This window comes from Biomphalaria glabrata, chromosome 6 (genome assembly GCF_947242115.1).
Source record: "Biomphalaria glabrata chromosome 6, xgBioGlab47.1, whole genome shotgun sequence".
NCBI classification, from domain to species: domain Eukaryota; kingdom Metazoa; phylum Mollusca; class Gastropoda; family Planorbidae; genus Biomphalaria; species Biomphalaria glabrata.
Genome location: NC_074716.1, coordinates 22,716,951 through 23,003,388, shown reverse-complemented (window position 1 = coordinate 23,003,388; position 286,438 = coordinate 22,716,951). Strand labels below are relative to the sequence as shown.

The 286,438-nt window shown below is 35.8% G+C and overlaps 9 protein-coding genes, 3 long non-coding RNA genes, 3 other non-coding genes and 1 pseudogene across 23 annotated transcripts in view; 9 read left to right on the top strand and 7 right to left on the bottom strand.

Annotated features, from left to right (window-relative positions):
- Positions 1-61,408: 61,408 nt before the first annotated feature.
- On the bottom strand, positions 61,409-133,852 carry LOC129926585 (uncharacterized). Of its 2 annotated transcripts, XM_056031480.1 has the most exons (8): positions 133,705-133,852; positions 122,331-122,452; positions 92,997-93,358; positions 90,950-91,009; positions 89,712-89,771; positions 86,141-86,200; positions 84,258-84,417; positions 61,409-70,867 (listed from the first exon to the last, which is right to left on the bottom strand). In XM_056031480.1, the coding sequence occupies exons 3-8, from the start codon at positions 93,267-93,269 to the stop codon at positions 70,713-70,715; spliced, it is 768 nt and encodes a 255-aa protein (XP_055887455.1). In that variant the 5' UTR covers positions 93,270-93,358; positions 122,331-122,452; positions 133,705-133,852; the 3' UTR covers positions 61,409-70,712. The 2 variants fall into 2 exon arrangements, with proteins under 2 accessions (XP_055887455.1, XP_055887457.1); XM_056031482.1 differs by lacking the exon at positions 122,331-122,452.
- On the bottom strand, positions 72,563-78,851 carry LOC129926587 (uncharacterized). Its single transcript, XR_008778288.1, has 2 exons — positions 78,124-78,851; positions 72,563-72,780 (listed from the first exon to the last, which is right to left on the bottom strand). It is a non-coding gene; the product is annotated as an uncharacterized LOC129926587 (long non-coding RNA).
- Positions 126,854-129,416, bottom strand: LOC129926842 (uncharacterized; annotated as a pseudogene).
- Positions 133,853-140,138: 6,286 nt separating the features above from the next.
- Positions 140,139-148,014, top strand: LOC129926586 (uncharacterized). The gene is made up of 2 exons (XR_008778287.1): positions 140,139-141,136; positions 142,308-148,014. It is a non-coding gene; the product is annotated as an uncharacterized LOC129926586 (long non-coding RNA).
- A 13,260-nt stretch (positions 148,015-161,274) lies between these two features.
- Positions 161,275-185,450, top strand: LOC106077371 (uncharacterized). The gene is made up of 12 exons (XM_056032440.1): positions 161,275-161,399; positions 163,872-164,116; positions 169,333-169,470; positions 169,949-170,089; positions 171,123-171,220; positions 172,192-172,333; positions 173,117-173,181; positions 173,290-173,324; positions 173,642-173,686; positions 175,935-176,039; positions 176,181-176,405; positions 176,945-185,450. Exons 2-12 carry the CDS (start codon positions 164,004-164,006, stop codon positions 177,083-177,085), a joined length of 1,248 nt encoding a protein of 415 aa, XP_055888415.1. The 5' UTR covers positions 161,275-161,399; positions 163,872-164,003; the 3' UTR covers positions 177,086-185,450.
- Positions 164,992-168,094, bottom strand: LOC129926712 (uncharacterized). Its single transcript, XM_056032439.1, has 2 exons — positions 167,434-168,094; positions 164,992-166,863 (listed from the first exon to the last, which is right to left on the bottom strand). The coding sequence occupies exons 1-2, from the start codon at positions 167,523-167,525 to the stop codon at positions 165,177-165,179; spliced, it is 1,779 nt and encodes a 592-aa protein (XP_055888414.1). The 5' UTR covers positions 167,526-168,094; the 3' UTR covers positions 164,992-165,176.
- LOC129926714 (uncharacterized) lies at positions 175,868-176,646 on the bottom strand. The gene is made up of 2 exons (XR_008778421.1): positions 176,537-176,646; positions 175,868-176,358 (listed from the first exon to the last, which is right to left on the bottom strand). It is a non-coding gene; the product is annotated as an uncharacterized LOC129926714 (long non-coding RNA).
- A 7,112-nt stretch (positions 185,451-192,562) lies between the features above and the next one.
- On the bottom strand, positions 192,563-208,512 carry LOC106077381 (metal regulatory transcription factor 1-like). The gene is made up of 10 exons (XM_013238150.2): positions 207,993-208,512; positions 204,416-204,556; positions 204,065-204,144; positions 203,562-203,712; positions 202,288-202,419; positions 202,049-202,122; positions 201,307-201,411; positions 200,119-200,255; positions 199,832-199,925; positions 192,563-198,788 (listed from the first exon to the last, which is right to left on the bottom strand). Exons 1-10 carry the CDS (start codon positions 208,322-208,324, stop codon positions 197,626-197,628), a joined length of 2,409 nt encoding a protein of 802 aa, XP_013093604.2. The 5' UTR covers positions 208,325-208,512; the 3' UTR covers positions 192,563-197,625.
- Positions 208,513-222,838: 14,326 nt separating this feature from the next.
- LOC106077394 (40S ribosomal protein S4-like) lies at positions 222,839-230,705 on the top strand. The gene is made up of 7 exons (XM_013238155.2): positions 222,839-222,937; positions 223,769-223,849; positions 224,142-224,322; positions 228,124-228,221; positions 230,055-230,226; positions 230,314-230,443; positions 230,531-230,705. The coding sequence occupies exons 1-7, from the start codon at positions 222,935-222,937 to the stop codon at positions 230,652-230,654; spliced, it is 789 nt and encodes a 262-aa protein (XP_013093609.1). The 5' UTR covers positions 222,839-222,934; the 3' UTR covers positions 230,655-230,705.
- Positions 228,485-228,610, top strand: LOC129927036 (small nucleolar RNA SNORA16B/SNORA16A family). The gene has a single exon (XR_008778750.1). It is a non-coding gene; the product is annotated as a small nucleolar RNA SNORA16B/SNORA16A family (small nucleolar RNA).
- LOC129927037 (small nucleolar RNA SNORA16B/SNORA16A family) lies at positions 229,197-229,323 on the top strand. Its single transcript, XR_008778751.1, has one exon. It is a non-coding gene; the product is annotated as a small nucleolar RNA SNORA16B/SNORA16A family (small nucleolar RNA).
- LOC129927038 (small nucleolar RNA SNORA16B/SNORA16A family) lies at positions 229,854-229,980 on the top strand. The gene has a single exon (XR_008778752.1). It is a non-coding gene; the product is annotated as a small nucleolar RNA SNORA16B/SNORA16A family (small nucleolar RNA).
- Positions 230,706-233,305: 2,600 nt separating the features above from the next.
- LOC106077406 (EF-hand calcium-binding domain-containing protein 6-like) lies at positions 233,306-255,586 on the bottom strand. Of its 3 annotated transcripts, XM_056031884.1 has the most exons (31): positions 255,425-255,586; positions 253,898-254,062; positions 252,826-252,947; positions 252,448-252,567; positions 251,464-251,558; positions 249,997-250,060; positions 249,748-249,884; positions 249,440-249,561; positions 249,196-249,338; positions 248,866-249,014; positions 248,651-248,761; positions 248,303-248,423; positions 247,361-247,531; positions 246,877-246,951; positions 246,172-246,332; positions 244,987-245,154; positions 244,665-244,836; positions 244,172-244,429; positions 243,286-243,521; positions 241,970-242,066; positions 241,286-241,404; positions 240,326-240,559; positions 239,531-239,686; positions 238,943-239,135; positions 236,723-236,902; positions 236,327-236,554; positions 235,593-235,790; positions 235,224-235,422; positions 234,765-234,952; positions 234,481-234,627; positions 233,306-233,679 (listed from the first exon to the last, which is right to left on the bottom strand). In XM_056031884.1, exons 2-31 carry the CDS (start codon positions 254,040-254,042, stop codon positions 233,590-233,592), a joined length of 4,599 nt encoding a protein of 1,532 aa, XP_055887859.1. In that variant the 5' UTR covers positions 254,043-254,062; positions 255,425-255,586; the 3' UTR covers positions 233,306-233,589. The 3 variants fall into 3 exon arrangements, with proteins under 3 accessions (XP_055887859.1, XP_013093617.2, XP_055887858.1); XM_013238163.2 differs by having other exon boundaries at positions 233,306-234,627; XM_056031883.1 differs by having other exon boundaries at positions 233,306-234,627; positions 253,898-254,077; positions 255,425-255,575.
- A 230-nt stretch (positions 255,587-255,816) lies between these two features.
- On the top strand, positions 255,817-262,903 carry LOC106077424 (protein MFI-like). Of its 6 annotated transcripts, none has more exons than XM_056031888.1 (12): positions 255,817-255,933; positions 256,813-256,908; positions 258,096-258,191; positions 258,330-258,421; positions 258,553-258,766; positions 259,891-260,037; positions 260,266-260,419; positions 260,586-260,719; positions 260,866-260,930; positions 261,446-261,616; positions 261,914-261,969; positions 262,113-262,903. In XM_056031888.1, exons 3-12 carry the CDS (start codon positions 258,180-258,182, stop codon positions 262,277-262,279), a joined length of 1,212 nt encoding a protein of 403 aa, XP_055887863.1. In that variant the 5' UTR covers positions 255,817-255,933; positions 256,813-256,908; positions 258,096-258,179; the 3' UTR covers positions 262,280-262,903. The 6 variants fall into 6 exon arrangements, with proteins under 6 accessions (XP_055887863.1, XP_013093636.2, XP_055887864.1 ...); XM_013238182.2 differs by having other exon boundaries at positions 256,813-257,016; XM_056031889.1 differs by lacking the exon at positions 255,817-255,933 and adding an exon at positions 256,262-256,284.
- Positions 262,904-274,096: 11,193 nt separating this feature from the next.
- Positions 274,097-279,386, top strand: LOC106077435 (uncharacterized). Its single transcript, XM_013238191.2, has 3 exons — positions 274,097-274,254; positions 275,106-277,674; positions 278,289-279,386. The coding sequence occupies exons 1-3, from the start codon at positions 274,178-274,180 to the stop codon at positions 278,640-278,642; spliced, it is 3,000 nt and encodes a 999-aa protein (XP_013093645.2). The 5' UTR covers positions 274,097-274,177; the 3' UTR covers positions 278,643-279,386.
- Positions 279,387-281,680: 2,294 nt separating this feature from the next.
- Positions 281,681-286,438, top strand: part of LOC106077360 (uncharacterized) — an 8,875-nt gene continuing 4,117 nt past the window's right edge. The window contains exons 1-2 of the mRNA XM_056033277.1: positions 281,681-281,860; positions 282,632-285,182. Of these exons, the coding sequence (XP_055889252.1) occupies positions 281,784-281,860; positions 282,632-285,182 (2,628 nt within the window). The 5' untranslated portion in view covers positions 281,681-281,783. The remainder of the gene's footprint in view (positions 281,861-282,631; positions 285,183-286,438) is intronic.

Here is a 286,438-nt window from a genome sequence, read left to right as displayed (position 1 = left end):
AGGAGTCCACCACTGACAAGCTTTTTGAAGTGGAAGCTAGAAGAAGAAAAGCTTAAGGCAGAACCAGATGAACTGTCACATATGTTTCATTCGCAAATTTTGAAAAATCAGCAGTATTGGGGATAGCAGCAGCTATTAAGTACTTAACAAAAACCAACTCAAGCTTACGTGGTCACAACAACAAACTGAATTCACCCAATCCTGGGAAATTCCTATCATCTTTGAAATTTCTTGCAGAGTTTGATGAGGTTACGAAACACCACTTACATAGAATCGAATATGGGAAGACACATTATTTGTCACCAGAAATTCAAAATGAATTAATATCTTGATGGGCAATAAAGTTAGGGACTCAATTGTTGGGAAAGTCAAGCAAGTTTGTTACTTTTCTCTGATGCTTGATTCCACCCAGATGTTTCTCATCAAGAACAGGTATCCCTAATAGTTCGTTACTTGGATGTTGATAATTTCAAAATAAAAGAGTCATTCATTGGTTACTTTGAAATTTTGAAACCTGATGGACAACATTATGAAGAACTTGTTCTGAAAACTCTTAAAGAGAAGGACTGGACTTCTGGTCGATCTAGAGCATTCTCATTACTCACTTAGCTTTGAAAGTCTCAACCAAACGGCAGCTTTCTGATGTCTGCATGTAATGTGTGGGGCAATGAAGACATTGCCATAAGAATGCACGATGCTAAAACAAAATTCCTCTAAGACACCAAAGATCTAAATATATTATTACTATTATTGCAACAAAAATGCAGTAACTAACAATTGAGTCAGTCATTGGACGACATCGCAATCTTTCATTTATGCAATTCAGGTTCGGCTCGCAACTCCGGACATTGAGCACATAAAATTGCAGGACGTTTAAAAGCCGCCATCTAAACATGTGTGCATGTGGATTGCCAATGCCGAATCAAAAGATTTTTTTCCTAGTAAACAAATGTAAACAAACACACATGCTTAGATCCACAACTGAAATTTATTCATTATTCTTATTATCCACAAAATATATTATTCATCATTCCATTTGATGTATTACATTTTATAATAAACTCTATTCAAGGTACGTGACCAAAGGAATATGTTTTGTTTACTAGCAGGACTACCAAATACATACGTCATTAACAGATTAAATAAAACATTAGGTCTACTATATAGTATCAAACACAAGATACTGTCATCTAAACAATGACTCATATAATGACTCATATAATCAACTATGCTTTGAACATTGTATTTTGTAAATAGAAATGTTAAAAATACAAAGATTGTAATGACAAGCTATCAAACATTATTTAATAGAAATTATGTTTTTTTGATAGAAACTATCTATGTTTTTTTGGCCAACAGGTAGCGATATAAAATATAATAAAAGATGATGCATAAATATTTAGATCAATTAATTATGTCTGTCTACACTTGTAATGACATCCTAATGTGTGCAGACATTCATTCGTTTCGTTTCGCTTGTAAAACATGTACGTACCAACATTCACATTTTTTAAAATCAATATTCTGTACACCGGAGACACCAGCCTACTATTGACGGAGTAGCCCCATGTATGGAAACCAAATCTGAAATGTCGCTCTGACATTTAATTTTTTTACATACAAAATTTCAATATATCCGAAGAAACGTTCACCTAATGAAATTAAAGGCAAAACTTTATGAGGAAATATGAAAGTAAACAGTGGAAGCAGTGCAGGCCAACATGTTTCAACTATGTGTATGACTTTACTGTGTATCGCTTCACTATATCCAACAACTCAACAATAAACTTGAGTTACCTTATAGCAGGCACACTAGAACACATTACAGTTAAACTTCCAATAAAAAATAGCGATATAGTTCTGAATGATTTTTTTTTTGTATGCGTGCCTGACTTCAGAACCAAATTCTACCAATTCCTAATACCCATTTTCCATCCCCCCCCCCCCCTTAAAAAAAATTGAGACAAAGTTTTAGAACGCTGTGAGTAATAATATTAACAAAACAACTATTTAGCACTCTTTCTGTCTGAAAAGCTCTCGTAGACTGAGTTGCACATCTATCGTTCAATCTAAGTAAAGTCATTATTTTCATTCGAAGGACTGACACTCTTAAGGTATGGCTTCTCAGTTCTTTTCTATTGTATCACCAATACCGTACTTTGGCACAATCGTAAACAAACCTTTCTAATAGAAGAGCTGGTGTCGAATGAAGACCGGCGCTGAAGAGCATAGATAAAAACAATTCTACCATTGTCAATAACCCTTCCGTTCTGGTGGTCAACTTTTCAAACGTACTTTTATTCTTTTCATGTTCATTGGTCATTGGAAACAGTCTTACTCGATTGACAACTTCTTAAAAACCGTTGTAAGTCCGTACTTTTACAAGATGATGGTAGACTTCTTAAACCAAGTATCTCCAGTAACAGTAGGCCTATTAGCAATTTAAAAAGCCATCAGAAAGATCAAAGTAGAGCCTCGAAGTTCGACTGCAGTCACCACAAACAAAAGCCTTAGCGCAGGCAAGCCACTAGTTCTGTGTCATATGTACATGTCTTCGTTGTGCAGTACACTATTGCTTGACTGAGAAAGAAATTGAATGACAGCTGCCTTAGCGCACGCAATGCAAACATTAAAACTGTCATTGGAGTATGTTCCCCCTGCTCCACAATCTTCTTGCTTCAATGGCATGTATTGCGTCTGATTTCGGTGGTCAAGTATTGCGTCTGATTTCAGTGGTCAAGTGGTCAGCTTGAATCAACGTTCTGGACGTAAACGTATGTTAGACTGGATGCCACGCCGACACTGAGCGCACTCGAGCGTCACGTCTGCACAACGTCTGCAGCTGCAGCAGCAACCGCACGGCAGGTTTTGTATGGTCACTTTCTGTTGCAGACACAAGAGACATCTACTGGGCAGCGTGATTCGTTCTGAAAAACAAAGACTTAGGACTAGGCAGAAAAATACAATATATATACTGTTAGGACGAGTCAGAAAAATACAATATATACTGGTAGGACAGTCAGAAAAATACAATATATACTGGTAGGACAGTCAGAAAAATACAATATATATACTGGTAGGACAGTCAGAAAAATACAATATATATACTGGTAGGACAGTCAGAAAAATACAATATATATACTGGTAGGACAGTCAGAAAAATACAATATATATACTGGTAGGACAGTAAGAAAAATACAATATATATACTGGTAGGACAGTCAGAAAAATACAATATATATACTGGTAGGACAGTCAGAAAAATACAATATATATACTGGTAGGACAGTCAGAAAAATACAATATATATACTGGTAGGACAGTAAGAAAAATACAATATATATACTGGTAGGACCAGTTGGCCAGATTAAAAAAAAACGAACCACAGGATTTAAAAATACCTTTGTATGCCCATGTCTTTGATACCCTATGCATAGTGCAATTGTAAACAACCATCCCAACAAAACGAGTTATTAATTCAAATCAACTGATTTCGTATTTGCCTAGATTTTAATTTAGATCTATTTTCTTTCACCTTATATACAACACAATAGGAAACATCTTTTGTATCAACTTTTTACCTAGTACAATGCACATGCAGTTACACAAAGCATGCACACTAATAGCCGTAATTAAACAAACCCTACACATTAGAGAACAGGATTAGTGGCAAATAGCAATATTATTCTGAGATATTGATATCATTAATAAACTAATATAAATCAACATTTCACACATTGCCTTAAGCAGTTCTAGTCATTTTATAGCATGCCTAGCTAGGCATTCTATACCCTAAGCAAAGTAGGAAATCAAGAACTTTGGCTGATGTTTTTAGGTATTTTTAGGTATGCCGAACTTCACACTAGCCGGTAACACAGAGAGAGAGAGAGGTCTGTGAGTTAATATGTTTGCTTCTGTAATTGACTAGAATATATAGATAATAGTTGTTAAAAAAAAAGGACATATATTTTAGACAGAGGTCAATCAATGAAAGTAAATAATGAGCCAATGAATACAAGATTAAATACAAGATTAAATACAAGAGGCTACCTCTGTTTTTCTTAGTTCACAGTGTGTCTAGAGCAGTGAAATGGATTATAAAAGGTTTTCGTCTCAAAATTAGTTTTTTTTTGAACATTTTACAAAAAAAAAAAAAAATTACAAAAACAAAGTCAAGCAATAAACCCAACTTCTGGGTTTGGTTCCTTTGGCCTATCTAGGTTGAAACGTAAACTCAGTTTTTTAAGCCATATAGTTTTGTAAGTCATATTTTACTTCTTGAAACTGTTAGGTAGAGTTGAGCCTCCGGCTCTTAGAACTGTAGGGCAGCAAAAGTGAACAGGAGCTCCCTTTCACAGGTCTGAATGACAACAGTGTACACTGTTCTGTCAGACTCGAGGCAGAGACCGCGTGCACCGGGACCCCTGCCATTTTCCTTTTCTATACCAGGCTAACTGTGCGGGACACGCCATTTGTGTAACTGCCCCTTTGAGGAACGGCGCCTGGATTGTGACAAGGTTGTGGGAGCTTTTTTACAACTCCGCACAGTGCAATGAGGATGCCCTCGCAACCCCACGGGAGACTTGTTTCGCTACCCTTTAGCCTATTCGTTTCCTCCTACTATCGTTTCCACCCGAGTGCCACTATGAGGCAGGGTAGCATGCCCGTGTTGTAAGTCATATAGTTTTGTAAGTCATATAGTTTTGTAAGTCATAGTTTTGTAAGTCATATAGTTTTGTAAGTCATAGTTTTTAAGTCATATAGTTTTGTAAGTCATATAGTTTGTAAGTCATATAGTTTTGTAAGTCATATGGTTTTGTAAGTCATATAACTTTGCTTCTTCACTATTTTCCTCCTACTTCCTGTCAAACTCCTTGCCCCACCTCTGTCCACTTTTTATTTTATTCTCGGCCTCTTGCCATTTTTTGGAGCCCCTCATTCATATTGTTACGAATGAACAGTGACAGGTAGAGGTCACTATGTGTGACCCCGGCGAGATGACACAGCACCGAGTGTTATCTGGAATCTATGCATGTAAACAAAGTCAGGATGGGACGTGCCTCACTTGTTGTTCCAGAGGACGAACAGATTTACGAAGGGGGGCATTGTGACAAATGAACAGTGACAGTTAGAGGTCACTACGTGTGACCTCGGCGAGATGACACTGCAGCAGGCATCCTCTGGAATCGACATGTATAAACAACAACAGGATGTGATGTTTCCTCCCATGTTGTTCCAGAGGGTACTAGCAGTGTTTTTGCAACAATAGACAAGCGATTAGGGACTCTTTATAAACCAGAGAGTTCATGTGAAAAGAGTCAGTACAGTCGTCGATACTGTTCTCTACTGTGCGAGACAGTAGAAGAGAGTGGACTTGAGCCGTTACAGTCGATACAGTCGATGTAAGACGTATACGCTACATGTTACAGTGACGAATTGTTATAGTTATAATTCAATAAAGTTATATAAAGCTGAAAGTTGAGTCGTCAAGTTCTTTGCAGTGTTTCTTTTATTTGTGTGCCTAGTACATTTAGCCAGAAAATCAGAAATACGTAACAATTGGTGTCAGAAGTGGGATATTTTCTGGCTGAAATGTCTTCGAGGAAACTACTTAACCAGCTGTTGGTCAAAGAATTAAGGCAAGAACTTCGTGAGAGAGGTCTGCAGCTCAATGGTAACAAAGAAACACTAACAGAACGCCTAAGACAGGCCCTTATTGAGGAAGATCAAGATCCAGATGAATACATATTTGAATTAAACCCAGATATGACAGAGATCCTGTGTAACATGCAGGGCCAGATGGACTTAATGAAGGAGAGCTTCAAGAAAATAAACGCCATGAATGAAAAAGTAAATGAACAGATGAGCTCTATGAACGAGAAGATTGACCAGAGAGTCAACACTGTGGAAAAAGAAATGGAAGAGATAAGGACTCATGTCCAAGAACAACTGAGTAAGGAACGGGGTACTAGAACAAAAACATTAGTGCCCGAAATCTCTGGGAAGATAAAGCCGCCTGTGTTTGATGGATCCATCTCATGGACTGTTTACAAAAGACAGTTTGAGGCAGCGGCCAAGGTTAATAACTGGAACACTGAAGAAGAGAAAGCGACTGCTCTGGTGTTAGCTTTAAGAGGGAAGGCAGCAGAACTGCTTCAGTCAATAACAAATCAACAAGATTACGCTGCCATTGTTAAGGCTATGGAGCTCCGTTACGGAGACGAACATTTACAAGAAGTTTATAGAGTTCAGTTGAAAACCCGACAACAACGCTCCGGTGAAACCTTGCAAGAGCTAGAGGCGGACATAGAACGTCTTGCTCATTTGGCATATCCAACAGCAGCACAAGACTTTCTGGACGTCATTATCACTGATGCATTCATTCATTCGAGATCCAGAACTGAAGAAGGCAATAAGAATCAGTGGTACGCGCAAATCCAGCGAAGCTCTGGTCTACGCCCTCTCCTATGAAGCCGCCAAAGACGCCTCTAAGAATATCCATCATGGGCGTATGCTGGAAGTCCAAGAAGAAGATCTTACACAACTTCTCAGAAGGGTAACTGAAGTGCTAGAAGAACGCAGACCAAATAAGAAGCAAGAAGGACAGAATAGAACCAGTGTACGTTGTTGGAATTGTGGAGAACCTGGCCATCTACAAAGGAACTGCACGAGAAGATTTCCCCGACAAACAGAGTATCAGCACAGACCGGAGACAGATGCAAGGTCAGGTGCTCATGTCTACCAGGGAAACTAACTTTCGCCGGTTTTATGGGGCAAAAATCGGCGATCAAGAACATGACAGCCCCTGCAACTATAATTCCAGTCGCTGTGTTAGGGAAGAATAAAAGTCTGTACATCAATGGTAGAATTGGATCTCGAAATTACCGTTTTCTTCTAGATACTGGTGCCTCACGTTCAGTCATTCGTCCAGACATTGTCAAAAAGAACGAAATCAAGAGAGTGAACTCTTACTCCTTGAAGACGGCCAGTGGAGAGATGATGCCTATACATGGACTGACAAATATAAACTTTGAGCTCGGGCATCAGTCATTTATACATGAATTTCTGATCGCTAACATTACGGATGACTGTATTATTGGGCTCGATTTTATGCAGAAATGTGAATTCTCTCTGAACATCGTAGGTGGTACTTTGAAATGTGGTGATGTTGAGATTCCCTTGCTCGGGGATGAAGATGAAGAGAATGGTCAAATAAGAAGAATCCTTTTAACAGAAGATACAAGTTTGCCAGCTCAGTCTGAAGCAATTATCTGGGGAAAGTTAGAGCATGGTCAAGCTGCAACGATGACGGCGATAGTGGAAGGCATTGAAAATGACAACAGCGGAATGGCAGTAGGAAAAACATTGGTCCTTGTCGGAAAAGATCAAAAGGTGCCCGTCAGAATCATGAACCTCGGCCTACAGGAGAGACATCTAGAGAAAGACAGCCCCATCGCAATATGTAATACTCTTGACCTGATCAGAAACTGTAATAATGATATCACGATCGTTAATTCCACCAAACCTTTCAATCCACAAATTACCAAGCTCCTGACAGAAATGAAAGTGAATTTATCAGATGAGCAGTACAGCAAAGCGGAACAGTTGATCATTGAGTTTGAAGATATTCTGCCATCTGATGAAACAGACTGCGGACGGACAAACATGGTACAACATCGAATAGACACTGGAAACACCAGACCGATTCGACAGCCACCACGTCGCTTGCCGCTAGCAAAGCAACAAGAAGCTATGGACATGATAGAGGGCATGACGCAGCAAGGAATCATTGAGCCCTCAAATAGTCCTTGGTGTTCGCCTATTGTCTTAGTAAAGAAGAAGGATGGATCTATGCGATTTTGTGTAGATTACAGAGCTCTGAATGAAGTCACACATAAAGATAGTTATCCACTTCCTAGAATCGACGATACTTTGGACACGCTTGCAGGGTCCCAGGTATTTTCTACTCTCGACCTAAAGAGTGGGTATTGGCAAGTTGAAATGCATCCCAATGATAGAGAGAAAACCGCCTTCTCTGCTGGCAATGGCCTCTGGCAATTTACTGTGATGCCATTCGGTCTCTGCAACGCACCAGCCACCTTTGAACGATTGATGGAGAGGGTTTTACGAGGACTTCATTGGACTACATGCCTTGTTTACCTTGATGACATTATTGTCCTTGGCAAAACGTTTGAAGAGCACCTTGCAAATCTGAAGGAAGTATTTCAACGGATAAGAAGTGCGGGAATGAGACTCAGCCCAAAGAAGTGTTCCTTATTCAGGAAAAATGTTAAGTACCTTGGTCACATTGTGTCAAATGACGGAGTCAGCACTGACCCTGACAAAGTTGAGGCAGTGAAACGATGGCCTACGCCAAGTAATATCCATGAGCTGAGAAGTTTCTTGGGACTCTGTACATACTACCGACGTTTCGTGCCAAATTTCTCAAACATCTGTAAGGTCCTTCATCAACTGACAGAGCAAAAGAGGCCATTTATTTGGACATCTGAATGTCAAGAAGCTTTCGAGAGGCTGAAAAACACACTATCCTCATCACCAGTATTGGCCTACCCCATTCCAGGGAAGACATTCATACTCGACACAGATGCAAGCAACACTGGAATAGGCGCAGTCTTGTCCCAAAAGGTGGATGAAACTGAACGAGTCATCGCATACTTCAGTCGAAGCCTATCGAGAGCTGAAAGGAACTACTGTGTGACGAGACATGAATTGCTGGCTGCTGTGGATGCAATAAAACATTTCCACAAGTACCTATACGGGCAGAAATTTATCTTAAGGTCAGATCACGCAGCTCTGCAATGGTTGCTTTCGTTTAAGAGCCCTGAAGGTCAGGTGGCAAGGTGGATCGAACGTCTTCAAACCTATGAATTTGAAACTAAGCACCGAAAAGGGCAAATTCACCAAAATGCTGATGCACTGTCTCGACGACCCTGCAAAGCAGAATGTAAGCACTGCAAGAAGGCTGAAGAAAAGGAGGTAGCTGTCAATTGTCTTCGGCTCGGAGTAGATGTTTCCGGACCCTGGTGTGATAAAAAGATTCGAGAGGACCAAATGCAAGATGAAGATCTGGCTCCCATTCTTCAATGGAAAGAAGATGGACAACGGCCAGATTGGAAAGACATCTCTGAGAAGGGGGTAGCCACCAAGGCGTACTGGGCTCAGTGGGACTCGCTGACGTTGGTCAATGGTGTCATCAAAAGAGTTTGGGAATCTGCTGATGGAACATCCAATCGCCTTCAGCTGATGTTACCGAAGGTGAGAGTTGCTGAAGTACTGAAAGAGATGCATAATGGCGCTAGCGGATCTCATCTTGGTGTCAATAAGAGTCTGGAAAAGGTTCGTCAGCGGTTCTACTGGTTCAGATATAGAGAGGATGTAGAGGAATGGTGTCGAAGGTGCGACATATGTGCGGCAGCAAAAGGCCCTCGACGCAAAACTAGGGGTCTTTTGCAACAGTATAATGTTGGTGTTCCATTCGAGAGGATCGCAATAGATGTAGCAGGCCCATTTCCTGAAACCAAGAAAGGAAACAAATACATCTTGGTAGTCATGGACTATTTCAGCAAATGGCCAGAAGCTTATGCCATACCAAATCAAGAAGCTATCACAGTGGCCGAAACACTCGTGGATAACTGGATCAGTCGCTTTGGTGTACCTAATGAGTTGCACTCTGACCAGGGCAGGAACTTCGAGTCCAAAGTTTTCCAGGAGATGTGCAAGACACTTGGCATCGAAAAGACTCACACGACAGCTCTCCACCCGCAATCTGATGGGATGGTGGAGCGATTCAACAGAACCCTAGAACAACATCTGTCTAAGGTTACTGATGACCGACAAGACGACTGGGACACCCATATCCCCATGTTCCTCATGTCGTACAGAGGATCCGTTCATAGCACCACAGGATATACCCCAGCGAAGATGTTATTTGGTCGTGAGCTTCGTCTACCATGTGACCTGTTATTTGGGATTCCGAGAGATACGCCAGTGTCTTCAACTGAATATGTCACCAATCTCCGAAGACGATTGGAGAATGCTCATGTATTGGCCCGCAGAAACATCAAGACCAACAGTGACCTGATGAAAACGAGGTATGATAAACGGGCCAATACGTCGGGGTTCCATGAGAATGATCTAGTGTGGCTCTATAACCCACAGAGACGAAAAGGCAGATCCCCGAAACTCCAAAGAGACTGGGAAGGTCCATACCGAGTCGTAAAAAGAATAAACGACGTGGTCTACCGGATACAGAAAAGTCCACGGTCCAAGCTGAAGGTTGTCCACGTTGACCGACTCCATCAGTACCGTGGTGAAATAGAATCTGTTCGGGACGAACAGATCTAAGAAGGGGGCAGTGTTACGAATGAACAGTGACAGGTAGAGGTCACTATGTGTGACCCCGGCGAGATGACACAGCACCGAGTGTTATCTGGAATCTATGCATGTAAACAAAGTCAGGATGGGACGTGCCTCACGTGTTGTTCCAGAGGACGAACAGATTTACGAAGGGGGGCATTGTGACAAATGAACAGTGACAGTTAGAGGTCACTACGTGTGACCTCGGCGAGATGACACTGCAGCAGGCATCCTCTGGAATCGACATGTATAAACAACAACAGGATGTGATGTTTCCTCCCATGTTGTTCCAGAGGGTACTAGCAGTGTTTTTGCAACAATAGACAAGCGATTAGGGACTCTTTATAAACCAGAGAGTTCATGTGAAAAGAGTCAGTACAGTCGTCGATACTGTTCTCTACTGTGCGAGACAGTAGAAGAGAGTGGACTTGAGCCGTTACAGTCGATACAGTCGATGTAAGACGTATACGCTACATGTTACAGTGACGAATTGTTATAGTTATAATTCAATAAAGTTATATAAAGCTGAAAGTTGAGTCGTCAAGTTCTTTGCAGTGTTTCTTTTATTTGTGTGCCTAGTACATTTAGCCAGAAAATCAGAAATACGTAACAATATTAACCTCAACACACACACACACACTCTTTTACTCCCTCCTTTTTCCCTCTGTTAGCATGAAAGCATGACGTCATTGAGAGAACTCGTTAGATGTCTCGGAACAAGCTTCAAGACTTAAGTTGATAATAAAACGAATGATAAAATGATGAGTAGACGAATCTAATAAATATCTTTAGAAACAGTATCATGCCTACCTAGCTTGCACAAATAATGCAATATACTCAAGTCTCCATCTATATTTAGCCCGAAGAGGAACTGATTAGCGGCTTGCACCTCACTGTCACTAGGCTGTACATCACGGTCATCTGTCATACTATCACTGGATTCCTGAGCAGCCAAGCACGTTTCCATAACAGGCTGAAATAGTGGGGAAAAAAATAAAACCACTTTTTTTTTTATCTAAATCTTATAAACGAATTCAAATATTTGAGTATTTTCTGCCTGTGCTAATAAAACAAGAAGCTTCACATGTACAGTTATTGAAGAAACTTTAGAAAGTTTACGAACTGTTAAGTTTATTATTTACATTGTCATTGGTATGATAGCTAAACGTTACCATGCAATCTTGGCAAGTCCACAGAGTTGAAAGTGTCTGCTCTACCACTGCACCATTATTTTCTACCATACTGCTTGCTGTAGATGGTCTGCAGAGATATAAACTCAATATTTATTTGTCAACTCCATACAGTGGCGTAGCTAGGTATTAACCATCGTTTGGGGGCCCGGGGCGCATGACCTCTTTAAGGGACTGCATTTTGACATTCGACATTATGACACGAGATAATGGCGTAGTATTTAATATTTAATGTAAATTTGGGGGTCCCCCTCAAGTGGGGCCACCAGGGGATTTTCAAATTCTCCCTCCATCCCCCACCATAGCTACGCCACTGATCCCATACTTTGAAAGGTAACCAGAGACAATGTTTTACAAACGAAAATGAATTTTAAAAAGTAAAAAAAAAAATATTTGTATTTATATAGGTAATGGTTGAATTGTTTAGCATTAAGTATTATCGATTGAACAAACCTAAAAAAAAAAAAAACAGAACCCTGCTCTATTACTGAAGGGTGGATCGGGAAGTTTTGTATGAAGGTGGGGGGCGATTAGGGGTAGGAATTTATATGAGTGTTTGTGTCTGAAAGAGAAAAGAAGTGACGCACACACGTAATTTAATCTATATTTAAACTATATGGAATGACGAAATGAGAGGCAGACGAGAGGTCTAAGTTCAATAGAACGAGGCTTCCAAAAATGTGTTCCAATGTCCTGTGGAGCCAGGAGCAGGGACAAGAAAGTAAATACTACTGGCCAACACTCCAAGACCAAAAGTCTAAAAATCTTACAATGGAACGCAGAGGGCATCCAAAAGAAAAAAGAAGCTCTAAAAATATTTCTGCATGAGAAAGAAATTGATGTAGCTTGCATCCAAGAAACTCATTTGAACAGTAATCTTCGTTTCTCCATTAGAGGCTACACCTGCATCAGACAAGATAGAGAAATCAGACCCAAAGGAGGAATCCTAACCCTCATTAAAAATGACATCCCTACCACAGACATAACTATGCCCAACTCCTCAGAATCAGAAATAATGGGAACTAAGCTAATTCTCCCAGATGGAAATATTAATCTATTTAACTGCTACTTCCCACCAGACAAGGAAATAGAGATTGACCACATACAAATACCTGACCAAGAAGACTGTCTAATCTTAGGAGATATGAATAGTCACTCTCAGAGCTGGGGATACCCAGACCTAAATGCCAGTGGAGAAGAAATTGAAGAATGGCAAGCAGAGAACAGACTTGTCTTGCTTAATAAACCTGAGGACAAACCAACCTTTTTTTCAAGAGCCTGGCTAACATCAACCACTCCAGATCTAGCCTTTGCAACAGACAACTTATCCAAAAAGTGTACCAGAGAAGTTGCAGACCAGCTAGCCACCAGTGACCACAGACCCATATTGATCAGTATCGATACCTCCTTCAAAATATCAGAAAACTCCACCATCCCCAGATGGAACTACAAAAAAGCCAACTGGCACCTATTCTCAAAGCTCACAGACCTATACACAACTTCAATAAACTGCAAATCAAACCAGGTTAATAAGTCATTCTCAGCTTTCTCCAAAGCAATCCTCCTAACAGCTAAGGAATCAATTCCTAGAGGAGCAAGAAAAGATTATATCCCCAACTGGTCTGATCACCTTCAACAACTACACAATGCCACTATTGAAGCCAGAAACACAGTAGAAAATAACCCTTGTATAGAAAATAACATAAATCTAAAAGCAGCTAACGCAGTTTTCAGGAAAAATTACCTTTCCGCCATAAGGAAAAGTTGGCATGAAAAAACAGAACAACTAAACGTAGAGAGAGATGGCCATAAACTCTGGCGTATAGCCAAATGTCTCAACCAGGAAGAAAACAGAACAACTCCTATAGTAATAGAAAAGGACAACAAACCCCTGAAAGGCCAAGAAGCAGCAAATGAATTCATTAAGTTTTTCCAAAGCGTAGGACAAATACAAATTAATGAAAGTAGAAATAAAGATGTAAACTCAGAAATCCAAGATAAAATTAAAGAAAACAATCCAGCTTACTCCTTGGGAATGACCACTAATCTTAAAATGAAGGAACTAGATGAATCCCTAAAAGTCCTCAAACCAAAACAAGCCCCAGGCCCAGACAAAATATCAAATGACATGCTTCTTCATTTGGGTCCTCAAGCCAAAAGAAAACTGCTACAATTATTCAATGCTAGCAGGAAATCTGGCAGAATTCCAAACATCTGGAAAAAAGCCATTATGATCCCTATACTAAAGCACGGCAAACCAAGAAATAAACTGGATAGCTACCGTCCCATCAGCCTCACTAGCTGTACTTGCAAACTGATGGAAAGAGTGATAAATAGAAGGCTGACATGGATCCTTGAGTCAAATAACCTACTCACTGAAGCCCAGGCTGGCTTTAGAAAAGGCAGATCAACAGAAGATCAAATTGCCTTCATCACACAAGAAATAGAAGACGGCTTTCAAGAAAAGAAACCAACAACAATTGTGTGGGTTGACTTAGAAAAAGCATTTGACAAAGTCTGGGAACAAGGTCTCTTGCTCAAGCTAATCCAGCATCACATATCCCACAGAATGTACAACTGGATAAAGGAATACCTAAATAACAGAAAAGCCTTAGTTTGCATTCAAGGACAAAGAAGCCGCACAGTGGGTATAAAAAATGGCGTCCCCCAAGGAGGAGTCCTATCCCCAACACTTTTCCTAATATTCATAAACGATCTAAATCAAAACCTACCCAAAAAAGTTAAAAGCAGCATGTATGCAGATGACCTTGCCTTAATTAGCACAGAAGAATATGTAGGAAAATCGAAATTTCGATTACAAGATGCTCTTGATAAACTCAATAATTGGTCCAAAGACTGGGGCATGTCCATTAACATAAAAAAGACAACATATACCATATTCTCACTGTCAACAAAACAACAAACAATAAAATTAACATTAGATAAGGAAGCTTTAGAAAAAAATGACAGCCCTACTTATCTTGGAGTCACCTATGACCCGAGACTAACCTGGAAAAATCAAATAGATAAAACACAGAGTAAAGGCATCCAGAGACTATCCCTCTTGAAAAAATTAGCTGGCACAGATTGGGGAGCTAATCACGACATCCTGAAAAAGACCTATAACAGTTATGTAAGACCTGTAATAGAATATGGTGCCACAGCATGGGGCTCAGCAGCCCAAACCAACCTAAGAAAAATAGACAAGGTTCAAAATATTGGTCTAAGGATAATGACAGGAGCAATCAAAACAACACCCATAAGAGCTATGGAGGAAACCGCTGCCCTGATTTCTCTGGATGAAAGAAGAGAAATAAAAATCCTTTCCCAATTCACTAAATTGGAAACCTTGGAGAGGCACCCACTCAGAACAAAATCCACAAAACTGGCACAAAAAAACGGACCAAAAGGACCAATTTCATACAGGAATCTCTAAGCCTAAAAAAGAAACACCAACTTGAAAAAATTACTCTGGAATCCTCGATACACTATAATGAATCTCCACCGTGGGACGAAAGCCCTCTTCCTACTATAAGGGACCATATTGAAAACATAAAAAGAAAATCTGATTACAGACCAACAGAGCTCAAGGAAATAGTGAACTGTTTTCTACATACCAATTACCCTAGCAATCAGTGGATCAGAGTTTACAGGGATGGCTCATCCCATAAAGCTACCACAAATGGAGGAGCTGGAATACTTATCGAATGGCCAGATGGAGGAAAACTAGAAAAATACATTGCAACTGGAGAGCCCTTTGACAGTCACAGAGCAGAAAGGGGAGCACTAGCACTAGCTGCTACCATGCTAGCAAATCATCCAAGTTCCCCTCACAGTCAGATTGTCTTTTTAACAGACTCGAAAACAACCCTCCAAAGCTTGCAAAACTCTGATTCCCCTTATATTAAAAACCTCAGAACAGCACTTACAAAGCTCAACAACAACAGCAAAAAAACTGTTATTCAATGGATACCAGCTCACATACAACTAGCAGGAAATGAGAAGGCTGACACACTCGCCAAGAGTGGGAGAACAAACTCACAAGTAAACTCTGCACTCTATCCAGAAGAAATGAAGAAATTAATTGTAGATAAAATAAATGAGAAATGGACGAGCTTTCATCCAAATCACAAGAAAGATGATGCCTATTATAAGCTATCCCGACAAGATCAGCGTCTAATCTTTCGACTCAGGACCGGACACAACAGAATGCGACAACACATGTTCCGGAAGCTCAAAATTGGAACCAGTGAAATCTGCCCATGTGGAGTACCACCAGAAAATGCCGACCACGTCCTCCAAAACTGCTCTCTCTACCAAGAGGCCCGTATAAGACATTGGCCCCAAATCACCCCAATAGAAAGAAAACTATATGGAGAGCTCCCTGATTTGGAAACCACTGCGCAGTTCATCTCATGTATTGGTCTAGTCATATGAACACTCCAACATAACAATGAGAACGATGAAGAAGAAGTCATTAGAGTAATTCGTTCGTCTCTTCTCCTCATAATAATTCACAATGAAATCGAATAAAGCAATGCTTTTCAAACTTGTATAGTGACCACCCATTGACCAAATCATTCACGTTCAAACCCTTCCCCCCAGGAGCAGCTCAGGAGTTTGGGGCAGCACTATCATACATGGGTCGGTCTTACAAAAAAAAAAAAACAATGGCTATATCATTATATGATCAGATGAAGATGTAGATATTATCTTATCTTATATAATACAGACGTTATTTCAAAAAAGAAGATGATTACGTCCTACGCGTCATGCATTCAGTCATGCATACAAAAAAAAAAAAAAATTCTGCCAAGTCACTGGTTTTCCTGGCTAGCTCAGGCAACCCATTCCATGCTCTAATAGCACTAGGGAAGAAGGAGTATTTGTACAAATTTGTCCTAGCATATGGAACGAGGAGTGTGCCTTCATCTTTGTGTCTTTCTGAGTATTTTATTAAATTTTGTTTTTGTATTTGAAGATTATGGTTCAGTGTTTTATGTATAATTGCTACTTTACTTTTGAGTCTTCTATCCTGAAGGCTTTCTAAATTTAGTGATTTTACTAAAGGTCTTCTCTAGACCCTTTTCAAATTCAAATAACAATGAAATCAATGAGGTCATATATGTAAACAACAGAACCACGTGATATGGAACAAAATACCGCCAGCCCATTGCGTCCATCCAATAAGTTTCGGAGCCTTAGGGCCAGCCCATTCGTTAGAGAAGGCCTCAACACTGACCTGCAGCGTCCAAACTAAGATGGGCTGGGTTTTACCTGGGTATTTTTTTGACATCTCTTAAGCCTGAAGGGAACTTTCTTGAATGTTCAACCATGGATGCAAGATCGCCGGCTATAGCCGGCATGCCGGCAAAATCGAAGTAATAAAAAAAGCTTGCCGGCAAACGCCAGTCCGACTGATTGCCGGCTCGGTATCGGACTTTTTTTTTTTTTTTCACATTCACGTTTTGATCTTTCAAACTAAAACTTAATAAGTCGAATTCAAAGAAAGACAGAAAGTTACAATTCTTAAGTTACGGCGCATGCGTTAATTTCCGAACTTTCGCTTTGTATCAAAAACGTAAACAAAAGTTGGAAACAAATCCGTATGGCCCCGGCCTGAGACGCCTAATTTAGTAAGTAGATCTAATTCTAATAAGTTTAATCTGCCGGCATAAAAATTGACACCAGACCTAGAGGCTAGATCTAGTCTAGAGATCTAGATCTTTTTCTACATTTAAAATGATTTTAGAAGTTGAACGTGAAAATGCGAAATTAGGCCTACGTACCGTATCATCGCCGTATGAATAATGATAGTAGGCCTATTATTATTGAAAGTTATAAAACTTATACTTATATAGATCTACTAGATCTAGATAATAATAGTCTTGGCTTTTTAAAAATAAGTTTTTTATTATTAGATCTAGAATCTAGATTTAATTAGATCGAGACATTACTAGTAGAATATTATATCTGATAATAGATTATAAAAAATATAATAGATAGATAGGCTACGATCTACTTTTGATCTACGCTGCTTCTGCCCAGGGACTAGACTAGACTAGACCTAACTAGACCTCGTCCCGAGACATGACGTTAAACTGCGCTCCTCTTTCCTTAGCACTTTTGGAGCTCAAAAGTGCCCTACTTCTTTTCTATCATTGTGTCTGCCTCCTCTTTTCCTAAGTCTGCCTTCATTGATCATCACACTGTCTCCTTAACTTTAAATTCTCACTACGTCCTAGACCAGTCCGTTTGCCGTGGACTGCGACGGGTAAGGGGGGATAAAGAGATCCTGGTGTTTGAGTGGTGGCTATCTGAGGATAAACCACAACAACACAATACTTTGGCTCCAAGTTCCCCTAGACCTGAGACCCAGATGGCCCGCTCTGGGTCAACCGGCTGGTCATGCCGAGCTACCAGCATAGGTCGTCGACCTATGCTGGAGGGCGGTGGCTGGAGGGTCAATCAGGGAGCTGCTGTATCGGACACATGTCCGATGTAGCAGCTGACTGAGTATAGCACCTGTGTAGCCCTGGCGGGCTCATTCTGGACATCCGAATGGCCCGTCCCCTTGTTGGACTCGATGGCGGGTGGGGAGCACAGGTGCCGAATTAACCAAAATATATATGGACAAAAAAACACACACAAAACTACTTGCCCCAGACCTATGTCTGGGCAAGAAACGACGAATTGACGATAAAAAAGAGGAGGTCCCAAAAAGCTGTGCCACCTGGCCATCATTTCTGGTGGTTAGATGCACAGAGGAGGGAAAAAGCCTGACCAAGTTGAGCCCTTTTATTATCTATAAGGGACTCAAGTCAGTAGTGGGAGAGCCCAAGAGTGTGTCTAAGCTACACAAAACAATGGAACTCCTTGTAGAAGTAGACAGCAAGACACACTCTGATGGGCTTTTAAGATGCAGAAGACTCTGTGAACTCCAAGTGGAAGTCATGCCACACAAGAGTCTGAACACCAGCAGAGGTGTAATCAGCTCTAGGGACCTACTGGAATGTTCCGAGAAGGAAATAGTGGAGGGCATTGAAGGAGTCACCCATGCCCGGCGCATTACCAGGCGCAGGGAGGGTGAGGAGGTCAAAACCGCCACTATTATCCTCACATTCGGAACTAGGACACCGCCAGAGTATGTGAAGGCAGGATACCTACGAGTTCCAGTGAGGCCCTACATACCTAACCCCATGAGGTGCTTTAAGTGCCAGGGTTATGGACACGGCGCGGCAGTCTGTAAGAGGAACACTGTGTGTGCCAGATGTGCTGGAGAGGGTCATGAGGACAAGGGCTGCACAGCCCAGTTCAAATGCCCAAACTGTCAAGCTGGCCACTCAGCCTACTCCAAGGACTGCCCTGTGTGGAAACAGGAGGTTGCCGTGCAGGAGTACAAGGCAAGAAACGGATGTACCTTTAGCCAGGCGAAATCGGCTGTACTGGCCCTACCCAAGGGCCAATTCGGCTTGACAAAGACCTACGCCCAGGCTGTTGCTAAGAAAGGAAGATCCATAGCCACACAGACGGACACATTGACCCCACCACCCCCTCCTCCTCCCCCAACTCAGAAGAAAACACCGCCAAAGAACACACCTCTGAAGAAACAAGAAAGCCCTGTTGTCATGCTAAAGAACAGGTTCTCTGTGCTCGCTGATGAGAGCATGGAGACTGAGCAGCATGTCAAAACCAATACTCCGGGAGAACCCGGAGACATCATGTCTGACACAGGTTCTCCTCAGAGAACCCAGCCAGACACCCCAACCTCTACTGAGTTAGAGGTTGACCAACTCCCTAAGGGGAGAAATCAAAGCGGAGAGGATGCCCGAGGTGAGAGAGGAGGAAATAACCTCCGCTCTAACCAGAGGGATCTCCCCTCTCCAGAGAGAAAGACTTCCCCCAAAAGGGGGTTGTCCTCCTCTCCATCCAAACCCAAGAATAAAAATACCAAGGTCACTGGAATAAAGGGAAACCCCTCCGGGGGCCTCCCAAGGCCAAATAGCTCCAAGTAGGTCATCTAGAATAAGCCATGGATTCCAGAATTGTACAGTGGAATTGTAGAGGCCTCAAGGCCAATTACGAGGAAATGCAGCTACTGATGGACTCTGAGACTCCTGTAGCTGTCTGCTTACAGGAAACATTTCTAAAAGATTGCATCAGCTTCCGAAGCTACCGTGCTTACACCAAGAATGTTGAGGATGCAGAGAGAGCATCAGGTGGAGTCTGTATCCTTGTGAAGGATAGCATCCCCCATGAGAGGGTAGAACTACAGACCACACTACAGGCCGTAGCAGCTAGGATAACCCTTCACAAGGTTATCACTTGCTGCAGCCTGTATCTACCACCAGGCGCTCCATTAAACCGAACAGACATGGAGGACCTATTGAAACAACTCCCCCGGCCTTATTTAATCCTTGGGGATTTCAATGCCCATAACACCATGTGGGGATCCAACAATACCGACACAAGAGGTCGTATGCTGGAGGATATCTTCCTCCAACATGATTTATGCATACTTAATGATGCATCACCGACCTATTTGCACCCAGGAACTGGATCATTCACATGCATTGACCTCACCGTATGCGTCCCCGGACTTCTGGACGATTTTAAATGGTCAGTTAGCAATGATCTACGGGGAAGTGATCACTTCCCAATCATCATTACTAACAATCTCCCTTCATTGGGACGACCTCAGCGGTGGAAACTGAATAAGGCCGATTGGGAACAATTCCAAAAAAGATGCTCTGAGGATATCACAGAAAATATCCTCCATGAACAGAACCCAGCTGATACCTTTGCTAGCAAGCTACTAAGTATAGCCAGGAAAGTTGTACCCCTAACCTCTGCAAATCCAAAACGGCCTAGCAAACCATGGTTTGATACAGCTTGCAAAAGTGCTATTGGTGATAGGAAAAAACGACTGGCTGCATTTATAAAGAATCCTTCCCAGGAAAACCTAAAGCTATTCAGGATAGCTAGAGCAAAGGCTAGACAAACCATACGGTCAGCCAAAAGGAATTCCTGGAGAAGTTTTGTCGGCAGTCTGGATGCCAAAACTTCTGCTAGAGCGGTTTGGAAGGCAGTAAGGCGAATCAAAGGGAAAGAATCAAATGCAATAGGGCATTTGAAAAACCAAGGACGAACTGTCATGTCCCCCAGAGAAATAGCTGACTGCCTTGCATCCTCAATAGCAGAAAAATCATCCACTGCACACTACACGCCAGAGTTCCAAAAAGTCAAAACCAGGGAGGAAAGACACCCCATTGATTTCAGGTCAGAGAACAATGAAGACTACAACAAACCGTTCTCGCTTGAGGAACTGAGGGAATCGCTGGACAAGTCACATGACACAGCGCCTGGAGAAGACGAAATCCATTACCAGTTCCTCAAGCACCTTCCCGAACCCTCATTGGCAGTCCTGCTAGGGGTCTATAACTGTGTGTGGCAAACAGGCGCTTTCCCAAACAGCTGGAGGAAAGCCACAGTTATACCGATACCTAAACCGGGAAGAGACGGCTCTGACCCAGCTAACTATCGACCAATAGCACTAACAAGCTGCATCTGCAAAACCATGGAAAGAATGATTAACAGTAGGCTGGTCTGGTACCTGGAAAGGAATAAAGTGATCTCAAACTATCAGTGCGGATTCCGGCAGGGGCGGACAACAACTGACCACCTGGTAAGGCTGGAAGCTTATATTAGAAATGCATTACTCAGAAGAGAACATCTAGTAGCTGTATTCTTCGATATAGAAAAGGCCTATGACACAACCTGGAAACATGGCATTCTACGTGACCTGGCGCTTTTGGGGCTTAAGGGACACCTCCCCCGTTTTGTGGAGGAATTCCTGAAAGATCGAAAATTTCAGGTTCGAGTGGGCAACTCCGCTTCTGACACTCATGACCAGGAAATGGGTGTACCCCAGGGCAGCATACTGTCAGTCACCCTGTTCAACATTAAAATAAATAGCATCATAAATGCGCTGTCCCCTGGCATAGAGTGCTCTTTGTATGTTGATGACTTTGTCATTCTTACTTATGGGAAAAACATGAACACCTTAGAAAGGAAATTACAGTTATGTTTAAACAAAATTCAGGGTTGGGCAAACTATAATGGTTTCAAATTCTCAGACTCCAAAACAGTTAGTATGCATTTTTGTAATCTAAGGGGACTCCACCCAGACCCTGAACTATTTATACACAAAAAGAAGATCCCTGTCGTGAAAACTACAAAATTTTTAGGCCTCACCTTAGATTCCAAATTTAATTTTCTCCCCCACATTAAGGAACTTAAGAAGAAATGCCAAAAGTCATTAAACATACTAAGAGTACTCAGCCATACGGACTGGGGAGCTGACAGAGATACCTTGCTGCTGCTCTATCGGAGTCTAATTCGATCCAAGCTAGACTACGGATCCATAATATATGGAGCAGCAAGGAAGTCGTACCTAAAAATACTGGAACCAATACAAAATGCTGCCCTGCGTCTCTGTCTCGGCGCGTTTCGTACATCACCTATCCCAAGTCTCCATGTGGAGGCTGGAGAACTCCCCATGGATATAAGAATGAAAAAGCTTGCAATGCAGTATATAGTCAAGCTAAAATCCAACCCCACGAACCCTGCTTTTGACTCCATATTTAACCCCACAGAGGTAGAATTATACAATCGAAGGCCTAACGTCATACAGCCGTTGGGCCTTCGAATGAGAGAACCCATCCAAAATTTAACCCCACCCATTGACCAAATCTCTAAAATAGAAACCCCTCAGAATCCTCCTTGGCTAATGAATAAACCCAAATTAAATTTATCCCTCCTTAATTTCAAAAAAGAAAATACAGACCCAAGCATACTACAAGTCCACTTTAGGGAACTGCAGGAGAGCTACGGAGATTGTGGCACCATCTACACAGACGGATCCAAAATGGAGGGAAAGGTCGCGTGTGCCTGCTCCTTTCGGAACAAAACAATCTCCCGTAGACTCCCCGATGGCTGCTCCATCTTTACGGCCGAATTGCACGCAATATTCCTTGCACTTATGGCCGTAAAAGCATCAGAAAGGAGGAAATTTATAATCTGCTCCGACTCCAAATCTGCATTGCAAGCTTTGGGGCGGATGAAGACCGACATCCCATTGGTACATAAGAGCCTGAAGCTGTTGGACCTAATAACAGCCGACCGTAGGGATGTCACCTTCATCTGGGTCCCCTCCCATGTTGGCATTGAGGGAAACGAAGCCGCAGACAGAGAAGCAAAGAGAGCCCTAAATCATGCGGTGTCAGGAACCCAAATCCCCTACTCGGACCTGAGACAAAGTATTGCCTCTGCCACCTATCGAGAGTGGCAGAACCGATGGGAGGCTGAGACTCACAGTAAACTCAGGCAGATTAAGGCGGATGTCAGGTGGCGGCCCACATCTAAGGGTCTGACAAGGCGTGGTAGCACAACCATGTCCAGACTTAGGATCGGCCACACCTACATCACGCACTCTTTTGTACTGAAGAGAGAGGAGCCCCCACTTTGCGAGTACTGTGACTCTCGCCTCACCGTGGAACATATCCTCGTTGATTGCCCCAGATACCAGGATGTCAGGGCGAAACATTTTAGAGCCACTAATCTAAAAACACTATTTAATAATGTCGACCCTGGGAAGGTACTGGGCTTTATTCGGGAAGTGGGGCTATCTACGAAGATCTGATTTCTGAAATTGTGAACATGCACTATTTACATTAGATTTTTACCAAATATTTAAATTTTTACTACCTTTACTATTTTAACTGTGAATAGACCTTAATTTTAATTATATTACTGTATAGAATCTGGCCCTTGTTGTTTAGAGAGAGAGTAGTCCTTAAGGGACTGCAGGCACGACATGGCCTAAATTGTGCCGATGTGCCTCAAATCAACAAATCAAATCAAACCTAACTAGACAGGCTAGTGGTATAGTCTAGAATAGTCTAGATCATCTCAGTTGATGATAATGATAGATCGATATCAGTGAGTACTAACTATTAGATGTAGATAATTAGAATTAGTTAGAATCTTACAGTTACAATCTACCACTAGGTCTAGTCCCTCTCCCTGGGCAGAAGCAGCGTACTGTATATCAAAAGTAGATTGTATCTAATCTATTATCTTATTATGATCTATTATTAGATATAATATTCTACTAGTAAAGTCTAGATCTAATTAAATCTAGATTCTAGATCTAATAATAAAAAAAACTTATTTTAAACAAGGCAAGACTCTAGATCTAGTAGATGATTCTAGCTAAGGCTATAGACTTCTATCATCTAGCGTTTACTATTACTAGATGAGTGATTAGTGTCTAGATCTAACTTTAAGATCTAGAACTAAATCTAGAGGATATAATTTGGATTTAGGTCTAGATCTAGTCTAGACCTAAATCTAGAGAAAATCTAATATCTAGTCAACTAGTAGCTCTAGTCTCGGAAAGTCTAGACAAGTTAAAGTCTAGACTTAGACTCAGAGACTATTGTATGTCTAGATCTCTAATACTTAATACTTACTAATTTCTTTATTAGACCTAGATATAGATAGGTGTAAATTGATGGATCTGCTCTGTTACTATTATCATAGAATTAAAATGACATCTTGACTAGATCTAGATATCTGGTATAAAAATCAGTCTAAGTACTCCAAGCTACTACCAGTGAGAAGATCCAGTTATTATAACTAGTTCTATAGGCCTACTCTGTCAGCCAATAAATATTTAGATCTATTAAGTCTTCTATTTGAAATAGAGTTAACTTTTAACATAGGTGCTACAAAGTTTGATGTATACTAATATAGTAGTAGTAGGTAGGCCTATCTATGTGCATATTATATATAGAAAAAAATGAAATGTTCAAACATACATGAACATTATAGTAATTTAAGTAAAAGCTTAAAAGCTTAGAATTTATAGTTTGTATTTAAAGATATATAATATATATATATATATATATATATATATATATATATATATATATATATATATATATATATATATATATATAGCGGTAAATGTTTTATTTATGTCGTGAAGACATCATGCTTGCAGGTTTTTGGGGTTGCCAACCCCCCCCCCCCCCCCTTGCAGGCAAAACGGGGCTCTGTTGCTTGCATCCATGTGTTCAACCTAATTAGAGTCACTACTTTAGAACTGTTTAATAGTTAGATCAACTGATTGTTAATACATTCAGTGCTCAAGACATTCTATGAAAGTGCCCACTAATACTGATTGAGACTAGTGCGAAGGCCTATAATGTTTACTCTATTTACGATACACTACTTACGTGTGGCCTCTTAATGCATCATTGTTAGCTTGTGCTGGACTCCTACTCTGCTGTACCTGCGACTGCCTGTGTCCAGAATCTCTAGATATAGCAGCTGTAGTCATAACATGTGTTTGGTGTGTTGGATTGGCGTTCTTACAATTATTTCCTGTTTCCTCTGATTCATAACCGGACTCTCTGTTGGATAGAAGCCTGGAACCAAAGAATGTCAGTTCGCTTGTCTCATCGGGTACATGCCGAGGGTCCATGTTGCAACTGTTCATAGTAACTTAATAGCCTCTGGCGGGAGTCTGACAGACTAGAAAGATTACATTTGCTTCAATGTGTGTATTATAATGTACAACAACTCCTCGTAGCTGTAACTAAAAGAACAAAGTTGTGCGGCGACATTATTATATAACAAGGCAAGCGTCAGTTCTTGAGTTTATGGTCACCACTCAGAAAGCTAAACAAGAAATTATTTCCTCTTTCAAGTGTTCAGTGTCTTTATCTAATATTAGATTTGAAAGACATAAAAGATGGGTTGGAGGAGTGGTACAGCGCTTGACTTTCGAAGTGGTGTGTCTCGGGTTCGTATCTTGGTGGAGACCTTCACAAATATGTGTCTCGTCGTGGCAAGACGTTTTGAAAAGAGAAACAACAAAAAAAAGTTGGTTGAACAGAGAGAAGGATGAGTCATCGGTTGTGTCTCTCTTGGCGCTACTGTCCAGTCATCGGTTGTGTCTCTCTTGGCGCTACTGTCCTGACATCGGTTGTGTCTCTCTTGGCGCTACTGTCCTGACATCGGTTGTGTCTCTCTTGGCGCTACTGTCCTGACATCGGTTGTGTCTCTCTCTTGGCGCTACTGTCCAGTCATCGGTTGTGTCTCTCTTGGCGCTACTGTCCTGACATCGGTTGTTTGTGTTTCTCTTGGCGCTACTGTCCAGTCATCGGTTGTGTCTCTCTTGGCGCTACTGTCCTGACATCGGTTGTGTCTCTCTTGGCGCTACTGTCCAGTCATCGGTTGTGTCTCTCTTGTCGCTACTGTCCTGACATCGGTTGTTTGTGTCTCTCTTGGCGCTACTGTCCAGTCATCGGTTGTGTCTCTCTTGGCGCTACTGTCCTGACATCGGTTGTTTGTGTTTCTCTTGGCGCTACTGTCCAGTCATCGGTTGTGTCTCTCTTGGCGCTACTGTCCAGTCATCGGTTGTTTGTGTTTCTCTTGGCGCTACTGTCCAGTCATCGGTTGTTTGTGTTTCTCTTGGCGCTACTGTCCAGTCATCGGTTGTTTGTGTCTCTCTTGGCGCTACTGTCCAGTCATCGGTTGTATGTGTCTCTCTTGGCGCTACTGTCCAGTCATCGGTTGTATGTGTCTCTCTTGGCGCTACTGTCCAGTCATCGGTTGTTTGTGTCTCTCTTGGCGCTACTGTCCAGTCATCGGTTGTTTGTGTCTCTCTTGGCGCTACTGTCCAGTCATCGGTTGTTTGTGTCTCTCTTGGCGCTACTGTCCTGACATCGGTTGTATGTGTCTCTCTTGGCGCTACTGCGAGCCACTACTGTCCTGACATCGGTTGTATGTGTCTCTCTTGGCGCTACTGCGAGCCACTACTGTCCTGGCATCGGTTGTATGTGTCTCTCTTGGCACTACTGCGAGCCACTACTGTCCTGGCATCGGTTGTATGTGTCTCTCTTGGCGCTACTGCGAGCCACTACTGTCCTGGCATGGGAACTGATTGGATTGAGACAGTGGCGGGTTAGCAGGTGATAAGTAACTGTTTCACAATACCGGTAAACAATCTGACTCTCGTACTGTTTAAAAAAAAAAGTTAAAAACATATTAGACACGCGCACACGCACGCCACACACATACACACATTCATATGAAGTTACAGGCTTAGTTAGCCTTTTTATCAACGAATTGTGCAAGAACTAACTTAAGTAGCCTACATTACAAGAGAAAGTTTAAATATAGTCCTAAGGCCACTATCACTGAACACAATGGTACATATCTGCCTAGTCTTTTAAACCAAAGTCCTACTGGCAGTAATGTTCTAGATGGAAGGCACATTCGAAACAGTTCAAATAAAAATAAACTAAGAAAAGTTAATATAGTACTTTACATCTAGACTAAATCTTTGTCATGGATGTATTTCCAGGAAATAAAACCATACGTCTATTCCGAAATGACGTCATATTGTTTTTTTTTTTTTTTTTTTTTGGGGGTGGGGGGGTGGGGGTGGAGTTTGTAAAACATGGGAAAGAAATTATTAACTAATGAAAAATAACAAATCATGAATTACTACCAAGCTTGAATATATTTTAAATGTATATATTTTTTAAACTACCTTCTGATTAGAATACTAAAACAAAAGGAATAGTAAAACAGATGAAAAAGTAGGCCCGTCTATTTAACGAGTGAATTCAACGAAGACATTGCTAGCGGAAAAAGAAGAGAGTAACCAGTTAGCCACCTAGACAAGTGACGCGAGAACTAGACGCATGCTGGCACACGGCCGACCTACTAGACCAACTGATCTCATGAATGATTAGTCAACAGTAGCAGGGGGAGGGGTGGAAGTGGAGGAATAAGAAATTAAAACAACTACCACACAAACACATTGTACTACAAGGCAGCAGGGGGGTGAATAGAGCTTCAAAGCAGTTAGGAAAGTAGAATGTAACATTGAGGAATAAGAAGTTGACAATGTACTATATCAGATGAACTATATCAAATGTACTATACCAAATGAACTATAGCAAATGAACTATATCAAATGTACTATATCAGATGAACTATATCAAATGTACTATATCAGATGAACTATATCAAATGTACTATACCAAATGTACTATATCAAATGTACTATATCAAATGTACTATATCAGATGAACTATATCAAATGTACTATACCAAATGAACTATATCAAATGTACTATACCAAATGTACTATATCAAATGTACTATATCAAATGTACTATATCAGATGAACTATATCAAATGAACTATATCAAATGTACTATATCAAATGTACTATATCAGATGAACTATATCAAATGAACTATATCAAATGTACTATATCAGATGAACTATATCAAACGTACTATACCAGATGAACTATATCAAATGAACTATATCAAATGTACTATCTCAAATGTACTATATCAGATGAACTATATCAAATGAACTATATCAAATGAACTATATCAGATGAACTATATCAAATGAACTATATCAAATGTACTATATCAGATGAACTATATCAAATGAACTATATCAAATGTACTATATCAGATGAACTATATCAAATGAACTATATCAAATGTACTATATCAGATGAACTATATCAAATGAACTATATCAAATGAACTATATCAAATGTACTATATCAAATGTACTATATCAGATGAACTATATCAAATGAACTATATCAGATGAACTATATCAGATGAACTATATCAAATGAACTATACCAAATGAACTATATCAAATGTACTATACCAAATGAACTATATCAAATGAACTATATCAAATGTACTATATCAAATGTACTATATCAGATGAACTATATCAAATAAATGAACTATATCAAATGTACTATACCAAATGAACTATATCAAATGTACTATACCAAATGAACTATATCAAATGTACTATACCAAATGTACTATACCAAATGAACTATATCAAATGTACTATACCAAATGAACTATATCAAATGTACTATACCAAATGAACTATACCAAATGAACTATACCAAATGAACTATACTAAATGTACTATATCAAATGAACTGTACCAAATGAACTATATCAAATGAACTATACCAAATGAACTGTATCAGATGAACTATACCAAATGAACTATATCAAATGAACTATACCAAATGAACTGTACCAAAATGAACTATATCAAATGAACTGTACCAAATGAACTGTATCAGATGAACTATATCAAATGAACTATATCAAATGAACTATACCAAATGAACTGTACCAAATGAACTATATCAAATGAACTGTACCAAATGAACTGTATCAGATGAACTATATCAAATGAACTATATCAAATGAACTATACCAAATGAACTATACCAATTGAACTATACCAAATGTACTATATCAAATGAACTGTACCAAATGAACTATATCAAATGAACTATACCAAATGAACTGTACCAAATGAACTAATAAAATGAACTGTACCAAATGAACTATAGGTAATGGGGCCACGCCTTGGCAAGGGGCCGCAATTGACATTAAGCTTCTATCACCGGTGACTATAGCGTTTTAGTTGCTTCCTGTGCATATTGCATGTTAATATAATGATCTAATTTTATTTTTATTTGTAAAAAAAACAAAATAGAAGAGGGCCCCGAAATTCGTAGAGCCGGCCATGAGTACTGGTAACAACCTATTTTGTTAACGATTCCCAGGTAGATAGACTGTATATATCAGACTAGATAATCCAATAGGCGTATAGCTTCAAAACTAAGAACAGATCTAGGGCTTTACATTTCCTTGGTGAGTTTTTTGTATCGAGTTGTGTATAGGTATGTGACAGTATGTGTATATGTGTAGGTTTCAATTGTGCAGGCTTCCATTTAATTTAAAAACAAACATGTAGGCCGAATGGTTTCATTTGAACAATTAAAATAAAACATTTTCTTGGAGCATTTTTACCTGTTTGGAATCACTAGTGCATTTCATCCAGTCCAGTTTTTTTTTTTCATTCAGGTTTTTTATATAGGTTTTTTCAATCTAGGTTTTTTCCACGTATATCTCATAAAATGCTGATAGAGAAAAACAAAAGGTTTCCTTAGAGGTTCGAACTCAATGCCCCTGGTTTAACACGACATTGCTTTAGAAGCAGACGACACAATCGAATGCTACGTCCTAGACTTGTATTTAGAAGTGAACTCAACTCTAAAGATAGACCTTCCACCATGCGCACACAGAAACTCAGAAGTGAACTCAACTCTAAAGATAGACCTTCCACCATGCGCACACACAAACACAGAAGTGAACTCAACTCTAAAGATAGACCTTCCACCATGCGCACACACAAACACAGAAGTGAACTCAACTCTAAAGATAGACCTTCCACCATGCGCACACACAAACACAGAAGTGAACTCAACTCTAAAGATAGACCTTCCACCATGCGCACACACAAACACAGAAGTGAACTCAACTCTAAAGATAGACCTTCCACCATGCGCACACACAAACACAGAAGTGAACTCAACTCTAAAGATAGACCTTCCACCATGCGCACACACAAACACAGAAGTGAACTCAACTCTAAAGATAGACCTTCCACCATGCGCACACACAAACACAGAAGTGACCTCAACTCTAAAGATAGACCTGCCACCATGCGCACACAGAAACTCACACAGGGTTAGAGGTAGAAGTGGCGTAGCGCTTGTATGTGTGTCCGTGCGTGTGAGTGTGACTGTATACAGATCCTTAACCTCAATAATATGTTGGACTTTGCTCTAGAAAGTGACCTAGTGTAAGCATGAGAGAGAGAGAGAGAGAGATACCCACAATGCATTTTCCAAGAAGACAAAACTGAAACTTAAAACATACAGCCAAACGAAATCAACTGTGTGATGTGCTTTTTTTTTCTAAACCCAAAGATCTTGAAACAATCCATTCATGATTAAGTATTGATTTCACTCTCGTAAATGTTATCGATTTAAACAGGAGTGCACAGCTTTGACAAGTCATAAACATTCTAGGTGTATTAATTCATAGCTATATCATTTCTTCGAAACACAAAATGAAATAAACAAACTGTTAAATCGCTTGTCTAAATGACTTGCTCAATATATTTAACATCAATTCTTAAGATCTATGTTCTAAAAAACTAAAATAAGAATTGCAGGTATTATGTTTGAAAAACTCAAACAAAAATTCTAAGACTCTAGTTCTAAAAATATGGTTCCAAAGTACACTAGGTCAAGTTCCTACGTGGTTTCGAAGTCTGAACTTGATCGTGTGAAGAAAGTCTACCACAGATAAGGGAATTATTAGTAAATATAAACAAAAGGTGTTGTACCATTCCAGCGTCTCTACGCCACCTCTACCTATAGACCACAAGGTCAGAAAGGGTAACTTTACTTTTTTTTTTTACTCTACGCCACCTCTGCCTATAGACCACAAGGTCAGAAAGGGTAACTTTACTTTTTTTTTTACTCTACGCCACCTCTGCCTATAGACCACAAGGTCAGAAAGGGTAACTTTACTTTTTTTTTTACTCTACGCCACCTCTACCTATAGACCACAAGGTCAGAAAGGGTAACTTTACTTTTTTTTTTACTCTACGCCACCTCTGCCCATCCCGTAAACCAAGAGTATAACAGTGCAGCAAACGACGTGTGAGCAGACGACGAAAGTGTTCGTCCCAGACTGGGCTACCGCTTGTGTAATGACATTTTAAAGGAAACGATTAGAGGCGCATTTTTTTTTCTCAAGGGGGCGCGGTGGCTGAGTGGTTAAGCTCGTTGACCGTTGGCCAAATAAACTGATGATCTTCACATCAACTGCCCTATATATCGCTAGGTCTGTTAGGGGAACATTTTGTTTCTCTCAAACGTCTAACCCTTTCAAAATTGTACTATTGGACACCTCTATTTTTGTCTCATGGCCGTGTTTGTTTTTCAATATAGAGTAGGTTAATGCACCAAAAGGTGGCATCCAGTTTGATCCCCCCTCATTCTCTCCCCCCCCCCCCCCCCACACCTTTTTCTGACGTCTAGGATGTGACGTCAGTTCAAGGTCTTGCCAACTATCCTATCCAAGTTTGAAGAGGGCACTCGTTGACTATGGGTAAACAAAGTATTACTATGGATACAAGAACGAATAGGCCACGTGTAACCTTGTTAGACCATTTACGTCAGAGATACGGAAATACTTATCACTCGCTTATTCAGATTAAGACTGTTTGTGTGTTACGTTTAGTTTGAAAGAAAAAAAAAACACTTGGAAAGCTATTGAAAAGCCGATTTCACTTTTGGTAAATAAATAAATGTAATATAAGTCAGAAATCTAAATATCGATAATAGGTTGTAAAGTTTGTTTTCCATTTAAAAAAACAAAAAAACATTGATTAATGGAAATCGCTCTTCTGACTTTCTGATTATTTATAATGAGTATTTCATTTTGTTTTAAGTGAAAATCAACGCCATAGGATTCTTTGAAATGTTATTACTTTTGAATAATCAAAATATGAACATTTTATTGAACATATTGAATATTTCTTGCACATGAGTGGATCCGATGACTGTCTCTGAGTTTAGGTGATAACACAAACTCTCTTTCTCTCTTTGTAATCTTGTTTAAATATTGATAATAAAAAATATTTGTTCCTTGATTAATATGCCTACTGAAATGTGGGATTATATCTACAACGCATATACAAAATGTGTTGCCATCGAAAAGAAAATGACCGCAGCTCCTCCCACCTTCCCGGTCAGTACGTTAAAAAAAAAAAAGGTAGGGGGCCTAGTCCCATCGTTTCAAAACCGATAAAACAAACGAAGTAGAAAAAAAAAACTTCATCTAATGGGGAAGAACTCCGCACTTACAAATATATGTTTTAAAAATGTACAAGTTATAATTAATTACTGATAATAAGTTGACTAATTGGTTAATTTTTTGTATTATTCATATTGCTATAACTTAGCAATCAACCTCAACGAAAGTGATATTAAATAGAACATTTAATAATCAGTTATAAACGGAATCCAGAGCCAAACCCAGAATCACATCTCAGGCCTTCTTGTTTACATCTCTAATCATCGGCCATCTTCCTTCCTCTGTTCTCTGTCGTGTCCTCTGGTACACAATGTCGCGCCAAATGACAGTGCGTAATGTAGAGTCATAACACAGCCCCCTCCTTAGTTATGTTAGTCCCGAACATGACCAGATTTTCGACAGGGCTGAAGAATTGTCAGTGAAGATGAAGTTCTGGCAAGAAAGTTAGAGTTCCACTGGAGGCCAGGTCATAAAACACACTGTCATTTTCCGACATCTCCAGAAGGTATGCCTTTCTACACATGTCCATTAACCACATTATCAGTGTCCAGTTTCCGCTGAAATTGATTCATCTGTTACTCTGCTTTGTGAAGGCAGACGTACACACGTTGTCAAGTCCAGACCTGCTGATGTTTTTTTTTTTCTGGTATTTGCATTGTTCATTCGAGGTGCCGCCCGTACAGTTCTTATTAAATTTCTGTCTGCAGTTATTACTGGTAGAGAAACAGAAGTATCGTACACAGACCCAACGTTGTCTGATTTGGTCACGCCCATTGAAGCACTCATATCAAGGACATCGAAAGCAATAGTTTCACTCTGCCTATAGGTCACTCCTCTAGTTTCTTCATCTAGCGTTCTCTTTCCGGGTCCGCGCTTATCGTTGAAAAGGTTGCCACTTTCTTTATCTTGAAAGCTAGACGTATATGATTTGTTATTATGATCATCGACGGTCCTGCCACTACCAACACTTTCGTTGCAACCAACCGTACAGCCACAACAATGATTGGTGGATGTTTCATTCTTTGCTTTTCTAGGATGCAGCCTGCCTTCTAGTTTGTTCCACTTCAGTTTGTCCCTTTTACGATACCTGTTTACTGACAGATTAGACCATTTTGGTATGGTCGTATGTTCGATTCGTGTCACCTGAATGCCTTCCACATCATCATCCAGCAATGGGAACTCTATGTGTCCATATTGTACAGTTCCACTTCCAATGTTTAGAGATAAACCGAATTCCTGCATAAAATCCAGACCAAGGATGCAATCGTCGACAACAATGGCGATCAGAAAATCATGACTAAATGGTTGACTTCCTATTTCAAAATTAAGCCGTATCTGTCCTAATATAGGTAACAGTTCGCCACCTGCCGTTTTAAGAGTGTAGCCATTCACTCGTATTATTTCTCGATCTCCGATCAGACTGGGTCCAACTATCGACCGCGTAGCCCCTGAGTCCAAGAGAAACCTATAAGAACCAGCGCCAATCTTTCCCTGCACTTTCAAGGTTCTGCTTTGTTCTAACACTATGAAAGGAGTCTTTATTCTCGGAGTTCCGATTTCCTGGGCTGCCCGTTCTTGCTCCCTAAGCCCGTAGAATCGTAGCGGTTGACGTTCTGATGCACAGCCTTGGCCTTGGATCAACATGTTACAATTCCTCCGTACATGACCTGGAGTGTTACAATTCCAGCAACGAAAAGTCTTTCTACTACGCCCTGAGGTCTGATAATGTTCCCGTTCATTTAAAGCCTTTTCCACCATTCTACGAATCAGCCTCGGCAGATCCTCCTCTTCCGACACATTTAACGTCCGACAATAGTGCATGTTCCTCGCTGAAACTTCGGCCGCCTCGTAAGACATGGCATAGATGAGGGCTTCGTTGATTTTCCGTTTTCCGCTTATTCGGACGGCCTTCTTAAGTTCCGAATCTCGCATTCCATCTATAAAGGCATCTGTGACCAGAACATCAAAAAATTCCTGTGTTGCCGATGGGTAAGCAAGGCGGGCGAGACGTTCTACGTCTGCTGCTAATTCCTGTAATGTCTCTCCGTTTTTCTGTTGTCGATTCTTTAATTGCATCCTGAAAACTTCCTGCAGGTGTTCATTGCCGTATCGTAGTTCCATTGTTTTGACCATGGCATCGTAGTCCGTCCGATCCGTCATAGTCTGTAACTATTCGGCTGCCCTTCCTCTGAGTGCCAACATAAGACCAGTTGCTTTCTCTGCCTGGGTATCCCATCTGTTGATTTGCGCCGCCGCCTCGAATTGTAATCGATACACCGACCAAGACACAGAGCCGTCAAACACCGGTGGTTTAATCTTCCCCGTCATTTCAGTCACAGTGGCACCCGCAGCTTGTTTCTTTTGCAGCTCCGCCTTCATTTCATTTCGTAATTGTTGAATTTTAGAATCAACATCTCCCACCATTTGGGACCTTAATTCAGCTACCTCATTTCTTAATTGTTGTTTGAAACTGTCTGTCATTTTTCAATTCAGACACAAAAGATGCTATAGAGCTAAGTTTATTACCTAATTCATTTTTAAGTTCATCCTTCACCAATTTCAGGTCTTCCTTTATTTGCTCTTTCATCGATTTCCAAATCTCCCCCGTATCGGGTTCTATTTCAAATAAATAGGTGTCCGGATCCTGTTCATCATCTATGATGCTTTGCTTCAGACGCTCCATGAGCGCCTCTTTGTTGCCGCTTACCTTCAGCTCTCTGCATCTGAGTTCTCGTCTAAGTTCTATCAATGAAAGCTGACCAAGTGTTTTCGTTGATGCCATCCCATATCTTTCTCACGTTGGCCTACCAAAACTTACGTTGGGTTATCCGAAAAGAAAATGTTGTAACGGTCGTGTACAAAGACCTTGTTCCCACTTTCGTTGAGAATCCCACTTCTGACACCAATTGCTATAACTTAGCAATCAACCTCAACGAAAGTGATATAAAACAGAACGTTTAATAATCAGTTATAAACTGGATCTAGAGCCAAACCCAGAGTCACATCTCAGGCCTTCTTGTTTACATCTCTAATCATCGGTCATCTTCCTTCCTCTGTTCTCTATCGTGTCCTCTGGTACACAATGTCGCGCCAAATGACAGTGCGCAATGTAGAGTCATAACAATATGTTGTTAGGTGCAATCAATAATTGTTTAAAGTTTCATCCGAAAACGGGAGTGAGAGAAAGAACGTGTTCTATCATCTAAGGACAAAACTTTATTTATTTAGCCGTATCTGTGAATACTGAAGGATTAATTTCCCTTGTTGGTACGAAACAAAATAATGAATAACCAGTAATCAATGGACAAATTTGTGTGTGTGTGTGTTTAATTGAGTCTCGTCTATGTCAATGAATAATTGTGCAACGTTTCATCTTAATCCAAGAATGGGAAGAGGAAGAAATCACGTGTACACTTTTTTACCAGACAGACAGAACGACAGAGTGAGTTGATATGTGAAAAGGTTTTACTTAAAGGTTATTTACGATGTACACATAACTAACTACAATAATTGTGTACGCAACGAAAAACGTGCTTTACACGGTCCCGTTCAAAGGGGGGAAGGGAAGCTACTGAAGAATCTTTTTTTTTTTTTTTAAAGTGAAGATAAGGGAGGGCACTAGGAAATCCTCCCCCTCTCTCTTTCTATTCATGACTCCTTGATTCTTTACCTGCTATCTACCTGTTTTGTGTGTGTGATTGGGGGGGGGGCGTTCTCGGAGAGAGACACAGGTGTGACATTAAAATGGGTTAAAAGTGGCTTAGGTCCTATATGATTTTAATTGTGAACTAATTATAGAAACTTAGTAATTTATCCACAACAGGAAGGGGGCAATCGAGTGAGGAGAGAGAGAGAGAGAGATTGCCCCTACCACCCGCCTCCTGTACATGGATACTACAGCAGCTTATCTGTAGCAAGCAGAGATGTGTACTGCAGGGTATTTCAACTTTATACTCTCTGTCTCTCTCTCTCTGTCTGTATAGATAGATAGAAAGATAGATAGATAGATAGATAGATAGATAGATAGATAGATAGATAGGTAAGATAAGATAAAATTAGGTAGGTAAGATAAGATAACATTAGATTAGATAGATAGATAGTTAGATAGATAGATAGATAGATAAGTTTAATCTTTCGGTTATCGCCTAAAGTCCCATTCTTTTCTCCATATATTCTTTGAGAATCCTTACAAATGCGTTAAAATCTAACTACAAAAGTTGTCCGTGTAATAGCAAGACGTTTTAAAAACATACAAATTAAGGCCGCCAAAGAAAACCAAATTGAAAAGCTGGTTGGACAGCGAGAAAGATGTGTCATCGGCTTGTCGCTCGCTACGTTACTTCCCCTGCAATGCAACTTCCGTTCCGGTATGGTGGAGAACCCGGATGAATGTAAGAGTAGCACGTGACGAGGAGAGAAGTTCCCGGGAGGTGGTTGTGACAACATGTGGCTCTTATACTATTTGACATCAGTACATTATCCCCCTTTGTTTTCCTCACTGACACTATTTGACCAAATGTCAGATTTAACAAAGTCTTAGATGTTTATAGCAGACCTCGTATTTTCTTGATAAAATCTAGTTAACAAGACATTGAAACGTTAGGGTTTTTTACATTCAAATAATCATCATATACACATACACACGTGTCACTTACACATGCCCCCACACACACACACACGTGTCACACATGCCCACACACACACGTGTCACACATGCCCACACACACACATTAGTTGATTAGTATGATAAGTTTATCTTTTTGCAAACCTATTCTTCAGACAAATGCTAAAATTAATACAAGAGAAAGTTCTTGCTAAAAAAAAAAAAGATATAGTATTACTTAATCTTTACAAGGGAAAATATTTCGATAGAATTTAGATATTTCCAGGAAATTAAACAGTTCCCTTAAAATGACGTCACACGATTAGAGAGCGGGTGAGGAAGGAATTGTGGTAAAACGTGGAAGTGACAGCACACTGATGACCAAATACCAAACAACTTAAAAAGTTACTTACTTAAACATATCTAAATCTAGTCTAACCTAAATGTACACTGACATTACCTTCTGGAAAGAATGAGGCTAATGAAATTAATGAGACAGTCTTAACAGATGAACTCGACAATTAAATTCTTCAAACAAACAAGACAGTGATAGCCGGTGTTGGAAACAAAGTGAGAGCGTGGCGAATAGGCAAAGCGCGCGCCACCATCGATTTGGATCTAGAGTATTCTAGAGCCAGCCAGTCAACTAGACTAACCCCTGACCTCCGTGACGTATTTCAAAGACCATAGCCCACTTATAATGACTTAGCATTGAGGGAGAGGGTGTGATTACACGCGATGCTTATAAGTGTTTTTTTTAATTAAATCTCTGAATTTTTGTTTCATTGTTTTTTAAATTCTATGTTGGGGCGTTTTGAAGCGAACTTTGGACTGGTTTGCTTGGAATGTGGTCTGCTTCCATTGCTAATTAAAAGGTGATATCACTAGATTTACAAAAAAAAAAAAAGACTTGATAAGAATGTTGACCTGCAAATCTTCCAAACCATTCATCCAGCCATTTTTTGTTCGCGTGTACCTCCTAAAAATACAATATTGAAAAGTAATCCTTTACACCGGGGTTCAAACTCTTGACATCTGGTTCAGCACATCTCTTGATAGGGCAAACAATTGAAGAGAACTAAATGCATGTGGGGCAAGTGATAGGGCTAACAATTGAAGAGAACTAAATGCTTGTGGGGCAAGTGATAGGGCAAACAATTGAAGAGAACTAAATGCATGTGGGGCAAGTGATAGGGCAAACAATTGAAGAGAACTTAATGCTTGTGGGGCAAGTGATAGGGCAAACAATTGAAGAGAACTAAATGCTTGTGGGGCAAGTGATGTCTTTACTTCAGTGTTTCCCAACCTTTTTTTCTTTAACGAACACTTAGCACATTCTGAGTATTTAGCACACACTTAGCACATTCTGAGTATTTAGCACACACTTGGCACATTCTGAGTATTTAGCGCACACTTGGCACATTCTGAGTATTTAGCGCACACTTGGCACATTCTGAGTATTTAGCACACACTTAGCACATTCTGAGTATTTAGCACACACTTAGCAAATTCTGAGTATTTAGCGCACACTTAGCACATTCTGAGTATTTAGCACACACTTAGCACATTCTGAGTATTTAGCGCACACTTAGCACATTCTGAGTATTTAGCGGAACATTTTGCTGCTTTTTTTTTAGAGAGGTTAATTCAGGTGGTGGACTACTAGAAAAATATTCCAGTAATTCGTAGAACAACTATTGAGGCCTCACGGAACACTAGGGTTCTGCGGATCACAGTTTGGGAAACACTGAACTAGTTGTACTTTGATGGCGGATTTAACCTCAATAAGAGCGCGCGCACAAATTCACCAAACACACAGACACAGAGAACTCTCAATAATGTTATTTTAACAAGTTTACCGAGTCGCTCAATCAGCAGTAGTAGCAGCTGCTTTGCCGTGTCATTATAGTGACCTTTTTTTATCATTGTATGTATTTGTATGTATGTCTGGGTGCGTCTGTTAATCAGAGTTTGTGTGGTTGTTGACCCTTCGACCTCATGCCTTGGTTACTTCTGAGAACTAGCTAGACTTTGACAAGCTTCTCAGCACACACACACACACGCACGTATGTTCCTCCCCACATTCTATGTTGTCCAGACCAACAACCTCGCCATTTTTATTTTAGCACACCATGGATCAGTTCAAGTGTGGCCAACTAGAAATTAAGAGGTGACTTAATGTACGTATCTTGTATGTGTGTGTGTGTGTGTGTGTAATTATAGGTTTCACTTCGCTAGACTACGGCCCAACCTGCTTGCCCGCGCACACAGTTCGGTTTAGGGAGTGACGACATTTTTGTTTGTATTTCTTGGTATGTCTGTGGTGAGGGAGAGAGAGAGAGAGAGAATGTTTTCCAAGAAGACAAAACCGAAACTAAAAATAGAAGTCATTGAAATGAACTAGATAATTTCTTGGTAAACTGAACAAAGTCATATAGACCCAATTTGACCTACATAGGATACTCATTTTCTTAGACGTGTTGATCTCTTTTCCCTCAATCCGACTTCAAATAGGATTCCTGCACAGGTCATAGGTCATAGGTAGTTATTTGTATAACTATTTCAAAGACACAATAAATAGATCTAACGATGATAATACTAAAGCACGGCTTAATGGTATATCACAAGATCTCAATTCTAAGAATCGTGTTCTGAAATTCAACTTTTGGTGCAGACCTTCAAGGAAGAAATTTAAAGAGTCGTTGGTAACCAGGGCCTATTAAAAAAATGGAAGGGGGACATAAGTAATAAGGGGGAAATAGCGTCTCAGTACATCCCTTTCTTCAGCCGTAAACCAAAACAGTTTAGTGATAATAGGCAGCATAGTTCGTGCTGGGGCCCTTTGGGGGGGGGGGGGGGCTATTGCTCCACATTCTGTTTGTGTAATGCAACAAGAACAATCAGAGTGCTATATTGAAGGTTATACAATAACCCTCCGTTCTCCCACATATATCCGTGTGTGTGTGTGGCATGGGCGTAGCCAGGATTTTTTTGTCCCCCCTCCCGATATATAAATAAATAAGCTCAAAACCCTCCGCCTTAGTTTTATATCGAAGAAAGGGGGGGGGGGTAACGTCAAAAAAACAAAACTAACTTTGGAGGGAGTTTAAACTCAAACACTCCCCATTGGCTACGCTTGGGCAAGTGATAGTTTAACATTAAAATCTCATAATGAACTAAATTAATGCAAAAAAAAAAAAAAAAACAGTCACAGAAACCCCCTCCCGCCCCCCACGGCTACGCACATACCATGTGTATTTAGGAAACAATGTTTTCCGAGCCCACCCACCCCTATATTTTAGCATTTAATACTTTTTTTTTCTATTTTTATCTGACCTATAAAATATTTTTAGCTGACCTAAAGTAGGCCTATGTAAGTGCGTCAGTTAGTTTTCTTGTGCCCCTCTCCCCCCTTTTGTTTCCCAGAAGTCTCGGCACTACTTCTATAGTGTCTAGTTTCATTATGTTCTAGGAAACAACGGGCTTTGAAAGTCTTGAAGAATACAATATTATAGTTCGATCAAGTTAGATGTGATCACTAGTAACTAAGAACAAAAAGATCATTGAATAATAGTGAACAACAAAATTTGAATAAGGCCACAAGTTTGAATAGACCACTTGAAACTTCCATCAGCCTATTGACGTCAGCGACATTGAAATACATAGAGCTCGTTAATTGGGTCATTCAGACAATATAAGCCTTACAAGACAGATTCTACTATAAGAACTTACGAGACAGATTCTACTATAAGAACTTACGAGACAGATTCTGCTATAAGAACTTACGAGACAGATTCTACTATAAGAACTTACGAGACAGATTCTGCTATAAGAACTTACGAGACAGATTCTACTATAAGAACTTACGAGACAGATTCTGCTATAAGAACTTACGAGACAGATTCTACTATAAGAACTTACGAGACAGATTCTACTATAAGAACTTACGAGACAGATTCTGCTATAAGAACTTACGAGACAGATTCTACTATAAGAACTTACGAGACAGATTCTGCTATAAGAACTTACGAGACAGATTCTACTATAAGAACTTACGAGACAGATTCTGCTATAAGAACTTACGAGACAGATTCTACTATAAGAACTTACGAGACAGATTCTACTATAAGAACTTACGAGACAGATTCTACTATAAGAACTTACGAGACAGATTCTACTATAAGAACTTACGAGACAGATTCTACTATAAGAACTTACGAGACAGATTCTACTATAAGAACTTACGAGACAGATTCTACTATAAGAACTTACGAGACAGATTCTACTATAAGAACTTAGGAGACAGGTTCTACTATAAGAACTTACGAGACAGATTCTACTATAACAACTTACGAGACAGATTCTACTATAACAACTTAGGAGACAGGTTCTACTATAAGAACTTACGAGACAGGTTCTACTATAAGAACTTAGGAGACAGGTTCTACTATAACAACTTACGAGACAGGTTCTACTATAACAACTGAGGAGACAGGTTCTACTATAACAACTTAGGAGACAGGTTCTACTATAAGAACTTAGGAGACAGGTTCTACTATAACAACTTAGGAGACAGGTTCTACTATAAGAACTTAGGAGACAGGTTCTACTATAAGAACTTAGGAGACAGGTTCTACTATAACAACTTAGGAGACAGGTTCTACTATAACAACTTAGGAGACAGGTTCTACTATAAGAACTTAGGAGACAGGTTCTACTATAACAACTTAGGAGACAGGTTCTACTATAACAACTTAGGAGACAGATTCTACTATAACAACTTAGGAGACAGGTTCTACTATAACAACTTAGGAGACAGGTTCTACTATAAGAACTTAGGAGACAGGTTCTACTATAAGAACTTACGAGACAGGTTCTACTATAAGAACTTAGGAGACAGGTTCTACTATAACAACTTACGAGACAGGTTCTACTATAACAACTTAGGAGACAGGTTAGACTTTATTAACTTTATTACGGTATCTGGAAATTTAGGCACCGGATATTTAGGCACCGGATATTTAGGCACCCGGAAATTTAGGCACCCGGATATTTAGGCACCCGGAAATCTAGGCACCCGGATAATTAGGCACCCGGAAATTTAGGCACCGGATAATTAGGCACTTTTTGACAAGGCGGAAAATTAGGCACCGGATAATTAGGCACTCTTTAATTAGCGACCTTAATTTTGAAAGTAGTTTTAAAATGTTAACGTATATGTTATCCTTAGGCTATGGGCTATTGGTGACGTTATCAAAAAAATAGCATTTATAACGATTCTAACTGAATTTTCATGATATAAAAGAAAAACTGACAAAACGAGGAAAAAAATGACAATCGTGAGTATGTGTGGAAAAAATGACTCCGGATTAATAGTCATTATAAAATATAGACCTCACAGTATTCAGGGAAGGGGGTAGGGGGTAGAGTTGATTCTCTTCTCATTGCTTCCTGACCTTAGCCCTTCCCCCTTTACGCACTCCCACTAAAGGAGAGGATTTGTGGCGGGTAGATGTTGAACTAGGTCGTGAAAATGACGCATTGAGTCTCAAGGCTACACACTGGAGAACAGGGCAGGGTACAGCATTGAACATAACTGCTAAAATGGAAGTCTGGAGAAAATTGTCTTCTTATAGTGGGAATTGAAATGAGCAGGGTGGATTTGCGCGCGTTACTTATAGGAATTAAATATGTTGATAAACTAAAGTAGTATACATATTTTATAATACCATTAATATCTATTATCAACACTCCTTCTTTTATATTGTTAATGGGTAACCCCTTTAGGAAGATCTATTGTGTGAGTGTATAGGTGTGTTACGTCCTTCAAATGTGGTAATTAACTTTTATTGAATATAGGCCTATATGTAAATTTATGTAATATAATATTTATATAAATAGCAATGGAAATCGCAAAACGGCTAGAAATTACGATAAAATATAATGTTTTGAAAATTTAAAAAAAGTTTATGGAAAAGACAGATGAGTTAAAAATTTAAATATAATTTTTTTTTGGAATATTGGTCTCTTATTAATACTTATTCTGCTTATAGAAGATTGTTGATGTTCCAATTTAACCCCACCTTCTCTATCATAAACCAAATATATTTACTACAATTGTCGAGAAGGTATGATTCCTCCATTCCTTTTGTGTTCAGTAGGCCTACCTTATACAATTATAAAAACTACTTTCAAAATTAAGGTCACTAATAAAGAGTGCCTAATTATCCGGTGCCTAATTTTCCGCCTTGTCAAAAAATGCCTAATTATCCGGTGCCTAAATTTCCGGGTGCCTAATTATCCGGGTGCCTAAATTTCCGGGTGCCTAAATATCCGGGTGCCTAAATTTCCGGGTGCCTAAATATCCGGTGCCTAAATATCCGTAAATACGCGGTGCCTAAATATCCGGTGCCTAAATTTCCTAAATTCCTTTATTACATCTCACGCTATGGAAGTAAGACAAAGACTTGATGCAGAAAATGGCGTATGTATCTTGATAAAACTTTTTCAAAGTGTCACATAAGTACGCTAGAATAGAGTGACATGTGTATCTTGATAAAACCTTTTAAAGTGTCACATAAGTACGCTAGAATAGAATGACATGTGTATCTTGATAAAACTTTTTAAAGTGTCACATAATTAAAACTTTTCAAAGTGTCACATAAGTCGCTAGAATAGAATGGCGTGTGTATCTTGATAAAACTTTTCAAAGTGTCACATAAGTGCGCTAGAATAGAATGACGTGTGTATCTTGATAAAACTTTTCAAAGTGTCACATAAGTAGCCTACACTAGAATAGAATGACGTGTGTATCTTGATAAAACCTACAACGTTTGCAGTACATATCAGATATTTACAATAGGATCAGGATTTCTTATACTTATGAACGAAAATAACTTTACGGTTGGGGGTCGCTTCATAGTGGAGAATTGTAGAAAGGGGTCGCCGAGCCAAGAAGGTTGAGAACGTCTGATTTTATTTAAAAGGGAGCTTTTGGTACAGTGTCCAATGACATTTTTTTTTAGAAAAAAAAAAGGAAAGGGGGGGGCGCATTTTTTTATTTCGCACGCAGGCGGCCACTACCCTCGCGGCGGCCCTGGTTATCTATGACGTTACTTGAACTAATTGATATTTTTTCGAGAGCATTAGCTAGAAACTTAAACTAAAAGTGAAACTGAAACTAATTGCATTTAGTTAGAAAATGTTGACGTTGGGAACTAGAGGATTACAAAAAAATACTTAGATCTAACTACGTTGAATAAAATGTTGTTGAATGTTCTATAGAATTCATGAAAAACGGATTATAAATTAATATTAAATTAAAGTAAGTAGATCTAGCATTTGTTGTCAATGGTTCAAGGTCTATCTACATAAGATAAAGAAACACCAGAAAATAGATTTAGGTAGAATCTAGACTCTATTAATGTATTAATTCTATATAATATATTAATATAGATATAGGCCGAGATATATAGAGTAGTTTATGCTATTCGGACACCTATAGGCCCAAATTTGAAAGTTTGACTTTGACAGCGCATTATTTGATAATGGTTTGACATAGAAAAGAAAATGACGACGTATCAAAATCTTCTTTAGTTAAAGGAGAATAAGGATGTCTACTTATATTTGTTCCCCAAACCTATATTTGTTATTATATTGAAGGTCAAAGAGGCCGTGTGTTTTCATTTAATTCGGACACATTTGACCCACATTATTTGATTCCGACACCATAATTTATTTCGGACAGTCTCTATATTTAGGCATCAATAAACTCAGATTTTAATTCTATATAAACATTAACTAAATTTTAAGATCCCCAGGCATAGCCCCTCACATGAAATCAAGATGTTTTCAAACTATATGTACATACGAACACAAAAAATAAAAATATGAACACACTTATTCTACCAAAATTAGGTCACTGGAATAGTGATTTCTGCACCGACTTTTAGACTTATTTTATGTTTGTTTATTTTATGTGTGTTGAATGTTTGGGGTTTGCATGATTAGATGTGTGTTGAATGTTTAAATTGTGTTTTTTTTTTGTTTATTAATTTAATAAATTTCTAATACAGATGATCTTTCGTGGTATAGTAGGCCCCTACAGGTTACGGTAGCCATTCTTGCCTAACTGAATCCTCTATAATCTCACTGTATAAATCTAGATCTATCTAGTAGGTCTAGATCTAAGCATTTAACTTCATTCAATGTATCAAGCTCACTCCAAACATTTGCCCATTTATTCTCTATTAAAAAAACAACAACAAACGAACAAATATAATATAAGATCATTTTTATTGATGTCCAAAACTGGCTGTCCGAAATAAATTTTGGTAAGAAAATCGTAATTTAATTCGGACAACGTATTAATTTTTTTTTTGTATGGAATTAGAAAACTTGGCTTATGAATCAAATAAATTAGCTCCAAAAACAGAATAAATATTGCCGGGCTCATTAGTATAGACTTAGCCATTCAAAAAATATAGTCTTAACTCTAGGAAGAGGTAAAGTCGTCCGGGTAACATAGGAAAAAAAACAACAACCTGACTAACAAATTTGAAATTCGTTTTTCTTACATAAAAAGACAGCTAAATGGAAGGAAATCGGGTCAGAATAATTGGAAAATGGACAAGCACATTATACAGCGCGATAGTTTTATAATACATATTAAAATAATTATTTAATGACCACAAAAAACAGCGAATGTCCGAATTCAAGTAATGTCCGAATTAAATAAACTACTATATAGATCTATATACAGAGAAACGATCAATCGATGCGATCGATCTAGTAATCAAGATCTGGAGTGATTATAGATATAGATATAGAGACTTACAACAAAATCTAAAATGTAGGCCTATAATCTACAGATATATTATTAGATCTAGTTTTGTTTGACATATTTAGCATTTTTTTTTTTTTAGATTTGGAGATAATTACATCTAGATCTAGCCCAAACCTTCCACAAGACGGGGAGGGGGCAGCGGACAGGGTTGGAGCTTGGAAACCAGAGCGCATACCACACGACCATGCAGCCATAGTCACGGAAATATCTAGACTTATCTAAAAAAAAATAAGTCCAGTATATCAGAAATTTTTTTTGTATAGTTGACTTCACTGCATTTAAGTCTAGATAAATTTATTTCCAGTTTGTATTTGTTTTGTGGTTCCAAACAAATTACGACTGTTCAAAGGCATATAGGCCTATATTATATATATCTAGACTGGACATGGAGATCTTTTAACACTACAAAAAATGTCGTGAAAATTGTTTTTAAAAGTTGAAACAAGGCGTTGCTTTGCAAAGTAATTATAAGTGGTTAAGTTGTTTTTTTCAACCCTGACCTATATAATTTAATGTTTAGATCTAGATCTAGTAACTAAACATCGATAATTAGAGCACTCTCGTCTCATAATTATTATTTTGCAATATTTAGATACATAAAAACAAAATCAATCTATTTGAATGTACATAAGATGACTAAATCAATAGACGTGAATTATTTCGATCTAGGATGTCGATATATTATCTCAATGGAAACTAACAGGAAATGGTTTTATTTCAGGAATTTGCGTGAATATATAGTTCTGTGATTAATACATAACAATCTATTGATCTATATAGATCTATAGGTCTGTGAGTTACTCAATCGCGGATTAGAATTTGAATTTTCCAGTCTAGATATAATATATAGAGTAGAGTCACTATTGCGGAACAGGCATGTTTGCGGAACAGCTCGTCGAAATTAGTTAAAATCTACTTTATTTTGAAATGTTCTGCGCATGGTCCATTTCTCTACATTTTCAATATACAGGTTTTCCTTTAACAGCAGAAAATTAATTTTCACTCCAGGTTAAAGTTGACAGCTGTGGAATCGTCCATTATTTTTCACGTACCAGGAGAACCGCATAGGTCATGGCTTAAGGCTTTTTAGAAATAATAATGACCCATCACCTGCATGATACACCTGATTTTCGATTTATAAATGGATGTGAAAAACGTAATTTCATAGCTATCCTTCTGGAATTCAATTTAAAAAAGGTGTTTACCCAGGTTTTACTTTTTTAAAGATAGTCACAATTGTGGAACACTATAGATGTTATTCATTTGACCTGCGCATTTAGCTTAATATTTACATAGTGATTTGGATTTTCGGAATTTAAATATGAGTTTGCATTAGTATACATAAATTTAAAAACATTTAGTGAATAATATTAGATATAATATAGAATTTATGATTACCAGACGTCCAGAAAAAAAGTAGACAAATCATAATATCAAGTATCATATAGACCTATATAATATTAATATAACAAAAAAGAATGTGGAAAATAAACCTTGGAAGGAAAATCAGAGTAGTGTGACGTCAATTACAATTAAAGAAGAGGTAAAGAATCTAAAATGTGAGTCTTAGATCTAATGTGTGTCTTTAGCTTTAATTTTTTTTTTAAATGTAAAGAATAAGGAGTTCAAGTATTATATAAGACTTTATATAGGCTTTGTTCCGACATTTTTACCGTATTCCGCAATTGTGACTTCTTAAAAAATCCTGTTCCGTAATTGTGACTGACCATATCTCAGTCGAGTTGAATTTTTAAATTTAAATATGTGTTGAAAAACTAAACAATGTGTCCATTTTATCGGAAAATGGATGGGCAACGCCTAGGTACTTTTAGTTTTTCCATAGGTCTAGCAATTACGGAGCAAAAAATTCAAAATTAAAAGTAGCAGCAAACTGTTCCGCAATAGTGACTTTACTATTTATATATATATATAGGTCTGTGTGACTGTTTTTCAAGACTTTTTTTTTATCAATGGCTAATAACAGCTAGCTTTGTGTGTGTGTTTTAAATTTGTATTTAGTTAGCAGTCATTATCTTTCAAAAAGGTGACCTTGACCTTGTTTAGTTTGTCTATTTCATCAATAGGCCTCTGTTTATTTTTGTGTTCCTTTATGCTTCCTTATATCACCTTTACGTTTCTTCAAATTGTTTTCTCTCCTTTTTCTATGTGACCTCATTTTAATGCATAAAGAATGTAACTCGATTTTAATAAGTAAAACTTTTTAAAAATACTTTTTAAAAAAAAAAGCTTATACGGAGTTTAAACGTGGCAATTAGCTTAGATCAGTCATGTAATGAAATCTGTAATAAATCTAGATTCTAGACCAACAATAATAATCTGTGCAATTAGTAATATTTTTACCAATTGTTTTTTTTTTTTTAGTGTTATTTCATGCTTTTAGCTTTCTCAATACGCTATGATCCTATCACTTGCCTGGACCAGTTTAGAAAAAGGGGGGTGGGGAGAAAGGCACAAAAGGCGAGGGAAAATGAAATAACTAACATAATCTACTAGAAGGGAGTTTTTTGCGTATGCTGAAATAATAATAAAAATAATCTTTATTGTCCATGAAGACATTTGTCTTACACTTTGTGCAGGGGCGGACTGGCTATATGGGCAAACGGACAAATGCCCGGTGGGCCGGTACCAAATGGGCCGGTCTAGTCGCGACCAAAGAAAAAAAAATTCAATGCAGACAACTTTTTTAAAAAAGTGACAGCAACAAGACACAAAGGCCCGAACACGTTATCTTGTTTGTTTTTTTTTAATTCTTATTACAATTAATTTTGTTTGAAATTCAACAAGAATATCAAGAACAATACACTCTACACTGTACGTATTATCATTTGCAAAAACGTTAGACCGTACTTTCTGCTATGCATGAACGGCATGAACTGCTTTGATGTCTTCGAGGTTGTGTTTGGCCTAATCATTTTGCTGGTTTGCATGGGCCTTTGATGGCACTTTGACTTACTCCTCCCCCCCCCCCCCCGGTCTTTTAATGGTTCCAATGAAATTTAACCAAAAAGAGGGATGAGAGAGGTTAAGATAGAAAACACAGCGCAATATGGGTATAAAGCTCTACTTTCTGCGATTTGAAAAGAAAAGTAAGTTTCTTTTTGTTTATTTTTAATAACTTAGATCTTAAAATACTACACTTAAGGCTTACAAAATTAAAAAATAAATCTAGATCTAAATCAATTTTTATACTATTATATTTAATGGCAAATTTATGCTTAGGATGAAGTCATTAATGATAAAAATTCTTACAATAATTTATATAGCGCTGTCACATCCGATATTTAATGAAAGGAGATTTAATGTATATTTTAAATAATGGATCATGGTATATTCATATAAAAATCGCGTTTTTGAGAATGTACTAGGAGAAAGCAAGAGCTTTTTACAGTAAGTGCCTCTCTAACCGTTCTGCTTTCTCTTATCTTTTAATGGAATGGGTTGCCTGAATCAGCCAGGATTACCCATGATTTAGCATATTTTAAGTCACAAATCATCATGCATGACTAGATTGACACATGAAATGCGTAAAACGTAACAATTTTTTTTAAGAAACATCTGTAATCTATATGTAATACCAAAAAGCTTCAAACTCATTAAGCTGCTATTGTATTGTTTATAGTTTTCAAATTACATACATGTATAAATAGAATACATTATGTAATCATACGAATGCATACATCCAGTTTTCGATGCGTTATCAAACTTTATATATTTTGTAGAGAATTAGGCTTACACCTATAATATAACACATGGGCGTAGCCGGGAGGGGAGGGTCTTCAAACCATCACTTGCCTCAGACCTCATTGTCTGAAAGGGAAACTTTACTTACTGCCCCAGTGCAGCCAACTTAAGCAAACTACAGTCAACAAATTTCATGATCTTAGCCAAAATGGATTTTGTGGTTCCCTTCCCTCTCCAATACAAAAACTAAAGCATTTTATCATTTTCTACCAGTCGATGGACTCCATTGACTAGCAGATTTGGTTTTTGAATTTTTTTAGCTGAAGAGTATCAGGCTAATTGCACTGTAGATACCTCAGAATATGCATTTTTAAAACTTTAAATAACGGAAATAATGGGGGGAGCTCACAGCACTCCCCCGGATTCTCGGACTCCCTAGCTGCCCATTCACGGTGTGTACTGTCTTTCCACTAATTATAGGAAGAGAGTATTCTAGGGTAGAAAAAACGTTTCTAAGAATGAAAGATCAGAATGTAATGAAGATTAATTACATAGACACCCACACTAATATATATATATATATATATATATATATATATATATATATATATATATTAGGGGTGCACCGGATAGTACTTTTTGATATCCGGCCGGAGCCGGATATGACCGGATAGTAAAATTTGATATTCGGCCGGGGCCGGAGCCGGAGCCGAATACCTAAGTGTCTTGTAAATAGCTTGTATTGCTGAGAATTTTACGAAACTGTTAAATAACATACCTATATTTGTTGGTATTATTTTTTTTTCCTTTTATATACCTTATTGTTTTAAACTCTGTTACTGATTGATTTATTCAAGCTTAACAGTATTTATAAACAAAAATTAATCTGTGTAGCATGTACGAGGCCACCAACCATAAAGGCTGTATGTTGGAGGGTCAATGTAAAATATGTTAGTATATATTTAACTAATTACTAATGTAAATCTCTCATCTGGCTTGTATGGTGGTTGGATGTATGTGTTCAAGAATTTCTGACCAACAACTGGTCATCAGACTTGTAATTTTAAGTCCAAAGACTGCTTCTGGTTCTGGTTTCAAGGGCTTAATACTGATAGCTGTTAGTTAATAGTTGGAATCTGAAGCGTAGTAGGTCATATATTTATTAATCCATTTGCGGCAGACGATATTTTATTAACAGCAGGAACATCTAATATACCTACTCATAGCCTGAGCCTTAAATGTTGCGAAGCATAGATTTAATTGTAGTCTGTAGGCCTATTATTGGTATCTATGTTTAGATCTACTGTTATATAGATCTAAGAAAATCAGGAAAATCAACTATAGAAGAAAAAAAAAACGCATTCACACCCTCCGTACCAAAAAAAAAACATAAATAGACTCTGTGTTCGACTGATAGTAACATATAAGCATTAATACATTCTATAACAGACAGTAATGGAACAAGGTCCACTTTATGCATATTAAATAGGTGTATTTTTTACTATCCGGTTTACTATCCGGTAGTGATATCCGACCGGAGCCGAATAGCACCGGATAGTAAAAAATGCCGGATATTCGGCAGAAGCCGGAGCCGGAGGGACTATCCGGTGCACCCCTAATATATATATATATATATATATATATATAAATTGCAGAGGGGGGTAACCCCCCCCCCCCCCACCGAAAATATATGACATGCCATTGTGGGCCGGTTTATATGGTAATGCCCAGGCTGATTTTGATACCCAGTCCGCCCCTGACTTTGTGCATTAAAAAATACAATATAACTATAGACAAACAACATATAGACCTACTTTCAGACTAGTATCACTGTAACGTTACACGTGAAATGTTGACATCATAGAGATCAATTCTAGTCAATGTTTGCATTGCCAGGGGGACGCACGAGTTTTTGTAAATAGTATCTTGTATCTCCTTTGAAATGGTAAGAATGGAGTTTGCTACCAAGGACTTTGCTAGCAGCATTTAAGATTTTCAGCAATTTATTATTTATTTTTATGTTCAGATTGCCATACCAGGCAGTGATATTGCAGCTAGAAAAATGTGAAATACTGTCTCGACCGCACAATCCCATCGTTACATCCAAACTATCATCAGGGGAATTGTGGGATCAAAATAAATGCAGCTTCCATGCACACAGTGACACCAATGTTTGGTGTCAGTGGTTCAGTATTAAACTAATCAAGCTCTTGAAACATATCAATTTGTCTTACTCGGTATTAATTATTAATCGTAGGCCATGGATAAGTGAATGTTGTTGTTTTTTCTTATTACAAATTTAAAGTCAAAGTTTTCTATATAATGTAACTAGCGTCTTTATCTTATTGGAACTAAGTGTGCATAGGTGGCAGCACTTCTACCAGCGCTCTCCTCTGTTGTTACAAACCGTTTTCTTTCTATCGTCACAGCTCAATGGCTAGTTTTATGTTCAGCTGCGAGCCAATGGCGTGAAACATATGCCATTGACCGCTGAAATCACTCTTGTATCTGACTGGCTACTAGTCTCTTGACCACCGCGGTTCTTGGCTCCGCCTCCTCACTTACTGTTCACATCTGGTCATTGTATCCAGTCACACACTTGACAACACTAAAGACTGTCGTCCTGAACACATACACAGTTTAACTTTTCACTCACACTTCTGACTCTGCCTTTAAAACATCAACTTCAGATTGTATAACTAATTCAACTGTTCCTGAGAACTGCTTACTTTGAGCTTTTACGAAAAAGCAGAAATTTTTCTTAAACATCCTAAATAGAGACAACTGGCTTGCGACAATAGGATCAATAGGCTTTGAATAGGAGTCAAACAAATACAAAGCATTTGGGTTTATTAAAAGAACTTTGTTTTACAAATCAAACAATAACACATACAACTTAAACGCCATTTAATTTGAATAGTGGTTAGTCCACTATTTCAATATGCGTCCTCTGTTTGGGACCACTCAACTCAAGAATGCATATAGAAAATGGAATAGACGCAAATAGAGCCGTGGGGTTTTTCTTCTTATTGTGAGATTTTTGCTGCTGAGCTGTACATTCTGTTCAAGTCTTTTGCTGACTGTGCCAAGGTAAAGAGCGTGCTGTTTGTTTTCTTTACAGAGTGTTGATTATGATGGGTTGTAGGGGTAATAGTGCCTGGCTTAAGTGAATAACTTTGGGGCATTCAAAGAGAATGTGATTGGCTGTTTCGTAAGGATGGATGCCGTGTCTACAGAGGGGTGGGTATGCAGGGTTTATCCTGTTAAGATGAACATTCAAAGGTGGGTGTCCTGTTCTTACTTGAAAGATTGTAGATTGTTCTTTGCGTGGAAGCAGTGATGTTGTCCAGTTTGTCTGGCGTGGTCATTTCTATGTACATAGCTCGACCTCTGCTTCCTGATGCCCGTTGGTTAACTAAAATGTTGTAAAGTGTTTTATATGTTTCGGATGTTCCTTCAGATTTGAAGATAATTTACTTCCTAGTTCAAACCTCACACAGGACGACGGGGGATGGCAGCGGGCAGGTTATGAACCCGGGACCATCGTGAAATCTGAAAAACAGTCCAGCGCGCATACCAGTAACCCCTCGTTTTTGCTGGCTAGCATTGACTTGAGTTATTTTGTCATTGTAACATGTTCTTTATTATTGACCTTGTTATCGTTTTATAATGCACGAAATCTGTTTTTACCTAGTGTAGATCCATGTCTATGATTTGAAGATCTGTGGCTCATAGAATTATCACTCGTAGATCTATGTCTCTGTCTCGAAAATCTCTGTCTCGTAGATCTATGCCCGTGTCTCGTAGATCTATGCCTGTGTCTCGTAGATCTATGCCTGTGTCTCGTAGATTTATTCCGGTTGATCAATTTCTATGTCACGTTCATCTATGTCAATGTTTCATTCATCTGTTTCTTGTAGATTTATATCATGTACATCTATGATACGTAGGTCTACGTCAATATTTCGTAGATTTATGTCATGTACATCTATGATACGTAGGTCTACGTCAATATTTCGTAGATTTATGTCATGTACATCTATGATACGTAGGTCTACGTCAATATCTCGTAGATTTATATCATGTACATCTATGATACGTAGGTCTACGTCAATATTTCGTAGATTTATGTCATGTACATCTATGATACGTAGGTCTACGTCAATATTTCGTAGATTTATGTCATGTACATCTATGATACGTAGCTCTACGTCAATATCTCGTAGATTTATGTCATGTACATCTATGATACGTAGGTCTACGTCAATATCTCGTAGATTTATGTCATGTACATCTATGATACGTAGGTCTACGTCAATATCTCGTAGATTTATATCATGTACATCTATGATACGTAGGTCTACGTCAATATCTCGTAGATTTATATCATGTACATCTATGATACGTAGGTCTACGTCAATATCTCGTAGATTTATATCATGTACATCTATGATACGTAGGTCTACGTCAATATCTCGTAGATTTATATCATGTACATCTATGATACGTAGGTCTACGTCAATATCTCGTAGATTTATATCATGTACATCTATGATACGTAGGTCTACGTCAATATCTCGTAGATTTATATCATGTACATCTATGATACGTAGGTCTACGCCAATATCTCGTAGATTTATATCATGTACATCTATGATACGTAGGTCTACGTCAATATCTCGTAGATTTATATCATGTACATCTATGATACGTAGGTCTACGTCAATATCTCGTAGATTTATATCATGTACATCTCTGTTTCGTTCTTCTGTGTATTGTAGATATATGTCAATATCTCGTAGATTTATGTCTTGTAGATCTAAGTCTCGAAGACGACCATGACAAGTTGGTATTGCGGCACTTGCTTCATTCATCGTAAATGTTGCTGGGAGGGGGGGGGGGAGTTACATTTATATTTTGAAGACATTTGCATAGCATAGTCTAATAAAGACTCTAAAACAGTGGTTCCCAAACTTTTTTGTCTCGTAGACCCCTTGCCATGTTTTCTGGTTTTCCGTAGACCCCCTGCTTAAGTTATATTGCATTTTTGCAAATTCATCCATTTCAAATTACACATTTTGTTTAAAATAATTTCTAATCAGTGACACGAGAAGTGAAAAAGTAATTTAAAACTACATTTTAAGTTGAATAAATTTTTTAAAAATAAATTTATTAACGAAATTCAAATTTAAACCCATTATATAACAGTTCATACGTGTAGCATACAATCACCAAACACATTGGAAACTTTTTTGTTTTAAAGGTTTGCAAGCTCACCATCCGTTGCTACGGAGATAATTTTTCCTGTAGGGATTTGTTGTTTTATGTAGTAGTTCTTTAAAACATTAAATACCCGTATTAATGTGCCTTACGTATCACAATAAAAGTTTTCACAAAGAACAGTTTTTCGTGGATTTCTTGAGCCATAATAATTTGAATTAAAAAATACATTACCAGACAAGTTTTACTCAGCCAGCTGTATAGATAAATATGTAAAGACTTACATAAGAAGAAAGAAATATTTGACTATATTCCAACAGAGCTCAAGAATTTAGTGAACTCTTCTACAAATCCATTGCCCTAACAATCAATGGGTCAGAGTTTGCATGGATGGTTCTCAGAAAGCCACCACAAACGAAGGAGCTGGAATACGCATTGAATGGCCCAATGGAGAAAAGAAAATGTGTTCATTGTAACTAATGAGCTCTATGACAACCACACTGAAGAAATAGGAGCTCTGGAGCCTACAGCTACCATGCTAGCCAATCAGCCAAGTTCGCCAAACTGTTAAAAAATTTTCGTGACCAATATAAAAATAGTCCTTCAAAGCTTGACAAACTCTGATTCCTCATAAATAAAACAACTCATGATGCCTAGAGTGACGTTCGTTGGTCACCTTGCTCGCATATCCCGTCGGGAGGTTTGGGCTAGGATGTAATTATCCACATAATCTGAAGGAACATCCAAAAGATTTTGTACAAAACATACAATGTGACCTTGTAAAGCACAACAACAGCAAGAACACTTCTGGTAACAGTATTAGGGACAAGGAGAGACTGAAAGCGCTGGGAAGACAACATGGAAGAATGGACAGCTTCTTTCACTAGAGGAGATTCTACTTACGACAAAAGACAAGAAAGGAGGAAGACAGTGGACAGATCATGTGTGGTGCCCCAACTAAGGGATAGATGAAGATGAAACAAAAGAAAAATCTGATTGACTGAGTCCAAGTCTCTAGAAATAAAATATTTTTTGTAACTATTGATCTAATATAAAGTACAAACAACTATCTCACTTTCATCGCTTCAATAAATATAATAAGTTACAAGACTGTTTTTGATAGCTTGTATTTCAATTTCATGAGTACTAAATTGATTTGAATAAACAACTGTTACGTTGGTGTCATATGGTCCGTGCACAATGTGCCACCAGCTGGTTGTCTTGTATCTATTTCCCTGGACTAATTCTATTCAGCCATGAAAGACATTGCACACGGTGGTTCATTGAAATAGTTTAAAAGCATCTCCACAGTGCAATCACCCATCTCACCCGACTTCAAAAGTGATTAACATTTTCAAAACGAAATGAGCAATACATAATTTAGTAGCGAAAAGAAAATTGGTAGTTTCGCTTACTATAAATCTTTGCTGATCCAAGCTCATTGTAGTCCAGCCAGAGGTGAATAATGTTGTAGTCTAGCAATTCTAACCGAGAAAACATGCAGCCCAACTCAGTAGCGACACACCATGTGACCGTCACAACAACTAATCAGCCTTTACTTCCACGTGACACTTAAATGGTCCAACAATTGAAACATGGATATAAAAAAAAACAAAAAAACTTCAACTGGGACTAGAACCTGAGATGCTCAGCTATAAAAAAAATAATAATTTACTAACCGGTACCAGATAATCGTCCTTAGGTTATAGAATTTGTTGTTTAACTTGAGCTGCAAACCTTGTCTCGGCGGATTAATCCACCTAGGAGTGAGGAAAGGGGAATTCCCAACTTGTAGCGAGGACCTTGCGTAAGCACGAGCCAGAGGGTCGAACTATTTCTACCAATCAAATAGCCCGCAGCCGCATAAAGTAAAAGCCAACTTTCTGTCTCTGGGGTGTATGTCTGTGTCATGTTACTGATGTAACTTTATTAAACAATGTCTCTGGGGTGTATGTCTGTGTCATGTTACTGATGTAACTTTATTAAACAATGTCTCTGGGGTGTATGTCTGTGTCATGTTACTGATGTAACTTTATTAAACAATGTCTCTGGGGTGTATGTCTGTGTCATGTTACTGATGTAACTTTATTAAACAATGTCTCTGGGGTGTATGTCTGTGTCATGTTACTGATGTAACTTTATTAAACAATGTCTCTGGGGTGTATGTCTGTGTCATGTTACTGATGTAACTTTATTAAACAATGTCTCTGGGGTGTATGTCTGTGTCATGTTACTGATGTAACTTTATTAAACAATGTCTCTGGGGTGTATGTCTGTGTCATGTTACTGATGTAACTTTATTAAACAATGTCTCTGGGGTGTATGTCTGTGTCATGTTACTGATGTAACTTTATTAAACAATGTCTCTGGGGTGTATGTCTGTGTCATGTTACTGATGTAACTTTATTAAACAATGTCTCTGGGGTGTATGTCTGTGTCATGTTACTGATATAACTTTATTAAACAATGTCTCTGGGGTGTATGTCTGTGTCATGTTACTGATGTAACTTTATTAAACAATGTCTCTGGGGTGTATGTCTGTGTCATGTTACTGATGTAACTTTATTAAACAATGTCTCTGGGGTGTATGTCTGTGTCACGTTACTGATGTAACTTTATTAAACAATATCAGCGGTAAAATGAACGTCAAAGTAAATGGAGTCAAAACATATTCATGTTAATGTCTCAATATAAGATAAGATAATTTTTATTGGTCCAATCAAAATGAAATTAAGTTTTACTACAATTGACTACGTCAGCGTAACTACTGTAACAAAAACAATATAGATGCGAATACGAGCTACATTCACACACGTAACACATACACACTCACAACCAGCGCTTTATGAATTAGACTTCTATGAACTTCTCGATGACGACAGATGATCTTGTAACACTCTGACCGACAGTGGGATGAAGGAGTTTTTAAATCTTTCAGTTTTAGTTCTAATGGAAAGGAGACGACCACTTCGTTCAGATCTTATGTAACAGTGGTTTAATGGGTGAAGGTTGTCTTTAAGAATCGTGAGTGTTTTCGAAAGACATCTTTCATGAAAAAGCTCTTCAAGAGATGGTTCGATTGATATACGATGCTTTTTTAATTAGTCTATTTAGTCTTCTTTGTGCCAGTGAAGTATTACCATACCAGCAGGTGATGGCAAAGTTAATTAGACTGCTGATGGTTGTTGTGTATAAAAGATTAATTATTGTTTTGTCGGTTCTAAATTTTCATCGTTGACGAATATCTCAAGATTGTATAATAAAGGTTTTAACTGGATGATCTTGCAGGTTATCTTAATTATCTTGTGGATTATCTGGACATTACGCCTACCGATAGCTGTCTGGCCGTATTGCATGTGCTTGAAACTGTCGTCACGAGTTCAAACCCTGTCCATTTTCATTCCATGTCGTCCTGCAAGAGGTTTGAGCTAGGACGTATTGATCTTTAATTCAAAAGAAACGTCCGGAAAGAAAACAAATGATTAAACTATTTATACAAAGCATACTTCTCTTTGTACTTCTCTTTGTACGGCCTTTGTCACTGGGCTGATTTATAGACAGTCGGGTCCATCTTAAGTTTTTTTTACTACTACTGATAACTCTTCATAGGCTAAAACCTAAAAAAAGGAGAGACGTGCCCGTGTCGAAAGTGTTGCCGATACTGTTGTATTGTTAGTTCGACTAACCGTTTGTTACCACAGGATACGGACATTTATTAAGGTTATTATTATTACAATGTTTATATTCGTATGTATTCAATGAACTGATAGTTATGTATATAGTTAAATATTAGGTGTCACTTAAAAGACCTCACCACGTATGAAGAGATTAGAAACATGATTAATATAGCAACTGGACCCCACGATGACCTGCTAACTAGTGTCAAAAAAACGTTAACTCAAACTCTATGGCCACATCACAAGGTCGTCAGGGCTCGCAAATACGTTCCTCTAAGGAACAGTACCAGGAAGAAGAGGAAGACAGAGAAAGCGATGCGAAGGCAACATCAAAGAATGGACGCGGGCCTGTCAGTGAATTAAATGATAGAGAGGAATGGAGAAAGACGTTTGACAGATATTGTGTGGTGCCCCAACGGTCCAACAGGCTAAGAGATAGGGGAATGTGAAGTTAATTAAATGTGAACTTGGCCTAACTGATGTTATTGAATGATTATCTAATTAATCAAATAGTTTTATAAAGAGCTAATCTCTCTCTTGAAGTATATATATGAAAAAAAAAAACACTACTTCTTAATTGTTGTTTTAAATTATGCTGTACATATATGCATACTAATTAGATTTTTCCTCTTTAATAAAAAAAAGTAAACATTTATTTTTTTGGTAAATGTAGGTAAATATTGGGACAGTTTTTACTTTATTTCTTTATTTAGTAATACAGTTTAAAAAAATAAATTAAATAAAACTATCATGGTGTTGGATTTTCTATATTTTTTCTAGTTTACGAGATTTAAACAGGACGAACGGACAGACAGGCCACACAAAACTAAAAGTGGCTATTTTCCTTTCGGAGCCGCTAAAAATGACTCAATATTTGAAATTGTTCTTAGTTATATTAAATGGCAATGTCGTCGTACTAGTGATTAGACCATGGAACTAGATTAGACCTGAGTTAACTCTTTTTTTTTAAAAAAAAAAGGGAATTGACGATAGCTAAATACGCAACAGACCTGCACAAGTTACTGTAAGTTCTATTATTTATTTTCTTCTGTTGTCTAATAATTTTTTTTTATAACAGAAGTGGGCCAGCATTTCTCATTATGGTGTATGAGCGCCCGAAGGATTTTTTTTTTTGCAGGGGGGTGCAAGTTGCCACCTATGGCTCAAAGTCGTAGCTTCAACTTTTTGTTATTTCAGAGAATATTAAAGAAAAGAATTGGTGACCCCTCGCCTCCCATACCTATGCGATATTAAGTTCACAGTAAATTCTTGTTTCATGAAATAAAAATAAAAAAACTAACATGTAAACAAACTATTTACTGTACACGTTGGTAAGTTTATCCGTGCGGCCCGTGCATCCCGACAGTCGATCAAACAAAAAACAAACGCTGCCAAAACTGTCAATAACTTTACTACTGAATTGCTTCTTGCCGCGATGGACAAGCCGGCGATAAACGCTTATCTGGTAGTGCTGACATTGTTCTGTACGTTGCAGCTATTTGTATCGTCTTCGGATGTAGACAAAGCAGGTTGAACTGAACATTATTATTGCTTGAAAAGCGAGACGTTAATGAAAAAACTATTGAATCAAGAGACGGAATGTAAAGCAGTGTTCTGTAATCATTCCAAAATCCAAACATGTGGTTTTGCCCGGTGTGTCTGTCCACTACGAACGTGGCTGGCTTGGCCACGTTCGTAGATTGCCAGCAGGTCGACTTCCACAGGACATCCTGTATGGCGATCTAATAGAAGGCAGGAGAGCCGCTGGTCGCCCACATATACGTTATACGGATGTATGCAAACGCGACATGAAGCTCTTCAAAATCGACACTGGCAACTGGGAAGAGGTGGCACTGGATAGATCCACATGGAGAGAGAGCATAAAGGAAGGGTCACGGATTGCAGATGTCATACACAACAGAAGCAGAAAGAAGGGTGAAAATGCAACGGCGCCTGGTGATTATATATGCCCAACCTGCGATCGCAGCTGTGTATCAAGGATTGGCCTCTTTAGTCACACAAGAAGCTGCAAAGGGAAAAGATCGTCTCTCGAGACGTAAAATGCTACAGTCTGTCGACTGCAAATTCTTGGTAGAACCAGCTCAATACCAAGTTTGTCTGCCAGCAGTCTCGTCTTCCTCAAGATGCCATCCTTCAAGTGTTCCTCAGCATTGTCAAGTTGGTTTTTGATGATGTCATTAATGTGACTGCTGATGTGCTGTTAAGTGGCCACTTATGCTGAGGTGGACAGACTGCAACATCGTGGAAACGGGTTCAAGAACGGATAAATAATTGACGACAAATAAAAGACAAATCAGAAACACAAGAGAAGCATGCATTGATTACAGATGGGCCTATGCAGTTTGTCTGGTTTAACTTACAACCGTTAATTTAACATACGCCAAACAGTTAGCATTACGTATATCTGAAACGTCATTCAGGTCAAGTTAAGTCTGTGGGACGCGCAACTGACAAAGTCTGCTTTTTAATATTTTTACACGAATCTTTACCTGAACACAGTTCTGAATGCTACCAACCACAGGGCAACCATCGTAACCTTCGCCAAGTAGTTTATTCATGGCTAGACTGTACATAATGTATTCGTTGACAATGACGTTAGACACAGACAGTGCGACTCTCTTAACAAAAGGGACAAAACCAATGAATTCTTCTCGAATACAATCGCCATCAACAAATCCAACGCTCAAACACATCTGTTCAGTGCCAGAGATATCTCCATTTTCATTACTGAAATACCAAGAAAGCGCAGTTAATCCATGCTGTTGCCAGTGCTCCGTCGATACAAATCAACGTTTTGACTCAGATGGCATGGGAAGAACTTTGTTATATCTCTTCTATCGTAAACTGGTGGACGTGTTTAACCTGCCATTTTATTAAGCGCTAACAATGACCGCAAGTTCGCAAGACGTAAATACATTTACCAAGATAACTACACTCCTCAATCTTGTTCAAAGAAACTTTCCCATATATCAAATCGAAAGACAGCTGGCAAGGATTTGTCATCCAAGACAAATTACTAAATATAATGATAACTATAATAGTGTGCAAGTGAAAACAAATCGTCACGACTAACATGCTATACAATATTGAATTGCAAGCCTATAATAAAGCGCACATAATCGGACAAGAGCTACAGATTAGTCTGTTCTAGTTTATTTTTACTTAATTTCAGTGGAAGCACTACATGTTAAGTTGCTTCCTAGCAGAAGTGAATTGATTTGAAGGTGTAAAAAACTGGCTAAAAGTTAGTTACTCAGAATTCAGAGGGGTGCACGTACATGGTCAGCCATCACTTCCTGATAAGCCTGAAGCTAGTCTACTACAACTGTACTTCAGTCACCAGTGGAAGCACTACTTGTTCAGTTGCTACTTAGATTTTAATTGATCCGATGGTGCAAAAAAAAAAATTGCTAGAATTTGGATGCTCAGAATCCAGGGGGTGGTGCACCCTCCTGCGGGCGCCCATGTGCGCACCACTTACCTTACATTTATTAAAGCCATTAGAAAAGCATGTCGATAAGGACTGATCATGAACATGAGATACTTTGAAATGAGAAGTGGTGATAAGTGGTACACACAATAAAAGCTTATAGTATAATCACTGAGGAAAAGAAACTCAACAACAACTTCGCTTTTCAGGGATGTGTATTACTTTTCAGTGTTTAACACATTGCTCTAAACCTAATATTTTTGAGAATTAATATCAATGAAAGATTTACAATCTTTTGTGCTAAGCACTTTCAAAAAAAAGTCTTCTACATTGACTGCTTCAACTACAATAGGTATAAATGAATGATTGGCACCGCAAATTTCTGAACATTGACCGTAATAAACTCCAGGTCAATTCAAAAACATATTTATTGAATTAAGACGCTCTGGGACAGAATCTATTTTTATTCCTACTGAAGGAATTGTAAATGCTGATGTAGTTACTACAGTAGTATTAACATTATAAGGAAGAATTACTCGATTATCAACTTCTAATAATGAATAATCACCTAAATTTAAATCCTTAATTATATAAGAATCAAACGATTGTGATGGAACTTCATACGATCAGTATCACTGATGACCTGTTCTTTTTAAAATAATATCGGCCTTCGATTGTTCATCTAATAAATATAATAAACGTAATCTAGGAAATGCTAATCACACTAAAAGCAACGCAGGGATAATTGTTCAAACGGTTTCAAGTGTCTGCGCTTCTAATATATTTCGGGAAGAAAACTTATTCATAATTAATTTTATTCCTAAAAATGCAACAAAACTAAAAATCCCCAACTGATTAAGGCCCTTTACGACTTTGAATGTGGAACCCGAAATCCTACTTGGTTTTTGAGATATTTCCCTTGGAAAAAACTCTAAGAAACTCAAAATTTCCTATGCCAAACACTGAAGGGAATGGAAAAAATTCATAAAATACTCTTAAGATCTTTGCATTAAGACTGCCACAAAAAAAAAGGGTTTATTTTCTTTTATGAAAAATACTACATATATAGTAATACATACAATTACAATATTTTAAAAAATTCTAACACCTGATGTTGGTCTTAATTGAGGAATATTTAAAAGTCGCTGGAGCGATATGCACCTCTTTTATATATGTTACTATGTTACACTCCAGTGCATGTAACATCATTAGGGTTTGTTGGACTAGTCCGTTTCGTTTCTTTGATTAAAAAGTATTGGGCCGGAAATCGCTTTTTTCCCTATATATCTTTGTATTTTTCAGTTCTCTTTTTAAATTAAACTGACATTATTATGCTATAATTTTAAGTGTACCTGATAGAGAAAAAAAAATCTGCACAAAAATAAGGGTAGTTGGGGTATAACCCGATAGAGGCTATAAAAAGAAAAGACCTGAAACTAGCGCGTGAAACTACACATTTACAGTACTTTATTTGATGAGTATTTTACCCAAGATCTGTGTTGTTTTTTTTTAGGACGCTTATTTCATGTACCCGGCATTTTCCGATACACAATTTCATACACAAAATAATTGTTGAAAAAAAAATTGTAGTGATTTTAAACTTTAAATGATTACTTAAAAAGGTGTTACTCTAATCAATTTTGAATATTCTTTTGTTATGAATGTCACTGTTTATTTTGTGTCTGTTCTAGTTTCTTAAATTTTTCTTGAGTAAAGGGGTCGTTTTTCTCCTAATGGGTATACCTGATTTCTCCAAGCAGCCTTTGTAAAATATTGGTCCTAAATAATGCTATGTTCATAAACGAAAAATCAAATGGCTGCATTATGATGAATGTACGTGTTAGTTCAATATATTTTATATTACTAGGTAACTATAAATAACCGCATAAATAGACGTAAGTTTAATTTTTTTTTCTGCTAGATAAAGTCATATGGCAAATTTTTGTTTATATCCTAATTCTAAAAAGGAATAATAATAGAATTATACAGTAAAAATAATCACTAAGTTTTTATTTTAATAGTTTTGAAAGTCTAACTGAGTTTGTGTTTTTGCAGATGTACACAATTTAGACTATGAGTCAGTCCATCTCTTCTAATTGTTTAGAAATGAGTGTAAAAATGTAGGCTTCGATATTTTTAGCCTGAATTTAAGAAGTTACAAACCTCAAACAACTAATATATTGCCTCTTCCATAAAACTTTGTACTTTAAAAATAAATTTATCCAATGCTCGAAATCCTGCTTGTATACTTAGGCCCTATTTAAATCGATCCGGTATCAATGTATTAAGTAGCAATAAATTAAATGAAAGAAGATTGAGATATACATATATTTTTGTGACGGTACGCACCGGTACGGTGTACCGGCAGCTTTTTTCAATGTCGGGAAAAATGATTACTTTTCTTGTAATTCAACGTTAATTGTTAATTTATTATTAGTTGAAAGTTAGGTAATCTATCACTGAGAACCGGAGCCTCTTTTATATTTTTACAAAAAAACATGCACTTTATATACTTTCAGCCGACATGCCGTATCATTAAAAACACCTCTATGTGAACTTATCAATCATCTAGACTCTAGAGTCTTAGACAGTCATTATTTTAGACTAGATTTATTTTAGACCTAGATTTAGTAGGCCAGCTATTATTATATAAAAAAAAATAATAATCAGTCATTATAGACATCATTCGCAATTTTATTATTAGGTCTAGTCATTGAAAAGTAAATCTATTAATAAACTATAATAGATCTAAGTCTAAGTACTAACTTATTAAATAAGTCATTATAAGTAGAAGTATTATAATGAATATTGTATAGATCTAGATTGACTAGATTATAGATAGATCTATAGATAGATCTCTAGTTTAGTAGATTTAGTATAGAGTATAGTAAACGTATTAAAGTATTATTAGATCTATGTCTTATGTCTATATCTAATAATTAAAAAACTTTAGTCTTTTATTAATATCTAGACTTTTTTCTAATAAAAACTGACTATAGGCATAGCATAGGCTAGACTCGGCAATCTAGTCTCAAGATAGAATCTATACTATTACAAGATCTATTCGATTTTTATATATAGATCTAGACTAGAATTAGATTATAGATCTAAATATACTAATGGAGAGATGATATGAGGTGTTAGCTAATAGCGTTGCATAAGAAACAAACCTGGGTTTTTCTAAACTCTAATACTTGGCATATAATAGTAAAACAGCCCCTACCTAAATAAATCGTAACTAGCCATCAAAAACCTATATTTATTGTAGTATATATAGGTCTGTGGTTGTATTTTATATAGCCTTCGTAACTTCTTCTATAGAGAAATGACTTTTACAATTTCTTTTACTGAAAATTGGGCTATTCGCGTCTGACACATATATAAATTTTATGTTCAGCAACAAAACCTATTGAACAAGTACATTCTCTTTCTAGGTGGATAGAAGTGTTGTTGTTTTTTGTATTTGTATTAAAATGCATTATACATTCAAACAAAGCTTTATTATAAAAGTGTATTGCTTATAGTATAGCATGGAATAGCACACGGGGTGCTATGTTGTATATTATTATAAGCAATATATTTGTATAATAAAGCTTTATTTGAATGTATAATACCATCTTATCAAAATGGGGTTTCTTCGAAATCCCCCCTGGCTACGCCCGTGAACACACATATTATAAACAATAATTCACAAATGACAACTATGATAGGCTCATAAAAATAATGGTACAAATATACACAATATGATAAAAAAGGTATTATACATTCATATAAAGCTTTATTATAAAAATATATTCCTTATAATAATGCACGGTATAACACACATATGGGCATAGCCAGGTGGGGGAAGGGGTTTGAAGAAACCCCCTCCCTGAAAAAAATCCCTGGCTACGCCCATGAACACACATATTATAAACAATAATTCACATAAGACAACTATGATAGACTTATTAAAATAATGGTACAAATATAAGGCATAGTGTGGCCAATAACAATAACATTGAACTTCAATGCAGAGAACATGTCGACCTCAGAGAACAAATTGGAAGGGAATGTCTTAAACGACAATTTTTAAAAACATTTCTATACATACTTAACAATGGATAATTTCTTGAAAATATGGCAAAGAATTAATTTTATATTGATGGTATTTTTACCATGATTAAATATGATAATGGACTTACTTACTTACTTAGACTTAGGTCCTCCCGCGCCGTTCGGTGCATTGGGCGGCAAGCTGTCTCCATAAAGATCTGTCACAAGCAATGTCTGAAGCCTCCTCCCACCTGGTGTCCACTGTTCTGTGGTCCTCCATGAAGGAGTGTCGCCAAGTAATACGAGGACGTCCCTGTTTGCGCTTTCCTCGTTTTGGCTTCCATGTTATCGCAACTCTTGGTGTGCGTAATTCATTTTGACGTAGAACATGTCCCGCAAACATCATGCGACGTTCAGTCACAACCTCACTAAGTGTTCGACTCCCAGTTCGGCATAGGATTTCCTTGTTTGAGACCCGATCTGTGTAACTGACTCCCAAAATCCGTCTCAGCCATCTCTGTTGAGCCACATTTAGTCTTTTCTCAATTTTGACAGATGACTTCCACGTTTCACATGCATATGTAGCAGTTGGAATGACGATTGTGTTGAGAAGGTGTATTTTTGTCTCGAGTCCAATGGCTTGGCTAGTCCAAATAGGCTGCAGCCTTTGGAAAATGCTCACTGCCTTGCCTATTCGGCACGCTACATCATGGTAAGCATCTCCATCATTTGTTATGATGCTGCCAAGGTACGTGAACTTGTCCAGCTCTTCAAGCTTTGACTCGCCAAGTCTGACGGGGACACCCTTTGCCTTATATCCCACTCGCATAATTTTAGTCTTATCCAAGTTTATGCGGAGGCCAATTTTGGGTGCCTCTCTGTCTAGGCTCTCCGTCATTTCTTGAATGCATTTATTTGTAGCCCGAGTAGTGCAACATCATCAGCAAAGTCCAAGTCCGTCAATCGGAGTTGTTCATGCCATGGAATACCAAAGGCAGTCTGGTTCGTTGCTCTCCACATAATGTAGTCGATGGCTAGGAGGAAAAGGAAGGGAGATAAGATGCACCTCTGTCTCACACCTGTCTCGATTGTAAAAAAACTCTGTTGTACCCTCTTCTGTTTTAATGCAGCAACTAGACTGACTGTAAAGGTGTCGTAGGACCTGGACGAATTTTTCTGGGATACCGCATTCTCTATTTTCCGGTATCTGGAAATTTAGGCACCGGATAATTAGGCACCGGATATTTAGGCACCGGATATTTAGGCACCCGGAAATTTAGGCACCCGGATATTTAGGCACCCGGAAATTTAGGCACCCGGATAATTAGGCACCCGGAAATTTAGGCACCGGATAATTAGGCACTTTTTGACAAGGCGGAAAATTAGGCACCGGATAATTAGGCACTCTTTAATTAGCGACCTTAATTTTGAAAGTAGTTTTAAAATGTTAACGTATATGTTATCCTTAGGCTATGGGCTATTGGTGACGTTATCAAAAAAATAGCATTTATAACGATTCTAACTGAATTTTCATGATATAAAAGAAAAACTGACAAAACGAGGAAAAAAATGACAATCGTGAGAATGTGTGGAAAAAATGACTCCGGATTAATAGTCATTATAAAATATAGACCTCACAGTATTCAGGGAAGGGGAGGTAGAGTTGATTCTCTTCTCATTGCTTCCTGACCTTAGCCCTTCCCCCTTTACGCACTCCCACTAAAGGAGAGGATTTGTGGCTGGTAGATGTTGAACTAGGTCGTGAAAATGACGCAATGAGTCTCAAGGCTACACACTGGAGTACAGGGCAGGGTACAGCATTGAACATAACTGCTAAAATGGAAGTCTGGAGAAAATTGTCTTCTTATAGTGGGAAATGAAATGAGCAGGGTGGATTTGCGCGCGTTACTTATAGGAATTAAATATGTTGATAAACTAAAGTAGTATACATTTTTTATAATACCATTAATATCTATTATCAACACTCCTTCTTTTATATTGTTAATGGGTAACCCCTTTAGGAAGATCTATTGTGTGAGTGTATAGGTGTGTTACGTCCTTCAAATGTGGTAATTAACTTTTATTGAATATAGGCCTATATGTAAATTTATGTAATATAATATTTATATAAATAGCAATGGAAATCGCAAAACGGCTAGAAATTACGATAAAATATAATGTTTTGAAAATTTAAAAAAAAGTTTATGGAAAAGACAGATGAGTTAAAAATTTAATTAAAATTTTTTTTTTGGAATATTGGTCTCTTATTAATACTTATTCTGCTTATAGAAGATTGTTGATGTTCCAATTTAACCCCACCTTCTCTATCATAAACCAAATATATTTACTACAATTGTCGAGAAGGTATGATTCCTCCATTCCTTTTGTGTTCAGTAGGCCTACCTTATACAATTATTTTTTTCTTCAGAATGAAAAAAAAAAACAACGACAAAAAAGGTTTCATACACTCATTATTAAACACACACACACACACATATTAAAAAAAAACAAAAAAACACTCGTTTCCCTAACTTTCAAAACTGCCAATGAAATTTAACTATCTTCATTTCCCTTATATATATTATTATTTTTATTACTGTTCTTATTATTATGATGGTTTTAACAGAAATGTGTCTACCAAAGTTTTTGGAAGGCCTCTAAAATATAATCCCCAGACTTCCATTTGAACACCTTTGTGTTTCCATACCCTTTAGTCCAGTGTGTAGCCTTCAGATTCACTACGTAACTTTTACGACTAAGTTTACATCTACCTGCGAGAAATCCACTCATTTAAGTGAGAGTGTGTGGGCCCCCCCCCTCGCCCCGCCCATCCCATTTTAAGAGTACGACCCCTCCCTTTTCCACAAGCAGAGGGCGATTGCGATTATATTTATCACCAACACTCCCCGACATAATAAAAATATTTTATAATACTTTTTAATCATAAGAATTTACATTAGTAACTAAATATTTACACAATTTGCATAATCATCAATTTAAAAAGACTCACCAGTCAACCTTAGTGGTTGGTGATGGACGGAAGCAATGAGCGGAGTATCATCTCTACCAACCCTCCCCTGAATCCTGTGATGTCTATATTATATACTCAGGAGTCTTTTGTTTCCACACATTCTCATGATTGTCATTTTTTCCCATTTTGTTTCAACTTTTCTTTAGCTAGAATCGTTATAGTTGCTATTTTTTTATAACGTCACCGATAGCCCATAGCCTAAGGATAACATATACGTTAACATTTTAAAACTACTTTCAAAATTAAGGTCGCTAATTAAAGAGTGCCTAATTATCCGGTGCCTAATTTTCCGCCTTGTCAAAAAGTGCCTAATTATCCGGTGCCTAAATTTCCGGGTGCCTAATTATCCGGGTGCCTAAATTTCCGGGTGCCTAAATTTCCGGGTGCCTAAATATCCGGTGCCTAAATTTCCTAAATTCCTATTTTCCATAGTGATTCTCGGTGGACACTATCAAACGCTTTTTTGAAGTCCACGAAACTGATCGTTAGCAGTTGTTGGTACTCAAGACTTTGTTCTATGATATTTCGTAGAACGAAAATCTGCTCTGTACCTGATCTGTCTCTTCGGAAACCTGCTTGTTCTTCTCTGAGCCTTTCATCTACAGACTGTTGAAACCGTCTCAAAAAAACAGTGCTGAAAACTTTGCCCGGGACAGAGAGGAGAGTAATGCCCCTCCAGTTGTTGCAGTCTGCCAAGTTGCATTTTTTTTTTGGAAGCTTTACAATCACTCCCTTTTGCCAGTCCTCTGGGACTTTTGAAGTTCGCCAACAGAGATTTAAGAGATCAGTCATTCTGTTAACAATGCACTGTCCCCCATATTTTAGCATTTCTGCTGATATCATGTCTAGCCCTGGTGCTTTGTTATTCTTTAACATTGCAATGGCCGTGGTAACCTCCTCAGCAGTTATTGGGTCTGTCTAGACCTTGAGATCATTGTCTGGAGATGGGTCCTTGAATATGTAAGTTAGGTCTGGCGACGGTTGGTTAATGGTCTCTTTAAAGTGCTCTACCCATCTTGCATCCTGTTCTTCTTTCGTTAACAAAGTTTTGCCTTGCTTGTCTTTTATCGATGCCCCATGTCCACTCTTTGCTCCAGTGAGATCTCGGACAATACAATGGAGGGTTTTTGTGTCATTTCTGCTTGCAGCTGCTTGTGCCTCTTGTCCCTTCTGCTCAATCCAGTCCCGTTTATCTTGCCGACAGCTTCTCTTTACTTTCAGATCTGCTTCCCTATAGGCTTCTTCCGCTAGGCTCCTATCCTGTGTTTCATTTTTCTGATCTCGTCTACGTTTGGCCTCTTTCCTCTCATCTATCAATTTCCATGTTCTGTCTTGTATCCACCGTTCCTTGTATGAACCTGGCCTCCTTCCGATAACTTCTTCCGCGCACCCAATAGTGGTATCTTTGAAGTTGGCCCACTCTTCTTCAAGGGTCAATATATCTGCAAGAGCCTCAAAGCGGTTCGTTTGTTTCAATTGGAACTGTGCTGCAGTATTGCCGTCTTTAAGCTTCTCTACATTAAATGGGCGGGGTCGTGTGGCTCGTTTTGGTTGGCGTTTCAATCGGAGCTTACATTTGCCACTGACAAGGTAGTAGTCTGAGCCGATATCCGCTCCTCTGCGGGTCCGCACGTCTAACAGAGATGACCTCCATCGTTTGGACAGAGGGCAGTTTATTAATTGAAATGTAAGTTGAAAGACTCCCATCATTATGCTGTCAAGTCACAGCCAATGGAAAGTGTTTAGTTTTTAAATCATTCTATAAGAAAATGTAACGATGTATTTCCCCATGACATTCAGCACAGACTCTCATAACGACTGCGCATTGCAAACAATTGCAGGTGCAACCACATGGTATGTTTCTTACCATCACGGGATGTTGGAAGCACGTCAGGCAACTCGCGAATCTTTGAGCTGGAAAAAAGAAGATAAAATGCTATTAAAAGCTACAGTTTATTTTTAAAGGATTATCATACAATCACTTCGTTTGTTATACGTACGGCTTTTTTTAAGGATTATCATACAATCACTTCGTTTTTTATACGTACAATTTTTTTTTAGGATTATCATACAATCACTTTGTTTGTCATACCTACAGTTTTTTTTAGGATTCTCATACAATCACTTTGTTTGTTATACCTACAGTTTTTTTTAGGATTGTCATACAATCACTTTGTTTGTTATACATACAGTTTTTTTAAGATTGTCATACAATCACTTTGTTTGTTATACATACAGGTTTTTTTTAGGATTGTTATACAATCACTTTGTTATACGTACAGTTTTTTTTAGGATTCTCATACACTCACTTTGTTTGTTATACGTACAGTTTTTTTTAGGTATACAATCACTTCGTTATACGTACAGTTTTTTTAGGATTCTCATACACTCACTTTGTTATACGTACAGTTTTGAAACAAGGAACAAAAAAATAATTATGCTTTGAAATCCATTCCTCCATTTTGAAGGTGACGGTATTCTATACATTCTATATAATAGTTTGTAATGCTTCAATATTGAATGGGGTTTTCTTTGTAATAATAATAATAATAATAATAATCTTTATTCTCCGTAATCAAATTTGTCTTACAATGTGTGCATTACACCAAACAAAACATTATAACTATAAAAATAAACAAAATGTACATTTACGCCAGTCTCACTCATAATTTACATGCGAAAAGTTCATATCAGATTGTTTCTATTTAATGATTTGATAGCCAGGGGAACAAAAGAGTGTTTGTGTCTGTTTGTCTTTGCTATCGGTGTCTTGTATCTCTTTTGTGATGGTAAAATCACAAAATCCTGACCCAAAGGGTGATTCTTTATTTCGAGGATCTTGTTAGCTTTTTTTAGGGATGTTTGTCTCAAACAACTGCCTAGATGGGGTTTGTTTTTTGCCAATGATTTTACCAGCAGCATTTAGGATTCTATGTAGTTTATTTTTATTTGTAATGCTCAGATTGCCATACCAGGCAGTGATGTTGAAACTTAAAATATTGCAGATGTGAGCGTGATAAAACATAGCCAAGGCCTTTTCACTGACATTAAACGAGGACAGTTTTCTCAGTTATCATATAGACAAACTTTTCTCTTCCAGTCCAACTCATTTCTACCCAAGACGGTGCGCAAAATGTTTATCAACGTCTGTTTATTTATTCAAATATATATATATATATATATATATTGTGATGTTGCTTATTCAGGCTGTCTTGAAGTCAACTATGGATGACCGTTGGATTTCAACCAATTACTCTGCAAGCGTTTGGGTGTAGATGTTCGGGTGTATTCCGTGTAGTTGAACAACAGTACATACAGAATAAAACAACATCGGTTGTAACGAGTGAAGAGATGTAGTCAACGCCGATGAACAACTTCACATATATTTATTCTAATAAAAGGCCACAGTAGAAGTCTCTGTCACTAGACACGTCGTTACCCTGGAGTATTCTATCACTAACTGATTTTCCGGTCTCTAACCCAACATATCCCAAACGTCACTAGTCCCGTTCAATATGCGTCATCTATGGTGCGTCGCTAAATAACTAACCTATATAAATAAGGTGTCTAACAGATTCCTCCCCCCCTTGAAAAAAAAATATGTCAATATTTTTCCACTACTGTCAAGTCTTACAAGGGCATTTTCAATTTAAGGGGAAGACAACAAACATAAAATCTTGACATCTTCATCTTGACATCTTCATATTCAATGTCAATGTTCATAACATTCCAAAATCATCTTCATTAGTACACAGTTCATCATGGAGAAAAATGTGGCATCTTATGGGCACTTCATACACTCACAAATGTTCTTCACTGGCAGTAATCTGATAAAATACAATATTTCAAAAACAATTATAGACTTTATTTCCACATTCAATAAATTTTTTTCTTACCACCCTTTTATACGCTTTTGTCCATTTTTCTTTTATACTCACCCTTTTCCATAGAACTAACTTTCATCAATGATATATGAAATGATTCACACAAAAAAAAATATCCATACTTACTTTTAAATGCTTAACATTAAATTTACTTATCTCCCTTTTCCATAACATATAAATTGTGCCAATATATTAATATATATTACATAATCAATATAATCATAGTTTATTTACAAACTTATTTCATTTCAATGTCATTCTAGACAATAGATCAGCTACAATATTCACAGATCCACTAATAGCTTTCACTTCAAATTTATACTCCTGTAGTGCTAAGAACCATCTATAAACACGACTGTTTTTCATGCTCTTTTGCTGTATATACTGAATAGGTTTATGATCAGTTAATAATATGAATTTCCTTCCTATTAGATAACTCTCTAGCTTAGTAATTACCCATATTACAGCTAAGGCTTCTCTTTCAATGACACTATATTTTTTCTCTGCCTCTGACAATTTTCTACTTACATATAATATAGGATGTAAGTTATCATAGTTCTGCATTAGACAACCACCAATAGCATTACTAGATGCATCAGTTGTGACATAAAATATTTTGTCTTTATCGGGTAGTCTTAATATTAATTCATGACTAAAAACATCTTTAATTCTGTCAATAGCTTTCACACATTCCTCATTACAGACTACTTTTTGAGGTTTTTCTTTTTTAAGTAAGTCATTTAATGGATTCACTATTTCTGCTAAGTTCTTTATGAATTTTCTGTAATAATTTACTATTCCCAATATACTTTTAATTTGTCTTTTTGTTGTAGGTATTTCAATATTAAGTACTTTCTTTATGTTATCTTCAATAGGGCTAATTATGTTGTTATTTACTTTATGTCCTAAGAAAATTATTTCCTCCAATCCTATTTCTACTTTTTCTGCCTGAATTGTAAGTCCACTTTCTTTTATTATTTTGAACACTTCTTTTACATCTACCAAATGTTCCTCCCAACTATTATTAAAAATACATATGTCATCCAAATAGCAAATAACATTTTCTTTGTTTCCAATTATCATGTTCATCATTCTATTAAATGTGGCAGGTGCATTTACTAATCCAAAACTCATATAATTCCATTGAAAAATACCATATGGTGTTACAAATGCTGTGTAAGGTTTTGCATTTTCTGTTAAAGGTATTTGCCAATAGCCTTTAGTTAAATCTAATTTAGTAAAAAATTTTGCTCCATTTAATTTATGTAAAATATCCTCTATATTTGGCATTGGATATGGGTCAAATTCTGTGATGTTGTTAAGTTTCCTATAATCAATACATAACCGTATATCTCCATTCTTCTTTTTGGCTATCACAATTGGTGAAGCATAAGGAGATGTTGATGGCTCAATTATACCTGATTCTAGTAAATTGTCTATTTCTTTCTTTACTTTGTCTTGTAACTGTAGCGGTATTCTATATGGCTTAAGCTTGATAGGTTTTGAGTCTGTTACTTTAATGTCATGTTTAATAATATTAGTTTTTCCTGGTATGCTGGAAAAAATTTCTTTGTATTCCTGTATTATTTTAGTTATATCTTTTGACTTTTCCTTAGTTAAATTATTAAGATTAATCTTTTGCCAAGTTTGATTCTCTTTTGTTTCTATTACAGGTATTTCCTTAATATCATTTTCATTGTGATTTTCATTTGTTATTATCATCAAGCATTCTTCTCTTTCTGAAAATGTATTTTCTATTTCCTCCTGAATGTTTTGTATCAACTCATCTTCTCTATCATGATACAGTTTCAAATTATTTATGTGATATGTTTTAATTTTCCCATTTATTTCAATTTGATAATTCACATCACTAATTTGTTTTATCACCTTAAATGGACCTTTCCATTGTTTACCAATTTTATTTTTCAGGTCATTTATCAATATTAATACATTGTTTCCTACTTCTAGTGTTTTCAATTGTCTTTTCTTATTTATATTCTCATGAGCACTTTGTTTGTACTTCTTATTGTTGTTATATGCTTGAGTCCATATTTCTTTCAATTCTGTTGTGATTGTTGTTTCACTGTCATTATTTAATTTATTCTCATTGTCTATTAGATTTTCTTTAAAAACATCTAATTCATCTCTGGGTTTTCTTCCATGTATTATTTCATATGGTGAAAATTGTGTTGCTTCATGGATGTTGTTTCTATGAGCAAATAGTACATAGTTAATGTAATGATCCCACTTGTTCTGATTATTCTGAATTATTTTTGTTAGTGATCTTTTTAATGAACCACCATACCGTTCACATAAACCATTACTCTCTGGGTGGTAAACCGAAGAGTATATGTGCTGTATATTATATTGTTTAGTCCATTTCTTAAATTGTTCTGACTTAAACTGAGATCCCTGATCACTCAATATAATTTTAGGTATACCATGTCTTGTAATTACTTTTTGAGTTATGGCATTAATGATATTCTCTGCACTTGTATTTGATAATGGGATTGCCTCTGGGTATCTACTAAACATGTCTATTACTGTTAGAATGTATTTGTTATTATTTTCAGTTTGAATTAAAGGGCCTATTAAATCAATAGATACTTTCTGAAATGGTTCTGTAGGTTCATTCATTTCTTGAATAGGTGCTTTATTCACTAGGCTTTGTTAGATCTCTTTTGACATATGTCACATGAGTTTATGTATTTGTTGATTGTTGCTTTCATTTTAGGCCAAAATACTTGTTTTGACAAATTCCTATAACATTTCTTTACTCCCCTATGTGCTGCTAAATTATTATCATGTGTCATGATTAAAACATCTTTCCAATATTTCTGTGGTAAGACAAGTTGTTTTATTTTCTTGTTATCATTACTTGTTTGTCTAAATAATATTTTATTCTCTATATAAAATTTCTCCATTGGGTTATTATTGTTTTTATCTGATAATCTTGAATATATTTTCCCAATAATATTGTCATTCATTTGTTCTAATGCAAATGTGGGTGTTGTTTCTTTTTCACTTTGAGATATTTGTGTTTCAAGACTATTTTGTGTTTCATTTTCTATCTCTCTTTCCTTAGCATCTGTATTTTCTATTTGTATTACATTACTGGTTTCTTTTTCTTTATCATTACTTATTACATTTATTGTATTTTCCTGTTTCTCATCTTGTTTATCCATTGATCTTGTTATTACCATACTTGTTATATTTTGTGTTTCTGTTTTCATGATTTTGTCTTATGTTTTTGTATTTGTTTTGCCAGTCTTCTAATTCTTTTCTTGAACATTCTTTAACTCCTTTTATGTTTCCTACTAACATATCATATCTCATTTCTGGTATTGCAATGCCATCACAATAACCAGTGAAAAATGGAGTTTCAATGTATACCCTTATAGCTTTAAATTCCCTTACGGTGCCATCTGCTAATTCTACTTTCTTAGTAAACCCTTTATACCAATGAGGTTTGACAAATTTAGTTTTTACTGCCAAAGTGTTACAACCTGAATCCCTGATTAATTCCACCGGAATTCTATCTACAAACCCTGGGTACACTGCAAAATTGTTCCTATTTCCTTCCATGAAATATACCCTATCTGTATCTTTATTTTTGTATTCCCTACTGTAACTCCTATTTCTATAATTTCCCCTGTCATTCCTATCTCTACTCCTATATCTACTGTTATTTTGTTCATTGTATCTATTTCTACTTCCAGACCTACTATTCCCTCTTCTACAGTTAGCTGCTATATGACCTTTTCCTTGACATTTAAAACAGGTTATTTCACTATATTTTCTATTTCCACTATTTGATCTGCTTCTATTTTTACTTCTATCAACATTTTCTTTGGTGTATCCTATTAAATCTACTTTGCTCTTATCCCTATCAGAAAATGGTTTATTTGGATAGGCATTTTTGTATACTCTCATTATCTCTGTTATTTCATCTATAGTTTTGGGGTTTCTTTCTCTAATAAAAGATTGTAATTGAGGATCACATTTATTTACAAAGTTGTCCACTAGAATAAAAATTTTTAATCCCTCATACGAGTTTGTCACTTTTTCTAATTTTACCCACTTATTGAAAAAATCCTTTTCCATATTAATAGTAGTTTGGGGTTCTATGCCTAATGATGGTATATTGTCAAAATATTTCTTTCTGAATGTTGTAGCATTATGACCATAGGCATTCAATAACTCTCTTTTTAAAACCTGATAGCTATCATCAATATGATGGTCATGATTTTGGCATATTGTTAGAGCTTGACCATGAACAAAGTCTATCAGTATTTCAGACCATTCTTCTTCAGGCATATTAAATGTAGACATTTTTGCCTCATATCTTTTCAGAAAATCACCAATGTCATCCTTCTGTTCATCAAAACTTTGTATCTTCCTCTTTAGCCATGTCTGCGAATTAGGGTTGTCTCTTTGTGTGGTAATATTATTTGAGTTATTTGTGTTATTTCCTTGTTCAGTTTGAGTTCTGGCTTGTGCTGCATCCAATCTCATCTTTTCCATTTTAGCTTCATGTTCTCTAATTTTTTCTCTCTCTTTGTCTTGCCTTTCTTGGTCCTCTTTTTGCTTCTCATATTCTTCCTTTCTGATCCTTTCTTGTCTTTCTATCTCTTGTCTTTTTTCTTCTTTCTGTCTCTCCATTTCTTCCCTCATGACTTGCTGTACATAAGCTGCTAAATCCTTTCCTTTTAACTCCATGGCCTTTCCATCCTGCATAGCTGTTTCCTTAACCTCCTTAAGGTCCACATATGATGATGTAGCCATTGTATTTTGTTTTATATTTTCACCCAAATTTATATATTTTTACTTAGCCTATATTAGTTATGGCTATACTTGGTACTTATTTTATATTTAAGTTTTTTCAAACTTTTATACAAGTTTTAAGTGTTATGTCTCTATAGATTTAGTAAATGAGTAAATCTAGTCTGAGTTATATTCAGATCAGTATATTAAATCTAGTATCACACAAATTTAAATCTAGTATATTATAGTATGTATAATAATACCTTTTTGATCTATAGTTATCAAGAGCACTATGACTATTAGTATGAATAACTATGATCAATTTTAAAATTTGGTATGACTGAAGTGTCTAGAGTAAATTCAAAGACTGTCTAGAGTCTAGATCTAGAGACTAGAGTAGATTATCATAGATTTCTTAGATCCAATCCAGAAATTATGGTTCTATTTAACCATATGAAACAAATATGTTTATACAATGTCAAATATATCTTCAACAAGATATATATATCTAGAATGTACTACCTTCATTCATCTTTCAATTAATAATATTTCAAATTAGAGTCTAGATGATTAATTGTACCAAAGAGATGTACAAAATTTGTAGATCTATATTTAGCCAGACGACAGTGTTTGACTACATAGCCAGTTTCGGCATTATTCTCATGGCAAAATCATATTTGATTTTAACCGCTCAAACTAAAATGTATTTTAGTCTGATTCACAATAAAAGAATCCTACCTGTACTTTCTATCATTAAGTGAAAAAAAATACAGATCTAATTAAATTAATAAAAATAAATAATTTAAAATAATATAAACAAATGAAATAATTAAATGAGACTATCGCTATGGGTTGGGATATGACAATATGGCACACAATGATGACGTCACGAAGTAACCAAGCAACAACGGATATGACGTTTACACAAATAAAGCAATTACAATCCTAAACGTATAATATAGCTTTTCATCTAAATTATGTCTTCTACCCCGAACGGGTTTTAAGGCTTCAGCACCACCTGAATTTTACTCAGGCTAACATACCAAATTTAGACAAAATCTATTTCTAAGGGCAATCTAAACATATACTAATAAGAAAAATGGCACTTAGCTTTTGATAAGAAAGATCCCTTTGTTCGGACTCCCGAATATGCTAGATCACAACAAATTCCACTGCCTCTCTTCCAGTTCTGACTCTGTTCTCCGGTGCTACCAGTGGATACAATCCGTGTCGAGTATCCCACGTAATGCCACAGTAAAATGTTTCAGTTTCTTCGACGACTGTTGATGACCGTATGTGTAGTTCCGACGACTTTGTGTACACAGTTACTGACGAATAGGTTAACGGCTCTCCCGGCGACGACTTGATTTGTGTAGACGACTACTGACAAATAACAGTCTCTTGACGGCAACTTGATCTGGACGACTGACGAATAACGAATTTCTTGACGATGACTTGATCTGGGCTGACGAATAACGACTTTCTTGACGATGACTTGATCTGGGCTGACGAATAACGACTTTCTAAAATAGTTCACTGCTTCTGCTGCTACTCTGGTAGTACGACGAAGTTTGCTGTTGTACTCTGCTACACTAGACCAAACTGTCCAATGTAGACTAGGTGAGACCAAGGTCACCTCCGACGACGTTCCGTTATACGATTAACGGTTTTCAACGAAATTAAGTGGATGTAGCTGTTTCCACAACTTCACTGCTAACAAGTCTAGATATGGTCTAGACCAACGTATACTGAATAGATCAATGTCCAGCAACGAAAAATACGATTTTACTAACCTTCCAAAGGTTAAACACAGTGACCGTTATAAAAGTGGCAAGCAACCGGTTCAATGAGCAAACTGCTCCACAAGAATCTCTCAAAGGGTAAGACGACAGAGCGATTTAGTTAGCTACCAAACTTGTAGTACTCACAATACTTCTGACAGCGGGCAAACTGTCCTTCTCGAAACTGACGAGGTAAAACTTGATACTCGATGTGGCTCCTACGACGAAGAAAAAAATATGTCCAACAGGTTCACCAACGATCTCTCACCCGTAATGAATGAACGGTTTCTCTGGTTGTAGGTCGATTCAGCATATGAAGATCAGGCTTTGATAATATACTGGTTAAGTCTACCAGACGTTGCGATGATTACGGTCCTGACGAAGGTCACCCTGAGTTAACGGCTCGTTGAACGTGCGATCAAACAGGCGACGACTGCATGTAGATCTAGAACAAAGTCACTCTGCGATGATGCTGTGTTCAGCCGTACTCCGATGAAACTTGATATCTTCGAGTGCACGACCCTCACCTGAGTAAACGTTCTGCTTCGAGGTCCGGTTCGATGTTCGGCTTCATCAGGGGTCCGGTTTCGAGGTTCGGGGTCGCCACTGTGATGTTGCTTATTCAGGCTGTCTTGAAGTCAACTATGGATGACCGTTGGATTTCAACCAATTACTCTGCAAGCGTTTGGGTGTAGATGTTCGGGTGTATTCCGTGTAGTTGAACAACAGTACATACAGAATAAAACAACATCGGTTGTAACGAGTGAAGAGATGTAGTCAACGCCGATGAACAACTTCACATATATTTATTCTAATAAAAGGCCACAGTAGAAGTCTCTGTCACTAGACACGTCGTTACCCTGGAGTATTCTATCACTAACTGATTTTCCGGTCTCTAACCCAACATATCCCAAACGTCACTAGTCCCGTTCAATATGCGTCATCTATGGTGCGTCGCTAAATAACTAACCTATATAAATAAGGTGTCTAACAATATATATATATATATATATATATATATATAGAGAGAGAGAGAGAGCGAGATAGATAGATAGATAGATAGATAGATAGATATAGATATAGATATAAATAGAGAGAGAGAGAGTGCTTTTTTGTAAAAAAAAAAAAAAAGGTACCAGTACTCAGTGATGGATTTCCTAACTTTTAACTAATAATAAATTAATAATAAACGTTAAAATAAAATAAAAGTAATAATTTTCTTCCCCACCGTCACAAATCAGCACTGTATATATATATATATATATATATATATATATATATATATATATATATATATATATATATATATATATATATAGAGAGAGAGAGAGAGAGAGAGAGAGAGAGAGAGAGAGAGAGAGAGAGAGAGAGAGAGAGAGAGAGAGATTATATACATAACTCTTTTTCAAGCTGTAAGGGAAGTCGCTCCGAATCTAGCATAATCAATCTTTTCTCTCTAGAAAAGTACTGATCTATATAGTTTTGAAAGTTTAGAAATAGTGCAATACCATTTTGTACATTTGTAATAGAATGGGCTATTAATCACAGAACTATATATTCACGCATATCTATGAAATAAAGCAGTGGTCTTCAACCTTTTTTTTGGCCTACCGCCCCTTTTCGTATTTTTTCTTTTAAAAAATCCGCCAGCGCCCCCTCTAAGAAAAACACTTATAAAGAAGCGTGAGAAGGCAAATTTGAACAAAATGTCATTTATTTATTAATTTTTATGCTCTGGCAGCAGATGACCTCTGAGACAGTTAGTCTTGGAGAGCTCTGCCAAAAGCAGCGGAACAAACATTTGAGACTCAAAGAAAAGCCATTATTGGAGACAGGCGCAAAAGACGGAAAGAAAATTTAAATAGACCGTCAGCAGACAACGGCTTTGTCTGCAGAAACTACGGGAAAATATGCAGGTCGCAACTGGGTTTGCGTAGTTATGTGAAACACTACACTCAGCCGTATTCTTCGGAATCGAAGGCAATACCAGTATTATCATTATATACAAATTAAGTCAAATAATTTGCTGTCATTACACACAAAAATTAATCTGATTGTCATGACTTTCTTTCAAATCCTAAGAATTGTCCCCCTTTTAAATTTTGGAATATTATGGCCTACTGTTTTCAGATTTAATTATGAATTTAGTTTTATTTTTAATATAAACATTATTATTGCTCACTACAAAATGAAATTAAGCTAATGGGAACCTTGTGCCTACTGCAGTCTGACAATATTAGAAATTTTAAGCTTTAAATTAGCCAAAGCAAGGCAAAGATCTCCTCTAGTGGCTAAATCTAGTTTATTTCTTTGCTTATTAGTTTGTTAGCACTAACATACCATGCACATGTAACTTGTCTATATGTAGTTTACCAGCTTTAATTTTGAAGAATTATTTATACATTCATTATGTTTCTTTCCCCCTTTATGCTCAGCGCCCCCTTACCGCTCCCTATTGTGCCCAGCGCCCCACTACCGCCCCTTTGGCTCCAAGCGCAACCCCCCAATCTCGAAAACGCCCCCAAGGATGCGATAGCGCCCCCGTTGAAGACCACTGAAATAAAGCCATTTCCTGCTTCTTTTCATTCAGATAATTCGAAAATCCTAGATCGTCTGTTGATTTTAATCATCTTATCTAAACTTAAATAGATTGATTACCTAGATCTTTTTAGATTAAATATCAAAAATTGCAAAATAATAATCATAAGATGAAAGTGCTCTTATTTTTGACGTTCAATACTAAATATAGATCTAAACATTAAATTATGTTACATAGGTTTGGGTTGAAAAAAAACAACTTCTTATAACTACTTTACATAACAACGCCTTGTTTCAGTTTTTTTTAAAGTTTTTCACGACATTTTTGTAGTGTTAAGAGATCTCCATGTCTAGTCTAGATATAATACATATAGGTCTGTGTTCAACTCATTACTTTAAACACAAAAACATTTTAGTGGGGTGCGGGAATATCCGCTAAAAGCGTGTTCAAAATAGCTAAATTAATTTCCAGATGATTATATTGTTTTGACTAGGAGGTTATAAAATGTTGGCTAGAAGCCGCTAAATTAAGTGCGAGAGAAATATAGAGATAGACAGAGACAGAAATATATATTTATATATATATATATATATATATCATGGGCATAGCCAGGATTTTTTTCGAAAAAAATATTTCTATGTATGTGTGTGTGTACATAATCTTTATTACATTCTGACCCTTCATTCTTTCGGAACACGTTTATTGTGCCCTAGAAAATGTTCTTCCTGTAGTTAGTGGAAAAATTGTGGACTCCCCGCCATTGCCAGCAAGGGAGTCTGGGGGAGCGCCAGGAGCTCCTCCAGCGCGGGGCAGAGCCCCGCCGCCAAGCACTATTTCTGGTATTGAATGCTAACAAAATGCATATTCTGAGGTATCTACAGTGCATTTTCCTGCTATTAAAAAGTTTTATTTCAAAAACCTAATGTGCTATTCTTACTGACTTATATCCTCCCGCGCCGTTCGGCGTATTTGCCGTCAAGCTGTTTCCACAAAAATCTGTCACTGGTAATGTCTGAAGCCTCTTCCCACCTGCTCTGAGGACCTTCATGAATGTGTGGCGTCAAGTTGTACTAGGATGTCATAGCAACTCTTATTATGCGTAATTCATTGTATTGGAGAACATGTCCCGCAAACCTCATGCGACGCTCTGTCACAATCTTACTAAGGGGTCGACTCTCAGTTTGGCATAGGATTTCCTTGATTTAGACCCGATCTCTATAACGGACTTCTAAAAATCTGTCTTAGCCATCTTTGTTGAGCCACATTTAGTGTTTTTCAATTTTTTTAGATGACTATTCACTGCACTTTTTAAATCGAGCCCTGCCATTGGTAGAAATGTGTAACCTCTCTAAAATACGCTTTTGGAATTAGGTTACTGTAGTTTGCTTAAGATTTTATATCGAAAAGTGAAGTGTTATCGTCAAAATCATCTGTTGAGGTTTTAAACTAAAAAATCTCAAGACTTTGTTGTTGTTTTTTTAATTCAAAACCCAATTTAGCTACGATCATAGACTTTGGTAACTGTAGTTCGCTTTAGAATAATATTGAAGATATAGGTTTTCCACCTCAAAACGCTCTGTTGGGGATTTTTTAACTCAAAACCATCTGGAGGAGAGGAGTTTAAACTCAAAACCCCCTATTGGCTTGGCAAAGCTCAAATAATTTTAGTGTGTAATTGGCATTTTCTACGTTGAAGATGTATTTTTTAGTTCCAAACCCCGCTGGCGCTTTTTTTTTTTATTGAAGATGTATTTTTTAGCTTCAAACTCCACTGGAGGGAGTTTAAACTTAAAACTGAGTCAAAGCCCATTTAGCTAGGCTCATAACATTTTGAGTGCAGAATTTGCTTTTTTTTCTTATTGAAGAGGGGGTTTATCGTAAATTTTGGAGAGGTTTTTAAAATCAAAATCTTCCTTAACTGTGCTCTTGGAATTTGGGGAGTGTCGTTTTGCTTTATAGAAGAGGGGAATTTAACTGCAAAAACCCTGGTAGGGGGTTTAAACTCAAAACCCCTTGGTAGGGTGGTTTAAACTCAAAACCCCCAGTAGGGGGTTTTAAACTCAAAACCCCCTGTTAGGAGGGTTTAAACTCAAAACCCCCTGGTAGGGGTTTTAAACTCAAAACCCCTTTGGCTGCGTTGGGGCAAGTGATGGTTTAGTATTAAAATCTCACCTAAAATAAACAAAATCAAAGCAAAAAATCAGTCACTAAAGTCCGTCTCTCCCCCTTCCCCACCCCCCGTGGGGGAGATTTCATTTCGGGGGGGGGGGAGGATTAGGGCCCCTGGCTACGCCCATATATATATATATTTCGTCTCTAAAAAAAATGTATTCTACCTCTTCTGCGTGCCGCGTGTCTCCTGCTCAGATCAATATCTTGTGGCGGGAAAATGGGCGGACTGTAATCTACGTGTTCTCGTAAGATAAACACATCAGGTACATTAAAATCTGTCTGTATGGAACTTTCCTGCAGTATTTCACGTGTCACCTGAACTGGCTGTTAGAAACAAGAAATGATCAAACGATAAAATTATCTTATTTTACTTATGATTTTGAAACATGGTGTTTACCTCTTTTAGAGGCACTGGAAAGGGGAAAAATCGCAATGGACCTCATTCACCAATCGTGAACAAACAACATTTAGCCACGTGGTTCTCTATATTCTTCTCTACAGATTACGTTATCCATAAAGGCTGTCACGTGATACGTTTTTTGTCCTTGTTTTATCAATATTATCACGTAGCTAAATGTTGTTTGTTTACGATTGGCGAATGAGGTCCATTAGTTTTGTGTGGTCTGTTCGCCCGTCCCGTTTAGATCGCAGAAACTAGAAAATAGAAAATATTTTAAAATTTCGATATCATGATATTTTACACCTTTCAGGGTTCTGGTGCAACGACTTTTTTGAAAAAGTTTGTTCACGTTATTTCTCGCACACCAAATCTTGGATCAAGCTGAAATTTTGCACAATTATTTTTTACCTGACAGAACAAGAATCAATTTTTTTAAAAATTAGCCAATGAGTTAATTAACTATTGGGTATTAATAATTTTGTATGATATCTCGAACAAGGGAAAATGATTGTACTTGACTGAAAGAGTGGCATAAGCTTAATTAGTCCCCTTTAAAGGACGACTCCTTAAAGTAAGTTTAAAACAAATAGATAAATATTCAATTCTCTATTCTCGGTGTAGGTATTTAGTCTAGCTGTGTAGGTATTTAGTCTAGTTGTGTAGGTATTTAGTCTAGTTGTGTAGGTATTTAGTCTAGCTGTGTAGGTATTTAGTCTAGATGTGTAGGTATTTAGTCTAGATGTGTAGTTAAACAGTCTAGCTGTGTAGATATTTAGTCTAGCTGTGTTGGTATTTAGTCTAGATGTGTAGTTATACAGTCTAGCTGTGTAGGTATATAGTCTAGCTATGTAGGTATTTAGTCTAGCTATGTAAGTATTTAGCCTAGAGGTGTAGGTATTTTGTTTAGCTGTGTAGGTATTTAGTCTAGCTATGTAGGTATTTAGTTAAGCTGTGTATGTATTAAGTCTAGTTGTGTAGATATTTAATCTAGATGTGTAGTTATACAGTCTAGCTGTGTAGGTATACAGTCTAGCTGTGTAGGTATTTAGTCTAGCTGTGTAGGTAATTAGTCTAGCTGTGTAAGTATTTAGGCTAGCTGTGTAGGTATTTAGTCTATTTGTATAGGTATTTTGTCTAAATGTGTAGTTTTACAGTCTAGCTGTGTAGGTATTTAGTCTAGTGGTGTAGGTATTTAGTCTAGCTGTGTAGGTATTTAGTCTAGTGGTTTGGGTATTTAGTCTAGCTTTGTATGTATTTAATCTAGATGTGTAGTTATACAGTCTAGCTGTGTAGGTATTTAGTCTAGCTATGTAGGTATTTAGTCTAGCTGTGTAGGTATTTAGTCTATCTGTGTAGGTATTTAGTCTATTTGTATAGGTATTCAGTCTAATTGTGTAGTTTTATAGTCTAGCTGTGTAGGTATTTAGTCTAGCTATGTAGGTATTTAGTCTAACAGTGTCGGTATTTAGTCTAGCTGTGTAGTTATACAGTCTAGCTGTGTAGGTATTTAGTCTAGCTGTGTAGTTATTTAGTCTAGCTGTGTAAGTATTTAGTCTAGTTGTGTAAGTATTTAGTCTAGCTGTCTAGGTATTATGCTGTTGTAGTAAATGTTGATGGCAAAGATTTCAAATGTAAATAGTGACTTACAATTTCCTCAGGTATTTCATCAAAGTCTGCCTGCACGATTTCTCGTGTCTCTTGAACTGGCTGTTAGAAAAAAAAAGTAGAGCAAAATATATTGAGACCACTAGATATGACTTTGAACTAAATTTTTTGGTCATCTTTTTATTTTACGATGAATATTTCTTTCAATAATAAGCCAGATTTATTTACAAAAAAGATTTATTCTTTTTTTTTTTGCCATTGGTTAGTTTACTGACAATGAGAAACGAGAATCTAAATTTTCTAAGTTGGATTTGCTTTCAGTCCGGATGTGTGGTTGAGTGGTATATACCGCTTAGTTACATAGTTAGTGCAATCTCCAGGATAGGCCATTTTTAACAGGGATTTGACACAGCTAGACTGTATGACTACACAGCCTGACTGTATACTATTGGTAATTAATAATTTTTTATGGTATCTCGAACAAGGGAAAATGATTGTACTTGACTGAAAGGGTGGCATAAGCTTAATTAGTCCCCTTTAAAGGTCGCCGCTTTAAAGTTAGTTTGAAACAAATAGATAACTATACAATTCTCTGTTCTCGGTGTAGGTATTAAGTCTAGCTGTGTAGGTATATGGTCTAGAGGTGTAGGTATATGGTCTAGTGGTGTAGGTATTTAGTCGGACTGTGTAGGTATATGGTCTAGCTGTGTAGGTTTGTGGTCTACTTGTGTAGATATTAAGTCTAGTTGCGTATGTTTATGGTCTAGCGGTGTAAATATTTAGTCTAGTTGTGTAGGTTTATCGTCTAGCTTTGTAGGTATTTAGTCTAGATGTGTACGTTTTCAGTCTAGCTGTGTAGTTATACAGTCTAGCTGTGTAGAATTTTAGTCTAGCTTTGTAGGTATTTAGTCTAGCTGTGTAGCTATACAGACTTGCTGTGTAGGTATTTAGACTAGCTGTGTAGCTATTTAGTCTATTTGTATAGGTATTTAGTCTAGCTGTGTAGGTATTTAGTCTATTTTTATAGGTATTTAGTCTAAATGTGTAGTTTTACAGTCTAGCTGTGTAGGTATTTAGTCTAGTGGTGTAGGCATTTAGTCTAGCTGTGTAGGTTTATCGTCTAGCTTTGTAGGTATTTAGTCTAGATGTGTACGTTTTCAGTCTAGCTGTGTAGTTATACAGTCTAGCTGTGTAGAATTTTAGTCTAGCTTTGTAGGTATTTAGTCTAGCTGTGTAGCTATACAGACTTGCTGTGTAGGTATTTAGACTAGCTGTGTAGCTATTTAGTCTATTTGTATAGGTATTTAGTCTAGCTGTGTAGGTATTTAGTCTATTTTTATAGGTATTTAGTCTAAATGTGTAGTTTTACAGTCTAGCTGTGTAGGTATTTAGTCTAGTGGTGTAGGCATTTAGTCTAGCTGTGTAGGTATTCAGTCTAGCTGTATATGTATTTAGTCTAGCTGTGTAGGTATTTAGTCTAGCTGTGTAGATATTTAGTCTTGTCGTGTAGGTATTTAGTCTAGATGTGTAGGTATTTAGTCTATTTGTATAGGTATTTAGTCTAAATGTGTAGTTTTACAGTCTAGATGTGTAGGTATTTAGTCTAGTTGTGTAGGCATTTAGTCTAGATGTGTAGGTACTTAGTCTAGCTGTGTAGGTATTTAGATTAGCTGTGTAGGTAGTTAGTTTAGCTGTGTAGGTATTTAGTCTATTTGTATAGGTATTTAGTCTAAATGTGTAGTTTTACAGTCTAGCTTTGTATGTATTTAGTCTAGTGGTGTGGGTATTTAGTCTAGCTTTGTATGTATTTAGTCTGGATGTGTAGTTATACAGTCTAGCTGTGTAGGTATTTAGTCTAGCTGTGTAGGTATTTAGTCTATCTGTGTAGGTATTTAGTCACTTACCAGCATCACATGTAAAATCCTAGAACACATAATATGTAGCAACATCATAAACCACTTAGACAAACATAATGTCCTCACACCATACCAACATGGCTTTAGGAAATATAGATCATGTGAAACACAACTAATAGGACTAATTGATGATTTTTCTAAAGGTTTAGATAATAGTGAACAAATAGATGCTATCTTACTAGATTTTTCTAAGGCTTTTGACAAAGTTCACCACCATAGTTTGCTTAAAAAATTAAAATATTTCGGCATTAATGGTCCACTGCATCAGTGGATTAAAGACTTTCTGATAGGGAGAGAACAAACTGTAATAATAAATGGCTCTAAATCAACACCGATAACAGTAAACTCAGGTGTACCTCAAGGAACAGTCTTGGGTCCACTACTATTTTTAATTTACATAAATGATTTACCAAATTGCATTACTTCAGGAACAAAAGTCAGATTATTTGCAGACGATTGCATAATATATAGAACAATAAAAACAACACAAGACACAGATATTTTACAAAGAGAATTAGATGAATTACAGAAATGGGAATCAAATTGGAGCATGTCTTTCCACCCAGAAAAATGTCAGTTGTTAAGAGTAACAAAAAAACTAAAACAAATTAATTCCACTTATCTTACTCATGGCAAACCAGTAACACAGACTAAAAACGCAAAATACCTAGGTGTTATAATAAATGAAAAACTGTCATGGAATCCACATATTGATGAAACTACAAAAAAATCAAACAAAGCATTAGGATTTATTAAAAGAAATTTCTATAAATCAAATAAGAACATAAAACTAAAATGTTATTTAACTTTGGTTAGGCCAATAATAGAATATGCATCCTCCGTTTGGGACCCCTCAACTCAAGAAAACATTAAGAAACTAGAACAGACACAAAATAGAGCAGTGCGATTCATAACAAACGAATATTCACATTTGACTAGAGTAACACCTTTAGTAAAATCACTAAATTTAGAAAGCCTTCAGGACAGAAGGCTCAAAAGTAAAGTAGCAATCATACATAAAACACTGAACCATAATCTTCAAATACAAAAACAAAATTTAATAAAATACTCTGAAAGACACAAAGATAAAGGCACATTCCTCGTCCCATATGCTAGGACAAATTTGTACAAATACTCCTTCTTCCCTAGTGCTATTAGAGCATGGAATGGGTTGCCTGAGCTAGCCAGGAAAACCAGTGACTTGGCAGAATTTAAGTCATTGGTTAATATGCATGACTAAATGCATGACGCGTAGGACGTAATCATCTTCTTTTTTGAAGTAACGTCTGTATTATATAAGATAAGATAAGATATTTGTATAGGTATTCAGTCTAATTGTGTAGTTTTATAGTCTAGCTGTGTAGGTATTTAATCTATCTATGTAGGTATTTAGTCTAACAGTGTAGGTATTTAGTCTACCTGTGTATGTTTTAAGTCTAGCTGTGTAGGTATTTAGTCTATCTGTGTAGGTATTTAGTCTAGATGTGTAGTTATACAGTCTAGCTGTGTAGGTATTTAGTTTAGCTGTGTAGGTATTTAGTCTAGCTGTGTAGTTATTTAGTCTAGCTGTGTAAGTATTTAGTCTAGCTATGTAAGTATTTAGTCTAGTTGTGTAAGTATTTAGTCTAGCTGTCTAGGTATTATGCTGTTGTAGTAAATGTTGATGGCAAAGATTTCAAATGTAAATAGTGACTTACAATTTCCTCAGGTATTTCATCAAAGTCTGCCTGCACGATTTCTCGTGTCTCTTGAACTGGCTGTTAGAAAAAAAAAGTAGAGCAAAATATATTGAGACCACTAGATATGACTTTGAACTAAATTTTTTTGGTCATCTTTTTATTTTACGATGAATATTTCTTTCAATAATAAGCCAGATTTATTTACAAAAAAGATTTATTCTTTTTTTTTTTTTTGCCATTGGTTAGTTTACTGACAATGAGAAACGAGAATCTAAATTTTCTAAGTTGGAATTGCTTTCAGTCCGGATGTGTGGTTGAGTGGTATATACCGCTTAGTTACCTAGCTAGTGCAATCTCCAGGATAGGCCATTTTTAACAGGGATTTGACACAGCTAGACTGTATGACTACACAGCCTGACTGTATACTATTGGTAATTAATAATTTTTTATGGTATCTCGAACAAGGGAAAATGATTGTACTTGATTGAAAGGGTGGCATAAGCTTAATTAGTCCCCTTTAAAGGTCGCTGCTTTAAAGTTAGTTTGAAACAAATAGATAACTATACAATTCTCTGTTCTCGGTGTAGGTATTAAGTCTAGCTGTGTAGGTATATGGTCAAGTGGTGTAGGTATATGGTCTAGTGGTGTAGGTATTTAGTCAGACTGTGTAGGTATATGGTTTAGCTGTGTAGGTTCGTGGTCTACTTGTGTAGATATTTAGTCTAGTTGTGTATGTTTATGGTCTAGAGGTGTAAATATTTAGTCTAGTTATGTAGGTTTATCGTCTAGATTTGTAGGTATTTTGTCTAGATGTGTACGTTTTCAGTCTAGCTGTGTAGTTATACAGTCTAGCTGTGTAGGTATTTAGTCTAGCTGTGAAGTTTTACAGACTAGCTGTGTAGTTATACAGTCTAGCTGTGTAGGTATTTAGTCTAGCTGTGTAGGTTTTTAGTCTAGCTTTGTAGGTATTTAGTCTAGTTGTGTAGGTATTTAGTCTATTTGTATAGGTATTTTGTCTAAATGTGTAGTTTTAAAGTCTAGGTATGTAGGTATTTAGTCTAGCTATGTAGGTATTTAGTCTAACTGTGTAGGTATTTAGTCTAGCTGTGTAGTTATTTAGTCTAGCTGTGTAGTTATTTAGTCTAGCTATGTAAGTATTTAGTCTAGTTGTGTAAGTATTTAGTCTAGCTGTCTAGGTATTATGCTGTTGTAGTAAATGTTGATGGCAAAGATTTCAAATGTAAATAGTGACTTACAATTTCCTCAGGTATTTCATCAAAGTCTGCCTGCACGATTTCTCGTGTCTCTTGAACTGGCTGTTAGAAAAAAAAAGTAGAGCAAAATATATTGAGACCACTAGATATGACTTTGAACTAAATTTTTTTGGTCATCTTTTTTTATTTTACGATGAATATTTCTTTCAATAATAAGCCAGATTTATTTACAAAAAGATTTATTCCTTTTTTTTTTCCATTGGTTAGTTTACTGACAATGAGAAACGAGAATCTAAATTTTCTAAGTTGGAATTGCTTTCAGTCCGGATGTGTGGTTGAGTGGTATATACCGCTTAGTTACCTAGCTAGTGCAATCTCCAGGATAGGCCATTTTTAACAGGGATTTGACTCGAGTTGAGTTGGGTTGGGTTTACCAAACCCTGAAAGACTTAAAGTAAACCTTCAAATACCCCTACCTCTCCTTTTCCACAAAAGAATATGCTTTAACTTGAGAGACACGCAAACGGTACGTGACGTTTTGGCGCCGCCGTTTTGGCGACGCCGTTTTGGCCCCGCCGTTTTGGCGACGGGACGTTTTGGCGCGAGCCGTTTTGGCGACGGGACGTTTTGGCGCGAGATATCATTTGACGATAATTTAATAATCACATAGCTTTTATAACAATGTTTATTTCACTCTATCATAATATTGTATGTATAGTATGAATTCTAACACCGTTCAGCGAATTGTTTTTTTTTTAATTATAAAGGTTTTGCCTATTTCATGAATAAAGGCCAATAATAAGTCAGATTCCTGAATGGTAATGACATGCTATATGTGAGTTCTGCTAATCGCACTGGATGACATTTTTGGATTTCTTTCCAAAAGATTTTTTTTTATTTGACATTAGTGTAACATACGAACTAGCTAGGTGTCACACTTTAATATAACAAAAACCATGTTAACAACTTAAGCTCTATTACGCTGAATGACGACAATAACTCCACACATAGTAAAGATCAAGACACGGAATGTGGTCAGTACAAACTCTAACATAAAAAGGTATATTTTGATAAATTGGGTAGGGGTGGTTTGGGTGACACATCTCGCATTGACGCAGGTAGAGTTAAACAAATGAAGACAAGACCAGCACCGAGCACTGGTCGTTGGCGTCATGAGTCTGGCGATCACCTCCTTGGGAATGGTCATTACATGTGGCACCTATCCCGCCCCCCTCTTCTGCTCACATTTCACTCCTTGTATATACTCTTTCCTCCACCCCTCCCCTCTCTCACGCGATTTTTGTTTTTAATTTTAAAGTAATATCTTTAAAAACTTTTTTGAAAATAAAAGTGTGCCTCTTAATAAGCACACATACACAAGCCAAAATGTTTAAGAAAATGATGTGAAAAACAAACACACATTTACATTTAGTACGTGAAAAATATGTTTTAACACAAACACTCATGCAAAACATAGATATGAATAATTCTTTTAAAAGAAATAATACAATAAACGTACATAATGTATTATGTATTTCGCGCCAAAACGTCCCGTCGCCAAAACGGCTCGCGCCAAAACGACCTTCGCGCCAAAACGGCGGGGCCAAAACGGCCTCGCCAAAACGGCGGCGCCAAAACGTCCTGCTTCGCACGCAAAAGCAATTAAAAACACATTTAGTCTAGAACTAACTCATGTGAAAAAAATATTCTGGAAGTTTTTATAAGAGAATTATAAGGAAAGGACATGGATTTATAGTCATACGAGTACGGCTGATTCTTTTAATTAATAGTAGTAGTTTTATTTATATTACTAGTTTGGTTTAAATTTAGTTTCAGTGATTCAATAGTACCATTTGAACTTCTTTGAATATTCTTGTCGGATTTATTAATTAAAGAATTAAGAATTCCCCTTAAATATGTTCATTGGTTATTTATTTTTAAATCAGTTGTTTCTGTAAGGTCGGAGTATTATATGAAGACAGAGTATTCTATGGCGACATGGTATTCACTACTATTCACTGAGATTTAATATTACATCTGATATTACACTCAGACAAAGTAACTACAACATAACTTGACAGTAACTTACAATGTCCTCGGGAATTGGATCTAGGCTCCTATCTGCATTTGACGCCTCGTGAAGACCTGATTGTGCTCCGTGAGCACCGGACACTGTCTGCTCGTTGTCCACATGAGTGATAACATCTGATTCACTATTCGTTGAGTTAATTATAGGAAGGGTCACGTTATCTGGTTCGTTGACATAATTATTTGTGTTATGTCCATCGTAAGTGGCACCATATTCCGAACCGGGCAGACTGGTGTGTGAATCATCATTTGGAGGAGTATTATTATATGACATGTCCCTTGTAGGGATGGAAGAGTGCCATAAGTTTATTTACTCTTGCAAATAGTCAACAAGATGTCACTTCATCGGTGTCAGTCTTTCACCTATATTAGAAAATATGTACAGTTAGCAGCGCAGGAGAATAGCTCGGTTTTCACTAAATGATGTGCACTTTTTTTCATGGCTATGCTGAAGCTTAAGTTGACCTATTTCGTTTCTCCTACTTGAGTTAGGTTGAACAATAAGCTAGAAAAAGACAATAGTCTGAATCTACTGCATTCTTTTACATCATAAATAGACTTGTGATTGTAAATCCTACAGGCTTAGTGAATTATTACCAATCGCGTAGCTAGAGTTGCGGGGGGGGGGGGAGAATTGAAAATCCCCCCCCCCACTTAAGGGAGGCCTCCAAATGAGTGTTTTTACATTAAATATTAAATATTACGCAGAATGCAGAAGCCCCCCCCCCCAGGGAGCCCCAAATGATGGCTGATTCCTAGCTGTGCTCCCTGATTATTACACCACTCACTGGCGGATCCAGAACTTTGGAGTCTGGGGGCGATTTTTTTCCAAACCCTAACCCTAACGCCCAGTATATATATATATATTCGATATATGAGAATGAAATAAGACTGTTTCTCAATCTTCGGCGAAAAAAAACAGAAAAAAAACCAGTCATGTTGAGGCATTTTTCACTGCAGAAACTCATTCTCCTGACATCTACAGCTCATTATTTATTAGTAGGGTTCGGGGCGAAGCCCCGACGCCAAAAGCGTTTTCTTGCATTTTTCACGGCTGAAACGCATTCTCCTGACATCTACAGCTTATTATTCATCAGTGATTTTCGGGGCGAAGCCTCGACGCTAAAAGCGTTTTCTGGCATTCTTCACTGCAGTAAGGCATTATCCTGAACTACAGCTCATTATTCATTCTATTATAAAGGACCTTTTGTATAATGTGGAAAAATACTCTAATATGAATGTATAGTCCCTTAATACATTGCAAATATAACCGATTTGTTCTTTGAAAAGATAAGATACCCCGCATATTTAGATTAAGGCTTTGAGGATCGCCGCCGAAAAGAAAAATTCGATTAATAATATTCAATAAAATTCAAGCATAAATTGTGAGTTATAGTCCTAAATTTATTTAAAGAAAAATATGAGATAGAGTAAAGGTTGGGAAAAGGCGACTAGAAAAAGATTATCTGGCTTTTGAACTCATCTCAACCGTGACTGTTATATTGAAAAATTTCGTTTGAATTATAACCTTTCCAAAGCAAAGTCTTTCTTAAAATAGTTATGATAAATTCATGTGAAATTACATAAACGCTGTCTGGAATGGGGAAGGGCGGTAAAATGAAAACGATTAATCCTCGCTCCTTTTTATAATTTCTGCTAATGATTGCATTTTGCATTAAAGAATAGGGTTTGGGCGACTCGATATAAGAATTTACTTTATAGCATATATAAATTATATTAGTGACAGATTTTTTTAAATTTTGTAATTTCTTACTATAATACAAAAAGAAAAAGTATTGGTTTGTCCGATGGGGGGGGGGGAGGTGATTACATGTATCGCACTTCCACCTGTTTATATTATATAGATATTCAACTAATTTTGTTCACATACTATGATTTCTCCCTAAAAGTAGGACCGCCCCCCCACACACACAAAGGGTTTAGATGGGAAGGGCAGTAGAGATATTCGCTCCTCCCCTTCCAATCAGCCAACAGGTGAACGACATAATATAAAGACCGGTTAAAATACCAATAACAAGTTTTAATCATATAGATATTTAATTGATTCTGTTATGAAGTTGTGATTTCTACAAACAAATAGGACCGCCCCCCCCCCACTCGAAAGTTTATGGTGGGGGGGGGGGCGGATTGATGCCATCGCCCCCTCCCGACCCTACCGAATCGGCCAAAATACTAGAAGGGGGGGGGGCGAAATAATCTAAAAATTAGGTTGAAATATAAATAATTAGTATATATTATTAACATAAGTAATAAATTCGTATACAAATTGTGTGAATTCTATACTAAAATTCGTCCGACCCCCCCCCCCTTCGTCGAAGGGGGGGGGGCGCGATCGCCCCAACCGCCCCCCCCCCCCTGGATCCGCCAGTGACACCACTTAACATTTTTAAAAAAAGCTATAAGCTTTCATTCGAGCTTTACAGTTGGCAACTGTAAGTCTGCTAATAAACCAAAACATTATAGAGTGAACTACTATAGATCTATATCTATGATTTAAACTTGACAAGATACTAATAATATATAGGCCCACTGGCGGATCCAGGGGGGGGGGGGGCGGTAGGGGCGATCGCCCCCCCACTCGGCCGACCCCCCCCCCCCCCCGAGGGGGGGGCGGACGAACTTTAGTATAGGATTCACACAATTTGTATACGAATTTATTACTTATGTTAAAAATATATACTAATTATTTATATTTCAACCTATTTTTAGATTATTTCGCCCCCCCCCTCTAGTATGTTGGCCGATTTGGTGGGGTGGGGAGGGGGCGATGGTATCAATCCCGCCCCCCTTAACTTTCGAGTGGGGGGGCGGTCCAATTTATTGGTAGAAATCACAGCCTGCTAACAAAATCAATTAAATATCTATATCCTTGTAACTTGTTATTGATATTTTAACCGATCTTTATATTATGTCGTTCCCTGTTTGCCGATTGGTGGGGGGAGGGGACGAATACCTCTTCTGTCCTTCCCACCTAAACCCTTTGAGTGGGGGGGGCGGTCCGTTTTTATTGAGAAATCATAGTTTGTGAACAAAATTAGTTGAATTAATATATAAATTTTATATTATGTCGCTCCCTTTCTGGTATTTTGGCCGATTCGGTGGGGTGAGGGGGGGGGCGATTGCAAGTACTGCCCTCCCCACTCTAGCCCTCTGAGTGCTGGGGGGGGCGGTCCTATTTTTGTGGAGAATCATAGTTTGTGAATAAAATTAGTTGAATATCTATATAATATAAACTACGTATTGATATGTGACCCATTGTAAATATGTCGTACCACACTCTAATCTCAAATTGTATCATTAGAAAATTTAAATGAAAAAGGGTTGTACCAGGTGGGAGGGGCGATACATGCAATCGCATTTCCCCCATCGGACAAATCAATACTTTTTCTTTTTGTATTATAGTTAAGAAATTACAAAATTTAAAAAATCTGTCACTAATATAATTTATATATACTATAAATTAAATTCTTATATCGAGTCGCCCCATACCTATTCTTTAATGCCAAATGCAATCTTTAGCAGAAATTAGTAAAGGAGCGAGGATTAATCGTTTTCACTCTACCGCCATTCCCATTTCCAGACAGAGTTTTTGTAATTTCACATGAAGTTATCATAAGTATTTTAAGAAAGACTTTGCATTGGAAAAGTTAGAATTCAAACGAAATTTTTCTGTAGAAGAGTCATGATTGAGATGAGTTCTAGACTCAAATAACATTTTCATAGTCACCTTTTCCCAACCTTTACTCAATCTTATAATTTTCTAGCCAAATAAATTTGGGACTATAACTCACAATTTATGCTAGAGTTTTCTTGAATACTATTTATCGAATAAGTTTTTTTTCGGCGGCGATCCTCAAAGCAAAAATCTAAATACGCGGGGTATCCTATCTTTTCAAGGAACAAATCGGTTTTATTTGCAATGTATTATGGGTCTATAAATTCAAATTAGATTATTTTCCAAGTACAACATTATTCGAAAGGTCGTTTTTTAATAGTATGAATAATGAGCTTCAGGTCAGGAGAATGCGTTTCTGCAGTGAAGAATGCAAGAAAACGCTTCGCCCCGAACTCCATTTATGAGTAATGAGTTGTAGATGTCAGAAGAATACGTTTCTGCAGAGAAGAATGCAAGAAAACGCTTTTGGCGTCGGGGCTTCGCCCCGAACTTCATTTATGGGTAATGAGTTGTAGATGTCAGGAGAATGCGTTTCTGCAATGAAGAATGCAAGAAAACGCTTTTGGCGTCGGGGCTTCGCCCCGAACTCCATTTATGAATAATGAGCTGTACTTGTCAGGAGAATGCGTTTCTGCAGTGAAAAAAGCAAGAAAACGCTTTTGGCGTCGGGGCTTCGCCCCGAACTACATTGTGAAGAATGAGCTGTACTTGTCAGGAGAATGCGTATCTGCAGTGAAAAAAGCAAGAAAACGCTTATGGCGTCGGGGCTTCGCCCCGAACTTCATTTATGGGTAATGAGTTGTAGATGTCAGGAGAATGCGTTTCTGCAATGAAGAATGCAAGAAAACGCTTTTGGCGTCGGGGCTTCGCCCCGAACTCCATTGATGAATAATGAGCTGTACTTGTCAGGAGAATGCGTATCTGCAGTGAAAAAAGCAAGAAAACGCTTATGGCGTCGGGGCTTCGCCCCGAACTTCACCAGAGAACCTTATAACGCTGCCCCAGTTGTTTTGGTTTTCGCCGAAGGTTGAGAAATGCTGCTTTTTTTATTCTCATATTTATATATATATATATATATATATATACATATATATGTGTGTGTGTGTGTGTGCGCGCGCGCGCTGTATGCACGTTTATGCGTAGGGTTAGGGTTTACTGGGCGTTAGGGTTAGGGTTTGGAAAAAAATCGCCCCCCCCACTCCAAAGTTCTGGATCCGCTAGTGTATAGGCCTATAGTATTTTTGCTCCAGAAGGTGGTAATTTATATCACCTTTTTTTTCGAGGAGCGGTAGGGCTCTAGTCTTTGGCAGTACGAGACCATTCCTGGCTATGTTTCTATCTACCACTGTGTGGAGGGAGGCGCATAGCAGTCCGGGTTAAGACGTTAACTTTTAGTTCTAAATTTAGACCAAAGTTCAGTAACATTTTCAAGAATATATCTTTTTCCAAGAATCTCAAAATTGAAACTAGATCATTACAGGCGTTGTAGCATTAATGTTTAAAGAAACGTCTGTTATGAGTGTACAAAATACACTACAATGTATATTTCCAGCTATTTCTTTTTCAAAATCTGGTCTTGACAGAAATAATTATTTTTCATATGTAAGACCAACCATTTCATCTACTTACAAGCCAGAGAGTGCATGTGACATTTCAAACTAAGGTAAAATATAGACAATGATTACAATACATATTCTTGGGAATACTTAATATCACTGATGTAAGTAAAATATATTTCATCAACCATTTCGATATAATTATACGCTTATTAACTTTGTTAAATCTTTAATAAACAGATTAACGGGTTTAATTGTTGTGCCTTTTTTAATTTCCCTGTCTTAAATTCATATTTTAAAAATCTGCTTCTATGGCTCACGGTTAAGGAGGGTATCATGTGACCAGCACAACGACCAACCGCCTGTAGGCCTACTTTTCCCCAACTAATGTCAGGCAGCATTAGAAGTGGGTGCACTCAGAGGCGTCCTAAATATTCCAAAATTAAAATTCCAACTCTTCACCAGGATTAGAACCCGGGACGCCGGGTCCAGAAGCGATATGCCACTCAGCCTTCCTGAAATATTTTAATTGTAGATAAAGATATTATCCGATAGATATTATCCGGTAGATATTATCCTAAATTCAGGTCCAGAAATTGTGAAGTCCAGATTGTACAGTAGCACAAGATTTCAATTGCGAAAAAAAAACATGAGGGGGGGGGGAGGCTTTCGAAAAAGTTAAAATATAATACAAATGTAAAAAAAAAAGTTAGCCACTGCGCTATCCAAGTACTTCTAAAAGTAGAAGGAAGGTTTCATAATCTTTTGTTAGCTTGAAGTTTCTGGCGAACGACGTGATTTTCTACACAAGGGTGATCTCCCATAGCTATGTAGGCCCTACTGTCACTATATACAAAAAAAATTAACTACGACTAATCGATTAGCTAAATGGTTAATTTTTTTTTATTGATTCGTACAAGGAATAACTGTGCAAAGTTTCAACTAGATCCGAAAATGGGAAGTCGAAGGAATTACTTGTACCATAGACAATATATATTGTATATATGTGTGTGTGTGTGTATGTTTGTATGTGTGTGTATGCGTGTGTATGTATGTATGTGTGTATGTATGTGTGTATATATATATGTGTGTGTATGTGTGTGTGTGCAGTGCTTTTTTTTTTGTCACAAAAAAGAATAGGTGCCGGTACTCAGTGATTGATTGCCTAACTTTAAACTAATAATAAATTCATAATATAAGTTGAAATATAAGAAAAGTAATAATTTTTCCACACATTCAAAAAGGTGCCGGTACGCCGTACCGGTGCGTACCGTCACAAAAAAAGCCCTGTATATGTGTAACATTTGTAAAAAAAAGTAGTTATTTTTTAAAACCCATTTAGGAAGCTGAAGACTTTTGTACCATTAATAACTAATGAATAATAGATTTTTGTTTTTAAAAAAGAAAGAAACATTTTTTACCCCGCCCCTTATCCCCCCCCCCCGCAACCGAAAAAAAAAAAAGATATTAAAAGAAAATCATGGTTAAGCTCCTGGGTCCCGTCGCTATAACCATGGGAAGTTTGCCTCGTACAGCCCATGGTTATAGGACCGAGGCGCAGTGTGTTGTGTACGGGGTGTACGTCCCCTACTCGGCCCATGGCCGTTATTACTGGGCACTGGCGGATCCACTCCCCACTCGATCGACCCTTCGGGGGGGGGGGCGGATGAATTTTAGTATAGAATTCACACAATTTGTATACGAATTTATTATTTAAGTTAATAATATATGCTAATTATTTAAATTTCAATCTATTTTTGGATAATTTCGTTACCTCATTTAGTATGTTGGCTGATTTAAGGGGGTAGGGAGGGGGCGATGGCATCAATCCCCCCCCGATAAACTTTTGAGTGGCGGGGGGGGGGTCCAATTTATTTGTAGAAATCACAGCTTGCTAACAGAATCAATTAAATGTCTATATGATTGAAATTTGTTATTGATATTTTAACCAATCTTTATATTATGTCGTTCCCCTTTTGGCCGATGGGGGGGGGGGGGGCGAATACCTCTACTGCCCTTCCCACCTAAACCCTTTCAGGGGGGGTGGCGGTCCTACTTTTATGGAGAATTCATAGTTTGTGAACAAAATTAGTTGAATTAATATATAAATTTTATATTATGTCGCTCCCCTTCTGGTATCTTGGCCGATTCGGTGGGATAAGGAGGGGGGCGATTGCATGTACTGCTCTCCCCACTCTAGCCCTCTGTATGGGGGGGGGCGGTCCTATTTTTATGGATAAATCATAGTTTGTGAACAAAATTAGCTGAATATCTATATAATATTAGCTCCGTATATATTACGTAAGTTAAAAGTGAACCCATTTGTATATTATGTCGCACCACACTCTAATCTCAAATTTTATGATGAGTAAATATAAAATGAAAAAGGTTTGTACCAGGTGAGGCCTTCCGCCCATCGGACAAACCGATACTTTTTTTTTTTTGTCATTATAGTTTTAAAAATACAAAATAAAAAAATATGTCACTATATAATTTATATATGTTATAAATTAAATTATATAGCGAGTCCCCCCACCCCCTATTCTTTTATGCCAAATTCAATCATTAGCAGAAATTATAAAAAGGAGCGAGGATTAATCGTTTTCATTCTACCGCCTCCTCCCCTTTCCAGACGAAAACGTGACGTTTGAAAACAGAATAGTCAAATATGGCGTCAGAGTTTATACAATTTCACATGAAGTTATAATGATTATTTTAAGAAAGACTTTGCTTTGGGAAATTTAGAATTCATACGCAATTTTTCAGTAAAAGAGTAACGATTGAGATAAGTTCTGAACCCAAATATTCTTTTCCTAGTCGCCTTTTTCCAACCTTTACTCAGTCTGATATTTTTCTTAATTATATTTGGGACTATAACTCACAATTTATGCTTGAATCCTAAAAAATGCGAAAAAAAAAATTAGATTAGAATCTAATTGGCCCACTTAATTTCTCCTCCCACTTCTGAAATATTTAGGTTAGAGCTTTGAATTATAGTTCTGTAACAAAACAAAGTTACAAACATGCCTTTTGAAAAAAATGTATCACAAATGAGCATTTTTTTTAAATATTATTTATCGAAAATGTCGGCGGCGATCCTCAAAGCCTTAATCTAAATCTGTGGGGTATCTTTTCTCTTTTCAAGGAACACATCGCTTTTATTTGTAATGTAAGGACCTATCAATTCATATTAGAATAATTTTCAACTAAAACATTATTCAAAAGGTCCCTTTTTAATAGGATGAATAAGAAGCTGTAGGTAAGGAGAATGCGGTTGTTTCTGCAGTGAAGAATGCAAGAAAACGCTTTTTGGAGTCTGGGGTTCCACCCCGAACCCCACTTATGAATAATAAGCTGTAGATCTAGATGTCAGGAGAATGTGTTTCTGTAGTGAAAAATGCAAGAATCCCACTGGTGAATCTTACAGCTCTCCCCCAGACCCCCAAGGTTGCAAGAGAAAGGCCTCAACTTTTTTTTTTCGCAGAAGGTTGTTTTTAGGTTGAAAAACACTGCTTTTTTATGCTCATATATATAAATATATATATGCTGCACGCACGTTTTTACTTAGGGTTAGGGTTTACTGGGCTTTAGGGTTAGGGTTTGGAAAAAAATTGCCCCCCCCCACTCCAAAGTTCTGCTGGGGGCCCTCAGACAAAACTTGGGGGGGGGGGAATATTCCGGAACTTTCTTGGGGTGAAGATCTCCCGCTTCAAGCGTGTTCGTGGAAAAAATCCATTACAACAATCAACAAGTTAATGACGCCTTCTGCGCCGATTCCCTACTGGACTTTATCGAAGGTATCTTCGGCTACTAAACCTCAGAATAGCTTTTGTGTTATGAATAGTGTGTGTGTTTCTATGGTGATTGTGGGAAGAGGTTAGCTATGCAGTGTGAATGATGCCATCAGCCTTAGATACAACAGACGACTCCAGATTGCCAGAGTGAAAAGACGTGTTGTTTTTGTAGTGAGTTAGATTCTGTTTAAAATACCATTTTATATTATTACTAAAGTCAACTACATGTATTTATTTCAAATCAAACTTTGTCTCTATTGTAATAAAACTTATATTTAGTCTTGTTCACAAAGACGTCACTCTAGTTATTTCAAGTTTTACAAGTTAAAATCTAATACGCCTACTGAGGTTTAGTTGTCTACCGACAGTTTGGTGCTACAAGTCAACGACCGTCAACAACATATGGTCTTACTACCTAAGTCCAGTGGCGTAGCTAAGGACTTGGGGAGCTTGACTTCTTTAGGTGCCCCTACATTTTGACATTCGACATCATGCCATGAGATAATGGTGTAATATTTAATGTAAAAACAAATTTCAAACACTCATTTGGTGGCCTCAAGTGGGGGCCCGGGGGGATTTGAACTACCCCTCCCCCACCCTAGCTACGCCACTGCCTAAATCTGTTCCTTTTTAGAGGCTGTATTCACCCCGTTTATGAATTTTTTTTCCTAAGCTTAAAACAACTCTATATTTCTGTCTGGTAAAATGTTTCAACATGTTATTTCTCCCACTTCCCATTCTCGGATCATGTTGAAATTTAGCATAATTATTTATAGTCTATGACAAAACACGAATCAATCCAAAAAATAACCAATTAGTTTATTAATTAATACTACTTAATTAGTTTAGTTTAATATTGAAGAAAGGGAGCTAAACCCGGTAATTTTCATATAAATGGTAGCAAGTAGCGGCTCTTCCCTCATATATGCTTTGTTTTAGAAAATTATTATTTTTCTACTGCTTGTTTTTTTTTTTCTATATGGTGCATGAGTTATTTTTTTTTAAGGCGTAATATACTTTTGTTACTGTATTGGCGGACTGATAGAGTTAATATTATTTGTGACCAACTGACACAAGTAACACAAGCAATATCACTTGCTGCGTGGCAGTCAACTGTGTCAACTACTGTCAACTGATAAGAGACTGTACCAGTGCACGCAAATATAACCTGTGTTATGGTCATGTGATCGAAAGCCTGTCAAATTTGTAAGAAAATTATTTGAACCGTTTTCGAAATCCATGTCCACCTACACATGAAGAGTTTGCAAGCTAGAAAGAGGAATCGTAATTACAGAAAAAAACAGAAAAGAATAGATATTATAACCTTATTTAAAAACCTTATACAGATTTGTCCCATTCCCCATTCCTACTTTCTTACACCTAACCCAAATCAGAAATGACCACATAATAACTAACATACACACCCTTTCAATTTTTTATGCATGAACGTAGATAAAGGGTTGTCTCTTATTAGCTGTAAGAACATAGTGGAAAGTATGTAAATCATGTGTTTATGTTTGGTAGCAGATGTAGGCTAATCATCTAATCACCACAAACAACTTTTTTTTTAATTAGGTTTTTTTAAAAAGAGAAAACGATGAAGAAAGTATAGAGACACATAAATAAGCTCCGACGAGGAATCGAACCACGGATCTTCAAATGCGTCCACCCCCTCCAAAAAAAATAAGGATCAAGGCGGTTGACTTTTTTTGGACCCACTCAGTACCCAGGGTTACATGTTTAAGCATGTGAAATGCATAGAGACAATCCACATTAAGCCCCACGATCGCAATCACAAACAACTTTCACAACGTGTTAAGTCACTCTGACCGTCTGTCTGTCTGGGGGGGGGGGGGGGAATCTAGTACACGCTATTTCCTCCACTTTCTATTCTCAAATCAAGTTGAAACGTTGCACAATTATTCATTGTCCATGACAGCATTATATTCATCCATTAGTCGTAATTAATTAATTTTGTTTTACAGAGGAAATATATTAAACTAAGCCTGATGCAGAAAATTAGGCCGGGACATGATGCACCGCCTTGACCCTCCCCCGAACTACGCCTATGTTTGACGTATAGGACCAAGTTGAAAGGGTTTTATTATTGTATTAAAATCTCCTTCTTTCCCCACTTCTATAAACTGGTCCGAATGATCACTCAATATTCACTTCATATATTCAAATAGTTAGAATCAAATAAAATATCTATTTACCGAATGTAACTTACTTGCAACCTTCTAGGAACCTTACCTACCACTCTCGGACCGATTGTATCCCGAGATCTAGAGCCTCGATTGGAGGCAATACGCCACAATTACCATTGGACGCTATTAGAGCTGTCTTGAAGGGACTTTAAATGACGTCACATCTATTAGTAATTAATAGGCCTACGCTTTCTTGAATTAATTTAAGAAGTTTTTCTGTCGAGTTTTTTTTTTTATGTTTTATACTTTTTAAAAGTATTAAAAAAAAAACATATTGCGAGTCGAATACGACTCAGAGTCAGAACCAATGGATTAAATTTCAGCTTGTTTGTACACAATGTGGTCATACTGCACTGTACATTTTTACTAAATCTATGTATTTAAAAAAAGTTCTTTGACTAAATATATGTACTGCAAACAAAAACACTGTTTTTATTTCATTACCTATTTAGGTGCCTGTTTTGCAGTAATCTTGAAAAGAATCATATGTACAGAGCTGACATACCCTGCTGCCTCTTTATTTTGTTTCTTGCCAAAGCTTAAGGGAAATCCCCAATATATTACATATATGTGAATCGGGTTAATCGAAATACTATTTCTCATATCATCCGCATCCAAAAAATAATGGAACGACTTGGTAGTGCAAGACACGTTTCTTTTATTGGAAAGATTAATCCAAAGCAAACAAAAAAATAGCCACTTGATGTAGTCCCATTAATTGACAGAACGAGAGAGAGAGAGGTACACACAGAAGAGAGAGAGAGAGGCTCACACGAGAGAGAGAGAGGCACACACAGAAGAGAGAGAGAGAGAGAGAGGCACACACAGAAGAGAGAGAGAGAGAGAGAGGCACACACAGAAGAGAGAGAGAGGCTCGCACGAGAGAGAGAGAGGCACACACAGAAGAGAGAGAGAGAGAGAGGCACACACAGAAGAGAGAGAGAGAGAGAGAGGCACACACAGAAGAGAGAGAGAGAGGCTCACACGAGAGAGAGAGAGAGAGGCACACACAGAAGAGAGAGAGAGGCTCGCACGAGAGAGAGAGAGGCACACACAGAAGAGAGAGAGAGGCTCGCACGAGAGAGAGAGAGAGAGAGGCACACACAGAAGAGAGAGAGAGGCTCACAAGAGAGAGAGAGAGAGAGAGGCACACACAGAAGAGAGAGAGAGAGGCACACACAGAAGAGAGAGAGAGAGGCACACACAGAAGAGAGAGAGAGGCTCGCACGAGAGAGAGAGAGGCACACACAGAAGAGAGAGAGAGAGAGAGAGGCACACACACAAGAGAGAGAGAGAAAGAGGCACACACAGAAGAGAGAGAGAGAAAGAGGCACACACAGAAGAGAGAGAGAGAAAGAGGCACACACAGAAGAGAGAGAGAGAGAAAGAGGCACACGCAGAAGAGAGAGAGAGAAAGAGGCACACGCAGAAGAGACAGAGAGAGAGAGGCACACACAGAAGAGACAGAGAGAGAGAGGCACACACAGAAGAGAGAGAGAGAAAGAGGCACACACAGAAGAGAGAGAGAGAGAGAGGCACACACAGAAGAGAGAGAGAAAGAGGCACACACAGAAGAGAGAGAGAAAGAGGCACACACAGAAGAGAGAGAGAAAGAGGCACACACAGAAGAGAGAGAGAAAGAGGCACACACAGAAGAGAGAGAGAAAGAGGCACACACAGAAGAGAGAGAGAGGCTCACACGAGAGAGAGAGAGAGAGGCACACACAGAAGAGAGAGAGAGAGAGGCACACACAGAAGAGAGAGAGAGAGAGAGGCACACACAGAAGAGAGAGAGAGAGGCACACACAGAAGAGAGAGAGAGAGGCACACACAGAAGAGAGAGAGAGAGAGAGGCACACACAGAAGAGAGAGAGAGGCACACACAGAAGAGAGAGAGAGAGAGAGAGGCACACACAGAAGAGAGAGAGAGAGAGGCACACACAGAAGAGAGAGAGGCACACACAGAAGAGAGAGAGAGAGGCACACACAGAAGAGAGAGAGAGAGGCACACACAGAAGAGAGAGAGAGAGGCACACACAGAAGAGAGAGAGAGAGGCACACACAGAAGAGAGAGAGAGAGGCACACACAGAAGAGAGAGAGAAAGAGGCACACACAGAAGAGAGAGAGAGAGAGAGGCACACACAGAAGAGAGAGAGAGAGGCACACACAGAAGAGAGAGAGAGAAAGAGGCACACACAGAAGAGAGAGAGAGAAAGAGGCACACACAGAAGAGAGAGAGAGAAAGAGGCACACACAGAAGAGAGAGAGAGAAAGAGGCACACACAGAAGAGAGAGAGAGAGAGAGAGAGAGAGAGGCACACACAGAAGAGAGAGAGAGAGGCACACACAGAAAAGAGAGAGAGAGGTACACACAGGAGAGAGAGAGAGGCACACACGAGAGGCAGTGGCGTAGCCTGTGATTTCGGGTTGCTTGAGCTCTTGAGGGGACCCTGCATTTTGACATTCGACGTAAATTCGACGTAATGATATGAAATAATGTACTTAATAAATATATCTATCTAAATTCCAATTGGTACAGTATAAAAGTAAAAAAAAATAAAATTCTTTTATTGAATAATACTTTTGTTTATTGGACAGATAATGCACGTGACAAATCTCAATTCACATCACCTTCTGCTATAGCATCATCTAGAATCTAGATCAGTGTTTCTCAAAGTGGGGAGTTTGAAAGGGGAACACATTGCACATAGTTAACTATGATAATTTGTTTAAAATACCCATTTAGTTTATAAATTAGAATAAAATATCATGTTTTAAATCCTTTAATTAACTATTTCAAGCTTTTACAAACTCAAATACGGAGCTTTTTTTTTACATTTTAAGACGATTTTTTTACAAAGATCAGGAAATGGAAGGTGATGGTACAACTTCCGTCGACACGCCCACTTTTTCAATGTCAAAATATGTTTACATTTTTAGCGGCCCCCGTAAGGGGAAAAAGCCGCTATTAGGTTTGTGCAAAATGTCCGTCTGTCCGTCTGTCACACTCAGATCTCGAAAACTAGAAGAGATATGAAAAATATTATTTCATCATTAAATGCGGCTTGAAAAGTTTAGGTGCAACGGCTACTTTGGTTTTCTAAAAGCAAACCGTTTAATTTATAAAATTAATTATGCAAGCGATTTTTTCATATAAATACACCAATTCTAAAACAATTACGTAAATGTAAGGGAGGCAATGTTACAATATGCTAACAAAGATGGACAATTTATGTGTATTTTCAATATCACTAAGTCAAATATATTTTTAAAATGTACAGGAAATGTTTACAACAAATATAAATAATAGTTAAAGATGTTTTTTCTGGTCAACTAGCTGCTAAAATTAAAAGAAAACATTTCTGTTTGTTTATAAAGGCTAATAATGCACTTTGTATGTAAATATCACGCACATTTTTTTTTTAAATGGACTTTTTATGCAGCGATTTTCGTGCAGGTGCTAAACCAATTCCTTAAACTTTTTTAAAAAATCAGATTTTATTTATTTTTTGTTTAGTGTCTCCATCCGAATAAAAGAAGATTATTTTTGTGCGTTTTGTCTGTTGGTCGGTCTGTCCGTCACGATTAGATTAAAAAAACTAGAACTCTAAAAGCTTGAAAATCTGATTTACACTTTAATGTTCCTCCCGTAACATCTCAATAGTTTTAAGTATCTTAAAATTGATTGTTCCGGATTTTTTTGTGCAAAACTAATCAACCCCAACAAATGTTTGTTTGCTCTTCTAATTTATATTACATTCAATTTCCATGCTTAAACGTTGCAAAAAACACATTATCAATAATATGTTGTTCCGTTTTTTAGATAAATAGTATATTAATGCTAAATCAAAATCTCTATACTGACTTATATTTCATTAAGTGTAAAAATGTTCCGGATATTGTTTTATAAAACATGAATTATGCCTAATCACATAATTTACTAATATTACACTTATATTATTTGACAATGAGTCACTATAATTTGGTTATCAATATCAAATTGTTCCGTATTTTCATCTTTAAACAAATTTTAAAAATATCGACAATAGGTTGTTCAGGGCTTTAAAAAAAAGTAATTTACTAGAATTGATTACTGAAAATTACTTTTTAGACATTTATTTTTTTTTTTTTGCTAAAACATAACATAGAAGTTTTGTAATCGATAAAGAAAGTTCCGGATTTTGTTTCTTACAAATCGTCGCCAGAAATTTCCGAATTTATTTAAAAATCTACTAACGCCAAATAATTGTTTGAACACCCTCTTCTAATTAATAAACAAATAATCTTCTCATTTACGAAATAATGTTTTTACGGATTTTTATGAAAAATATTTTAACTCACTACTCTCTTACAGTACATTTAACTTTCTACCTAAAACATTAAAAAATCTAATTATCGTTAATATTATGTTCCGATACGAGACCATCCAAAACATTTAATTAACGGTATTTCATTTATCTGAAATTCTATTTTTCTTTTACTATTTATACAAACATCCGGAACAATCTATTATATAAACTTTTCAATTGTGTTCATACCTAAAAGTTATTGTGATGTTTTGAAACGTAAAATAAAGGTTAATCAATTTTTAATAACTTTTAGTTGTTGTTGTTTTTTATATCAAGATGACGGACAGACCGACTGACAGACAAAACGCAAAAACAATGCGGCTTTGAACCTTTTTAAATAAATTCTATTAGAACTCAGTGCACCAATGTCTATGAACCCTCGTTAAATATCTCGTGTAAATAAAGACATTTTTTTATGGTACCGGTACTAGCCTATTGTGAGGTAATGGAATTTTTTTTCTTTGACGTCATATGAATGGGCTCTTTAAATGTAATGTTAAAAGAACGCACTCGGTGCACCAATGTCTATTAACCCTCGAAAAAGTGCTCGCATTAATGAAAACATATTTTAGTCTAACTAAGCCGTGTGACGTAGTGTTTTTTTTCCTTTGACGTCATATGGAATGAATTCTTTAAAAGAAATGCTAAAAGAACGCGCTCGGTGCACCAATGTCTATGAACACTCGATAAATGGCTCGTAATGATGAAGGCGATTTTTAGTCTAGCTAGGCCGTGTGACGTAGTGTTTTTTTTCCTTTGACGTCATATGGAATTAATTCTTCAAATGAAATGAAAAAAGAACTCGGTATAGTAATGTTTATTAAGCCTCGTTATGTGATTCGCGTTTAAAAAAGGAATGATATCTTGATTTAGATCTAATCTAGATTTTTTAAACTAGATCTAGATTTTTATTACAGTATATCTAGATCTGGATTTATATTCTAATTAAAATTATTTTAGAGTCTATATCTATAATTTCTAGATCTAGTTTAGACTAAAATAGACTAGATTAAGATGTAGAATTTCAATTTCTAAACTTAAAGTGTAAAAAAAAGTGTAGATTTTCATTTCCAAACGTTTTGATCAATATTGCAATGTTTTAATATACTAAAACTAATCTACTATTTTTTATTTCATTTAAATTTAAATTTACGCAAATGAATCTTTGAAACATTATTACTTTTGACCATCGGATGGCTGCCTGGTCGTGCGGTTTTCGCTCTGGACTGTCGTTCAGATTTATGGATGGTCCAGGGTTCAAACCCTGCCCGCTCCCATCCCCCGTCGTCATGCGGGAGGTTTGGACTAGGAAGTAATTATCTTCAACTCTGAAGGAACATCCGAAACATGTAAAACATTTTACATCAAAATTAAATCACCTCTTGAATATTATTTGCGAATATGCAGATCCGACAGGGATCCGACTTCGACGGGGGCCGCCTCTGAGTTTGTGTAACACAAACTCTCTTTGTAATCTTGTTATATATATTTTTTAGAATGTATTTGACGTGTCTCTGGAGCATGCAAAAAAAACTTATTAATTGAATACTTAATTGTGATAGAAGTAATTATTATTTTGTGTATGTAGGCCTACTAAAAAAATCGAATAAACTTTAATTGCCATTAAAATAAATCCTTTTTTTTTTGTGTGTAACAGCGTTACAAAAATTCTAGAAGGGGAACGGACAGTCTAAAGTTTGAGAAACACTGATCTAGATCGATGCTGTCTAGCATTTTTTGACTCCACGTGAATAGCAAAATTACTTGGCAGCGGCTTAATATTTAATGTAAAAAAAAAATTAGGACATTCATTTGCGGGCCCCTCAATTGAATGCCCAGGGCGTCCCACCATGACTACGCCTCTGGAGAGAGGGGCATAAATATGGAGGAGAAAAGAATAAGAAAGGAGAGATTGTATGTAAATAATTTATAAGTTAAAAATAAAATGAACTGTATTTAGAATATTTGGTCGTCCATTAAGTCAATGTATTGAACCAATATAATTGAATCAGAAAGGTTAAAATCAACCAAAGTGCAGTCAACCATTTGCAAAATAACAATCAATTGTTGCTGTTAAACTGCGAGGTCTGAGAAGATTTAAATGTAACCACCGTGACCCAAAACTTAATAGAGGTTTGGAGAATATGATAAAAACTTATTCCAGATTATTTCAGTGAAAGGTTGTCTTCTATTTTTATTTGTGCCAAGGTAAACCCAAAAGATTGAAGTAGACCAAATTAAAGTAAAGTTAGAGCCGCTTACTTATTAAAGTAAAGTTAGAGCCGCTTACTTATTAAAGTAAAGTTAGAGCCGCTTACTTATTAAAGTAAAGTTAGAGCCGCTTACTTATTAAAGTAAAGTTAGAGCCGCTTACTTATTAAAGTAAAGTTAGAGCCGCTTACTTATTAAAGTAAAGTTAGAGCCGCTTACTTATTAAAGTAAAGTTAGAGCCGCTTACTTATTAAAGTAAAGTTAGAGCCGCTTACTTATTAAAGTTAGAGCCGCTTACTTATTAAAGTAAAGTTAGAGCCGCTTACTTATTAAAGTTAGAGCCGCTTACTTATTAAAGTATAGTTAGAGCCGCTTACTTATTAAAGTAAAGTTAGAGCCGCTTACTTATTAAAGTAAAGTTAGAGCCGCTTACTTATTAAAGTTAGAGCCGCTTACTTATTAAAGTAAAGTTAGAGCCGCTTACTTATTAAAGTTAGAGCCGCTTACTTATTAAAGTAAAGTTAGAGCCGCTTACTTATTAAAGTAAAGTTAGAGCCGCTTACTTATTAAAGTTAGAGCCGCTTACTTATTAAAGTAAAGTTAGAGCCGCTTACTTATTAAAGTTAGAGCCGCTTACTTATTAAAGTAAAGTTAGAGCCGCTTACTTATTAAAGTTAGAGCCGCTTACTTATTAAAGTAAAGTTAGAGCCGCTTACTTATTAAAGTAAAGTTAGAGCCGCTTACTTATTAAAGTAAAGTTAGAGCCGCTTACTTATTAAAGTAAAGTTAGAGCCGCTTACTTATTAAAGTAAAGTTAGAGCCGCTTACTTATTAAAGTAAAGTTAGAGCCGCTTACTTATTAAAGTAAAGGGGGGGGATACTCGATTTTAGAGCCGATCCAAGTTATAAGTATATATATAGAGCCTGGGAACTAATCAACGGGCGTAGCCGGTGGGTAATGCCAGTAGAATTTTACTCAAGTGTAAAAATTGTTGTCCGTAACATAAATTAAAAACGTGAATGTAGTCCTTCTTAATAACAAATAGCGGCCTCCACGTTCAGTCAAAGAAAAAAACAACATCTTCATTTAGCTGCCAATTTTGAAACTGAAACTATCATTTAGAAATAAATATCTTAGTGTCAAGTTTGAAACCGAGAGTATATAAAACATGGATTATAGCTATATATTAATATCATTAGAATGAAACTAAAATTATCTGATTTCCTAGTTTGAAACTGAAACAATAATAATAATCTTTATTATCCGTAAGGAAATTTGTCTTACAATTTGTGCATTACACCAAACAAAAAACATTATAACTATAAAAAACCAAAGTGTACATTCACACCAGACTCACTCATAATTTACATGTGACAAAGTTTATACCAGATTGTTCTTATTTAATGATTTGATTGCCAGGGGAACAAAAGAGTGTTTGTGTCTGTTTTGTGTCTGTTTGTCTTTGCTATCGGTGTCTTGTATCTCTTTTGTGATGGTAAAATCACGAAATCCTGACCCAAAGGGTGATTCTTTATTTCGAGGATCTTGTTAGCTTTTTTTAGGGATGTTTGTCTCAAACAACTGCCCAAATGGGGTTTGTTTTTTGCCAATGATTTTGCCAGCAGCATTTAGGATTCTATAAAGTTTATTTTTATTTTTAATGCTCAGATTGCCATACCAGGCAGTGATATTGAAACTTAAAATATTGCAGATGTGAGCGTGATAAAACATAGCCAAGGCCTTTTCGCTATATACTCCATACATAACGCTGTTGTTCTTCAATGTGTGAAGGTTTGAAAACACTTGATGTCATTCAAGAAAACAAAAAGTGTTTTGTATTTCAAATGTTTTCATTATCTAACGTAGCTTTTGTTTTCAATGTGTTTAATGAAGTATTCACTAAGATAGCCATGACTTTGTAATTTGTATACAAATGTTGACACTGCATTATTGTGGTTTAAGTGACAATCCTAACTTATACTAACTCATATTTACTTTTTCCCTAACAGAAATTCCTGCAACTAAATAAAGAGAATAAAGATGGTACTACAGAAGGATAGCTGCACCAAACAGTTCCCAGGTCATGTGTCACGACATAGAGTTCTACACAAGACTTTAACATCACAAATATTTCTCATCGATACTGGATAAACACCGATGGGACCACGTGTTGTTGTTGTGTTTTCTAATAGATGGATAAAATACTCGCCATCTGTATATCTGGTTCATGTAACACCAAGTGAAAGTCCTTGTCAAAACATTCAATACCTCTCATTATGCAAATATAGACATGTTAATTTACGTAACAACAACGTATCTGTCGATTGGATGTTAAATACACAAATGTTCAACTATTATGTAGGATCCTAAGGGCCATGCTGTTGGAAGAATTTTGTAAGTAGTGGAAATGGAATGTTTATATCTATTACCATATCCGGCAATAACACCTTCTGACAACCAGTTCAACTCCTGGCCTTTACGTTTGGCTTAGATACTGGTTGCGGCGGAACTGTTCTCACTGACAGGAGAAAGTGCAAGGGCGAGCAACTGTTGCCTAGTAATCTTCGGGCAGAAGCGGCTCGTTAGCCTTGACAGGCTACCCATCTGGAAGAAGGAAAACTTTTAATTCAAACCTCTGCTGCCTTTGATGCTATGCCAAAACATTGGAAAGGCTTCGGGAGGAGCCGGCGACCCTTAGGCAACTTGAAGTACAGAGTACTGGAAGAACCTTAGGCAACTTAAAGTACAGAGTACTGGAAGAACCTTAGGCAACTTAAAGTACAGAGTACTGGAAGAACCTGAGATGCCGCTGATCCCAATTTTTTTCGGCACTTGCCGTTCGTTTGATCCACATTTTCTGTGTGGAGAGGCGGGCATTGTGTGGACGAAGTCGTTCGGACCAGACATTCATCTCATTTCTACGAGATAATCTATAATCGCTTCGCGACTGAAGAAGGCCATAGTAGTACTAGCAATATGACCTCAACACTGCTGTCTTGTACATAATACTTACTGTTGGCATTGAGATAATAAGTATAAAGGTCAATCATGTTGACGCAATAAAATTTATACACACAAAATTCATCCAGTCAGATTCTTTAGGACTTGATTATCCAACGGTTCATCATACTATTTTTTGAGTTGAAATTTAGATGTTCTGACATCTTTACCCCATTAAAATTTGTATTGTGGCCCTAATTAGACTATCAAACATGAAAACGGAATAGCGATAGCAATGCCACTATTTATTGAACAACTTCCTCGTTGAAATGATGGAGTTCTATTGATGTCTGTATTAAAACTGAAATCTCCTATTGATGAGTTACTAGTTGCTTAAGTGCTCTATCTTTAAGTGGTATTTAAAGCAGGTTCCTTTTTTTTAATCCGGAATTATATATTGGCCTACGGAACTCTTGTTGGATAAGAAGGATATTTATAATGTGGAAATACGAAAAAGGGTAGATTAAGTTTCTTATAAATATATATTTTAATATCTTTGCTAAAATATGATATTTTCAATGTTAATTAATTAAACAATAGGATACCACCATCTAAAGTCTTATAAGACTTTGAAGTCATTACGAGTAGTTGTTCTTGTAATGTTTAAACTTTAGCGCAAGTCAATATAAAATATTCAGTTTTATTGTTTATCTTGAACAGTATCTTGCTTTTTTACTAGACTTATATCAACCCAATCTGTCTGGTACAAATTTGGAATACGTTATTTAATTTTCTTTGATATCAAAAAAGAAAATAAATCTTACAGTACAGAGAGATTGGTAAAATGTGGCGTTTTTCCTTTAGATAAGCCTTTTTCAAGTATCCTTTATATATCGCTTGTTTCGTTCTGCGGTAGATTAAAATCCAGTTGAATTATTTGACTAGTTGAATTATTTGACCACTTGAATTATTTGACCAGTTGAATTATTCCATTAAAAGAAAGTTTATAATTTTGCCGAAATCTACTTGACGAATTTCACTCACTATATGCCTATTAATAAGTTCTCTGAAGCCTTTTACTGTTCAATGTAATAAATATCACCTGACGGACATGACCGAAGACGTTTACTGATCCTTTTTTTCAACACACTATAGACCCAGTAACAGCTTGACATGCAGCATTATTAACATTAAAACCTACACAAGATACTGAGATTGTACAGAGAGAATTTATTGAATTGCAGAAATAATAATTCAGAAATTACAATCAATAATGTTTCCACCAAGAAAAGTTTTAGTTATAAAGAGTATTAAACAAAAGTAATGCACTTAGAAATCACAATTTGGGTAATCTCATTTGATAGTCATATTAAGTTAGTCATGGTAAATCGGTAACTCGGACTACACATTTTATATATTTCTACAGTCTACAATAAATGAAAGATATTTATTGATGGAACAATTAAGGGTGCAAACTTTAGCATTAAGCTAAACGAGGCGCCTCCATTTACCGCCCTTTCCCTTGTGACAAAGTAGAGACACACATAGGAAAAAAATCAACGAAGGGGATAAAACTGTCCATAGTCCTATTAATTTGATTATTATCAAACAAAAACATTGGGAGAAACAAAATAGAAATATTTTTGATCAACTAACAAAAAGGTTTTTATTATTTACCTTGTTCTTGATAGGATTTCATAATAATGCTTCATATCTTAATTTTAAACAAAATGGAGGTCAACCGATTCTACGAAAAGAGCTACTTTCAGTTTCAAGAAAACGCAACTTCGATCTCACGTATCTCGTGCTTCCCGGAAATCCCAGCTTGAAGATGGAAGACCATCAGTTGTTGCATGTAGCAATACATTTAACAACTCCTTACTTTCGTGACTCTCACTTCATAGCTAGGGTTATCAGACACCTGCACGATATTAAGTCTCAGTCAAAGCGACATTTTCTTAAGAAATTACTTTGAACGATGAATGGCTCTGAGCCAATAGACGGTCTATGTCTCACTGCGGCATACTCCGCGACTTTGCAATGTCTGAAAACGATATTAAAATAATGCATTTACAGATCTTGAAGAGCTCTGACTAACAGATTGCACAAACAGTGGCGTCTCTAAAATAGTGCTATTGTACCATCCCCCCCCCCACACCCAAGAAAAAAAGAATCCCCGTTGGTTTGTTCTTTTGTTGAACAAGAATACATTAAGCAATAACCTACATTGATAGTAACACAACTGTACAAATATTATCAATTCTACTTGAAAAGTTTGTTGATTATGAAATTGTATCACAAGTTATAAGATTTATCAAGCTGTAAGATTATTAAATTTAGAACAGAGCTTCGTACGAAAACGGTTATATATTATACTGTTTGGTTTGTAACGACAAATGAAACAATGCAATCTTTAGTAAAAATCACTAAACGGTAACAATACAAACAAAAATAGGTAAGAAAACTTGAAAAGCGTACAGGAACTAAAGAAGCGCTTTTACAAATTAAAACAATGTTACGAGACAGTTTGTGTGGAAACACAAACTCAAAATTGGCCCCCGAAGTGGTCCACCCAGGCAGGTAAAAAGGCAGGTTTCAATATTGAAATGGTAGTAATGTTATCCAAATATGAACTTGTACTTAAACAAAATCCTTAAGGTTGGCAAGCACAAACAAAAACAAACAAACAAACTTTATATGTCGAGAGCAGCGATAAGACAGTTCAACTACAATGTCTGGAATCTATGGAGTAATAAACTTATTGATAAGTTTGCGAGTATGAAATCCAGTAAAAGAATGATTTTTAGCGCCCCCGAAAGGGGAATAGACGCTATTAGTTTTGTGTGGTTTGTCTGTCCGTCCGTCCCGTTTAGATCTCGTAAACTAGAAAAGATAATGAAAATCCGACATCATGGTATTTTAGACCATTCAAAGTTCTAGTGCAACGGTAACTTTTTTCTTTTCTTAAAGTGAAAATTTTAATTTTTTAAATCAACTATGCAAGCAGTTCATGTTTTCATAAAATTACACCATTTTTTTTACAACTATTCACTATTAATAGTAACAAACACTAGAGGTAACTTAGTAAGGGAGATCATAATTTACCATATTTTTAAAATATTTATGCAAACGGTTTTAGATTTTTTGTCAAAAAATATTTTTTTTTACATTTGTATTACTAAGTTAAATTCTGTTATACTGAGTACTACATTTACAAAAAAAAAGTTACTTTTATTTTTGAAGAGAAAAAATACTTTTGTATGCATATAAGTGTAACATAATTTAAAACAACAATTAATAAGTAGTTTTTCATATTATTGTGTAAACTGCAGCGTCACATGGAAACATAATACAGAACTTAAAGGAAGGGGAGAATTTTGTTTTGTCTTGAGGCTTTGAATAAGAGATTGACCCTTTACAGAACAATTAGATAATTATTATATGACATCAGTTAGGCCAGGCTCACATCGCACTTCTCCTTCCCTTTCACCCATCCCTTGGTCTGAAGGACCATTGGGATACCACACAAGATCTGTCAACCTTCTTTCTCCATTCTTCTCTGTCATTTGCCTTTGATAGAATTTTATTCTGATATTCGTTCTGAAAATATAGAAACCTGCCTTTTTACCTGCCTAGGTGGACCACTTCGGGGACCGATTTTGAGTTTGTGTTTCCACACAAACTGTCTCGTAACATTGTTTTAATTTGTAAAAGCGCTTCTTTATCTAACTTCACATTCACTTTCACCTATCTTTTGGTGTGCTGAACCGTTAGGGCACCACACAAGATCTGTCAACCTTCTTTCTCCATTCTTCTCTGTCATTGCCTTTGATAGAATTTCATTCTGATAATCTTTCTGAAAATATTGAAACCTGCCTTTTTACCTGCCTGGGTGGACCACTTCGGGGGCCAATTTTGAGTTTGTGTTTCCACACAAACTGTCTTTGTAACCTTGTAATACATGTTAATATTTTCTAAATACATAATTAAGCAGTGAAAATAAAATGTGTATTTTCATTACATGTTTGTTGATCAAAAACATACTGTGTTCCAGCGATAAGTATAAACATTTTGTAGTCTGACGATTATTAGGTACCCTCGTATACATACAGGTGCGGATTGTTGGGTAAAAGGTAGAATTGGATTAGTAGACTTAAGTATAATCAATTAGGGAGAATGTGGAGGTTTGTTTTTAACATAAGAGGCTTCATTGATGCTGAGAGGGTAGATTTGTGCTGAAAGACTAGATTACTAGAAAGTTTAGATTGAAGCTGAGTGGCTAAGCTGACAAAGTTTAGATTGAAGCTGAGTGGCTAAGCTGACAAAGTTATGATTGAGGCTGAGTGGCTAAGCTGACAAAGTTATGATTGAGGCTGAGTGGCTAAGCTGACAAAGTTATGATTGAAGCTGAGTGGCTAAGCTGACAAAGTTTAGATTGAGGCTGAGTGGCTAAGCTGACAAAGTTTAGATTGAGGCTGAGTGGCAAAGCTGACAAAGTTTAGATTGAGGCTGAGTGGCTAAGCTGACAAAGTTTAGATTGAGGCTGAGTGACTATGCTGGCAAAGTTTAGATTGAAGCTGAGTGGCTAAGCTGACAAAGTTATGATTGAGGCTGAGTGGCTAAGCTGACAAAGTTTAGATTGAGGCTGAGTGGCTAAGCTGACAAAGTTATGATTGAGGCTGAGTGGCTAAGCTGACAAAGTTATGATTGAAGCTGAGTGGCTAAGCTGACAAAGTTTAGATTGAGGCTGAGTGGCTAAGCTGACAAAGTTTAGATTGAGGCTGAGTGGCTAAGCTGACAAAGTTTAGATTGAAGCTGTGTGGCTAAGCTGACAAAGTTTAGATTGAAGCTGAGTGGCTAAGCTGACAAAGTTTAGATTTAGGCTGAGTGGCTAAGCTGACAAAGTTTAGATTGAGGCTGAGTGGCTAAGCTGACAAAGTTTAGATTGAAGCTGAGTGGCTAAGCTGACAAAGTTATGATTGAAGCTGAGTGGCTAAGCTGACAAAGTTTAGATTGAGACTGAGTGGCTAAGCTGACAAAGTTATGATTGAGGCTGAGTGGCTAAGCTGACAAAGTTTAGATTGAGGCTGAGTGGCTAAGCTGACAAAGTTTAGATTGAGGCTGAGTGGCTAAGCTGACAAAGTTATGTTTGAGGCTGAGTGGCTAAGCTGACAAAGTTATGATTGAGGCTGAGTGGCTAAGCTGACAAAGTTTAGATTGAAGCTGAGTGGCTAAGCTGACAAAGTTTAGATTGAGGCTGAGTGGCTAAGCTGACAAAGTTTAGATTGAGGCTGAATGGCTAAGCTGACAAAGTTTAGATTGAGGCTGAGTGGCTAAGCTGACAAAGTTATGATTGAAGCTGAGTGGCTAAGCTGACAAAGTTTAGATTGAGGCTAAGTGGCTAAGCTGACAAAGTTATGATTGAGGCTGAGTGGCTAAGCTGACAAAGTTTAGATTGAGGCTGAGTGGCTAAGCTGACAAAGTTTAGATTGAGGCTGAGTGGCTAAGCTGACAAAGTTTAGATTTAGGCTGAGTGGCTAAGCTGACAAAGTTTAGATTGAGGCTGAGTGGCTAAGCTGACAAAGTTTAGATTGAAGCTGAGTGGCTAAGCTGACAAAGTTATGATTGAAGCTGAGTGGCTAAGCTGACAAAGTTTAGATTGAGGCTGAGTGGCTAAGCTGACAAAGTTATGATTGAAGCTGAGTGACTTAGCTGACAAAGTTTAGATTAAAGCTTAGTTGCTAAGCTGATAAAGTTTAGATTGAAGCTGAGTGGCTAAGCTGACAAAGTTATGATTGAAGCTGAGTGGCTAAGCTGACAAAGTTTAGATTGAGGCTGAGTGGCTAAGCTGACAAAGTTATGATTGAGGCTGAATGGCTAAGCTGACAAAGTTATGATTGAGGCTGAGTGGCTAAGCTGACAAAGTTATGATTGAAGCTGAGTGACTAAGCTGACAAAGTTTAGATTGAAGCTGAGTGGCTAAGCTGACAAAGTTTAGATTGAGGCTGAGTGGCTAAGCTGACAAAGTTTAGATTTAGGCTGAATGGCTAAGCTGACAAAGTTATGATTGAGGCTGAGTGGCTAAGCTGACAAAGTTATGATTGAGGCTGAGTGGCTAAGCTGACAAAGTTATGATTGAGGCTGAGTGGCTAAGCTGACAAAGTTATGATTGAAGCTGAGTGGCTAAGCTGACAAAGTTTAGATTGAGGCTGAGTGGCTATGCTGGCAAAGTTTAGATTGAAGCTGAGTGGCTAAGCTGACAAAGTTTAGATTGAGGCTGAGTGACTATGCTGGCAAAGTTTAGATTGAAGCTGAGTAGCTAAGCTGACAAAGTTTAGATTGAGGCTGAGTGACTATGCTGGCAAAGTTTAGATTGAAGCTGAGTGGCTAAGCTGACAAAGTTATGATTGAGGCTGAGTGGCTAAGCTGACAAAGTTTAGATTGAAGCTGAGTGACTATGCTGGCAAAGTTTAGATTGAAGCTGAGTGGCTAAGCTGACAAAGTTATGATTGAGGCTGAGTGGCTAAGCTGACAAAGTTAAGATTGAAGCTGAGTGGCTAAGCTGACAAAGTTATGATTGAGGCTGAGTGGCTAAGCTGACAAAGTTATGATTGAGGCTGAGTGGCTAAGCTGACAAAGTTTAGATTGAGGCTGAGTGGCTAAGCTGACAAAGTTTAGATTGAAGCTGAGTGGCTAAGCTGACAAAGTTTAGATTGAGGCTGAGTGGCTAAGCTGACAAAGTTTAGATTGAGGCTGAGTGGCTAAGCTGACAAAGTTTAGATTGAGGCTGAGTGGCTAAGCTGACAAAGTTTAGATTGAGGCTGAGTGGCTAAGCTGACAAAGTTTAGATTGAGGCTGAGTGGCTAAGCTGACAAAGTTTAGATTGAGGCTGAATGGCTAAGCTGACAAAGTTATGATTGAGGCTGAGTGGCTAAGCTGACAAAGTTATGATTGAGGCTGAGTGGTTAAGCTGACAAAGTTTAGATTGAGGCTGAGTGGCTAAGCTGACAAAGTTATGATTGAGGCTGAGTGGCTAAGCTGACAAAGTTTAGATTGAGGCTGAGTGGCTAAGCTGACAAAGTTATGATTGAAGCTGAGTGGCTAAGCTGACAAAGTTATGATTGAGGCTGAGTGGCTAAGCTGACAAAGTTTAGATTGAGGCTGAGTGGCTAAGCTGACAAAGCTATGATTGAGGTTGAATGGCTAAGCTGACAAAGTTTAGATTGAAGCTGAGTGGCTAAGCTGGCAAAGTTATGATTGAGGCTGAGTGGCTAAGCTGACAAAGTTTAGATTGAAGCTGAGTGGCTAAGCTGACAAAGTTTAGATTGAGGCTGAGTGGCTAAGCTGACAAAGTTTAGATTGAAGCTGAGTGGCTAAGCTGACAAAGTTTAGATTGAAACTGAGATGTGTTATTAAAGACTAGGAGGCTATCTTTATGACAGGGGAGAGTTAGTAGCCTGTGTATGCTATTTTGTTACATTGTCGAGTAATCGGTGAAGGGGGCCGCCTCTGAGTTTATTTGAAAACGCAAACTCACTATCTAATCTTGTTTATTGATACAGAGGTGCTTGGAGTTTTCAAGGTCCTTATTATTAAGAAATTGTGTGTGGCGAGTGCATTGGCCTTAGCCGTCCACTGAGCTCATAAATACTTTGAGAGAATTGCAACAAGGCTCAAATTAATTTATAATCATTAGATTTTCCCCATCAAAGTATAAAATAGTGGACTGTGTTTCATTGCACATGCCTGATTTTCTAGGGCCATTTATTTATTAATCATTTTTTTAATTTTATTTTTACATAGATTTAGTACAAGCTCAAAGAGAACGGGGGCTGTTGGTCGTTGTGCTAGCCACATGATACCCTCGTTAACCGTGGGCCACAGAAACAGATGGCCTATACTTCATCTGCCCCATAGATTGCATGGTTTGATAGAGGTTCTTTAGTTGGGAAGTGGGAACGATAAGTTTTCAGTGTCCTGGAAATCACTGCGACACGCATGAATGAATATGAAAATACGATCTACATTTTGTATGGACGAAGTTATTGTGGTTAGAAGATAACATTGTGGTTAGAAGATAACATTGTGGTTAGAAGATAACATTGTGGTTAGTAGATAACATTGTGGTTAGTAGATAACATTGTGGTTAGTAGATAACATTGTGGTTAGAAGATAACATTGTGGTTAGAAGATGACACTGTGGTTAGAAGATGACAATGTGGTTAGAAGATAACAAGGTGGTTAGAAGATAACATTGTGGTTAGAAGATAACCACATGGTTAGACGTAGTGTGTTCAAATAATGATACATTTTGTTCTTTATAGCCTATTATTTATATTAGCGATTTAATTAAACATTCCTCAGTCAAAAAATGAAAACCTCTTTATAATTCACAAGAGTTCATGATTCTAAAAAACAAACCAACATGCTTTTAATTCCTTTGAGTAAGAACAAATGCTTGAAGACAACAGAGTCTGATATTAAAATGCTGCTCACGGACATTGCCATCTCATAAAGCACACACTACATCTTAACGTTAGTCAAACAAAAATACATTTTTACCACACTGAGTAACCTACCTTTCCGATACAATCAGTAGCAATCACGTTTGTTGTTATTTATCACAATCACATCACAATAAGGGCAACAAATCTGCATCTATCTAGCGGGTACTTGACTGGTATCCCTGTAGTAGGTCTGTCTGTAATGTAGCCGCCAATAAGTTGAACGTAATCGCTAACAAAATTGTAAGCGAGGCTCTGTATGGCTGTGTGACCGTGTTTACATCTATATTTAGCAGTCATTTTTCGGTGTGGTTCTGTTAGCTAACAGTTTTTTTTAGGGGGGGTGGGGGGAGAGCAGCATTCAGTCTAGTTTGTAAAAAAAAAAACAGCAAGCGAGGCGATGGTTGGCTGTTTGGTCGCGAGACCACAACAGTGAATCCAAAAGGCTGGTTAATGATGTGTTTGTATTACTCCTACTTAGATCGTAATCTCTGACTTTGTTCTATCATCCGGCAGGCATTTTTTCCCTAGGTGGGGAGGGGAAGGGGGGCATTCGTAAAACATCAAAGGCATTACAATATGCTTGGACTTCAGAAAAAAATCCTAATTCTGAGAAATCTAGAGTTTAAAACTAAAAAAAGGTCGCCCATTTAGTTTTTTTTAAAGCTTTATTCGTGCTCGTACAAAATGACGGGGTGGTGCCTGGGAGTCTACATGGAGAGTCAAAGGCCAGATTTAGTGAAACTGATCCGGACTGGATTTAGACTTGATAAAGTCATTTGAGACATGAAGTCATTTGAGATATGGGGTCATTTGTTGGTTCAGATATCCTATGCCATTGCCAAAGATAACTTAGGGATACCCAAAGGGTTAAATTGATATAAAATTATATATAATCAAGTGATAGTGAAATAATACCTAAAATCATAATTATTCATATCAAGTTCACTGGGACATTTTTTAGGACGGGGGGGGGGGGGGGTCCAAAAACAGTAACAAAAAAACTAGTGGCGTAGCAAGGTACCCGTGTGTGACATAAAATACCGAGTCGTCTGTATGTATTGGTACATTTTCCAGGTAATAAAGTCATTACGTTTGATTCAGTATTGACTCCATATAAATAATAGTGTACAACCTCTAACAGTATTAAAAGATTTTACTAGCTCTTGTTTCCAAATATACACATTTTCTTTCTGAAAACACTTTTTTGTGTCAAATTACTAAATATGGATAAAAACTATTTATCTAGTTCTATGTAAATCAGCTAACAGTAAATAAATCTTACAATCATTTGCTAAAATTTCATTTTTCTGGCCTTTTAATTAACAAAGTTCAAACTCGGAGCATCCGGGGCAAGGTTCTTTATCGGCGACCCCCCCCCCCCCCCCCAATTTTCCATGAACACCACATAGAAATCTAGGCTTATAAATAAAATGTCTTTAATAATAATAATATAAGACAAATATCCTGAATCGGTAACAAACTGTTCAGCTACTTTCCTCTATTCCAGTGAGGGCATAATGGCGCCTGAGTTGATCAAAGTGAAGCTTGGGACAGGTTGATACTGAATTCTAGGCATTTAGCCACGTACCTTTATAATGTCCTTGATCAATAGATCGTACTGGTGTTCATAAAGATGTATTGTGGCGTGCCTGTGTGTTAGCCTAAACAGTGTCAACTGAACGATGGCACGTCACTCGGAAGAATTGTAACCGTCCTGACGTTTCAGTATGACCTACTCGCTAGAAGTCTTCTTTCAAAGATATTTATGACTTGATCTTGCTATAGACGATTTCCACAAAAACAGTTTTAGGAAAGGTTTTATTTAGTAGATGAAACGTCTTCACTTTATGTCATAATTTCTTTTAAGCATTGATATCATTTTTACTTGACTAAAACTCCATTCTGCATTAGAAGTACAACAGCTTTTTTGTTCCTGAAAAAAAATATAAATAAAACCAACTTCAAGCCCCTTGTCAGCACCCCAGTAGGTGTAGATCTTCTCCAGTTAATGCATATTTATATTTAGATCTTGCTGCTAAGTTACCAACATTTAGTTACACAACGTTGATTGCGCTAACAATGTACTCTTAAAGTATACAGCACAATAGTGTCGGTTGTTTCTAATTGTACCTGAAGTGCTGCAGGTTCGAGTCTTCCTTTGGGGAGTATAGCATCAAAATATCTGAATCTCATTGCTGTTAGAGCATGATTCCTTGATGACCACCTTGTAGTGCACATTGTTTAGAATGTCTTAGAAACTTTACTTCCCTATTGAATTTAAGAAGCACCCATCTTGATATGCAGTGAGCACGTAAGCATTTTTTTTTAATTATTAAAACTTATTGAAAACAGGTGACGGAATCATTCAAAACAAAGTACAAGTTTTTGTTAGCGCAGTGGCTACTTTTGTTGAAGCGTTGCCTGATTGCACTGTTTAGGTCTACTCGTATCAGAAGCACCATCATATCCATAGTCTCGCATTTTATTTCATGAATATGGCGATTTTTCATTACTTGGGGTATTGGTTCATCCAATTTTGCATACTTCTGATTCTCACAACTATGAAAACCTATCAATGGTTTTATTAACATACAGAGGACGCAGCAAACGTCACCGCCAACGGAGAGTGTAATTAGGACTAGGCACAATTACAGTAAACCTGATGAAACTAGTTCCTTACATCAAAGCAGTCCTAGCGGCTGGTACACATACTCTTGCTGAAAACAAGGGTGTAATAAGAAATAAAGGAACACTGAAGATTAACCTAAAACAAGGCTTTATTAAACTAGAACGACACATGAACTGACGAAAGAGACTTGGACTGTAGCACACTAAATCAATGTTGTGAACACATTCTCACGACGTTACACAAACAGAAACAAATAGTAACTATTTCACCACATTCACCCCGCCTAGAATTAAAATAGCAAGTATAGTAATATAGTAGGCCAATAGCATAAATAAAAAGAGAATGCCAGTGCCTGTAATACAATAGATCAATAAATAGTGTCGAAATATTAATTTCTCTTGTAAACAATAGTGAATGGTGATGCAAAGAAACCTAAAAACCAGTATCCGTTGTATGACTTATAAACAATTAAAAGTTTATGTTTTAAATATTAGCAAATAGTGTAGTAAGTAGACATGTACGTAAGTAAGTGAAAAGTAAACTCTAGTATCAGTAGCAAGAGATAAACAATGCCAGTTTATGTAGAACATAAGTAGTGCAATAGAGGAACAACTCTAGACTCTATAGTTCGGCCTGGTTCTTCTCTCTCTTAAGTTGTAACGGGGTTGACTATCCTGTTCTACAGTTTGGGAGTCACTAGTGAGTTCCTGAGCGTCAAGTGGGGTATTTTTAAGAGGAAGCGCTCGGAGGTCCTCAGAGCCTACCAGGGGTTCTTTCCTTTCTTGTATCACCGTAGGGGTGTTGACTGGTACTTCCGTGTTTTGAGTTTCTGGAGGATATTCATTATCCTCACCCTGAGGGAAGAACGATGGTTCACTTGTTGTTGTGGATGGGGAGGGGGTGGGAGCCAAGCGTCTTAGAGAGACCGTCTCCTCTTTACCGCTGGGCAACCGTACGACGGCATATTGGGGGTTACACATCAGCAATTCGACTTCCTCCGTGAGAGGATCATACTTTGAAGATCGGTTCTCTCTTCTCAGCAACACTCGACCTGGGCTAGATAGCCAAGTGGGGATAGATATCCCGAAGGAGGATTTCCGGTTGAACCGGAAAACTCTCTCATGTGGAGTTTCGTTTGTTGCCATAGATAGTAATGATCTAATCGAGTATAGGGCCTGGTTCAAGACAAGCTCCCATCTTGAGATCGGGAGATCGAGGTCTTTCAGTGCTAAAGTAACAGCGTTCCATCGAGTTTTGTTTAGTCGTTCGATTTGTCCGTTGCCTGAAGGATTAAAAGCGGTTGTTCTACTTGTAGCTATTCCCCTCTCGTGCAGAAAGGATTGCACCTCCCTCGACATAAAGGACGTACCTCTGTCAGAATGGACGTACTCTGGCATCCCAACTAAGGAAAACAGCTGATTTAAACACTTTATGACAGTAGATGAGGACATATCGGGACATGGGTAGGCAAATGGGAAGCGTGAGTACTCATCCACCATTGTTAATAAGTATTTATTGTGAGTAGCAGATGGGAGTGGCCCCTTAAAATCTATGCTTACTCTCTGAAATGGTTGGGTAGCCTTGATGAGGGTGCCTGAAAACTGTTTGAAGAATCTAGGCTTCAGTTCAGCGCAAGTTTTACATTGGTTTACCACTTTGCGGACGTCCTCGCAGGAAAAAGGTAAGTTCTTAGTCCGAACGAAATGGAAAAGTCTCGTGACCCCTGGGTGACAGAGGTTGTTGTGTCATAGTTTGAGGTCTTCTCCAGTCATTGCTGACGCAAAGTGGTTTCTTGAAAAGGTATCCCGGGTCGATATACGACGTCATATTGGAAACAACTAAGCTCCAGTAGCCATCTTTGTATCTTTTCGTTTTTGATCTTGCCCTTGTTCTGCTGGTCAAACATAAAAGACACTGAGCGTTGATCTGTAACCAATGTGAAGGGTCTACTGATAAGGTAATGTTGTCATTTTCTCAGGGCTTCTACGATAGCGTATGCTTCCTTTTCGACTGCTGAGTTTCTGCGTTCACTATTAGTGAGTGTTCTTGAAAAGAAGGCGACAGGACGGCCGTCTTGATTAAGAGTGGCGGCAATCGCGATGTCGGAGGCATCTGTTTCGACTGTTAGTGGTCGATTATAATCTATCGTCGTCACAGCAGCGTTTTCAAGTTCGTGTTTTAGCTGTTTAAAAGCTTCCTGTACTTGTTCAGGGGGAGGAAAGGCTTTGTTGTTCACCAATAAATGGATCTTGCTGGAGAAATTGGGGATCCATTGAGAATAATAGGACAGTAGTCCAATCACCCGCTTTTGTGATTTCATGTCTTGTGGTGGAGGTAGATTTCTCAATGCTTGAAATCTTTCGGGGTCAGGTCTTAATTGCCCTTGTGAGATTTCGTAGCCTAGGAGGCATACTTTATTAGTCGCAATAGAACTTTTATCATTGTTGAAGGTGATACCGTACCTTTTAGCGGCATTGAGAAATCTCTGTAGATTCTGGTCGTGGCTACTGGAGTCACGTCCGCAGATGGTAACGTTATCCACGTAAGCGAACGTATCCTGTAGCCCTGCTTCTCAATTATTGTGTTGATCGTCCTTTGAAATGCAGCGACTCCGTTTGTCACTCCAAAAGGAATGCGGCAAAACTGATAAAGCTTTCCGCCAGCCTCGAACGCCGTGTACGGCTTTTCATCATCCCTGATAGGTATCTGGTGGTAAGCGCTTTTGAGGTCGAATGTACTGTACATTGAGTATTTAGATATTTCCTGCACCAGTTCATCCACTTTTGGCACGGGATACGCGTCAAGGTAAGTGAATCGATTGATGGTTTGGCTATAGTCGATAACCATTCTCTTTTTGTGCCTTTCATTCGTTGTTACAATTATCTGGGCTCGCCACGGGGACGTGGAAGGCTCAATAATTTTGTCAGATAGAAGTCTCTTGATTTCAACTTGAATGAATTTGGAGTCAGGCATAGAATATTTTCTAGATTTAGTGGCTATGGGGTGGCAGTTAGGAGCAAGATTAGCCAAGGAGAGAGGGGCTTCAACTCGTGCAGCTTTCAGCGTACACACCTGGAGAGTGCTTCGTTTTCCCTCAAATGGGATCATCAGTTTTTCGTGCTGGCTGATGAAATCTAGCCCTAAGATTACATCAGATACTAGTCCATCTAGTAGTGAGAGCTTAACACTTTCATATTGTTCATCTTTGTACTTTATTTTAGCGAAAATATGGCCTTGAGTAGTGCGAGAAAGATGTGTAGAGGCCATGTAGATTCTGTTTCTGGACGTTTCTAATTTCCATTTGTACCTTTTAGCAATTGAAGAAGATATATAGCTTTCACTGCTCCCCGTATCTACGAGAGCCTTCAATGGTATTCCATTGACGAGTATTGAAATAGTAGATTTAGTAAGACCGGACGCTGGTGTCGATGCCCAGGAAGATCCAACGGTTGTAGTCCGAGACGTCTCATCATCTGCTTTCACTATGGCTGAGGTTATAGATTTGAGTGTCTGTCTGGTCGATCTACAGACTTTCTGGAAATGGCCCCTCTTACCGCACAAGTTGCATGTAGCGTCACGGGCCGGACATCTAAAGCGTTGATGTGGGCTGTTTCCACAAAAGAAACATCTTTTACTAGTCGCCTCACCTCGTGTTCTACTTTTATGGTTGGAGTCGTCGGCGCTAGCTCCACAGGGAGTTTCAGAGTGGATGTTATACGCCATGGCATGGTTATGGGCATATTCAAGTTGTCTTGCCTCTTCACAGGCGCACTGTAGAGTTAGAGTAGATTTATCTAAGAGTCGCAGCCTTATGCTGTTTGAAGCCAGTCCAGTAATGAAGGCGTCTCTTACGAAGATATCTCTGTGTTCTTCAGCGGTGACAGCTTTGAAGTCACAGTCTTTGGCCATACTTTTAAGCTTAAGTAGGAAGGAGTCAACGGTTTGTCTGTTCTCTTGTCGACAAAGAGTTATCATGTGCCGTGCAAAAATTTCGCTTTTAGGCTTCACGTAGACATTTTGTAGAACTTTGATTGCTTCTTCGAACGTGGTACACTCACTTATGTACTGAAATACGCTCGAAGAAACGTAGTTTTCCAGTAATTTCTTTTTGTCAATCTCGAAATGAGAGACTGAGGAGATGAAATTCTCAAATGTTCTGAGCCAGTGCAGCCACTTCTCGGCAGCCGATGGCGAGCTAGGCTCTATGTCTAGCTCTTTTGGCCTAAATAGACGTTCCATTTGTATTACTACTTTTACTTACAGACTGAGAATAGTGTTGAACGAAAATCCAAAAAAGATACGTGAGGCACATAGATCCATAGAATTGAAAGTTTCTAGTTTAATAAATTGTAATAAGAAATAAAGGAACACTGAAGATTAACCTAAAACAAGGCTTTATTAAACTAGAACGACACATGAACTGACGAAAGAGACTTGGACAGTAGCACACTAAATCAATGTTGTGAACACATTCTCACGACCTTACACAAACATAAACAAATAGTAACTATTTCACCACAAAGGGTTAACGTTTTGAAGTTAATATAAAATTTGGTTTAACATTTAGAATATATGAATGGCTTTACAGACATTCATTTTTTTCCTTCTTTGGTATCATCCCCTAGAGTTCGTGTGGGCTCCCAAATTGTTTGTTATTCATGGGCACAAGCGACATATATCCCTTTGCGCCATGGTTGCTACGCCACTGGCTATGGGCCCATTTTGGTCGTGGACCCGGGTTCATTGAACCCCTTCGCGCCATGGATGTTACGCCACTGATAAAAACCTAAGCTATAGCTTGTGTAGCCTTTACGCAAATCTTGCAATAAAAGTGAGCAGTGATGAGCTAAATTGATGCTGAGAGGCTAGATTTAGTTCGACTGAGAGGCTAGATTTAGTTCGACTGAGAGGCTAGATTTAGTTAGACTGAGAGGCTAGATTTAGTTAGACTGAGAGGCTAGATTTAGTTAGACTGAGAGGCTAGATTTAGTTCGACTGAGAGGCTAGATTTAGTTCGACTGAGAGGCTAGATTTAGTTAGACTGAGAGGCTAGATTTAGTTCGACTGAGAGGCTAGATTTAGTTAGACTGAGAGGCTAGCTTTAGTTAGACTGAGAGGCTAGATTTAGTTAGACTGAGAGGCTAGATTTAGTTCGACTGAGAGGCTAGATTTAGTTCGACTGAGAGGCTAGATTTAGTTCGACTGAGAGGCTAGATTTAGTTAGACTGAGAGGCTAGATTTAGTTAGACTGAGAGGCTAGCTTTAGTTAGACTGAGAGGCTAGATTTAGTTAGACTGAGAGGCTAGATTTAGTTAGACTGAGAGGCTAGATTTAGTTCGACTGAGAGGCTAGATTAGAATTAAGCTACTAGAGTTAGCGAAGCTGACATATTAAAACAGGCCTTAGCCGCCCATATTACTAATAATCTTTAAGATCATTGCAACAGTCCTCAAATTAAATTAAATCAACAGATTTTTCTTTCTCCATCAAAGTTTAAAACAGTGACTATGCATTATTTCACTGGACTAAAATGTGTTTCCCCATTGAGGAATTGCCAATGACTTGAAAATGACCACGACGCGCGAATGTTTGTGAGAGTGTATATTTTTGTATGCAGAAGGATAGCTTTGTACTTATTAAAAACTTGTACGTCAGATCTGGTGTAAATATAGTTTTGTATATAATGAGTTCCTGTCAATTTTTGTGAACTCAAAGGTACGTTTAGTTCTGTATTCACGATTAGCTTACTCCTATAATAGGTCACGTGTCACATACACGTCCGTCAAAACCAAGCAGCGCTTTTATCACTCACAAGAGCTCAGTCCCTATATCTAGGTTGTACAAAAAGAATTAAATTAACATGCTTTCACTTACCTTGAGGGAATTTTTAATGAAAATAAAATGTTTCTTAGGGTCACTTCATCAACTCCCCCCCCCCCCCCTAAAAGTTATGTCAACATTTTGATTTCGATAATCACATAAATTTGTCTCAAATCTATCTTGTTGGCGCGCCTGACACGTACATTGGATAAGTCTAGACTCTAGAGGATCGAGCTAGGTCAAGATCAGATTTGCCCTTAAATTCACGCCTGTCTGTTAAGAAAATTAGGCCTATTTTTTTTATTTTTTTTTTCAGTCGTTGCTGACGAAATTTGTAGCTAGGCTCTTGAGTCTGATTGGCTGTTTGTCACGAGTCATTACATTGCGTGCTGGCTTATGTCTAACAGCCGGCCAGGAAATGTAATTTTAGAAAAAAAAAGGGAGTACTGTGTAGGCCTATAACAACAATCATACTATTAACTGAACTGCATGAAAATTAAACAAGTTTCTAAAAAAAAACTATCTACTATACAAACTAATCCTATTAACCCAACTAGAGCGCTAATGTAGCCAATAGATAAACACCTACACGCGCTAGTCAAGACTATACACTGTCAAGTAGTGTCAAGCCATCAAACCGTGTCCTGTTTTCTTGGATAACAAACCACTCTAGAAAAGAGATATGGGACATTACAGTCATTCTATTTTTAATATACTTTGTGATTTAAATGAGTTCGTTAATGTACAGCCATAATTTCTTTATTTGACTGTCTTTGCAATAATGGTTCTTGTTCAATTGTATATGTGTGTGTGTGTGTGTTGAATGGGAGAGTGGAGGACGACAAAAACGAAGCTGAGTTTCTCTGGCTGGATGTAAAGCCTTAGTCGACATGTTTCATACACCGCTTAGGGAAGGACGCTGACTGTCGCTGACACTACAGATAAACGAGCACTCACACTGCATGAGAACAACACTCACACTGCATGAGATCAACACTCACACTGCATGAGATCAACACTCACACTGCATGAGATCAACACTCACACTGCATGAGATCAACACTCACACTGCATGAGAACAACACTCACACTGCATGAGATCATTACTCACACTGCATGAGATCAACACTCACACTGCATGAGAACAACACTCACACTGCATGAGAACAACACTCACACTGCATGAGATCAACACTCACACTGCATGAGATCAACACTCACACTGCATGAGATCAACACTCACACTGCATGAGATCAAAACAACACTCACACTGCATGAGATCAACACTCACACTGCATGAGATCAACACTCACACTGCTTGAGAACAACACTCACACTGCATGAGATCAACACTCACACTGCATGAGATCAACACTCACACTGCATGAGATCAACACTCACACTGCATGAGATCAACACTCACACTGCATGAGAACAACACTCACACTGCATGAGAACAACACTCACACTGCATGAGATCAACACTCACACTGCATGAGAACAACACTCACACTGCATGAGATCAACACTCACACTGCATGAGATCAACACTCACACTGCATGAGATCAACACTCACACTGCATGAGATCAACACTTACACTGCATGAGAACAACACTCACACTGCATGAGATCATTACTCACACTGCATGAGATCAACACTCACACTGCATGAGAACAACACTCACACTGCATGAGAACAACACTCACACTGCATGAGATCAACACTCACACTGCATGAGATCAACACTCACACTGCATGAGATCAACACTCACACTGCATGAGATCAAAACAACACTCACACTGCATGAGATCAACACTCACACTGCATGAGATCAACACTCACACTGCTTGAGAACAACACTCACACTGCATGAGATCAACACTCACACTGCATGAGATCAACACTCACACTGCATGAGATCAACACTCACACTGCATGAGATCAACACTCACACTGCATGAGAACAAACAAAAAAAAGTAAAATTTAAAAAAACAACGTATTTTAAAATTCACTGAAAAAATAAAAAAAAACAACATTGGGTGTTTCATTTGAGTTAAGGTGAAATTCACACCCAACGCTTTTAGCTTTTTTTTTTTTTTAAACATATCTGGTACAGACTTTGGACACGTTATTTCGTCTACTATTAAATGGCTCCGCCTGTCAGTCTGGTACAGACATTGAACACGGTATTTCGTCTACTATTAAATGGCTCCGCCTGTCAGTCTGGTACAGACCTTGGACACGTTATTTCTTCTACTATTAAATGGCTCCACCTGTCAGTCAGGTACAGATCTTGGACACGTTATTTCTTCTACTATTAAATGGCTCCGCCTGTCAGTCAGGTACAGACCTTGGACACGTTATTTCTTCTACTATTAAATGGCACCGCCTGTCAGTCAGGTACAGACCTTGGACACGTTATTTCTTCTACTATTAATTGGCTCCGCCTGTCAGTCAGGTACAGACCTTGGACACGTTATTTCGTCTACTTCCCGGAGCAAGTTGAAAGTTTGCACAATTATTCATAGTCCATGATCCAATCAAAAAATTTAACTAGTTAGTTAATTAATAAGTGTTAATTAAAAAATTTTGTTTTATATAGAAAAAGATAGTTGAACCTTTGCAGTATTGAGAAATTCGTCACGTGGTTTAGCGGTTGTTACCCTTATATAAAACTTGTAGTTTTTATTATTATTTTAACCGGGGTAATTTTTATTAGTAGTAGAAGGAAAAATCATTTGTGAAAATGGTAAACAAGACAATGTTAATTGCCTAATCCATTACAAAGTTGTCTTTATAATTGATTAATTACACATGATTACTATCACCAAAACCCCCTTTGCGAAAATTATACTAAAGTTAGATTAGATCTAGAATAGATGTAAATCTATTAGTTACGAAATTCTAGAACTAGATTGATTGGCTAGAGAAGCTGATTATCTATATATGTCCTCGTTAAAAACAATTTAAGATAAACAAAAAAAAACTTACACATTTAACAGTCTTTTGCTCTTTACGTCTGCTATCGTTAAAACTTGGATTCTGGAGGCTGTGGCATAAAAGTCTTCTAGAGTCCAAAAGTATAAACGAAATGGAGTACAGTCATAGAGAGAAATAAGCTTACATGTTGCAGGTTCAACTAGTGACACAAAATTGAGAAAAGCGAGTCACGGATTGGCTTATATAGGGAACCCCACGATGACGCCATTACCCGTATAAGGTCAAACTAGGTCAGAGAATACCCTTATATACAGGGAACCCCCATGATGATGTCTTAACCATATGGTCAAACTAGGTCGGAGAATATCCTTATATATTATACTAGCCTGGCATTACCCGCGGCCTGCGGGTCTAAGTTTGTGTTTACTAATGTAGTGGATTGGATTTAGATACTTAGCTAATGATCCTTTCAAGTTTTTTCTCTTTCGCTACGAAAATAAAATTAGTTTTACGAAAATGGGTCTACACAAAGCCGATACATTCATATCTATTAAAAACGAAAAGAGCGATAGCTTTGTTAAATGAATGGGATTATAAAGTGAACAATTAAACGAAATAATTTTTAGTACGCGATTCATGAATGAATATAGATCTAGGCCTATCTCAACTCGGCTTCGCAGCTTTTGTAAACGAATGTAGTCTCTTAAAAATAATGCTTTAGAAAACCAAATTTGAATGTTTATTTGATCAAAATATGAAATGAATGGACTATAATTAGTATGTTCGTGTGTTAAAGTATAAAACTATCTGTGCGAAGAGAAGTTTTATCATCTTAGAGTTGAATTAGAGTTTTAGATCTAGGGATGGGAGTATTGTCTAATGAAAGAATGTTCGTCAGGAAATCTGTAGTTACATATATAAGGAACTAATTAATGTAAAAAAATGCTTTTGAAACACAAATTTGAAGGTTAATTTTATTATATAATGAAATCAACGGACCTTCTTTTGTATTTTCATGTGTCAAAGTAAAAAACTATGTGCGCAAAGTGTATTTCTTAAAATTAGATCTAGGTCTAAATCCTTTCGATCTTTTCTCATGCCAACACTGTAGACATGGTCTAGATCCATAAAATACTATAGCTGTAATAGAGTCGGACAACATTATTTTTTTTTAGGGTCTTACATTTGTTTTAGGGCTACAATACATACACTAAGGTCTAAGTTGGTACCCAAGAAACATTCCTGCCTAGTTTTATCAAGATTGGTCAAGCGGTTTTGATGTCTATAAGTAACATACATACATAACCTCACATTCTACTTTATAATATAGACTAGACATATGTTACCCGCGACCCGCGGGTCTTTATTTGCGCATTACTGTCGATATAGTCACTGAGAGTGTTTTGTAAACAATTAAACGAAATAATAATGTAATAAGTAAAGCGAATGTGTCAATGTAAAAATAGTGTGAATGAAGCTATTAAATCAAAATATCTAATAGGCTTAATTAAATCCTTTTTTTTTCAAATTAAAACATTTGCTTGTAGGCCTACATATATTTGATTAAAATTTGAGATGAATAGACTAAATTTTGTATGTTCATGTGTATAAAGTATAAAGTAGATCTTGAGGTAGACGTAGATCTAAATCTAAATCTACACTAATCTAGAGTTCTGTGCTGCGCATGCGTGAACTTTTTTTCATGAATGAATATAGGCCTATCTCAACACGGCTACTCAGCTTTAGCGAACAGCGAACGAATGTATTAAAAATGCTTTAGAAAAACAAATTTGAATGTTAATTTGATTAAAATATCAAATGAATGGACAATAATTAGTATGTTTATGTGTTAAAGCATAAAACTTTCTTTGCGAAAAGAAGTTTTATCATCTTAGAGTTCAGTAAGAAGAGTTTTAGACCTAGGCCTAGGAATAGACTCAGACCTCAGAAGAGAGATGTGTTAATGTGTAACCATTTGGTAATGTCTAATGAAAGAATGTTCGCCAGGAAATCTGTAGATATCAGGAACTAATTTATGTAAAAAATGCTTTTGAATAATCTAGTGGATTGGATTTATATGTATGTTAAACTTAGCTAATGATCCTTTCACGTTATTTCTCTTTCGCTACGAAAATAAAATTAGGTTTGCGAAAATGGGTTTAGCCGAAGTCGATACATTCTTATCTATTAAAAACGAAAAGAGCGATAGCTTTGTTAAATGAATGGGATTATAAAGTGAACAATTAAACGAAATTATATTTAGTACGCGATTCATGAATGAATATAGATCTAGGCCTATCTCAACTCGGTTTCGCAGCTTTCGTAAGCGAATGTAGCTTTAGAAAACCAAATTTGAATGTTTATTTGATCAAAATATGAAATGAATGGACTTAAATTAATATGTTTATGTGTTAAAGTATAAAACTATCTGTGCGAAGAGAAGTTTTATCATCTTAGAGTTGAATTAGAGTTTTAGATCTAGGGATGGGATTATAAAGTAAACAATTAAACGAATTAATATTTAGTACGCGATTCATTACGGAATTGTCTAATGAAAGAATGTTCGTCAGGAAATCTGTAATCACAGATATAAGGAACTAATTAATGTAAAAAAATGCTTTTGAAACAAAAAATTGAAGGTTAATTTTATTATATAATGAAATCAATGGATCTTCTTTTGTCTTTTCATGTGTCAAAGTAAAAAATAATCTGCGCAAAGTGTATTTCTTAAAATTAGATCTAGGTCTAAATCCTTTCTATCTTTTCTCATGTCAACATTGTAGACATGGCCTAGATTCATAAAATACTATAGCTGTAATAGAGTCGGACAACTTTATTTTTTTTTTGAGGGTCTTAAGTTTGTTTTAGGGCTACAATACATACACTACGGTCTAAGTTAGTACCCAAGGAACATTCCTGCCTAGTTTTATCAAGATTGGTCAAGCGGTTTTGATGTCTATAAGTAACATACATACATACATACATACACCACACATTCTACTTTATAATATAGATTTGTCTTAAAATGTGAAAACATGTTGTAAATAAGTTAAAAGGAAATGCGAAATAAAATTTTAATTACATTTACAAAAAAAAACATGATTTTTTATATTTTTTGCTCGCAATTGTCCAAACAGAAGCTAACAAACGGTTGCATAAAACCAAAAGGTCATTTTTTTTTTCACATATCACGTTGCCGTGCTAAGAACTAGCACACTCTTAGCCTGGGGTGATTCCTTAGTATGCTTGGTGAATAATCTCTCTCTCTCTCTCTCTCTCTCTTTGTGATGACGTCATATCTTTGTAGCGAGCCATTACATCTTTTTGAACGAAATTACTTTCCAAAGACTAGATCTATATTTTTTCTAGATCTAGATATAGACCCTATATAGAATAATCTAGATAGTAGAAGTATTAGATCTAATAATTAATAAACTTATGTCAGATAGAGCTAAATCTAGACCAGTGACAATCTAGTCTCAAGATAGAATCTAGATTTCTAATCTGATTTCGATCTGAAATATAGATCTAGATATAGAGTCTACTTAATGACAATGTCATTGATCCAGAAGATTAATGATGAGTGCAGTGTTTACTATTCATTTGAATGTTTCACGAATCACATGTGCCCACGTGATGACGTGACTACGATACGGTATACCCACTGCCGTGAATGGCGTGAACGGGATACGCAGAACCTGTTTCTTTTGCGACTTCACGGCTTTTGTAAGTTTGTCTGCTGTGCTTTATGAGATGCGGAAAAAAATGTAGATTTTAAAATTCTAGAGCAATATATCTTTTCCACATAATTTATTAACATAAATCAATTAATCTCATCTATTATGTGTAGCTCTAGATCTATAATATTATCAACGCATTCATACAGGTTTTCAATTGAATGAGATTTTAATATAGATAGATATAGATTGATATAGATAGATAGATAGATAGATAGATAGATAGATAGATAGATAGATAGATAGATAGATAGATAGATAGATAGATAGATAGATAGATTTAATTATACAGAACTCTAGTACTATAGAGATGTAGAGCCCTAATGGAGATCTCTAGTTAGCGAATAGCGTTACACAAGAAACGATTCAAACCTGGGTTTTTCTCAATTCTGTGTCATGGTACAATAGCACCTACCTAAATAAATTGTAAATAGAGATCTAATACCTATATTTATTGTAGCATTTTGGGTCTGTGGTTTTATAGTATATACAACTTTTATTTATAGAGAAACGACTTTTGTAATTTCTTTTACTAAAAATTTGGGCTATTCGCGTCTGACTAGAGGCGTAGTGAGCGAAATGTGCTCCCGGGGCAAGAAAACTTATTGGCGCCCCCCCCCCAATTTATATATATATATATATATATATAGTATATAATAATAATATAATACAAATAATCTCAGAATGTTTTATCTAACAAAATTGTATATATATATATATATATCAAGCAGATGCCACTTTGTGTTTGTCATGTCTCTATGTAAATAAACGTCTGTGTCCTCGTTGAGTTGCCTCGCTTAAGTTATTACAATTGGTCTCAGAAGTGGGATTATAGGCAACTCAACGAGAGGAGGTAGGCTTTGATTACAATGACATATTTGAAGCTATTACATCAGCTCTCAATTAAAGAGCTACGACAAGAGCTTCGAGACCGAGGTTTAAAACCTGTCGGTAGCAGGGAAACGCTCACGGCTCGTCTGCGGCAAGCTCTGGTCGATGAAGAGGAAGATTCGGAGACCTATCAATTTGAAATTGAGCCTGGGATTGTTGATGTAATGGGCAAGATCCAAGACTGTGGGGATGCATTTAAGGAACAATTGAACATGATTAGGAATATGATGAGGAGCATGATGTGGAACAAAGTAGATGAAAGTGTGTTGCCAGTAGAAGGCCAAATAGACCTAAGTGATAACATTGTGTCGCAAGCAAAAGGAGGAATAAACTCGTTAGGGAGGGAGCAGTTGCCTGGTCAGGACTGTGGCTGCACAAACAGTGGTGATGGAGGCGCTGGGGATTGGAGCGCCGTCTGTGACTGTGTTGTGGGAAAGTCTGTCGGGGGTGACTTTCATGGCGAGAAACGTGACAACGATTGCTGCGACGATCGCAATGGGATATACAGAATTGAAAGAAAAGAAACAAATGAAGAAAATAGAGAAGTCTGTTATGAGCCTGAAACTTTTGTTCCTGGTATACCTGCAACGGGCTGGACAGATCAAGACAACGTTGGGTCTGCGTCCAAGTTTGCTGCTGTGGACCTTAAAGACCTCTGTTTATCTGTCAGTACCTTTCATAAGAACTCAAGCCATGAAAGCCTCAAGACCGTTTCTGATTCCTTGCCTTTGATGTCGTCGAGGGAAATTGCGAATACGGGCCCCAACAATGGCCGAGACAGAAACAACGAATTTGACTTTGGCAGCGGCATAAGAGAGAACTCGATGCTTGGCAACTGCATCCAGGCGATTGACATGAACTGTGTATGCGGCGTCCTGCGGGGACAGTGCCCATGCCAAGAAACCCAGCTACAAGATCTGAACTTGACAGAAATTTGTACTTCTGCCCACTTCAGTGAGAATGACTTGAACGGTGGTGAATTAATCCCAGCGAAACCTGATGTAGTGATGGATGAACATTACAAGGATGCTTCATGGGCATACCTTACAGATGAAGCTGAGAAAGACTATGTGCTTGAAACCATGGCTAGCTGTGGGCCTACAACTGTGTCACAACACATCCATGGAAAAGGTCCGCTGACTCAGCGTCTTAGAACAACAACCCTGGAATCTACGGTGATCGCCACAACATCCATCTGTGTTACGTGGCTGGCAACCCTGACCTCCACTAACTCTCCATGTGTCAGCTGGCTGGCATCAGCGACAATCGTCATGAGGTCGAAGCAGCGATCACGATATCGCCTCAAGCGTAGACTGGCCAACTGGAAGAAGAGGAAGCGACGACCACGGGAAACTGTGCAGATGGCTTTGTGGGCAACAGACACCCTAACGTCTGTGGCTCCCACCGATCGACCTCCACCTGAACTGTCAAAGCTCCACTGCAGTGTTTCTTTTCGGGACGAAAAGTGCTAAGACGGGGGCAATGTTATGACTTTGCCATGCGCACCACCATCCAGGCTAGTGCAGAGATGCGCACTTCTAGTAACCAAACTAGAACAGGATGTTGACATGCAGGGACTAACGATTTCCGCCCAAGGAGAGAGCCAATATGGAGATGCTGTACTCAAGGCAGATGCCCCTTTGTGTTTGTGATGTCTCTATGTAAATAAATGTCTATGTTCTCGTTGAGTTGTCTCGCTTAAGTTATTACAATATATATATATAGTATATAATAATAATATAATACAAATAACCTCAGAATGTTTTATCTAACAAAAATATCTACAATAATTTTTATTTTTTGGGGGGCGCCTCTCTGCGTGTGGCGAATTCCTAAGGGTTATTGGAAAGTCGTAAACCTAGTACCTAGTACTTACATTAATTCATGAGAAGTTTATCTTAAACCACTTTTAAATATCCGGCTGCATGAGATGTGCACTGAAACTAAGATCCTAGGTGTTCATCCTTGAGACGAATTACATAGCATGGGTTTCAAAAGATTCATCACTGAAAACGTTTGTCCTCACCAACAGGTAGGCCTGCTGTTAATTAGTGTGATCATTGTTAGTGCTTGTTTTCGGAGATTGAGAAAAGTTCCTGCAAGGAACACAGATTACAAATCAATTGTCTGCATGACTTACAATTTGTCTAGCAGGAATGTCTAGCTTTGTCAATCAGTCAGTTCCACTTGCAGCTCTGTCTGGACGCTTGAACATTGGCCGCAGATGGATTTCTTTTCAGGAATCAATTCAACTTTTTGAAAAGCTCTTAACCTAGAGAGAACCAAAACCCTGCTTTGATCTTTGAGAGAACCAAAACCCTGCTTTGATCTTTGAGAGAACCAAAACCCTGCTTTGATCTTTGAGAGAACAAAAACCCTGCTTTGATCTTTGAGAGAACCATAACCCTGCTTTGATCTTTGAGAGAACCAAAACCCTGCTTTGATCTTTGAGAGAACCAAAACCCTGCTTTGATCTTTGAGAGAACCAAAACCATGCTTTGATCTTTGAGAGAACCAAAACCATGCTTTGATCTTTGAGAGAACCAAAACCCTGCTTTGATCTTTGAGAGAACCAAAACCCTGCTTTGATCTTTGAGAGAACCAAAACCCTGCTTTGATCTTTGAGAGAACCAAAACCCTGCTTTGATCTTTGAGAGAACCAAAACCCTGCTTTGATCTTTGAGAGAACCAAAACCCTGCTTTGATCTTTGAGAGAACCAAAACCCTGCTTTGATCTTTGAGAGAACCAAAACCCTGCTTTGATCTTTGAGAGAATCAAAACCCTGCTTTGATCTTTGAGAGAACCAAAATATTAACAATTTTCGACTTCAAGATGGAATTGTGAATTCACATGAGTTGTCCTAATTATAGAATTAATCACATTTTTAAAAATTACTTCATAATGGTTTCTAGTGGTACTATGACATTTGATCCCGAGGACAGACGCAGACGGCGAAAAGAAAATCTAAATCGACGACCTGCGGACAATGGTTATGTTTGCTCTGGTTGTGGCAAAATATGTAGGTCACAGCCACGGAAAATGCTGCAATCCTCACTAGTCTTCGAACTCGAAGACAAGCCTTATTAACATTTGATCACGCCCTTCATAATCGAACCTGATTTCTTCTTGGCTATTATTTTATTTATAAACTGTTTTGTCAGATTTTTAGCTGCCCCCCAAAGGGGAAAAGACGCTATTAGTTTTGTGTGGCCTGTCTGTCCGTCCGTACCGTTTAGATCTCGTAAACTACAAAAGATATTGAAAATCCAACATCATCATATTTTAGACCATTCAAGTTTTGATGGAACGGCTTCTTTTTTCTTTTCTGAAAGCGTAAAATCTAATTTTGTAAATCACTTATGCAAGCAGTTTTTTCATAAAAATACACCACTTTTACAACTATTCACTATTAATAGTAACAAATACTTGAGGCTTTTAATTAGGGGATATCACCACCTACCATATTTTTGACACATTTATGCAAACAGTTGTAGATTTTTTGTCCAAAAAAAAATAATTTCCATTTGTATTGTTAAGTTAGGTAAGTTAACTATATTTACACACACAAACAAATGTTTATTGTTTTTTTTTTAAAGAGAAACAATCTATTTAGTATGCATATACGTTGGATATACTTTAAAACAACAATTAATAAGTAGTTTATCGCCTGAATTGCAATGGTTGAAGGAAGTGCAACATACACGTAACCTTGTTTTATTTTTCGAAATTAATTTGTCTTATTTGTGTAATACAATCACAGAATAACTGACAATAAACGCGAATACTCAAGAACATCACATTCAATGGACTTGTAAAGAATAATGTAATTTGACACGCGATAACATTTCATACCATACATGTAATGATTTGATTAATTCTAAACTGGTATTTCATTTACAGCGAATCGCAATCACAGAGAATGCCTACGTTTTTTTTTTTGTTTTTTTTTTGTTGTTGTTTTTTTTTAAACTTTCATTGCATTCACATCTGGAGTCTAATTGCTAATTTTTTAAAATGTATTTCAGGTGATCCCATGGACGTACGTGTGTAGCCTGTCTGCCCTAACAAGTCAACATGCTGCCTTACATTGTACATTCAATGTTGATGTCGTATAATATAGGGTCTACCTTGTTGATGTCGTATTATATAGGGTCTACATTGTTAATGTCGTATAATATAGGGTCTACCTAGATGATGTCGTATAATATAGGGTCTACCTAGATGATGTCGTATAATATAGGGTCTACCTTGTTGATGTCGTATAATATAGGGTCTACCTTGTTGATGTCGTATAATATAGGGTCTACCTTGTTGATGTCGTATAATATAGGGTCTACCTTGTTGATGTCGTATAATATAGGGTCTACATTGTTGATGTCGTATAATATAGGGTCTACATTGTTGATGTCGTATAATATAGGATCTACATTGTTGATGTCGTATAATATAGGGTCTACCTTGTTGATGTCGTATAATATAGGGTCTACCTTGTTGATGTCGTATAATATAGGGTCTACCTTGTTGATGTCGTATAATATAGGGTCTACCTAGATGATGTCGTATAATATAGGGTCTACCTTGTTGATGTCGTATAATATAGGGTCTACCTTGTTGATGTCGTATAATATAGGGTCTACCTAGATGATGTCGTATAATATAGGGTCTACCTTGTTGATGTCGTATAATATAGGGTCTACCTAGATGATGTCGTATAATATAGGGTCTACCTTGTTGATGTCGTATAATATAGAATCTACATTGTTGATGTCGTATAATATAGGGTCTACCTTGTTGATGTCGTATAATATAGGGTCTACATTGTTGATGTCGTATAATATAGGGTCTACCTAGATGATGTCGTATAATATAGGGTCTACCTAGATGATGTCGTATAATATAGGGTCTACCTTGTTGATGTCGTATAATATAGGGTCTACCTAGATGATGTCGTATAATATAGGGTCTACCTTGTTGATGTCGTATAATATAGGGTCTACCTAGATGATGTCGTATAATATAGGGTCTACCTTGTTGATGTCGTATAATATAGGGTCTACCTAGATGATGTCGTATAATATAGGGTCTACCTAGATGATGTCGTATAATATAGGGTCTACCTTGTTGATGTCGTATAATATAGGGTCTACCTAGATGATGTCGTATAATATAGGGTCTACCTAGATGATGTCGTATAATATAGGGTCTACCTTGTTGATGTCGTATAATATAGGGTCTACCTAGATGATGTCGTATAATATAGGGTCTACCTTGTTGATGTCGTATAATATAGGGTCTACCTTGTTGATGTCGTATAATATAGGGTCTACCTAGATGATGTCGTATAATATAGGGTCTACCTTGTTGATGTCGTATAATATAGGGTCTACCTTGTTGATGTCGTATAATATAGGGTCTACCTAGATGATGTCGTATAATATAGGATCTACATTGTTGATGTCGTATAATATAGGGTCTACCTTGTTGATGTCGTATAATATAGGGTCTACCTAGATGATGTCGTATAATATAGGGTCTACCTTGTTGATGTCGTATAATATAGGGTCTACCTTGTTGATGTCGTATAATATAGGGTCTACCTTGATGATGTCGTATAATATAGGGTCTACCTTGTTGATGTCGTATAATATAGGGTCTACATTGTTGATGTCGTATAATATAGGGTCTACCTAGATGATGTCGTATAATATAGGGTCTACCTTGTTGATGTCGTATAATATAGGGTCTACCTTGTTGATGTCGTATAATATAGGGTCTACCTAGATGATGTCGTATAATATAGGGTCTACCTTGTTGATGTCGTATAATATAGGGTCTACCTTGTTGATGTCGTATAATATAGGGTCTACCTTGTTGATGTCGTATAATATAGGGTCTACCTAGATGATGTCGTATAATATAGGGTCTACCTAGATGATGTCGTATAATATAGGGTCTACCTAGATGATGTCGTATAATATAGGGTCTACCTTGTTGATGTCGTATAATATAGGGTCTACCTTGTTGATGTCGTATAATATAGGGTCTACCTAGATGATGTCGTATAATATAGGGTCTACCTTGTTGATGTCGTATAATATAGGGTCTACCTTGTTGATGTCGTATAATATAGGGTCTACCTTGTTGATGTCGTATAATATAGGGTCTACCTAGATGATGTCGTATAATATAGGGTCTACCTAGATGATGTCGTATAATATAGGGTCTACCTAGATGATGTCGTATAATATAGGGTCTACCTTGTTGATGTCGTATAATATAGGGTCTACCTAGATGATGTCGTATAATATAGGGTCTACCTTGTTGATGTCGTATAATATAGGGTCTACCTAGATGATGTCGTATAATATAGGGTCTACCTAGATGATGTCGTATAATATAGGGTCTACCTTGTTGATGTCGTATAATATAGGGTCTACCTTGTTGATGTCGTATAATATAGGGTCTACCTAGATGATGTCGTATAATATAGGGTCTACCTTGTTGATGTCGTATAATATAGGGTCTACCTTGTTGATGTCGTATAATATAGGGTCTACCTTGATGATGTCGTATAATATAGGGTCTACCTTGTTGATGTCGTATAATATAGGGTCTACCTAGATGATGTCGTATAATATAGGGTCTACCTTGTTGATGTCGTATAATATAGGGTCTACCTAGATGATGTCGTATAATATAGGGTCTACCTTGTTGATGTCGTATAATATAGGGTCTACCTTGTTGATGTCGTATAATATAGGGTCTACCTAGATGATGTCGTATAATATAGGGTCTACCTAGATGATGTCGTATAATATAGGGTCTACCTTGTTGATGTCGTATAATATAGGGTCTACCTTGTTGATGTCGTATAATATAGGGTCTACCTTGTTGATGTCGTATAATATAGGGTCTACCTAGATGATGTCGTATAATATAGGGTCTACCTTGTTGATGTCGTATAATATAGGATCTACATTGTTGATGTCGTATAATATAGGGTCTACCTTGTTGATGTCGTATAATATAGGGTCTACCTTGATGATGTCGTATAATATAGGGTCTACCTTGTTGATGTCGTATAATATAGGGTCTACCTTGTTGATGTCGTATAATATAGGGTCTACCTAGATGATGTCGTATAATATAGGGTCTACCTTGTTGATGTCGTATAATATAGGGTCTACCTAGATGATGTCGTATAATATAGGGTCTACCTTGTTGATGTCGTATAATATAGGGTCTACCTTGTTGATGTCGTATAATATAGGGTCTACCTAGATGATGTCGTATAATATAGGGTCTACCTTGTTGATGTCGTATAATATAGGGTCTACCTTGATGATGTCGTATAATATAGGGTCTACCTTGTTGATGTCGTATAATATAGGGTCTACCTAGATGATGTCGTATAATATAGGGTCTACCTTGTTGATGTCGTATAATATAGGGTCTACCTAGATGATGTCGTATAATATAGGGTCTACCTAGATGATGTCGTATAATATAGGGTCTACCTTGTTGATGTCGTATAATATAGGGTCTACCTTGTTGATGTCGTATAATATAGGGTCTACCTAGATGATGTCGTATAATATAGGGTCTACCTTGTTGATGTCGTATAATATAGGGTCTACCTTGTTGATGTCGTATAATATAGGGTCTACCTAGATGATGTCGTATAATATAGGATCTACATTGTTGATGTCGTATAATATAGGGTCTACCTTGTTGATGTCGTATAATATAGGGTCTACCTAGATGATGTCGTATAATATAGGGTCTACCTTGTTGATGTCGTATAATATAGGGTCTACCTTGTTGATGTCGTATAATATAGGGTCTACCTTGATGATGTCGTATAATATAGGGTCTACCTTGTTGATGTCGTATAATATAGGGTCTACCTAGATGATGTCGTATAATATAGGGTCTACCTTGTTGATGTCGTATAATATAGGGTCTACCTAGATGATGTCGTATAATATAGGGTCTACCTAGATGATGTCGTATAATATAGGGTCTACCTTGTTGATGTCGTATAATATAGGGTCTACCTTGTTGATGTCGTATAATATAGGGTCTACCTAGATGATGTCGTATAATATAGGGTCTACCTTGTTGATGTCGTATAATATAGGGTCTACCTTGTTGATGTCGTATAATATAGGGTCTACCTTGTTGATGTCGTATAATATAGGGTCTACCTAGATGATGTCGTATAATATAGGGTCTACCTAGATGATGTCGTATAATATAGGGTCTACCTAGATGATGTCGTATAATATAGGGTCTACCTTGTTGATGTCGTATAATATAGGGTCTACCTTGTTGATGTCGTATAATATAGGGTCTACCTAGATGATGTCGTATAATATAGGGTCTACCTTGTTGATGTCGTATAATATAGGGTCTACCTAGATGATGTCGTATAATATAGGGTCTACCTAGATGATGTCGTATAATATAGGGTCTACCTTGTTGATGTCGTATAATATAGGGTCTACCTTGTTGATGTCGTATAATATAGGGTCTACCTAGATGATGTCGTATAATATAGGGTCTACCTTGTTGATGTCGTATAATATAGGGTCTACCTTGTTGATGTCGTATAATATAGGGTCTACCTTGATGATGTCGTATAATATAGGGTCTACCTTGTTGATGTCGTATAATATAGGGTCTACCTAGATGATGTCGTATAATATAGGGTCTACCTTGTTGATGTCGTATAATATAGGGTCTACCTTGTTGATGTCGTATAATATAGGGTCTACCTAGATGATGTCGTATAATATAGGGTCTACCTTGTTGATGTCGTATAATATAGGGTCTACCTTGTTGATGTCGTATAATATAGGGTCTACCTTGTTGATGTCGTATAATATAGGGTCTACCTAGATGATGTCGTATAATATAGGGTCTACCTTGTTGATGTCGTATAATATAGGATCTACATTGTTGATGTCGTATAATATAGGGTCTACCTTGTTGATGTCGTATAATATAGGGTCTACCTTGATGATGTCGTATAATATAGGGTCTACCTTGTTGATGTCGTATAATATAGGGTCTACCTTGTTGATGTCGTATAATATAGGGTCTACCTTGTTGATGTCGTATAATATAGGGTCTACCTTGTTGATGTCGTATAATATAGGGTCTACCTAGATGATGTCGTATAATATAGGGTCTACCTTGTTGATGTCGTATAATATAGGGTCTACCTTGTTGATGTCGTATAATATAGGGTCTACCTAGATGATGTCGTATAATATAGGGTCTACCTTGTTGATGTCGTATAATATAGGGTCTACCTAGATGATGTCGTATAATATAGGGTCTACCTAGATGATGTCGTATAATATAGGGTCTACCTTGTTGATGTCGTATAATATAGGGTCTACCTTGTTGATGTCGTATAATATAGGGTCTACCTTGTTGATGTCGTATAATATAGGGTCTACATTGTTGATGTCGTATAATATAGGGTCTACCTTGTTGATGTCGTATAATATAGGGTCTACCTAGATGATGTCGTATAATATAGGGTCTACATTGTTGTAGGAACGTTGGAATTTATTACATATGATATTAACCATAGACCTATAGGTATATTAATTTTTAATTAATTTTAATTAATATTAATATATGTCTGTGATATTTACATTACTTTACTTTTTTTTTAATCATTTATTACATTACATTAAAAACTATTCTTTTAAAAAAATGCTACTTTCGTCATTAGTTGTTTGTTTGTTTGTTTTATAAGATTTTTAACTTTTTTATATACTGTTATTTTTAAACTTTTCACACAACGAACTTCACTGTTCGGAGTATAGGTTATAACAATAAAACAATTTTAAAATGTGTTTCTATTCCATCAATATCTTAAACTAAACCTTACCCTCTAATGTGTGCATACTGCAGAAGACAATAAAGAAAACCAACAAAATGGACATTTAGAGTTTTAGCGAGAACTAAGAAATTGTCATTAAATGTACACGTATTTTAATATTTTTCTTCAAAGAATTTTATGCAAAGTTTAGTTACACATTAAAAAAAACAAAAAGCAACTAAAGATCATTGTTGCCATCATGTCCCTTGATTTCCACTGGAACTAAGCCACTCCTCTTTTGTTGGTCAACAGGTGTCCTTATCAGAATATAATGAGGCCAATACATTGTTTAATGTTATCCAGCCAGCGTTTCCTTGGACAAACCTTTCTTATTGCTACTTCCATTGTAACCTGAAGGATAACTTAACGTAAGTCAGTGAGTAATGTCTTACTGCTTTCAATAGGACCTAACCCGTCCAGCTTTCAAAATATTAAGGAGCCCCTCCATTTTGTCAGCCAGAATATTGACTTGTAAAAATACAAAACTCATTCGTTGGTTTTTTAATGGTAACTAATATTCAGCAGTATTATGGCGTGTGTGTGTTTCTATGGTGATGGTGAGAAGAGTTTCACTTTTTACTCTCAAAGGCTAGAATTCTTCTATCAGTCTTAGCGTCAAGTGCGCAGCTTTCAAATCATACGAGTACAGACACCACTGAAGAAAAATTGATTACTAATTATTTTTACTTGAAAGCTGATGTTGCTCTTTCAGATTTCCTACAGTTTACTCATGACGGTGCATGCCAAGCTTAGACTTTTTTTTCTATTTAAGTGATCCTCCATTTCTTGATATGTTTGAGCCTAGGTATTTTGATGATTCAAATTCTTCTATTGTTTGCCCATTCAACTGTATGCAATATATTTTATCTAGAAACTAGAACTTTACTTTTTCCCAGCACTGATATCCATGCCAACTGCTTTGGCTACAGCATCCAGTTTTGAAGTAAGATCTTGTACCTGGTCTGCATTTTCTCCAATGAGGTCTAGATCATCTGCAAACCTGAGATTGGAAATAGGTCGCCCGTTCAGAGTCGAGATAGGGGTAAATCCTTCTAGAGTTTCAGTTATATACTCTAGAAATATGCTCAAAAGAGCTGGGGCTAGATTGCATCCTTGCAGCACTTATGGAAGTCCTAAACTTTATCCAATTTGTTTTTTTTTAGGAGTACTGCACTATTATCATTGTGGTAAAGACTTTGATTACATGTTGAACCCTTATCACTTGCCATCATGCCAAACCAGGTCACAAGCTTTTCTGATGTCTATGAAGTTGTGTACCAGGTTCTCTGGGTTTGAAGGCATTTTTCATTTATCAGTCTGATGTTAAATATTTGTTCAACAGTGCTTCTAACTGCTCTGACGCCGCCTGCCTACGGAAAGGACAACTTAGACCTTCCTCTTCAGTCAGATGATAATTATTCTTAGTATTATCTTGCTCAGATGAATGATGACTTATCGCTCTATAGTTTTGGCATTGGAATAATTAAATATTGGGTCCTTTTTTAGCCATGTTTTTTCTTCCCATATTTTCTGGAATATTGTGTTATCAATTCAAGGCGACTTGCCACCTTACAGTGATCTTATTGCTTCTTCTACTTCTGACTCTTTATATGAGCCTCGCCAAGGCAGAAGAGTTCCATTGTTTTCAGTAACTGTGGTTCTAGCTTGTCTTGTGTTGATTAATGCCTAGTGCTTTAAGTAACTCATCTGCCTTTTTACTATTGTCATCTTTCAAGCTTAGCTACTGTCAATTATAGTGCACTGGTCACACTAATCCAATTTTCTTTTGCCGACTTCATTTTCTTGCGTAGGCCTATTTCTTGTGTTGGTAGAACTAAATTCTACTGGCAGCAAGTGATTAGCTTTTTTTTTTGTTTCGCATTTTAATACACACACAGACCTTGTGATCAATAGGACAGATGATGTTAAGGGGGACATCTGTTTCTTTGGCCAATGGTTAACGAGCAGGGTATCATGTGGCAGCACAACGACCAACCGCCTTTACTTTCCCCAACTAAAGTCAGGTATCTATTAGAGTTGGGTGGAGATTCGAAATCCCATTCTTCACCGAGATTCAAATCCATGACCTCCGTTTCGGAAGCCAAGCTTAACCACTCAACCATGGCCCCCCCCTTTATATATATGAGTATATTAAATTGTCATAATATGTATAAACCGAGTACAGAGGGACTGGAAAGAAGCTAATGTCACTCCCCTATTTAAAAAAAAAGGGAGATAAGTGTGATCCAATAAACTACAGACCAGAATGATTTACCAGCATTAATGTAAAATAATAAAACACACAATATGTTACAACATGTAACCTCGACCCGTTGAGTCAAAACTATTGGAAAGAGAGCAGAAAGATTAGCATAAAGCAGTGAATTAACTGGGGAAGATCTATAATAACTAAGCAGCAAGATCTACTTAAAGGGACGAGTCAACTGAAGGTCTAATGTTACAAAAGAATAAAATCAATATAAAGGAGTCAGTCATCTAAAGATTTATAATGATTTAGAATCCAAAAATCTACTTAAAGGGATGAGTCACCTGAAGAAGATCTATAACGGTTTAGCAGCAAGATCTACTTAAAGGGATGAGTCACCTGAAGAAGATCTATAATGATTTAGCAGCAAGATCTACTTAAAGGGATGAGTCACCTGAAGAAGATCTATAATGATTTAGCAGCAAGATCTACTTAAAGGGATGAGTCACCTGAAGAAGATCTTTAACAACTTAGCAGCAAGATCTACATAGAGCGGTAAGTCAACTGGAGATCCTTGTGGAGGCTGTAGATACATCAGCACTAGCGTAGGACAAGGTAGACCCTATATAATACGACATCCTCTTTTTTGAAGTAACGACTGTATTATATAAGAATAAGAAGTTAATGTCACGATGTTGTCAACTTGATACAGGTGGGTACGCGAGACGCGGTAGTAGCTTTTGTAAATTATAGTACCGTTAATCAGTAAGGGTGAATATTGTTTGAGCGTGCCCTTTTGTTATTTGACATAGTAAATATACTTATGAACTGGTAGACCAACTATGTAGTTAAAGCCTTGTTTGTTGTTGTTGTAGGGTTTTTTTATTTTTGGGTTGTTGTTTTTTTTTGTTAGTTACAATTTGGAGTTAGAGACTAAAGAAAGAAATGTATTATAAAAATGTACGTGTCTAAATAAACGTTGAAACTGTTTAATGAGAGACTTGTATCTGCTGTAATTTTACAAATATTGAAACATCACAAAAAGAACTAGCATCATACTCCTGAGGCTAATGATAAAGTAAAAGACTATACTATACTTTATTATGAGTACTCTCTCTCTCTCTCTCTTTCTATTTCTCTCAATCTCTCTCTCTCTCTCTCGTTCTGCGTTACAGAAAAAAGTGGGGGGGGGGGGGGAATTCTTTTCGATTTGACCTTCAGTAGCAGACGACAATTAGGATTGGTTACATCTGTTGCGAGTAAGCCATTGACGTCAGTACAGGCGTGACCTCCGTCGAAGGTGCCGGTACAGGACCCAGGTACACTTCCATTTTAAAAGAAGGCTGACTTGACTGGACGTACCTTCTGTACACTGCATAGATCTTTCTCTAAGCTGTTCAAAATCAAAAGTTAAACCAGTGTATATTTTTGCAATGTATAAATCTAATGTTAAACCTATTTACACTGTTTTACCTACGACACGATTCTGTGACTAGTACATACAATTCCTAACAATCTATAATGACCTAGCAGAAAGTGCTACATAAAGCGGTGAGTCAACAGGAGAAGATATGAAATGACTTTAAAATCTGAAAATTGAGGCCGCAGAAGCTGTTCTATCACGGAAGGTTGATCCAGTATTTCAAGTAGAGTTAACAAGCAGAATATTTAAAAAATACTTAAATCAAAGCCTATATTAAGTGAATCAATTAGTTTGGATCAGTCATGTTATTAAATTTGAAAAAATATCTACACTAACAATAAATCTGTGCCATTAGAAATATTTTTTATTAATTGTTTTTGTGTAGCGATATTTCATGCTTTTAGCTTTCTCAATACGCTATGATTCTATCACTTATCTGGATCAGTTGGAAAGAGGTGGGGGCAGTGGCGTAACATCCATGGCGCGAAGGGGTTCAATGAACCCGGGCCCACGACCATTTGGGGCCCACAGCCTGTTGCGTAGCAGCACTGGCGCAAAGAGGTTGATTACAATTGGGCCGTGACTCTTGACCAATTGGGGCCCACGTGAGAACTTAGGGATAACACTAAAAGAAAAAATAATTGCACTTTTGTAAAACGTGATGTGATATAAAATCTGAAAAACTCCCTCAAAATATCCTCAACGTTGCACAAAACTTTATATTAGTTTTAAAACATTAACCCGTGTTTTAAGCTAGAGTTAATGCACCAGCGGCTTGGTGGCGAGCCCTACTTGTACGTTTGAGGATAGGGCCTACTCTTGTTGCCAGTTTGTCCCATTCTTTTTTTCCATGTATGTTCATAAACCATTGATAGTATTGGTTTTAATGGCGGGTGGGGGAGAGTTTGGTTTAGAAAATATGTATATGTTGTTCAGGAAAATAAGGAGAGGGGCAGGGTAACAATAACAATTAGGTCTATAGGGGTAGCCCTGATGGTCACGAATAAATATTTCGTTACATCTTCAAATTATTCAATTTTCTCATAGCCTAATCAGTGTCTTTTACTTTTTGTATTTAAAATCTTAATATTAGTATTGGTGCATATGTATATGCGATACAGCTCCTATATTTACGACCATCTATCTATACATATAATTCTCCTCTTCCCTCAACAGTTTGGACGAGGAAAAGAAGTAAAGGAAAGATCACTCTCTTATTTCTGCGGATAGTCACCCCATGGAAAAACAAGATGGGGGTTGGGGAGAATTCACCGGTCAGTACGGATGGCTGCCTGGTCGTGCGGTTTGCGCGCTGGACTGTTTTTTGGATTTATCAAACCCTGCCCGCTCCCATCCCCCTTCGTCGTTCAACTCTAGATGAACATCCGAAACATGTCAAACATTTTACAAACAGACATTTTAGAAACACTAAATAGCAGCGCCGGACTTAACCATTGTGACCAAGAAGTCATGGAAAGAAAACAAGTAATATACTATGTATATTCCCCCATCACTAAATAGCAGGGCCGGACTTAATCATTGTGGGGCCCTATGCGAAACGGATTTCGCGGGACCAAGTTTGGGTAGGGAAGCGGATAATAAGTGAAATTTAAGAGTTTGTATTAGAAAATAAATTCGTCTATGCATTTTATTCATTCTTTACTACGTACAGAATTACTTTACGAGCCTTGCGTGTAGCAAAGTCATACAGTATATCATAATAATTCTGTTTCCTACATAGATCACGCTCAATAGCAAGAATTATCAAATGTTTTAATCTATCTTTGAGAATTTTTTGACCTCAAGTAATTCTTCATTAGTTTGAGGCACGAGAAGCTTCTTTCACCAAATTACACAATTACAGCTAATGTATAATGCCGTTTTTATTTATCGCGCGTAGGATTGGCGTTTTCCAAATTGAACTTTATTTAAAATTGCTTTGATTATTGAAATTTGGAAAACAAAGCCCCACAGGTTCAAAGCGAGATAATAGACCTGTTGGGCGATGCAGTTCGGGCAAAAGTACCGATGCTATTGGAGGTTCAATCCGCGCCATTATTCTCTTTCATTACTGGTGTCGCTCAAGACATAGTGTTACAAATGAACAGTGACAAGTAGAGGTCAACGTGTGACCCCAGCGAGATGACACAGCAGCCAGTGTTCTCTGGAATCTACGCGTATAAACAAAGACAGGATGTGACGTGTCCTTACGTGTTATTCCAGAAGGTACTAGCAATGTCCAGTGACAGATAGAGGTCACAACTTGTGACCCCGGCAAGATGACATTGCAGTCGATGTTCTCTGGAATCTACTTGTAAAAACAAAGACAGGATGTGACATTTCCTCATGTGTTGTTCCAGATGATACTAGCAGTGTTTGTGCAACTTTGGAGGAGCGATTAGGGACTCTATATAAACCAGAGAGTTGATGTGAAAGTCAGTCGTATGGAGTCGTGAGTGAGTCGTGACAGTCGATACAGACAATGTAAGACGTGTGCGGCTCTAGTGGAAGTGAAATGTGTACGACTCGATGCAAGTTAACTAGGGTAGAGTTAACTGGAGTGGACTACTGTCGTTAAAGTCTATACAGCGAACTACAGTGGACTTGAGCCGTTACAGTCGATACAGTCGATGTAAGACGTGTGCGGCTCTGATTCGGTAGACTTGAGTACGACTTGGTTCAGCTTTGGGAGACCTGGAGCGACACTGGGAAGTGTGTCGTTGGTCTGTTCTGTGGAATACGGCTCGATGCAAGTTGAGAAGAGATGAATTGCAACGAAGTGAAGAGATTAATTGCAACGAAGTATAGCTAACTGTAAACTGACAGATATTGTACAGTCTTCTACGCTACATGTTACAGTGACGAATTGTTAGAGTTAATAGTCATTAAAGTTATATGAAACTGAAAGTTGAGTCGTCAAGTTCTTTGCAGTGTTTTTATTTGTGTGCCTACTAGTACATCTAGCCAGAAGATTCAGAAATACGTAACAATATAAAAGATGATCAAATTAGCGGGAATTTAGGGCCTATTTTAGTGATCTCCGATGTGGGAATACCTAAGAAATAGCAATTAGAGAGTCATTTCTAGGTTTTCATATTTGTGAGAACCAGAGGTCTGCAGAATTGGCTAAACAATCGCTCCAAGTAATGAATAATCCCCTTTTATCCTTAAATAAACTGCGGGGCTAAAGCTATACTGGTGCTTCCATTAAGAGTGGATTGTACAATGGCCTTCGGGTATTACTTCATTAAAAGAGGCCGCTCGCTCATTATGCTCTCTGTGTTAACAACTTAGACTTGGTCTGAAATGATTCCGTTCGCTGTGTTCAAAACGTTGCAGATTTCTAAGTATTTATTTTTTTTTTTTAAGTGAGCAACCTGAATTTGAACTCACGGGCTAAAGCCTTTGACAACGACCTATTAAGGGGACCAATTCAGCTTATACCACCACTTCAGTCAAGTACAATTTCTTTCCCTTGTTTGAGATATCAAACAACAAAAATAAATACCAACAGTTAATTAACTATTTTTTTATTGATTCTTTTGTTGTCAGGTAAAAGAAATACGTGTGCAAAATTTCAGCTAGATCCAAGATTGGGTGTGTTAGAAATAACGTGTAGACCTACTTAAACGTAGACCTATAGGCCTATATTTTTCGCACAGATGATAAGACTTCGTGTGCTTTAAAAAAATAGAGGAGATTGGGAATTTTTTTTATGTATTTGCATTTTTGTTGCTCCATATTTGATTAGCCTATTCATCAAGTTGCTCTATATTTGAGTAGCCTATTCATCATGTTGCTCCATATTTGATTAGCCTATTCATCAAGTTGCTCTATATTTGAGTAGCCTATTCATCATGTTGCTCCATATTTGAGTAGTCTATATTCAAGTTGCTCAATATTTGAGTAGCCTATTAATCAAGTTGCTCCATATCTGAGTGGCCTATAATCAAGTTGCTCAATATTTGAGTAGCCTATTAATCAAGTTGCTCCATATCTGAGTGGCCTATAATCAAGTTGCTCAATATTTGAGTAGCCTATTCATCATGTTGCTCCATATTTGAGTAGTCTATATTCAAGTTGCTCAATATTTGAGTAGCCTATTAATTAAGTTGCTCCATATCTGAGTGGCCTATAATCAAGTTGCTCAATATTTGAGTAGCCTATTAATCAAGTTGCTCCATATCTGAGTGGCCTATAATCAAGTTGCTCAATATTTGAGTAGCCTATTAATCAAGTTGCTCCATATCTGAGTGGCCTATAATCAAGTTGCTCAATATTTGAGTAGCCTATTCATCATGTTGCTCCATATTTGAGTAGCCTATAATCAAGTTGCTCAATATTTGAGTAGCCTATTAATCAAGTTGCTCCATATCTGAGTGGCCTATAATCAAGTTGCTCAATATTTGAGTGGCCTATTAATCAAGTTGCTCCATATCTGAGTGGCCTATAATCAAGTTGTTTTATTAATCAAGCAAAAACGATACTACTACCAATGTTGAAAAGAAATTAAATTAAGTGACGTTGTTTCATATTTTAAGTAGGAACTTTTTTTCAATTTTTTTTTTTTGAAAATAGGTTTGAAACAAGATCGATTCAAAGGGTTCTCTGGAAGAAGACATCTTCCCCGACGCAATTCTATAGTCAACTACCTTATTTCAGAACGATTATAATGACATTTAATTATTGTTTAGAAAAAACAACAACAAGCAATCATTCAAAGATCTAAAAAAAATACTTTCACAAAAACATCTAGAGTGTATGTATTTAATACGATATTTGACTTTTTTTTTAAATTATAGACAGCTACATGTTATCAGTAAGTTTTTTTCAAGTTTCGTCATTTCTTGCATGTTATTTCTCACGTTGTCTGTGACCATTTGTTCATTAAAGCATTCTGAGTGTTGCAACTGTTTAAAATAAATTAGGTTCTACAAAGATCTACTACATAAAACAGATTGGCATCACTTTCCATTGAGCGAGAAACAGCAATAAAGTTTTAAAACAGAGGCAATTCTTTCTGACTTTGATACTCAGAAGACCAGAAAACAAAAGCACTCCGTTTCCGAACTGTGTCCAGGTTCGAATCCAGGTGAAGGCTGGGATTTTTAATTTCGGAGTCCATTCAGCTTTAATGGGGTACCCAGGGCCGGTCTTAGGTCACTGCAACCAATGCGGCCAAAGTGGGCCCGCACTTTCATAGGCCCCGCGCGAATTCTAGGTGTAAATTATTAAAATTAACCATTTTAACTTAATATTAAAGGTTTTTGGAATTCTCCTGAAATTGTTAAATATACGACAAAGTCATGAAAATCTCCTAAAATTATTTAAAATCTTCTAAAAACTGATGAAAATCTCTTTAAAAACAGACAAAATTGTCATTTCTGGGTGTTATTCATTATGAAAGACGCCAATCCAACTAGCAATAAATAAAAAAAAACGGCATTGTCAGCTTTAATTTTTTTTTAAATGTAATAATAAGGCGAATTTTAATCAAAACAAGAAGTTCAAATGTCACTGGCATACAAATATAGATCTAAATCTATATCGACCTCTTAAAAAAAACAAAAAAACAAAAGCGATATATTGCTAGTCGATAGTAAATCTAAAGGCAGATCTGAATGTTTATCGGCTTTTCGTTGGAAAACTACTATCTGCTGTAGTTGGCTCGTAAAGCTAATTTGCCAGTGATTTTGTACTTAGTAAAGTATAAATAAAATGCAAAGACGAATTTATTTTCTAATACAAAATCTTAATTTTCACTTACTATCCTTATCACAACCCAAAATAGACCCCGCGCAATCCGTTTCGCATAGGGCCCCGCAATCTGTAGTACCGGCCCTGGGGGTACCTAACATTAGTTGGGGAATTAAAAAGATCAAACAAGTGTGTTCCCTGTAGATCAATTGGTTATTAATTCTTTTCACAAAGATATACATAAACTGACAAATTTTCGAATTCTTTGTCCACACAAGTCACTGTTTTCATGAAGAATTTGCAAGCTGATAAAAGTCACCAGCTTCATAAAGGATATATTGTGTTTAAAAAGAAATTCATGGTACACTTAGTTGAACGCCAGGTATGTAGGCCTACTCAAATGTATTGATTGTAATCTGACATCATGGCAGTAGTATCATAACAGTTTATTTTAAATTGAGGATATTGTGACGATACGAAACTTGCATGCAAAAGTTCATTTGAGTTTTTCCCAGCAAACCGTGAGAAACTTAATTTTTAACTTAAACAATTATTTTCTTGTCCACCCATAACTAATTTATTGTAGGATTTATCCCCCCTCGCACGTAAAACATTAACTAGCCTCTCCAGGGCTAACTTTTAATTATTGACCGCTGGACAGGTGACCAGCACACAACAAGTCGCTCCGCGGCCTAATAACTTTTCACACCTATCCCCCCCCCCGGAGGATACGCATCGCTCTAAGAATAGCATTGCACTCGGGCTGGACAGATACATATTCGCTTAAGACTTTACTCTCACGGTAGGCAACGAATATTGACCATAAATCTGACCTGACGCCTGACATCTCCGGTACATCGATACATGTGAGAAAATCAGCTAGCTTTCTTCCCCACCCGTTAAACGAAAAGTCCCATCTATATATAGAGAGAGACCAAAGCATTCCAAATTAGGCCCGCTAGGATTCATACAGTCTCCTCTGTTAGGAAGTTTAGTAGTGAGATTTCATTAGGGACAAACGGGTAAGTGTAAACATTCTACTATACTCATTTTATCCTATAGGAATGTGTGAGTACACATTAGTACACAACCACGTTCCCCGTCATTACATTATGACTTTATTATGTATGTATCTTGTACTATTTTATGTCAATGATATATCTTCACATAGTATTATTAATGCCGCTATGGTTGTCTACATTTGAAACTATAGTCATTATATTTAATTTGTTATGTTTCATCCATTCCTGTATTTTAGTGATTGATGTAAACAATACCCTTTAGTGAATCTAAGTACTGTCTAAGAACTTAGATCGCAGTGCTCTAAACGTACAGAGCCCATGTGAAATTAGTTATTTCACATTTCTGTTGTATATCCCTCATACATATTATGTCTCCCACCCTTGTGAACTTATAGTTCCTTGGATGAATGTAATTTTGATTAACTATATCAAACCCTTATTACTGTAGCCATATCCCTAATATTTTATTTTCATCTTATCCTTTAGTATATAATATGCTCATTCCCCATTTTACTGTAACTGATTACTTATCGTCGTAATCAAATTTAATGGATGAATCTTGACTAGTATCATCCTACATTGTACAATAGCACATTTAATGAGGTTATCTTACTTATATCCTTTGTTATTGAGTTGTATACGTACTTTAAAGTTTTATACATAATTGTCTTAAATGCCTTATTGGGATTGATACCAATGCCTACATCTGAATGATTGCAAGGCATATGGGAATCCCTACTCAATGCCTTTAGGAGGTTCCTAATTGTATGTCTTATCCCCAGCCTGGTTGCTACCCCTGATTGCTACCCCTGATTGCTACCCCTGGTTACTACACACGACTGCTACAACTACCAGATCTCCATAGAAAGCTGTAACCGAGGCAGACCACACCAGATACACCCCCCCCATTACATACCTGTTAGCAAGAAGGCATTGCCTACTGTCCTTGGCCCTAACATATTGCCCAGTGTCCACAGTGTCCTATACTGCCCAGTATCATCTGCCCAGTAACCGGCCCAAACTGTCCACTGCCCAATAGTTATTGCCTAATGCCGACAGATTAGAGCAACCTTCGCAGCAGAAGATAAACTGGTGTTGTTAGCTCGGCTCTCTACGAGCTAGAGATCACAGCTGAGAGATCGTCCCACTACAACTTAGTCTGCAGCACCAACCATCTCTATTGCTAAACAGGCATCGGCCTCACCCTAGAGCCAGCTTGCCTACAGCATAGAGAATATCCCGAGCCGACGTCCTAAGACAGAGCCGGATGACTCATCCTTCTGAGTGCCAGTCCTACGACCGCCAGAAGACGACCCATGAGCTAGCAGCTAAGAAAAATAAGTAGCAGACATAGGAACATTCCTCTCCTCCAATCACTCAATAATTAGCAATCCATGATGAACAGTTATTTTAGATATTAGCACCTTTACTTCTTTTATTTTCTTAATTATAATTTTATTTAATCATTTATCTCTTGTAAACTTTCATTTATTAAATTATTTTATTTATAAACGTATAATATTGGTCTGTTCTTACTGTTAGTTGCGGTGTGCCTGTACAAAATCTTATATGTGAGCGGGATAAAATTAATAAAATTTCCCCTAGACATAAATAAACAAGCCAAATAATAACTAATTAACATCTCGTCACAGATATATCTTTAGCGTGTATTTAAATAAATCCCCAAAAAGATTCTTTGATTAAAGCATTACTGTAGGTAAAAACAATATCTACATACCCGTGGTACCTAAAGACTTTTTCAATATTTGTTCTCAAGAAAGCTTTTTTAAAAAGTTGAATCAAATATAAGTTCCTAACATGTATTCGTTTCATGTTATGTATCCCAGGAGAGGAATTTTTGAAATAGTGTTGAAAGATACGACTAGTTCTTGGCGTTTCAATGACATTTAAAAAGTGATTTGATAATAGTGGATCAAACTGAATCACAAGTTTAAGTAAAGAAAATAGATTTTCAACATTTGTAGGCCTACCATCTTGAAGTAATACATTTTTAACGTCTATGTAGACTCAATAGGCAGATTTTGTATAGGCCAAATCATTGGGCCTATTGGCCTACTTTTTTGCAAGTTAATATTCGTTGCAATAGATTTTGCCACTATAGATCGGATTTGTATAAACTTTCTCTCAAAACCGTTAAACGTGAATCTGAAACACAAAGGTATATCAGTGTCTCTTTTTAGCGTTAAAAAAAAAAGTCGTTTCAGGTGAGCTGATGAAGTAGCCTACTGGAGAAGATGTAGGCCTAAATTGCTACAAGGACTCAAAAAAAAAAAAAAAACGTGAAATGAGTAGCCTTCTTCAAAATGATGTTCATTCCTTTTCTCCATAATTTTAAAAACATGCGACCAGAGACGTAGTGAGCAAAACGTGCGCCCGGAGCAAGAAACTTTATTGGTGCCCCCGCCATTTTCCATCATCAAATAAAAATATAGGCTTATAAATACAATAAAGTATTAAATAATATTATAAAAATAACATTAGACTGTGTATTTCCTAACTAAAATATCTAGAATAAGTTGTTTTTTTGTTGTTGTTGTTTTTTGTTTTGTTTTTTTTGGCGCCTCTCTGGTTGTGGTTATTTATTTTTTCTAAGTTTAATAAAATGAATGAAATAGATTATGAGTAACCAACTATGACTATTTTCTATGATCCATTGCTAAGCTAAGGCAACATAAATTACATTTATTAATAAATTTAAAGGGACGTAATAGTGTCATACGACTACGTCATTTCCGCTGATAAGTTATTAGCATTTATTTTTATTGTGAATAAAGGTAGTCCGTAGACTACATACGTTATTATGCTTCTAAATCTTAAATAGATCTAGATTTAGCTAACAAAAAAAAAATGGTATGTACCATTATCATGATAGATTATAGGTCTAGATCTAGCTAGACGTTTACTCTACTAGAGTCTATGACTAGGTCTACATAGCTCTAGAATCTAGACTCTAGACTAGAACTCTAGACTGTCGATACAGTGACTTCAGTCTCAGTCAGTGAGTGAGAGTGAGTTACTTTTACTAGAGAAAAGAGAATAAAAGATCTAGTCTAGTCTAGAGTCACTAGAGTGAGTGAGTAGAATGATGTAGTCATTGTAGTACGCACATTTTCTCACGCTCACGTCTCGGTAACCTGTCCTGTGACACTCGCACTGTGTCCTCTCGACTCGTCCTCTCCTCTGACTCTGTGAAGTGTCACGTCTGTGACTGTCTCAGTGTCTATCTGACTAATGTTCATCTAGAGATTATGGTCTAGATCTAGTATTAGAATTAGATAGAATCTAGTAAATGATCACTGGCAGAGCCGCAGACACATGAACCCTGCTGACACCTCCACTTTTTATCCATAATATAACTTTCTTTCTCAGATATGTCTAAATTACTCTATATCTATAAATAATCTATGACTAATTAATTATAACTAGTCGACCGGCAGCTTAGCCACTAAAAAAAACTACTTTGCAGGGCCAGCCTAAGGCCACTGCAACCTATGTCTTATGCGACCACAGTGGGACCCGCGCTAATTCTAGGTGTACAGATTATTAAATTAAACCATTTTATAACTTATAACAGATTTCCCGCTGCCTCCTGTCGATTTACCAGGAGCTCCTGGAAAGTCCTGGAAATATCCGGATATTGTTAAAATCTTTTGAAAACTCATACAAATCTCCTGAAATATATAGACAAAAAATTGTCATTTTGGGGTGTCATTCAATATGAAATAAAAAAAAACAGCATTATGCAATACCCATAATTGTGGAATTTAGTGAAAGAAGCTTCTCATGCCTCAAACTAATGAAGAATTACTTAAGGTCAACAATTCTCATTGATAGATTGAAACCTTTGGTAATTCTTCCAATTGAGCGTGATCTATGTAGGAAACAGAATTATATTATGATATATACTGTATGACTTTGCTACATGCAAGGCTCATAAAGTAATTCTGTACATAGTGAAGAATGAATAAAATGCATAGAGACAAATTTATTTTCTAATACAAACTCTTAAATTTCACTTACTATCCGTATCCCTACCCAAACTTGGCCCCGCGAAATCCATTTCGCATAGGGCTCACAATGGTTAAGTACAGCCCTGCTATTTAGTGACGGGTGAATACAGAATAGATTACTTGTTCTCTTTCCATGACTTCTTGGTCACAATGGTTAAGTCCGGCGCTGCTATTTAGTGACGAGTGAATACTACTTGTTCTCCCCTGCCCCACTCTTTTTTTTTTTTTCGCCTCTTAAATTACTTAGGGTAACTCTACTCCAGCCGACTTGCAAAAACAAAAGAGAGATCTTTCCATTAGATGGTGTCCAAACTCTTGAGCCATGAAGAGAATTATAGCTACTACTTACTTACTACCCACTAGTAGATCTATAATAGTAGTATTATTTTAATATAGTTTAGATATTTTTTATAGGTCAAACCGAATCAAACCATTATTAAAGGAAAACTTGGATGGTTTGACAAAATTTTTAATGTGTTTTGATTTACAGAAAATGAATATGTTATTTTTATATTTTCAATAATAACTGTTTCAAAGTATTTAAATTTAATAAAAAATTGCAAAATGTTTACTATTACATCTTTTTAGACAGAATTTAAATATATGTCAATAACTCAAATTTGAGTCACCATGGTAGTTTCCCTTTAAGCTAAAAATTAATAGACAATAAAGTGTGTATGTGTCCATAAGTCATCAATCAGTACCAGTATATATTATAGACTCTATAAAATATATATATATATATATATATATATATATATATATATACATGCATCTAGATCTAGTATAGATCTAATATAGTAACGTTAGATCATACTAGACTAGTAACATGATGTCTAGATAGTCTAGATAAATCTCTAGATCTAGATGTTTGTTGGAATTTTAAATCTTTAGAGATAGATCACAAAGTTCATCATCATCTTTGTAATCATTAGATCATGCAGATTCTTCACCATTTACCCCATTTTCACCCTTCTTTCTATTGCTGTTCTCTAGATCAATCTGACATGTACACCATCTGAACTATCTAGGAACCTTCCTTTATCATACTTAATGCTTGCTCTCAATGTGACTGATGTTTCTCCCAAGTTCAATTTGCTCCAACTGTTGGTGTCGATTAGAGCTTCATGTTGTGCTTACATGAACACAGTATACATACCTTAAAAGTGGTTGATCTAGTTACTAGCCATGCTAAAAAGTACCCTTTTCAGACCTTGTGATCTATAGATCTAGATTAAAAATTGTTTATCAAAGCTCTGTTTTGTTTGTTATTCAGTAAAGTAAAAGTTATGTTTTTATTTTTGTTTTACAGACTGTGTTTGTGTGCATAAAGAGTTCTATGTTACCTGTTGGTAAGGTTCAACACATGGACAGTGTTTCTAGAAAATTAGTGTATCAGCCTTAGAGCCATACTCTCTTCTGTAAGCTAGCTAGTTCAGTAGCAATGGCTGAAACTTCTGATGACCCATATCTCTTGCCTAATGTGACTAACATGACACTGGTGGACATAATGGACAACAGTTGTGTCCAGAACTTTGATACAGTTGCTTGTGTTAGGTAATTATGTATGTTAAGTATCATGTAAGTTAGGTATGGCTGCCTGATCGTGCGGTATACCTGCTGAAATGTCATTCGTTAGTGTTGATAGTCCCAGTTTCATACCTTGCTGCTATCATTCCCCGTCGTCCTGCAGGAGGTTTGGACTAGAATGTAGATTATCTTCAACTCTGAAAGAATATTCGAAACATTTAAGACATTTTACAAACTTTTTTTTTTAAACATGTATGTATGTTAGGTATGTATTTCTGTGTGTCTTAGGTATGTATATCTGTGTGTCTGTGTTAGATGCTTTTTAAATTTCTCAAATAAAAATTTCTTACAAAAACATAATTATTTGCACCTTGTTTTTTTAAAGATCTTTTGCAGCCAAAAAAAAGGTTAAACATGCATGTATTTTGTTTACTGATGAATCTTATTAAGGGGGATGCACAATGAAATTTCAATTTTTGTAATTTACAGATAAATAGAAAAGCTTTATGCATGACTTGATAGAACATATAGAGACATGAGTAACCATACACATTTTATGAGTGTAGCCTTTTGGGTTGCTATGGAAATGGCGGCCATCTTGAAAATAAACAATGTTTACAAAATTCTTAAAATATTCTAAAGTACTCAAAATTTTTTTAATTTTTTGATTGCACCTGATAGATATTTGAATCCCATAGGTAACTGGCTAATTTTGTTTTGAAAATTATTACTGGTTTAATTTTTATGAATTTTTAAAATTTTTATTTTTTTCCGACCCCATTTTTCATCTGAGGTCACATCATTATTTTTATTTTTTTATGAAATTTATTATACATATTGAAAATTTTTGCAGCCTATTACCTATGATATACTATCAAAAAACTACATGTGAAAAATTATTAGTCTAACTTATACAGAACTAAAGATTTTGAGATTCTTGTGGACAACATGCACCTAAAAATACATTTTGAGAAAAACGCATTTAAAGTTTTTAAAATGATATAAAATATTTATTGTAACCATAAAAATATAAAAAAAGGGAATATTTACATAAAACAACATAATAGATAATAAAAAAAACAAAAAACTATTCATTAAAATGGCCTGATTGATAGGTTGGACCTTCTAGAACCTCTGCCCGGTGCTCATGCTCAATTCTTCGTTTTTTCAAGTTTTTTCTCCTGGACACTAATGCGATTGATTTTCTTTTTCTAACAAGCTGTAGTTTGACATTTTGCTTTTTCTCACTAGAAGAAATGTTCTTTAGTGTCCAGGGAATGCCTAATATGTCAAAAACTGATCTGATGCCAACAGGTCCATTATTGAAGGCTAAAACAGCAAGGTATGTCGCAGCCCTTACCGTTTTTAATGTTGCGAATTCTGTTTTGGGGCATCTTTGCCAAATGAGGGAATGAAAAGATTCATTGGCGTTTTGTGTTCCCATTCTAGAACATCTTTTTAACAGATCTGTGTCTGTTAGTCTTTTCATTATAGGAAATAACAGTTTACCTATTTCTGATGTGATGGTCTGGTTGTGTTTTTTATATGGCTGTTTTAGTGCCTCTGATCTCTTAAAGTGACACCAAGATGTAGCGCCATCAGGACACAACCTGTGGTTATGATCTAGGTCTGAGCTCATCATATGAAAAAATGAGCCCATAACAGCCAGCTTCATTTTTTGAATGTCGGGAGCATTTTGGCGCAGAGCTTTGGAATAGTAATTTGTAATTTTTTCAATTTTTGGCTTTGTAAGCCTATAATTTAGTTCTTTTTTGTTAGACATTTTTAAATTGTTCAAAGCATTAAACATTCTTTTTGAGATGTGGTTAATGCAGTCCTCTTTTAAGATTTCTACATCATATCCTGAGTTGGTAATGGCAGATGAATGCGATTTACTATCGCCATCACACAGCATCGTGCCATAAACAAGTTTTCTGGATGCCACAGAGCGCGAAAAGATTTTGGATGCTGCTGCGGCCTCCATTGCATTTGCTGAGCCACTGAAGTTTTTTTGACACATATGCTTAGAGGCATCAAAGTTTAGTTCTGCAGAGTTTGAATCACAAACATGGCAATAATTTGATAGGACTTCGGTGTCGATGACGAGTCCAGTATCAAAATCAATAACTGTGCCAATTCCTGAATGAGATGAGTGGCCCCTTTTATGCCAAGTCCCATCGAAAGAAACTGTAATAACAGGACAGCCTGTTGAACTTATTCTTTCATCTGTAGTTAGAGGTTGTGAAATGTTTCTTCCATGCACAACAGCAGATGCCCTAATCATACATTCTTCACCAGCTTCAATTATAGCGGTATTGACTATGTTAGCTAGATTGTTATAAGTATTTCTGTGCATGCAGGGCATACTCATAAGTCCACAAAACCTATCAAATTTAGAATGCGAGATTCCAGATTCTTTTAATGCAGCGACAGCGCGGACATTAATATCCAGATGAACATCATTACTTTTTTTTGAGGTCCAGTCGGACCACAAATATGTTTCACAATTTAGGCATTTGATTTTAATCAAATGAGCCATGCCTTTTGATTGTGTGATGCACATAGTTAATTTGTTGTCAAAGCAATGTGGACAGCACAACAAGGAGACCATTGTGGTCAATTGCATTGAATTCATCATGACGTATATGAAATCTTCAGGCAGCCTCTTATTGGTGTTATCAGCGTTAGTAACTGCAGTTAGGGATATTTTTCGCTCAGCTGCACTTGCAGGCTGTGTTGTTGCTGCTTCAGATCCAGCTGTATCCAAAACAGAGCTGCAAACAAATAAAAAATAAATTAGAGGGTCTTTAAAAAAAAATTCAATAGTATGAAAGTACACGTCACATCTATCACAACATGAAGATTATTTTAAATTTTATAATGCATTTTAGAAATCATATATTGTATTAATCATAAAAAGTAAAGAATGTATAGAGACATGTTACATGTAATATAGATCTATATATGACAATATGTACTAGATCTAAAAAAAAACAACTAAGACCAAGACTTGAGTTGAAGTTGAAGTCCTACAATACTGTTCAATACATCATCATACACGATAATCAGATAATCTAATCTCTAGAGATTATCTAGTTCTAATGTGATCTATGCTCCTAATATAGACTAGATCTATAAAAGGATAGATCTCTATGTTTGCAATCATTTTCATGATATTTATTTAATGTCTATAGAATCTAGATTCTAGATCTAGATCTAGATGTGATTCATTGGATAAACACGTTGTCGAACTCAAAGAGCCAAGGTTTCATAGTCATTATTTTATGTGTCAGCACACGCTTGTCTAGTAAATAAAAAAAAGCAAACTCTAGATCTAGACTTACCTTTGTAATTGTGCATTTGTCTTTGAAGCATGTCGTCCTCTGGGCTTACAGTAACGTTTTTTCTTTCCAAACATATAACCTTTTGTTGGCATTTCTGAGTTTCAATAATGAATCGATTGTTGATGTGATGGAAGTTTACAGAAGAAGGACCGGTTCACGTCATGTGCGCATGCGTGCATACTTTGTAGTTACGGAAGCTTTTTCAGTGCGCATGCGTGTAATTACAGTAACTATAGAAGCTTTGATGGTGCGCATGCGTAAATATGGCTTTGTGGGTGTGTATATGAGGATATAGGGGAAAAAAAGAGGTAGTGACGTATTTTGAAAGTTCATTGCAGTACTATTTATTTATAGAATGAGAAACCATGCACATAATCGGAACTAGAAAAGTAGACCTTTGTATCGATACCATCTGTTAGGGATGAGAGCGTACATTAGCTTATCAACTATAGCTTACAAAATGTTGATTTTTCACCAAAACATCAAAATTTTGCTTATATATCTACATTTAAAATACAAAATTGATGTATAAAACGTATTTTTTTTAGTATTCTGATAGGGAATTCGTATTCTAGACATTTTAAACTATTAAAATCAATTAATTTTAAAATATCGATATTTTTGACCTAAATCTATGTTTTCTCACTGTGCATCCCCCTTAAATGAAAACAAATTTGATTTTTTTTGTTGTTTTGTATTGGTTTTGTATTATATATTATATAGTTAATGCATGGTTTGATGATGACCACTTTTGTCATCCAGGGGGCTGAGGGCTTTGCACTTGGGTTTTGTGCCTTCTCGTGTGGCTGGTGAGACCTATGTGAGCCCGAAATGTTCGGCTGCACACTGGGCCAGTTAATAGAGCTGGAGCTAGTGTTATTTCCTTTGCTTTTTTTCTCTGACACTTTTTTCTGCCAGTGCTGGTCTCTTGTCCTATGCAATTTGTGCGCCAGTTTTCACAGCATGACGCAGTTATTCTCTATCATGTACATCTGTCTCTCAGGTGGCAGGGTCAGTGCTGAAGACTTCCAGAGAAGCTTTGAGGGTGTCCCTGATGCATTTTCTTGTCCCCTTGTGAGATGTATTTGGGGGGGTTGACTAAGTGACTTGCGCTGAAATTTTTGATTAAATAGGAGGATTCATGCAACACAGCCACCTCACTAAAGCCCATCCTTTTCCCCTAGCAAGATTTGGTCAAGACGTCCGGAGACAAGTTTGGGTGCAGTGGGTGACCAGAGACTTTCTGTGTGTCTTGTCCTGCTCTACAGTGCTCCACAGTGCTGTGCTAGTAGTTCCCTTTCTGTCCAATTTTTCTAGTTATTGTGCTTTTATATAGCACATCTTTCATGCTTATAGCATGCTCAGAGCGCTGTGATCCAATCCATTTTGTGCTTCAGTTGGGGGAAGCCTGGGATAAGGTTTCTGTGCTGCCTCTAGATGCTCAATAAAAACAAATCAACCCTAGCCTGGTTTTGAACTCAGGCCTCTTTGATAGGTAGTCAAAGTTGTTTCTGTGTCTCAGCCTGACATTCCACTTTAAAACAAAATGGTTTCCTGTGAATGGTTATTGGTTATGATTTTGGCATGAGAGTGTGAAACAATTGTCTTATCATGAAATCTCTGCTGCCCCCATTAACCAAGTCCTTCTTCAAAAGGTTAATTTAGAAAGCTATTTGTTTAAAACTATTTAATGAAGATGTTCAACATATTTTGTAAAAGATAACATTAATTACAACTGAGAGCATCTTTTTTTTTTCTCTTCTTTCTGACAACTTAAACCTCATACATTACATCATGTTCCTCTTAAAGAGAAGACAATGAAAGTTGTATAATTTATAGTTAAATAAAATGTGTTTAGTGAACAGTTAGGGAATACCATAGTCTTGATTGTATCTGCAGGAGTAGTGTGTTAGCTGTGTTAGCGTTCCTGACAGCTGTACTGTGTATAGCTAAGATAGTTCAACTCCACATTGCTCACCATCCTTCATGTCATCAGTATGTCATCTTTTATGCTGCTGCCCTTGAGTGTGCTACTGGGTATGTTCATTTCATTCTTTTCAATGGTAAATTACGCATACTTAAAATCATTAAATTTTTTGTTAAGCTTAAAATGAGTCAGATTGTTTCTTTTCAAAATATTGTTGGATTGTAATGTGCATTAAATTGATCTGTATATAAAAAAAATTGTACGGCTGAAAATATTTTTTTATGCTCAGTGTTTATTTGAAGAAGTTGTTAGTTTGAAGTTAGTTGTAGGTACATCATCAAAGCAAATAGCCATCAGATTCCACATATGTATTTAATCTTTTTTAGAAATTATTAAAGAATATATTAAAAATTTAGTTTTTACTTGGGGATTTAAATTCTAGGGTTTAGTCAATGGGTAAAATCAGCTAGTAGTTCAAGGTAAAATCAGCTAGTAGTTCAACTTAAACCACTGTCATTATTTGGAATCTTATTTTTTTTTATTCTGTAATGTTAGCCTGTAGTTAATTTTCACTGTTTCTCCACATAGTGGTGTTCATTGGATATTTTGGAATGTCAGTCAACTTGACTTTCTTCTACAATACATGAAGCTTCTCCAAGTGCTGATTATGTGCCACTATTATATCACATTGGCCATCAGAGCTTTAAGGAAAGAGAACTTGGCAGACAGGTTTGTGATTTTGTAAATCTTTTTTATACTTTGTAACTATAATTGAAGAAGAACAGCGCCCAGGTGAAGTTAGAGATAAACAATGAACTTCATTATTTAGTCATGTGAGCTTCAATATCTGTTGGATTGTGTATCACAAGTATCCATTGCAAATCCTGAGAAGATTGTGAAGTGGCCAAACTACCAGGCCAATTGGTCTATTTGACTCTGCTGTAAACTTAGTCATTTATAGTATTTTTTTTTAAAAGTTAAATACCCCTATCAGACCTTATGATCTGTAGGGTCAATAGTGTAAACGTCATCTGTTCTTATAGCCAACGGTTATCGAGGGTTTTATGTGGTCAGCACATTGACCAACCTCATTTACTTTACCCAACTAAAGTCAAGTACCCATTAGAGTTGGACTGGAATCAAAAATTTAAAATCCCAGTCTTCACAAAGATTTGAAACCATGACCTCTTAGCGCAGAAGCCAAGTGATTGGCCAGTGAAGCAGAAAAAAAAATGAAAATGGTAAATGATACAATAAATGTGTTCCATCTAAAAGATTTGAAGAATTTTCAGTTGTCTTATATGTTAACAATATTAGGAACATAGTCTACAACAATGTGGTCCACTAACCTTATCAAATTGAAACAAATAATTTGGTTGGTCATGTATATACCAGGGTTTCTAGAACTGGAAATTAAAAGGTTGGGGGGGGGGGGGGGGGGGAGACAGGGATGAGCCATGATCACAAGTAGTCTAATGTACAAGAAAGTCTTACATTGACTTGTGCTACTTTCTTAAGTAATGTATGACATTTTGTAGATTAGTAACAATTTATTTTATATAGTCATGATGTACCCCAGTAAATGGTGTCATCTGGTTTGATGGTATCAAAAATATTGTTAGAAAGTAAATTAGCACTGACACATTAGCTTGGCCTAGTTGTTTTTTCCATTGCCAGTATGTCCTATGTATTTATTTCACTCTGCTAACTGGCTGATTGCACTATTTTGTAATGTTCCAAACATCTCTCCATTCTGTTTCAGGTGTATGTATCCTTTTCTCTTTGTGGCTGTCTTGTACTTCACCATCATTACCTCCCTGGGAATATTTAACATTGAATCTTCATATGTAGAGTGTTTTGGTAAGCTTTGGAACCCTAGGAAAAAATTGTTTGTCTCATTATTTTGCCTTTAGAGGGCGTAGAATGGAGCACAACATAGAGGAGACTGACTTAGACTTAGATACTCTCAAGCACATTGGGTAGCACTCTGACAGATCTCTATGGAGACAGCTTGACATACAGGAGAGGGTTAAATTATTGAATTTGCTTTCAAGAAACAAATATTTGAACAAAGTCACTGTCTAAGTTATTTTTGTTTCTTTATTACTTTTAGAGCTTTAGAGTTTTTGTTTAGTTTCCTCACCAGCATCACTGTTTATTATTTCTAGAGATTTTTTTGTTTTAATTGCCATATTATATACAGTTTTCTTGAAATAATGTTTTCTTTGTCATTGATATTCTACTAGCACTCCTTGACATTATCTCTTGAAAACTGTATTTTATCTAATCATGCTTTGTGTTGGTCTAAATGAATTTATAATAATAATTTTGTATTTATTAGTTCCTGTACACTTTTCTGAAAGTTTTTTTTTCACTTGATCTTAAGTGAAATAAAAGTTTTTAATAATAATACTTATAATTTATCATTTGGTTAATTATTAGCACAGATATTCACAGAATTAACATCTGTCCCTTCTCTCCCCACCTTTTCTTGAAAGTCACAGAGTATATGAAGTTGTTTTGTGGGCATACTTTAAAAAAATGGTAAAGCACTGGGCTGTTCAACTAAGTTTTTTCAAGTTTGAATCCTGTTGATCAGTAGTGTGATTTTTACATAAAAGTTTGGGATGTTGTTTTTTTTTTTTAACTTTTAATATTTAGTTGTACCTAGTATTGACAACATGTATTCATTTGGCTTCTAAAAGATATTTCAATTGGTATGTAAACATTTGAAGCTTCAGATCTCCAAGGGAACTTTACTTTACCTAAAAAAACATTAAGTTTTAAAAATTCAGAACATTGTTACTAGCTTGACTGTTTGTATGTTCCAGCACCATATTGGCTGGCATTGTCTGTAGCTGAACTGGTAGTTGTCCAATTATTTAGCGTGTCTGGATTCTACATCACTCGCAGATTGAATGAAATCAGCACTCTCGGCTCCGTCAGATGGTCTCAGAAAAGAGATTTGTGGTGGTAAGATATTGTTTAGTCTTTAACTTGAACACAGTTTCTAGTGCTCCTCAATTGTCAAACAAAAAAAATAACCTTTTAAAATATTTCTTTTTTTTTTTAAATTCTAAGATAACTTTACATATTTCTATTAGCTGTTGTCTGTTGTATTTATGTGTATTTTTCTGTTGTGTTGTCTTTATATGAGAAACGAGTCCTTGTAATCACAACAAATTTCCGTAAGGATCAATAAAGCAGTCTTAGTCTTAGTCTTAGTCTTAGCTGATATTTATTAATAACTTCCCACATCTAATGATGAATGCCTTTTTTAAATCTGTAATTTGAAGTTTAAACAATGTTAAAACATTGCTTTTCTACTTTTTAGACTTAATCCAATTCCAATGGGGTTTTTTTTGTTCTTTTTTTTTTAAAGTAATTTGTCAATAGCCTTTTATAGTCATTTTAGTTTTAAATAAAAAAAAATTGGCCCTATTTTATGCCAAAACCAACTGACATTAGTCTTTTAGTGTGTATATCATCATTTATAAATGCTTTCTATTTCCTCTCTTTCTCTTGCATACACACACATTTAAACATTAATATGTTGTAGATTTAAAAATAAAAATATTGACTGAATTCCCTTTCAAAATGAAAAAAATACTACCAACCCTGCATAATAATAATTTAATCCATCAAATTAGTTGAAAGCTCTACAAGTGAATTAAGAAAAGAAATGAACTAGTATATATCTTTTTTTTTTTCTTTATGCAGTCTGACTTGTCCCAATTTGTTTTGTTTTTTTTTCAGTATTGTCCTTATTTTTGAGCTGTCAGCATTCAGTACCTTTATATATGATGTGACTTTGCAAATACGTAAGTAGAGTGTTATTTGATGTCTTTGAAAAGTAAGCTTCAAAGTTGTTTCTTTTTCATGTCAAGCTTTTAAAACTGTTTTCAAATATTCCTATTTCTTTTAATCAGTTGGTGACAGAGAAACAGGTTGCAGTGCAATATTTGTAAGTCGTTAATAATAATAATAGTTTTACTGAACAATTCAACAAATGTTTTTAAAAAAAAACATTAAAAAATAAAGAAATTTTGGCTATGAAAATATATTGACTGTTGCAGTCAATCTTTTATAAGTGACTTGTATAGTTTGGGTTTTAATTTATGATATTTCAAATTTAAAACATTGTCTAATTATTTAGTTAAAATTGTATGGCAAACCTGCTGTTATGGTTTGATTAATTCTGTCAATTTGATTTCAATTCAAAGATAACATTCTAAACAATGCTCTACATTAAACTAACTGATTGATTTCTTGTTCTTTCAGTCCTATCAACAGATTGTTTATTCACCACTACTTGTCTCGTTCATGGTAAGTTTCATTGAGGTTTCGGTCAAGCTTACATTTGTTTCATCATTAATTGAGTACATTCTGCTGGAGAGTTTATATAACTGTCATTAGCAAATATAAGCTTTCTTCCCTGAATATTTACAAAATAAATGTAAAAAATCATGTAACCGAGCTTATAAATTTCTGTTACAAGTCCTTTAGTTTATTGTGTTCTGTCCTGCTATTAGAAGTCTGTTCTTCAGATTATATTTTGACAGTTTTCAACATTTTGCCACTTAGAACTATTTTAAACCAAACTGATGGTGCTGTAGGTTTGGCAGAGGTTGTGTTTTTCCAATAAATTGATAATGTGGGATTGTGACTCAGCCCACACTGGCATGTCACCAACCTCAAGCAGTTCAGTAACACTGCTTCTGTTAGTCCCGGACTAAGTTTGTAGGCATCAATAAGAGCAACAACATCCCTATAAGTAGTAACTCAAGTAGTGTTTTATGGGACTTCATTGACAAACAAAACACAAGCAACTTGTTATGACATGATTAGGAATTAGTTATTTGTTTTGGGAATAGGGTAAAGTTTTATTTAGCGACGATGACGTAAAGTTGGTTAAAAACAAGAACGCTCTAAGTGACGCTAAAAAGAAGACGCTTCTTGTAGAGCAGTCGACTACATATTTGATTGTTTCGGCCTTTCGCCGGTGTTACTGAAGTAGTTGAGTTCAGCGTTACTTCCAGTCAGATCTACACTAGATATATTTCCAAGAATCAATACCGCGCGGAAGCCTTAACAAACTACATCCCTATAAGCAATAACTGAGGTAGAGTTTTATGGGACTTCATTGACAAAAAAAAAACCAAAAAACTATGGTGTAATTTATAACATCCTGTGGGGCATCTTATAGAGGCACATGAAGACATGCTGGATGCTAAGAATGGCAAGAAACAGAAATATAGCAAACTGGAAAGAAGATCACAAGTGTTTGCCCCTAATGTTCAACACATTTTGAGGCTAGGGAAGTTATATTATCATTTAGAATGTAACCTTTAAGTTCAATTAATATTATATACTAGCCCTATATTACCTGCGGACCGCAGGTCTCAATATGCATGTCACTGATATAGTACATTAGAATAGTTTGTGGGAAGCGTGGTCAAGAGGCTAAGTACGCTTAAACTTGGCTTGGCCTGGCTACCTATTTGTTACAAAAAGATTTGTTTGCATATATATTGAGATCTAGAGTCTAATATATTTTTTGACCTAGATTAAACTTAGATTCCTTTGTTTAAATTAAGTAAAATACATCTACTTTCACTAAACATTCTTGATCTATCAGTTTAAGGTTGAATTTAAGATTAATTAAGCTTATTAATTATTTTATGTTAGTACATTTATTATCACCCATATAGAGCCTCAATTGCCTGTCCAATCACAGCGTGTTTTCTCTGCGCATGTAAGGTTTGCGCTACACATGAATGGAAATGTTAAAATGTCTGTCAACATGGCATCGCAGCCATAGCGAACGAATGTATGAAAAATGCTTTAGAAAAACAAATATGAATGTTAATTTGATTAAAATATGAAATGAATAGACTGTAATTAGTATGTTCGTGTGTGAAAGTATAAAACTATCTTTGCAAAGAGAAGTTGAATTAGAGTTTTAGGCCTAGGAATAGAGAGATGTGTAACATTTTGGTCTGGTCTAATGAAAGAATGTACGTCAGGACTTCTAAATTCGCAGATATAAGGAACGAATTTATGTAAAAATGCTTTTGAAAGACAAATTTGAAGATTAATTTTGTTAAATAATGAAATCAATAGACTATATTTTGTGTGTGTCAAAGTAAAAAACTATCTGTGCAAAGTGTAGTTTTAAAAATTAGATCTAGATCCTTTCGATCTTCTCTCATGTAACCATGATAAACATGGCCTAGATTTATGAAATACTAATACTTTAATAGAGTTGGGCAACTTTTTTTTTTTTTTTGAGGGTCGTAAGTTTGTTTTAGGACTAATATACATACGTCATGGTTCCAGTTAGTACCCAAGGAACATTTCTGCCAAGTTTTATCAAGATTGGTCAAGCGGTTTTGATTTCTATTGGTAACATACATACATAGATATGCCTTACTTTCTACTTTATAGTGTAGATATATATCATATATGTATATAAACAAGTTGTGTAAAAACAAAACAAGAAATACATTTTGAGTTTGTCTTTATTTCACTTATCTTGTTTACATTTTATCATTTTTGTTTTTAATGATTATAGATCTTCAAACTGTTGCTGCCCATATGGATAATGCTGATTGTTTTTCAACCACATGTGACTACATCTGAGAAGGATGATTTTTTTCCAGGATTTAGTGAAGATGTGGTATATGATCTTTTCTAACTAATTAAATTTTAATTGATTTTTTTTTTTGAGGGTTGGGGGATTAACTAATTAATTTCTTTTTTTAACTTTTCTAGTCTCTTTGTTGTTGTTTTGAACTACAATTTTAACACTTTTCCTTAGACCTATGGATCAATATTCAGTGAAGACCAGACCTACAGACAGATGTATCAGCCTGATGACAGTTTCTCGTATACTTCACCTGCGCCCTCTCCTTCTGGTTCACCTTGCATGTATGACGCAGCCATACCATATGCTTACACTAACCCAGCTTTGACCAGGTCCAGCTTGCATCCAATAGCTGAAGAGAATAATGATGGAGAGCAGGTGAAAAAGAAAATATTGCAAGTAAGAACACGCGCTCTGCATTTTTCTGTCTTTACTCTGAGTGTTAATATTAAGCTGGAGATATGTTGGATCAAAAAAACTCTGTAGAATATTTTTAAAAGAAGAAAAAAAGTGGTAGATGCTAGTTATACCTTTAAAGAAAACTTCCAACCATTTAGCATTGCCAGAGATAACCTCCACATAGATAAATTGAATTCTACGTGACTAACTCTAATATCCCTAGGTATCTAGTGCCTGAAATATAGATTCATTAGACTTTGTGGTGTGACTGAAGGGTAACAGGTGTTTCAGTAACAGGTGGCTCCTGGGGTTTGAGTCATTTTGGTCATAGTTTTTTCTCAGAATTGTACTTCCCTAATCCCATCCACCCCCCCCCCCTTTTTTTTTCCCTTGGGGTATTATGTCATTCTTGTACTATCTCCCATTTAGTGACTATTAGCTTATTTTTTAAATATTTGTGTTTTTAAAACATTTCTTTTCAATAAGATTTGATTGACATTTGCAAACATGTAATGATTAAGCTGTTGAATACTGTTCAGGTGAAACCAACAAGAGCCCTGACAACACTACCTGATGGAAACATACAGAGATCTCTAAGAACTCAAGGACAGTTTCAACGAGGAAAGTTTATTACAAGACTTGTAACTAAATCAAATCAAGGGAAAAGTGATAACTTCTAATATTTCTCAAGAATCATTCATTCTGGGATGAAAGGTCCAAAGTTCCACTGAAATACAGACTATAATGAAGAAGCATTTAAATTAATTTTTTAACAATAGTGGTTCACTTTTTATAGAACTAGTCATACTAGAGTAATTCACTGATGCATTCACTTTGGCATGGGTTTTGAGTTTTTAATTGTTAGACCTAGGAGAAAATAAAAGAATAAAAAAAAAAACCTCATCAGCCATTCGTCAATAAAAATAGATTAGTTGCTTTGTTTGCCAACAAAAGGATTGTATTTAAAATTTAGGTCAGCTTGTGGTAGGGTCAGTTGTGTGAAAGCAAAAGTTGTGGTAACAGAAAATAAAACAAAACAATGTTCTAAGGACTATCTTTGAATTCCTTCAGTTGAGTCATTGTCTTAGTACATCAGATTAAGATGCTGAAGTATTGGATTCATTGTAATTCTCTCTTCATGCCTTGTACATGTTACAGGCTGTTTATCTCTTCTCCTGTACCTTACTTTCCCCACAGCAACATATTCAGTCCAAGTATTTCTACAGCTCAGTGCAAACTCATTTGTAGACAAGTTTGGGAAAGAGGAGTATTTGTATGACATTTGTCTGCTGAGTGGTTGCTGTATTTAGTTTTCTAGATATATATATATATATATAGCTCCTCCTTTGTGGTTGAAGATGAGCTTATTTCTCATTTCCTATGAAAAGGAAGAGGATTGTCCAATCCTCGCATTAAAAGGCTGACCACATCCTATGTAGCATGGGTAGGTTTTGGTCAAATGCAGATAGGCTTTTGTTTTTTTGTTTGGTTCAGCTCTCTTTCATGCTGGCCACTCTCCTTGCTTCGTATCTCGTGGAGACTCACAGCTTCACGCCATGAGGAGCGATCAAGAGCTAGTGCTTCCCAGCCATAAATGTCAATAGCACACTCCTTGAAGGAGCTCTTAAGGGTGTCTCAATAGCACTTTCCTGCACACAGCTCCCTGTACAGAAGTCGTTTGGGAAGGCGATTGTCTGCATGTGAACTATGTGTTCCACCCATCGAAATTGAGACCTTTTTACTGTGGCATGGATACTGTTCATATTAGACAACTGTAGGATTTTAGTATCTGGTATGTGGTCAGACCAATGCAGCTTGTGAATTTTCCTTAGGTGAAAAGGAGTTATGTTTTTTGATGTGGCGAGAATATAAGGTCCAGGACTCTTGGTGCATATAAGAGTGAAAGGGAGCACTACAGAACAGTAGACTTTCAGTTTTGTGGATATGCTGAGTCCTCTCCATTGCCACACTTGTCCTTGAAGTTTGCCAAAAGCAGCTCTGGCATGTGAAACACAGAAGTCTACCTGGTCATCTAAATCTAGAATCTATGGAATCATATTGGAAAACAACTGACAAGGATGTGTAACAAGTTATTTGTTTTGAAAATGTGTAAAAATATGATCAGAGAAGAACAAAAAAAAGTCACAATTTTCATTTTTTATTAATTGATTCTTACCAAACTTCACATGTAGCAACTTACACAGTCAGGAAAAGAAAATGAAATAAACTTATCTCTTTATTTATCAGAGATATCCACTGGGGTAAGTTGACACAAGACGTGGGCTAATAAATCACACACAAATAAAAATCACCAAAGCTTGACACGGTTAAAGTTGATATAAAAAATTAACCAGATTTTGTTCTTGAGGTGGTTCCTGTGCTTGTTGGCAGTTTAAGAATTGTATGATGTCTTATTTTGGAACATTTCCAACATCTGTTACTTCAGGTGTTATAAATTCTTTCAGCTTTGGAGTTGCTTCCCAGAAATAAGACATTATCATCATCCTCTTCTTTTGTTGCACTTCCAACCAGATATTTGATGCAATAAGATGCTTCTAGTGTATTTTCATTGTCAGTTAGCCATTGGAATCATCTTTTCCTTTATAGTCATTTATAATCTAGCCATTGGAATCATCTTTTCCTTTATAGTCATTTATAATCACTATGTTCATATTGTGCATTTTAAAATTGTACAAGTTAAAAACTCTTATAAGTGTATTTTCCTTTTAAAAAAAAAAAAGCCTGTTTCAATCTCTATGTCAATAATGTACAAATAGAGTAACTTACATTTTGCAAGCTGTACTTAGAACTTTGATCAATTAATGACACAAAGGGTAGACGAAAACATTTGACTATCATTACATTTTATTTTCAGCATTCACACTATATAGTGTGGGTGTGTTGTTAAAGAAATTGTTTCTGTTACAGAGAAGAGCTGATAAAAACATTGTTTATTTATTGTCTGCATTTACCTAGGAATTAATTGTACAGGCCTACTAGTTAAGTACTCCAATAGTTTGTGGAACACCTATTCAGGCCACATGAAACACTACAAAACAGTTTGAGAAGCTCGGCTCTAGATGATGACTTTAATAAATGAGCTGTAATCTAGACTCACTGGACTCTCTAGAATTGATAGATCTATAAAGCTCTTTGAGATCAAGACCAGTGTAAAAAAAATCATTGATAGATTTAGGTCTACATGTAATTTTTTTACTATTCTCCTTTAAGCAATAAATTGCTAAGCTATTTAGATCTCAAAAAGTCTATAACATTATGTTGTAGAGAATACTAGTTATTTATTAGTTTAAGGGCACTTAAGCTTAGCACACATGGTGTTTGCAATGCTTTGCGGTACATAATGTAGCAAATCTGTGTGTTTAAACATGTCCCATTTATTTAGAGTTGAATTAATAGCATGGGATAAGAAGTCCAGGTTTCCCTATCTATTTTAAAGCCGGATAATATTATGGTAACCTGTATTCATATGTTCAGATTCGCAATCAGTAAATTACTCTAGTTAGTTTTATTTATTTACAAAGTAGATGTTTTATTTGAACTACCTTTTGTGGAGTGAAGATAACTCTAGTATTACATTCTATGTCTAGTGAAGATAACTCTAGTATTACATTCTATGTCTAGTGAAGATAACTCTAGTATTACATTCTATGTCTAGTGACTGTTATCTTGGGAATGTCACTTGGTTTACTTCTTATTGACCAACTTGACTCAATAGTGCACTGGTTATTTCTTTGATCACCACTGGTGCTGTCCAACATATCAAAACTTCTTGATTTCACCCATAAGCCAACTAGGAGTTGTGTTTTTTTTGTGTTTTTTTAACTCATGCCACTTTTTTTATCCCCTCACATCACAACAAATGTAAGTGTATCAAACTCACTTATGTAATAGTGCACCTTAAATCTGGATTGAATTAGAAAAAGACTTGACAGAAACCTAGAGTCCATTTGGAAGTCCATAGTAAGGGACAAGAGTTAACAAAGATTGTTCTGACTAATGCAATGTCCATCTATATTACTAGTGCAGTGAGAGAACTCAGGGACTAAGACTCAGGCTAAGTCTCAAGTCACAGACTTCCTGTTTTTTAGCCAGAGACATTCAGCATGACAGCACTACTTGATCCATCTACACTTGGTTTAATGTTGTGTCAAAAGCCAAAGGCATTTAATTTATTTCTATTCAGTTTCACAATTTGATATCTTAAGTTTACATTATATTGATTTTATGTTAATGTTTCTCTAATTTGTCTTTAGAGCAATCTATTGTGTTTTAGCCCAGGTTAGTTTTTTTCATTGACCTACAGTTTACCTTCAGTACTATTGACTCATCAGTATTTAACCATTCCATAATAGTTTGTCTACAGATTCCACTTCTCATTTTGTTTGTTTCAGTAATATGAATTATTTATTGACTACTTACTCTTTAGTTTAAAATTCAAATAAGTTCTCTTTCAATGTTGTTGTTTTTTTGTCACTATTCTCTACATTGTTTGTAGATCTTTTGATAACATTTTTGTGTATACCCTGTGAATAGCTCTTCATCTCCTCTAGTCAGAGTTCTTGACAATGTCATTTCACTTGTATGCATGTCATCGACAGTTTTCTCTCAATAAATCAATCTTTCCACTTTCTTCCAAATGCTTCTGAACATCATGTTGCTGTGTAAGCTTCTTATTTAAAAATGTTAATATATACAACTGATCTAGTCATAGGATTTTTATTTGTTAATACTTACTAAACCTTGAGTTGATGGGAATCTATTTGACTTTTTGTTTTGGTACTGCTATTAATATTATGTGATCCAATGGTTCCCACCTCAGTGTTGACAATGTAAGCATCACAGAATGAAAGGAAGGTAAGCTTTGGTTATAAGCTTGTGCTAAGACATTTTTGTGATTAATAACTCCACATTGTTAGCTGAGTCAGTTTTTGTAATACTGTTACGGAAGACTGAACACTACAGCAAAGATTTTGTTTTGTTTGGATTGGTTCATCCAATTTATTGAAAATGTTTGACTTACAGCTAATAAAACATATTGTGAATAGACATTTTTTACTCTGTCTACATTATCTAATACACTGTATAGATCTTTCTCACCGTCACATGATCAAAAGGTTTTTTTATTTGATACTAATGCAATTTATTGTTTTTTTGTTGTTTTTTTTTAATTTTGCTTTCATTTGATGCTAGTCAGTTTGTAGTCCCACTTTTTTTTTTTACCCTGCCAACCCCTCCCCACCTCCCCCATCACACAAAAGTATTTTACATTTACTATTGTTTGAAAAGGTAATTAATACTCACTAATTTTTTTCTTAATTTAATTTTCTTTTTGAAGTGAAAATGTCATTCCATTTATTTATTTACAAGAATACACTGTTATGTTTTTTTTTGTCTTGTTATTTCTGTTAGGTGTACAGGGACCTTGAGGTTTAAACCAGTTTGTTTGTACTTACTGTTTCTTGTTCTTTACAATTAGTCACTGTTTGCTGTATGTTAAGCTCCTTGATAGTAGCTCAAATGTTGCTTGCTGCGCTGGTAGGCCTAGACCAGTATTAGCCTCCATTTGGTAAGCAAAGAAATCATTGAGCTGTCCATTGCACACACTGGTTAGTGGAATGGCTGAAAAAAAAATTGGTCAAATTGCCATTGAACATAAAAATGTAGGTAAACTAGTCTTCTGACAAGTGACATTGGTGTTCAAAGAGTTGTCATTCTTCTTGGCATGTTGTGCTGTACAAAACTTTTTTGGTCTAAACTGTATAGTCTGCTTGACCTTTTGTCAGCTTTGAGTATTATTTAATGTCACTACAAAATAATGTAGAACTATTGGCATTGCTGTTACATTTTTGTTTAATCAATGAGATGTTTCTGAATAGTTTATTTGATGACAAGTTGGAAGACAAACTTACAACAAAAAAAAAACACCTTGTGATGTCATTGGTATCATTCCACATTCTTATTTTCTGGAATTTTAGATGCTTAGAGGATGAAATAATGCTTACAATTTCAATTGGATTACAGGCTGTGACATAGCAGAGAAGTCTGCACTTGGTGTAACATTTTGTAAACCCAGTCTTTCTTTGACATTATTTATTTAGATTTTGGTTTTGTATTTGTTGATCCATTAGAAATACTGACATATTTTCTCTTGGTATTTTCTTGGCCAGTTTTTATGTTTTTCTAGTTTAAAGCCTGAATGGTACGCTGGGGGTAGGAAAAAAGTCATGTGACTGACTCTGTATATATATATATATATATATATATATATATATATATATATATATATATATATATCAAAACTGGGTAGAGAATTGCTATGAATGCATCACAATTATCTGTGGGGAGTACTCCTAGAAATTCTAAAGATTAAACAGAAGAGCATTGCTATGAATGCATCACAATTATCTGGGGGGAGTACTACTAGCAAAGCTAAAGATTAAACAGAAGAGAATTGCTATGAATGCATCACAATTATCTGGGGGGAGTACTCCTAGAAAAGCTCAAGATTAAACAGAAGAGAATTGCTATGAATGCATCACAATTATCTGTGGGGAGTACTACTAGCAAAGCTAAAGATTAAACAGAAGAGAATTGCTATGAATGCATCACAATTATCTGGGGGGAGTACTCCTAGAAAAGCTCAACATTAAACAGAAGGGACGTAATTAGCTTTTGTTGGAGCAAGTGGGACAGCCAGAGTTTGCAAACCTGTGTATGAGTGCCAGTTGCCAGACTGCACCACAAAATGTAACTCACACCATGGAAATAAACCATTGCCTTTTGTAGATGGGAGAATGTCAAGATAAATTATCATGTGTATTTATTGTGGGAGTTAGCATTTCAATAATTGTTTTCATTGTGATTCATAAAACTTCAGTCATTGTTTCACTGCTTGGTTTCAGTGGCACTTATACAGGTTGTTGTTTTTTTTTAAACTTTTTTAAGTTTTTCATAAATGGTTATGGCTTTGCAAAGCAAGTTAAAACAAAAAGGAATATATGTTGTTTGAAAGCTTTAAAATATCTATTATTATAAGATTTGAAGGTTCAAATAAATTTAGCACTAATGCTTATTTTGTTCAAACGTTTATTTAGCAATGAACCAAAAATTTGAACTTGTGTATAATGTATATATGCTTCACTTGTCAGATATTTGTTTTTATGATATATTCTAGGTCATGTGCAAACTTGTTCAATGTTTGCTTATTGTGATTGTCTAGTTAGCATAGCTCATTGTCATGCAGCTCATGTTCTAGACAATATTTCAGTGTGGCTTTCAATGTTTTAATCACATTTTTTGTTTTTGAGATTTTTTCATTTCTAGTTTTTCAGATGACTATAATGTAATGTTTCCTTCATGATTAAAGTGTCAATCTGTCTGTAATAAGTGGTATACAAAAGATGTTTGTATTACTCATGAACAGCATAGTTATCCTCTCTGAAAGTTGAGTTGAGAGTTGGACCGCAACAAAAATGTATCTTGTTGTAGTCAGTATTGGTTGTAATAAAGTATGCTGAACTTGTAATTCAGATGTTTCATACTTCAGTTGTTTATCATTTCATAGACAAATCCTGTTCTTCGATGCATTTGTCTTTTTGGTTACTAAAAATGTTTTCAAAGAATGTTTTGTGACCTGCACTGCTTGAGATCTACATTGCTGTATATATTTCATTCAGTTATTTATTATCCATTCTAATATTGTCTAATGTGGACTGAATTCCTTCTTTGTTGATGTCCACATGAATCTTTGTTGTTCTTTGTTGATGTCCACATGAATCTTTGTTGTTCTTTTGGTTTGTGAATAAACATTGTTTTATTTGTGTAGCCTTTTGTTTTTGTTTCAAATGAATCAAATTACAAACTTTGACATGCAAACTAACAAGATACTTTTATTGTTCATGTAGTGCTGTGGGTGTGTTTTGTGGACACGTTAATATCACTGTTTTGTGCACTAGTAAATAGGACTGAGTTTTGTGTACACATTAATATGACTTTTGTGCAATAGTAAAGATGACTGTTTTGTGTACTGGTACTAGTAATTATGACTGTTTTTTGTGTATTGGTACTAGTAATTATGACTGTTTTTTGTGTACTGGTACTAGTAGTTATGACTGTTTTTTGTGTACTGGTACTAGTAGTTATGACTGTTTTTTGTGTGCTGGTACTAGTAGTTATGACTGTTTTGTGTACAAGTAAATCTGACTGTGTTTTGTGTACTGGTACTAGTAGTTATGACTGTTTTTTGTGTACTGGTACTAGTAGTTATGACTGTTTTTTGTGTACTGGTACTAGTAGTTATGACTGTTTTTTGTGTACTGGTACTAGTAGTTTGACTGTTTTTTGTGTACTGGTACTAGTAGTTATGACTGTTTTTTGTGTGCTGGTACTAGTAGTTATGACTGTTTTGTGTACAAGTAAATCTGACTGTGTTTTGTGTACTGGTACTAGTAGTTATGACTGTTTTGTGTACAAGTAAATCTGTTTTCTCAATGCTGTTCTATGTATAATTTGACATTGAATGAGCTCTAAGTCTTGGGTTGACATTTCACACATCCTAATAGATTACATGTCTCATCAACAAGGGTGGAACTTGCCCACTAGTACACTTTACTCCCCAGTTTGGCACTAGTGTTGGCAAGACTTGACCATCACTTGGGATTAGGATGATATTGAAAAACTGACACCCAGAGAATGATGAAAGCTCCATGCTACAATAGCAACACAATCAACTTGGGGAAATTTTTTTCCCACTACCATTTTAAATCCACATGACAACTATGTCCTTTTAGATAATAATTAAGATTTATTTTTCCCAGCTTTTAGTCTTTTGTTGCTTGCTACATCCCTAGAGATGTAGATGGAATGATGCCAAAGTTTTTGTTTAAATTGCTGTCAATAGTTTTGAGACACTTACAAAGTAACTGAATAATGAGTTTATTTGGTTTTTAATATCTAACAAATGTTTTTGAAGAATTAGGAAAACATTGACATTTGTACATGCTTTTAAATAAAGAAAAAAAGTGTGTTTTTTGTTTAAATTAATAGTTGAATGTGTTCTGGTTAAAACCTCACTAGGTTGTGTGTCTGATATTCTTCCCATGTTGTATTATTTCAAACCTCACTAGGTTGTGTGTCTGATATTCTTCCCATGTTGTATTATTTCAAACCTCACTAGGTTGTGTGTCTGATATTCTTCCCATGTTGTATTATTTCAAACCTCACTAGGTTGTGTGTCTGATATTCTTCCCATGTTGTATTATTTCAAACCTCACTAGGTTGTGTGTCTGATATTCTTCCCATGTTGTATTATTTCAAACCTCACTAGGTTGTGTGTCTGATATTCTTCCCATGTTGTATTATTTCAAACCTCACTAGGTTGTGTGTCTGATATTCTTCCCATGTTGTATTATTTCAAACCTCACTAGGTTGTGTGTCTGATATTCTTCCCATGTTGTATTATTTCAAACCTCACTAGGTTGTGTGTCTGATATTCTTCCCATGTTGTATTATTTCAAACCTCACTAGGTTGTGTGTCTGATATTCTTCCCATGTTGTATTATTTCAAACCTCACTAGGTTGTGTGTCTGATATTCTTCCCATGTTGTATTATTTCAAACCTCACTACGTTGTGTGTCTGATATTCTTCCCATGTTGTATTATTTCAAACCTCACTAGGTTGTGTGTCTGATATTCTTCCCATGAGGTATTATTTCAAACCTCACTAGGTTGTGTGTCTGATATTCTTCCCATGTGGTATTATTTCAAACCTCACTAGGTTGTGTGTCTGATATTCTTCCCATGTGGTATTATTTCAAACCTCACTAGGTTGTGTGTCTGATATTCTTCCCATGTTGTATTATTTCAAACCTCACTAGGTTGTGTGTCTGATATTCTTCCCATGTGGTATTATTTCAAACCTCACTAGGTTGTGTGTCTGATATTCTTCCCATGTGGTATTATTTCAAACCTCACTAGGTTGTGTGTCTGATATTCTTCCCATGTTGTATTATTTCAAACCTCACTAGGTTGTGTGTCTGATATTCTTCCCATGTTGTATTATTTCAAACCTCACTAGGTTGTGTGTCTGATATTCTTCCCATGTTGTATTATTTCAAACCTCACTAGGTTGTGTGTCTGATATTCTTCCCATGTGGTATTATTTCAAACCTCACTAGGTTGTGTGTCTGATATTCTTCCCATGTTGTATTATTTCAAACCTCACTAGGTTGTGTGTCTGATATTATTCCCATGTTGTATTATTTCAAACCTCACTATGTTGTGTGTCTGATATTCTTCCCATGTTGTATTATTTCAAACCTCACTAGGTTGTGTGTCTGATATTCTTCCCATGTGGTATTATTTCAAACCTCACTAGGTTGTGTGTCTGATATTCTTCCCATGTGGTATTATTTCAAACCTCACTAGGTTGTGTGTCTGATATTCTTCCCATGTGGTATTATTTCAAACCTCACTAGGTTGTGTGTCTGATATTCTTCCCATGTTGTATTATTTCAAACCTCACTAGGTTGTGTGTCTGATATTCTTCCCATGTGGTATTATTTCAAACCTCACTAGGTTGTGTGTCTGATATTCTTCCCATGTGGTATTATTTCAAACCTCACTAGGTTGTGTGTCTGATATTCTTCCCATGTTGTATTATTTCAAACCTCACTAGGTTGTGTGTCTGATATTCTTCCCATGTTGTATTATTTCAAACCTCACTAGGTTGTGTGTCTGATATTCTTCCCATGTTGTATTATTTCAAACCTCACTAGGTTGTGTGTCTGATATTCTTCCCATGTGGTATTATTTCAAACCTCACTAGGTTGTGTGTCTGATATTCTTCCCATGTTGTATTATTTCAAACCTCACTAGGTTGTGTGTCTGATATTCTTCCCATGTTGTATTATTTCAAACCTCACTAGTTTGTGTGTCTGATATTCTTCCCATGTTGTATTATTTCTTAGATTGTTCTCTACTTCTTTACTTTGTAGTCATTGGCAGAATAAATTCTTTCATTTAACTAGCAGTGTTTGCAAGTTTGTTTTTTAATTATGTACTGTCGAATAAGTTCAACAGAACTGGACATTAAAAAATATCACCTTTTAATAATTCCTGTTAAGTGTTTATGGAATTATGTTTTGTTTCTTAGTGTGAGCAACCTATACAATACACCAACTGGACTCAGATAACCTTAGTTGGTTAGCCTTTTTCATTTCTTTAGCTGTATAAACAAATAGGCTAATCCTTTCCCAAGAGATGTCATCATACATTCTGTATGATCTGTGGAGTTTGATAAATGTTGTTCATAGACCAGCTCCCTTCCCAAGTGAGTTTTATATTATAGAAACTCCTCTATTGTGCTTGGAGTGAGGGATTTTATAGACTATATTTTACACTAAGAACGAGTTAAAATTACATTTACACAAGTTGTTTTATAATATAGAGAAAGTAAAAGAACTAAGCAACTTAAACATTCAAATTTATAATTCATAGCTATAGCATTGTTCAACTGAAACTTTTAGGTATTGTCACTTGTCAAATGTCTGTGCACATCATCTCAGATCTAACTATCAGCTACTCTAACCTAACCAAATGTGAACTGGATCTATAATGGTCATTAATTCCGTGGTACTACAAAAGCAATCAACACAAAGTCAACAAGTTGAAAGAGTTTCTTATAGTTTATTGTTTCATTTTCAAGCAAAAAAAAAACATTTTTTAGTATGAAACATAAATCAGAGCACCAAAAGCAGTCCATAAATACATTCATTAAACAACTAGAGAGATTACAGACACCTTCCTAGACTACAATATTCAAAATACTACTGCACCATACCAACCATCCAAAATAATACTATACAAGATTCACCAGTCAAAATACTACAACACTAGATTCTATCATTCCAAGAAATCTAGCAAATGAAGTTATTGTGTACAAATATCAAGTGCGAAATGTATGTTCTATAACTCCCTACAGTGAAGAGCAATACCTACTGATCTAAACAATTGACATGGATGGAGTAGAATGCAACATTAACACAGAGGTAAATGCTGATAATAAATAATACTCCATAGAATTGTAAGGTAAGCATTTTACTTGAAACTTCTTTTACTTGAAGGCTAGAGTTTTGAACCGTGTATAAGTGTACCAGCATTATGTCCAACATAGACATAACATAGAAGAGAGCACCTGGTTGCATGCGGCCTCAGAAAGAGACAGCTGGAGGTCACTCACGAAGGCCGTGGGATACACATTTGAGACCAAAAGAAAATCTGCTGTCGAGGACAAACGCAGACTGCGAAAATAAAATCTAAATCGACCACCTGCGAACAATGGTTATGCTTGCCTTGGATGTGACAAAGTATGTAGGTCACAGCTGGGACTGCGCAGCCATGGGAAATACTGCATTCCTCACTAATCTTCGGACTCGAAGACAAGCCTTATTATTATTATGTCCAACTATCATTAAACTAATGTGTTACAACTTTTTTTTTTCCAGTTTACACTTCCCATTCAATTATGTTTTTAACATAAGACGTTTTGTCCTCTGTGATTTAATTTGAGAACCCCAAAGAAAATATCCAAAGGAATACCACAGTCTGATAATAAAAGTGCTACTCAACTTCCGAGTCAAAACATGCATCTAACAACAAAAGTGTCAGATGAATGGAATGATAATCAACTTAGCAATGTCGTACACAGAACTGGAAGTCATACACACAAAGTACACAGAACTGGAAGTTATACACACAAAGTACACAGAACTGGCAGTCATACACACAAAGTACACAGAACTGGCAGTCATATACACAAAGTAGACAGAACTGGAAGTCATACACACAAAGTACACAGAACTGGCAGTCATACACACAAAGTACACAGAACTGGCAGTCATATACACAAAGTACACAGAACTGGCAGTCATATACACAAAGTAGACAGAACTGGCAGTCATGCATACAAAGTAGACAGAACTGGAATCATACACACAAAGTGGACAGAACTGGCAGTCATATACACAAAGTAGACAGAACTGGAAGTCATATACACAAAGTACACAGAACTGGCAGTCATATACACAAAGTAGACAGGACTGGAAGTCATATACACAAAGTAGACAGAACTGGAAGTCATACACACAAAGTACACAGAACTGGCAGTCATATACACAAAGTACACAGAACTGGCAGTCATGCATACAAAGTAGACAGAACTGGAAGTCATATACACAAAGTAGACAGAACTGGAAGTCATACACACAAAGTAGACAGAACTGGAAGTCATATACACAAAGTAGACAGAACTGGAAGTCATACACACAAAGTAGACAGAACTGGAAGTCATATACACAAAGTAGACAGAACTGGAAGTCATACACACAAAGTAGACAGAACTGGAAGTCATATACACAAAGTAGACAGAACTGGAAGTCATACACACAAAGTAGACAGAACTGGAAGTCATATACACAAAGTAAACAGAACTGGAAGTCATACACACAAAATAGACAGAACTGGAAGTCATACACACAAAGTACACAGAACTGGCAGTCATATACACAAAGTAGACAGAACTGGAAGTCATGCATACAAAGTAGACAGAACTGGCAGTCATACACACAAAGTACACAGAACTGGAAGTCATACACACAAAGTACACAGAACTGGCAGTCATGCATACAAAGTAGACAGAACTGGCAGTCATGCATACAAAGTAGACAGAACTGGCAGTCATACACACAAAGTACACAGAACTGGCAGTCATGCATACAAAGTAGACAGAACTGGCAGTCATGCATACAAAGTAGACAGAACTGGAAGTCATACACACAAAGTAGACAGAACTGGAAGTCATATACACAAAGTAAACAGAACTGGAAGTCATACACACAAAATAGACAGAACTGGAAGTCATACACACAAAGTACACAGAACTGGCAGTCATATACACAAAGTAGACAGAACTGGAAGTCATGCATACAAAGTAGACAGAACTGGAAGTCATGCATACAAAGTAGACAGAACTGGCAGTCATACACACAAAGTACACAGAACTGGAAGTCATACACACAAAGTACACAGAACTGGCAGTCAATGCATACAAAGTAGACAGAACTGGCAGTCATGCATACAAAGTAGACAGAACTGGCAGTCATACACACAAAGTACACAGAACTGGCAGTCATGCATACAAAGTAGACAGAACTGGCAGTCATGCATACAAAGTAGACAGAACTGGCAGTCATGCATACAAAGTAGACAGAACTGGAAGTCATGCATACAAAGTAGACAGAACTGGCAGTCATACACACAAAGTACACAGAACTGGAAGTCATACACACAAAGTACACAGAACTGGCAGTCATACATACAAAGTACACAGAACTGGCAGTCATGCATACAAAGTAGACAGAACTGGCAGTCATACACACAAAGTACACAGAACTGGCGGTCATACACACAAAGTACACAGAACTGGCAGTCATTCTAACAGATGGCCATCCAATAGTTTCAACAAATATGTATTTTTAAAATACAGAAGAAACATCTAGTAAGTCCTATAGATTTCTAAAGGAAAAAAAAACACTAACCTATCAGAATAAACCCATTCTATTCCCTTTGACTTTTAATAGGGTAACAAAACCCAAGTTTTACCAGTAGCTAACCTAATAATAATGGCTATGTCTTTTTAATAACTAGATCTACACTTTATGAAAACTCTCAATAGTACATCGCCATATGTTGAAGTTCAGTGAGTTTGCCATGAGGAACTAGAGTAGAATATTTGTATTTATGACTAAGAGTTCCCTCCTGCGACTTGCACATCACACATGGTCCCACACTGATGAGCTATAAGTAAAGCATGGCAAGCCAAATGCTGCATGGTTTCAGTACAATGCTTACATAGCCAGTGTGATGGTAAAATTTAAGGAGCAATCTATGAGCCTATTAAATCAATAGTTAGGAACGAATATTGAAACTATGGAACAATTCGACTATCATTTCTTTTTTTTTTTTGTTGTTGAATTACTTGCGCTAAGGAAGCACAACTAATCAGTGATCCCTGTCCTGAATGTGATCATACACATTAACCCATATGTTCATGATCCCTTGATAATCCAACATCTCATTTTCTAAAAGAAATATTCATTTTTACTGGCCAATTAAATTTTAACTACCAATGTATTTTTGTCCTCCATTAGACTTCTCTGATATTTGAAGGAGAAAAGAAAATAGTTGAACTTAAATGTGTTGCTCAAGAAAAAGAAACACTGTAAGCATGTGACCTGCAACAGAAAGAACCATCCTTCTGTCCATACATATACGCTAGCGCCATCTCAGCTATAACATTGGTACAGTTGCAGGAGAATGGTATTTTATTATGCAAGTAATTACAGTATCTCAGAATTTGTTTTGGCCTGGCCAAAGGAGGCATCAGAGTCAAAGGTGTGGGTGTCCGAAGCAGCAATAAGCTCATTTGCTAAGATAATTTTTTTTTTATCAGTTTGGATATACAACAAAAAACAAAATAAGTATTAAAATCACAAAATTGGGAAAAGGGGGGGGGGGACAGACTTGTGTGCAAAGACCACTGAATGAATGTACTAAATGTTACAAAATAACAATAGCAAAATACTTTCAGTAAATTTCTGTTGAGTATTAATATTCAGTTTGGTTTTCAAAAAATTGTGGATTTTTTAAATCTATAAACTTCAAAATCGTTGCATTGTAATGTTGGTGAGCTTACAGGAAATAAACAAATGAATCAAGCAACTGAGTTCATGGATGACAACAAAAAAAACAATTGAACAAAAGTGTGTTATATATCTGCATTCTATTATATAGGAGACTATTTCAGTATTTCCATTTTTAAAAAGTATTCTAAATTGGTGGGCCATGTGACTGGGAGACAACTCCATGTCTCCCTATCAACTTGATGTGTGTGTGTGCTCAAGGCAATACAGAAATGTTCTCCCAGATACAACCTTTCTCACAGGTCCAAAAACTATTCATGGCACATTGAGCAAAAATAATTTAAAAATTTAATGTTTGTCTCTAGGAATGTGAACCTGTGAACCACTCATTTTAAAGAGCACTGCAACAACAAAAAAAAAACACTGACTTAGTGCAAACACCATAAAAATTAGTTTATTATTAATGTGTGAATAAATAGTAACAAGAGTACATCAAACTATGAACATAGTGCATGAGAATATTGGCACACAAGTCTTTGATTCATTTTACACAACAAAGCATCAGATGAAATAGATGGATAAAATGTCGATGGATTACTGGCCTGCATTGTTTCTTTGTTCATACAATACAAGGAGTCCACAGTACAGGGAGTCCATAGTACAGTTGGTTTATAAGTATGTTGGGGTAAATAGTGGAAAAATAACTAACAAAAAAATGGTGCCACTAAAGGACAACAATTGGTTGTGGATAAAGCAAGTCATACGATTTAAGTTACAAAATATGAGCTTTGACAAATATGATACTTTATAAAGAACATTCTTATTATTAAATGTTTACAAGGTGTAGATTGATCAAAAGCACAAGTTGAATGATGAAGTCAATGCTAATCCTATTCAAGAAAGTTTGTATGAAAACTAGTGGAATGGTGACAGAAGAAAACAATGGCAGAATAGATGTGAGACATAATGACTGAGAAATAATAGAAACCAGTTTCAAGTCAAATCAAATAATACAACTGCTTTAGAGAATCAGATAAGTCAGATTTGTACAGTTATAAGATGACTCAATGGTAAAGAAACATTCTTAGATAATTTCTAGAAGAAATTAGATTTTTCATTGGTCTAGTAGGCCTTGAATAAGTTAAGCCTGCTCAAAATGAGTACCAGCCTCAGATTGAGCAGAGATGTCATTATGAATGTTACATAGCTAGCAGAAAAAAAAAAGACATCAGTTAATGAGGGTGTCATGTGGCAAGCACAATGACCAACCACATTACTTTCCCCAACTAATGTCAGGTACTCATCTAAGTTGGGTGGACTCAGGGGTGTCCAAAATTCCCATAATTCAAAATCCTAATCTTCACCAAGATTCAAACCCAATACCCCTCAGTTTGATCACTGTGCCGGCTACATGACACCCTCATCAACTGTTGGTCATAGATACAGATGACTTTTACATAATCAGCCCTATAGGTCACAAGGTCTGAAAAGGGTACTATACTTTTTTTTACACTTTGGTTTGGAGCCCAATAGCGTTACCAATCAGCCACCCCCCTCCCTTTCCAAGTATTTGAGTGTATTATTGACTAGTTCAAATTAAAAACCTGGTAAGGTTGTGTTTTTTTTTCCATCTATGGGTTTAGCATATTTTTAAGGATGATTTCTGGATAAGCTAATCATTTCAATGGGAATAGGCCATATGCTGAGGACAAAGTAGTAGGTGATTTTGTTGAAACCTATTACAAGAAATTGTTCACAGCACATCCTCTGCCCAAAGGATACCTAGATCATGTAGTTGTTACATTTAGTGGATGGATATGAGAAAAGGAAGGAGGCTTAGCTCCAACTGTCTCAATCAACTGCTACTTTCCTTCAAATTGAAAATGATTTCATTAGTACAAAGTGGCAGAATTAATTGTCTGAGTTCTACATGAAAAAAAAAGGCACTTGGTAGATGACCATTTTGTCCTTCAGTATTCAACAGCAACAACCATCCTAGTGGGCCTCTAGCAATAAATTCATTGTTTTGTTTCTAATATATATATTTACATCAGATTTTACACACTCACAACATAAATAGTTCTCCCTCTCATAAACCAATATCACAAATGTGCATGACCTATGTACACTTAGTAGAAAGAAGGGGGAAAGCTAGTGGGACTTGAACTTCACTGTATGGCAGAAAAAAATGATTTATATACAAGTTAATTTAGTATTTTATATTATATGTACAGCAGACATGACTGTATCACAAATGGAAATGGTTATATACAAACAGATACACAGCATGATCTAGTATTGAAAACACAAACATACCAATACATATCTAGACACTGAGTTACTATAAACTCTTCAATGTATTTCTAAAGTGAATAACATTTCTCAAACAACATTTTCTGCTAAAAAAAACAACCCAACTTTAAAACATCTGTAGCCTTCAAAAAACTTCAACATGTTTGTATGCTCACATTTAGTCATCAAACAACTAAATGATCCACTTTTCCTTGATCTATGTGCATTGGTTAATAAAGAGGACAGACAAAGTTATGAAACAAATGTGTCGACATTTTCAATGAATAACACTTATGGCCAGCCAGTACTTTCAACAATAACACATGCTCACCTATGTTTTTACTCAAGACATGGAGCATTGCAAAATAATGTTTTGTATGACTCCAAGTACTGAGAGAAATGAGAGGTTCAGCTGAACATTTAAAATTAATTAGTCCAGATACAATACTGTCATTTTGAAATGCATGTAGTGTACACATGGTGTTGATAATGGTGCTAACCAATATTTGATGACATTTTAAAATTAGATACCTAAACATTGATAGAGAACAAACAAAATTCAAATCTTTAATGAAGGAAATGATTAATACTACATTGTCAATATCACTACAATAGCATTGAAATTCTTGTACAAATCATCTAGAACTTGAAGTATTTATAATGGTATATCAAAACACTAGGAAACTTAAAGTGAACAAAAGCATTTGTGTAAAATACATTGAAGCTCTTGTAATCTCACTTGTTTCATTCTAGCCTGGTCAATGGATTCAGTTGTTTTATCACAGCTTTAGGACATTGGGCCACTAATACAAACAAACTCAGACCAAACAAAAAAAAAACATATTTCTAAAGTAGACACTTTCTTATAAGTTATGTCCCAATATGAATTACACAACTTACTAAGTTTTTGTAACTTACAATATTTAATAAGAGTTGATATCAACTAAGATAAGATAATAAAGAAGAACCAACTATTTCTTTTAAAAAAAAAACATGAGAAAATAACCATTTTACTACATATTGGTAACTAATAGCATTTTGTTAAATTTCATCAACTTGAAATGTCAAGTAAATCATAAAGCAATTCAAGTAGAAACAATCTATACTATAAAGTAGAATATAAGGCGTATGTATGTCCCGAATAGAAATCAAAACCGTTTCACCAGTCTTGATAAAACTTGGCAGAATTGTTCCTTGGGTGCTAACTTAGACCGTAGTGTATGTATTGTAGCCCTAAAACAAACTTAAGACCCTCAAAAAAAAAAAGTTGCCCAACTCTATTCAGCTATTAGTATTTAATAAATCTAGGCCATGTTTATCATGGTTACATGACAGAAGATCGAAAGGATCTAGATCTAATTTTTAAAACTACACTTTGCACAAATAGTTTTTTACTTTGACACAAATAAAATTACAAAATATAGTCTATTGATTTCTTTATTAATAAAATTAAGCTTCAAATTTGTCTTTCAAAAGCATTTTTACATAAATTTGTTCCTAATATCTGCGAAGTCCTGACATACATTCTTTCATTAGACAAGACTGAAATGTTACACATCTCTCTATTCCTATGCCCAGTGAAAACATGCTGTGATTGGACAGGCAATTGAGGCTCTATATGGGTGATAATAAATGTACTAACATAAAATAATTAATAAGCTTATTGAACCTTAAATTCAACCTTAACATGATAGATCAAAAATGTTTAGTGAAAGTAGATGTATTTTACTTAATTTAAACAAAGGAATCTAAGCTTAATCTAGGTCAAAAACTATATTAGACTCTAGATCTAGATCTCAATATATAATATATGCAAGCAAATATTTTTGTAACAAAATGGATTAAGTCGATTAGCTATTTTAATAGCACTGTTCATACTATTTTTACATTCACGCATTCGCTTAACTTATAAGATTATTTTGTTTAATAGTTTGTAATTATTATTATAGCTTTTAAATAACGCTACTTTAATGCATATAGAATGCTCAGTCACAAACCAAGAAATCAGAGACAGGGTTACTGTAGCGATCGGAGCTCATGACGACCTGCTTACTATTGTGAAAAAACGAAAGCTTAAAACCTTTGGCCACATTACAAGATCTACGGGGCTCGCAAAGACCTTTCTTCAGGGAACAGTGCCAAAAAAAAAAAAGAAGAAGAGGCAGACAGAAAAAGCGATGGGAGGACAACATTAAAGAATGGACAGGCCTGCCATTGAGAGAGGTTCTGATCAAGGCAAAAAAAAGGGAGGAATGGAGAAAGACGGTCGACAAATCTTGCCTGGTGCCCCAACGGTCCAACAGACTAAGGGATAGGTAAAGGTAAAAAAGGTAAAAGAATGCTCAGAGTGCTATGGTCCATTCACATTTGTTTCCGTGCTGCCTTTAGGTGCTTATTAAACACAGCTCAACTCAAGTTGGGTGTCGAGCCTCGAGCCCCCTTCATAGGTAGCCAAGCCAAGTTCAAGCGTACTCAGCCACTCGACCACGCTTCCCACAAACTATTCTAATGTACTATATTAGTAACGCGCATATTGAGACCCGCAGGCCCCGGGTAACATATGGCTAGTAATACATATATGTCAGTGTCCAGTTTTTTTGTATCATTTGAATGCTGTTCAATGCATAATGAAAACTCAAAAAAAAATTTTATTATTTTGGTCTCCAGTTCAAGACTTACTGTAATGTGGAGAGTGTCCAACCTGGTTCATAGATAGAAGTAAAAAAAAATTGATGCTTATAGAATCCTGAAACGATAGTGCCTAACCAATGTATGGAAATCACAGTCAAAGAAATCCTCATTGGAACATTTACTGTGAAGCAACTCCTACACTACACTCTTATGAAAACTAACCGCATTTGCTCTCAATAATAATATATTTGTACAGGCTATTGCAACATTAAAACCCCAACCATTCAGCTCTAAAGCACAGAATTCAAAGAAATATCAAATCATCCTTCTAGTGATCTAAGAAAAGACTGACAATACATACACACAAAATGTAACAAAAGTATTGCCTATAAAGAAAGAAATATTCTGCTGAGCAATTGTTTATAAAGATGAATTAATCCAACAAGTGATAGTGCTAATCATGTTTTAGTGTAACATTCCCCATTCTATCTTTCTAGGATTAATAAACTCCAGTTCAGTAGCAAAGATAAAATAATTTAAACATAGATATTGCTTGTTTGAATTTTGAGATGTAAACCTTAAGTATTTGTTTTGATTGGAACAAGCTCAATAATAGGTCCCTTGTCTGTGTTGCTATAAATAGGAACAAACACTTGATTCAGCACAATGCTATCAGGATATGTCCCTGTTAACATAGATATTGGAATTCCTTTTTGTATGGCTGAGATAAGTGTTCCGTCAGGTGCCAGGGCAAGTCCAGAAACAGCAGCTGAATTAGCCAGGGAGGGTGAGGGTGTACATGACTTAGGGCAGGCTGCTCCAGAGGAGGCAACATGAGTGTGTGCCACTGGTGGACACTTCAGAATGACAGGGGGCACTGAGTTATCTGTGAGGTTCAGCGACACAGAAGTGCTGGCCTCATCCATGCTGGGCACGGCAGAGCATGCCGCTGGGTCCATCAATGTCAGAGATGAGAAAGACGCACCACAGCTTTGATCTAAGTTATCACTGTTGAAGCTAAATGATACATTCGGCTGGCTGTTCAACTGTATTGATGGCACTCCTTGAGAAGGAAGCCCCTTCAATGTGACCAGGTCTGCAACTGTCTGAATAGGGCCTGATTGAAGGGTGGGTAACACATGAGCAACAGAATATGCAGGTGTGGTTGGTAGCAAAACAGATGTCTCTGTGCTAGGGTTCTGTGAGGTGACCATCCCTAGACCAGGCATGGAGCCTAAGGTACCACTATTAGCTGCCATAGAATGACTTGCAGTAAGACTGGAATGGTCCAACATTGCACATGCAGCTGAGCATGGGGCCAATGAAGAAACAGAGTCATTCCGCAGCAAGACAGATGTAGGTATCTGCACAAGGCCCCCATCTCCACTTTGTACCATGACTGTGTTGTTTCCTAGTAGAGACTTGACTAGCTCAGATGTCAGCATGTTAAGGTCAGAAATGCCAGCTGGAAGAGTAAGCAATGTGTCTGCAGCCTCATTTGCATTCACTGCACCAACCAGATGGACATTTGGCGACACAGTTCCTTGTTCCCCAGGCTTGGACTGCAGTATTCCCACCTGGGGTGTCTGCACCAAACTGTTGACTGCACCAACTTGCAATGTTGATGGGAGCATGGCTACAGATTGATTGGACATGTCAAGACAAACTGAAGTTTGTTGTGGAGAAGTCCCTAAAGATATCACAGGTCTTAAAATCTCTTGTACCATTCCTGAAGAGACACCTGCAAGCAAAATTAACAATGCATTTATGTAAAGAATAATATCAAAGAAACAACTCATTTAAAAAAAATGAAACCTTAAATCAACCAATTATATTAAAAGATAATTAAATACTTATACAAATTTTTAATAAAATGGATGTATGACAAATGATAAAGGACATAAACATGAATAAAGTGTTTTAGTCTCAAAGTTTAATGAATAAAGTGTTTCAGTCTCATAGTTTAATGAATAAAGTGTTTCAGTCTAAAAGTTTAATGAATAAAGTGTTTCAGTCTCATAGTTTAATGAATAAAGTGTTTTAGCCTCAAAGTTTAATGAATAAAGTGTTTCAGTCTCATAGTTTAATGAATAAAGTGTTTCAGTCTCAAAGTTTAATTAATAAAGTGTTTCAGTCTCATAGTTTAATGAATAAAGTGTTTCAGTCTCAAAGTTTAGTGAATAAAGTGTTTCAGTCTATAAAGTGTTTCAGTCTCATAGTTTAATGAATAAAGTGTTTCAGTCTCAAAGTTTAGTGAATAAAGTGTTTTAGTCTCATAGTTTAGTGAATAAAGTGTTTCAGTCTCAAAGTTTAGTGAATAAAGTGTTTCAGTCTCATAGTTTAATGAATAAAGTGTTTCAGTCTCAAAGTTTAGTGAATAAAGTGTTTCAGTCTCAAAGTTTAGTGAATAAAGTGTTTCAATTTTCCCTGAAAAATTTGAATTGTTTCTTGCACATCTCTTTGAAAAAAAAAATATATATATACTATTTCTTTCATTTCGTTGCATTCCCTCCTTCCTTGAGAATGGCTAGATACTGACATGGCTAGGTTATTTAACAGTTGAATACATTTTGGAATGAGCCACTCTCTGCAAATGTAAACTATGTTGTTCTTATTTGTATTTTAATGTTACTATCAAATGGCATCTAGTATTTTTTTAGCACATGGCATTTACTGCTTGACCTTTTCCATTCACAAATAGACCTTACAAATACTAGAACTAGAAAGAGTCTAATCATTCCTGTATTGTGGTTAAAACATATAAGATAGATAGATATATCTCACTGTCTTCTCCAGAGGTTATTTCTTGAGAGTAGTTTTCACTGACAATCTGATTTGAATACATGGATTTTATCACCTGCTCTACACTCAGAGGAATCTGAAACAGAACATTCCATTCAGTGATAAGGTGAAAATAAAAGTAAACATTTAGCACCCATTAAAACTTCTAACATGAGAACATTTGCTTAAATCATTGTGAAGTAACTATGAGTTGTAAGGACAACAAAATCCACTTTATTATAGTGAGTAGAACCCAGTCTAACACAAGAAAAGAAAAACAACAAACTCACATCTTCAGGTTCATTTTTGACTGGCTCTAAGCCAGGGTTGGGATTGACTAGTATCACATTCTGTAGTGTAGACATGTTTTCACAGCTGTCATCATGGCAACCACCAGAACAGCCTTTAGTACTGCTGAGCTGAGAACCTGAAATATCAAAATACATGGGAATCAAATCATTTACAAGTATTAACCAAAAAGACAAGATTACATTTTTATTACAAGTTTTTGTTCCTACAAAAATATCACTCAAATATTTTCTGTCTTTCATTAATGCTCATTTGTAATCATCTTCAAACAGAATGTTTTCAACATCACAAAGCAAGCAAGATAAAGCAGTCACTGCAGTTGCAGGCACATTTGACCTTTCCATCTTAGAGCCTTGTGTGTATAGAAACCAGTATCTCCCTATTTATGTAGCTCTACAAAATAAGATTGTACAGTGATGAGGTCTACTTGTTCTTTTTTAGCTGAAAAGTTTTACCTTTTTTTTTCACCATGAACCAGGTAGTTCTTGGAAAGGATTCTCTCATCCCAAGGCTTTAAGACATTATGTCTTTAATCATATAATTCTACATTGGAGGGGATGCTTTAAGACATTATGTCTTTAATCATATAATTCTACATTGGAGGGGATGCTCTCATTCCAAGGCTTTAAGATATTATGTCTTTAATCATATAGTTCTACATTGGCAGGGTCCAAAATTGAGCCAAAGCAGGGTTTGTGGTATTTGACTATTTTTACAATGTACTGCATTGTAAGCTTTTTTTTTCTTCTTGGAAATTCCCAGGGCTCTAAATGAAGGCATATAGGTGTGGAAGTGTGAAAGGTCACAATATCACAGAGATATTCTGTATCCCATCACCAATAAACAAGACCAAGTATTCAGTGCAACAGACATCAAGTCAAGAATAAACAAAGCAAGAGTAATTTAAATATGCTTTAAAACATAACTTTAAGAATTACTAACAGCCAGAACCGAGGTGCGAGATCAATCCAGCATTGCCATTAAAAGTTCATAGTTGACTAGGGATACTGGAATCCTGTTCAATAATTATAACATAAAGTGGCATAGCAAAGTACCTCACATAATAACAAAAGAACACATGGGACTGCAGAAATGGATAAATGAATGGTCATGATTAATGTGGCACATTAGTAGTAATATAATTATTTTACAAATATGATCATGTTTACCTTTCTCTGATTCCTTGCCATGTTTAGAAACATGAGACTTTAAGCTATAGACAGAAGTAAATGCTTTGCAGCAACCATCTTGTGTACATTCATAGGGTTTGTCTCCTGCAACACACAAAGAGAAGAATAAAGATTGTATCATTTACTTGAACATGTTTCATAAAACTATTCTAGACCAGGGATTCATATAATTCTTTAGTTTCAACCATTCTGAAGAATAATAAGACTTTATTCAATTTTTTTAAATTGTACCACTAGCATCAAAGGGAATCTAGATTACCTGTATGAATTCTGTTATGAGACTTTAAATCTATTTTTTTTAATTGTACCACTGGCATCAAAGGGAATCTGGATTACCTGTATGAATTCTGTTATGAGACTTTAAATCTATTTTTTTTAATTGTACCACTGGCATCAAAGGGAATCTGGATTACCTGTATGAATTCTGTTATGAGACTTTAAATCTATTTTTTTAAATTGTACCACTGGCATCAAAAGGAATCTAGATTACCTGTATGAATTCTGTTATGAGACTTTAAATCTATTTTTTTAAATTGTACCACTGGCATCAAAGGGAATCTAGATTATCTGTATGAATTCTGTTATGAGACTTTAGATCTATTTTTTTAAATTGTACCACTGGCATCAAAAGGAATCTAGATTACCTGTATGAATTCTGTTATGAGACTTTCAATCTATTTTTTTAAATTGTACCACTGGCATCAAAGGGAATCTAGATTACCTGTATGAATTCTGTTATGAGACTTTAAATGATGACTTGCTGCAAAAGCCTTTCCACAACCATTTTCATTACATCTATGAAACAGAACAAAAAATACAATTCAACATTATTGTACCATTATTATTATTTTCAATTTAAAAACACATTAGAAAATCTTTTTATTAAACAAATCTTTATAAAATGAAACATTTTAACTAGGAACCTGTCTATATACTAATGAGACTCTATGCCCCGCTTACATAAATGGTTTCTCCCCAGTGTGAGTTCGAATGTGTTTTCTGAGATCACTCAAAGTGGTGAAGTATTTGGTGCAACCATCTGAGCCACATTTAAATGTTTCACCTGTGTGAAGCCTTTCATGAGCTCGCAATCTAAAATACATTTCAAAAAAAAAAATTTAACAAACAGAATGTAGGATGAAGGCGTACTGAGAAAATAACAATTTAAAAAGAGAGAGAGAATCAAATGAATGGAAAGAAGTTTTAAACAGCAGGTGGGTGTTTATGTTCTTTTCAATGTTGTTACAAAAAGTGGTTTGTCTGATCTCAATTGGGGATAGGGGGAATAAAACTAGGATATAAGGATCTTTTTTTCCTGAAGATATCTTGAACTTGTAACGCGACTCTGTAACAATGCTCCAAGCATTGATTTGACCCACCATAGTGTGCAGTTCAACGCTGGCAACATCAGTGATTTGAAAGGTGGTTTGTTTTTTTTTCTCACATGTTTTCAATTGCTTAAAACTTATATCTTGCAGAGAAAAAGGCTTTATTTTCTTTATATTGATGTACTAGATAGTAGTGACATGAGATAATCGGCTCAAGACTATCTTTACATTGTCCTTTAAGTGTATTATATATAAATTATGAATAAATGTCCTTAAAAAAATTATTTGTAATAATTTGGATCATAATTTATTTCCTAGAGCTAGAACTGTTGACTTGTCCACCATTAGCCAGTTTTCTTTTTCCTATGGTAGTAGTGACATGGATAACAAGCTCAAGATTTCCATTTGATGTCTTTTAAATGTTTTATAATATATACAAGTTTTGTGCGACTCTATTATTAAAAAATTTTTTCCTAGATCTGGTCCAAATCTAGATCCTGGAGACTTTGCAGTGGGTTAGTTTTCATATTTAATATTCATTAATATTAATTATTGTTTATTATTGTTTTTCAAGTATTAATTTGTGTTAAATAAAAAGTACATGCATTCTCCTTTAATTTAATACCAAAACATATAGTTTTTTAATAACAAACAAAAAAGCTATAAAAATTTAATAAAAGCATTTTTTCGCTCTCCATAAGGGCAAAAATATTAATTTCGTCCAAATATAAAAAAATAATTCCAAAGTCAAAGAATTAAGAAAATTTTAAAAAAGATAGCTGAGCCTAAAACTTAAATTTCTCAACTTTATCTAGTAAATAAAAAAAAAAAAAAGCAAAAAAAAAAAACTATACTACATGGTCACAATCGATTGGAAAACAATCTAGACTTTATTTATAACGATACCTGTAAATTGTATTGAAAGATTTCTCACAGCCTGGTTTATCACATTCATATGGTTTCTCATTTGTGTGGACCCGGACATGAATCTTCAGTGAGTATGAAGTCAAAAATCTCTTACCACAGCCCATCTCACTGCATACAAAGGTATACTCCCCTGAGAACAGAAGGAATCAGTTCATTTGGAAGAATGTTTTCTGAGTAAATGTTGCAACAAACAAAGGCTAACATTAAAAAAGACAACTGACACAGTTTTGTATTAGCTTTTAATTTAAATGTTTCTCCTTTAGACAGGGAATTAGTGTTTCTCTGTTTCTGTAGTTGACAGTTAATGACACGTTTCAGTGACAGGGCCAAGATCAATCATAATCTATCATTCATTTTTTTTTTAAATAGAATATAATATTTTCTGATTTGCAGCCATAGTATATGGACATGGTTTTCTATGTTTTACTTTGTTTATAACAAGTGGGTAGCAAAAATACATAAACAAAGTCAAATTGGATTACCCCGATGTGTTTTTTCATGAGTTTTCAAATTGCCAGGTGTACTGTATGTTCTAGCACATCCAGAAAATGTGCACTTGAACCTATGCACAGAACAAAAAATGCATTTAGGTTTATTTAAACTGTAAAAAAAAAACACAGCATATTGAAAGAATTAAATTATTCAATACATGCAGAGTCTGTTATGGAGTGTGTGTCTATTTGCTGATTAAATTATTTTTTTTAAGGATTGTAGCAGATAAGAACGTCTGAGGATGGAGGAGATGAAAAAGGAAACAACATGTTAATTGTGTGGTGAAAGCAATATATTTGAGTAAGTTTTGAGAGACATTTTCTAATTCATTCACCAGTTACCTGGTGACTTCTTTAGCTTTGGTTCTGGGATTCTGGCTTTCAATAGTTAGTGTAGCATGGGATGGGTTGGATGGCATCTTGCTGCTACCAGGATTGATTTGCATAAGGATTTCATCCTCTGAGATAGTATGATGAATGTAACTGAAACAAAAAAAAATAGAGGAATTTAAAGAAACATAATGTTCATGGTTTCTATCTTCAAACAAAAAAAAATTGAATTCATTCAAAAATGCAGATTTTTAGTAGGGAAGATTTATATTAAACAAAAATGAATATAAGCTTTTACATAGATAAATAAAAAGTAAAAGAAACAAAAAACAAGAGGAGAAAACATTATTCCAACAAATCTAAAACAGTCCTTAAAATAACAGAGATGACATGGAAAATGAGGATGCTTATGCAAGATCATACAAAGTTACAGCGGAGGAGGCAAAGAGCAGCGTCTCCAGAGAGATCCTTATCCTTATTATAAAGGGAAGAAATTATTGTTTGATATAAGTTATTTAAAAAGTTCTGTTTGTTGTCAATTTATTGCTATGAATGAATGAGTTTATTAACAACAAAAATATATTACTTGTGTTTAGTTTTCAATTGTGATAGCTATTAAAAAGATTTACTGAAAACATGTTGTTTTTTTTATTAAAAACAAAAACAAAAAAAAAAAGTACATTGTATGCACATTCCTATTTTCCACACAACGTTATGGTAGGCATCCCCATAGTTTATGATGCTGCCAAGGTATATGAACTTGTCCAACTCTTCAAGCTTTGACTCGCCAAGTCTAACAGGAGCACCCTTTGCCTTATAGCCAACTCACAAAATTTTAATCTTATCCAAGTCTATGTGGAGGCCAATTTTGGGTGCCTCTCTATCTGTCATTTCTTGTATGCATTTATTTGTAGCCCCCTGTAGTGCAAAGTCATCGCAGAAATCCAAGTCCGTCATTCGGTTTTGTTCATGCCATAGAATACCAAAGGCAGGCTGATTCATTGCTCAGTGGACACTTTCAAACGCTTTCTTCAAAGTCTATGAAACTGATCGTTAGCCATTGTTAGTACTCGAGACTTTGTTCTATGATATTTCATAGAACGAAGATCTGCTCTGCACATGATCTGCCTCTTCGGAAGCCTGCTTGCTCTTCTCTGAGCCTCTCATCTACAGAAAATTCCTCTCTACTCCTTAAAAATTAAGTAAATAATAGAGAGTAGAATGAACTGACCAACGCATAATTTTTCACCTCAGATTCCGGAATGTCATAAATATGTTCTTGAAGCTAAAAGTCAGGTCTAGTAAACTTGAGATTGTTTCTTGCGCCTCTCGCAAAAATGATGTACACTTTTTATTACAAGATGTTATGATGTAACAATATTTTAATCATATTTTAAACATTGGTAATAATATCATTTTACTTGGCTAATAAACATGGATTAATCATTACAATGAAACTATAACTTTTTTGTCACTCGAAAAAGAACTTGACCGGCTTCAGCCCCCCTTTTTTGGTCCTGATGTTATGACTAGGGAATAGAATCCAACTTTTAAAGTTTGGGTTCTGTTCGGTCAGATTTAAGTTCGGGTTCGGTTCAGTTCGATGACGATTATAGTTCGGGTTAGGTTAGGTCTAAAGTTTGGGTTCAGGTCGGTTCGATGTTATGATGTAGGTAACAGAAAAATTTGTTACATGTAATTATTTTTAATTCAATTATTAATTAGATGAAACAGCGATGTGAAACCATATTCGGCCAGTGGGCCATTTTTATTTGCAAGATTCATGTCGCAAGCCACATAACAGAAAAGATACAAAAACATTACATAAAAAAATAAAGCACTTTTATTAGAAATCCGTGGATATAATTTTTTAAAAAGTTTCCCTTTCAGACCTTACGATCTATAGGGCAAATGATGTAAAGGTCATCTATTTCTGTGGTCCTCGGCTAACGAGAGTGTCATGTAGCCTTTATGTTTCCCTCAACTAACGTCAGGCACCCATTAGATCTAGTTGGACTCAGAGGTGACCTTACGATCCCGAAACTGAAATCTAAGTCTTCACCAAGATTCAAACCTGGGATCCCTCGGGTTGCAAGCCAAGCGCTTTACCACTCAGCCACCGTGCCTCCCATTTGAATATAATATTTACACTAATTCATGTTTATGTAGGAAGTTTATCCAAAACCAATTTCTTAAGATCCCACTGCATTGATGATACACCAAGTTGAAGTACTGAATCTAGATGATCGTCTGTAAGGCGATGACGCCACAAAGTTTCCCCCCTTTCTGCCCGCTAAATGAAAGAGTTGTAATTTCATTTAGAAGGCGCTTATATCAGTCTGATTCAGCTTCTTGACACAGAGGTTCCGTTTGACCTGAAAATACTTCTGGCAGTATCAGTAGTCACTTCCACTAATTACTCCCAAAGGAAAGAAGCCTACTTCTCCATGATGTTTGAAATTTCTTTGAACAGGTCTTTGCCAGTGGTGGTCCCAAAGAATGTTTCTCATAGCAGATATCTTTTCTGTGATTTAAAAATTGCTTTTTGCATTGCGAACAAGTAGCAAGAGTCGAACGCTATCAGTTATGTTGGCGCTAATGGTTTTAAATTTCAAGCTCTTCTGCTCTATCTCTTAGTTTTTAATTGAGATTCCTAACTGTCTTGCAAAAAAGAGTGGCAGCTTCAACTCAACTGCATTCTTATTTTCATGACACATTTCTTCCATCACTGATATTGACCCCCAACTAAAGCTTTCCCTGCCCAAGTCTAAAAAAAAGGCTTCATTTCACTACTTAAATTGTGAGCATTTCTTTACCATGCCCTTACCACTGACTCATTTTCTTGTCCCTTCTTGGTAAATAATCTTGTCAATCCTCTAATCTCTAGGCGTTTCTTAGCATTTTTTTTCTTGGTGGCTCAAACTAAGAATGCCACAATATTTGTTTATTGATTTCATAATGCTGTTTAAGTTTTATGTTCTTTAAAAACAGCCACAAACATCTCTATACCAATAAAAAATATTGGCTTATTTTCGTGCTCCATAAAAAGGCAAAGATCTGTCCACTTTTTCTGGTAGTTTCTACATTAAGAGTCTACTTTCGTTTCTTCGACTCTCCCATCTCATTAAAGCACATATACTAAATGTTACAGTACCCTGTAATGTCAAGATCATTGAAATAAAGAATCACCCTTTGTGTCAGGATTTTGTGATTTTACCATCACAAAAGAGATACAAGACACCGATAGCAAAGACAAACAGACACAAACACTCTTTTGTTCCCCTGGCAATCAAATCATGGTTATTGATTGAATTGATTCTACTACTAGATGTTTGTTTTGTAAAATGTTTTACATGTTTCGGATGTTCCTTCAGAGTTGAAGATAATTACTTCCTAGTCCAAACCTCCCGCAGGACGACAGGGGATGGGAGCGGGCAGGGTTTGAACCCTGGACCATCGATAAATCTGAATGTCAGTCCAGCGCGCAAACCGCACAACCAGGCAGCCATCCAATCTATAATCTAAATCTAAATTAAGAATGGAGTCAAAGTGATGATTGATGATTCAGATCTAGACTATATAAACTTACCCATCGTGATCATTATCATTTATTTCATCGATGTCATTTTCAATAATAAAATTCGAATTTGAAGCATTAGATTTCATAGATCTAGATCTAGTTGCTCTGTCATTGATTTCTGAAGTTTTCTTGGAGCCATCTGACTCAAATGATATATCCCCTTCGCTTTTAGATCTAGTTATAGATCTAGATCTATTTGTTTTATCGTCAGTATCTTCTTCTGGGTCTTCATCAACACAAACTTGAGTTATAGAACTCATGTCTTCCATGTTTTCATCATCTTCAAATTGTAAAAAATCAACAAAGTTACTGTCACTTTCAAAATCCGAATATGGTTCCATTTTGTCAATAATATTTAGCGATGACCTTACGGTCTTACGCTACCAAATTGTTAAGAATAACAATATTAGATCTTTTCTTGATATAGATATCTAGAATCAAGATCTAATTCAACACCCTTGAAGGCGACTTCCCTTACCAAGACGTCCAAAAGACTTTTCTTTTCTTCCTAAAGATGTCTAGATCTAAGCGTATTGCCAACTTTTAACTAACAAATCATCCGTAAGGATGTATTTTACTATTTAGATTTAGATCTAGATAAGATAAGATAATATAAGATAAGATAATTTTTTTGGACCCAATCAAATGGAAATTCAGTTTGACAACAATTGACAACCTCAGCGTAACTGGTAACTACTGTAACAATAACATTATAGATGCAAATACAAACAACATTTACACACGAAACACATAGGCTACACACTCACAACCAGCGCTTTATGAATTAGACTTCTATGAACTTCTCGATGATGACAGATGATCTTGTAACACTCTGACCGACAGTGGGATGAAGGAGTTTTTAAATCTTTCTGTTTTAGTTCTAATGGAAAGGAGACGACCACTTCGTTCAGATCTTATGTAATAGTGGTTTCTTGAGTGTTTTGGAAAGGCATCTTTCATAGAAAAGCTCTTCAAGAGATGGTAGCTGTGTTCGAGTGATAGGCCTATACGATGCTTTTTTTAATTAGTCTATTTAGTCTAAGTCTTTTTGCAAGTGAAGTATTACCATACCAGCAGGTGATGGCAAAGTTAATTAGACTGCTGATGTATAAAAAAAAAAGTTTAATTATTGTTTAGTCGATGTTAAACTTCCTTAGCTTTCTAAGATAGAAAAGACGTTGGTGAATATTTGTGTAGCCTAAAGGTTTTGACAGTGTTCACTCCATTTCAGTTTGTTGTTGATGGTTGTACCCAGAGGCGGACTCGGTGTTAAAATCGGCCCGGGCATTGTATATATAATGGGCATTCAATAGTCTGACGGTTCCCGGTCATTTAATCATTGCCGGCCACTTCATCCCCGGTCATTTCATCCTTGGTCACTTCATCCCCTGGTTATTTCATCCCCTGGTCATTTCATTCTCTAATCCATCAAAAAATAATTGTAAAAAAGTATGAAATTAACAATATTTCATAGATTTTTTTTATTTACATGACAAAAAGAATTACACATTAATAAATAAGAATATAATATAGGCCTAATGTCATTAAAAATAAAAAAAAAAGAATTAACATTTAGATCTATAGATAGACTATAGAGCTAATGTAAAAATTATTTTTGCGTGTTAATTGAAATCAATAAGATAATCTATTCCAAGTAGATAGGGGCCTACAGAAGACGATTCTTTGATTCGTATTGCTGTACATCATTTGTAATTTCTTTGCCAGTGTTGCGTCTTTCTTAAAGTCAGCGTTTATTGGAATAAATAAAACGTTATATTTGGGTTTGAAATGGCACGCTCAGATTTAAGAAAAAACGATTGACAAATAAAGTGAACGATGGCCGTCAGGAGATAAGTTATCAGCGGCAAGATATGATTCTAGTATTCTAATCGTTCTCATTTCCCAAAAGATTTCCACTACTTCCATCACACCTTGGACTTTGATGATAAATTATGAGCGCTGATTCTCGAGCGGCGTGATCATAATTATTCAAATTGTTCTTATATCTCTCAAAAGATTTTCCCTACTTCCACCACACCTTGGCCTTTGATCATTACATCACGCAATATGTGCAGGATAATATTGACATCCCTACAACAAACAGAAACAATAGAACTAAATACAAACCACGCACTACACTAGATCTACTTATTGAAATATATTCTTTCAACAAGTCTGAAGAGAGAAGGGGGTACACTATAAAAACTATAATAATAAGTCAAAAATATAAAAAGGTATTCTAAACAAACTATGTATATATTCGATGAAATGGTGACTTAAAGGCAAAATTTTAACAGCACAATTACAACAATAACAAAGAAAAAATATTTGATTGGGGATGAAATGACCGGGCATGAAGTGACCAAGGATGAAATGACCGGCCACCAGTCTGACATGTCCTCAAAATCATTATGTTAAGTTTGATAATGTAACAATAACTGTAGGCCTACACATGCATACAGTGAACTCTAGGTATAAGAAACATATAGGCATCATGTTGCTTTTTAATCGCTAAGTGTGTAGGCTATAAAATGATGGAGCCTACTAGACTGACCTCAGTGAACTCTTATACTTGTTCCTCTCGCCGAGGTGGGGATGAAAGAGAGGCCTGATGACAAATAGGCCTATATTATTCAACCTTTGTACTAACTCTCAACACTCATTGTGCCTTGTTATAAATATTTGTCTTTTGTTTATTTAGAGAATCGTAATATGGTAGACAAAATTAAGTCTTCATCTAACCAGATGGTATCATAAAGCACTCAGATATTGAACTTTATACAGTTTTGGTGAATGCATGCATGCATGAGTAACGATGACCTTGATTTAATGGCAGACTTTAGAAAATCTATTTTTGAATGCCGGTAGTAATGACACGAGACATGAGCTTAAACAATACTTGCCACTGCTCTTGACAGACTGATTGATTTTGAAAATTAGCTTCGATTGTTAAAAAGTTGTTGGCTATTCCTGTCATAAGTAGGCCTACTGCGAGTGAAAGTGTAGGCCTATTTTCAGTGTGTGGAATGACAATGAACGATATTAGCTAATGGTTAGGCGAAACCCAGTAAAATTAGTTACTTGTTATTTACACAAATTGTGTACTTTCTCTCACAAAAATAAATAAATAAACGCCTGGAGGAGGGGCGATAGCTTATGTCGCCCTAAATCTGGATCCGCCAACGGTTTCAGTGGTCTACTCTACTACGTGTGAACTGGTACAAGATGCACATGTGCCAACTTTGGTTGCAATAAACTGATGTCGATACAAAGAGAATAAATTATTTGGGATAATCATGATACACACTTTCGATTGTAAACAAGTCACCGCGGACCGGGTGTCAAAATTGGCTATGGTATTATTATCCGACCATATAATTGCGTCCCATATGATAATGATGAGCATCCATTCGTACCAGCAGTCCTCATAATATTCAAAGCTTGATAATGCATAGGGAAATAAACTCATTCATTTCGTGGGTTTAATTTGTAGGCTTACTAGCTATGTTCACATTTAAGGTCAATAAAAAGCTTTACATTGTTAGGTAATCATTTAGGTTCTATGTAGGCCTATAAAAGACTGAATCTCACTACACGCATAGTAGACGGATAAAGACTGTTCAATTATTACGAAATTTGTTATAATAATAATGGGATAATAATAATAATGGCAATGTCTTCGATTCCAGAGATTAAGGATGAGTCCAGTGTTTCAGATGACAACGCAAACCAAGTTGCAACTTACATATTTTTCCCCCTCTCGTGCAGACCAAGCCGTTGTTCGCCGATTGTCTATTTCATTTTTTCTTTTCGTCTTCTGCGCCAGTCTTCACTAATTTAAGGGCATTTATTTGGCTCTCAAACGCGAGAGCTCTCCAACTATCTCTTTCAGATGCCATCTGCTGCCAGCTACTTTCCTCTATGCCGGTGAGGGCGAAGTGGAGCTTTTCGCTCTCATGCGAGATAAGTGTCCGACCCAGCATCTGTCGAATGGCAATTAGTGCTTCCATGCTGTCCACAGGGTTGACCTTAGACCGATTGCTCCGAATTGGCCCCACGCCTGGCACGTACCCCGAGGAGCATGAGTTGAGGAAAGAGTATAAAATGAGCTAGTTGCCACGGCTATGCTAAAACATCTCTTCTTCCATGTCAGATAAACCAAGAAACACTTTGTAAAAAGAACTTGATCTGGTGGTCAGTCTGTAACGAGACTTTCTACTATACTCTGATGGCAAAGAAGCCAAAGCCCGTTTCGGAAGGTAGAGTCTTATAAAACGTCATTAATCGCGCGTAGGACTTTTCAGCGGTTTTAGGCCTGCATCTAAACTATTCTTTAATTAGTGATCCAAATTAGAGATGGGAAACGAACCGAGCCCGAAACGAACGAACCGAACTCGAACCTCACTTATGACCGAACCGAACCCGAACTTTGAAACTGCTCGGTAGGAACCGAACCGAACGAACCCTTCTTATCTTAACCGGACTAATTTTGCAATATATATATATATATATATATATATATATATTTGGTTTCATAATAATAATAATAAAAACTTAAATATATGGCTCCTTTTGTCTCGAAAGGCAATGGATGTGTCCAAATGAATCACTGGTTTTGGCTTAATCTTGAGACGGGGCAGAATCTGGTGTGGCTAATCAAGCCAATTCTAGAACGGCAGACTTTGCCACAATTCGTACATGTGTATGCCTCTGATTTAGGGCTAGCGGACAGGGCAGCTTTCTTTTTTTCCCTCTTGATTAAGGCCGCTTCAATTCTTTTGTTCTCAGCAAGGGTTGTCCCAGCACGCACAGTCTGTCTCCATGCACTTCGGTCTTTGGCTATGTTTTCCCACATACTTTCGCTGATGCCTGTGGCTCTCATGTCTCGCTTGTAGACATCTCTATATGTTAGTCTTGGGCGGCCCTTGGGTCTGACTCCTTCCACTTAAATATTTTATTTAAATCCTAATGATTCCATTATCCTTTGATTCCCTTGGGCTTTTCCATGGTGCCGACTCTCCCCTGGCCTTGAATTTTTGCGGGCTGTTTGCAATGTTTGTTTTGAGTCGAATAGCCCGCCCTGTTAGTAGATCTAGTAAGTTGAAAGTCCATTTTAAAATATTGTCATTTTATTTGAAATGGCTGTTAGTTGAGAGTAGAATATTTTTGGAAGATTATAGGTTGTTGGACTCCTTCAATCGTAGAACGACTATGGTTCATCTCGCGCACTTCCTCGTGTGGCCGTGGAGCCCTTATTTGGAGAGACACTTCCGTCCACAAATATCGCAGGTTAAGGTGGCTTTTGCTTCGGTGGTAGAGAAGCTGGCCATTTTTCGCATTGTATGTTTTTCTTCCTGAGCTGAGACCCATGTTCTTCACTGTCCATAGCTTTCTTGGTCACTGTCTCTCTCCATTGGGTGCGGTCTAGAGCTATGTCTTCCCAATGATCAGTATTGATGTTCACTGATTTGAGGTCCTGTTTTATTACATCTATGTAACGGAGGCGGGGGCGATCAGTTTTTCTTGAGCCAGTCGCAAGTTGTCCATAGAGGATGACTTTCGGGATGCGATTGTCCTCCATCCAGCGAACATGTCCAAGCCAGCGAAAGCGGCGTTGTCTGAGCTCTGTAAAGATGCTGGGAATACCTGTTCGGCAAGGATCTCAGTATTGCACACTTTTTCTTTCCATGTGATTTTCAAGATCCTACGGAGACATCGCAAAATGGAATACGTTTAGTTTTCTCTCTTTGCGTAGGTGGTCCATGATGCACTGCCATACAGCAGTGTACTTATAACGCATGCCTTGTAGACTTCCATTTTGGTCACTGTAGTGACCTTCTGGTTTTCCCAAACTCTTGGCCTGAGTCGAGGCAGCCTTCCCTATGCGTTTTTTTTTAATCTCCTCTTCTAGAGACATGTCATCTAGAATTGTGGATCCCAGATAGCAGAATTCGTTTACGGCGTCCAGCTTGTTATCGTCTATGAGGATAGAGGGCGGTGCTGTAGCAGGTAGTCACAAAACATTTGTTTTCTTCGTGATAACAGTTAAGCCATATACTTTACAGGCCTGAGAGAAGCGGGACATTAGTGACTGAAGTTCCTCTTGTGTGTGTGCCACTACCGCTGCGTCTGATTTTATTTTTAAAGAGATTATAGAGTGTAGATATAAATCATTTGTGTTCTAGTTTAAAATAAATTTTAATTATCTTCTTTTCGTAGTAAAATCAGTTAAAAACGGAATCTGTTGTATAAATATTTAATATTAGAACTACTTAATATTTAATTTATATATAACGGTATTTACATTTCTTTTTAGTGTTTTATTTAAAAAATTGTGAAGTATTCCGTATTTGAATATTATTACTATTATGCTGTTTTATATTATTGACCATCAGTATTTTTATTTGCAGCGTTTCTCAAACTTTGGGTCCTCCCCCGGGGGTGGGGATGGCGAGTACCTCGAATTGTGGGAGGGGGGACGCAACTTCCGGACAAAAAGGTGTGTTATAGAGTGTGTATGTGTGTGTCCTGGCGGCGGTAAGAAGAGGTTGGAATTGATGCATTGAGGATGATGAAATTAGCGTAGGCCTAATGCAAATGTGAAACGGCAGACAATCTTGAGACATGAAAGAGTAAAGACGTTGTTTTATGGTGAGCTAGATTTCATTGAAATATCAGTATATTTCATTAATATTACATCTCTATCTTAAGTGAAATATGTGAATTTTGTAGGCTAATAACAGTTAGGCTATATTTAATTGTTCACATAACATATTTTGAAGAAAACATTTTAAAACATTTCCGCTAGTGTGATTCTTCTAGATTTTTTGTCCCAGAATAGTCGAATTTCTTCCGTCTATTGCAATTTATTATAGTGACGACTTTTGTGGGAAAAAAAAACAAACGTCCGCGACAGAGACGTCTTAACACGACGAATATTTTTTAAAAAGATCACGCCCATTACAGAAGTATGTGCGCAATATGTAGGCCTACCTAGAATGTCCTTCACATAATACTATTGGCTGGGGCTGCCTCTTTATTATTAGATTTAATATGGTCCTGGACTTTTTTTTTAGTAGGATGAATAGTGCGTTCTGTAAGAAAACACATCAATATTAGCCTTTAAAAAAAATTCTTTTTTACTAAGAGAAAAAGGTTAGAATACGCTTAGTGCCGAGTCCCGCCCGGAATTAAACCCCTTGCCGACTTGAACGAAAACCTGCCGCATCTTCAATTCTATCTCGATTAAGAAATTTTTACAACGCTTAAAATTTATTTAGGCAACATATTTTGGAAAAAGTAATGCTCATAGGCCTATTATATGTTGCAAAGTAGGCCTACTTGTTTTATGTAAACATTCAAATGAAAGTGTTTTAATCATAACTAATAAATTGCATTAAACCTTATAACTTAATTTTGCTATTACATAATTTCATAACCCGAACCTTAGACCTGACCGAACCAAACCCAAACTTTTCTCGTCATCGAACCGAACTCGAACTTAAATCTGACTGAACCGAACCGAACCCAAACTTTAAAAGTTCGATTCGATTCCCATCTGAAATCCAAAATTACCAAGCTTAATGCTTTTTATAATGATTTATATGACCTTTTAGCGGCCCCCGAAAGAGGAAAAGACGCTATTAGTTTTGTGCGGAATGTCTGTCCGTTTCTCCGTTTGTCCGCCCGTCCCGTTTAGATCTCGTAAACTAGAAAAAATAGTGAAAATCTGACACCATAATATTTTAGACCATTCAAAGTTCTAATGCAACGGCTACTTTTTTCTTTTCTGAAAGCGAAAAATCTAATTTTTAAAATCACTTATGCAAGCAGTTTTTTTTTTTTAAATACACCACTTTTACAACTATTCACTATTAATAGTAACAAACACGAGAGGCTCTTTAGAAGGAGGGAAAATTGCAGATAATATGTTAAGTTGTCTATTTTTTTATTATTTTTTTTTTTAAGGAAAATGTTTTTTTCTTGAGGATTTGTATAAGAGATTGACCCTTTACAAAACAATTAGGTCAATTAGATATTCATTATAAGACATCAGTTAGGCCTGGTTCACATCTAACTTCACATTCACTTTCACCTATCCTTTGATCTGCTGGACCGCTGGGGCACCACACAACATCTGTCAACATTCTTTCTCCATTCTTCTCTGTCATTTGTCTTTGATAGAATTGGATTCTGATGTTCTTTCTGAAAATATTGAAAACTGCTTTTTATCTACCTGAGGCTGTCTGGGTGGACCACTTCGGGGGGGGGGGGGGGGTCGATTTTGAGTTTGTGTTTCCACACAAACTGTCTTTGTAACCTTGTTATGTATAAGAACACGAGCGAAAATTAATGATTCAATGTAAGTTTTAGGCTCTACTAACTTTACTGATCGTGGTGCTTGTTAATAAGTTTGAAAACTGTGGTCGTCGTGGTAATAAAAAAAAAAGGCCTATAGTAGCATTAGAGAATGGAATGGGTAACCTGAATCTTCTTATATAATACAGACGTTACTTCAAAAAAGAAGATGATTACGTCCTACGCGTCATGCATTTAGTCATGCATATTAACCAATGACTTAAATTCTGCCAAGTCACTGGTTTTCCTGGCTAGCTCAGGCAACCCATTCCATGCTCTAATAGCACTAGGGAAGAAGGAGTATTTGTACAAATTTGTCCTAGCATATGGGACGAGGAATGTGCCTTTATCTTTGTGTCTTTCAGAGTATTTTATTAAATTTTGTTTTTGTATTTGAAGATTATGGTTCAGTGTTTTATGTATGATTGCTACTTTACTTTTGAGCCTTCTGTCCTGAAGGCTTTCTAAATTTAGTGATTTTACTAAAGGTGTTACTCTAGTCAAATGTGAATATTCGTTTGTTATGAATCGCACTGCTCTATTTTGTGTCTAGTTTCTTAATGTTTTCTTGGGTTGAATCAGCCGAAAGCCAACGACTTGTGTTGCAGAGTTACAGTCACTGATTAACATGCATGGCTAGATTGACATATGAAATGTGTAGGACGTAATTTTCTTTTTGAAGTAACGTTTGTAATGTCTGTGCCATTTTACGTCTCAAGAGACGATCTATTCCCTATTAGATAGGTAAGATACATTTGCTAAAAATCTCCAACAACTTTATCTCTTGGATGTTTTGCTGGGAAAGCTTTCTTTGCCATTAAGAGATTATATCTAGTTTTAATCGATGGAAGGTAATATATTTGAGCTGTTGCATTAGCTAAAAATTAAATTCATCAAGTCAGATTATTTGAAATAAGTCACCCATATATATGATACATGGAGAGCTTTTCGCTCTCATGCGAGATAAGTGTCCGACCCAGCATCTGTCGAATGGCAATTAGTGCTTCCATGCTGTCCACAGGGTTGACCTTAGACCGATTGCTCCGAATTGGCCCCACGCCTGGCACGTACCCCGAGGAGCATGAGTTGAGGAAAGAGTATAAAATGAGCTAGTTGCCACGGCTATGCTAAAACATCTCTTCTTCCATGTCAGATAAACCAAGAAACACTTTGTAAAAAGAACTTGATCTGGTGGTCAGTCTGTAACGAGACTTTCTACTATACTCTGATGGCAAAGAAGCCAAAGCCCGTTTCGGAAGGTAGAGTCTTATAAAACGTCATTAATCGCGCGTAGGACTTTTCAGCGGTTTTAGGCCTGCATCTAAACTATTCTTTAATTAGTGATCCAAATTAGAGATGGGAAACGAACCGAGCCCGAAACGAACGAACCGAACTCGAACCTCACTTATGACCGAACCGAACCCGAACTTTGAAACTGCTCGGTAGGAACCGAACCGAACGAACCCTTCTTATCTTAACCGGACTAATTTTGCAATATATATATATATATATATATATATATATATTTGGTTTCATAATAATAATAATAAAAACTTAAATATATGGCTCCTTTTGTCTCGAAAGGCAATGGATGTGTCCAAATGAATCACTGGTTTTGGCTTAATCTTGAGACGGGGCAGAATCTGGTGTGGCTAATCAAGCCAATTCTAGAACGGCAGACTTTGCCACAATTCGTACATGTGTATGCCTCTGATTTAGGGCTAGCGGACAGGGCAGCTTTCTTTTTTTCCCTCTTGATTAAGGCCGCTTCAATTCTTTTGTTCTCAGCAAGGGTTGTCCCAGCACGCACAGTCTGTCTCCATGCACTTCGGTCTTTGGCTATGTTTTCCCACATACTTTCGCTGATGCCTGTGGCTCTCATGTCTCGCTTGTAGACATCTCTATATGTTAGTCTTGGGCGGCCCTTGGGTCTGACTCCTTCCACTTAAATATTTTATTTAAATCCTAATGATTCCATTATCCTTTGATTCCCTTGGGCTTTTCCATGGTGCCGACTCTCCCCTGGCCTTGAATTTTTGCGGGCTGTTTGCAATGTTTGTTTTGAGTCGAATAGCCCGCCCTGTTAGTAGATCTAGTAAGTTGAAAGTCCATTTTAAAATATTGTCATTTTATTTGAAATGGCTGTTAGTTGAGAGTAGAATATTTTTGGAAGATTATAGGTTGTTGGACTCCTTCAATCGTAGAACGACTATGGTTCATCTCGCGCACTTCCTCGTGTGGCCGTGGAGCCCTTATTTGGAGAGACACTTCCGTCCACAAATATCGCAGGTTAAGGTGGCTTTTGCTTCGGTGGTAGAGAAGCTGGCCATTTTTCGCATTGTATGTTTTTCTTCCTGAGCTGAGACCCATGTTCTTCACTGTCCATAGCTTTCTTGGTCACTGTCTCTCTCCATTGGGTGCGGTCTAGAGCTATGTCTTCCCAATGATCAGTATTGATGTTCACTGATTTGAGGTCCTGTTTTATTACATCTATGTAACGGAGGCGGGGGCGATCAGTTTTTCTTGAGCCAGTCGCAAGTTGTCCATAGAGGATGACTTTCGGGATGCGATTGTCCTCCATCCAGCGAACATGTCCAAGCCAGCGAAAGCGGCGTTGTCTGAGCTCTGTAAAGATGCTGGGAATACCTGTTCGGCAAGGATCTCAGTATTGCACACTTTTTCTTTCCATGTGATTTTCAAGATCCTACGGAGACATCGCAAAATGGAATACGTTTAGTTTTCTCTCTTTGCGTAGGTGGTCCATGATGCACTGCCATACAGCAGTGTACTTATAACGCATGCCTTGTAGACTTCCATTTTGGTCACTGTAGTGACCTTCTGGTTTTCCCAAACTCTTGGCCTGAGTCGAGGCAGCCTTCCCTATGCGTTTTTTTTTAATCTCCTCTTCTAGAGACATGTCATCTAGAATTGTGGATCCCAGATAGCAGAATTCGTTTACGGCGTCCAGCTTGTTATCGTCTATGAGGATAGAGGGCGGTGCTGTAGCAGGTAGTCACAAAACATTTGTTTTCTTCGTGATAACAGTTAAGCCATATACTTTACAGGCCTGAGAGAAGCGGGACATTAGTGACTGAAGTTCCTCTTGTGTGTGTGCCACTACCGCTGCGTCTGATTTTATTTTTAAAGAGATTATAGAGTGTAGATATAAATCATTTGTGTTCTAGTTTAAAATAAATTTTAATTATCTTCTTTTCGTAGTAAAATCAGTTAAAAACGGAATCTGTTGTATAAATATTTAATATTAGAACTACTTAATATTTAATTTATATATAACGGTATTTACATTTCTTTTTAGTGTTTTATTTAAAAAATTGTGAAGTATTCCGTATTTGAATATTATTACTATTATGCTGTTTTATATTATTGACCATCAGTATTTTTATTTGCAGCGTTTCTCAAACTTTGGGTCCTCCCCCGGGGGTGGGGATGGCGAGTACCTCGAATTGTGGGAGGGGGGACGCAACTTCCGGACAAAAAGGTGTGTTATAGAGTGTGTATGTGTGTGTCCTGGCGGCGGTAAGAAGAGGTTGGAATTGATGCATTGAGGATGATGAAATTAGCGTAGGCCTAATGCAAATGTGAAACGGCAGACAATCTTGAGACATGAAAGAGTAAAGACGTTGTTTTATGGTGAGCTAGATTTCATTGAAATATCAGTATATTTCATTAATATTACATCTCTATCTTAAGTGAAATATGTGAATTTTGTAGGCTAATAACAGTTAGGCTATATTTAATTGTTCACATAACATATTTTGAAGAAAACATTTTAAAACATTTCCGCTAGTGTGATTCTTCTAGATTTTTTGTCCCAGAATAGTCGAATTTCTTCCGTCTATTGCAATTTATTATAGTGACGACTTTTGTGGGAAAAAAAAACAAACGTCCGCGACAGAGACGTCTTAACACGACGAATATTTTTTAAAAAGATCACGCCCATTACAGAAGTATGTGCGCAATATGTAGGCCTACCTAGAATGTCCTTCACATAATACTATTGGCTGGGGCTGCCTCTTTATTATTAGATTTAATATGGTCCTGGACTTTTTTTTTAGTAGGATGAATAGTGCGTTCTGTAAGAAAACACATCAATATTAGCCTTTAAAAAAAATTCTTTTTTACTAAGAGAAAAAGGTTAGAATACGCTTAGTGCCGAGTCCCGCCAGGAATTAAACCCCTTGCCGACTTGAACGAAAACCTGCCGCATCTTCAATTCTATCTCGATTAAGAAATTTTTACAACGCTTAAAATTTATTTAGGCAACATATTTTGGAAAAAGTAATGCTCATAGGCCTATTATATGTTGCAAAGTAGGCCTACTTGTTTTATGTAAACATTCAAATGAAAGTGTTTTAATCATAACTAATAAATTGCATTAAACCTTATAACTTAATTTTGCTATTACATAATTTCATAACCCGAACCTTAGACCTGACCGAACCAAACCCAAACTTTTCTCGTCATCGAACCGAACTCGAACTTAAATCTGACTGAACCGAACCGAACCCAAACTTTAAAAGTTCGATTCGATTCCCATCTGAAATCCAAAATTACCAAGCTTAATGCTTTTTATAATGATTTATATGACCTTTTAGCGGCCCCCGAAAGAGGAAAAGACGCTATTAGTTTTGTGCGGAATGTCTGTCCGTTTCTCCGTTTGTCCGCCCGTCCCGTTTAGATCTCGTAAACTAGAAAAAATAGTGAAAATCTGACACCATAATATTTTAGACCATTCAAAGTTCTAATGCAACGGCTACTTTTTTCTTTTCTGAAAGCGAAAAATCTAATTTTTAAAATCACTTATGCAAGCAGTTTTTTTTTTTTAAATACACCACTTTTACAACTATTCACTATTAATAGTAACAAACACGAGAGGCTCTTTAGAAGGAGGGAAAATTGCAGATAATATGTTAAGTTGTCTATTTTTTTATTATTTTTTTTTTTAAGGAAAATGTTTTTTTCTTGAGGATTTGTATAAGAGATTGACCCTTTACAAAACAATTAGGTCAATTAGATATTCATTATAAGACATCAGTTAGGCCTGGTTCACATCTAACTTCACATTCACTTTCACCTATCCTTTGATCTGCTGGACCGCTGGGGCACCACACAACATCTGTCAACATTCTTTCTCCATTCTTCTCTGTCATTTGTCTTTGATAGAATTGGATTCTGATGTTCTTTCTGAAAATATTGAAAACTGCTTTTTATCTACCTGAGGCTGTCTGGGTGGACCACTTCGGGGGGGGGGGGTCGATTTTGAGTTTGTGTTTCCACACAAACTGTCTTTGTAACCTTGTTATGTATAAGAACACGAGCGAAAATTAATGATTCAATGTAAGTTTTAGGCTCTACTAACTTTACTGATCGTGGTGCTTGTTAATAAGTTTGAAAACTGTGGTCGTCGTGGTAATAAAAAAAAAAGGCCTATAGTAGCATTAGAGAATGGAATGGGTAACCTGAATCTTCTTATATAATACAGACGTTACTTCAAAAAAGAAGATGATTACGTCCTACGCGTCATGCATTTAGTCATGCATATTAACCAATGACTTAAATTCTGCCAAGTCACTGGTTTTCCTGGCTAGCTCAGGCAACCCATTCCATGCTCTAATAGCACTAGGGAAGAAGGAGTATTTGTACAAATTTGTCCTAGCATATGGGACGAGGAATGTGCCTTTATCTTTGTGTCTTTCAGAGTATTTTATTAAATTTTGTTTTTGTATTTGAAGATTATGGTTCAGTGTTTTATGTATGATTGCTACTTTACTTTTGAGCCTTCTGTCCTGAAGGCTTTCTAAATTTAGTGATTTTACTAAAGGTGTTACTCTAGTCAAATGTGAATATTCGTTTGTTATGAATCGCACTGCTCTATTTTGTGTCTAGTTTCTTAATGTTTTCTTGGGTTGAATCAGCCGAAAGCCAACGACTTGTGTTGCAGAGTTACAGTCACTGATTAACATGCATGGCTAGATTGACATATGAAATGTGTAGGACGTAATTTTCTTTTTGAAGTAACGTTTGTAATGTCTGTGCCATTTTACGTCTCAAGAGACGATCTATTCCCTATTAGATAGGTAAGATACATTTGCTAAAAATCTCCAACAACTTTATCTCTTGGATGTTTTGCTGGGAAAGCTTTCTTTGCCATTAAGAGATTATATCTAGTTTTAATCGATGGAAGGTAATATATTTGAGCTGTTGCATTAGCTAAAAATTAAATTCATCAAGTCAGATTATTTGAAATAAGTCACCCATATATATGATACATGGATTTCCTCTCCAAATATTTTTTTTTTCTTAATACAAACACACCCAAAAATAGATTCTATACATTAAGCTTAGTCACATTATGAAATATTTTGTTTCATTAATTAATTTTATTTTATTAATTACATTTCTACGTTAGAGATGTATCTATATCTAGATCTAGACTCTTTAGAGAAATGATATTTTCTACAGGTAAAATCACATAAGTTTTATTCGTTGCGAAGGGCATTGATTTTAGTCGTCGAGGTTTTTTATTTTTCAAGATACGATCTTTGTAATTCCTTTTCCGGTTCGGCTTCACTATGGTGGGTTTAGAATTTAATAGAACTATTTGATTTTCACTATCTGTGCAATCTTATTGTATTAATCTTACTTACTTTACATTAAATAGTAAAATTAGTTCTTATTTCAATTTTGCTTATTTAACTGTACACAAAATCAGGACTTTTTGATCGAAACATATTTATATCTAAATAACTGGTCATGGTTTGTTTTGATGTTTCTATTTCTAAGTGAGCAAAAACTTGTTTCAGTGATTTTAGCCTAAGTTTCTTAAAATGTAGATTTAAATACTAAATATCTACTGATTAAAATGTCGTATTAATAGTTAAGATCTATATATAGTTTTAGATTTAGCTTGATATTTAGATCTACTGCTTCAATAAACTAAAACCATTTTCCAGTGATTTCTAAAGTAAAAGTACTAAAAGTTAATAAGACCCCCCCCCCCCCCCATTTCTTCAGGAGAAATGAGATGATTCAGATGATCATGATTGATAGTGATACTAGATCTAGAATTCTAGATCTATCTATGTATTAAGACTATTGATTAGCTATTCTTCCCTTTCCTTTTGTCTCAAGACTTGATCTAAACTCTTCTTTAACTTCTTATGTAGATTGATCTTTACTCAATTACTGAAGTCTAGATGATAGTATATTTAGCTTAGATCTTAATTAAGACTATGAATATGAATGCTTCATTAAAAGCAATGTTATGATTATGGTCTGACAGTTGTGACAGCACAGTGTGACTTAGCATAAAGCCCCACCTCATAAGTCTATTCAACTCTTCATTTCTAAAGAATCTATTAAACTTGAGTTTCATATAATATTACGTTTTGTAATTGTTATTTCAGGGTTACCGTGGACGAAGAAAGTCGCTCAAGCGCTTAGCAGCACCTAAATCATGGATGCTAGATAAATCTGGAGGAGTTTTTGTAAGTAAAGTTGTAGTTTTAAAGATATGTTTTGTTAAAGTTTAAAGACAGTCAAGAATATCTAAATATGGTTTTACCATAAATACTTAGACCAATTTAGCATATTGAGATGAGACTGGTCAAAACCACTCAAAACTCAAGTATTATGTCTAGATCCAGTCTCCCTAGTAATAAACTGAGATTGGATACTTTCAAAGCTGTTGTTTTGAGCCTCAAATTCATTTTGTTTTGTTTGTTGACAATGCTATTATAAGATAGTTTTCAAAAATAAAATATATTTTTTTTTCTAAAGGCACCTAAATGTAGTCCTGGACCTCACAAAGCTCGTGAGAGCTTTCCCTTGACACTGTTTCTGCGTAACCGTTTGAAGTATGCACTTTCTTACACCGAAGTGAAAAAAATTGTCAAGCAGAGGCTTATCAAAATTGATGGGAAAATTCGTACTGATAACTGCTACCCCACAGGATTCATGGGTATGTTTTTCACAATACTTCCCTTGAAAAATCAAACAAAAAAACTTTAAAATCCTTTTTTTTTTTCCTTAACTTATTAGAAGTCATTTTATTTAACATTTACAAAATTCAATTTTATGCTTCAAGAGATGTTTCCATTCCACATTATGCTTATCTATTCTCTAGGTTTGCACATCCACAGTCCTTTTTCATAGTCATTGTTATTGATACATACCCAAACAATCTGCTTCTAGATTAGGTACTTCGATAAACTGACCTAGATCCATTTTTTTTAACTCCCAAAAAATGGCTGAAAAGTGTGTCAGCACATTTTACCCTTTTTTTTAGGGGTGGTCATTTCCATCAAAGTTTTAGCACATTGTATTTGATTTCAGGACTAATTGTGATTACTTTTTGTAAGCATAAGATATCAGAGATCATTTTTATTTGCTTTTGAAGCCAATCTGTTAAATTTTTCTTAACAAAAGTGTATGTGAAAGTTGACATTTTTACACAACTTTTTTCCTATAAAAGTTACAACAATGCTGTTCTCTATAATAATTTATCATATTATGAAATGTGTATATTTCAAATTTCATTAAATTCTCTTGGCACACTTTAAAGATATTTGATATTAAAATTAACAAAGACAAAGAAGGTTAAAATTTTCTTTTTCAAATAAAATAAAATTGTTAATACAACAATCTCACTAATTCTATTGAATTCAGCATGTTAATATATATCTGTGTGCAAAGTTTGAACTTCGTAGCTTGGCGCACTCTTTAGATATTAATTTTCAAAGTTGATGGTTAAAATCTATTTTTAGTAACAACCAACACTGATTTACTGGAAATGGTCAATTTCTATCTATCATGTCCTATTTTTAGAAGCACACACAGGAATTTTTCATTTAGATTAACTTTTATAATGTTTAAATGCTAGATTATGGAGAGGGAATGTGTCTTTATTATTTATAACTTTGTAATGTGCAAATTTTAAAGTAAAAATAAATATTTTAAAATAATAATATTACATTTTTTTTTCTTCATATTTTTAGCTCTGCGAACTATTAATTTTTTTTTTTTTCTGTGTGTTGTTTTTTTTTTCTATTAGTATACATGTAAATTAATAGTTAATAAATGAGTACATTATATTTTTAAAATGATGAGCAGGGGTGCCACTTTTCCGGAATAACCCGGAAATCCGGGTTTTGATGGGTCCGATTTTCCCCCCCCTCCGGGTTTGCCTTCTACAATTTTGTAAAAATCCAGGGTTTTAGTTGATTTAGATTTTTTTGAAATTTCTGGTCATTTTCCCCCGTTAATTTTAGTTTGTTAGTTCCGATCGCGCGAGCCGCCATTTTTAAACAAAATCGACCAGTCTCATATCTCGCTATTCGCGAGACTTTCACTTTGCATGCGCACTAAGCTTTATTTACCGGTACAGTATTTTTTTTTTTAAGTGACAAAAAAGTGTAAACATTCTAGATCTATAGAGAATTTCTAGATCTACGGAACGCGCCTCGAATCGGCTCGATTTAGAGTCTAGATCTATTTCTATGATCAATCTAGATCTGATCTAGACTGTAAAGTCTTGTATTTAGTATAGAATATATATATAGTCTAGATCTACTCGCGTACCTAGCGGCTAGTCCTAGATCTAGAAATAGAAAGAAAAAAAAATTCACGAGTGAGAAAATTTTTTTCCCCGTGTTTTATATTTTAAAATTTGTATAGGTTCCATATAGACATAAAGCCTTAGCCTATGTCTAAAGTATTATAGAAGTAGGATCTAGATTTAGGATATTTATATCGTTTTTAGATCAGAACTAGAATCAATGATTGAAGAATTAAATTAGTAAGTTTGCATTCGCCTGAAGGCTAGAAAAAATAGATCGATTGGTCAATAGATTTATAGTTTTTTTTTTTATACAAATAAATTATAATTATGTATAGGCAGCCCAGCACATTCTAGCCATCTAGGTCTACATTTAAATATTAGAAACTAAATCTTAATGTTCATTTTGGAGTAGATCTGTACTAAATCTCAAAATCAATTTTATCTTGTTGCAATAGATTTACAGGTCCATGCGTGTACATTGATGGAATCAGTTTTATCAATGTTGATTAAAGTAGGCTGCTTCAAATGAATAATGAGGGAAAAAATGTTAAGAGAGAAACATCATTTAAAATAACTGTGTGTTGGGGGGAGGGGGGTTACAAACATTGTTAATATAAAATTGTACTAAATCCTCTTAACTTGTATTACAAGCTTTATCAATAAATACACACAAACTCTATTTATTATAATGATAGGCTTACTAATTACATATTTAAAACATGGGGGGGCATATTATGATACAGATCTAGGTAGTAATTTAATACTGTTCTTCTTTCGTAAAATTTTGGTGCTTAAATTGTATATGCGGTACGTTTCAGGGTTGGTAAAGTTTGGGGTTTATGATTTCAGGGTTTGTAAAATTTGGAAATTCTGGTTTCAGGGTTTACTTGGTCTCATGGGTGGCACCCCTGATGATGAGTATTGCTAGAAAAAAATTTAAGTAAAAATCTATTAATAACTTCTAAATAAATCGCAAGGTTTCTTTTGTATTTTATTGTCTGATGCAAGAAATTTTTCATTTACAATCTAATTTTTTAAGCATTTAAACTCAGGCATTTTAAAATGATTAATTGCCATTGCTCTACAAAAAGTTTTAAACTGTTTTTTATGAAGTTTATTAAACTTAGTCATTAAATTTTAGCAAAAATTTTTCTGCGCAGTGCTATTTTCATTTATAATTTATAAAATTATCTATCTGATGCATATAAATAGCTATTTAAATACAGTAGAATTATAATTAAACAAAATAAAACACACTACAGATCTCTGATTTGTTTTATTTGTGATTTTTGGGCTCATATGATGACAAATTCACATATATTTTTATTTTTTGTCGAAGGCTTTTTTTATATATTAATTCACTTTTTTTCAAAGATTTTATTGCTTAGTCTTATTTTTTAAATTTGTTTTAACAGAATACAGGTTAATGAAAAAGAGTGTGAAGTTTCAACCCCATATCTTCCTAAGACTTTTTATAATACAGTTAATTTAAGTTCATCTGTCAGTTGTTTCGGTCACAGATTTTTTTTTATTTACAAAGGCTAAAGAAGGCTAATTTTTGGCCACTAAAAATTTAATAACTTCCCTCACAATTAACTCAGCAATATAAAATTGGTATCATTGGAAAGCATTTCTCAAGCTCTAACCAAATAGGTTCCATTGCATTGTGATCATTTTGAAATTTTTATCGAAGTACCTATTCTAGATCAATCACTTTATTGAAATCTAAAAAGAAAACATTTACATTTATTAGACCCTCTAAATGTTGTCTTTAAGTTTAAAAAAAAAAAAGAAATTAAATGTACATTTAGGTATGCATTTCTCTTCAGTCTAAGGATGTAACAAGGATTTATACCAATAGCTGCTGTTACAGTGCACATATTTCAAATCTATTTTAAATAAGCATATATAGATTATTTTTTTGCAAAATGTAAATTATGTTGTGAATGTTTATTAGTTGTTTTTTATTTTAATGTGTGGGTCTTGGTGGTATATGTAGATTTAAAGTAAATACTAATTAAATTATCATGGTTTAAGTATAAAGCCATTCTATTTTGTATTTCTACACTTTATTAAATTAATAAGTTTGTTTCATGCGTAATCTGTGACTTTGTTAAATGCACATTTTTTTAATCGATTAGCTAATGTTCATAGTAAGATCATAGTATTTTTCTGGTCTTAAAGCAGTAATTTTATCCACAGATGTTGTTACCATTGACAGAACCAATGAAAACTTTAGGATCTTGTATGATGTGAAAGGAAGATTTGTTGTTCATAGGATTAAAGCAGAAGAAGCCAAGGTAATTTTAACTTAACATTGCCTGCCTAGACATAGGTCTTTCTGACATGAAACTCACACACAAAATGTATTTGTACTTTACTGATTAATAATTATGCTCTTCATTCTATCAATTTAAAAAAAAAAATCTAAGAATATCTGGGGGGGAAAATCTTTTAGATTTTTAAAAATCAAATCAGCAAATTTTGTTTTGTGCATTCCACAAAACATTACTAAACAAGTTACAGGTGATACTTCATTATTTAATGAACTAGATTTCTGTGGCCAAGCCTCAGTCGAAGCCATATTGTTAACTCAACTGTGTGGTCATAAATGAGGTAAATTGAATTTCTCTAGACGGTCGCAGGTCTTAAAATATTTGATTTGCATACAATTAAGAGAAACATTCATTGGTTGCTAATTTCAGACATTTTGCTAGCCTTTTTAATGCCTTTACAACTACTAAAAGTTGGCTTCAACCTGTAATGTTACCTTTTGCAGTTTCACTATCACAATAATCATCTGATTGTTTTGGCTTTTTATTATTATTATTTTGTGCACGTGTATATTTGTATTTTATGACTAGGTCTTTCCTTAGACATTGAGTTGCCTGCTTCATGACAGGATGTTTAGTCATTGCGTTAATCTTTTTAAATTAGCCAGCAGACCACCCTCATTGCATTCATAGTTACCATGCTATTTAAAACAAAACTCTAAAATAACTACACTCTAAGTGTATGTCACTTTTCTTGACAAAAATTTTTTTTTTAACTAACAAAATCTAAAATCTTTGTAAAAAGTCTTTCCAAGCCCTAAATCTTTAGTTCATCATTCTTTCAAGAACCATTTGTGCTTGCTTCTGACTTTTGCTTTGATAAAAATTTTAGGCATGTAATATCAGACACAAACTAAAATATCTGCTCAATTTCAATTATTAAGGACTTAATGAATTGCTTTTTTAAAATTTAGAATTATTTATTGTAACTTCCTTTGTGTTTATTGCCTCAATCGAAGCCATTTTGTTGTTTTTTCAACAATATGGTCAAAACTGAGGTAAATTAAACTTCTCTAGACGGTCGCAGATCTCAAAATATTTGGTTTGCATACAAAAAAGAGAGACATCAATACCCTACCAGCCCCTGAAACATGTCCCCTGAGCTTCTAATTGCTACGCTTATCTTTTCTTGCTATCTTTCTTAATAACATGACTTCCAAAAGTCTAATTAACTAATTATCTATCAACTCTAGGCTTCTACAAGCCTAGACCTACCTTTTACTTGACTGATTCATGGTTACTGTGGTTTTTATAAAAAAAAAAATTATGGGAAACCACACCAGTTCAATGTAAACATGTCTGGGCAGCCATCTGCAAAGTTAAACTTATGGTTTAATTACATTTGGTTGGTTGTGTTCTGGCTCAAGTATCAAACAATTGGTTCATCTGCTGCATTTTGAAAATAATAATAGAGAAAGCTGCCAGATTATTATTATTTTTTTTTTAACATTTAAAAAAATAATCTAATTACCTTTTTTTTTCTCCTTAAATGATACTTCTTATTAAGACATTAAATCATTATTAACATATTTCCAGCTTCATTAATGTTTAAATTTTGTAAAATTTTGTTATTTTTAAAACATTCATAATGTTGAAGGTAACTACCTCAATCGAAGCCACTCAATTGTTATTTCAATTGTGTGGTCAAAAATGAGGTAAAATAAACTTCTCCAGACGGTCGCATATCTTAAAATATTTGATTTGCATACAAAAGAGAGAAACATTAAACAAATTTAGGTATTAGATTAAATAAAGATTATTAACAACAGGTTTGATAAGAACATTTCTTTTGTCTTTCAGTACAAGTTGTGTCGCGTTCGTAAAACTGGCACAGGACCTAAAAATGTTCCCTTCCTTGTCACCAATGATGGCAGGACTATTAGGTATCCAGATCCATTGGTGAAGGTTAATGACACTATCATGCTTGACATAGCTTCTGGCAAGATGAAGGAATTTATCAAGTTTGACACAGGTATGCACAAATACTGATACATGCATGTAGATAGAATAAACACATTGGTAGTCAGCTCTATTTATTGGAATTTGTTTGTTTGTTCAGGCAACCTTGTGATGATTACTGGTGGCCATAACTTGGGACGTGTTGGAACCATTACTCACAGAGAGAGACATCCTGGTTCATTTGATATTGTCCATGTTAAGGATGCGCTTGGACACACTTTTGCCACCAGGTTTGTACACATTTTTAAAAACAGTTTAGTTGTTATGTTCTTTGTAGCTCGTCTTTTTCTAACATAACCTAATTGTGTTTTCTTCAGGTTGTCCTATGTGTTTGTCATTGGTAAAGGAAGCAAACCTTGGATCTCTTTGCCAAGAGGAAAAGGTGTTAAGCTGACCATTTCTGAAGAGAGAGACAGGAGAATAGCTGCTAAGACCCAGTAAAAGATTAACTTTGTCTGAGACCTAAGTTCAATAAATTAACTGACACATTTAGTCCTGTTTTTTTTTTTTTTATGGTTCAAGTATTCTTGATATTAAGAATTATTGTATGGTTTAACTGGACAAAATCAACCAGAAGTGTCTGTGCAATATACTTTTGGCATTCCCATCCTGGGTCTGAAAAGGGATGTTGATTTAGGTTTAAAAAGTAAATGATTAAGTTTTAAAATTTGGTGAAAATGTTTTTTTTTTAATTTTATTAGAAACTAAGGCCAGGTCTGTTATCTTTAAGGACAGCTTAAACCCTCCTTTGGGTTAAAATTATCAGATTATCTTTTTTAAACTGAATATTATAAAGTATTCATTTCTGAGCAATTAGGTGTATAAAATGTAAAAATTTGAAAAGGAAGAATTTTAAATATTTTTTATATTTTGTATACTAGACATTTATGTCACCTAATTAGTATGCAAGTTCAAAAAAAATTAACTTATTTATTTGTCCTTATAATTATTCTTTCACCATAATTCTTAAGAAAAATTTCCATGAATAAAAGTCAATAACAATACAAAAGTTTTCATTGGTTTAAAAAGATGAATATTTATGTGCTTTGAACCAATCAGAAATTACTACAAATATTGACCTGGGTACCATATGTTAAGTTATATAACAACTGCACATTTTTAGGCTTCCTATCCAATGCGGTGAAGCTGCTTGGCTTAATTAAGTTTCAGTACTTTTTTTTGTTATTTGCTATCAATTCTCAAACACAATATGCATAAGAAATGTAAATGTACAATTTAGTTTTGTAAGATTTACGTTATAAAAGTAAGTTTTGTGGAAATTAGCGGATGGCTGCCTGGTTGTGCGGTTTGCGTGCTGGACTGTCGTTCAGATTAATCGGTGGTCCAGGGTTCAAACCCTTCCCGCTCCCATTCTCCGTCGTCCTGCGGGAGGTTTGGGCTAGGAAGTAATTATCTTCAACTCTGAAGGTACATTCGAAACGTAAAACATTTTACAAACATTTTAGCTCACTCAAGCTCCACTAGACCTAGAATAAATCTATATCTAGTTCTAAGCTAGACTCAATATTAGTAGTATTAGTAATAGACTGGTCAAGATTATAATCTAGATATACATCTTTGAATTTAACTATAGCTTTTATATAGTGCTACTTTCATGCTTACAGCATGCTTGGAGCGCTATGGTCCAATCTCATTTGTATACCAGTGGAGGGCGGGGGGTAGGGTATCTGGGAGAAGGTTTTCCGTGCAGCCTTGGGGCGCTCAGTAAACACAACTCTGCTCTAGTTGGGTGTCGAACCTCGAGCCCCCTTCATAAATAGCCAAGTTCAAGCGTACTTATCCTCTCGACCACTATTTTAGATTTAATAATCCATAATAAAAGTAGAGCTAGATGTAAATCTTAATATTCATGATACACTACCATGGCAGCCAATACTTAAGTTACAGATAGGCAAACGCTGTGAATGAAACTAGGCCAGTATTTAACAGTGATTCTACTGATGAACGCTCGGCAAATCGCAAAAATGTTTTTTTAATGAGTCCTTCCACCACATTATCATCCTAAAATTGGTAAAAGAAATCTTGAAATAGCAGTGTATAAAACTAGTTTCATTATATAGTGAAGGTGAACTAGTCTGATTAAGGTTATATAGCAAGTTTTGAATATTTTCCCCCATAAATCACATTTAAGTATTTCTAGAATCTGAACTCCCATTGCATTGTCAAGAAATATAGGTAAAAATAATACTGGAAACACAGTTGAACAATAAATATATATAGAGATATTAAGTGTAAAGCAGAAATGTTTTTAAACACATTCACTTCATTTTAAACACAAAGATGGTCGTTTTTTTTGGCATTTTCTCCTATTAGCCATTTTCATATTTTTTTTTTGTTAAGAGATGGCGTGATAACAAATTTATTTATGAATATTTTCCCTTGAAATTTGGCACAAATAATGTTGTATATGAAAGTGAAGCAGAATAAATACAAAAGGTTGAAACCTTTAAGGGTATTTTTTTTTCTATACCGGTACCTTCCCCCATAAAAAAACTTGAAATAATGGGCCACAACCATACTTAGCGCTACAACTTTTTTCAATTTTATTAATATTGTTAATATTGGATAATATTAGGATGGCTGCCTGGTCGTGCGGTTTGCTCGCTGGACTGTCGTTCGGATTTATCGACGGTCGAGGGTTCAAACCCTGCCCGCTCCCATCCCCCGTCGTCCTGCGGGAGGTTTGGACTAGGAAGTAAACTATCTTCAACTCTGAAGGAACATCCGAATTATGTAAAACATTTTACAAACATTTTTTTTTTTTTATTGCTTCACAATCTTTTACTAGTATTAAATAATTAACAGCTGAAGTTTTATTGAACTAGCTTAAGTAGTTGTCAAGAAATTTTGACATGTCATGAAAATTAGCTCTTTTGTTATCATTTTAGCTAAAAATAGCGCCCCCCCCCCTTCCCAAAATGTTTCTCAAAACGTTGATATAAAAAAAAATCTTATTTGCATGCCTACACATAATAAAAAGGCATTTTTTAAATAAATTATTATAACATGTAATTTCTATTTGGGGTTTAAGCTATCTCTAAGAAAACAAGGAATATCTCAGAAAACTCAAGTAATCAGTTCTTCATTTTTATTTGCACAATGATAAAAGTTGTCAATGAAGATCACCTTGTACAAAATATTTCTTTAAAAAAAAAATTCAGATCAAACAACTATATGGCACTTCAAGCTGTTTTTTGTTTGTTTTACATCTTAGTAAACAATAAATAAGTGTGCATCTAAATTATAATGCTTTAACCATAACAGTGAAAGAAATTCGGATATGGTTTATGAATGGGTTGGCTCTGTTGAAACCATTTGTCACATTTATAGCCATTTTAAAGGGGGTTGTTGCAAATCAGTAGGCATGATTAGTGTTGCTAATAATTGTGGGAGTTCTGTGACAACCATCCAGGAAGCTGTGCAGCCCAGAAAATTCAGATCTTATCTGGAAAGAACAAAAGTTCAATGTGTGGGGCAAGATATTAATTTTTTTTTATTTGTAGAGACCTTGAAAAATTCCTGTTGTCTGATTCAAGCACAAATTAAAGGCAAGCATTCCTAGTATTGTGCTGAACAAGTCCATCAACAATAAGTATACTTGGACATTTAGTCTATTGGGTGTCACAGTCAAAGATCCACAATATAAATAAGAAATCTATGTTGGGATTGGAGATAACTTACAGCATGCAACTAAAAAGTATGTGGTTTGGTTTAAGCAGTACTGGTACCACATTGCTGCTGGTTTCTGTCTAGTGAATATTTTTGAAAGGTTACAGACTACTTATTGAATGAATTCTGTGAGACTATATTGCAAGTAGATATGCATTTATTTTAAATTGAACAATTACATATTGTACCAGTGGCTAAAAATTATAAATAAGTAAGCATTAGTGATATGTCAATGCTAATAGAATACTGACAGTCTGTGATTTAAAAAGCATAAGGTATAAATTGTTTTATTTAATGAATATAATATGCAAGATTATTTTTCTTGAGACATCTAAAGTAAATACATTACATTTAAAACAAGGTAAATAGATTTAAAACTTACAAGTTTATCACAGGAACTTTGCAAATCAACTTTGAAATAAAAAAAAAATATTTTTGAGACATTGAATTACTGGTACTGTAAATAATTTTTCAAGAACTCATTGTAGCTGATAAAATCAGTAAAGTTTTTGTCATATTGCTCTTGTAATTGTTGGAACTCATATTCTGACAAGTTGATGTTGAATAATCTTAATACTTTACGGAAATCTTCGGTGGAAACTTTTCCTTCTGACTTCTGGTCTATGTTTCTGAATTCTCGTCTCATGTCTTTCCATTTGAAATGAACACACTCATGAATTCGTCTCATCACATCAGATTCATTTTCTTCTTGAATAGTGAGGCACTGAGGGGGAGACAAGTACACTTATTACAATTATGTAATTGTTCTACTATTTGCTAACCACTAATACCCATAACTTTAAAACAATACTGTAACATTATTGAATTTAGTTAGTATAGTTATAAACTACTGGTACTTACATTTGTTAATTCAGAGGCCTTTTTATCTTTACGAGTTGTACGACCAGACTCTGAAGATTTTACTGTCAGCAAAAAGTGCCTAATGAAGTTATTATATGCAAATCTGCCATTTTCATTTATATCATATTTTGTGATCAAATCCTTCAAGTTACTGGGTGATAAGACAACCCCCAACTGAGTGAGTATATCTGTCAGAGGTGTTAGAAAAGTAGTACAAAATTATTTATAAGTACCTGTACCATATTTAAAGAATAATTTCATCATTAACACCTAGGTAAAAACTAAACATTTTTAATGAATCCACATTTTCATGATCTTCCTTAAGTTCGTGTGGGGTGTCATACATAATATTCATCACATATTAAATGTATGAACAAAATTGATAACATGCATGTAAATTTAAATTTTACTGTTACTTTTAATCAATTTAGTTGTAAGCATTCATTAAATTAGACTTACTTTCAAACTGTGTGCTAGTCACTGTTCCTGTATTGTCATAATCTATATCTCTACAGCTCTTCTGTAAAGCTCTCCAGTGGCGATATACTGCCTCTTTGACTAACTCTTCTGCTGATTCTGCATTTATCATGGGAGTCATTGCCCTTGAACTGCATCTTGAAGTACTTCTTGTCAACCGAGATAATGGTCGACTGCTGGCCTTTAGAGAAAATTTTAATAAGAATTTTATTTTTACATGAATTAAAAAGGCTATCGATACATCAGATGAATGAATGAATAAAAATAAGAATAGTGTAATAATATAGCCTAAGTTAAATTCATTCAATGTCTGTTATTTTAGATTTTAAGAAATACAAATATAACATTTACCCGAGAAAAGGGCCTTTGAGATAAGGATGTCATTGGTCTAACTTGATCCAGTGATTTCAGTTCTGTACTGTTATTTCCAGAAATAACAGGATTTATCAAAGATGCTGGAGGCACCCCCTCAAAAAATATTTTCATGAACTGCTTGTAGTCTACGTTGCCAAACTCATTTATAGGAGAAATTTTCAAAATTCTTTCAAACTGTGGAAAAAAACAATAACAAAACAATCAAAACTACTGGTAGTGATGGGGGCTTATTAGATTGCTGTTTGCAGTAGTATATAGATGTAGAACTAATTTACTGTATTTCCATTAACATAGGCCTATATACTAAAATGATTGCTGAATTGCATTAATCGGAACAATACATGTTAAAGCAAAAAATTGATGGCCTTAATTATTAAATATCAATATTTTATTTCTTAGTTACTGTACCTTAACTTTCTTAATAAATAATATAAGTATGCTGTTAAAATCTACATTAGTTTAAAATTTTCTATGAAAAAGCATAATTGACAAGATTTCTTAAACCTGAAGTCAAAATTATCTCTCGCTTTTATTTTTATTGAAAGCAAGCATTTTTATATTAATTATTACTGGTACATACTATAACTATTAAAACCACATTGTTGCCTGTATAAGTCAGTAAAATTATCAACTTAGCCTAGATGATTTTTATTTAGCCTCATTGTATAGAATTATGTTTTTTAATTCTTTCTCTTTGTAAAAACAAATACCTGTTCATCATTCAACCTCAAAATATGGCGAGCTATAATCTCTCTTAAATCATCCGCTGTGACAGACCCTATCTTGGCAAAGTCAACATTCTCAAAATCCCGCAAGATGTTATGGTAGTGGGCCACAACAGCTTCATGGATTCTCTCAGCAACTTCATCCATCAACATAAAAGTGTTGTATTGAAGTGGGAACATATTCTGCAACGACTGCAGATACTGATTGTCAATCTAAGAAATAAACATTTTAAAGAAATGTCAGGTAACTCATAAAAATGAAACTTTCAGATAAACTTCAAACATTGGAGCCTAATGTTGGAAGATCAATCGAACCATCCTATGCTGTTATAAATTATTAACAAACATGCAATTAAATATTGTTACAACAAGGTCACTTACATGAACAATGCCTGAAAGCCAGTCATTATAGTCAACCATTTGGTCTGTGCTCACATTGAAACCTTTTTTTATGTGTTTCCATTGAGCATCCGTCATAATAAAACAGAACAAGTCTAAGACTCTGCGCAGGTCATCAAGAGTTATCTTTCCATTGTCATCCTTGTCAAAAGCAGCCAGAGCCTAAAATTTCAAACAATGTTTTTTTTTGTTTTTCTTCTTTAATAATTCAATTAATTATAACAACATGCATTTTAAAGATATCAGATCTCAATAATGGGCATGGTAAGGCTAATTTAAATGCCATGAAAAGTACAGTTCTTTACAAAGACTTCAAAATTAAAAGTTTATTTTTTTCAAAATGGTCATCAAATTATATTGGAATTCCAAATGTTTCCAAATAAATACTTTATTAGCTTATACTATATGTTTGAAGACTTGTCTTGAGATGTTTTCCTGTTTGCAAGCATACTTAGTTTATAGATTTAAAACAAGCAAAATATAAAAAATCCCTTTTTAAACAAGCAAAGTTTATCTAAGGGGATAAACTCCACACAACTGTGTTTCAATAATGTAGAAGTTATTTCCCCTTTTTGGTATCAAATAAAATAACTAATTACCTCTACCAATAATTAATTGAATCATTGGTTATATTTTTTATTCATGTTTTATTAGGTACAATAAATCATTTTTTAAAGTTTAAACATGATCCGAGAATGGGTGTGAAAGAAATAATGTATAATCAATTATTTAAGGGGACAAAGCCTGACATATTTTACCATATCTGTGAAATTAATCCTTCAGTAAATTTCCATTGTTGGTATCAAATCATTAAATAAGAACAATCTGGTATAAACTTTGTCACATGTAAATTATGAGTGCGTCTGGTGTGAATGTACACTTTGGTTTCTTATAGTTATAATGTTTTTTGTTTGGTGTAATGCACAAATTGTAAGACAAATTTCCTTACGGATAATAAAGATTATTATTATTATTATTAAATAACCGGTAATTAATTGACTAATTTTTTTATTGACTAATGTATGTGTCTGTGGCATTTTACGTCTTCAGAGATATTCTTTTTCCTTTGCAACTTCTTGTGTGACTAAAGAGGCCAATTCTTGATACACAGCTGCGGTTGCAGGTTGGGCATATGTAATCAACAGGCGCCGTTGCATTTTCACCCTTCTTTCTGCTTCTGTTGTGTATGGCATCTGCAATCCGAGACTCTTCCTTTATGCTCTCTCTCCATGTGGATCTATCCAGTGCTACTTTTCCCCAGCTGCTAATGTCGATTTTGAAGAGCTTCATGTCGCGTTTGCATACATCTGTATAGGGTAAAAGTAGGCAACCAGCGGCTTTCCTGCCTTCTATTAGATTGCCATACAGGATGTCTTGTGGAAGTCGACCTACTGGTATTCTACGAACATGGCCAAGCCAATCAAGGCGTCTGCTGCTGATAACAGAGCGGATGTCCTGGCACCCTGCTCTTCGTAGCACTTCCTCATTGGTTATTTTATCTTGCCACCTTATTTTAAAGATTCGCCTTAGGCATCGGAGGTGGAAGAGATTCAGCTTTTTTCCCTGCCATGAGTAGGTTGACCATGTTTCACTTCCATATAGCAAAGTGCTCATCACACAGGTCCGATAGACTAAGGCTTTAGTATTGTTAGCCAGCAATATGTTGTCCCACATTCTTTTCTCCAACCGTGACATGGTGCCCATTGCTTTGGCTATCCTATTGTTGATGTCTTTATCCAGTAGAGCATTGTTGGATATGATGGAGCCAAGATAGCAAAAGTGATCAACAATTTCTAGTAGTTGGCCATTAATGTTTACTTCAGGTGCAGTATTTGTGTTCTGAACTAGTATCTTAGTCTTGCTTTGACTACTCATGTATGTGCATGCCAATGAATAATTGTTCAACGTTTTTTTAACTTGATCTGAGAATCTGGTTGTGAAAGAAATAATGTGTTTAAAACTTTTTATCAGACAGACAGAGTGAGTTGATATAAGCTTTGTAAAAAAAAACATTGCTTTTTTTCATTCATTTGAAAAAAATATGTTTAAAGAATTTAAGAAAAATAAAATTAGTCACAGAAGCAGTCAAAGTTGAAGAACTGATTAGACATTAATAAAGAATTATTGTTTATTTTTAAAAATTTCTTGCCGCAAATATGTCATAAGAAACTTCAACTTTTTATTTAAGAACAAAAATAAAACCTTCAAAACATCCTCTGCATTGGCCTGTAACTTTTGCTTGAACTTCTTTTCAGCATCCTCTGGATTTAATTTGTTGTATTCTTCAATCCTAATGTCCTGTGGTTGAGTTCCATAGCTAGACTTGCGTCCATCCTCAAACGCTTTCAGGAAGTCTGCATAGTTTATTTGACTCTGAGATGTTGATAAACCAATCCTGAACAGAGAATAGTTAAATAATTAAGAAATGTAATTTAAATATGAAATTGACATATTTATATCATCTTGAAAGAAATGTGAAATTTTGTTCTTCTTACAGACATCTAACATTGTGATCTAATTTTAGGATCATTGTAAATTGAATAGCGAAGTGTAATGCTGAATTTAGCAGTTAAAAACAATTCTTTTATTTTCATGCAAACATTACTTTTACAACATATTTAAAATGTATTAGGAAATTGAGAGCATAAAATAAGAATAGCCATTCTGTAAGTAGTGTCAGATGTGACAAAATATGCAGGTCAAAGCAAGGTCCGCAGAGTCACTCAAATACTTCACTCATCCTTATCTTAAAGTTCATATAAAATGTCTTAATGTCATTATTTATTCTACCTGTCCAAAAGAGCAAAGAATTGATCATCATTTATGAACAAGTTTTGCTCCATTAAAACCTTTTGTATATCATTTGCAGACAAGAATCCACACTTTCGTGTATCATATTTTTGGAAGGCTGTATAACAATCATTGTAGCTATCTCTGATCTTATCCCTAGAAATAATAAAAGATTACATTAAAAAAAGTAACATAAAAAAGTGTTGTTTTTTTTAAAGACAATTCCTCCTTTAACAATATGATGATGAATTTTCATAAAAGCAATTATCTTACTCTCAATAACTAATGAATGATAGATTTAAAAAAAATTAACTCTCCCCAATCTGCCCCACATACAGAAAAAAAAATCCTGGTTAAGCAAATGTCTAAATCCTCTCAGAGTATATAAAATTCTAATGATAGATAGATCTATAGATCCAGACTTTCAAGACAGTTCACAAAATGTTCCTGAACATCTATCTATTTATTTAACAAATAGGGCCTACATACCTAAAACCCACTGATGTGTCAGTTTAAGATAAAGATTGTCAAAACCAAATTTAATTTTAGAAGAAAATATTTGTAAATATTATAATGATCAAACTAGAGTTTTTCCAGTATAGCCAATTAACTAGTAACTCTTTTCCCAAAGATATTTATCAAATTTCTAGGAAAATCATTAAAACAGTTTTCAAGATCCATATTCAGGTTTTCCCACTCAGTTCCCATGAATTATATTTCAAGTTACAAAAATAAAGAAGTCCATTTTAGACTAAAATATTTTCTCTGTGTTCCTAACCAAAAACAAAAAATTACCTTAAAACTCTCTCCACCATAATGGCTGGCATGGTCTTGGTCAGATTAACCTGGTTCCATGTTATGGCTTCATGTTTTTCTTGTTGTTTGCGGCTGTGGTCTTTCATGTAGTGATAGTTACCTTTGATAATGTCAGCACTGGGACCTTGGTTATCACCAGGTGCAAACTCTGAACCTACAAGCCTTTGCAAAAAATCCTCATGTGAAATAAACCCTTTATTTTCAGCATCCAATCTGCAATTAAAAGCATATCTTAGTTGCTAATTTATTTACTTTTTTGTATTCATATATTTTAAAATCATCTTCCTTATAAATACTTTCATTTTCTGGCCACCAACCAACCTGAAAATTAAACTAAAAAAATTGCAAAGAACAGGGGTCTAATGAAGAATACTGTTAAATTATACATTAGCACCACAACATGCAAACACAAAATGACCTTTCCTTATATATACTGGATATAAAAAAATACAAAGAACAGAACACTGACATATGTCAGGATCAGCACTGACCTCAGTGCCTTTTAGGGGTCTCATTATAGCTTTTATATATTGCTACTTTCATGCTTATAGCATGCTCAGAGCACTATGGTCCAATCTCATTTGTGGACCTGAGGGGTGTGTGTATCTGGGAGGTTTTCTGTGCTGCCTTTAGGCACTCAGTAAACACAACTCTGCTCTAGTAGGGTGTCGAACCTCAAGCCACCTCAAGCCACCTTCATAGTTAGAAGACAAGCCAAGTTCAAGCATACTCAGCCTCTCAATCACACATTACATTACACATTAGCACCACAACATATATGCATGTTTTAGCAACCCAACAATTACACACATAAATACAAAGAACAACACACAATATTATTTACAAAAAAAGAGATAAATATATATGCTGGTGCTATTTAATACAATTATTACAAAACAAAATTAGCCTAAAAAAAGCTCAACAAAATTGTATTGTTACCTTGTCCACAATTTCTTAAATTCTTGTGGGTGTATAGGAATAAGAAATTTATGTAAACTTTCTTTCAACTCTTGTTTTGTAATGATTCCATTATTTTTGCAGTCTAATGCTCGAAAAGCCTATAACATAGCAAAAAAAAAAGGAATGATAACTAAATTTAATTAGTATGTCACTGAAAAATCTTTGCTGTCCATGGTATTTAGCTGACTGGCTCTATCTAGTTACGATCTTTAAAAGAAGGAATTATGAAATTTTGTGTAAAAAAAAAACAAAAAAAAACATTGCTTCACATCAGATAATGTGACCTATAGATTGATAGGTGCAATGTCTTTATAAACTTTGTATTGAATATAGTGTTTATTTAGAAAATTATAAATAGCACAATTTCTGTCTTCATTCAGTCTGCCATTCCTGGATGAAATATATAGCATAGTATCTTAAATCTCTAACAGGCCCCTATGCATACATGGGCAGTTATTTTTTCTGTTTGCTTTCCTGCCTAGTTTCTTATATAGAAAAAAGACTCAAAAAGATAATCACAGCATATTTGGTTCTAAGTTTTCAAAAGACTTTAGGATTTTTTGGTACTGGGTATTAGTAAAATATACCTTTGTTAATAATCTGGAATCTATTTCAAAATATTTATAATATATTAATAAATATTTTTCTTTTTTTTTTCCTAACCTGAGATAAATCCTTCCACTGCCTGAATATTTTCTGTGTTAACATTGAGTAGGCTTCAGGAGCTAAAATTGCTCTTGGAGTTAAGGTTTCATTATATCTGTGCAATATGTTAATAGAAAATATTGAATAACATATATGACAGAGATATCAATTATTCTTTCATGATAAATTAATAGTTAAGATAATTTAGCACCAAAATTAAATAGTATTTATTTTCTACCACTAAATGAACTAATTGAGAGCTGTTCAAAACTATATTATTTCATAAACATATTCATATCTAACAAAATATATATAATATTTGACAAGCAAAGCACACAGTTGCCATCTGGAGATCATCAGCTCCTCTCCATTAAGGCTAGAACAGAAACATTTGTCAAATCTATAATTCCATTTTCACTCATGGTGTTTCAAAATCATTAGTCATCACTGAGAAGTACATATAGAAGCTAGAGTCATAAAGAGCTGGTTGTTTGCATTTGTATCTATATTGTTATTGTTATAGTAGTAATGCTGAGGTGGTCATTGTGGTCAAACTGAATTTCTGTTTCTTTAAGCCAATAGAATTATCTTATGTTCTGTTTCATTAGATTTGATTGTAAAATAACATTAAGTCTTAATTGACAGTTTTAAAGTTAATTAAAATCCTTTTTAATTATTGGACATATCTTATTTATCTTTTTTTAAAAAGTAAAATTATGTGACTTTCAGTAAAATCAGCACATAGAAGTTGCATATTTCCCCCCAAAAAAACTGAGCAAATGTCCAGTTGTAAAAGGCTATTTTGCCCAGCAATGCAAGACAAAGTGTTAAGAACACTTAATTTTTTTTTTATAATGGCATTTGCAATATTTAAACACTTTGGTGTAAAAGCATAAATACAGATGCTATGGCTAAAATTAGTGTGCAATATTTAGCAAATAATAATTTTAAGCTTAATAAATAAAAAAAAAATTACTGCCAAAAGGTGATTTGTTCATAGTATGGCAATGTTGTGTGTTGTTTTAATTGCTTTTTATTGTTTAAACAGCCAAGTAAAAACAAAAGAAAGGGTACATTTATAACTTTCTGGTGATTTATTAATACAAATGTATTAAGATTTTACATCTCTTCTAAAAAAAAAACATGTACAAAAATGAAGCTAAATATTACAAGTTTAACATACAGACATTCCTCCAAAACATAATATATGTCCCTTGTATATATTCATGTTTATGAGATCAGTTGTGTTAACCATCAAAAGTATTGTTTTAACATAACTCTATTTAAAAGATATATTCAAGACTAAATAATGGGCTCTAGTATATTATACAAACCTGATCACAGAATTCAACCATTTGTGTCCTTCTGGTAAATCTCTGAGTTCAAATCTTTCTAGAAATTCTAAATAGCTGATTCTGGTGCCTTTAGCAATGCCTAATTTGTCACAAAGTTGTTCATATATATCATCATTTGTGTAGATCATAAATGAATCTAACATTGTTCTAAAACTAGCTCTATCAAGACAGCCTTTACTCAGGTCATCAAACTTGTAAAAAGCTTCTCTAAGATTCTAAGAGAAACAAAATATTTAAAATTATCATAAACAAAATCATTAAAAGGATTTATGTAGATATTATAAGGATTAAAGTTCATATTTTTTTTTATTCAGTAGCAATACTACTTAATGTTTTTTTTAGTTAGAAAATGTTTTTCTTACATAAATATTCTATCTTATGTACAATTTGAAATTATTAGCCTAAGCATGACTATAGTATGATGCATTTTGGTTGAAAATAAGAGGTACAGCCAAATCTAAATATTATCTACCAAGAATTAAAAAAAAAGAAAATATAAAGCCATATATGAACCTGAAGTCAGTGAATTAGATTCACAAATATGATATAGTGTTTACGAAAGTGTAGTTTCATGAGTATTTGACAATCAAGCTTAATAAATCAATCATTTTAGTGGTTGGAGAGTTCATGCATATGTTGGCTTATTTATTAATCCCAACAGCTTTGGCAGGTCTCTTTTTTTGTGTAAATAATCAATGAGTAAAAGAATTCTCCCCCACCCCACAAACAATGTCTTTTCCAATCTGCAGCTTACCATAAAGACAATGATAAGATTAAAGTAGTATAGTTAAAAATATTAGAATTTAAAAAAATCAGGTAGATACAGCAGTGAAATGGTGAAAAATCATAATTGATTGAAACTTACTGTGAAATTCTCTCTCAGCTTTTGTCTCAACTTTATTTCTACCTCTTCTACAGTCATAGAATGCTCATCTCCTCGTATTGCATTCACTCTATGATTACTGACATGCGGAGTTATTCCTGGTGATGCGTCAGGATGGCGAGGGTCACCAAAGTTCATAATAAAGTCTATATATTGCATGTGGCCATTGTGTATATTCAATTTGGACATGAGTTGGGCAAATTGATCATCAGCCATTAAAATACCAAGATCTGCAAGAACCTACGAAATATACAAATGTAGAATGAGAATTATAAAATCTTCCACTATCACAAAAGTGTTCAGCTTATCTTTAAATTGATTGGGAATAAAAGAAATGAAAATCTAATAAGCATCAGACATATGATCACTAAAACATACACTAATGATTACTGGTTTCAGATAAGAATTTATATTTAGATCTTTCTATACCAAAACTTAAAGTCAAATAAAAAAGTCCCATGATTAAAAGTTTCACCTTTCTGAATGCTTTTTTGGTAATGTAGCCTTTATTTTTTTGATCACATGCTACAAAGGCTTTCCTAAGTTCTGGTGACCATTGTGCTATCTTGTCCTTGAACCTTACAATAACTTCATCAGCTGTCATCAGGCTTGACCTCTGGGACTGAGAACATGCAATCTTGTTGTTCCTTAGTACCAAACGAATGGAATTATTATTTTAAGATGTTACAAGAAAAAATATTTTCATTCATCCCAAGTCTTTCACACAGATATTCATTCGATAAGTTCTACAGTTACTGCTTATTAAAATATCAGGAGAAGTAATAGCATCACAACACCTGTTTATTTGATCCATATTTCTCTTTAGCTCTGCCAAATTGCTGCCATCTGTTATTTGTGCACTGACACCAGTCACATCTCCAGGGGATATATCCACACCAAGTCTAGTCAGAAATTCCATGTAGTTCACTTTCCCATCTTTAAAGTCACTGCATCTGTTTATTAGACTAAAGAGAAAAACAAGGATATATTCATGTTGACTATAAACTAAACAAATTATTCAAACTTAATAATCAAACTGTAAATTAATAAATTTTTCTGTTATCTAGATTGCTACTATTTTGCGCATTATTCAATTTATCTGTTTCATACTAGTAGTAGAGACATTTTTACCAGCCCCTGAAAGTGGAATAACTGCTATTAGTTTTGTGTTGTCTGTCTGTCTGTTTGTCCAATTTAGAACAAAAATTTAAAAAAATATATTGAAAAGCCCAATATTTTAGATCTTTCAAAGTTCTGATGCAACACTTACTTTTTTGTTTTCTGAAAACAAACTGTTTAATTTTGAAAATTTTATAAGCAAGCAGTTTTTTCATATAAATACACCATTTGTAAAACTACTCAATATTAATATTACACACAGAAAAAAATAACAATTCATTTTTCAGTTTGTTTTTCAAATATTTATGAAAACGGTTTTATTATTTAAAAAAAAAGGTGTTTTCTATTATACAAATAAAATGTATGTTTTAAAGGAGAAAGAATGCATTTATTATGTATATGAGAGTCATTTTGACTTTTTTTTAAGTAACAAGAAGGGCACGACAGGACCTGAATTGTGCCAATGTGCCAAAAATCCAAAACTAAACTAAACTTTAAGTAACAAGAAGATGAATGTTAACATCATAAGATTTTTTAAGTCATAAAAACATGGCAAAGAGCAAATATGTAGACATGTTTAGTAAAGTTAGAAAAAAAAAAAAAAAGGAAGAAGAATGTTGAGAACAGGTCAATTTTAAGTGTTCACCTAACTGTAAGAATATGGAGGCAAAGATGTGACTGTTTTTCTTATTTGCTCTCATGCTCATTGGTCTAATAAAATGAAATTTAGCTGCCAATAAGTAATTAATATTACCAGTATGACATTTAATGTGTTTAACTTCTGAAGAATTTAGTTCAAAATAAGACGCTGGTCCAATGATTCATTTTAGTATTGCAAAATAACTTTTTTCAACCTTGCTTACTTTTCAAAGTGCTCATCAGAGATAGGTAAAACTTGCATATCCAGGATCTTTTTCAAAGTGCTTTTAGACATGTAGCCCTGTCCACTGCGATCATGATAAGAAAGCCAGTCTGAAAAATCCTTCCAGTAGAATGTTATTTTCTCTCTAAGTAAATCTTCAACCTGCAGAGTTAAAGAATTAAAAGATTATTTTTATGCGGTAGTTATAATGGATAATTTCTGAAAGAAATGACAAACTTTGATATACTTAATTGGATGTCACAATGAAGTAAGCCAATGGCTTACTGCAAATGGTTTTTAACTTTAGACTACTATTGGCACTTTTAGCTGCTAAAAAAATATTTTTCTGAGCCCATCTGTAATGCACAGTAAAGTGCCAATATGCTTCTTAAATACTTTGAACATAGTTTTAATATACTTTTAAGACAAGTCTGAATTTCGAATTTTATGCTCAGTGAAAAATTGGAAGCCAGCATAACTTCTGGTCATTGAGTCATTGATTTGGCAGCTCACTAGGATTATTCTGAACTAGTGGAAATGGCTTCCTGGTCAAGTAGTATGTGCTCTGGATTGTTATCGATGAACCTGGGTTTGAACAGGAGGTTTAGGCTAGGAAGTAATAATCTTCAGCTCTGAAAGAACATTTATAACATACAAAAGAAATACAAAATCTAATTATATTATGAAAACATTTTAAAGTACTTACAGCTTCCCAAGCCATAATTGCAGGTTTCGGTTTGTTGTTATATTTATGGACAGACTTTAACCACTTGTGTCCCTCCTGTAGAAAAATGTTTAATATATCTAGTATTTCAAAAAAATCAAGTAAATCAACATATTTTCAATATATAAGTCAATCTATTAACATTTGATATAATTCATGAATTGGTAGGCATTATTATTTTATGGTAAAGATGATTGTCTACCCAATCACACATGCACCAAAGAAAAAAGAAGAAAACCTTAGTTTCCAGAGCTAAAATCACTGATAGTAGTGCTACCTTAGTTTCCAGTGCTAAAATCTCTGGTAGTAGTGTTACCTTAGTTTCCAGAGCTAAATCTCTGGTAGTTGTGCTACCTTAGTTTCCAGAGCTAAATCTCTGGTAGTTATGCTACCTTAGTTTCCAGAGCTAAATCTCTGGTAGTTGTGCTACCTAAGTTTCCAAAGCTGAATTCTCTGGTAATGTTACCTTAGTTTCCTTCTCTTCAAAGAGCCTGAGGAAAGTTTGATAGTCGACATTGTTTCTCTGATCAGGGTCAATGTGTAGCATCAGTTCTTTAAACTGCTTATCATCCAGACGAAATGTGAATCTCTCTATCAGCTCTCGAAATTCTTTTTTAGTTACACGACCATCTCTGTTCTTTAAAGAGACTCAGGCATTAGATCATATACAAATTTAATACATAAATAATACAAGGAAAACAAGAAAAACATAAAAAATACTTTAAAAAAAAACAAGCTTGTATGAAGTGTAATTGTATCAGTTAATATGGATCAGTCATGTCATTCAATTTGTAATAGATCTAGAGTAATCTAGACCAACAACAATAAATCTGTGCATTTAATAATATTTTTACCCATTTGTTTTTGTTTAGCCTCTTTAGCTTTCTCAATTCGCTATGATCCTATCACTTATCTAGACAAGTTGGGAAATGGGGGATGAGAAGAAAAGGATATCTGGGTGGATTTTACCATAATTGTTTTTTAAAAGCATTTTAACAAACAAAAAAAAAGGGAATAACACTTGAATTTGAACTCTTGGCTCATGCCTCCTTGAGCTGACATGCTAATCACTCTACTAGTGATGTACTTATGACTAGAGAAGATCGTATAGTTTTATATATTTTTTGTTTCAATTTAAAGCAGCAACCTATAAAGGGAACTAATTCAGCTTATACCACCACTTCAGTCAAGTACAAATTCTTTTCCTTGTTTGAGATACAAAATAATTGTTTACCAAACTAACTGGTTAATTTTTTTCCATTGATTCTTGTCTTGGTCAGGTAAAAGAAATAATTGTGTAAAATTTGAGCTTGATCCGAGATTGGGTGTTGGAGAAATAACGTGTACAAACATTTTACCAGACAGAGTGAGCTGATATATGCTTTGTAATGACAATCTCAAAAAGTACCTTGTCTATTTGAAGAAAGGCTTCCTTTAAGCTGTTATAATGGGACTGAACTCTTTTGTATAATTGTGTCCAAATTGTGTCCCAGTCAACTACTTTCTGTGTTTCCATGATTGGATGAATTCTGAAATATTTTCAAATGCAAAATAACATAATAAATACACAGGTCAAGAGAGGATTCAGATTATTAGAATAAGAAACAAATTAGAACTATATCCGATTCTATAACCAGAATAACAAAATTTATCAATATATACTAACTATTAAATCTGAGAAAGTATGAGATTACATTTCCTTCCAATTTAAACTTATATTTGCATAAACACATTAAAACAAAACAATATTTTCCACCTGTAATTTGATCGTATAGGTAGAGTCTGTCCATTGCCGATATTGACTGGATTCTGAAATTTCTCTAAGAAGAGCTCCCAAGCTACTCTTCCACTAGCTCTAACACCACATCTGAGACATCAAAAAAAAGTAACAATAAGAAATGGTAATTTTAAGTTCATTATTCAGCAATATTTAAAAAATCCTTGACATAAATACATTTTTTAAAACTTTACCTTTCCATAAGCTGAATAAACAGTTGATCACTTAAAGGTAGTGTAAAATTATGCAGGATAGATTTGAGGTCCTCAATTGATACATATCCATCTAAATGCTTATCAAATGTCATAAAAGCCTTTTTTAACTGCATGTAATTTTTGCGCATCTGTTGACAGAATTTTAATGAATTAGTCAATTATAAATCTTTAAATATAGTAAATAAATGATATCTTTGCTACATATGACTGGTGACAAGGCTGAAGTGAAAGCTTACAATAAACAATTCTGATTATTTGTTAAATTGAAATAAATGTAAAGCAAGAAAATGTTTTTTCTCAAGTGCTTACCCTATTGCGGAACTCTATTTCAATTTGATCAAAAGTTAATGACTGCAATAGCTTTTCATCTTCTTTTTGTTGGTTTTTCCTTTGGCCAGCAACTCCATTTCTTTGTTTGGCTTGTCCCGTATTTAGTGTTGGCCATTTTAGCACTGAAATTATTAAAATTGTTTTATTTTTTTTATTAAAAATTTTGTACAAATTCTACAAGGAGAGTATTTGGTTAGAAATGATGTACATTCTTAGCATTCACCTCCAGCCACTGTGTTGGATGGGGGAGTTGTGCTGCTTCGTTTCACATTGATGCCCAGTCTTTCTAAAAATTCACGATAATTGACAAGACCAGTATGATGAAAATCATAACGTAGCCATAATCTGAAACAAGAAAAAAATCAGATAAAATCCATGATTTGTAGATTTATCTATCATTACCAAAAACTGTAAAAGACAAACAACAACATATTTCATCTACCAATATAAGAACAGATCTTATAAAATAAATGAGAAAATGATACATGCTCATTACATTTAATTTAAAATCAAAATGATTCCAGACTCAACTTTTCAAATTGCTGGTCTGTAAATTTAAAACAGTGCGTGTCTAGAACTCTTCTCAACTCATGTCTCTGTATCTTCCCATCCATGTTGAAGTCAAACATTTGAAGCCCTTTGATGACTGATCTCAGGTTAGAATTGATCTGTGTACAACAAAATGTATTTTAACTGAATCTATCTGAAATCATTTGAAGAAATGCTGAAAAAACATTAAATAGGTTAATAAATATTGATAAACTTAAATGCATATCTTACTTTATCCCTGAGAAGTTTTTCCAATATGTCCATATTTACTTCTTTTGGACCTTGTATATCCATCCTATATTAATATTATGAAGTATAGAGAAATCTCAGAAACTTTATAAAAGAACTTCCAAGTTTGAATGCAAAATTAAACAAGCAAAAAAAAACAAACAAAAAAAACAAAGCTTATTGGAAAAAACTATGCACTTACAATTATATCTCTCACTAATGTAGCAGCTATTTCCTTTATTCAATATTGAACAAAATAATTAATAACCAATAATTAATTAACTAATTGGTTAAATTTTTAATTATTCATACAATAAATAGTTGTTTAAAAGTTTCAGTTGATCTGAGAACGGGTGTGGCAGAAATAATGTGTTCAATTATCTCAGGGGACAAAACTCAACATATTTAGCCATATCTGTGAATACTGAAGGATTAATTTCCCTTGTATGTATCAAACAAAATAAATTACTCTTTCAGTGCGAATTAGTTTGATGGAAAAAATGGAATTTTCCGGGATGGGTTACTAAAACTAACATAACTTTTTTTTATTTTATTAAATAATCTAACATATTTGATTTTATTTTAAAGGAAACTGAATGGGCTACACAATTATAATAAATAAAATCTATTATTCAAGAAAAAATATTTTTTTCATAATTTTAAATTGAGCATGGAAAAAGGTAATATATTAAAAAATTCTTTTAAATCGATATACTGAAAGATTTAAACTATTAATTAAACATTTGATCCATAAATATTGAAAAATCACAATACTAAACACATCAAATCACTTCAAATTTCATAAAATATGAACAAATGCACTGAGACATTGTATTATTTACATTTTTTTGAGTCCTGGGAAATAAACTAAAAAGATGAACCATTATCACAATGTTGTCTTTTTTTAAAAATGAGTTGGTACTGCATTGAATTTACTACCAAAACAAAGAACAATCACTCCCACATCCGGAAAATGAAAAAAAAGAGAGAAAGTTTAACATATAAAAGATAGTGAAATAAACATTATAGACCAAGTTACTCGCTGAGAGTAAGCCGCACTGAACAGTGCAAGCAAAGTTATTCGCTAACAGTAACACCACATTGAAAGAGTTAACTCCCAGTAATTGACTAGTCTTGTCTATGCCATGAATAATTGTGCACAATTTCAACTTGATCTGAGAATGGTTGTGGGAGAAATAAGGTGTACAAACTTTTTACCAGACAGACAGAGTGAGTTGATATAAGCTTTTTTAAAATAAAGTGGGAAATGCCTATATACATTTCGACAACATGTCTATCTGATGGGGATATCAGATTGTATAAAGTAAGCATGCTATTTACACAAAAATACATCAAGATATTTTTGGAAATTATTTTATGGATAAGCAATGCTTGTGTAAAGTATTTTGTTTTCTCTTGCACAAAATATTAGTAACTTAGATAAATGATTAAATAAAAAATTTGGTATACCTTGCTGACCAATTTTTACCAGCTGTTTCAATCCCAGAAAATTTGTTAAGGAAGTCACTATAGTTTACTGTGGTGCCTGCTTTATAAGTGCCAATCTTTGAAATATAGATGAGATAAAAAAAATATAATAACTCTATAAATAAAACATAATAATTTCATAATTAAAATATATCAAATTTGACCTTTTTATTATTTAACATAAATTGGCTACATTTAATCATCATTATTAATGTTAGAAACATGTTTCTTTAATAATTATACAGATGTGAGTTAATAATTTGGCTTTGAATATACCTAAAGAACAATGTGCCAGAAAAGCACCCCATTTAGGCTAAGAAAGTGCCCTACATTAACCCATAAAAGACTAGGATAATAATAGTATAATAATCTGATGCTGCTCATGTTATAATGTTAAAAGACATTCAAGAAAATGTCATGTGACCAGATTGTTTGGGTAGAAAGAAACTATTACAGAGTTTTTTCATACACATGTGAACATTCATTTATTAGATGTAAGCCATTACTGTAGTACTTATATTTTTTTAGAATGAATGAAGCCTTAAATTGTAATTTAGCATAGTATGTGAAAACTGAAATCACATTTTGTATTTTTTATATCAATTCATTTTTCTTTTTTATCCACTATTTATTTCAAACCCTTGAAAGTCTAAGAGAATATATTATTATATCATAAATAAATCTAGAATTTTCTTGAAATTATACCTTAAATTCTATAAAGTACAGCTAACCTGACATTTTTGATAATCCAATACTACCATGTACAGTTCTATGACTGTTGGATTATCAAGAGTGAACTGTAACCACATTTACTATAACTTTTCAGGAATTGTTTATTGTCAAAATTTCAAGTCAAAGAATGTTTTTAGTTACCATAAATATCTCTGAAAGTATGAGAAATTTCATCTTGAAGTAAATCCAGTCTAATGGTTAATTAAAAACATTAGATTTTGTCAATGTGTTTACCTTAGCTAGAATTGAATCAAATTGATCAGCTGTTAAAGGCATGCAGTACATTTCTAAAACTCTGCGGAATTCTCCTTTGGTTACAGTTTCATTGTTATCAACATCATACAGTTTGAAACCCTGAAAATATATTTTTTTAAACAATAAACTGTTAAGACATTCTAGTAAAATAACAATAATTGAAATTTGAAAGCTATTAGGCATATCAATAACTAAAGAAAACTTGCAATCAACATGAAAATCTTTATATGTCCTTATTACAAATAGTCAGATTTGCTAGCAAAGATTGATTGACTGATATGATAAAAAAAGTAATATTATTGAAGATAATTAAATCTATGGCAAAGGAAAGTAAAAAAAAAAAAGTGAAGTACATACCTGTTTTAGCTTATCATATTTGTTCCTGACTTTTTCCCTTACAAGAGATTCTATTTCAATGCTAGACATATTTGCATGAGATATTAAGGGACTATTTTCACCATTCTGTCTTGGAAGTAGACCTAAAGAATAGATAAGTAGAACATTATACTCAGTAGGCATTATCAATATTATTTACATCTACCAGTAAACCATTATTTAAAGAGAAATATTAGTAGAGTATTTATATTGCTACTTTGTTATTTTGAGCAGACTCTGGCCCACATTATACGTCAAGTGTTATACATATGAACCTTTATGCAATAAATAAATAAGTAAAGTATAGTTCCCTTAAGGCCTTGTTATCCATAGGTCAGATAATGTAAATCTCATATGTTTCTATGGTCGATGGTTAACGAGGGTGTCAATTGGCCATCATAACAAACAAGCCCTTTTACTTTCCTAACTAATGTCAGATACTGTTGGGTGAGCTCACAGGTGTCTTTATATTCTTAATTTCAAGATACAATGTTCACCAGGAATGAAAATTGAGACCCCCCACAGGAGGGGCCAAGCCATATACCTTTATGCCCCTTAAATTAATAAACACAAAACTAAATCTTGTGATCTGTGACACTTTAATAGCGCTAGAACCATGCCAATTGTAACATAGTGTGACATAATAAATAACAAAGCAAGTTATTTTTCAAAACATATCTTTTCATAACATTCTGACATTGCTTTGAAGAGCTAAGAACAGCTGATGATGTCTAAGGGAAGCAATTATTTTATTAAACTATGTAATGACTATAATTGAGCATATTCTAGAACCTATTGTTTGGTACCGCTAGTGTACATTTTTGTAAAGATGGTGAGAACGGTAAACTGGGGAGTCCATAAGTTTAAGCTTCTGTGGATTTGTTGTTTAAATTCAATTGTATTGCTTATTCTTGGAATTTTGCTCGAGTTAATTCGTTTAATGATTTAAATTTGGATTACACTGATTCAAATAATATCTCAGGCTAAGCTTAGTATTGTGTCAGAATAAGGACCTGAAAGTACAGAATTGTACTATTCAAAAATATAATCTTACCAATACTTTCCATTGATGATGAGTGGCCTGAGCGTATTAATGAGTGAGGCACACTAACAACAGACTCTCTAGTCCTGAGGGCTGGCCTAGCAGTAAACTGAATAATCGGATTGTCTGGGGTGAACCCCATAACACTAGTGGCCATGTTGGTTTATTTCCCTTCAACTGAAAAGTAAACATCTACAAAATAAATTTGTATAAGATTCAAATTAATAAGAAATATGTTTATAGCAAATATAAAGCTGCATCTTGTTATCACCATACTTCTCAGATTTAGCAAGTAATGCATCAGGATTATCACTTGATATTTAATACATAACACTATCATGCAGTATATGAAGAAAACTAAAGTTGTTTATGATACAAGTGCAGGGGCCTATGTATTTTTTGACATAACAAGCAGCATATATATAAAAAACAACAACAACAGAGTTACATTGAAGTCATAAACAGATGTCTGTTTCAAAGGTGAAAGGTCAGTAATGAACAATTTTAAACAAAAAACACCCTTCTTTGAATCCTTCATTGCGTCCTAGAATATAACAATTCTCCAGCAATACACACATTTTTAATGTAAATTATAAAAGTCCTGATAGATAAATCATTAAAGTGAAACACACATGCGTAGGATGTAATCATCTTCTTTTTTGAAGTAACGTCTGTATTATATAAGGTAAACAGTTTGAAAGAAGAAACATCTATATTTACAATTTATAAAACTCTTTTCACATATTTTAAAAAATTTTGTCAGTTATAGATCTAGAGGCAATACTTTTATAGAGATAACCCATCTCCACAAACTGTATTATATTCCCCTGCCTCCCCCAAAAACACACACACACTCTTAATAGGCTCTTATATTCACTGAGTCAATTTTTTTTGTTTGTAGTAATTTTTAATTTACAATAAATGCCTACATGTATAAACTGTGCTAATTTAAACAATTTCATTAATTACATATCAAGCTGTAGTAGTTTTCTACAAATATGTTCTGTGTTCTTAGTAAAAACACATTTAATAATCACACTGACCTAAGGAGATTCACTCTGGCAATTATCTAGATTTAGAGGAGTATAAGATTTAGATCTAAATCTAGATCTGTGAAGAAATAAACATACATAGAAACTTGAACAAAAGAAAGCTTTCATTCTTTGTGTCTTTCTGAGTATTTTATTAGGACAATTAGGATTTGTTTTTATATCTCAAATCTCAAGACAGTTGTGCTCTGTACCAGTAGTAAATAACAACACTGATGCTTATTACTTATTAACAAAAGAGTGAATAGAGCGACACAAAATAAATAATTTATATTTAAGGCTGTACATAACATGATAGAGTCTAGACAAGTCACAAGGCAAGGACTAAATAATTTATAAAAATTTACTAATGACAAATGAAATGAAGATCTAGACAAATCTAGATTTAAGATTAGATCTAGATTCTAGATCTAGACTCTACTTGTAACTCGATCTAGTTTTAGATCTAACACCTTATGTAATGTTACACTGTAAGAAAATTTTTTTGTACCTTTATATGTGGTCTACATATCAACAGCCACTATAATGGCAACTCAAAGAGATTTTATTTAAAAAGATCTCAATGAATGGCACAATGATAAGACGTCGATAAGTGGTCATGTTTCTTTAATTGAGGTCGTTGCCATGTGTCGCTTTTGTTGTTGGGCACTGGGTTTAGTGGGTCATAAGGGGAACTAATCACTTGGCCTCAGCGCACCTAGATTAATTATTAATTTTTCATTTCTTAGATCTAGATCTAGATTGATCTCTATTTCCAGAAAGAAAGTCATATTTGAAGTGAATCTGAATATGATAATAAAAAGAAATTATTAAAAATATTCATTCAAGATCTAGATCTATATAGACTCTAGATATAGAAACCTAGATATATATTTTAAAATGGTTGATTTGACCCTCATATTCAAAGAATTGATTTTTTAACACCTCTTAACTTATTAAAAACATTAAGCATTTCCGGTTCTAATGTTTATACTAGCAACGTACAGCAAGTATTCCCAAGTAGATGCATTTATGATTTAATCTTTTGGTCACGCTATTAAAATATAAATACTTTTTAGATTACCTACTCTTCATTAATATAAATGAATACCAATTAATAAATAAATTTAATGAGTTTTTTTTGTTATTTGGTAATCAACGATATAGACTAGCACTAGATAATAGATATAGGTCTAGATTAAAATTATAGTGACAGTCTAGAATCTAGATCTGCCATCTGAGCATCTGGTAAAACTAAACTTCCCATCGAAGGCCCCATTTCGATTTTTAAAGTCAATCCATAAAACAAAAAGTTCGCCACTGACTTGACTGACTAATAAATTAATGAAATTATACTGTTCATCGTCATTTGTAATTATACACAGTTAAAATTAAACAATAATTAACTTATGACTTAAGTATGCAGAGAATATACATATCTAGAATCTATATATATAGTATTGACTTTGTCTTTAGTAACTAAAATAGAATTGACTAGACCTAACTCTAGACTAGAACTGAAGATAATTATTCAACTGAAACTGAGTGATTGAGTTTTCCTTAGGACTAACTGATTGAGTAGGCCTATAATATCGACTAGGCTGCTGCCTATAGTTGGAGCTCATTTAAAAGTCATAAGATTTGCTGCCTTATGGTATTAAACAATAATATTTGGTTATCTGTGTCTATGATAAATAAATGAAATGTTTAGAATTTGACAACAGATGCCAGATTAAACAACATTTTTTAATAAGATAATATATTCACATGTGGATCTAAATAATCTACAATAGACTATATATACACAAAAATACCACTTATTGTTCAATTTAAGAGATCTCATCAACTGTAGTATGGATTCACATGAAATTTTTTACACAGGTTCTTTTTACCCCCCAGATGCTCACTAAGAACCGGTTTTGACAGATTTGCAACCTGACTACTGCTATTCGGAAAAAAAAAACGACAAGCTTTCTATCAAACAAGAGTGTGTGTGTAAGAGGGGGTTACAGTTTAAAAGAAACAGTGTATATTAAATATTTAGAAGCTGATGAAAAGTCAGAGAACAATCAGTAGGACTAATTTTTTTGTTGTGGGTGGAAGGTAAGTGGGAGATGATTAATATTAAGTAAAATTTTAAATCATTAAAATTATGGAAAACATTATTTTACTAATAAATAAAATAATCAATATAAAATCTTTATTATACGTAAACAAAAACAAAATGAAAAAAATATTTAAAAACAAATTTTTGATACATAAAATAATAACATATATTGAAAAATGTAGATCCATATATATTTCTTGTGTATTGACAAAGGTACACTGGAGCAGACATAAAATAGAGCAGTGAGATTCAAGACAAATGAATATTCACATTTGACTAGAGTAGCACCTTTAGTAAAATAACTAAATTTAGAAAGCCTTCAGGAAAGAAGACTTAAAAGTAAAGTAGCAATTATACATAAAACATTGAACTTCAAATACAAAAACAAAACCTAATAAAATACTCAGAAAGAAACAAAGATAAAGGCACATTTCACATTCCATATGCTAGGACAAATTTGTACAAATGCTCCTTCTTCCCTACTGCTATTAGAGCTTAGAATGGGTTGCCAAAATCAGCCAGGAATACCAGTGATGGCAGAATTTAAATCATTGGTTAACATGCATGACTAGATTGACCTAGGAACATGAGTACTGGTAGGACATAATCATCTTTTTTGAAGTAACATCTGTATTTTATAAGATAAGATAAGGTAACTAACATTACATGAATATATATATTTATGAAAATCTATTTATGTAAAAATGTAAACGCAAAAACACAATGTAAACACAAAATCATGTGTTTGCAACATTAAAAAACATAAAATATTTAGGGCTTAAAAAGAGGGCAGTCATTACTCTACAAAGGACATATACTTAATGATTTTTTAAAAAAGTGATTAACCAGGTCTGACACTATAAGTACCTAAGTACCAAGAAATGATTACAATGCATTTTGACTTTTACATCAATAAGTAATATTTTCTGTGTATTTTTACATTGAAATTTGACTAGGAAAAAAATGTATATACATATTAGAATAAAACTTTAGTAAGGGCAGCTTTAGACTTACATTACAAAATTTTTTATGGTTAAAAAGTGGACACATATAAATTTTAATTCTCTATTGCTAGCATAAAGGAAAATCACAGCTATTTTATTCCATCTCATGAATCAGTAGTTTGAGTCAGCCTGTTTTGAATTAAAATTTGTCTACAATGGATAGTGAGGTGAGTCTGTTATGTTGAAAAAGATTTTATTTCTTTTTAGATCAATCAAAGGCTCTTTAAAAATACTTAAAATTTCTTAATGGAAAAAAAAAATCTAAAATAAATATAATTAATGAGAACATTTCTGTTAATTACTAGAATCCTATTGCAAGACTTCAAAAAGAGCAACTTTATCATCAGTATGTCCAAGAACAAATACTTGACAATGTACCTAAGGAAAATATAGCAACGTAAGCTGATTCAGTTGTATTGTACTTAATGAAAAACCTTTTTGTTTATCAGCATTTTGTAATTTTTCTTATAATGTTTGGTTTAGGTCTCATTGATAATCAATTTATAAAAAAAATGTTTTTCCCTTTAGATTCAGTTTTTTTCTCACAAACCTTGCTGATCATTGGCGACCACAACATTTGAAGCAATCAAACTCAAATCAAGATAGTGTAATTAATAAAAATGATCCAAATAGAAACACATCCAAGCAAAATGTCCTTTTACCACGACGAAGTGAAGCTAGAAACATTCACAATGAGATTCAAGCAGCTGTTAAGATACAGAGGGCATGGAGAAGACATATTGTAATTTTGTTTCCTTTTCTAGTTTTTTTTTTTCTAGTCATTTGTTACCATCTTTCTATCTAATTTTAAATTGAAGATTTAAATATGTAGGGCTTATATAGTGAATTATGTAGTTATTGTGACATTTAATATAGACATAGTAAATTTAAGATATTCAATCTTTTTGTCTATCACAAGCTGATAGCTATATTTAGATTTGTATATTATGTAAATATTTATGATAAGAATGAAGCTATATTTAGACTTGTATATTATATAAATATATATGATAAGATGTTTCTATAGATATCCTTGAGTTTCTACAAAAGCAAAAAAATTAGACTTTACTCTTGAGATGTTTCTTAGTTAATTGAAGCACAAGAAGTAAGGTATTAAATACTTAACCTGCCCAACTGATGGGGAGGAGAGGAATGGGTTTATGGATGCATGAACCACCACTTTCACCACTGGAGAGTCTACAGAAGCATCTCCAAAAGTTAGTATTTGAAAATGGAAACTCAGCTAGAGACTAGGATTTAAATCATGCAACTTTTGAACTGATCCACTAGTCTATTTATCAACCATATTTTAGTTTCTATTGTTAACTTATTTAGCAACAAAGATTTTTTTTCACAATTTATTAGGTAGGCCCCAATATGAGACAATATGGCTTCCTGGTCATGCGGTATGTGTGCTGGACTGTCATTTGGTCAACTCGATGGTCCCAGCTTCATACCCTGCCTGCTGCCATTCCCCATAATCCTGCAGGAAGTTTGGACTAGACAGTAGATTATCTTCAACCCTCAAGGAACATGCGAAAACATGTAAAACAAACAAGCATTTAAAGAGAAATAAAAATAATTAGTTCATGACATAGATTGAAGAAATATGATTAATGAACAGTTAATATTTTGCTATTTGCTGATTGTGAAAAGTTTCTAAATACCGTACTTGTAATGCAATAAAATGCTTGACTATATAAGTTTTTATCAAAGTCTTCATAATATATCTGAAATTAATCTTACCATTTCCCAGAGTTAAAAAAAAAATTGTCTTGTGTAAGTTAACTTTTGACAGCAATCAGAATAAAAAAAAAAATTAATATCTTTTTTTTTTTAAAAATATACCTTCTACTGTTCTTCAAGGACATTCAAGTGTACAAGTATTACAGAGATCTGATTAACTTCAAATGTCGAGGAGATCCAAGTGCTATGTTGAGATGTATCAATCCCAATGAAGCAAAGCTGTTAGATGCTGCTGCAGGAATAAACATTCGATTTAGATTAGCAGGTGTAAGTATTTCTTTTTCATCTTTCTATAAGCCTGCAGCATAATTTTTCATTTTAAATTGCTAATTGTTATAATGTAATAATTCAATGAACTGTTGGAAATTCAAAATCGCTAATAAGAAAATTGTTTAACTCAAATGATTTTGTTGTTTTATTTTAATTTACAGCTCTTTACAAAATATAAGTGCTAGAAATTTTTGGAAAATGATTTTATTTTCAAATATTTTTCAGGAAAAGTTCCCTCCAAATATTTATTACAAAATTTTTACTAATCGGCCCATTCAAGATTTGTGTGCCAACAGCCCCAAAGATTATACGCAATCTAAAAAACTGACAGCCAAAGACACACATAGTCATGTTCGTGTGCCAAAGATCCAAGAAGATGGTAGAATTATTTTTTAAATCAATCTTTTTTTTTTTTACCTATACCTGTGGAATAGAAAATATCATATTTATAAATATTAGTAGTTATTGATCTTTTCTTTGACATAAAATCATTTAAAAAAAGCAGTTTTCCTTAAATTGTGATAAATATTTTGTTGATTTGACAGACAAACAAGGCTGGTATAAGAGGATAGAAAACAATGGATGGAGACTCGTCTCTGATAGATTGATTCACCATATTCTTAATGATCCTGTCACTTGGGAAACATCCAGAAAAGAATACAAGTTTGATCACAGTCGAGTGAGTCATTTATATTAGTAAACTTGGAATCCATATTATGATGCTACACTTAGGTGATCAAGTTACTTGACAATAATTTATAAATACTCAGCTTGAATGCCAATGTGAATAATTTAAATCAGTGCAACTTCAATTTCTATCTGCAGTTAAATAGAAGACAAGATGTTGAAAGAAGGAAAAAAGAGAAAAAAATTAAATGGATGCAGAAATTGTAAGTTCATTTAAAAAAATAAAAAGAACTAATTTTACAGTGAGATTTCATTTCTGTGGATTGTTTTTTTTTTTAAAGATATTTTTTGTTTGTTTTTGTAATGCTTAGATTTACTCTCTGAATGAGATTTCTATACTTTTATTTACTGGAAATTGATTTTTTGTTCACTCAAGATTATAAAATTTGACAGCTATAATTTGCAGGTTTAATTAATTTCTGGATTGCATTTCCATGACTTAAATAATAAAAGTATTTGAAGTACTAGGTCACTAAGTTTAATTGGATATATATAGTTTATATTTCACTGCACAAGCTTTCATAAAGTAATGGAGATAAGGCAAAACTAGACAATAAATATGCTAAAAAAACAACAACAACAAAACCAATGAAAAAATCCTTGGAATTTGTGTATTTTGTAAAGGAAAGAAGTTCATATATTTCTGTATTAAGAATGATCTCTGTTGAGATGCCTAAAAGATGACTAATTTGTTTTTAAATGGCTCCCATATTGCCAGGTACAGTCAAGGTTTACTGAAAACCAAAGCTGATGATGAAGAGACCACACAGCTGATTGAAGGGGCCACAGCAGGCATGATTGCAACCATTGAGTCCCAGGGAGTGGATGCTTTAGAAAACTGGGAAGTTGATGAACTACTTGCTTGGACAACTGGACTGAACTTCGATGAGTAGGTTGAATTGATTTCAACAATGAATTAGCTTGAATATTATGGAAACAATATTGTATGAAAAAAAAGAAAGAATATTTAGTAAAACAGCTTTACAGTGAAATACAAATTCAAATACACAATAATCTTATGGACACAGATGCATAGATATAGAGATATATTTCACTTTTTTATATATATATATATATATCACACTTTGGAACAAATATTTACATTAAAACTAATCTGATAAGAATGCATACAAATTTTTGTACAAAATATAGCCCAATCTCATTTCTGTGTTTGAAATTCTACCAGATATAGGGATACCTGGCGAGAGCTTGCTACTAGTTCTTCATCTCAACAAGTTATAGGTAAAAACAATAGAACTTTATTTTTATCTATTTTCACTTTTTATTTTGAGAATGCCTTTTTTTTGCTTTAAGTCTTCATGTAGTTTCTCTTTTAAATTGTGGCCATTTAAAAAAAATCATTTAAATATTTCTTACTTTCACAGAGGAAAGATTTAAACTCTCAACCAACTCTGATGATCCATTTGAAGTGAGTTTATCCACTGGTCCATCACGCTACCCCTCCACCCGACAGTCACATTTTACTAATGTCACTTTGAACACTGGAGGAGCTATGGAAAAAAACAGTTTGATAACTAACCCAGGGTTTTAATTAACTTATGTGTTTACAAACATAGCCTAATTTATGCAATAAATCTGTGGAGTGTTTTTTGGTGGTCTATCTACAATGTTAAAGTTATAGTCACACTATGCCAAGACTGTCTAATGATGTGATATCATTGATTGATTTGATTCCACTGTGAATTAATTCACAAAGTAGTGATGGTTAAGTGCAAAAGTATCTTGCCTATTAAGTTGGCTTACATTAAATTATGGGATTGAGTTTTGAATAAATCTATTTAAATTAATCTCTTAGTTTAAAATTTATAGCTGTTTATTTAATTAATTTATTAATTTGACATTCCAACTGTTTTACCATTAAATAACTGCATAATTTAAAGCAAATTATGCATAGTCTATAAATGTATGTGTATATTAAGTTTAAGTTTCATGACGTTTACTTTGTATGTACACACTGGCAATTCATGATTTTGACCTAATGTTATCAAAATTCTTGTGCTAATCTTTTTTTTTTTTTGATAGCACCCCAGGTATGAAGTTACAAAAAATACATTAATGCCACATATTTAGAATGATTTTAGCACCCAATTAATAGGGTTTGTCAAAAATGAAAGAAATATTTTTTTTTAATTGTCAATAAAATAAACAAAACACATTTTTTTTACATTGGAATTTTAAAGTCATAGCTTGGAAGATAAAGAGATTTACTTTAATGATTTTTTGGTTCCTAATATTACATTATATAGCCTACAAGTTAACATTTTTATGATTTTTTAAAACAAAAAAATATCAAAGAAAGGCAACTCTTGTGTTGATTACAAAACCATTATATTTGCATGAACTATTTCCCCTGAATCGCCAGGTTCTACAGAAGAAAAGCAGTAAAATTCCTAAGTCTTAGTCATTTGGTTTATTAGACAACATCTTTATTTTTCTTTTAAACTATCGGAATCATTCAACTTTCTTTTTAAAGGGCCTTCATTTATTTGTGCTCCTTATTCCAGCAGTCTTTATTCTGCTAATGATTTATCTATTTCAAGACTATTTAGCATTCCCATTCTTTCTAGTCAGCTGTTCACATGGCTCACTTTCCTGTAATTTATGTTAGTGCCTGTCATCAAGCTACATGTATCTAGTGATGCCTTCATTGGTATGACATCCTCAACATCTGCCTAAACAGAGGTTGTACAAATAAACACGACACAGGTGTGAATTTTGTGTTTTGAGTAGGCCTGACTAAAAGTAAATTGTAATTTGTGCAATCCACGGGGCAGATGAGTATTGCATAGCTTTCCAGTTTCCAGGCCAACTTGTAATAAGCGTAATGTGTGGCCAGTACAACGCCCTATGATGTGTCTATTGTTCAAATGCTATAAATCTAATACAGTAAAAATTATGCTTAATTATTTCATACCCCCAGCAACCTACGTCACCGACGTCTGCTCCACTGGTAGGCCTCCCATTACAAGAGACTACAGTTAGCCGAAACAACTAATCTTAACGTAACTTAACAAACGTTTTTGAGGGAAAAAATATATAGATAGGAAAAAGAAAAAAGGATGGGGGAAGACAATGAAATCTTAGGGAAACAATCTTTAGTTAAAACGCTTTTTTAAAGTTTTGCTAAAAAATAGACTTTTAATTAAACATTCGTTGTTTTTTATTGAAGTACTGTATCCCTATACAAAAATGGTGACAAGTCTAACTGCTCCAACTATCGAGGCATTACACCTCTGTCAGTAGCAGGAAAGATCTTTGCTCGAGTGTTGCTTGACCGACTAACCCACTCTTTAGTGGACAAGGTCTTATCTGAAAGCTAATGTGGTTTCAGAGCCGGTAGAGATACATCTGACATGATCTTTGTTCTGAGACAACTACAAGAAAAATGCAAAGAGCAGAACCTAAACCTGTACGCTGTGGACCTCACCAAGGCTTTCGACACAGTCAGTCGCGATGGTTTGTGTAGGATTTTGGCCAGGCTGGGATGCCCATCTACGTTCCTATCCATTCTCAAGCAGATTCAGGTGGGACAAAGTGGCCAGATTAGACACAATGGTGCCCTTTCTGATCACTTCCCAATAGAAAATGGCGTGAAGCAGGGCTGTGTACTTGGCCATACTCTATTTGCTATCTTCTTTAGCGTAATGCTGGGTCAAATGAGGCAGAGATTGCATGAAGGCATCGACATCCGGTTTCGTTGTGACGGCAATGTGTTCAATCTCCGGCGTCTACTATCCCATACAAGAACAAAGGAGATGGTCATAACGGAGCTACTCTATGCCGATGATTGCGCCCTGCTAGCTCACAATGAACATGACCTCCAGAACGCGGTAAACGAATTTACATACGCTGCCGCCTCTTTCGGTCTATCTATAAACCTCGGGAAAACAGAAGTCATGTTCCAGAAGTCACCCAATGAAACATACTCAGCCCCAAGGATCACAGTAAACGGACAGTCACTTAACGCGGTAGACCACTTCACATATCTGGGTAGTATAGTGTCAAATGACGCCTCACTTTCAAGGGAAGTTGCTAACCGTCTGGCCAGGGCTAGTAGCGCTTTTGGACGCCTTCAGGCGAGAGTCTGGAAGAACAAATCGCTCCACCTGCCTACAAAAATGAATGTCTACCAGGCGGTGGTTCTCTCAACCCTTCTATATGGCTCTGAGACATGGACACTATATAAAAAACAACTAAGACTTCTTGAGCGCTTTCACCAAAGATGCTTGCGCTCCATCATGGACATACGGTGGCAGGACCGCACCACAAACAGCGATGTCCTTGGGAACGCAGGTATGGACAGTATAGAGGGACTTCTTATGGTCCGACAACTACGCTGGGCAGGGCACGTATCCCGTATGGGAGACGAACGTATGCCAAAAGCAGTCCTTTTTGGTGAGCTAAAAGGTGGTCGACGTAACATAGGCGCCCCACGGAAACGCTTCAACTTTCCTTGGCTGACATAGAAGAGAGCACCTGGCTGCATGCGGCGTCGGAACGAGACAGCTGGAGGTCACTCACGGATACACATTTGAGACCAAAAGAAAATCTGCTGCCGAGGACAAACGCAGACGACGAAAAGAAAATCTAAATCGACCACCTGCGGACAATGGTTATGCTTGCCCTGGATGTGGCAAAATATGCAGGTCACAGCTGGGGCTGCGCAGCCACGGGAAATACTGTATTAATCTTCGGACTCGAAGACAAGCCTTATTATTAAGTACTGGAGGTCTACTTTTGAAGCAATTTGATAATTTGAATCTGTCTCTCTTATGATATTACACAGTGTTCTCCATTGAATAAAACTCCTTCTGTCTCGTTATTATTATAATGTTTTATAGTTGTCATTAAGAATTATAGTCAAAATCGTACTGAATGAACCCCCCCCCCCCCCCCCCCCAATAAGATCTACAATGTGACCTTTTAAGGTAAGTCTGCCCACCCTTGATCTAGTCAATCTAGACTAATGGTTATACACTGATTTGAACAGTTTATGAAGGTGAAGTTATTTTCTATTTTCTTGTATAAGTAGGGCCTATAGCATTTTGATATACAAGAAAAGCTCAGATTCCTATGTATTTGACAAACGTTCCAGACACGACTGACCTTTAACCTCCACGGGTCATTTAGTCTAAATGGGGCTTGTCTTTTCCTTCCAATTACCAAGAAATAAAAAAGTTTATGTAGAATATTTTCTTGCTGAAGGTTTTCACACATTATTAATTTGTCCGAATTTCCGGATCTACAGCCCACGGTGGCAAGTCTCGTCTACTTTATAATGCCAGGCGCTGAAACTAGGGAGACCAAATCTGGAAGTCGGCATAAACAATTTGAGCAGATCAAAGGTGGCTTCCCCAAGTGGGAGTCGAGCTTATTATTTGATACAGCGGCCCGTGGTCCAGCGAACATGGGCGGAGATTGTTTCCACATCTCTGAGTGACTGGACAATGGCAGTGCAGGCGGCAGTCGAAGGGATACCAGTCTAGATATCTAATTTCTCAAATAAATAAATTCTGCCCAGACGTCTGTTTCACAGCTAGTTAGAGCAAACCATGTGTTTGGCTTTAACTGCCTCCCACGAGTTGTCGAACTTTTTGTTCTGTTAAAGCATTTATTTAATGGCGGCGTGTTTGCGTCTGATAATTTGACATACTGTAGCCGCACTGTAAAGGTTAATATTGACAGGAGGGGGGGGGCTGTCGATTGGGTGTTCGGTAGGCAGGGGGGGGGGGAGGCTTCCTTAAAGGGTGATGCCCTATTTAACCCTAAGCGGCTACACAGTTTTGCATTGTCGTCAATCCGGTACTATAACAGTGTATTCGTCAATGCGCTGATGATGCAGGTGATGACATTGTATAAATCAAGTTAATGCAATCCTGATTGATAGATTGTTTTAAGATGATTTTAATGAAACCTTTTTCTCTTCCGACTCAATTTGTCTTCGTCTCCTTCTTCTAGCTCTCTCATTTTTCTTTTCTATTTCTTTCCTTTGCTATTTTTGATGTTCTTTTCCTGACCTTATTTTGTTCCCTCATCCAACTCGAATCCTAACTAACCGTAGACTCATAAAAGCATAAAAAAACAACTTATCAATGGAAACGAAACTATTTTCAACTTTCTTTGAACAGAAGAGAAGTTTGTATTTTTATTTTTACTTTTAATCAAACGGCGACAGAAAGAAAATATCAACAAAACAAAACAAAAAACTTCCTGCGCAATTTCACAGGTCACGAGAACTAGACACACAGACAGCCAGACATACAGTCAGACATATAAGGCAGTTGTTGCTAAAGTAACTTATGTCTGTTAGTTCTGAAAGGGAAAAAAAAAGAAGCCTCCCCCCCCCCCCTCGCCCCATTGGTAATAAATCCAGGTAATGTGTCGTCACGCTGAAAAAGAACAAAGTTTTCGCTCAGGGTATCACTACATCTAAGTCAGACGTGAGTGGTATTGGTTGTTGAAGCTCATTCAGTTCGTTTTCACTTTTAAGTCTTGATCACGTGATCACTAGGCCGTTGTTGGAACTTTGAACTTTCTGTTTTATAATAGTGCTCATTCTCGCCATAAGTAAGTTGAACTCATTGGTACTACGTGTTCTATGGTGCGTGATATGTGACTAGTACAAACCGAAGCAAAGTAATAAATGTAGTGAATACAAGATAAATTATAAGGTCACGTCGTGCACATGTTTTTGTAGGGGAAAAAAACAACTAAATTTTATATTTTAATAGCAAAAAGAATCCTAAGTTTCTTTCCGGAGACAATGGAATCTCATATTTAATAGCAAACAGAATCCAATATTTCTGTCTAAAAACAACTGAATAGCAAAACAAAGCCAGTCGAGTTGAATAGTAGGTCCTCCTTGAGTAGAATGTCACGTGGTTCTTGAGTAGAATAACGTGATACTTGAGTAGAATGTCATGTTGTATTTGAGTAGAATGACGTGTTACTTGAGTAGAATAACATGTTGTATTTGAGTAGAATGACATGTTGTATTTGAGTAGAATGACATGTTGTATTTTAGTAGAATGACGTGGTACTTGAGTAGAATGTCATGATGCATTTGAGTAGAATGACAAGTTGTATTTGAGTAGAATGTCATGTTGTATTTGAGTAGAATGTCATGTTGTACTTGAGTAGAATGACGTGGTTCTTGAGAAGAATAACATGATGTATTTGAGTAGAATGTCATGTTGTATTTGAGTAGAATGTCATGTTGTACTTGAGTAGAATGTCATGTTGTACTTGAGTAGAATGACGTGGTTCTTGAGTAGAATGACGTGGTACTTGAGTAGAATGTTATGTTGTATTTGAGTAGAATAACATGTTGTATTTGAGTAGAATATCATGTTGTATTTGAGTAGAATGTCATGTTGTACTTGAGTAAAATGTCATGTTGTAATTGAGTAGAATGTCATGTTGTACTTGAGTAGAATGACGTGGTACTTGAGTAGAATGTTATGTTGTATTTGAGTAGAATAACCTGTTGTATTTGAGTAGAATGACATGTTGTATTTGAGTAGAATGTTATGTTGTACTTGAGTAGAATGTCATGTTGTATTTGAGTAGAATGACGTGGTTCTTGAGAAGAATAACATGATGTATTTGAGTAGAATAACATGTTGTATTTGAGTAGAATGTCATGTTGTATTTGAGTAGAATGTCATGTTGTACTTGAGTAGAATGTCATGTTGTACTTGAGTAGAATGACGTGGTTCTTGAGTAGAATGACGTGGTACTTGAGTAGAATGTTATGTTGTATTTGAGTAGAATAACATGTTGTATTTGAGTAGAATGACATGTTGTATTTGAGTAGAATGTCATGTTGTACTTGAGTAGAATGTCATGTTGTATTTGAGTAGAATGACATGTTGTATTTGAGTAGAATGTCATGTTGTACTTGAGTAGAATGTCATGTTGTACTTGAGTAGAATATCATGTTGTACTTGAGTAGAATGACATGTTGTATTTGAGTAGAATGTCATGTTGCATTTGAGTAGAATGACAAGTTGTATTTGAGTAGAATGTCATGTTGTATTTGAGTAGAATGTCATGTTGTACTTGAGTAGAATGACGTGGTTCTTGAGAAGAATAACATGATGTATTTGAGTAGAATAACATGTTGTATTTGAGTAGAATGTCATGTTGTATTTGAGTAGAATGTCATGTTGTACTTGAGTAGAATGTCATGTTGTACTTGAGTAGAATGACGTGGTTCTTGAATAGAATGACGTGGTACTTGAGTAGAATGTTATGTTGTATTTGAGTAGAATAACATGTTGTATTTGAGTAGAATGTCATGTTGTACTTGAGTAGAATTTCATGTTGTACTTGAGTAGAATGACGTGGTTCTTGAGTAGAATGACGTGGTACTTGAGTAGAATGTTATGTTGTATTTGAGGAGAATAACATGTTGTATTTGAGTAGAATGACATGTTGTATTTGAGTAGAATGTCATGTTGTCCTTGAGTAGAATAACGTGGTACTTGAGTAGAATGTCATGTTGTATTTAAGTAGAATAACATGTTGTATTTGAGTAGAATGTCATGTTGTATTTGAGTAGAATGTCATGTTGTATTTGAGTAGAATGTCATGTTGTACTTGAGTAGAATGTCATGTTGTACTTGAGTAGAATGTCATGTTGTACTTGAGTAGAATGTCATGTTGTACTTGAGTAGAATGTCATGTTGTTTTTGAGTAGAATGTCATGTTGTACTTGAGTAGAATGTCATGATGTACTTGAGTAGAATGACGTGGTACTTGAGTAGAATGTCATGTTTTACTTGAGTAGAATGTTATGTTGTACTTGAGTAGAATGACGTGGTACTTGAGTAGAATGACATGTTGTATTTGAGTAGAATGTCATGTTGTATTTGAGTAGAATGTCATGTTGTATTTAGTAGAATGGCGTGGTACTTGAGTAGAATGTCATGTTGTATTTGAGTAGAATGACGTGGTACTTGAGTAGAATGACATGTTGTATTTGAGTAGAATGTCATTTTGTATTTGAGTAAAATGTCATGTGCTACTCGAGTAGAATTTCATGTTGTACTTGAGTAGAATGACATGTTGTATTTGAGGAGAATGACATGTTGTATTTGAGTAGAATGTCATTTTGTACTTGAGTAGAATGACGTGGTACTTGAGTAGAATGTCATGTGCTACTCGAGTAGAATGTCATGTGGTATTTAGAAAAAAATCGTCTCAGAGGGACTTTTTGATCGTCAATATAGTCATCGCTTTTTATTTTTGTTAGCCTTTAATTTAGCCTGCACTTCAAGATTCGCACTTTTTCTAATGACCGAACCTCAATGATAAAACGAAATTTAAATTCTCCGTAAATTCTCCCCCCCCCCCCCCCCAAAAAAAAAAAGAGCTCTTGTCAAACAACGAGTAGTGCTACATTCCAGCGCGGACACGACGGACACTTGAAATTATTTTAGACTGACCACCCATCAAAGCCGATATTGAGCGCGTCCACCTCAACATGGTCGGATGTCTAAAACATCTTGTCGGCACAGAATCTTGTCATATGATCCCGTTGCTTAATGGACGGTGGTAAATGAGTAGCGTCGGTCATACACTGGAGGAGGGAGCCAATCAAAGAAACAATTCTCTTCGTTCCCATGGTTCGCTCTGAAGGTGGCGGCCATTTCTACCGATGTTGTATTAAAATTTGGGAGTCAGAGGAGAAAAATAGGGAGAAAAAAAAGTCTATTATAAGGCACTGATGTGATCTGGTCACCAAGGGAGTGGCCATTGGGGGGGGGGGGGGGTGGAATGTAAGGCAATCCTAACCAAAAGTAAAGAAGAGGACTGCAGACGACCAAGTCTTTCTCTAACGTCTTCTATCTTTAGTGAAGCAACAACCCCCCCCCCCCTTTTTTTCCCAAAAAAAAAAAAAAAAAAAAAAACCTGCTACATTCGTGACTATTTGCTTAATAAAAAGTAGGTCGACCATCCGATACATTTTAAACAAGAGAACTTCAACTTTGCATTTACATTTCTTGAATATTACCTTCAGAAGTAATTTGGACAGCCGATGTGTGTATTTTTTGTGTGAGTGTGGTAATTTAGCTTTCTACCTCAATGTGTCACTAACCCCCCCCCCCCCCCCCCCAAAACCCCTGTCCAGTTCAATTCTTGATCTCGGTCTAGAGATTTAAGTTTACCGTTACTTATGCAGAAGACATAAAATAAAATATTCACACATTACAAATATCACAAACACCACTGCAAGCAACAATAACAACATCAACTATAACAACACCCCCAGCATCAACAACATTAACATCAACAACACAACCAACAACATCAGTAAAATCATCAACACCACAACCAACAACAATATTAACAATATCAACACCACAACCAACAACAATATTAACAATATCAACACCACAACCAACAACAATATTAACAATATCAACACCACCTCTGACAACATCAACAGTGGCAATGCCACCACCATTAACAAAATGAACACTATCAAAACCACCACTAACAACATCAACCCCATCACCACCACCACTAACAACAACATCAACCCCATCACCACCACCACTAACAACAACATCAACCCCATCACCACCACCACTATTAACACTTAAAGTAGCATCAGCAAATAATAAAATACAACAACAGCCCAGCACCACTGCCAACAACAAGAACATGAATACCAACGAGACCACCAATTATAAGACCACCAAAAAGTTAAGTAGTCACTGTGCTGGCCACACATGCCCCCGATGAACTGTATACCCAAAAACATTAACTTAATACCTTTAGCTCAATAGGCGTTTGCGGATCAAAAAGGGCCTTTTTTTTTTTCTCCTTATGGACCACAGTTGAAGAAACGTTGAACATCTCTGTTCCTAATTCTTGTATTGCATTATCTTGTTAAACCTCTTGTAATAGTTTGTTCAGATTCAATTAGCACCTCGGGAGCACTTGAAATAACATCAATAACTTAAAGCCCAATATGAGCCCAACATTCTAGTTTCATTTTCGAATATCTGTAGATTTAATTGCGAAAATAGTTGTCATTGTGCTTTAAAAAAAATTACTAATTAAAAAAAAGTCACACACACACAAAAGGCTAGGACCAGGAAGTGACCTTTCGACCCATCCAACGTCCACCAATCACAGGTAGATTTACTGGTCACACGTTTTTTTTTTACCTTCATCGCCGGTCAGTGGGAGCTTAAAGGCTTCACGCCTCGTTTTGAGCCTAATCTTTAATCACACAGTCCAACTTGTCCGGAGATGTCCAACCACAGGATTGACCGCTGACACCGAGGTGATTGAAGATCAAACTACGTTCAACTCGCTGATCATCAGCGAGGGAAGACATTCTGTCAGGCATGATTGAATGGGATCTTAATGAGAAGTTGAAACAAAGATGTCTCGGAAATCTAAGGAGATAGATCACAAGACGAAGCAGTTACAAAGTCTATAAAATATCTGCAGAACACGTGACTAGGTGTTATAGGTATAAACTAATTTGGTCACTAGGGCTCTATAGCAATTTCAGGATGTTTTAATTTTCTTTGATTCGTCTAACCATTTCAATAGATTAGTATGTCGCAGAACTTACAAGCTACAGGATCAATTTAGAGAGAGAGAGAATTCTCGGAAACAATTATAATTAGTTTAGCACTAAATCCAAACGAAATATTATATTAATTTTCTTGACAAAGTTCAAATTAAAATGAGAGGACATGGTGGCTAATGAAGTAGATTAATTTTAATGTATTCAAATAACCTATACCTAAGTGAGCGTATGAGGATACAAAGATTATCATGCGAAACTAAGCATTTTCTTATATTATCTTATATAATACAGACGTTGCTTCAAAAAAGAAGATGATTACATCCTACGCGTCATGCATTTAGTCATACATATTAACCAATGACTTAAATTCTGCCAAGTCAATGGTTTTCCTGGCTAGCTCAGGCAATCCATTCCATGCTCTAATAGCACTAGGGAAGAAGTGCTAAATAATTCATATTTATAAACAACATATAATCAATCACAGACTTTTAATTAGCTCTGGCACAGCTCACTGTAGATTATAAATTCCAGTAATGCACTGACTACAGCTTGTAATAAACACAATTATATATTGAACTATTCCAAAGTAGTTTTTTTGTTTCTTGTCATTGTTTCCATCTACTAAATGATTTAAACTTACAGCCTCTATGCAAACTTATAATGTAGATCTGCATGATTGTATCACTCTCTCACACACAAACACAGCCTCATTCAAAATTCCTTCAATAGCCAGGCATTCAGACATTCTATCAACTCAAACTTAGGAACAACTCAGGTCAGTCCAGCATGGCAAAACTGGAATGCATGGACAAGTAATTTTTTGTGTGTCGACAATACAGTCATCACATATATATGCAATAATACATTGAAGTGAAACGTCACTTCCAGGTCATAGTTGAATTAGATAACATAATGTACAGACGTAAAAAACCTGGCCACACTTTTCTGTCGTAGTAGGCAGAGAGTTCCAGTTTGTCCATAACGAATAGTCTCGGTTCAAGAGACCGAACAGTTTCAAGAGGTCAAGGGGAAGGTCACGTTAAATTAGAAGTGGTATTTGAAATAAGATTTTAGGGGCTCTTTTTGTCAAAAAGAAAATATTTAACTGAAACATTTAAAAATGCTATCATTCACAGCACCTTAAATAAATATAAATTTAATGGCTCTACAGTACACAGGCGTGATTCTAAACACACACATACCACTATACACAGAACTTCACAAAAGTCTTATTGTTGTTTTTTTTTGGGTGTTATATCAAAAAGTAGTAACATATATGTCATTATAATATTCATGATTCATTAGTTAAGAACGTCAAGAAACTAACAAAATAAATGTTGTATAGAGTTCAGAACGAGTTAAAAATAGATAAGGAAAGATAACACGAATTTGTAATGGATTATGCTCACAAAATAAGGCATACCACACATAGGTTACACGAGGAATGGAATCAGTTAAATAAAATAACAGGTCTAGTAGGTAAATCTATACACAGTTAGTAAATTGTCAATAAAATTATAAAATATATACAATTATTTATTTCACAAATAAAATCTTTACAAATATGATAGGTTAGGAAACCCCACACAGCACAGCTGATGGAGAAGGGAGGCAACCATGAAGCGAATTATGGATCAATATTTATGACGTAATAAGATCCTAATTAAAGCCAGCCAACGAAAAGCGTGCTTTTAATACCCGGCTATTTTTAGCTCTCCCTCAGCTCAACTATTTATGCGTTGTTGCACCACCGATTGTAACGAAAGTTTTTTGAGGACTATATAAAGTGAGAGGATTGTATACCTTCAGCACACCAACACCAGCGAATAAGTTGAAACAGCAACAAGTAGATCACGTGACATTGACACACTTAAAATGGTGTATAAAGTGAGCAAAGGCGGAGTCAGGTCAGGAAACACCCTGCGAGGACTTCGTTCACTCCAGGCTAAAAGGTAAAGTTTTAGACGGAAACATTCTGTTTCAGTTTTTTTTTTTTTTGTTTCTTTTATCAAAGTTAATTTATGGCTATGAATGCATTTTTTTTATAGGCAGGTGTGTTAATTCAATTTAACTACAAAACCCACACACACGCACAGCAGACACACACACATGTCCAGCAAATTCTTAAAAAAATGTCTTTGATTAGCTTATGTAATACTTCAATTTAGAAGACTTCATTAAAGTTTCCAATATATTAATGGAATTTATGTCTTCCTTCAGTTGATAAGCGACTATGGATCATCTTACAGAAATGAGATGAAAGCCTTGTCGTTTTTGTCGAAACGATGTCGCCCACACAGTATTTATCCCCTCTCCACGAAACCTATTTGAAGTGTCCAAAAAGGTTCGAGATAAATCCCTTTTATGAACCTTTGACCCGGAAAAGGATTTTATCCCGTGGCCAGGATTGGCTCTTCCCCGACCCTTCTGTCTGGCGGCCCCCATCAACTAATTACTAGATGATCATTTAATCACATGCGTAAAGTTTGAGACACACAATATGCAATGTTATCTTTCTATTTACTTTGTTACCGAACAACGATCTCCATTATCTCCATTATTGTATTATAGTCACCTAAACATAATTCTGGGTCTATTAAATCAGTTTTGAGTGACATCAACTGACGTCATCAATCTATGTGTAGGTGCATCTATGAAATCTATTTAAAAAAACAAAAACAAACAAATACAACAACTACAAACTTTAATTTCCCATGATCGGAACATTTTGCAACTGTGTATAAACATTTTAAGCATGACGTAAAGATATATGTACAGAGTTTATTTTTTCTTGTATTCCCAGATATGCCCGCCAGGCTTGTATTGTTGGTCGCTCCAGTCTGGCTACACAAGATATAGAGCTGCTTGTCAGCAACACCACAGACGACAGTTACATTTCCGAGGCTCTGACGTCAACGGATGTCATTCTGTCTTTGAACAAAAAACAAAGATGGCGTCTTCCAGCGACGGTTAGTCACATGATCAAAGCCGGTTACTTCGACAAGGACAACGCCATGGTGTCCATCTTGGAGCGACACAAATTAAAGAGGAGGGCAAACTGCGTCAGCTTCGTCTGCAATCGTGGACTTTACGGACATGTCATTCCCACCCAGAAGAGATACTTCAGTTTCAACATGGACAAATTAGCAGACGAGAAGTCAAGCCGAAAGATAAAACGCGCTAAAGCGGAAATTTTAAGAAAGTCTAAAGTTACAAAAGCAAATGGTCCGGCATTAAACGCTCAAAATGTCAACGTCTTCACCATTTCTGGAGCAAATGAACACGGCCCACTGTCCAGCTCCAAGCCAGAGTACAGACTGGAAGTCTTTTACCCTTGTCCACGTAGCTGCTCATTGTCCTTCAACCCAAAGTACACAGACGTCAAGCTGGAGATGAACGAAGCTGGGAAGCTGGAGATGAGATCTAATGTCAGAACATCAAAAAAGGCACACAGACATAGACATAAGTTGTCAATAAAGGACCTGGCCAAATATGACGAGGAAATAATTCAAGACGATGTGGACATCATGTGGGAGGAAGACATCAATGATGACAGCAAGGATGTTCAAGAAGACACAATCTTCAGCACTAGTGACAAAGACAGCGATTCGGAAGTCGAAAATGATTGCGACCAAAATGAAGGACAAGAAAACACTGCTACTATTTTGTCTTGCTTGATTGCTCAAGCGGAAAGAGCCCGATCATTCTGTAGCACAGACAAGTCTGCAAAAAGAACAAAAAAATCTTCAAAGCCAAATCCAAAAATAGATGTTGAAAACAAATCTCACATTTTCTATACTGACGAGTTCAAACCAATGCAGCTCAGTAAACAAATCAAGACGAAAGTAGAACATTACAAAAAAGAAAAAGAAGTTGTTTTACGTTATGGAAAAGTCATTTTGTGTGACTCTGAAATCTCTCCAGAAAAACTGAAAGAAAGATTTGGTCAGAACTTTTCTGAAGCTGATTGCGAGCCAAGACGTTTCACTATCAACATCACAGACGACATTGTCAACACTCTGAGCACGTCACGAAGCGTCAAGTTGGGCTCAGGTCTGACGTCATTCTTGGTTCTCATCCAGGATGGATTTTACGATGTGGGACAAAGCAGCTACAAAGTTCAATTCAACTCTTTGATTTGTTCAGATACCAAGCGAATCACAGACTCACTTCCGTTTCAGAAGATGACCCTGGAAGAAATCACTAGTTCAATCATCTCCACTTTGTTGGACATGAAGCAAGAAGGATTAGTGAAGTTAGGAAATGTCTTACAAAGTCATGAGACTGTACCCAGAAATTATTTGACAGACAAATTGAACATGAACATTGAAGCTTTCTTCACTTCAGAACAAATCAGTAAAATTGTAATTGAAGAGAAAGTGGATAGTTCAGAAGAGCTGTACAAACTTTCAGAAGATTGGGAGAAGGTTTTGTTTTGTGAAATATGTTATGCTGACGTCACATCCTCTCATTACGAGTCATCACCTGGCACGAAGTTAAATAAATGTGGTCACGTGTTCTGTGACAGCTGCTGGAGAACTCATTTCAACACAAAGATGAAAACTGGAGCTTTCAAATTGACTTGCCCTGGATATGACTGCAATGTCCCTGTAGGCCCCGCTACTCTCTTGTCTTTAGTTCATGTGAATGATTTAAACCTCTACCTTCAGCGTCAGTGTGAGGCTGAGATTGAAACATCCCTGGACACTAAGTGGTGTCCTAACCCTTCATGTGGCCGAGCTATACGTGTCACATCTGGGAAGAAGGTCATAGGCTGTACATTTGACATAACATGTGTTTGCGGCCAGTCTGTTTGTTTCGCATGTCTTGGTAAACCCCATTGGCCTGCCAATTGTGTCCAGGCAGAAGAATATTCACAAGCTCTCCCCTCTCTAAAACCTTACCAAGAGACGGATGACGTCATTGATCTACCGAGCATTCCTTCCAAACCTTCCACATATGCAGTGATTGAAATTGAAGGGCGCCTTTGTCCCTCGTGTCACAGGTTTATGGAGAAGAATGGCGGTTGTCCACACATGAATTGCAGATGCGGACTTCAGTTTTGCTGGACATGCATGAAGCCTATATCTGCTCATGGCAATATTCCTTGCATAGAAAATGTCAAATTAATCAAATCACTAACTCGCCATGTCAAAGTTCGACATGTGGACATAGAAAGCTCAAAATGCACCAATCATAGTCCCGCAAAAGTTACTAGACAATCCAAACCAAGGGGGCACAAGGCCAGTTTGTACCAGAAAGCTCTTCAGCAGAGACATGAATCAACAAAAAGTTCCACCAGAGACCAAGTCAAATCTCTTTTCAAACGTATCCAACATGTTGCATTCAGTGACGAGACTTTCCAAGAGGAGGTAAGCCAACAACTTGAATTTGTAATTATTTCCATCTGCAACTCTTTTCTTTTAATGTATTTTTTAAAAAATGTAACCAAGTCATTCGTGTTATTTGTTTCAACCATGGACCATATGGCAATGATTAATTGTGAATTACATTCCTTTAATGCCAAAGAGATAATAACATTTCTTTATATTAATATTTCTTCTTCTAAGTTAAGGTTTTTAATGTTATGATAACAAAATTTAAGGAATCAAACTTTGAAAAGGTTTTCTTGAGATCATTAAATACATAATTAGACAGAACGTTACAATAACTCCTCAGACAGTAGAGCACTTAGTACTTGTCTCTATAATAGTCATAGATCTTAATAACTTTAATACAATTTATACAATGATCAAAATAAAATCAAAACATTAATGATGTCCTGCTGATCAACGCTATAATTGATTTTTACAAATTTATAGAATTTTTAAAAAATTGTATATATGGTTGATCGACTTTTGAGATGTAGAAATATTTGTGTAAAGACTCTCATAGAGAATGCAATTAAATAAGTTGTTGTTTTTTTATTTGGTTAAAATGTAATAACAAAGTAATTTGATTTTCCTCTTTTTAAAATGTACAACAGATTGCAATGGCTTGTAAGATTGATCAATCAAGTCTTCTAGAGTCCGAGCAGACGTCATTGTTTCCTCACGTGACCAGATTCCTGAACTCTTGTGTCCAGATGAAACAGTCGTTACATCACGTGGCTGAGTATACTTTTGTTCTACTTCAATCTGTCCCACAAAGTCTGGAGAGACAGAGGGCGCTGAAACTGGCCAATGACCTCAGCGGATACTGCAGTTTTATTTCCTCAGTGTTTGAAGCCGGAACTAGTCAGGACCCAAGAGTGGCATTTAGGAGACTAGTGGACATAAGAACCTGGTCAGGTAGAGCTCTGGACGCTCTGTTGGTCACAGTGGACGCATTCCGTTCATAATTACTTAATGTTCCTCTTTTCACCCACTCTATCTTTATCACATTCTTCTTTCTGCAGCTCTTTCTTTTCCCACTCTCCTCATTTTTGTTTACCTCACTCTTTTTCTTTCTCTCCCACTTGATTGTCCACTATTTCCCTATTCACAAACATATCGACCACATTTAAGCTAATTGTTTCAGTACTAAGTAACCCTCAATGTACTACAATTAATCAGTACACAGTGTATATTATACAATTAATCAGTACACGGTGTATATTATACAATTAATCTCTTACAGGTTTTGAAAAGTTGATTTATTTTGTTTCTCATTCTTTTTTTTTTTTTAGTAGTTTTAAAACTAGGTTCTATTTTTCATTGTTGGACGTAGCCTTTCATATGTCACTAATTTTATATCTACTATATCATTAGATTTCCCAAAGATTGTTAGCAGAATTTGGTGTAAAAAAACGTGAACCACAATTCAAACCACATATCAGAAAGTACAAATGTACAAATATATAAATAGCTAACTATTGTTTGATAAAAACTACCAAAACCTGGTGTAAAAATATATTAATGTATATTTTCTAATTGATCATAGTGTTATTATATTCTAAATTGTTGATTGTAAACATCAACAAATGTATTATGTCTACTTGTATTGAGCCTGTATACTATGTACATATATTTGACATGATATTCGACTAGGTTGTTTTATACATGTGACATTACTATGTTCAAATAAATAAAATAAATATGAAGTCGTTTTTGTTTTTCTGAATTCACTATCAAAGAATGCAATAATCTACTTGTGTCACATGTCCAGATCTCAAATCTTATATGGACAACATTGGTTTGAAACATTCTCATGTTCTTATTGTTACACCTGTTAAACTGTTAAATTTATAGCATTATGTAGAATTATGTAGAAAGAGATACTGAAAAGTCTCATAAATATTTAGAAACACAAATGAACTAAGATTAGAACAATTTAAACATATACTTTAATTCACTTCATAAACGAACAAACTATGATGCTCTACCAGTCTTCCTTGGGCTATTAAAAGGATAACTGGGATGGTCCAAGCTAGTCAACAATTGATAGGTCAATCAGAAAACTACACCAGGACATCAGAAGTAATGGCGTACAAAGAAAAAAAACTATTTTAAAAATGCTAACAAACTTTTTGCGTGAATTTTATTCTGAAACTTGAGGCAAATCTCAGCACAGAATTCAAAGCACACTCAATCATGATGTCAAAAAAAATGATAAGGTTACAAAAAGAGTTTTTGTTATCACAAACTCAGAGGCGAACACCACCGGATCCGGCAATGGACAAGAAATATTCAAGCCTTGGTTTTTATATAATTTCCATGTGTGTAGCAATTTTTTTTTAAATTTATCCCCCCCCCCCCCCACATCCAGAGGGTTCTAAGTATAAACCACCTCCAGAGGGTTTTCGAGTTAAAAACACCCATGCAGAGACCTTTGAGGTTAAAAACTCCATTTTCAATATTAAACTAAAGCAAACTACAGTCACCACCAAATTTTACGAGCATACCCAAATGGGGTTTTGAATTTAACAGCCCTCACTTAGATGGTTTTGAGTTTACCTCCCTTCCCAACAAATAGTTTAGACGATAAAACTTTCCTTTCTGATTAAACCCAAACTACTATCACCAAACTACAGTTTCCATATTCCATGAGCCAAGCCAAGAGGGGTTTTGAACTTAACCCACCCCTATCCAACCAAAGAAAAAGCAAAGCTACAATTACTCAATTTCATGAGCGTAGCAGAAGAGGGCTTTGTGGTTACCCTTCACTCCTAAAATAAATAAAAAAATAAGCAAAATTCTAGTTTTCAATTTCTACCAGTCACTGAGATCCATTAATAAAGTGCAGTGAATAGAGATTTCACTTTTGACATACAATTTGTAAATAGAAGAGTAGCAGGATATTGCACTATAGACACCTCAAAATATGCATTTATTTTAATTTCAAATACCAGAAAAAATGCTTAGCGCCAGGGCTACGTCCCGGACCCCGCTGGCAAAAGACCCTCTAGCCAGCAACTCCACTAACTCCAGGAATAACTATGGGACAAAAACGTCTGAAAGAACGAAGGGCCAGAATATATATATATATATATATATATATATATATATATATATATATATATATATATATATATATATATATATATATATATATATATATGTGTGTGTGTGTGTGTGTGTATGTGTGTGTTTCCAAATGGAAAAAACATTCATCCCCCCTTTCCAACCGCGAAGAAAAACCTGCTACGCCCATGCGTGTGTATCTGTGTGTGTTTATTATAAAGTAATTAATGTAACTTCTTTGACCCCCCCCCTTGTTAAATCGTAGTCGATATCCAGGAGGCGATTGCTCTGCAATGTGTTTGGTGAGGCATAAAAGCCTCTTATTAGCGTGATTATAACTGCTACATAGTTTAGCCATGGGCATTATAATTGTAAAATGGACCCAGGGGCGAAGCTGGGAATTTTCAAACGTTTTGGGGCCCCGGGAGCTTGACCTCTATGGGGCCCCTGCATTTAGTGTAAAAAAACACTCATTTGGAGCCCCTTTTAGGTGGTATCCAGGAGGGATTTTTAAATTCTCCCCCCTTCTCCCCCACCTTAGCTACGCCACTGCATGGACCCATTATAGCAATGAGAATGGCAAACAAAATTCTGTGTGTGTGTGTGTGTGTGGGTTTTATGGTATTCTCCTCCTTCTTGTCTCCCCTACTCACAGCCGTTTCACCCCTTTCCGCTCCTGTCTATATTTTCTTCATTACTTGTCTTGTCAGTCAGATCTCTAGTCCTTTTAATAGACTATTGGTACATCTTCTCGGTTAAGGATTTTTGTTATTGTTATTAATTGGTATTTATGAAGTAAGTTTTAAGATTCAAGATTTTAATAGCACTCTAGCGCCAAGTTATTTTTATCCTTTGACCTCGTTTGAATGTTATCACAGCCATTGCACCACCTCTCGCAATGACAGTATCACAAGGAAAACATTATAAATAGATAATAGTGTCTAGCAGACATTAGCCCATTCAATAGTTTGGGTTACTGAGGGGAACGATTTATAGGACTACAACAAGTAGATTCAGTAGACTTGGAATACGTGCTCAGAATGGTGTATAAAGTTAGTAAAGGTGGAGTCAGGTCAGGTAACACTCTGCGTGGACTTCGGTCACTTCAGTCCAAAAGGTAATTTAGTTGTGATTTAGATGTCTGTCACAATTTTACTTTGTTTTCATTGCAGAATCTTTTTGTCTAGTTCTTTTTTTCTTCTCTTTTAAGTTATAATTTCAATTTCTCTGTATCTTTTCTAGCTTCTTGCTTTTATATATCGTTATTTTCACATACACACAAAAGAAAAATATTTTTATAAAAACATTTTTGTCTTTTTAAATTTTTTTTTATATGTTTCACTTATTACGCTCTCTGGTTAAATAGCTATTTTCACTTGAAAGAATGGGTTATTTTTGGTTAGACCCTAAGATTAAATTGTGTAAGTCCATGTTTCGTAGATACCAATCAACGTATGAATGAAGCCAAACTCTAGTTAGTTCTGAAATAAAGGAAATAAAAATATCTGAAAATAAAATGTTCTTATAAGTTGTATCCCTGAACAAAAGTTTTTCTCATTCACAATGAGTACATCAAAAGTCTTATTAACAAAGCTTATTGTCAAAAGTGTATGACGAAACGTTATGGATATGACCGAGTGGTCCCAAATACCTGTGAAGCATGGGATTTCGAAAAAAAAAAATAAAGAAGAGATTTTTAGGACGCCTACGCATGTTGTAAAGAAAAGTTCTTTATTGGCCGGTCACACGAAATCCACGTGAACCAGAAATACAATAGAATAGCTTTGAAGCATCTGTTCTATATTACATTGGTTCTCAAATGGGAGCTTTACATTTTGTTGCATTGTTGACCAAGTTCAAACTCTTATTCTCTTTCTTGTATTCCCAGATATGCCCGCCAGGCTTGTATTGTTGGTCGCTCCAGTCTGGCTACACAAGATATAGAGCTGCTTGTCAGCAACACCACAGACGACAGTTACATTTCCGAGGCTCTGACGTCAACGGATGTCATTCTGTCTTTGAACAAAAAACAAAGATGGCGTCTTCCAGCGACGGTTAGTCACATGATCAAAGCCGGTTACTTCGACAAGGACAACGCCATGGTGTCCATCTTGGAGCGACACAAATTAAAGAGGAGGGCAAACTGCGTCAGCTTCGTCTGCAATCGTGGACTTTACGGACATGTCATTCCCACCCAGAAGAGATACTTCAGTTTCAACATGGACAAATTAGCAGACGAGAAGTCAAGCCGAATGATAAAACGCGCCAAAGCTGAAATTTTAAAAAAGATTGCCAAATTGCCCAAATCAAAAGAGCCTAGCTCGCAATGTGAAAATGTGGATGCATTCACTATATCTAATCCCCATGCTAAGGAACACGGCCCACTGTCCAGCTCCAAGCCAGAGTACAGGCTGGAAGTCTTTTACCCTTGTCCACGTAGCTGCTCATTGTCCTTCAACCCAAAGTACACAGACGTCAAGCTGGAGATGAACGAAGCTGGGAAGCTGGAGATGAGATCTAATGTCAGAACATCAAAGAAGACACAAAGGCATAGGCAAAAGCTAACCCACAAAGAGATTGACATATTTGATGAAGAAGTGATCCAAAATGATGTTGAAAACATGTGGGAAGAAGACATCATTCATGACAGTAAAATTGGTGACAGTATTACATCGTTCACCTCTAGAGACAAAGTCAGTGATTCGGATGACGACAGCAACTTCGATCAAGGGCTAAAAGTGAATGATAATATATTAGCTTGCTTGATTGCCCAGGCAGAAAAAGCGAAAAAAATATGGGGCGTTATTCCGGCTAAAAGATCCAGAAAGTCGTCGAAAGCAATGCCAGAATGCGTTAAAAAAGAAAGACCTCACATTATCTATACACAAGAAATAAACGAAAACCGGAAATTGAACAGAATTAGAAAATCCCAGGCTGACTATCAAGCAATAGAAGCTGCTTTACATTATGGAAAAGTCATTTTGTGTGACTCTGAAATTTCTCCAGAAAAACTGAAAGAAAGATTTGGTCAGAACTTTTCTGAAGCTGATTGCGAGCCAAGACGTTTCACTATCAACATCACAGACGACATTGTCAACACTCTGAGCACGTCACGAAGCGTCAAGTTGGGCTCAGGTCTGACGTCATTCTTGGTTCTCATCCAGGATGGATTTTACGATGTGGGACAAAGCAGCTACAAAGCTCAATTCAACTCTTTGATTTGTTCAGATACCAAGCGAATCACAGACTCACTTCCGTTTCAGAAGATGACCCTGGAAGAAATCACTAGTTCAATCATCTCCACTTTGTTGGACATGAAGCAAGAAGGATTAGTGAAGTTAGGAAATGTCTTACAAAGTCATGAGACTGTACCCAGAAATTATTTGACAGACAAATTGAACATGAACTTTGAAGCTTTCTTCACTTCAGAACAAATCAGTAAAATTGTAATTGAAGAGAAAGTGGATAGTTCAGAAGAACTGTACAAACTTTCAGAAGATTGGGAGAAGGTTTTGTTTTGTGAAATATGTTATGCTGACGTCACATCCTCTCATTACGAGTCATCACCTGGCACGAAGTTAAATAAATGTGGTCACGTGTTCTGTGACAGCTGCTGGAGAACTCATTTCAACACAAAGATGAAAACTGGAGCTTTCAAATTGACTTGCCCTGGATATGACTGCAATGTCCCTGTAGGCCCCGCTACTCTCTTGTCTTTAGTTCATGTGAATGATTTAAACCTCTACCTTCAGCGTCAGTGTGAGGCTGAGATTGAAACATCCCTGGACACTAAGTGGTGTCCTAACCCTTCATGTGGCCGAGCTATACGTGTCACACCTGGAAACAAACCCAGACAGTCTGTGTTTGATTTAGTCTGTGTCTGTGGCCAATCACTATGTTTTGCTTGCTTAGGTAAACCGCACTGGCCTGCCAAGTGTGAACAGGCCGAAGAATACGCACGGGCTCTTCCCTCTCTAAAGACTCCCCAAGATGTAGACTCTACAGACCTGCAGTCTCCACCAGTGGAATACCCTGTGTTAGAAATCTGGGGAAAAATTTGTCCGGCTTGTAAAGCTTTCGTGGAAAAAATGGGCGGATGTGACTTTGTGGTCTGCAGATGTGGACACCAATTTTGCTGGTCATGCATGAAAGCCACTGTCCAAACACATAACAATGGAACGTGTTTTCCCACCGAGCAGACAATTAAAGCTTTTACTCGTTGTCTTAGAATTAAACACATTGAAATAGAAGCCCCAAAATATGTCAGCCTCGTAGCTGAACCCACCCCGAGGAAACAAAAAAGGTCAAAGGTCAGTATGTACCAAAAAGCTCAACAAGAAAAGTTGGAGTCTGCCAAAACATTACGTAGTCTTGAGGTCAAAGGTCTAGTGAAACGAATGCAGTTTGCCACATTGGACGATGACTATTTCAAAGATGAGGTAGAGTTGACTTTTTCTTTGATTGTTGTAAACACAAACCATTTAGACCAGTATACGTACAATACAAATATTTAGAAATTAACAGTCTAGCACATTGCCTCCATGTTACATTTTTAAAAATCCTACTATTGAAACAATGATTGTATTTAAAGGTTCCACACTTCTTCATGAAGGAACCTGGGTGGATGGGCAGACAGCTGATCTTAAAACGGCCCTAACCATTTTCCTAGAAACTAAACAGTTGATGTCATGGGCGTAGCCAGGATTTTTTTCGGGGGGGGGGGGGGTTGGGGGGATTTCCCCCCCCCCCCCCGGCCCCCCTTCCCCCCGCAAAAAAAAAATTATATGTATGTATGTGTGTGTACATAATCTTTATTACATTCTGACCCTTCATTCTTTCGGAAGACGTTTATTGTGCCCTAGAATAGGTTATTCCTGAAGTTAGTGGACAAATTGTAGACTCCCCGACATTGATAGAGAGGGTGTCTGGGGAGCGCTAGGAGCTCCGCTAGCGCGGGACGGAGCCCCGCCTCCAAGCACCATTTGTGGTATTGAAAGCCAACAAAATGCATATTCTGAGGTATCTATAGTGCATTTTTCCGCTATTAAAAAGTTTTATTTCAAAAACCTAATGTGCTATTCTTACTGACTTAGACCCCCCCCCCCCCCGCGCCGTTCGGCGCATTTGCCGTCAAGCTGCTTCCACAAAAATCTGTCACTGGTAATGTCTGAATCCTCTTCCCACCTGCTCTGAGGACCTCCGTGAAAGTGTGGCGCCAAGTTGTACTAGGATGTCATTGCAACTCTTATTATGCGTAATTCATTTTGTCGGAGAACATGTCCCGCAAACCTCTATGCGACGCTCTGTCGGCTTAGGATTTCCTTGATTTAGACCCGATCTCTATAACTGACACCTAAAATCTGTCTTAGCCATCTTCGTTGAGCCACATTTAGTGTTTTTCAATCTAGCAGATGACTATTTACTGCACCTAAGTAATGGAACCCCGCCAATGGTAGAAATGTATAAACTCTCTTTAATACGCTCTTGGAATTAGATGACTGTAGTTTGCTTTAGATTTTATATCGAAAAGGGAAGTTTTATCGTCAAAATAATCTGTTGGGGGTTTTAAACTAAAAACCCCCATTTAGCTACGGACATGGTAACTGTAGTTTGCTTTAGAATACTATATGAAGATAGAAGTTTTTCACCTCAAAACGCTCTATAAGGGGATTATAAACTCAAAACCATCTGGAGG

Bases quoted from the DNA above. Each gene is read 5' to 3' on its own strand.
- LOC106077371 (XM_056032440.1), top strand. From the start codon at position 164,004: ATGGCTGAAACTTCTGATGACCCATATCTCTTGCCTAATGTGACTAAC. The intron at 170,090-171,122 runs GTTTGTGATTTT...ATTCTGTTTCAG, and splicing joins AAAGAGAACTTGGCAGACAG to GTGTATGTATCCTTTTCTCT. The intron at 176,040-176,180 runs GTATATGATCTT...ACTTTTCCTTAG, and splicing joins CAGGATTTAGTGAAGATGTG to ACCTATGGATCAATATTCAG.
- LOC129926585 (XM_056031480.1), bottom strand. From the start codon at position 93,269: ATGTCATATAATAATACTCCTCCAAATGATGATTCACACACCAGTCTG. The intron at 91,010-92,996 runs GTAAGTTACTGT...TTTTTCTAACAG, and splicing joins ATCCAATTCCCGAGGACATT to CCAGTTCAAGAGACACGAGA. The intron at 86,201-89,711 runs GTAAGTCACTAT...TTTTTCTAACAG, and splicing joins ATGAAATACCTGAGGAAATT to CCAGTTCAAGAGACACGAGA.
- LOC106077424 (XM_056031888.1), top strand. The intron at 260,720-260,865 runs GTGAGTCATTTA...TTCTATCTGCAG, and splicing joins ACAAGTTTGATCACAGTCGA to TTAAATAGAAGACAAGATGT. The intron at 261,970-262,112 runs GTAAAAACAATA...TTACTTTCACAG, and splicing joins TTCATCTCAACAAGTTATAG to AGGAAAGATTTAAACTCTCA.
- LOC106077406 (XM_013238163.2), bottom strand. From the start codon at position 254,042: ATGGCCACTAGTGTTATGGGGTTCACCCCAGACAATCCGATTATTCAG. The intron at 248,762-248,865 runs GTAAAGTTTTAA...TTGATGTCTCAG, and splicing joins TTTATTCAGCTTATGGAAAG to ATGTGGTGTTAGAGCTAGTG. The intron at 244,837-244,986 runs GTGTTGTGATGC...TTTGGTACTAAG, and splicing joins AATATGGATCAAATAAACAG to GAACAACAAGATTGCATGTT.
- LOC106077394 (XM_013238155.2), top strand. The intron at 223,850-224,141 runs GTAAGTAAAGTT...TTTTTTCTAAAG, and splicing joins ATAAATCTGGAGGAGTTTTT to GCACCTAAATGTAGTCCTGG. The intron at 228,222-230,054 runs GTAATTTTAACT...TTTGTCTTTCAG, and splicing joins TTAAAGCAGAAGAAGCCAAG to TACAAGTTGTGTCGCGTTCG.
- LOC106077435 (XM_013238191.2), top strand. From the start codon at position 274,178: ATGGTGTATAAAGTGAGCAAAGGCGGAGTCAGGTCAGGAAACACCCTG. The intron at 274,255-275,105 runs GTAAAGTTTTAG...TTGTATTCCCAG, and splicing joins CGTTCACTCCAGGCTAAAAG to ATATGCCCGCCAGGCTTGTA. The intron at 277,675-278,288 runs GTAAGCCAACAA...AATGTACAACAG, and splicing joins ACGAGACTTTCCAAGAGGAG to ATTGCAATGGCTTGTAAGAT.
- LOC106077381 (XM_013238150.2), bottom strand. From the start codon at position 208,324: ATGGAACCATATTCGGATTTTGAAAGTGACAGTAACTTTGTTGATTTT. The intron at 204,557-207,992 runs GTAAGTTTATAT...TTTTTGTTTCAG, and splicing joins AATGATAATGATCACGATGG to TTACATTCATCATACTATCT. The intron at 198,789-199,831 runs GTGAGATATATC...TTTTGCTTGCAG, and splicing joins AATAACCTCTGGAGAAGACA to GTGTCTCTTCAGGAATGGTA.
- LOC129926712 (XM_056032439.1), bottom strand. From the start codon at position 167,525: ATGCCAACAAAAGGTTATATGTTTGGAAAGAAAAAACGTTACTGTAAG. The intron at 166,864-167,433 runs GTAAGTCTAGAT...ATTTGTTTGCAG, and splicing joins ACAAATGCACAATTACAAAG to CTCTGTTTTGGATACAGCTG.